The 233,084-nt window shown below is 50.1% G+C and overlaps 1 protein-coding gene across 4 annotated transcripts; it reads right to left on the bottom strand.

The window, feature by feature from the left end:
• Positions 1–97,415: 97,415 nt before the first annotated feature.
• LOC140387887 (peroxisomal succinyl-coenzyme A thioesterase-like) lies at positions 97,416–216,175 on the bottom strand. Of its 4 annotated transcripts, XM_072471176.1 has the most exons (12): positions 215,967–216,129; positions 194,975–195,060; positions 156,620–156,853; positions 155,255–155,354; positions 134,872–135,062; positions 125,701–125,876; positions 121,430–121,549; positions 119,753–119,832; positions 110,490–110,583; positions 102,753–102,833; positions 102,286–102,427; positions 97,416–98,073 (listed from the first exon to the last, which is right to left on the bottom strand). In XM_072471176.1, the coding sequence occupies exons 2-12, from the start codon at positions 195,006–195,008 to the stop codon at positions 97,940–97,942; spliced, it is 1,386 nt and encodes a 461-aa protein (XP_072327277.1). In that variant the 5' UTR covers positions 195,009–195,060; positions 215,967–216,129; the 3' UTR covers positions 97,416–97,939. The 4 variants fall into 4 exon arrangements, with proteins under 4 accessions (XP_072327277.1, XP_072327275.1, XP_072327278.1 ...); XM_072471174.1 differs by lacking the exon at positions 194,975–195,060 and having other exon boundaries at positions 216,072–216,175; XM_072471177.1 differs by lacking the exon at positions 194,975–195,060 and having other exon boundaries at positions 215,967–216,138.
• Positions 216,176–233,084: the final 16,909 nt, after the last annotated feature.

Genomic DNA, 233,084 nt, shown 5'->3' with positions numbered 1-233,084 from the left:
GTGACGAGTGGGGTCCACGGGGCTCAGTGCTGGAGCCGGAATTAATGTACGTCAATGACTTTGATGAGGCGCACAAAGGCATGATAGCTAAATTTACAGACATTACAAAGAGAGGTCAGAAATTATGTTGTGAAGAAGACATAAAGGAGTTAACAGGCCGATATGGAAAGATTGAGTGAGTGCGAACAAAATGTGGCAAATGGTATATAATGTGGGAAAATGTGAGGTTGTTCACTTTGGCAAGAAGAATTAAAAAAGCAGAATAATAACTGAAGGGGAAATAGAGAACAAAAATAAGAGAATAACATCACCCTGTCTGCTCAAACGCAGTGGTTTGAAGTGTATTTGTTTCAACGTCATAAGTGTAGCAGGTAACGCAGATGAACTTAGAACACCTATTTGTACTTGGAACAATGATGTTGTGGCTATCACAGAAATGATGTTAAAGGAAGAGCAGGATTGGCAGCTGAACATTGGAGGATATGGATGCTTCAGGAGAGATTGAGGGGGATGTAAAAGGAGTTGGGGAGTAGCATTACTGGTTAAGGAGAATATTATAGCCGTATTGGGGGAGCACACCTCGGAAGGCTCAAACAATGAGGCAATGTGCGTAGAGCTCACAAACAGGAAGGGGGCAATCACAATTCGGGGTTTATTACAAGTCCCCCAACTGCCAGAGAGAGATAGAGGAGCAGATAGGCAGAGAGATTTTCGATAGGTGCAAACGTAATAGGGACCCTGGCACTGTGAAGCCATAGTGCTAACCACTGCTGGCGTTTCCACAGTCTAGAAGGGTGGGGACAGTCAAAACCCTTAAGGAGTATAAAGAAAGTAGGAAAGTACTAAAGCAGGAAATTAGGAGGGCTAGGAAGTGTGATGAAAAGTCTTGGCAAGTAGGATTAAGGTGAATCCCAAAGCCTTTTATTCAGATGTAAAAAGCAAAAGGATGGCCAGGGAAAGGATTGGACCACTTAAGGGGGAATGTTTGTGTTGAGCCAGAGGAAATGGGCGAGTTACTAAATGAGTACTTTGCATCAGTGTTCACCAAAGAAAAGGACTTTGTGGAAGATGATTCTTGGGTCAGGTGTGTGGTAGTCTGGGTCATGTTGACATCAAAAAGGAGAAGTTATTGGGTGTTTTAAAAGATATTAAGGTAGATAACTCTCTTGGGCCGGGATTTACCCCAGAATACTGAGGGAAGCAAGGGAGGAAATTGCTGGGGCTTTGACTAACATCTTTGTATCATCATTGGCTACAGGTGAGATCCCAGAGGACTGGAGAATAGCTAATGTGGTACCGCTGTTTATAAAAGGTAGCAGGGATAATCCAGGAAACCATAAGCCAGTGAGCCTCACGTCAGTAGTAAATTATTGGAGAGAATTCTCAGGGACAGGATTTATACCTATTTGGAAACAAATGGACTCATTAGCGATAGACAGCATGGTTTTATGAAGGGGAGGTCGTGCCTCACTAACTTGATCAAGTTTCTTGAGGAGGTGACAAAGATGATTGATATGGGGAGGGCGGTCGATGTTCTTTACATGGACTTCAGTAAAGCCTTTTGAGGAGGGGACCAGAGGTGAGAACTCGTAAAACTGAATAGCTAGGATGCCACTAGAGTAGTTTTACATAAGTTAGTTTATTAAGGATTGAGATTAATCATAGAAAGTTTGCCCAATAATCATTATTAACCATTAAACATGTATTTTTAGGACATAGCAGTAATAAGTAAACAAACTTTAGCTACAAGCAGTGGCCACAATGCATGATGGGATTTAGGCCAGCTAACTTGCCCATGTTTTTGAATCACACGAGATGTGTGATCAGCAAACTACACAGTAAGCAAGTTTTTATCATTGGCCTGCGATATCCTCTGGATGCGGAAAGAAAGTCACTTCTGATATCCTGTTATTCTGAAACAAACCATGGAGTAAAGAGGCTGCCACTTCTGCCACCCTGTCCCTCATGAACAATGAGTGCACAGGATGTTAAGGTGGGGGAAAAAACTCAGGATTATTAGGATTGACGTCAAGCCTTTTGTAAGCACAGCTAACAGGATGAAGCTCAATCATGGATTGATCGCAATTTTATTGGATATAGTTTAAACATAACAGCTTCAGGGATTGGATTGAGTCCAACTGGGGTGGGCTATTGATTTTTGGAAATTGTATAATTAATGTGTTTTTATCAGTGTTTGGTAGATAGATCTTGGCAAGCATCCAGGTCTTGGGCGGGATTCTCCGATCCCCCGCCCGAGAATCGCCGGGGGGCGGCGTGAGTCCCACCCCCGCCAGCTGCCAAATTCTCCGGCACCAGAGATTCGGCGGGGCGCAGGGCCCCCCCCGGCGATTCTCCGGCCCGCAATGGGCCGAAGTCCCGCTGCTGTAATGCCTGTCCCGCCGGCGTGAATCAAAACACCTCCCTTACCGGCGGGACCAGGTGGCGCGAGCGGGCTGCAGGGTCCTGGGGGGGGGGGCGCGGGGCGATCTGGGCCCATCGATCCGCGGGCGGGCCTGTGCCGTGGGGGCACTCTTTTTCCTACACGTCGGCCATCGTGGAGGTGACCCCCCCCCTGCGCATGCACGGGGATGACGTCAGCAGCCGCTGACCCTCCCGCGCATTCGCGGACTTCCGCTGGCCGGCGGACTCCCTTCGGCCCCGGCTGGCGTGGCGCCAAAGGTCTTCCACTCCAGCCAGCAGGACGGCAACCACTCCAGCGCGGGCCTAGCCCCTAAACGTGAGGGCTTGGCCCTGCAAGGTGCGGAGAAATCCGCAGCTTTGGGGCGGCCCGATGCCAGAGTGGTTCACGCCACTCCATCCCGCCGAGACCCCCCGTCCCGCCGGGTAGGGGAGAATCCTGCCCCTTATCTCTCGTGCACACAAATTCAAGCTTTGGAAAATAACACCGTCTTATCCAGATTGTTGATGTGTCTATTGTTCTGTGTACTGAGTTGAGCCACCGGAAAGGACTGACTTAATGCACAGGTCTTGAAACCGCTCCTACACCTTTGACAAGGTGCCTCATGGCAGACTGGTACAAAAAGTAAAGTCACACGGGATCAGAGGTGAGGTGGCAAGATGGATACAGAATTGGCTCGGTCACAGAAGGCAAAGGGAAGCTGTAGAAAGGTGTTTTTCTGAATGGAAGGTTGTGACTAGTGGTGTTCCACAAGGGTCTATGCTTGGGCCTCTGTTATTTGTAGTATACATAAACGATTTGGAGGAAAATGCAGCTGATCTGGGGCGAAATTCTCCGTTATCGGCGGAAACTCCGCCGATCGGCGCAAAAAACGGCGCAAATCCCACTTGCGTCACGTCATAAAAATGGGCCGATAGTCTGCGGCCCGAAATGGGCTAGCAGCGACGTAACGGGATCCGCGCTTGCGCAGTGGTTCACGCCGTGCAGCGTCATACACGCTGCACGGCGTGACGGCTCATAAGGCCGCGCAGCTCCCCCCCACCCGACCGGAACAGCCGACCGCAACACCCGACTTGATGGCTGGCCGTCGCTCAGCCCCGAGGTTCGAGTCACGCGATGTGGAGGCGCTCCTGGATGCGGTGGAGCAGAGGAGGGACGCCCTGTATCCCGGGCACGGCCGCAGAGTTGCCCCACGCCACAGCCGGCGTCTGTGGAGGGAGGTGGCAGAGGCCGTCACCGCTGTGGCCCTAACACCACGGACAGGCACCCAGTGCCACAAGAAGGTGAACGACCTCGTCAGAGCAGGCAGGGTGAGCGTCCCCCATATCCCCCATATCCCCTCTCCCCCAAATCCCCCCCTCCCCCATATCCCCCCCTCCCCCATATCCCCCATATCCCCCATATCCCCCCTCCCCCATATTCCCCCCTCCCCCATATCCCCCCTCCCCCATATCCCCCCTCCCCCATATCCCCCATATCCCCCCTCCCCCATATCCCCCCCTCCCCCATATCCCCCATATCCCCCATATCCCCCCTCCCCCATATCCCCCATATTCCCCCCTCCCCCATATCCCCCCTCCCCCATATCCCCCATATCCCCCCTCCCCCATATCCCCCCCTCCCCCATATCCCCCCTCCCCCATATCCCCCATATTCCCCCCTCCCCATATCCCCCCTCCCCCATATCCCCCATATCCCCCCTCCCCCATATCCCCCCTCCCCCATATCCCCCCTCCCCCATATCCCCCATATTCCCCCCTCCCCCATATCCCCCCTCCCCCATATCCCCCCTCCCCCATATCCCCCATATTCCCCCCTCCCCCATATTCCCCATATCCCCCCTCCCCATATCCCCCCTCCCACATATCCCCCCTCCCCCATATCCCCCATATCCCCCCTCCCCCATATCCCCCCTCCCCCATATCCCCCATATCCCCCCTCCCCCATATCCCCCATATCCCCCCTCCACCATATCCCCCATATTCCCCCCTCCCCCATATCCCCCATATCCCCCCTCCCCCATATCCCCCATATCCCCCCTCCCCCATATCCCCCCCTCCCCCATATCCCCCATATCCCCAAGTGAATCCAGCCCTAACCTTAACCTCTGCAATGCACGCGCAACCGATGGCGTGCATTCATATACCTGCCTAACACTGTTGCCTTTTACCCCTGCCACCACCCCCCCCCCCCCCCAAGGAGAAGCACGCACACAACAATAGGGAGCATGTGAGGACTGGAGGAGGGCCCGCTGATGAGAGGCCACTGACCGTACACGAGGAAAGGGCCCTGGAACTGGCTGGCGGACCTGAGGACCGGGAGGTTGCTGATGCAGAGGTCGGGGCCCCACGAGCAAGTGAGCCACCAACAGCCCGTCCCCATATCCCCCCTCCCCTATATCCCCCTCTCCCGTATCACCTGATCACTGCCTGATGTCTAACCATGCATGCTTCATTGTGTATCGCAGGACCAAACGTCCAGGCACCCATCCCCGCAGATGCAGACCGCCCGCAGGATGCCCCTCGGAGACCACGGGAGACGGAGAGACCCGCACCCTCCAGCATGCGACGCCCGCAGGATGCCCCTCGGAGACCACGGGAGACAGAGAGACCCGAACCCTCCAGCATGCGACGCCCGCAGGATGCCCCTCGGAGACCACGGGAGACGGAGAGACCCGAACCCTCCAGCATGCGACGCCCGCAGGATGCCCCTCGGAGACCACGGGAGACGGAGAGACCTGGAGCAACAGGGAGACGACACCCCCGTCACGTGCGGGAGCGACCACCCAGCGATGAGGGGGGCAGCCACAGGCCCCCGTCACATCCGAGCCAGGACACCACTACCCAGGACACCACTATCCAGGACACCCCTACCCGGGACACCACTACCCGGGACACCCCTACCCGGGACACCACTACCCAGGACACCCCTACCCGGGACACCACTACCCGGGACAGCACTACCCGGGACAGCACTACCCGGGACAGCACTACCCAGGACACCCCTACCCGGGAAGACGAAATACCGGACAGTGACTCAGAGTGGATGGGTGGAGACGAACCCCCACCCCAAAGTGCCATGGACTCAGAGTGGGACGAAGTGCACGACACAACGCCACTGCTGTCACCAACACCCTCCACCATCGCAGAAACACTCACCACGGTTGGGCACTTTAGTGATGAGGCGTCTGGTACATTCACTGGTGCGCACAACACAGCCGTCCCGGTACAGCAGGTGGAGGTAGGAGCAGCAGAGGGACCGGGCGGTCGGAGGGCAGCCCAGGCCAAGCGAACATCTGCCGCCCAGATGGATCCCGGGTTCCTGCAGTTACCACACCCACACATAGATCCGATGCAACCACCGACACGGAGACGAGCGAATAGGGTGACGGGTGGCTTGCGGCGGCTGCGGTCGCAGGTGGAGGAGTCCACCCGCGTCCAGGAGCTGGGAGTGGTCCCGGTCATGCGTGCCACCCAGGCTGACACCGCACGGGTGGCGTCCGCGGTGGAGGCAATGGGTGCGACGGTGTCAGACATGGGGAACGGTTTGCGAGGCCTGGGGCCTTCCGTGCAGGCGGCATCTGTGGCCCAGGAAATGGCTGCCCTCTCACAGGAGGCCATGAGCCAGTGCCAGCGCCAGATGGCAGAGGCGCTCAACGCCATAGCCCAGTCTCAGCAGGCCATGGCCCAGTCTCAGCAGGCCATAGCCCAGTCTCTGCAGGCCATGGCCCAGTCTCTGCAGGCCATGGCCCAGTCTCAGCAGGCCATCGCTGAGGGCATCGGCGCCAGTGGCCATGTGCGAGCTGGCGTCGCACTGTCGCAGACAGGGTTCGACAACCCCCTGGGCTCCATGGCTGCAAACCTGCAGACCCCTGTCGATACCAGCACGGGCCTCCAGGACTGGCAGCGCCAGATGTCGGGGGCGCGTCGGATGGCCAGTCCGTTCGCATCCCCCACCCATGTAGAGGCCTGGGGGCCATCGGGCACCCCGAGGGAGGAGGAGGTGGTGTGGTCCGTCCCCTCTCCCTCTGTAGGGGAGGTCCCGGTACACCGCGACACCTCGGACTCCCCCCCTTCCGTCCCAGGTGCATCGGGTGGGCAACGGGCAGGACAGGCTGGCAGCTCGCCATCCCAGTCGCCCGGGCCGCAGCCTGGCCCATCTAGGCCAGGACGCCCCAGGAAACGGCCGCCAAAGGGATCCAGTGTCAGAGGGCAGGAATCACAGGAGTCCACCTCCAGTTCTGCTGTACCGTCTGGGGAACCACGTAGACGTAGTCAAAGGGCCCGTAAGGCCAAACAATTAGACACTGAGTAAGTTGGCACGGGTGCAGGGCACAGATGAGTTTTAGGCGCTAGGGCACGTGCATGAACTCCTTTGGTTATTAAAGTCAATGTTACACCTACCGAAGCTGCCTTTGTGCTCTGTCCAAAGTGTGCGGGGGTGTCATGTACGTTGAGCGCAAGTGTGTGTGTGAGGGGTGGTCTTACCTCAGCCCCAGGTGAGTCTGCCCCCTTCCCCCTGGGCCGCCATCAACATCCCCCGGGCAGAGGACGGGACCGTGCGCTGCAGTGTCACAGCCGCATGCAGGGATGGTCCGGGTGGATGGTGGTACTGTGGCCATGGGTCAGACATAGTCCAACGATGTAGAGCCAGGAGCTCATCGGAGGCGGGTTGTCATCATTCTCCATGGCCTGCGATAGACACGCGTCCACCCGCAACTGGGTGAGCCCGGCCCGTTGTGCCGCCGGTGGATCGGCAATTGGGAGTGGGGGGGTGGTGTGCATGCGGGTGGGGTGTGTGGGGTTGGGGAGGGGGGTGAGGGTGCTGGGTGGGTGGATGGGTGGGGGGTGTGGGTGGTCGGCTGTTGTCATGGTGTGCGGTCTGTGGCCATACTACCCGATTCCCACGCCCATCTAGTCAGTGAAGCGGGCGTCTATCAGTCTGTCCCGTGCCCGCTGGGCCAGCCGGTAACGGTGGACAGCCACCCGTCTGTGTCTACCCCGTCTGCCCTGACCATTGCCCCCATCCCCCTCATCTGGGGAGGACTGGGCCTCTTCCTGCTGCTCCTCCACTCCGCCCTCCTCTGCCTGCGGCACATCGCCCCTCTGCTGGGCTATGTTGTGCAGGACGCAGCACACCACAATGGTGCGGCCGACCCTATCTGACCGATACTGGAGGGCGCCCCCAGAGAGGTCCAGGCACCTGAAACGCATCTTCAGCACGCCAAAGCACCTCTCGATCACTCCCCTTGTCGCTACATGGGCATCATTGTAGCGGTTCTCCGCCTCATTGCGTGGCCTCCGTATAGGCGTCATCAGCCACGATCGCAATGGGTAGCCCCTGTCGCCCAGCAACCAGCCCCTCAGCCGGGGATGGCGTCCCTCGTACATGCCGGGGATGGATGACCGCGACAACACGAATGAGTCGTGTACACTGCCTGGGTGACGGGCGCAGACGTGCAGGATCATCATGCGGTGGTCGGTCCCCTTCCTATTAGTGAACACGGCCCTGTTATCTGCAGGTGGCCGCACGGCGACGTGCATCCCATCGATCGCGCCCTGGACCATGGGGAACTCGGCAATGGGAGAGAAGCCCACGGCCCGGGCATCTTGGCTGGCCCGGTCCACGGGGAAGCGGATGTAGCGGTGCGCCATGGCATAAAGGGCATCTGTCACTGCCCGGATGCACCGATGCACCGATGTCTGCGATATGCCGGACAGGTCCCCACTCGGTGCCTGGAATGACCCCGTTGCATAAAAGTTCAGGGCCACCGTAACCTTGACGGACACGGGGAGAGGGTGTCCCCCGCCAGTGCCACGCGGTGACAGGTGTGCCAGCAGGTGGCAGATGTGTGCCACGGTTTCCCGGCTCATCCGGAGTCTCCTCCTGCATTCCCGGTCCGTGAGGTCCTGGTATGACTGCCGGGGCCGGTACACACGGGGCGCCCTCGGGTGCCTCCGTTGCCGTGGGGCCGCGACGTCCTCCTCCCCCTCCTCGTCCTGTCGGTCAGGTGTCCCTCCAGCCTGGGCGGCTGCCGCCTGCCCCTCTGCGGCAGCCTGCGCCGCCTCTCTGGCACGCTCCTCCTCCTCCTCCTCCTCCTCCTCCTCATCCAGGGCAACATAGACATGAGCGGCTGCCACCACGGCGGCCAACATCGCTGGATGGTCTGAAAACATGACGGCCTGGTGGGGGGGAGGGGAACGACGACATGTCATCATTGCCCATATCCGCTCCTCCCCCCAGCCAGGTGGCATGGACCGCATGGGTCCAACTGTTGGAGGCTGGCACCTGGCCAGGTGGGACCAACTCATTTGCCCTCCCATCACCCACCCCGGCACGGACCCCCCCCCCCCCCCCCCAACCTCCACCCCGGCACGACCCCCCCCAACCTCAACCCGGACCCCCCCACCCCAACCTCCACCCCGGCACGGACCCCTCCCCACCCCAACCTCCACCCCAGCACGGACCCCCCCCAACCTCCACCCGGCACGGACCCCGTCCCCAACCTCCACCCCGCACGGACCCCCTCCCCAACCCCAACCTCCACCCCAGCACGGACCCCCCCCCAACCTCCACCCCGGCACGGACCCCCTCCCCAACCTCCACCCGGCACGGACCCCCTCCCCAACCTCCACCCCGGCACGGACCCCCTCCCCAACCTCCACCCCGGCACGGACACCCTCCCCAACCTCCACCCCGGCACGGACCCCCTCCCCAACCCCAACCTCCACCCCAGCACAGACCCCCCCAACCTCCACCCCGGCACGGACCCCCTCCCCAACCCCCAACCTCCACCCCAGCACGGACCCCCCCAACCTCCACCCCGGCACGGACCCCCTCCCCAACCCCCAACCTCCACCCCAGCACGGACCCCCCCCCAACTTCCACCCCGGCACGGACCCCCTCCCCAACCCCCAACCTCCACCCCGGCACGGACCCCCTCCCCAACCTCCACCCCGGCACGGACCCCCTCCCCAACCCCCAACCCTCCACCCCAGCACGGACCCCCCCCAACCTCCACCCCGGCACGGACCCCCTCCAACCTCCACCCCGGCACGGACCCCCTCCCCAACCTCCACCCCGGCACGGACCCCCTCCCCCCCCCCCCAACCTCCACCCGGCACGGACCCCCTCCCAACCCTCCACCCGGCAAAGACCCCTCCCCAACCTCCACCCCGGCACGGACCCCCTCCCCAACCCCCAACCTCCACCCCAGCACGGACCCCCCCCAACCTCCACCCCGGCACGGACCCCCTCCCCAACCTCCACCCCGGCACGGACCCCCTCCCCAACCTCCACCCCGGCACGGACCCCCTCCCCAACCCCCAACCTCCACCCCAGCACGGACCCCCCCCCAACCTCCACCCGGCACGGACCCCCTCCCCCAACCTCCACCCCGGCACGGACCCCCTCCCCAACCTCCACCCCGGCACGGACCCCCTCCCCAACCTCCACCCCGGCACGGAACACCTCCCAACCTCACCCCGGCACGGACCCCCTCCCCAACCCCCAACCTCCACCCAGCACGGACCCCCCCCCAACCTCCACCCCGGCACGCACCCCCTCCCCAACCCCCAACCTCCACCCCAGCACGGACCCCCCCCCCCCAACCTCCTCCACCCCGGCACGGACCCCCTCCCAACCTCCACCCCAGCACGGACCCCCTCCCCAACCTCCACCCCGGCACGGACCCCCTCCCCCCCCCCCAACCTCCACCCCGGGCACGGACCCCCTCCCCAACCTCCACCCCGGCACGGACCCCTCCCCAACCTCCACCCGGCACGGACCCCCTCCCCAACACCCAACCTCCACCCCAGCACGGACCCCCCCCCCAACCTCCACCCCGGCACGGACCCCCTCCCCAACCTCCACCCCAGCACGGACCCCCTCCCCAACCTCCACCCCGGCACGGACCCCCTCCCCAACCCCCAACCTCCACCCCAGCACGGACCCCCCCCCAACCTCCACCCGGCACGGACCCCCTCCCCAACCTCCACCCCGGCACGGACCCCCTCCCCAACCTCCACCCCGGCACGGACCCCCTCCCCAACCTCCACCCCGGCACGGACCCCCTCCCCAACCTCCACCCCGGCACGGACCCCCTCCCCAACCCCCAACCTCCACCCCAGCACGGACCCCCCCCCAACCTCCACCCCGGCACGGACCCCCTCCCCAACCCCCAACCTCCACCCCAGCACGGACCCCCCCCCAACCTCCACCCCGGCACGGACCCCCTCCCCAACCTCCACCCCGGCACGGACCCCCTCCCCAACCTCCACCCCGGCACGAACCCCCTCCCCAACCCCCAACCTCCACCCCAGCACGACCCCCCCCCAACCTCCACCCCGGCACGGACCCCCTCCCCAACCCCCAACCTCCACCCCGGCACGGACCCCCTCCCCAACCTCCACCCCGGCACGGACCCCCTCCCCAACCCCCCAACCTCCACCCCAGCACGGACCCCCCCCAACCTCCACCCCGGCACGGACCCCCTCCCAACCTCCACCCCGGCACGGACCCCCTCCCCAACCTCCACCCCGGCACGGACCCCCTCCCCCAACCTCCACCCCGGCACGGACCCCCTCCCCAACCTCCACCCCGGCACGGACCCCCCTCCCCAACCCCCAACCTCCACCCCAGCACGGACCCCCCCCCCAACCTCCACCCCGGCACGGACTCCCCTCCCCAACCTCCACCCCGGCACGGACCCCCTCCCCAACCTCCACCCCGGCACGGACCCCCTCCCCAACCCCCAACCTCCACCCCAGCACGGACCCCCCCCCCAACCTCCACCCCGGCACGGACCACCTCCCCAACCTCCACCCCGGCACGGACCCCCTCCCCAACCTCCACCCCGGCACGGACCCCCCTCCCCAACCTCCACCCCGGCACGGACCCCCCTCCCCAACCCCCAACCTCCACCCCAGCACGGACCCCCCCCCCCAACCTCCACCCCGGCACGGACCCCCTCCACAACCCCCAACCTCCACCCCGGCCACGGACCCCCTCCCGGCACTCCCCCGGAGCCCAGCCTACTCTAACCACCCCCCCCCCCCCCCCCCCCCCCCCGCCGCACACACACACAAGCCGAGACACACCTCTCCTCAGGCAATCAATCTGCGGCCACGCCATTTCCTGCCCAGAGCCAACCCCCCAGGCCGTCACTCACCTCCTCGCTGGTCGGCGTGAGCCTGGAGCACCGGGTCACGCTGATGAAAAGGAGGTTTGATTGACGTCGACGTGAACGGTCATCACGTCGACGGGACTTCGGCCCATCCGGAAGGGAGAATATCGGCAGGCCGAAAATCGGCTGCCTTGCGCAGACCCGTGACATTCTCCGCGGCAGCGGCGCCATTAACGCCCCGCCGACTTTTCTCCCTTCGGAGACTTCGGCGGGGGCGGGGGCGGGATTCACGGCGGCCAACGGCCATTCTCCGACCCGGCGGGGGGTCGTAGAATGACGCCCCTGATTAGTAAGTTCGCGGATGACACCAAGGTTGGTGGAGTGGCAGATAGTGTTGAGGATTGTCAGAGGATACAGCGGGGCATAGATAGGTTGGAGACTTGGGCAGAGAAATGGCAAATAGAGTTTATCCGGAAAAATGTGAGATAATGCATTTTGGTAGTCTAACATAGAGGGGAAATATACCATAAATGGCAAAGCTCTTAGGAATATAGAAAGTCAGAGAGATCTGGCGTGCAGGTCCAGATCTTTGAGAGTGGCAACACAAGTGGACAACGTAGGCAAGAAAGTACATGGAATTCTTGCCTTTATTGGACGGGGCATTGAGTATAAAAATTTGCAAGTCATGCTACAGTTACTTTGAACCTTGGTAAGGCCGCACTTGGAATATTGCGCACAATTCTGGTCGTCACACTACCAGAAGGATGTGGTGGCTTTGGAGAGGGTGTAGAGGAGGTTTACCAGGATGTTGCCTGGTCTGCAGTGTGTTAGCTATGCGGGAGGCTGAATAGATTTGGACTCTTTTCATTAGAACAACGGAGGTTGAGGGGTGACCTGATCGAGGTCTCCAAGATTATGTGGGGCACGGATAGAGTGGATGGGCAGGCACACTTTCCCAGGGTGGAGGGGTCAGTCACCAGGGGGAATAGGTTTAAGATCCATGGGGCAAAGTTTAGAGGAGATGTGCGAGGCAGGTTTTTTACACAGAGGGTGGTGAGCCCCTGGAACGCGTGCCAGGGAGGTTGTGGAAGCAGATACATTAATGACGTTCAAAAGGCATCTTGAGAAACACATGGATAGGATGGGTATAGAGGGATATGGCACGAGGAAGTGCTGAGGATTTTGGCCAAGGGCAGTATCAAGACCGGTACAGGCTTGGAGGGCCAAAGGGCCTATTCCTGTGCTGTATTGTTATGTTCTATTACTTCAACTAGGAATGGCTGCTGAATTCTGACGTACAGAGGGATCTGGGGCGGCACAGTAGCCCACTGGTTAGCACTGTTGCTTCACAGCGCCAGCGTCCCAGTTTCAATTCCCGGCTTGTGTCACTGTCTATGAGGAGTCTGCATGTTCTCCCCGTGTCTGCGTGGGCTTCCTCCGGGTGCTCCAGTTTCCTCCCACAGTCCAAAGATGTGCAGGTTAGGTGAATTGGCCATGACAAATTGCCCTTAGTGTCCAAAAGGTTAGGTAGGGTTGCTGGGTTACGGGATAGGGTGAAGGTGTGGGCTTGAGTTGGGTGCTCTTTCCAAGGGCTGGCGCAGACTCGATGGGCTGAATTGCCTCCTTCTGCACTGTAAATTCTATGATTTTATGATCTGGGTGTTCTTGTGTTATCAGAGACAAAGGTCATTGTGCAGCTAATCAAGTAGGCGAATGGAATGTTATCCTTTATTACAGAGGAATTGAACATAAATGTAGGGATGTTATGCCTCAGTTATAAAGGGCATTAGTGAGACTGTATCTCGAATACTGTGCGCAGTTTTGTCTCCTTATTTAATGAAGGATGTAAATGTGTTTGAGGTGGTTCAGAGGAGGTTCATTAGATTGAAACCTGGAATGAAGTGGTTGTCTTGTAAGGATTCGTTGGCCGGCTGTTCTTGTTTCCATTGGAGTTTGGAAGAGTGAGGGGTGACTTGATTGAAGTGTATCAGATCCTGAACGGTGTTGACAAGGTGGACGTGGAAAGGATTCCGGAATTCTCTGGCCCTTGCGATTCACTTTTCCCACCGGCAGTATATCTCCACCAGTGGTTTCCCGGCAGCATAGCGTGGTTTCAATGGGAAATCCATTGATATTGGGACCCTGGAGCTGTGAAGCAACTGTGCTAACCATTGTGTTGCCTTGCCACCTGAATTGTGGCCCACACAACAGATCGACCATCGTCCTATTGAATCACATAGCAGGGTCGAGGAGTCGAATGGCCTCCTTCTGCGCCGGTTTCATTTACTTGTCTGTGACAGGAATGGGAAGGGACTCTCAGACTTTGGAGTGTTTGAGCCCTATGTAAAGTATTATTTAAGATAAGAGATTCTCCACCTTAGTGCCCATTGCCGCCCTTGTTAAAGGGCTTCGAGTCTGCACATGGACAAGGACACATCCTGGTGATAAGTACCTATGTCCCACCAACTTCCACAGCTGACAAATCAGAGCTTTTCCATGTTGAACATGACTTAGTCGGAGGCACTGGGGGTATCAAGGGGACAGAATATACTCTGGGTGGAGGAATCTCCATCTTCATCATCAAGAGTAGCTCAGTAATACCACTACTGACTGAGTCCTGAAGGACATATCTGCCAGACTCTGCCTGTATCAGGTGGTCACAGAACCAACATGAGAGAGAAACCATTTTGACCCGGTCCCCACCAACCTCCATGTCGTAGATTCATTGTCCACTACGGTATTGGTTGGAGTGACCATTTCTTGTGGTAATGAAATGCTGTCTTCACACTGAGAGTACCGCTGTGTTGTGTGGCACCATCATTATGCTCAATGGGAAAGATTCAGACCAGATTCAGCAGCTCAATACTGGACATCCATTGGACACGAGGGACCATCAGCTGGAGCAGAATTATATTCAACTACAATCTGTAACCTCATGGCCCAGCACATCCCTCGCTCCACCATTATCAGCGAGTCAGGGGGCTGGACGACCCTGATTTAATGAGGATTGCAGGAGAACACGCCAGAAGCAGCACCAGCCGTACCTAAAAAGGAGCTGCCCACCTGGTGAAACTGCGGCACTGACCCAAATACAAGTGAATCAGAAAAACCTCCAACTGATCAGATCAAAGTTTTGATCCATCTCGGCCTTCTGCTGAGGTCACAGGAAGATAGGAACAGGAGTAGGCCATTCGGCCCCTCGAGACCATTCCACCATTCAATAAGACCATGACTGATATGATTGTGACCTCAATGCCACTTTCCTGTCTGTGCCACATAACCTGTGGCTCCCTTGTCGATCAACAATCTGTCTAACGCAGTCTTGAACTTCCACTGCTCTCCGAGAAGAGAATCCCACAGACTAACGATCCTCTGAGAGGAAACCAATTCTTCTCATCTCCATCTTCAATGGGAGATCCTGGGGAGATTCTCCGTCGGTGTGAGGGCAGCACAGTGGTTAGCATTGCTGCCTCGTGGTGCCGAGGTCCCAGGTTCGATCCCGGCTCTGGATCACTGTCCGTGTGGAGTTTGCACGTTCTTCCTGTGTTTGCATGGGTTTCACCCCCACAACCCAAAGATGTGCATGGTAGGTGGAATGGCCACGCTCAATTTCCCCTTAATGGAAAAAATGAATTGGGTAACCAAAGTTTTCCTGTACTGCGCTGTATTGTTCTATGTTCTATAGTGTAGGTTAGATGGCTTTGTTTCGGTGCAACATCGTGGGCCGAAGGGACTGTACTGCGCTGTATTGTTCTATGTTCTATGTCCTGGCAGCCGGCCAATGGGGTTTTCTATTATGGGCACCCCCACGCCATCGGAAATCCGCGGGCATGAGTCCGCTGCTGGGGAAACTGAGGATCCTGCCGACGGAGAATCCAGCCCCCTTTATTTTTAAACTGTTCCCCTATTTCTGGTCTTATTTATTATATTATAGTAATTAAATATTATAATTGACCTCATTGGGGTCCAAATGCTGGAAAATTACATATTTAATTTCTTTCAACTTAATTCTATCACAAAAGGGAAATGTGTGAAAGGAATATGATTCCATATAATCACCTGTTTACGAATGACTGCATCAAACAGAGAAAACTGATTTTTAAAGGGTCCCCAGCATCAGTGAAGCCGGTCCTCAGCTCATTCCATTCACAGCCCCTGATATGAAGAACTAGCTGAAGACGCTGGATACAGGAAAGGCTCTGGACCCGGACAACATCCCAGCTTTAACACTGAAGAGTTCTGTTCCAGAATTAACTTCACCCCCAGCCAAGCTGTTTGAGCCCAGCTACAACACTGACATCTACGTGACAAAGTGGATAAATAGGCTTGAATGTCCATTCCTCTAAAACCAGGACAAATCCATTCTGGCCAATTTCCACCCCAACTGTCCACTCAACAGCCAAGTGATGGAAGGTATCACCAACAGAGCTATCAAGTGGCACCTAGTCACGTATAACCTGCTCACCCAGTCTTAGTGTCGGATCTGCCAGGTCCACTCAGCTCGAGATCTCATTCCAGTCTTGGTTGAACACAGACAACAGAGCTGAATTCCAGAGATGAAAGGAGGTGAGAGTGACTGTCCTTCACATCAAGGCAGCATTTTCCTGTGGAAGTCAATGGGAATCGGGGGGGGGGGGGTTCCCAATGGTTGGAATCGTACCCAGCACAAAGGTAGGTGGTCTGAATGCACCGTGGCAGCAGAGAGAACCATCTACAAGATGGCTGCAGCAACTCTCCAAGGCTTCTTGTCAGCACCTTCTTAACCCACAACCTCTACAAACAGAAGGTTAAAGGCAGCAGTTGCTGAGGATCACAACACAACACATAAGGCAATGCCCAGCACACACGGTCTACAGAGCAGGAAACTGCTCTTCCACTCAATGCTGCAGATAGCAAGGGCGGAATTCTCCGTAGCCAGGCGCCAAAATTGGGATCGCAAGGAGAATGGCTTCCGACGCCAGATTCGGGGCAGGTGTCGGTCTGATGCCAATTCGCAATGCTCTGCCCCCTCCAAATCGGCGTCATCGGGCCGTGCGCCGTGCGCAGTCGCGACGCCACTGGCGTGTCATCAGCCAGCCTACCTGCCATGCTCTGCCCCTGATGGGCTGAGTTCCCAACGACAAGGGCCACGTGTGCTCCCAGCGGTCAGTAACCTGACGTGCCGGTTGCGGACAGTGTTCAGCGCTGCCACACTCGGCCGGGCCCTTGCCTTCTCACTGAGTTCTCCCAGTGAGCCAGAGAAGACAGAGCCAGGAGTGAGACACAGCTAAGAGTGAGTTTGGGAATTTGAATCTAGGTGGGAGTTGAATCAAATCAGTAAGGCAGCTCCTTTTAAATTTCAGGAGTTTAAATTAATTAAATTAAGCTAGAATTGTGCAGTGTAGGTTAACAAGGGCTGCCCCACCCACTCACATAACTGGTTGGCAGTTAAGTGTCAGTCACTTAAATCTACCTTGATCTAAAAGCAGGTGGGGGAGGGGAGTCAATTCAGGACAGTTTAAAAAGAGCAACTTGTAAACTCACTCACAGTGAGTTCTCCCGGTGAGCCAGAGAAGACAGAGCCAGAGTGAGACACAGCTAAGAGTGAGTTTGGGAATTTGAATCTAGGTGGGAATTCGAAGCTGGGTGGGAGGAAGTGCTTTTTATCCCTGGTAAGTGACTGGTAAATAGTGTTTCTGTTTTTCTGTATCTTTTCATTGGTATATTTATTTATTTTTCTTTGTTGTTTTTTTTGTTGAAATTGTAGTTGTTGAAGTTAACCGAAGGTTTAAGACATGGCCGGAGATCTCAGACCCGTGTCATGCTCCTCGTGTGCGATGTGGAGCTCAGGGACGTCCACTGTCCCTGGCTCCTTCACGTGCAAGAAGTGTGTCCAGTTGCAGCTCCTGTTAGACCGCTTGACGGCTCTGGAGCTGCGGATGGACTCACTTTGGAGTATCCGCGATGCTGAGGACGTCGTGGATAGCACGTTTAGCGAGTTGGTCACACCGCAGGTGAAAGGTACTGAGGGAGATAGAAAATGGGTGACCAAAAGACAGAGCAAGAGTAGGAAGGCAATGCAGGTGTCCTCTGCGGTCATCTCCCTGCAAAACAGATGTACTGCTTTGGACACTATTGAGGGAGATGGCTCACCAGGGGAAGGCAGCAGCAGCCAGGTTCATGGCACCGTGGCTGGCTCTGCTGCGCAGCTGGGCAGGAAGAAGAATGGCAGGGCTATACTGATAGGGGACTCAATTGTAAGGGGAATAGACAGGCGGTTCTGCGGACGTAATCGAGACTCCAGGATGGTATGTTGCCTCCCTGGTGCAAGGGTCAAGGATGTCTCGGAGCGGCTGAAGGACATTCTGGGGGGGGGGGGGGTGAACAGCCAGCTGTTGTGGTGCACATAGGCACCAACGATGTAGGTAAAAAATGGGACGAGGTCCTACAAGCTGAATTTAGGGAGCTAGGAGTTAAACTAAAAAGTAGGACCTCAAAGGTAGTAATCTCAGGATTGCTACCAGTGCCACGAGCTAGTCAGAGTAGGAATGTCAGGATAGAGAGGATGAATGCGTGGCTCGAGAGATGGTGCAAGAGGGAGGGATTCAAATTCCTGGGACATTGGAACCGGTCTGGGGGAGGTGGGACCAGTACAAACATGACTGTCTGCACCTAGGCAGGACTGGAACCGATGTCCTGGGGGCGGGGGGGGGGGGGGGGGGGGTTTGCTAGAGCTGTTGGGGAGAGTTAAACTAATGTGGCAGGGGGATGGGAACCGATGCAGGAAGTTGGAAGGTAGTAAAACAAGGACAGAAATAAAAGGCAGTAAGGGGGGAAGTGCAAGGCAGAGAAGCCATAGTCAAAAATCAAAAAGGGCGACAGTACAAGGTACAGTGACTGAGGGGAGCTCAGTGAATAGGACCAGGAATACTAAAAGAAATAAAAAGTGAAGTGAAAACATTAATGGCAAGCGACGTGGCAGGTTGTTACATGAAGATATGGTTCAACGACAAGGAGAATTAGGAGAAAGGTTAAGAGGAAATATAACTTAGGAGAGGTTACTGATCGAGGTGTTAAGATTCAGAACAGAGGTAAGAAAGCCAACATAAGTGTACTTTACCTGAATGCTCGTAGTATTCGGAATAAGGTAAATGAGTTGATGGCGCAAATCATCGTGAATGACTATGATTTAGTGGCCATTACTGAAACATGGTTAAAAGATGTGGCTCTGGACTGGGAGTTAAATATCTGAGGGTATCAAACTTTTCGGAAGGACAGAGAGGATGGTAAGGGAGGTGGTGTAGCTCTGTTATTTAAGGATGACATCCGGGCAACAGTAAGGGATGACATCAGTGCTATGGAGGATAAGGTTGAATCCATTTGGGTGGAAATCAGGAATAGTAAGGCGAAAAAGTCACTGATAGGAGTAATCTATAGGCCACCAAATAGTAACATTATGGTGGGGCAGGCAATAAACAAAGACTGTAACTGTAAATAAACACTGAATGTAACATCTTCCACGATTGTAAATATTCTCTACAACCTGGAAGGAGGTACCACGGTACCTCATATCTGATCATACCATGTTAAATGCAATTGTAACCACTGGCCACCACCCCCGCCGGACTCTTTTTTTAACAGGGGGTGAATGTGGTATTATCAGGTATTGCAGTACCCGAGAGGCTGAAGACCATTGGTTAAACCTAGGAGTTTACCATTGGCTGTTTTGTATGTAGCTCCGCCCGGACAGGAGGGGTATAAGAACCGGTGCCGTCTCAGCAGCCCTCATTTCTGTACCAAAGCTGCTGGGGAACTGTTCTAGTCTATTAAAGCCTTCAGTTATGTTACTACCTCGTTTTAATAGTAATTGATCGTGCATCACGGGGTATGTTTTTCACGCAGAGAGTGGTAGGTGCCCGGAACGCGCTGCCAGAGGATGTGGTGGAAACAGGCACTTTAGCAACATTGAAGAGGCATCTGAATGGGTGCATGAATAGGGAGAAAATAGAGGGAAACAGACCGAGTAAGGGCAGAAGGTTTTTGTTCAATTAGGGCATCATGATCGGCACAGGCGTGGAGTGCTGAAGGGCCAGTTCCTGTGCTGTACTTTTCTTTGTTCTTTGAAAGCACGTTAGGAGGGGCAAACTGACTCCTCTCTTTAACCCACTCCTGCACTGGTTATAATGTAATAAGTTTGAATGTAAAAAGAAGATAATTTTGCCTATTCAATATATATACTTAACTGTATGTAGCTCGGTGTAAGAAATAAGCCAGCCAGGTTCCTTAAATTAAGAAGTAAAGAGTTTTATTGCTGCAACACACTCAGGTAATGATGCAAAAGTTGTGAACAAAAGGTTTAAATGTACAAATATGTCTAACTTCCACTAATGTAAAGGACCCGGAGACAATCACCAACACCCTCGAGTGTGCAAAAAATAAATCAAGTCTCAGATCTTAAGACTTGGCCAAGTGAAAAGTGAGGTCAGATGAAAGTATTGATGGATTGTCCAGACTTGTTTCTAGCTGAAGAGTCACTTTCCACAGGAGATTTTGGTTGACATTTGGGAGGCTGACAAGCTGCAGCCGCATTTACACATTAAATTCCCCACACACACTCACCTGTGGCACTGGTTGAGCTGGAGCAAGCCCAGACAGCTGATGGGGTGGCTGGGGCCAGAGGGCACCTAAGGGAGTGCCCGGGGGGGGGGGGGGGGGGGGGGGGGACACCTACACGACCCATGGCCCTAATTTCAGTGGGCTGTCAGCAGCGTGTGCAGCTGAATGGCTGCTTTGCAGGCCATGGCAATGATATTCCGTGCCCGTCCACCCCGACAGCACAGCCCACCTCCTGGCCAACCCCCCCCCCCCGTTACTCCCCTCGCTCCGACAGAAGCCCCCCCGGCCAGCGGCATGACTGTCAGCAAACTATAACGATGTTGACCACTTTCCCTATCCCCTCTCTCTCCCTCAGCAGCCACGGCGCTGGTTTCATAATTTTTAAAAGCACAAGTTAGCCGCTCCGTCGGGAATTCGACCCATCGGAAGCAGAGCATCGCGGAGGCTCCAGGGAATACCGCTAGGTCAGGCCGCTAATGACAGGCAAACGGTGTTTTCTGTATGTGCGTTCCGGCCCAAATTGACGCTGCTGTCGAAGTGACAGAGAATTGCGATTTGGCGTCAAATTGGCGCCGTCAAGAGTTTGGCTTCGGAACTTATTCTCCGCACAATTGCGTTCCCGATTGATGCACGATCAATTGCACAAAGACTTGAGTTGGGTACAACTGAGGCTTTATTGCTCTAAGATGTGTGGCCTCCCACAGCAGCCGGTGAAATGGCTTCAGCATGGAGGACACACATTTTTATACTCCCCCTACTGGGCGGAGCCAGCATGGAAGGGACTACCAACATACCTGTAGTACAGGTCCTACCATGCACCACCTAATAGAGCTGCAACAGTGGTTTACTACACCGATTTCACCGTCAACCAACGGAGAATCGCGTCCATGACCGTTTCAGTAACTTTTTGGGAGTACGATTCAGGCCTCAAAGATCGGGTAGGTAAGTCTCTCCCCCATTTAAAGAGGCCTTGCAACTGTTGGCATTCAGTTCGAACACCATGGAAGGTGCGTAGTTCCTGGATAGACGTCTTGATGACACTGCTGAGGCCAAGTGTTCCTGTAACTGAACACCGTCACCTGTAGGCCTCTGGTGATTATGCAGGTGCACTGAATTAGACTCATTGAGGTTTGAAGCAATGAACCAGACCCACCATTGAGCTACTATTGGGAAAATTGCAAACTGCTTTCACGCGGGTGGGGATCTGGGGCGAGATACTTCGTCGGCCATCGCCGGAATCACGAATCGCGACTGGGCGGAGAATTGGTTTTGATGGCAAAATTGTGGCGTCACGCCAAATCGCAATTCTCCGGTGCTTGGACAGCAACATTAATGCGTTCCATTCCGCACGTACAGTAAACGCCGTTGGTATATCATTAGCGGGCCTGATCCGGTATTCACCGGAGACTCTGCGATCCTTCTCCTTCACTGGGGGCAATAACCGGCGGCGAGGTTCATTTGTGCTTTTAAAAATCGAAAAGCAGGTGTGTGGGTGATGAGGGAGAGAGAGGAGGTAGGACACGGAGAGGTGTGACCGTGGGCTGTCGGTCCTGCCATTGGCCGAGCTGGCTGGGGTGAGGGGTGCCTGCAAGGGCCCGGTGGGCAGGTGGGGTGGTGACGGGGGACGCATTGTGGGGCTGGGGTGACACCCCACAGAACTGGGCCAGAATCCAGGGATGGACCACCATTGCCGTGGCATGCAAGGCAGCCATCTTGCTGCGCACCCCACTGACCACCCAACTTGGCCCCTCGTTCTGCAGAATGACACCGGCCGTTTGGTTCCCCACCCCACCCAACCATTTGCCATACCACCAACCCCAATCGGTTTATACCCGCCATTGGGGCATTACGCGGCCCGCACAAGGGCAAAGAGTACCGCTGGAATGGGCAGCGCCAGACGATGATACCCTTGGGAGCAAGGATGAGCGGCAGGACCAGAGGCCTCCATGGTGCCGGGCACCAATGGGGTCAGGGTTGCGGAGAAGGGGTTGGGGGGGGGGGGTAGGGAACATGCGTGGACAGAGTCTGCAGGGCCAACCGTGGCCACCTTGTAGCCCGTTGGACCTGGTTGGTCACGGGGGTACGCACCGTGCTAACATGTCATCATTTCACCCCCTGTAGACAATGGATATTTGAATTCAACCAACAATGGTGGCGTTCCTACTCGTTGCCGCAGTCCTGGGGATGCCCTGTGACTGTAAGCGCTGGAGCTGCTCGAGGAGGAGGAAGCTGCAGCAGTGGAACGTGCCTCAGAGGAACAGGAGGCAGCCACCCAGGATGGAGGGCCGGCTGCCAAACCGGCCGAGGAGGAGGAGGAAGTGCCAAGGAGACGCCTTTTGAGGCCTCGTGTGTAGCGGCAGTGCCTGTCATTCGGGAACCTGCTGGACCGGGCATGCCGTTGCAGACTCCGGCTGTGTAGTGAGACAGTGCGACATATCTGCCAGCTGGAAAGCGGGAGAATGGGGGGGTACATCTGCTCCCGGTCACTGTCAAGTGGACGGTCATCCTGAACGTTTACGCCAATGTTCTGTTCCAGGTGGCGAGTGGGGACCTGTCTGGAATCTCAGAGTTCGGTGCACAGCTGCATCCGTGCTGACACGGAGGCCCTGTATGCCCAGTCGGCACGATACATCTATTTCAATGTGGACTGAGCCCACCAGGATGCCCGAGCAGCGGGGTTCACCATCATCACCAAGGCAACCCGGGTCCAGGGGGTGATCGACAGGATGCACCTGCAGATTACAGAAAGCTCTTCACAAAGGGGTTCCACTCAACGAACGTGCAGCTGGTATGTGACCATCAGATGCGCATCATGCACATCTGCGCCCGATACCCGTGCAGTGTGCACAACACTTTTATCCTGGCCTGTTTGAGGCGCACCCCTGGTTCCATGGTGACAGGGGTTATCCACTGCGGTCGTGGCTGAAGACGCCTTTCCAGAGGCCACAGACTGAAGCGGACACCCGCTACAATGACGCCCATGCCGCGAGCAGGGATGCGATCGAGCGGTGCTTCAGCATCCTGAAGATGCAGTTCAGGTGCCTTGACCGCTCTGGACGGGGCCCTCCAGTATCGTGTGTTAAGGAATGGGTTCAGAGACATGCTAATTAGATGTCACATTGATGTTAAGTATCCAATAATTGACACTGATATGTAAAGAGGTTACAGGTTGGCACTTGTTTGGTGTGGTGTGATGATCGAGTTTTGTACAGAGTGTGTTCAAGGAAAATAAAGGGGCCTTGAGTCAGGAGTAAAGCTCTTGATTCTTTACTGAACAGCAGCCAGAAGCTAACATAGCGCTGGGATCGTCGCCGCATTGTGGCGGCCTGCTGCATCCTGCACAACATCATGCAGCAGAGGGGCAATGCGGTGGCGGAGAAGGATGAATAGCAGACCTCGTCTGGTGAGGTGGATGTGGGAGAGGGGGAGGAAAGGCAGCACTGGGGCCCAGGCAGGCACAGGATGCTGCACAACATGTGCTCCAGGGCCAACGCGCATCGGACGCTCTGATTGCCTCCAGGTTCACCGACTAGTGAGGCGGAGGGGGGGGGGATGGCAGGGGACATGGACACCGATCCCACTCCCCACCCGCCTGAAACTCCCTCCGTGATACATACCATCCGCACTAGTGTGCGGGCCCTGGGTTTGCAGTAACAGCAGGTACGGTCCATGGGATGGAGGATGATGATAACCTGCTCTGCGATGAGCTCTGGAGTTTGACAATGTCTGACACCTTCCCAAAGTAGCACTTTCCACCGTCCAGCTGGGTTATCCCTGCATGCGAGCTGCCCATTCTATCACACGATACTGTCGAATCTCTGAGGTGGGGACGGGGGGGACGGAGGTGCGGAAGAGGTGGGTGTAGGGGGGGGTTGCGATGGGACACTGGAGAAGTGAGAGCTGGCTGAACTGCGGTCCCTGGTCTAAGCCCACCCCCAACATCCGCCTGTTCCCACCCCCTCTGCTGCCAGACCAGACCAGCCCTCTCCTCACACCCTGCTGGCAGAGCACTGAGGCAGGTTGTGACATTGTGTACAGGTGTTCAATGTGAAAACATATTGACAAGCTTGTGCCCTAGCCCCTAATGCTAAATTGTGCCCTGCACCCATGCCAACTTATCTGGTGTCGGATTTTATGGCCTTACAGGCCCGAATGTTACGTCTAGTGGATCAACATGGTAGCACAGTGGGTAGCATTGTTGCTTCTCAGCTCCAGGGTCCCAGATTCGATTCCCGGCTTGGGTCACTGTCTGTGCGGAGTCTGCATGGTCTCCCCATGTCTGCATGGGTTTCCTCTGGGTGCTCCGGTTTCTCCCACAAGTCCCAAAAGACATGTTGTTTGGTGAATTGGACATTCTGAATTCTCCCTCTGTGTATCCAAACAGGTGTCGGAATGTGGCGACTAGGGGATTTTCACAGTAACTTCATTGCAGTGTTAATGTAAGCCTACTTGTGACAATAAAGATTATTATTATTCACATTCGCACGGGGTACATCAGGAGTGGAGGCGGCCTGCTGTGATTCCTGCCCTATGCCCTGGGTCCCTGGTGGTGGGCGTCTTCTGGGGCGACCGGGCCTGGATGGACCCGGCTGCCAATCGGGTGTCCCAGGTGGCATGGTGCCGCCCTGTTCTGCCCACTGCCCATGTGATGCGCCAGGGACAGGAGGGTGGGGGCGAGTCAGAGGTGCTTTGGTGTTCCCGCACCTCCCCTGCAGGAGTCACCGGCATCGTAATCAGTGATCGGGCGGAGAGTCGATTCCGACGCCCAAATCGGGACCGGTGCCGGTTTGACGCCAGTCACACATGCTCCGCCCCCTTGGAAATGTTGTAATCTCGTAGCGCCCTGCACGCGGTTGAAATGGTGTTGGCATGTCATCGGCAGGTCAGGGGCTGTTTAGCACAGGGCTAAATCGCTGGCTTTGAAAGCAAACCAAGGCAGGCCAGCAGCACGGTTCAATTCTCGTACCAGCCTCCCCGAACAGGCGCCGGAATGTGGGGACTAGGGTCTTTTCACAGTAACTTTATTTGAAGCCTACTTGTGACAATAAGCGATTTTCATTTCATTTTCATGAAGCCAACGGAGGCAGGATGGGAAAATTCCGGCCCCTGTTTCCCATCTATCTCTAGTCTGTAACACTGCGATGTAGAAATCCACTTTTGAGTGTATTGCATGTGTTGTGTATTCAACAATGCATTCCTACTGGTGGAACGGAACATAGTCTGGAGTGATGTCAGCAGAGAGTTTGCATAGGATTTCCGTTCTCCGTATTAGATCGTATAAGCGACATATCCTAATAAACCTCACATCTTGTTTCTGAGAAATCCAGATGTGTGGCACCTCCACACCTTCTCTCTGCGGAACGTTGAGAAAAATAACAAAAGAGAAAACTGCCGATGAGGATTGAGGGAAGAAGAATTTGCTGAAGCATTGAGGAGATGTTGGGTGCTGGGCCAAGGTGAGAAATCATGGTCCCCAGTGCTTCCCCTTTACTGGGTTCCTTATTCATACCACCCCCCCCCCCCCCCCTCATTTTAACCCTACTCACCGACCACTAACTCATACATCATTTTACCCTTTCAAGATTCAACAATCAATTCACCCAAAAATCATCGAAAAGTCGGGAGTAAAATGATGACATCAATTGCGAGCTCTAAATTACCTCTGCCTCGGAGAACTCCTCCCTCTGGGGTGAATCCCCACTCTGAGCCCCGATTGGTCCCCCAGGCCAGGTGACCTTTACAATGTTTTGTTCGTTTAAAGGGACAATCACAACACACATAAAATTGAGCCTGTCGGAAAGTTGCCCTTGGGTGAGCCACGTAATGCCCTGCCGATGGGTGGTGGCAGTTGGGGGGTTGGTATGGCGGGGGGTGGGGTGCAGGGGTGGGGGCTGGGTGCAGGTGTGGTGGCACCCATACAGTCGGTGTCACTCTGAAGAACCAGGGGCCAAGGTGGGTGGTCAGTGGGATGCGCAGCAATATGGCGGCCTTGCAGACTGCGGCAATGGTGGTCTGTGCCTGGACTCCGCACCAGTCCCATGGGGTGCCACCCCACCGCACCATGGCACCTGTTTCCCGATCTTTAACTGAGCAAGTGAACCCCACAGTCGGGAATGCCCCACAGTGGAGGCAGAGAATACAGTGCCAGTCGCACCAATGGTATGCCAATGTCGTTTACGGTGTGCGGAGTGGAACGCATTGTCGCCACTGTCGAGGCACCGGAGAATTGCGATTTGATGTAAACCCGTCCCCTCCACGAGTTTGGCGATAAACCGATTCTCCGCCGAATCGCCTTTCCCGATTTTGCCGTCGGCCGAAGGAGAATCCCACCCCTGAAGTGAGTAGATGCCACATGAAACTGAATTCCTCCAAGCTAGCCCCCGCCCCCAGAGAGGAATCCAAAAAGCACTCGCTCTCAAATTCAATTTGTATCCCGATAAAGCCCCAAATCACTTAAGCAGCCCCCTTATATACCCCCAACTTGGAAACTGGGTCAGAAATAAATAAAAGGTCGTCAGCATCCAGGGAGACCTTATACACCCCCACTATCCCCCTCCACTTACCGGAAACCTCAGTGCAATGGCCAAGGGCTCTGTAGGCGGCACGGTAGCACAGCGGTTGGCACTGTTGCTTCACAGCGCCAGGGACCCAGATTCGGCTTGGGTCACTGTCTGTGCGGAGTCTGCATGTTCTCCCTGCGTTTACATGGGTTTCCTCCGGGTGCTCCTGTTTCCTCCCATAAGTCCTGAAAGACGCGCTTGTTAGGTGAATTGGACAGTCTGAATTCTCCCTCCGTGTACCCAAACAGGGCGCATGAATGAGGCGACTGGGGGGCTTTCACAGTAACGTCATTGCAGTGTTTCTTTTTCTTTCCTTTTTTCTCCCTTTTCTATTTTTCTTTTTTTTTGGTCCGATGATAATTATCGATGGGAGGGTCCAGGGTTAATTATTGATGGTATGGTCCGGGGGTAATCACGAATGGTATGGTCCAGGGGTAATTACCGATGGTATGGTCCGGGGTTAATTTTGGATGGTATGGTCCGGGGTTAATTTTCGATGGTATGGTCCTGGGAGCAATTATCATTGGGGGGGGGGTCCAGGGGTAATTATCACTGAGTGGATCCGGGGGCAACTAGGGATGGGAGGGACCGGGGGTAATTAGGGATGAGAGGGACCAGAGGTAATTAGGGATGGGAGGGACCAGGGGTAATTAGGGATGGGAGGGACCGGGGGTAATTAGGGATGGGAGGGACCGGAGGTAATTAGGGATGGGGGGACCAGGGGTAATTAGGGATGGGAGGGACCGGAGGTAATTAGGGATGGGGGGACCAGGGGCAATTAGGGATGGGAGGGACCAGGGGTAATTAGGGATGGGAGGGACCGGGGGTAAGTAGGGATGGGAGGGTCCAGCTCCCTCTTGAATATATCCAACAAACTGGCCCCAACAGCTTTCCGTGGTAGAAAATTCCACAACTTCACAACTCTCTGAGAGTTCTTCCTCATCTCAGTCCTGAATGGCTCACCCCTTATTCTTAGGCTGTGACTCCGAGTTCTGGATGTCCCCAACATCAGGAACATTCTTCCCGCATCTAGCCTGTCCCGTCCCATCAGGATTTTATATGTTTCTATGAGATCCCCTCTCATTCTTCTAAACTCCAGTGAGTACAAGCCCAATCGATCCAATCTTTCTTCATATGTCAGTCCTGCCATCCTGGGAATTAGTCTGGAGAATCTTCACTGAACACCCTCAATAGCAAGAATGTCCTTCCTCAAACTAGGAGACCAAAAGTGCACACAATGCTCAAGTTGTGGCCTCACCAAGGCCCCATATAACTGCAGCAAGACATCTCTACTCCTATACTCAAATCCTCTCACTCTGAAGGCCAGCATGCCATTAGCTTTCCTCCCTGCCTGCTGTACCTGCATGCCAACCTTCAGCGACTGTTCCACCAGCACACCCAGGTCTCGTTGCACTTCCCCTTTTCCTCAACTGCCACCATTCAAATAATAATCTGCCTTCTTGTTTTTGCCACCTAAGTGGATAACCTCACATTTACCCACATTATATTGCATTTGCCAAGTATTTGCCCACTCAGCCAGCCTGTCCAAGTCACCCTGTAGCCTCCCAGAGCACACTGCCACCCAGCTTAGTGTCGTCTGCAAATTTGGAGATTTTACATGCAATTCCTTCGTCCAAATCATTCATGTATATTGTGAACAGCTGGGGGCCCAGTACGGAAGCCTGCGGTACCCCACCTGTCACTTTGAAAAGGGTAGCACAATAGCTTCAGAGCGTCAGGGTGCCATTTACGATTCCCGGCTTGGGTCACTGTCTGTGCGGAGTCTGCACGTTCGCCCCGTGTGTGCGTGGGGTTCCTCTGAGTGCTCTGGTTTCCTCCCACAATCCAAAGATGTGTAGGTTAGGTGGATTGGCCATGATAAATTGCCCGTAGTGTCCAAAAAGGTTAGGTGGGGTTACGGGGATAGGGTGGAGGCGTGGGCTTAAGTGGGGTGCTCTTTCTAAGGGCCGGTGCAGACTTGATGGGCCAAATGGCCTCCTTCCGCTCTGTAAATTCTATGATTTTCTGACCTATTTATTCCCACTCTGTTTCCTGTCTGCCAACCAGTTCTCTATCCACATCAATACATTACCCCTAATACCATAAGCTTTAATTTTGCCCACTAGTCTCTTGTGTGGGACTTTGGCAAAAGCCTTCTGAAAGTCCAGATACACAACATCCACTGGTTCACCCTTGTCCACTCTACTCGTCACATCCATAAATAGTCCAGATAATTTGTCAAGCAGGGTACAGCAGGGATGGGAGGGACCGGGATAATTATTGATGGGAGGGTCCGGGGTACTTTGGGACGGGAGGGTCTGGGGGTAATTGGGGACAGGAGTGTCCAGGGTAATTAGGGACAGGACAGTCCCGGGGTAATTAGGGACAGGACGGTCCTGGGTAATTAGGGACAGGACAGTTCGGGGTAATTATCAATACGAGTGTCTGGAGATAATTAGGGATGGGAGGGGCCAGGAGTAACTATTGATATGAGGGTCCGGGGTAATTAGGGACAGGAGGGTCCCGGGTAATTAGAGACGGGAGGGTCCATGGATAATTATCGATAAGACGATCCAGGGTAATTATGGACAGGAAGGTCTGGGGTAATTATGGACAGGAAGGTCTGGGGTAATTATGGACAGGAGGATACGGGGTAATTATGGACAGGAGGGTCGGGGTAATTATGGACAGGAAGGTCTGGGGTAATTATGGACAGGAGGGTCTGGGGTAATTATGGACAGGAGGGTCAGGGGTAATTATGGACAGGAGGGTCTGGGATAATTAAGGGCAGGAACGTCTGGGTTAATTATGGACAGGAGGGTACGGGGTAATTATGGACAGGAGGGTCTGGGGTAATTATGGACAGGAAGGTCTGGGGTAATTATGGACAGGAGGGTCTGGGGTAATTATGGACAGGAGGGTCAGGGGTAATTATGGACAGGAGGGTCTGGGGTAATTATGGACAGGAAGGTCTGGGATAATTATGGACAGGAGGGTCTGTGGTAATTATGGACAGGAGGGTCTGGGGTAATTATGGACAGGAGGGTACGGGGTAATTATGGACAGGAGGGTCTGGGTTAATTATGGACAGGAGGGTACGGGGTAATTATGGACAGGAAAGTCCGGGATAATTATGGACAGGAAGGTCCGGGGTAATTATGGACAGGAAGGTCTGGGGTAATTATGGACAGGAGGGTCCGGGGTAATTATGGACAGGAAGGTCTGGGGTAATTAAGGACAGGAGGGTCTGGGGTAATTATGGACAGGAGGGTCTGGGGTAATTAAGGACAGGAGGGTCAGGGGTAATTAAGGACAGGAGGGTCTGTGGTAATTATGGACAGGAGGGTCCGGGGTAATTATGGACAGGAAGGTCTGGGGTAATTAAGGACAGGAGGGTCTGGGGTAATTATGGACAGGAAGGTCCGGAGTAATTATGGACAGGAGGGTCCGGGGTAATTATGGACAGGAAGGTCTGGGGTAATTAAGGACAGGAGGGTCCGGGGTAATTAAGGACAGGAGGGTCTGTGGTAATTATGGACAGGAGGGTCCGGGGTAATTATAGACAGGAGGGTCAGGGGTAATTAAGGACAGGAGGGTCCGGGGTAATTAAGGACAGGAGGGTCTGGGGTAATTAAGGACAGGAGGGTCTGGGGTAATTAAGGACAGGAGGGTCTGGGGTAATTATGGACAGGAGGGTCAGGGGTAATTAAGGTCAGGAGGGTCTGGGGTAATTATGGACAGGAGGGTCTGTGGTAATTATGGACAGGAGGGTCTGGGGTAATTATGGACAGGAGGGTCAGGGGTAATTAAGGTCAGGAGGGTCTGGGGTAATTATGGACAGGAAGGTCCGGGGTAATTATGGAAAGGAGGGTCTGGGGTAATTAAGGACAGGAAGGTCTGGGGTAATTATGGACAGGAGGGTCAGGGGTAATTAAGGTCAGGAGGGTCTGGGGTAATTAAGGACAGGAGGGTCTGTGATAATTATGGACAGGAAGGTCTGGGGTAATTAAGGACAGGAGGGTCTGTGATAATTATGGACAGGAAGGTCTGGGGTAATTATGGACAGGAGGGTCAGGGGTAATTATGGACAGGAAGGTCTGGGGTAATTATGGACAGGAAGGTCTGGGGTAATTATGGACAGGAGGGTCTGGGGTAATTAAGGACAGGAGGGTCTGGGGTAATTATGGAAAGGAGAGTCTGGGGTAGAGCAGCGCCACCTGTTACGCGGAGAGCGAATTACAGCCCGCAGGAAACGGCAAGCGGCGCCACCTGCCACCCGGAGAGCGAATTACAGCCCGCAGGAAACGGCAAGAGGCGCCACCTGCCACCCGGAGAGAGAATTACAGCCCGCAGGAAACGGCAACCGGCGCCACCTGCCACCCGGAGGCCGAATTACAGCCTACAAGAAACGGCGACCGGCGCCACCTGCCACCCGGAGAGCGAATTACCCGCCCGCAGGAAACGGCGAGTAGCGCCACCTGCCACCCGGAAAGCGAATTACAGCCCGCAGGAAACGGCGATCACCGCCATCTGCCACCCGGAGAGCGAATTACAGTCCGCAGGAAACGCCGTGTAGCGCCGCCTGCCATCCGGAAACCGAATTACAGCCCGCAGGAAACGGCGAGCGGCGCCACCTGCCACCCGGAGGGCGAATAACAGAAACGGCGAGCACCGCCATCTGCAACCCGGAGAGCGAATTACAACCCGCAGAAAACGGCGAGTAGCGCCACCTGCCACCCGGAAAGCGAATTACAGCCCGCAGGAACGGCGATCACCGCCATCTGCCACCCGGAGAGCGAATTACAGTCCGCAGGAAACAGTGAGCAGCGCCACCTGCTACCCGGAGAGAGAATTACAGCCCGCACGAAACCGCGAGTGGCGCCACCTGCCACCCGGAGGGCGAATTACAACCCGCAGGAAACGGCGAGCACCGCCACCTGCCACCCGGAGGCCGAATTACAACCCGCAGCAAACGGCAAGCAGCGCCACCTGCCACCCGGAGAGCGAATTACAGCCCGCGGGAAACGACGAGCACCGCCACCTGCTATCCGGAGAGCGAATTACAGCCCGCAGGAAACACGAGTGGCGCCACCAGCTACCCGGAGAGCAAATTACAGCCTGCAGGAAACGGCGAGCGGCGCCACCTGCCACCCGGAGAGGGAATTACAGTCCGCAGGAAACGGCGAGCAGCGCCCCCTGCCACCCGGAGAGGGAATTACAGACCGCAGCAAACGGCGAGCAGCGCCACCTGTCACCTGGAGAGGGAATTACAGCCCGCAGGAAACGGCGAGCAGCGCCACCTGCCACCGGGAGGAGCAAAAATACCTTCATTGCAGTGTTAATTTAACACAAACAAGAGGGGGGACATGGGACACCGCTGCCTTCTTCCCCTACCCAACTGAGAAATCCCAGGTTCACCATATTTGTACACTCGCCTTTGCTTCCTTATATAACAACTTGACCCACGCCACAAACTTCGGCCCAATCCCAAACCGCTCCAACACAGCAAACAAATAACTCCACTCTGCTCAATCAAACGCCTTCTCTGCATCCAGCGCCACCACCATCTCCCCCCCCCCTTCTGATGGGGAGGGCACCACATTTAACAAGTGCCACGCATTTGAGGACAGCTGCTTACCCGACCATCTTTCACCCCCTTCAGTCATGACCACAGTCCCCACCCTGGTACATGAGTGGGATCAGGTCCTACCCCTTGTCACCATCAGCCAGCTACCCCTCCCCCCTTTCCTAAAAACCCACCAACCACTTCCTCTCGAAAGGGCTTCTCTCTCCCGAACCCCCCTCCATCACAACTTAAATTTGATAATAAAAGTATAATAATCGCTTATTGTCACAAGTAGGCTTCAATGAAGTTACCGTGAAAAGCCCCTAGTCGCCACATTCCGGCACTTGTTCGGGGAGGCTGGTACGGGAATTGCACCTGTGCTGCTAGCCTTTTTCTGCATTACAAGCCAGCTGTTCAGCCCACTGTGCTAAACCAGCCCCTATAGCGAGGTGGTCCCCGCCAGACCCCCCCCCACCCACACATACCCAGTACAAAACCCAACAGAACCCCTCCAGCCACACCCAGCCCTTCTAAACAACCAAACATAATAAACCCCAAACAAAGGGGAAAAAGCCCCAAAACATGATTTTTTTTAATGTATTTATTCAAGATTTTTCAAAAACTTTACAAAACACTCCAAAAAGGAAAATAATACAAAGAAAGCAGGGCAAAATGCCAACAAAAACAAAACAATTTAATCCTTTAAACGATAAACAGTTTAACAAATTAACACCCAATTCAAAACCAAATGGGGCATGCGCCCCTTACAAGAAGGAAAATAAATCAGCCCCCCCCCGCACCGGAACATATGGGCATGGTTTGCTGGGCTCCCCGAACACCTCACACACCTGTCCTCCACCCCAAAAAACTTACTCATCCTCACCCCTGTCATATGTGCCCTGTGTACCACTTTAAACTGGATCAGGCTGAGCCTGGCGCAAGATGAGGAGGAATTGACCCTGCCCAGGGCGTCAGCCCACAGGCCCTCATGGGGCTGGTTTAGCTCACTGAGCTAAATCTCTGGCTTTTAAAGCAGACCAAGGCAGGCCAGCAGCACGGTTCAATTCCCGTACCAGCCTCCCCGAACAGGCGCCAGAATGTGGCGACTAGGGGCTTTTCACAGTAACTTCATTGAAGCCTACTCGTGACAATAAACGATTTTCATTTTCATCCAGCTCCTCACCCAGCTCCTCCTCCCACATGCCCTTCAGCTCCTCCATCGAGGCTTCCTCCGCCTCCTGCAGCTCCTGGTATATCTCCGAGACCTTACCCTCTCCGCCCCACACGCCCAAAATCACCCTGTCCTGTATCCTCCGGGCAGGCAGCAGTGGGAATTCCCCTACCTGCCTCCTCACGAACGCCCAAACCTGCATATACCTGAAGGCATTTCCCGGGGGTAACCCAAATTTCTCCTCCAGCGCCCTCAGACTGGCAAAAGACCCATCGTTATTAAGTCCCCCATCCTTCTAATTCCCGCCCGGTGCCAGCTTAGGAACCCACCATCTATCCTGCCCGGAGCAAACCTATGGTTGTTCCGTATTGGGGACCAGACTGAGGCCCCCACCTCCCCACTGTGCCGTCTCCACTGCCCCAAAATCCTCAGTGTTGCTGCCACCACCGGGCTCGTGATATACTGCGTCGGCGGAAGCGGCAACGGTGCCTTCACCAGTGCCCCCAGGCTGGTACCATCACAGGACGCCGCCTCTAGTCTTTTCCACGCTGCCCCCTCTCCCTCCATTACCCATTTCCGAATCATCGACACGTTTGCTGCCCAGTAGTAGCTGCACAGATTCAGCAGCGCCAACCCAGCCCCTCCCTGACTGCGCGCCAAAAACAGTCTCTTAACCCACGAGGTCTTATTTGCCCACACAAATCCCATAATACTCTTACACACCCGCTTGAAAAAGGCCTTAAGGATGAGAATAGGCAGGCACTGAAACACAAACAAGAACCTAGGGAGGACCGTCATCTTAACAGACTGCACCCTGCCCGCCAGGAAGAGTGGCAGCATGTCCCACCTCCTGAAGTCCTCCTCCATCTAGTCCACCAACCGCGCCAAATTGAGCTTATGCAGGACCCCCCAGCTTTTGGCCACCTGGATACCCAAATACCGAAAACTCTCTCCACCATCTTGAGCGGCAGCTCCTCCAATCTCTTTTCCTGACCCCTCGAAAGCACCACAAACAGCTCGCTCTTCCCAACGTTGAGCTTGTATCCCGAGAAGTCCCCAAACGCCCTAAGGGTCTGCACGACCTCCCCCATCCCCTTGGAACCGCAATATACAGGAACAGGTCATCCGCGTATAGAGAGACACGGTGCTCCTTCCCGCCGGACCAAACCGCTCCAGTTTCTGGACTCCCTCAGCGCCATGGCCAGCGGCTCAATCGCCAGGGCAAACAGCAGGGGGGACAGGGGGCACCCCCTCCAAACCGGCGCCATTGTGACACACGCCGCGCACAGTCGCAATGCCGCTGGTGCCCCATCGGTCGGCCCACCCGTGATGCCCTGCTCCCGATGGGCCAAATTCATGACAGCGCGGGTCATGTGTGGTCTGAGCCGGCGTGCCAACTGTGGACTGTGTCCAGCGGCGCCACACACGGCTGGGATCCATGGCACGGGCTGGGGGGGGGGGTGGCCATCAATCAGGGCTGGGGGGACTGGTGGGGGTGGCCAGGGTGTGCGCTGTGTAGTCACAGTCAGTGCGTAGGTTTAGCGCACGGCCGGCACCATGTTGTACGACGCGACCGGTGCAGGTTGTCAGCTGTGTACATGCGCGGCCCGGGACCTGGCCATTCACGGGCCGTTTTTGGTGCAGGTGCAGGTGCCAGCCTGTCACCGGTACCGGAATCAGTGAGTGGTCGCCGCCGAATTTCCTGTTCTGAAAGTTGACACATTCTACACTGGCGTCAGCACTCAGTCTCCAGAGCGGAGAATCCAACCCAAAGTGTTATCGCCGGGGCAAGATTCATGAACGTCCACAACAGCAAAGCTGGCGCCGCACCGGGACCGATTCAGCGACCGTTGAGGGGCGTGCACCAGCGCCACGTGGAACACACTTAATTCCAATGAGAAACCGTGCGGGATTCGCCGGGCCCATTATTGACACTCGGGAGGCTGACGAGCTGCAGCCGCAAATACATACTTTACTCCCCACGCACACTTATCCCAGCCAACAAGATGGCACTGGTTGCACTGGAGCGCACTCACCCGGCTGATGGGTCGGCTGTGGCCAGGGACCTAGGGGAGTGCCCTGTGGGGACACCTATACGACCTGTGGCCCTAAGTTCAGAGTGGGCAGTCAGCTGCATACGCAGCTGCATGGCTGCCTTGCCGGCTGCGGCAATGGTGTTCTGTGCCCGTCCACCCCGACCACACAGCCCACCTCCTGGCCACCCCCCACGACACCCCTCCCCCGGCCCTGGCAGAATCCCCTGGCCAGCGACACAACTGTCAGCAAACTATGGCGATGTTGGACACTTTCTGTACCCCCTCTCCCTCCCTCAGCAGCCACGGCACTTGTTTCACGATATTTAAAAGCACAAGTGAACCTTGCCATCAGGAATTCGCCCCAGTGGAGGTGGAGAAGTGCGGAGGCTCCGGAGAATACTGGGTCAGGCCTGCTAATGATATGCCGATGGTGTTTACTGTATGTGCGGAGTGGAATGCATTGACGCCGCTGTTGAGGCACCGGAAAATTGCGATTTGGTGTGAAACCGGCACCCACCACGATTTCGGAATCAAAACCGATTCTCCGCTCAATCGTGCTTCCCAATTCTGGCGTCGGCTGACGGAGAATCCCACTCGCAGGTGTTTGTAAAGTTTTCCAAAGCTCTCTCGATTGAGAAATTATTGTCACGGGATTAGTTGGCAAAGTGACCTGGATTCATTCTCGAGAAGCCTTTCCCAGCTACAAGGGAGCAATGTTAAACAGATCAAGCAAAATAATTGACGAGGAAGCCGTCACATAGATTATCATAGAATTTACAGTGCAGAAGGAGGCCATTCGGCCCATCGAGACTGCACCGGTTCTTGGAAAGAGCACCCTACCCAAGGTCAACACCTCCACCTGATCCCCATAACCCAGTAACCCCACCCAACACTAAGGGCAATTTTGGACACTAAGGGCAATTTATCATGGCCAATCCACCTAACCTGCACATCTTTGGACTGTGGGAGGAAACCGGAGCACCCGGAGGAAACCCATGCACACACGGGGAGGATGTGCAGACTCCGCACAGACAGTGACCCAAGCCGGAATCGAACCTGGGACCCTGGAGCTGTGAAGCAATTGTGCTATCCACAATGCTACCGTGCTGCTCATGTTTATATTAAGCAGAAAGTGGACAACATTCCCAATGGCCAGCTCGAACTCAAGAGCAACCCGGCCAGCTCAGATGGTGGAGCATGGGACTCTGAATCCCAGGATTGTGGGTTTGAGCCCCACGTTAGGAGTTTCTTTAATCTGAGAATATTGAGCTGTTTATGGGCAGCATGGTAGCATAGTGGTTAGCACTGTTGCTTCACAGTGCCTGGGACTCGGGTTCGATTTGTGGCTTGGGTCACTGTCTGTGCGGAGTCTGCATGTTCTCCCCGTGTCTGGGTGGGTTTCCTCCGGGTGCTCCGGTTTCCTCCCACAAGTCTCGAAAGACGTGCTGTTAGGTGAATTGGACATTCTGAATTCTCGCTCTGTGTACCTGAACAGGCGCCGGAATGTGGTGACTAGGGGCTTTTCACAGTAACTTCATTGCAGCGTTAATGTAAGCCTACTTGTGACACTAATGAACATTATTATTATTATTTCATAAAGATTGCCAGATTTTGGTAACACATTGGATACCATTCTGTTAATGCTGGCTGCTTATTTATTCCAACAAAACGAGCTACAGAGAAATATTTAATGAACCTGAGCTGTTATTTGTACAATGAAGAAAGATCATTAAGGATTTTAACTCTGAGTGTTGTTCCTCTCTCTTTTAAATCTGCATCACTACTCCCTCCTCAAAAACCTCCCATTGCCCCATCATCCTTGCAATCTTCCACCCAATCTACAAGCTCCCTCTCCTCTCAGAATCATCCAACAGGTTGGATGGGCTGAACAGGGAAATGGACAGGACAATGAGACCATGGACCATAAGATCTGCTGGATTCAGAATGGGCCGTATGATCGAGTTTGCTGCTGTGAATGTCGATGATTCTAATTCAGTGAACTTGCAGTACCGCATGAGGCCTGCAGATGATGGTGTTGAGCTATAGGAACACTTGGCCTCAGCAGTGCCATCAGGTGGTCTACAGTGCAAGTACAGCACCTTCACTTATAGCATTGGAAAATTCGTAACTTTGTAAAATTGCTCAAAGTGAGTGGCCTCGCAACATAACAGCCACTTGCTTTTATATAACACCTTTAACCAAACAAAAACATTCCAAGCTGCCTGACTGGAGCGTTGTTATTCTGAAGATCTTGGCTGGATTCTCTGATTCTGGGCCTATGTCCTCCCGCTGGCGTGGGAACGGTGGCATTTTACACGAGACAAACTGGCGCAAAATGGCCATTGATTTTCCCGTTTTGCTGGGGGTTAGCAGGACGGCAGCATAGAGCACCCGGCTCGAGCTGCCGATATGGCCCGGAGAATTGCCAGGTCCTTGGCTGCACATGCGCCGGCAGCGGCTGTGCCGTGCGTCATGACGTTGGCCGCTCATGGACCTGGCCCGCAAAATAGTGCCCCCCCCCCCCTTTGGCCGGTTCGCGCGCCCCAGCGCACTGCCCACAATGCCTCAGCCCCGAATAATGTCTCCCCCTGCCCGCGGATCGGCCCTCCCCTGGCTGTGGCGGCGCTGGACTGAGTACGCAGCCGCATCACTGAGTTCCCGATGGGTGAGGCCACACACGACTGTCGCCATCCGGAACTTGGCCGGTCGAGTGCAGAGTATCAGGCAGCGGGCCTCAGGCAATGTCCTGAGGCCGTCGATACGTGGCGCGCCGTACTCCGTCACCTTTACTGCCTGCACCCTCCCCGCCAGTGACAATGGGAGCATACCCCAGCTTCTAAAGTCCTCCTTCATCTGCTCCACTAACTGAGCCAACTTCAGCTTGTGTAGCTGCTCCCACTACCGCAGCACCTGGAATCCCAAATACCGAAAACTCCCACCACCTTGAACGGCATCCCCCCCCCCCCCCCCCCCCCCCCCCAATCTCCTCTCCTGCCCCCTTGCCTGAATCGCAATGACCTCGCTTTTGCCCAAATTCAGTTTATACCCCGAGAACCGCCGGAATTCCCCGAGGATCCCCATAATCTCTCTCCCCCCCCCCCCCAAGCGGGTCAGAAATATACAAAAGTAGGTTGTCTGCATATCAGAAGACTCTGTGCTGCACCCCCTGCCTCCCCACCGCAGTATCCCCTGCCAGTCCTTTGACGCTCTCAGCGCCATCGCCAATGGCTCTATAGCCAAGGCAAACAAAAGTGGGGAGAGTTCCCCGTGCAGCCTAAAATAGTCCGAGCTCACTCGGTTGTCCACACATTCGCCACTGGTGCCTGGTACAGCAGCTGGACCCAGTCCACAAAACCCTGCCCAAACACAAACCGCCCCAGGACCTCCTACAGATACTCCCACTGCACCCGATCAAAGACCTGGGGCGGGAATCTCTGCTACCCGGCGGGGCGGGGGGTCCCCGAGTGCCGAGGAGTGGCATGAACCACTCAGGTGTCGGGACGCCCAAAGGTGCGCCGGTGCCGGAGTGGTTTGAGCTGCGCTGGCCAGCAGGGTAGGGGCTTGGTGCCACGCCAACCGGCGCCGAAGGGCATCCGCCTGCCGCCGCGAGTTGGCGCATGCGCGAGAGCGCCAGCGTGTGCTGGCGTCATCCCAGCATATGCGCAGGGGGGTTCGTCTCCGCACCGGCAATGGCGGACCAGCACAGCCGCCGGTGCGGAAGAATAGAGTGCCCCACGGCACATGCCCGCCCACAGATCGGTGGGTCCCGATCGCAGGCCAGGCCACCGTGGGTGCACCTCCTGGGGCCAGATCCCCCCGCGTTCCCCCCCGAGGACCCCGGAGGCCGCCCGCGCAGCCAGGTCCCGCCAGCAAATACCTGGTGTAATATACGCCGGCAGGAGTGGCTGCAAACGGGCGGCCACTCGGCCCATCGCAGGCAAGACAATCGCCGGGGGGGGGGACTGCTGCCAACGGCCGCTGACCGGCGCGGCGTGATTCCCGCCCCCGCCAAATCCCCGGCGCCGGAGAATTTGGCAGCCGGCGGGGGCGGGATTCACGCCGCCCCCGGTGACTCTCCGACCCGGCAGGGGGTCAGAGACTCGTGCCCCTTCTCTGCATCCACGGCGACCTTCACCTCCATTCCCTCGGAGGGCATCATAATCATGTTTAGCAGCCTTCTGATGTTGGCCGTTAGCTGTCCCCCTTTCACAAACCCCGTCTGGTCCTCCCCTAACACCTCGCCATACAATCCGCTATCCTCAAGTCTAAGATCTTGGCCAGCAATTTGCCGTCTACATTTAGAAGCGAGGTTGGACTGTATGACCCACATTGTTCCGGGTCCTTATCCCATTTCAGGATAAGAGAGATCGAGGCCTGTGACATCATTGGGTGGCGTTTCCTTCGCTCCCTAGCCTCATTAAACGCCCTTAGCAGCAAGGGCTCCAGCACTCCTGAAAGCTTTTTATATAACCCCACCGGGTACTTGTCCGGCCCTGGGACCTTGCCCGACTGCATAGCCTCCAGTCCCTCCACCACTTCAAACAGCCCAATCTGGGCCCATAGGCCTCCATCAGCTCTTCCTCCACCCTTGGAAACTCCAGTCCCTCCAAAAACCTCCTCATCACCTCCACCCCGGCTGGGGCTTCCGACTCGTACAGCCTGCTATAAAGTTCCTGAACACTCTGTTCATCCCCACCCTGTCCAAGATCTTGTTATCCCCTCTATCTTTCACTTTCCGTATGTCCCATTTCCTTAGCTGGTGTGCTAGCATCCTGCTGGCCATCTCCCCATATTCATACACCGCCCCTCTCGCCTTTCTCAACTGCCCCACCGCCTTCCCTGTAGATAACAACCCAACTGCAGCTTCGGCTCCTTCAACAATTCCGCCTTCGGGGCCTCCGAGTACCTCCTGCCTACCTGGAGAATCTCCTTAACTAGTCTGTCCATCTCTGCCCACTCCACCTTCTCCCTGTGTGCCCGTATCGAGATAAACTCACACCACTGCCTTCAACGCCTCCCATACCGTGGCAGCTGAAACCTCTCCCGTATTGTTTATCTCCACATATCTCCAAATGGCCTCACTCACCCACACACACACCTCCTCCTCCGCAAATAGTCCTACATCTAATCTCCAGCTGGCCCCCTCCTTGCTCACCAGTAAATCCACCCAGTGCGGGGCATGATCCATCACTACTATCGCCAAGTACTCAACATCAGCTACCCCTGCCAGCAACGTCCTATCCATGATGAAATAATCAATCTGGGAAAAAAAAGAAAACTCCTTTGTTCTCGGCTGTCCAAACCTCCACAGATCCACCTGTCCCATCTGCTCCATCAACCCCTTTAGTTCCTTCGCAACCACTGACACCCTCGAGTTTTCAAACTCGACCGATCCAGCCTTGGATTTATAACCGTATCAAAGTCCCCACCCATAATCAGGTGTAGCGAGTCCAGATCAGGGATCTTCCCCAATACCCGCCTCATAAACTCTCCATCGACCCTGTTCGGTGCATAAATATTCAACAGTACCACCGGTATCTCCTCCAACTTCACGCTCACCATAACGTATCTGCCCCCAGAGTCTGCCACTATACTTCCCACTTCAAACGCCACCCGCTTATTAATCAGAATCTCCACTCCCCTTGTTTTAGAATCTAGCTCCGAGTGGAATACCTGCCCTACCCACCCCTTCCTCAGCCTAGTCTGATCCACCACCCTCAGGTGTGTCTCCTGTATCATTGCCACGTCCGCCTTTAAGGTTTTCAGATGCGCAAACACACGGACCCTCTTGACTGGCCCATTCAACCCTCTCACATTCCATGTGATCAGCCTGGTCACGGAGACCCCCCCCCCCCTCCCGGACCCCCTGTCGGTCAACGATAGCCCTTCATAGGCCAGTCCCAAGCCCGCGCGCACCACGTACGCCTTTTCGAGTCGGTATCGTTCCAAAAAAGGGGTGTCCCCGAAGCAAAGAATCCAGCCTCTATCGGCATACAGCATCGACCCGGACGATGAGTGGTGTGCCACCCTTACGGTCAACCGGTCCCAAATACAATTCCGCCTGGACACTGGTGCCTCCGCCAATCTCATTGGAGCGGTCTGACCTCCAAAGCCTTCGGGTCAAACCAGCCATCCTGCCATCAGCCTGCCAGTATTAGATTACAATGGCAATGCCATTGCTGCCAGCGGCTCATGCCAACTTGAAGTGACACACAGGTCACGCAAAGTCATCCTTCCCATTGAAAGCCTCCTTGCTTGGCGCGCAGGCATGCAAGCTGTTGAACCTAGTTCAGAGAGTTCACTCTCTCTCTCCTGCTGACGCGTCTGCCTTTCAGGACACTGGCTTCAGGGTGCAGCTCGGTGCCATTATCAAGCAGTACCAAGACGTATTCGAGGGCATTGACACGCTCCCGTACACCTACAAGATTTTATTAAAACCGAATGCCACGCCTGTGGTGCACGCACCTCGCAGGGTGCCAGCACCCCTTAAGGACCGCCTCAAGCAGCAGCTGCAGGACCTCCAGAACCAAGGAGTGATTTCCAAAGTCACGGAATCGACCGACTGGGTCAGTTCCATGGTATGTGTAAAAAAGCCTTCCGGCGAATTGAGAATTTGCATTGATCCCAAGGATCTAAATCGCAATATCATAAGGGAGCATTATCCAATTCCCAAGCGCGAAGAGCTCACATGTGAGATGGCTCATGGCAAGCTCTTTACCAAACTCGACGCCTTAAAAGGATTCTGGCAAATCCAGCTCGACAAATCCAGCAGGTAACTCTGCACATTTAACACCCCCTTTTGAAGATATTGTTACAACAGGATGCCGTTTGGGATCATCTCTGCATCAGAAGTGTTCCATAGGATTATGGAACAAATGATGGAAGGTATTGAAGGTGTTCGCGTCTATGTCGATGACATAATAATTTGGTCCACCACCCCGCAGGAGCATGTTAGTCGCCTCCAGCGTGTATTCAGACGTATACATGAGCATGGTCTCCGCCTCAACAGGGCCAAATGCTCTTTTGGTCAGACAGAACTTAAGTTCCTCGGGGACCACATCTCCCAATTGGGTGTGCAGCCGGATGCGGACAAGGTAGCTGCCATCACAGCTATGAAAACGCCAGAGGACAAGAAGGCAGTCCTCCAATTTCTGGGCATGGTTAATTTTTTAGGGAAATTCATCCCTAACCTTGCCTCTCATACCACGGCTCTCAGGAACCTGGTCAGGAAGATGACAGACTTCCAATGGCTCCCTGCCCACGAGCGCGAATGGAGAGAACTCAAGGCAAAACTGACCACGGCCCCGGTCTTAGCTTTCTTTGATCCAGCAAAGGAGACCAAAATTTCGACCGATGCCAGTCAATCCGGCATTGGGGCAGTGCTCCTTCAACGCGATGAGGCCTCATCATGGGCCCCCGTTGCAATGCGTCACGTGCGATGACCCCCACGGAGCAGACAGAAAAGGAGTGCCTGGGCCTTCTGGCCGGTGTGGTTAAGTTTCACGATTATGTCTACGGACTTCCTCAATTCACCGTCGAGGCCGACCATCGCCCGCTGGTCAATATAATATAGAAAGACTTGAATGACACGATGCCTCGCCTCCAGCGTATTCTTCTCAAACTCCGGCGATATGACTTCCAGCTGGTATACACTCCAGGCAAGGACCTCATCATTGCTGACGCTCTCTCCAGGGCAGTTAACACTCCATGTGACCCAGCGGGATTTGTCTGCCAGGTTGACGCCCATGTGGCATTCGCGGCCTCCAATCTACCTGCCTCGGATGAACGCCTCGTCCAAATTCACCGCGAGACGGCGGCTGACCCCTTGCTACAGTGTGTCATGCGCCACCTAATGGACGGGTGGCTCAAGGGCCAATGCCCTCAATTCTATAATGCCAGAGATGATCTGGCGGTAGTAGACGGGGTTCTTCTAAAGCTGGACCACATTGTCATCCCGCATAGCATGCGCCAGCTTGTCCTGGAACAACTACACGAGGGCCACCTTGGCGTAGAAAAGTGCCGCCGACGGGCCCGCGAGGCAGTGTATTGGCCCGGCATTAATGAGGACATAGCCAACACAGTGCTCAACTGCCCCACTTGTCAGCGTTTCCAGCCGGCCCAACCACATGAGACCCTGCAGCCCCATGAGTTGGTCATGTCACCATGGACCAAGGTGGGCATCGACCTGTTCCACGCACTGGGTAGAGACTATGTCCTGATCGTGGACTACTTTTTGAATTACCCGGAGGTGATACGGTTGCACAGCCTCACCTCGTCTGCAGTCATTCGTGCATGTCAAGAAACCTTTGCTCGACACGGCATCCCGCTCACGGTTATGTCAGACAATGGCCCCTGCTTCGCCAGCCAAGAATGGTCCAACTTTGCCAGGCGGTACAATTTTGCCCATGTGACATCCAGTTCCCTGTACCCCCAATCCAACGGCAAAGCAGAGAAGGGAGTACATATCGTCACACGGCTCCTATGCAAGGCTGCCGATGCTGGGTCTGATTTCTACCTTGCCTTGCTGGCCTATCGCTCCGCCCCACTGTCCACTGGCCTGTCACCAGCCCAGTTACTCATGAGTCGCACCCTGAGGACGACGGTGCCGTCCATCCATGTCCCAGACCTCGACCACGTTCCGGTCCTTCGCCGGATGCAGCTGTCTCATGCACAGCACAAGTCGGCTCATGACTCCCGTGCAGCTGATCTCCCTGCTCTGGCTCCAGATGACAACGTCCGCGTCCATCTTCCGGATGGTGGCTGGTCTGCAACCGCTGTGGTCCTTCGGCAGGTGGCCCCCCGCTCGCTCCTGGTTCGTCTACCGGATTGCTCAATTCTGCGCCGCAATCAACGCGCCCTTCCTCTCGTTCCACGCTCGCCACGTGATCCTCCAGTGTCACCTTGCTCTCCTGCTAACCCTGCCACAGACTATGCAGAGCTCCCTGTCACTCTGCCTCCCCCTGACTTTGACGCAGTCCAGCCCACTCCTGAACCGGCGGCTCTCGACCACCCTTGAGGCGGTCAACCAGAATTCGTCGCCCACCTCAGAGACTTAATTTATGAACTATTCAAATTTATGGACTCTCTGAATTGTTTTGTTGCTTTGTTTGATCGTTTCCCTGGTTTGTATATAGTGTTGATCTCGTTACTCTTGTTGTATACTGCTTCTCTGCACCAGGCACCTTCCCATGTAAATAGCTTAGTTCTCATGTACGTAGTCCTGTAAATATGTCTTCGCATCCCACACGTAGTTAGGAACATTCTCACCACACATTATTTATTGCCACACACATACATTTTTTTATAAAAGGGGGATGTCATAATATACACCAGTATATCATGGTGCAGACACACACACTGATGGACCCGCAGCAAGACCAATCAACACACACAACACCGCAGCCAATCACCAGTTAGAGCACACTCACTATATAGACAGGGGGCATCAGAGTTCCCGCTCATTCGGGATGCAGCCTCTCAGAAGGACAGAGCTTACAGCGCACAGCACAGTTCTTCACCATGTGCTGAGTGCATAGACTGGTTCGGACAGGCATAGGTCTTTAATTTAATCTAACATTGTGTTAACCCACAGCGAAAGTATGTTCAACAGTTTCTAACTTAATAAAATAGTGTTGTACTAATATGTTGTCGCGATTCCTGTTTATTTTTCAATGCCTACCGATTTTCCTGCCAAAGTCTTTTTTCAGGGAGATTGAGGGAAGGATTACCTCATTCATATGGGGAGGGAAGGTGGCCAGAGTGAGAAAGGTGCTGCTACAGAGGGGAAGGCAGGCAGGGGGTTTGGGTCTCCCGAACTTGTTGTACTGCTACTGGGCGGCGAATGTGGAGGAAGTGCGGAGCTGGGTCAGAGGGGTGGATTCTCAGTGGGTCAGAATGGAGGAGAGTTTGTGCAGGGGGTCGGGGCTGAAGGCACTTGCAACAGCGCCGCTCCCGATAGCTCCGGGGAAATATTCAGGGAGTCCGGTAATAATAGCTTCATTGAAAATCTGGAGGCAGTTTCGCCAACACTTCGGGTTGGGTTTAGGGTCAAGGGAAATGCCGATTCGGGGGAACCACAGATTTGAGCCAGGGAGGTTGGATGGAAGTTTTCGGAAATGGGAAGTGAAGGGGGTTAAGACGCTAAAAGATTTGTTTCTTCGGGGTCGGTTTGCAGGATTGAGGGAGCTGGAAGCGAAGTATGGGCTAGAGCAGGGAGAAGTGTTTAGGTACATGCAGGTTCGGGATTTTGCCAGGAAGGAGATACAGAGCTTCCCAGAGGAACCGGCCTCCACATTGCTGGAGGAGGTGTTGACAACAAGGGGACTGGAGAAGGGGGCAGTGTCAGCGGTGTACGGAGCTATTCTGGAAGAGGATAAGGCACCACTGGAAGGGATCAAAGCAAAGTGGGAGGAAGAGCTGGGAGAGGTTATAGAGGAGGGGGTCTGGTGTGAGGTGCTCCGGAGAGTGAATGCCTCCACCTCATGTGCGAGGTTGGGGCTGATACAGCTGAAGGTGGGAAATAGAGCGCACCTCACGAGGGCGGAGTAGAGGATGTGTGTGAGCGTGGCGGGGGGGGCGCAAATCACGTTCATATGTTTTGGTCCTGTCCAAAGCTAGGGGAGTACTGGAAGGAGGTGTTTTGGGTAATTTCCAAGGTGGTGCGTGTGAAACTGGACCCGGGTTCCTGGGAGGCCATATTCGGGGTGTCGGACCAGCCAGGGTTGGAAACAGGTGCGGAGGCAGATATCATAGCCTTCGCCTCGTTGATCGCCCGAAGGCGGATCGTGCTGGGATGGAGAGCAGCCTCTCCACCCAGTGCCCTGGCGTGGCGGGGGGACCTGTTGGAATACTTGACCCTTGAGAAGGTTAAGTTCGAACTAAGGGGAAGCTCGGAGGGGTTCTACAAGTCATGGGCACTATTTATTATGCACTTTCAAGAACTGGATAACATCGAACATTAGTTGGGGGGGTGGGTGGGGGGGAGGGGGGCTGTGTAGATTAAGGGTAACTACGGGTAATCGCTGATTCCTTTTTGTCATTTGTTTATGTAAACATGTGGGCTGAGGTTTGGGGGTTGGTGGGCGGATGGGATCGTTGTTATGGGGATTGACATATCTTGCTGATTATTGTTTATTGTTGATGGGTGTAAATGTGGGAGAAAATGTGAAAAAGTAGGAGAATTATTTTTTCAATTTTAAAAATTAAAAAATAGTGTTGCACTATTTTAAGTGTTGGTGGCCTGTATGTGTTCCACAGATCCAGAGCACCCAACACATCAAGAGCAACGACCCCAAACATGGTGCAAAAGTGGTTCATACAATCGAGGAAAAAAACAAAATAGAAAATATAAACACTCCCTCCAGAGTTCAATGTCCTCATTCTCCTGCCAGTCCATTGTCTCGAATAAATTCCATCGCCTCCACTGGCGATCCAAAATAGAGTTCTTGGACTTCGTACGTTACCCACAGACACAGCATGCCGAACTTCACCCCCGTCTTAAAGAGGGCTGACTTCACCTTGTTGAAGCTCGCCCTCCATTTGGCCAGCTCCGCACCAAGGTCCTGGTAGATACACAGCTCGCTGCCTTCCCAAGTACAGAAAGAAATTAAATATGTAATTTTCAAGCATTTGGACCCCAATGAGACAAATTATAATATTTAATTACAATGAAATAATAAATAAGACCAGAATTAGGGGAACAGTTTAAAGATTAAGGGCGGGGTTCTCCATTCCCCGATGCTGATTTCGTAATCAGTGATCGGGATGAGAATCTGATTTTATGGTGGAATCGGGGGCGGTGCCTGTTTTCCGATGCTCCGCCCCCTCCAAAACGGCATAATTGAGGAGCGTGGCGCACGCCGTTAGGACGGCCTCAGGACGTCACCTGAAGCTCTTCCCCGATACTCCGCCCTCGATGGGCCGAGTTCCCAACCACGCAGCGAACGTGTGGGCTCAACGGTCGGGACCCCGGCGTGGTGGCTACGGACTGTGTCCAGCGCCGCCACAGTCGGGCAGGAGCCGTGCTGCTGGCCAGGGGGGGCTTTGGCAAGGGCCAAGGGGACTGGTGGGGGGTAGCCAGAGGGTGGCGAGGGATATCCGGGGGGGGGGGGGGGGGGTGTCCAGGGAGGCACTATCTGGCAGGTCGGGTCTGTGCCATGTCGTATGGTGCGACCGCTGCATGTCGTTGCCGTGCACGGCCATGGATCGGCAATTCACCGGCTGTTTTTGTCATGGAGGCCGGGAGTTTTACTCCTTGCTCCTCACCGGTCGGAGGATGGGTGTTGGGGCGCCGCCGATTGTTTTGATGTAAAACGCCACGGATTCTCCGGACATAGACTGGAAATCAAAGAATCCAGCCCTTAGTCTCAGAAAGGGAGAATCCTGCCCAGGATCTGCCATTGAAGATGGAGATGAGGAGAATTGGTTTCCTCTCAGAGGATGGTTAGTCTGTGGGATTCTCTTCTCGGAGAGCAGTGGAAGTTCAAGACTGCGTTAGGCAGATTGTTGATCGACAAGGGAGCCACGGGTTATGTGGCACAGACAGGAAAGTGGCGTTGAGGCCACAATCATATCAGTCATGGTCTTATTGAATGGTGGAATGGTCTCGAGGGGCCGAATGGCCTACTCCTGTTCCTATCTTCCTGTGACCTCAGCAGAAGGCCGAGATGGATCAAAACTTTGATCTGATCAGTTGGAGGTTTTTCAGATTCACTTGTATTTGGGTCAGTGCCGCAGTTTCACCAGGTGGGCAGCTCCTTTTTAGGTATGTCTGGTGCTGCTTCTGGCGTGTTCTCCTGCAATCCTCATTAAATCAGGGTCGTCCAGCCCCCTGACTCTCTGATAATGGTGGAGTGAGGGATGTGCTGGGCCATGAGGTTACAGATTGTAGTTGAATATAATTCTGCTCCAGCTGATGGTCCCTCGTGTCCAATGGATGTCCAGTATTGAGCTGCTGGATCTGGTCTGAATCTTTCCCATTGAGCATAATGATGGTGCCACACAACACAGCGGTACTCTCAGTGTGAAGACAGCACTTCATTACCACAGGGAATGGTCACTCCAACCAATACCATAGTGGACAATGAATCTACGACATGGAGGTTGGTGGGGACCGGGTCAAAATGGTTTCTCTCTCATGTTGGTTCTGTGACCACCTGATACAGGCAGAGTCTGGCAGATATGTCCTTCAGGACTCAGTCAGTAGTGGTATTACTTAGCTACTCTTGATGATGAAGATGGAGATTCCTCCACCCAGAGTATATTCTGTCCCCTTGATACCCCCAGTGCCTCCGACTAAGTCATGTTCAACATGGAAAAGCTCTGATTTGTCAGCTGTGGAAGGGGGTGGGACATAGGTACTTATCACCAGGATGTGTCCTTGTCCATGTGCAGACTCGAAGCCCTTTAACAAGGGCGGCAATGGGCACTAAGGTGGAGAATCTCTTTTCCTAAATAATACTTTACAAAGGGCTCAAACACTCCAAAGGCTGAGAGTCTCTTCCCATTCCTGTCACAAACAAATAGATGAAACCGGAGAAGATGGAGGCCATTCGGCCCCTCGAGCCTGCTATGTCATTCAATAGCACCATGGCCGATCTGTTTGTGTTTCGAGTTCCACATTCCCATCTGCCCCAATGACCTTTGACTCTCTTCCCTCAGAACAATCTATTTACCTCGGTCTTAAAAATATTCAGTGACTCCTCTTCCACTGCAGTCTGAGGCTGTTCCAACGTCGCACAACCCTCCGAGAGATAAAAAACCTCCTCATCTCTGCCCCGTAAGTGCGATCCCTAATTTAAAGACAGTGAGTCCTAGTTCTGAGAACGTTGGGCTGGATTCTCCGGTCCCCCAGCTGCGTGTTTCCCGGTGACGCACCGTCAGCTGGCGGAGAGATTCTATCCTGCAGCTGCTTGTCAATGGGATTTCCCATTGGAGCCACTGGTGGGGATGCACTGCCGGTGGGAAAAGTGAATCGCAAGGGCCGGAGAATTCCGGACATCCTTTCCACGTCCACCTTGTCAACACCGTTCAGGATCTGGGGCGAAATTCTCCGGAAACGGCGCACTGTCCGCCAACTGGCGCCCAAAACGGCGCCAATCAGACGGGCATCACGCCGCCCCAAAGGTGCGGAATGCTCCGCATCTTTGGGGGCCGAGCCCCAACATTCAGGGGCTAGGCCGACGCCGGAGGAATTTCCGCCCCGCCAGCTGGCGGAAACGGCCTTTGTTGCCCCGCCAGCTGGCGCGGAAATGACATCTCCGGGCGGCGCATGCGCGGGAGCGTCAGCGGCCGCTGACAGTTTCCCACGCATGCGCAGTGGAGGGAGTCTCTTCCACCTCCGCCATGGTGGAGACCGTGGCGGAGACGGAAGGGAAAGCGTGCCCCCACGGCACAGGCCCGCCCGCGGATCGGTGGGCCCCGATCGCGGGCCAGGCCACCGTGGGGGCACCCCCCGGGGTCAGATCGCCCGCACACCCCCCCAGGACCCCGGAGCCCGCCCACGCCGCCTTGTCCCGCCGGTAAGGCAGGTGATTTAATTTACGCCGGCGGGACAGGCAATTTATCTGCGGGACTTCGGCCCATCCGGGCCGGAGAATCGAGCGGGGGGGCCCGTCAACCGGCGCGGCGCGATTCCCGCCCCCGCCGAATATCCAGTGCCGGAGACTTCGGCAACCGGCGGGGGCGGGATTCACGCCAGCCCCCGGCGATTCTCCGACCCAGCGGGGGGGTCGGAGAATGTCGCCCCTGATATCCTACAGTCAAGTCACCCCTCACTCTTCCAAACTCCAATGGAAACAAGAACAGCCCGGCCAACGAATCCTCACAAGACAACCGCTTCATTCCAGGTTTCAATCTAATGAACCTCCTCTGAACCACCTCAAATACATTTACATCCTTCCTTAAATAAGGAGACAAAACTGCGCACAGTATTCGAGATACAGTCTCACTAATGCCCTTTATAACTGAGGCATAACATCGCTACATTTATGTTCAATTCCTCTGTAATAAAGGATAACATTCCATTCGCCTTCTTGATTAGCTGCACAATGACCTTTTGTCTCTGATACACGAGAACACCTAGCTCCCTCTGCACCTCAGAATTCTGCAGTCATTCTCAGTTTAAGTAATCCTCTGATTTTTTTATTCTTCTTGCCAAAGTGAACAGCCTCACAATTTTCCACATTATATTCCATTTGCCACATTTTTTTCCCACTCACTCAATCTATCCATATCGGCCTGTTAACTCCTTTATGCCTTCTTCACAACAGTTTCCGAGTTCTCTTTGTAAGGGCTGTAAATTTAGCTACCATGCCTTTGTGCCCCTCAAAGTCATTGATGTACAGTAATTGAGGTTCCAGCACTGAGCCCCGTGGACCCCACTTGTAACATCCTGCGATCAGACAAAGGCCCATTTATACATACTCTCTGTTTTTGAAGAACCAGCCAGTCTTCAATCCAGGGTAATATGCTGAACCCCAAACCATGAGCTGTCAATTCCTGCAATAACCTTGGACGTGGCAACTCACCAAATGCCTCGGGAATTGTCAGTGGGAGCCCAGTTTTGGTGGTAGGAGCAGCAGGTAGTGACAGAGGGACAAGAGTCGGGAGTCATGGTGGACATGTTGGTGTCAGGGTGTCCAGGTTGCCGTCAAGGTCAGAGGTTGCAGCAGGCAGGGCCTGAACTTTAAAGATCCAGTGAGTTTGGGACTGTACTGAAATTAATAAACTCACTGTATTGAACCCTTAAAATCAAATTGATAATCTGTGAATTGATATTTTTTGTAACTCTACCTCCTGACGGCAATAGCACCAAACCTCACTTTAGTCTCGGTCCAAACACGGATAAAAAAGGAGCTGAATCCAGAGATGAGGTGAGGGTCACTGCCCTTCACATCGAGGCTTTGGGACCAAAGGACGCGAGTAAAATTGGAATCAGTGGGAATAATCCCCACAGATTGGAGTCATACCTGAGGAAGATTGGACCAATCATATAACTACAGGTGAGAGGTTGGGAATTGCCTCCTCATCTCCTGACTCCCCAAATCCTGTCCACATCTACAAGGCATAAATCAGGAATATGGTGGAATAATCTCCACTTGCCTGGATGAGTGCAGCTCCAACCAAACTCAACAAGACCCAACACCTTCCAGGACAAAGCAACCTGCTTGTTTGACACCTCCTCTAACAGCAGGGCAGGATGGCAGCAATGCGCATCATCTATAAGATGCAGTGCAGTAACCATCATGGTATCTTTGACAGCACCTTTCAAACCTGTGACCTTCACTGCCCAGAAAAACAAGGGCAACAAGTGAACCACCTGCAATTCCCCCTCCACATCACACACCACCCTGACTTGGACCTATATTGTTGTTCCTTCACTGTCACTGAATCACAATCCGAGAACTCACACCCTATCGCCAGGTGGACTGAAACAGTTCAAGAAGACGGCTCACAACCACCCTCTCAAAGAGGGATCCATATGGAGCTTGTCAGCAAAGTTCCCATCACATGCATAAGTTAAAAAGTCATCCAAGTCTGTGCTGTCTGCTTCCCCATGCAGTATTGAGTGGAGAGGTGGTTAGGAAGCGACAGTGGGACAGGAAGGCTGCTATAAACTAGACTCACACAACACCATGATGCAATTCTATTTATTATTGATTCAGATACTAAGTACAATCACAGAGGCAGTGATTGTGTCTACAAACAAATCAAAACATTGAATCCACTTACGGACAGGATCACGGAACATCTGCAGATCCTTCTAGTATTGGAGCAGCTTGTGGGAGCAAATGAAAGGATATTTCGTATTGCAAGATTTAGCATTCCAAGTTTTCTGATAATACGCCGGAGAAAGAAAGATTGAATTCCAGTGAAGTGAGCAGCTATTGTTCTAATTAGTTCATTCTTTCTGTTTTGAGAGTGTCAATGATCTTTTCATTTTAAGCATCTCTTCGTCCATGAGTAACTTTGTAAATAACCGGAGATATTTCCTGTTGTGACCCCGTTTTCAGTCAGTGTGTGAGTCAGTGAAATCTGAAACCTGGCGATATTCAGTGTGTGTTTGGGCAGTTCCTGAGTGAAGATGCGGAGTTTACCCTGGGTGAGATTCTCCTGTGTGGGTGGACAGCACGGCCTCACCACCAGGGGTTAAACTGTCTCCTTCCCCATTGCACAAACTTCACACAATTGGAACATTCCCAGTTGGGATTCAGCTTTCGAATAATTATTTTTAAAAATTATCTTTATTATTGTCACAAGTAGGCTTACATTAACACTGCAATGAAGTTACTGTGAAAATCCCCGAGTCGGCACACTGCAGTGCCTGTTCGGCTACACTGAGGGAGAATTCAGAATGTGCAATTAACCTAACAAGCTCACCTTTCGGGACTTGTGGGAGGAAACCGGAGCAAACCCACGCAGACACAGGGAGAATGTGCAGACTCCGCACAGACAGTGACCCAAGCTGGGAATCAAACCTGGGACCCTGGCGCTGTGAAGCAACAGTGCTAACCACTGTGCTACTGTGCTGCCATCTGTGTGGATTACATTTTCTTAAATCTGGGGGTTGAATCCTGTGGAAAGGGGGACGTGTGTTTGATGCATTAGTAAAGTGAGAGCCCACTTCCGGTGGCGGCTATGGAGGAGTAGGTCGCACATTTGATAGCTCCAGCCTGTGACAAACTTTTGGACCTTTTTCCTCCGTTTTCTCCCGGATTTTATGGGCTAAATTGGTGAAGAGTGAGACAGTGAGGAGAAATTCCCCTCCGGTGTATGGAGAATTGGACCAGAAGTGGCCGTGTGAGAAGACAAAGTCCTACAAGGAAGATGCGAACAGAGCTGGCAACGCGGGAAAGCATGGCGGAGAGCAAGGGCCGTGGGGAGACGGCAGTGATCGACGGGGCAGCTGATGACGTTTTTTGAAGATTGCTTCGCCAAGCTTAAGAAGGACATGCTGGACCCGATCAAGGCTTCGATTGATCAGGTGGTGCAGAATCAGGAGACCCATGGACGAGCGATCCAGGAGGCGGAGAAAAAGGTGTCCGAGCACAAGGGGTACATAACCGTGCTGGAGACCAAGGTGGAGTTGATGAATGACCGCCAGAAAAGAATGCAGGGGAAGCTGGAGAATAGGTCCAGGAGGCAGAATCTGAGAATCGCCGGCCTCCCTGAAGGCAGTGAGGGATCGGATGCGAGGGCCTATGTGACGAATATGCTGGAGAAGTTGATGGGGGCTGAGGCGTTCCCTCAGCAAAGAAGCCCCGAGCGAACGAGCCGTCGAGGGCGATGGTGTTACGTTTACCCCGATTCCTGGACAAGGAACATGTTCTGCGGTGGGCCAAGAAAGAACGGAGCAGCAAGTGGGAAAATTGTGAGCTGCGCATTTATCAGGACCTGGTCTTGGATTTGGCCAAGAGGCGAGCTGGGTTTAATCGGGCAAAAATGGCCCTCTTTAAGAAGGGGGAGAGGTTTGGGATGTTGTACCCAGCCCGTCTGTGGTCACACATGAGGAACGGGACTTCTACTTTGAAACACCGGACGATGTATGGACTTTTATCAAAGAAAAAAGACAGGAGGTGAACTAAAAGACACTGAAGCCTTGGAGAGTATTGTAGTGGCGATTTGTTGTGCTGGGTTGTACAAGTAGTGTTATGTGCATTAAGGGCTGTTTTGATGGCTAAAGTTAACTTTGCCTTACAGGGAGCTGGTTAGAGGGGGGGGGGGGGGGGGGGGAGTTCTGGGGCTGTTTTTTCTTCTTCTTCTGTGGTTGTTTTTGCACTTTTTTTTCTGATGAATGAAAATGGAAATGAAAATCGCTTAATGTCACAAGTAGGCTTCAAATGAAGTTACTGTGAAAAGCCCCTAGTCGCCACATTCTGGCACCTGTTTGGGGAGGCTGGTACGGGAATTGAACCGTGCTGCTGGCCTGTCTTGGTCTGCTTTCAAAGCCAGCGATTTAGCCCTGTGCTAAACAGCCCCTGATGTTTGTTTACTGGGAAATGTGATCCTTTGAAAATGTTCGTGTAAGTGGTGGGAGAGGGGCGAGAACAATGGTGAGACAGACTGCTTGGTGCCACGGGCGGGCGCTATCCAGTCAGCTTGGGTCAGTTGACTCACGAAAGCACAGTGGGGGGCAAGCAGGTGTTAAGTTGGAGCTTGATATGGGGGGGGTTGGGTTTCTAGTACTGTTGCTAGGGGGGAGGGAGAGGGGGGGAAGCTGCTCTGCTGACAGGGGAGGAACTGTTACTCGGGGACAAAGGGGAGGTCGGGGACGGCGAATGCCTGAGGGGGGGCTTGAGGAGGCCGGGGGCGCGAGCTGGAGGCTGGCCTAAAAAGGATGATGGCTAGTCGGCGGGAGGGGGGTGGGAAGCCACCCAACCAGGCTGATTACATGGAACGTCAGAGGGTTGAATGGGCCGGTCAAGGGGGCTCGCCTGTTTTGCACATTTGAGGGGGCTGAAGGTGGACGGGGCAATGTTACAAGAGACACACCTAAAGGTTATAGACCAGACTAGATTGAGAAAGGGGCGGGTTGGCCAAATATTCCACTTAGGGCTGGACTCAAAGACCAGGGAGGCAGCGATCTTGATCAATAAACGAGTGGCATTCGAGGCAGGGAGAATCGTGTCAGACAGGGGGGGTAGGTACATAATGGTGAGTGGGAAGCTGGAGGCGCTGCGGGTGGTACTCGTGAACATATATGTTACAAATTGGGACGATGTGGAATTTATGAGGCGGGTGCTAGGTAAGATCCCAGACTTAGCGTCACATAGCTTGATTATTGGAGGAGAGTTTAACATAGTCATTGATCCGGAATTGGAGTGGTCAAAATCCAGGACAGGGAGGGTGCCAGCCGCAGCAAAGGAATTGAAGGAGTTTATGGAACAGATGGAGGAGTAGACCCATGGAGGTTTGCACGGGCAAGGGCGAAGGAGTTTTCTTTTTTCTCCCATGTCCACAAGGTATACTCTTGCATTGACTTTTTTGTTCTGAGCAGGGCGCTAATACCGGAGGTGGTGGATAATGAGTACTCGGCAATCGCAGTGTTGGATCATGCCCCACATTGGGTGGATCTACGGGTTAGCGTGGAGAGAGGACAACTCCTGCTGTGCAGACTGGATGTGGGGTTGTTAGCGGACAAAGCGATCTGTGGGCAGGTGAACAAATCCATCCAGAACTACCTGGAAACAAATGATACGGAGGAGATCTCTGCAGCGATGTTTTGGGAAGCTTTGAAGGCAGTGGTCAGAGGGGAATTAATCTCGATACGGGCCCACAGAGAAAAGGCGGAATGGGCTGAGAGGGATAGGTTAGTTGAGGAGATACTCCAGGTGGACAAGAGATACTTGGAGGCCCCGGACGCGGGGCTACTGAGGGAGCTGCGGAGGTTACAGGCGGAGTTTGGGCTGTTGACTACAGGGAAAGTGGTGGAACAGTTGAGGAAGGCAAGGGGGAGTACGGGGAAAAGGCAAGCAGAATGTTAGCGCACCAGCTCAGAAAAAGGGAGGCGGCCAGGGAGATCAGGAGAGTAAAGAGTAGAGGTGGGAATACTGTCCTGGACCCAGTGGGGGTGAATGAGGTGTTTAAGGACTTTTACAGTAAATTATATGAGTCGTAACCCCCGGTGGGGGTGGAAGGGATGAGGCAGTTTTTGGATCAGTTGAGGTTCCCGAGGGTTGATGAGGATCTAGTGGAAGGGCTGGGAGCCCCAAATGAGATTGAGGAAATAATCGAGGGGCTGGAGGGCATGCAGTCGGGCAAGGCCCTGGGGCCGGATGGCTACACGGTGGAATTCTATAAGAAGCTTTCAGAGATATTGAGCCCACTGCTGCTGAGGACATTTAATGAAGCAAGAGAGAAGGGAGTCCTCCCCCCAACAATGTCGCAGGCCTTGGTTTTATTGATCCTGAAACGGGAGAAGGATCCGGAGCAATGCTGGTCATACAAGCCAATTTCTCTGCTGAATGTGGGACGCCAAACTGCTGGCTAAGGTACTGGCCACAAGGATATAGGATTGTGTCCCGGGGGTGATAGGGGAAGACCAGATGGGATTTGTAAAGGGCAGGCAACTCAAGGGCAATGTTCGAAGGCTTTTAAATGTTATTAAATGTTTAAATTAAATATTTAAATGTTATGCCCTCGGAAGGAAGGGAGGTGGAGGTGGTGGTAGCGATGGATGCGGAGAAGGCTTTTGATCGGATGGAGTGGGATTACCTGTGGGAGGTGCTGGGAAGGTTTGGGTTTGGTGAGGGCTTTATTGACTGGGTGCGGTTGCTCTATCGGGCACCAGTAGCGAGTGTGCGTGAGAACCGGCTGAGGTCGGAGTATTTTAAACTATACCGAGGGACGAGGCAAGGGTGCCCCCCTCTCCGTGCTACTGTTTGCTCTGGCCATGGAGCCATTGGCCATGGTGTTAAGAGCCTCTAGGAACTGGAAAGGGCTGGTTCGGGGGGGGGGGGGGGGGGTGGAGCACCGGGTCTCGCTTTACGCAGGTGACCTGCTCTTGTATATTTCAGACCCGTCAGAGGGGATGGGGGAAGTTATGTGGATCCTGGGGGGAATTTGGTAATTTTTCAGGGTATAAATTGAACATGGGGAAAAACAAGATGTTTGCGATCCAGGCATGAGGGCAGGAGAGACTGGGAGAGCTGCCGCTTAGAATGGTAGGAAGGAGCTTTCGATATCTGGGAATCCAGGTGGCCCGGGAGTGGGAGGCACTGCACAAGTTAAACCTATACCGGTTTGTAGAACAAATGAAAGGGGACTTTAAGAGATGGGACATGCTCTCACTATCACTGGCGTGGAGGGTACAGACCGTGAAAATGTCGGTCCTCCCCAGATTTCTGTTTGTCTTTCAGTGCCTCCTCATCTTCATCCCCAAGGCCTTTTTCAAGCAGGTGAATAAGGTTATTTTGAGCTTTGTGTGGGTGGGTAAAACCCTGCGAGTGAAGAAAGTGTTGTTGGAGCGCAGTCGGGGAGAGGGTGGGCTGGCACTGCCGAACTTCTGCAACTACTACTGGCGGCTAATATAGCCAAGATTAGGAAGTGTGTAGTGGGGGATGGGTCGGTGTGGGAGCGGATGGAGGCGGCAGCATGTAAAGACACAAGTTTGGGAGCACTGATAACGGCACCTCTGCCGTTCTCGCCGGCCCGATACTCCACAAGTCCAGTCGTGGTGGCGGCTCTGAGAATCTGGGGCAGTGGAAGAGATATAAGAGAGTGGAGGGAGCATCGGTTTGGGCCCAGAGTTATAATAATAATTGGTTTGTACCGGGTAGGCTGGATGGTGGGTTCCGGAGATGGCAAAGGGCAGGAATTAGAAGGATGGGGGATCTATTTATAGACGGGAGCTTCCCCCACTTGAAAGCCTTGGAGGATAAATTTGAATTGCCAGCAGGGAATGGATTTAGGTATCTGCAGGTGCGAGACTTCTTGAGAAAGCAGGTTCCGGGTTTTCCGTTGCTGCCGCCACGGGGGATACAGGACAGAGTAGTCTCCAGTACCTGGGTGGGAGAGGGGAAGGTATCAGATATTTACCAGGAACTTTTGGAATCGGAGGAAACTCTGGTGGAGGAGCTTAAGGGCAAGTGGGAGGACGAGCTAGGAGGAGAGATAGAGGCGGGTCTGTGGGCGGATACCCTAAGCAGGGTTAATACATCCTCATCATGTGCCAGGCTTAAGGTAGTCCACCGAGCACACATGACAGTGACTCGGATGAGCAGGTTTTTCAGGGTAGAGGATAGGTGTGCAAGGTGCGCGGGAAGCCCAGCCCATGTCCACATGCTTTGGAAGCTTAGAGGGTTTTGCTAAGGCAATGTCCACGGTATTGAAAACACGGGTGGTGCCAAGTCCGAAGGTGGCGATCTTTGGAGTGTTGAAAGAGCCGGGAGTACAGGGGGCGAAAGAGGCCGACGTCTTGGCCTTTGCCTCCCTGGTAGTCCAGAGACGGATCTTATTAATGTGGAGGAACTTGAAGCCCCCGAGTGCAGAGACCTGGATTAGTGACTTGTGACTTGGCTGGGTTTCTCAGTCTCGAGAAAATAAAGTTCGCCTAAAGAGGGTCAATGGTAGGTAGGGTCCACCCGGCGGTGGCAGCCGTTCATCAACTTTCTCGGGGAGAATTAAAATGTCAGCAGATGCAGTATTCCAAGATGGCCGGATTGTTGTTTTATGGTTGGGGTATGTGAAGATTGGGATGGGGGTGCAAAAGTTTATTATACCATGTTTATGCCATTGTTATTATTATAAAAACTTTCAAACACCTCAATAAAAATATTTTTTTAAAAAGTAAAGTGAGGGCTGGATACAGGAAGGTTGAATCTTTTGCGTCGGAATGTTGTGTAAACACAGAGTGGAGTCCTGCTCACCGGGAGCACGGCTGCATCCTGGGACATGTCAGGATCAGCTCAGTAAATGTGCAGTTACGAAGCTGCTCTTGGTCTAACCTCATCACTGCAGAGCCCACAGAGACGCACAATTGAGCAGAAGGAGAAACTTTAGTGTCACTCCCAGTGAATGTTCCTTTCTCCACAGCATGTGACCCATGTACTTTCCCCCAGGAAACAGTTTTACCTGGAAGGTGACTGTCAGAGGGGCAGGAAGTAGAGATCTGTCAAAGTCTAAAACTCAACCACATGGAGTCCACTCAGAATCTCATCCACTGATCTATTTGCCTGGAATTACTTTCCCCTAGGACACAGTCACAATTCACAACATCAACTTACCATTCCCAAAATGCGCACAGTCTTCATTTCCTAAATTATTATTGGGTTCACCCTGACTCCATTTAGTAAAATCTATTGAAGATCCATCAGTCCAAAGGAAAGTCCCCTCCTGTGGAAATGTAAAATTAAATTACATTTAAAAATGTAGAATTTGTTTACCATAAATAATAAGATGAATCACCTCAAGAAACGTTACCTTGAAGAAGTCATGTATACCAATCCAAGTTGGGACAACACTTCTTTGGGCTTCAGTCACCATCTTTCCAATGAAGGAATTCTGAGTCTCGAAGTGTATGGAGGCAAGATGGCTGCCTGGGCCCAGAGTTTGACAATGCAGCTTTAAATAGAAACAGACCAATTGTACCTTGTTATCTTTTTACATTGAACATATTCAATTGTTTTGCGAAATATGTTTAAGGTTGAAACTATTCTTTTACAGAATGTGAACAACAAAACTACAAACTCCTGCTAAGTGCATGATCTCCTGATAGGGACTGATCCCAAACACCAGTGACTGGGACACTCACACTGATTACATGGAACCAATCGTATTGTGGCTTCAAATTACAATACCAGCAGCTTTTGTGTATCAGCTGATATTGAGCTGGGTTTGTGCTCGAACAAACGCTCTCTGGATTATTTGGTGTTTCTCCTGTTCTCGCCAATATTTATCCATACAACAGCTGTCAGCACAGACATTGACAGTCACTGCAGCCCATGGCATTGCAAAGTGACCACATTCACACTAACAGATTTATCATACTGACAGACCACTGCTCAGAGGTGTCTGTGGAGTTTCATTTAATTTAAATTACAATTCTATCTGGAGATCACGAGGCTCAATGGCAGCAACACAGGAATTTAACAAGTTGATGCTGAGGGAGGTGAAAGTTACACACTCAACGGCTTTGGTTCGAGCGCAAATGTGTAAATTGTGAGAGATTTAGGAATCCAAACTCAGAAATCACCGAAAGGCTTTGGACAGGCACAAGCAGCACGGTAGCATAGTGGTTAGCACTGTGGTTTCAGAGCGCCAGGGAATTGTGAATCCAAAAGTAGAGAGATTTAGGAATCAAAATTCAGAAATCACCGATTTCAGCTGCCTTGGCCACAATCCCTTCAAGAACCGGGAGATTTTAACGGTCTCGTCGCGTCACCGAGTTGGGCGCGGCGAGGCCGTTAAACAACAAATGGTGGGAAAGTCCTTTAACTATATTATAATTTCATTGCATGTGATTCCCGACCTTTGAACCTCGTTATGTGACCAGTGGGGGGCAGGGAGACTTGGAAAACGAGATGTTGTCTGCGGGTTTCTGGATTTCTGACTCTCGCGATATTTTGCGTCAAGTTGCCGTTTGCCCTCGTGGTGAACACGGGGACAACATCGCAGCATCTGTTTCCCTCTGCTTCAAAACATTCTTCAAAATGACAATTTCTGATCAAGCTTTTGCTGCGCTGTAGGGTGTAACTGGGTGAAGCCTGTAAGATGCAAACTCCACTGATTTGTATCTGAATTTGAATCAAAATCCAACAATGTGGACGAAAACCAAACCCTGATTTGCATATTGGAGTAAACATTGTCTGGTTTGAAGTGTGGGTGTGGAGTGAATAATGCTGATCTTTCAATGGACCTTGTTTCCTCTGATCTGAAGATCAGGATCCCAATCCTGTCCCCACTAACCTTCCACACCTTGCATTTTACAGCAAGTTGCACTGGATGGTGATCAGGATCAGGGAGCTGTGCTGATTGGATTTTTTTCTAATGCAGAGACACTCAGACCAGTTCTAACACTCTCATCACTGTCCATGGATGAACCAATGAGCTTCATTGTCTGCACTGTTCAATGTCACAGATCATTACCCTCAGTGTTAATGGAGAATCCAATGTAGATCATATTACCCAGGTGATGGAACACTGAGTCAATCCCAACTGTCCAGATATAAACAAGAAGATTCTCTCCTCCTGTGTTTGGTCAGGTTTAGAAACATTGAGGAGCAAATACTTGAAAAACTTACAAAGACTTCAGGGTCTTACCTCAGCCTCTGCCCAAGTCTTTTGATCAGAAACAAATTTGTAGCAATGGCCAAAATAAGGCACGCCATCCCCACAAAGTCCTTTCCCCGAGAGACCAGGGGGCGGGATTCTCCACTCCCGCGCCAAAGTGGCCGCGCCGTCGTGAACGCCGTCGAGATTAACGACGGCGCGGAACGGCCCCGGTCCCGACCGATTCAGGCCCTGACAATGGGCCAGTATCGGGGCCGCGCCATCTACCCGTGCCAGGCCTTGTCGCCCGCGTAAAAGCGCCGCCGCATAGATGACGTGGCCGGCGCCGCATAACGGACGTCATCCGCGCATGCGTGGTTGCCGTCCTCTCTAAGTCCGCCCCGCAAGAAGATGGGGGATGGATCTTGCGGGGCCGCGGAAGGAAGGAGGTCCTCCTTCAGAGAGGACAGCCCGACGATCGGTGGGCACCGATCGCGGGCCACCCCACATTCCAGGTGAAGCCTGGTGCAGGATCCCCCCTCGCCCCCACACAGGCCGCCCCCCCAGCGTTCACGCACCGCCCACGACTGCAGCGACCAGGTGTGGACGGCGCCAGGGGGAACCCGCCGTTTTGGCCTGGCCGCTCGGCCCATCCGGGCCTCAGAATAGCGGGGGTGCCGGAGAATCGCCATTTTTGGTGTCTCCGGCGATTCTCCGGCCTGTGGCCCGCGAAACTCGACCGGGCCGTTCCCGCCGCTTGGGAGAATTGCGGGAGGGGCGTCGGACCGGCATCCCCGAAAATTTTGGTGGCCCAGGCGATTCTCCCAACCGGTGTGGGAGTGGAGAATCGCGGCCCACGTTTCCCAAGGTCCTGCTCCACCTCTGCCTGTTTCTCCAATTCAATCTCCGGAGGAGGTTTAGCTGCAAATTAAAACAAAACTGTAATAATCACAACATTCACAATTCATTTCTCATTCTTGGGACTAGAAATTGAGCACATGGTAGACGAGACCTGACGAGCAATTGGGATTTTGCACCTTACTGCATTAACCCTTTATTCACACACCATGTTTACATGAAAACATCGAGAAGTTACAGAACAGGAAGAGGATGTTTGCTCCAATTGGCCAATGCCTGTGTTTCTGTCCCTCAGGAGTCTCCTCCCACTCTGTTTACTTCCTCTCACCCGACCACCACATCACTTCATTCCCATCTTCCCCATGTGTTTATCTAGTTTCCCCTTAAGTGAATCCAGCAGCCTTTATCCTTATCCTCACAGCAGCAAGAATGAGAATCAGTCTCCATGGGGCCTCCTTCTCTCCCTCCTCTTGCCTCCTGACAGACAGACACACAGTCCTCTTCCTACAATGTGCTTCACTATGAGGTGACTGTGATCTGGAGAGAGCCGTGTGGGTATTTCCCCTCCTCCCTTGTGTTGGAGGCTCTCAAACTCACACTTCAGCTCAATGACTCTGAGCTGCTGTGTCTCAGGCAAGAGACACTTCCTACAGGTGTAGTCATCTGGGAGAGTCTGATTGTTCCCAAATTCCCATGTCCTATTAACGGATACACCCCCTGTGCTGCCAATTTAATCTTTATTTTTGTTAGCAGTCATTGATTTCTCGAGCTAATAGAATCAGTTTACCTGCATGTCTCCAGCAGCTCCAACTCACCCTATTCCAAACGCTGGTCTTGTCCCCATTTCCTTCTCATGCTTTGTCTCATCTGATGTCTTAAGAAACTAGTTCTCTATCTTTCATGTTTTAACGACGCCATACTCCAACAACTGTACCGGATCAATTCCCACCTGGGTCCATCCAGCTCTTCCCTTCTCTCTAATCACATCCCTTCTTCGAATGCCAGCTCTGACGTGTATTCACTGTGCACTCTGACCTTCTCTCTGACGCTGAATGTTTTGTGCTCAGCAAAGGACTCAGTTTTATCACTTCTGTCAGAGTGCGGCAAGGGCTGGGGCTAGAAGAAATGGGGTACGAGGGATTGGGACTGGTGGAGGGCCATTTAGCTTTGACAAAGGGTCATCTGGACTCGAAACATTATCTCTTTTCTCTCCCGACAGATGCTGTCAGATCTGCTGAGATTGCCCAGCATTTTCTCTTCCGTTTTATCACTTTCTGTCCTCACCTCAATGAATTTCGGGGTTTGACACAAAGCTGAACTCTTCTACCATCATCTTCCCCCTTGATCATTGGATCCTTTCACCCTTCTCCACCACTCTCCCGCTACCTGGGCCCCTTCTTCTGGCCTTGATCTTTTCATTGAGAACTGTTGCCATGACATCAGCCATCTTAATTAGTCTGCTATTCTAACCCACTCCAACCCCTCTGAACTTGCTGCACTCCGTTCTCAAGCCTAACCCTGACTTTGTCGTCAAATCTGCTGACAAAATGAGTGGTATAGCAAAAAGTGCAGAGGATACAGGAAGTCTGCAGAGGGATTTGGATATTTTAAGTGAATGGGCTAGAGTCTGGCAGATGGATTACAATGTTGGCAAATGTGAGGTTATCCATTTTGGTAGGAATAACAGCATTATTATTTAAATGATAAAATATCAAAACATGTTGCTGTGCAGAGGGACATGGGTTTCCTAGTGCATGAGTCACAAAAAGGTGGTTTACAGGTGCAACAGCTGATTAAGAAGGCGAACGGATTTTTGTCCTTCATTGCTAGAGGGATGGAGTTTAAAGACGAGTGAAGTTATGCTGCAATTGTATAAGGTGTTAGTGAGGCCACACCTGGAGTATTGTGTTCAGTTTTGGTCTCCTTACCTGAGAAAGGATGTACTGGCGCTGGAGGGTGTGCAGAGGAGATTCACTAGGTTAATCCCAGAGCTGAAGGGGTTGGATTACAAGGAGAGGTTGAGTAGACTGGGACTGTACTCGTTGCAATTTAGAAGGATGCGGGGGGGAGCTTATAGAAACATATAAAATTCTGAAGGGACTAGATAGGATAGATGCGGGGAGGTTGTTTCCACTGGTAGGTGAAAGCAGTACTAGGGGGCATAGCCTCAAAATAAGGGGAAGTAGATTTAGGACTGAGTTTAGGAGGAACCTCCTCACCCAAAGGGTTGTGAATCTATGGAACTCCCTATCCAGTGAAGCAGTTGAGGCTCCTTCATTAAATGGTTTCAAGATAAAGATAGATAGTTTTTTGAAGAATAAAGGAATAAAGCGTTATGGTGTTCGAGCGGGAAAGTGGAGCTGAGTCCATAAAAGATCAGCCATGATCTTATTGGCCTACTCCTTCTCCTGGTTCTTATGTTCTTATTTCCTCTTATCTCGATTCCATCCTCTCGCTCCTTCTCCAGTCTCTTCCCATCTACATTTACTATTCCTCTGATCCTCAACCTCATGTTTATAATTTCCAATTTCTTTACCCTAACCGCCTTCATGCCACCATGGTCGTCCGTTCCCTCTGCACTGCCACCCCCCACCAGGAGGTTTTGAGGGCTCTCCATTTCTTTCTGGATCGGAGGCCTGTCCAATCCACGTACCTCCACCTGACTGAACTTGTTCTCTCATTGAATAATTTCCCCTTAAACTTGTCTCATTTCCTTCAAATAAAAAGTGTTGCTATGGGTAGCTGCATGAGCCCCAGTTATGCCTTTCCCTTTGCGGACTGTGTTCCAGACCTACTCTGGCTCCTCCCAAAGATCTCATTCTGTTACAAAGGTGACTGTATCAGTGTTGCCTTAGACTCTCATCTGGACTTATCAATTTTGCTTAAAATTTCCACCCCTCTCTCACCTTCACATGATCTATCTCCCTTCATGGACACTTCCCTTCCCTCTCTTGACTTCTGTGTCTCCATTTCTGGTGATAAGTGTCTACTAATAACCATTCCAAGCCAACCAACTCCCACAGTTACCTCGACTACACTTCCTCACACCCTCACTCCATAAGGACTCCATCTGATTTTCCAAGTTTCCCTGCCTCCATTACAACTGTTCCAGTAATTCTACCTTTCAAAATGGTGCTTTTTCCTGAGCCAGCCGAGGTTTCCCATGATTGTCAGGGCCCTCAACTGTGTCCGACCATGTACCACACTTCTTCCCTCATCATTTCTTCTCCCTCCCATAACCATGATATATCCATGTTCTCACTTTTCACCCCAGCAGCCTCCGCGTTGAAAGGATCATCCTCCGCCATTTCTATCAACTCCTGCACAGTGCCACCACCAAACACAATTTCCCCCTCATCTCTCCTGTCAGCATTCCACAGGGACCATCCACTTCGGGACACCCTCTTCCGCTCCTCTTTCAATCCAACACCTCATCCCTTCCCACATTACCTTGCTATGCAATTGCAGGGTGTGAACCACCTGCCACTTTACCTGCTCCCACCTCTCTAACCAAGGCCACAGACGCCGCTTCCAGGTGAAGTCACAATTCACTTGCATCTGCCTCAAGTTAGTCGACTGCATTCACTGCTCACAATGTGGTCTCTCTACTTTGGGGAGACTAAACACAGACTGGGTGATCCTTGCGGATCACCGTTGCTCAATTCAGAAACATGACCCTGACCATTTTCACTCACAATTTTGGTCTCTGGCTCACATTTCTGTCCTCGACCTGCTGTAATGTTCCAGTGAAGCCCGACACAAACTGGAGGAACAGCACCTCATTTCCGATTGGGCACTTCTGGATTTAACATTGAGTTCACCAACTTCAAACCATGATCTCTCTTCGCTATTTTGAAATATTTATTTTCCTTCCATTTTGTTCAGCATTTTCTGGTTTTAATTCAGTTTACCTGCTACTTCACTGGTGAATAATGCAGCCAACAGCAAAACCCCAAACAGCATCATGTTTGTTGTGAAGTTCCTTTCCTCAAACCTGAAATACAAAACATATTCAACATTAACATCAAAGATTTCCAATTAATGGTGGGAATTTTCAGCTCCCATTCCTACCTCACTCTTTCCCAGTTGTCTGATGTGATGAGGTTTCAATTGCAACTGTGAATATAATGGCCGTGCCTCGGGGGTCTTCCTAGGTTGTAAAGGGGATTGTGCCTGGACCCTGGTCGGGCACCCTGACATAGGTCTAGTGGCCATTATGTCCGTCATCGAAGTGGGCAAGGTGGTAGTTTGCTTCATTCCCTTGTGTCTGGACCATGTTGGAAACCAGGCCCGTCACTAAGAGGAACACATCAGGGATCCATGTGGTTCCAAGCATGTAGACTGAGTCGCCCAGCTCGAACGTGCGTAGTGGCGAGCGCCGGTGTGAGTCCACCTTGGAGCGATCTTGCCATTGGTGGATCCATACCCAACGTCAGGGAATATGAGGCTGAGGTGAGTTCTGAGCTGCCGTCCCATGAGTAATTCCGCCAGTACAACCCCAATGGTGGCATTTGATGTCGTACGTAGCTGAGGAGAATGCAAGCCAGCCGTGTCGCCCAAGGTCCTGCGGTCATCTTCTTCATGGCCCACTTAAAGGTCTGGACTGCCCACTCAGCCAATCCATTTGAGGCTGGGTGATACAGGACAGTCCTCACTTGCTGGATTCCAATCGCGACCATGAATGATGCAAAGTCTTGGCTGGTGAATACTGTCCAATACAGGGGCTGGTTTAGCACACTGGGCTAAAGAGCTGGCTTTAAAAGCAGACCAAGGCAGGCCAGCAGCACAGTTCAATTCCCGTACCAGCCTCCCCGAACAGGCGCCGGAATGTGGCGACTAGGGGCTTTTCACAGTAACTTAATTTGAAGCCGACTTGTGACAATAAGCGATTTTCATTTCATTTCATTTCATTATCATTCACCAGGCCTTTGGGTAGCCCGTGTGTGCTAAAAATGTGCCGTAGCTATCTACAGTCACCCTTGTAGTCGTGGTTTGTACCCAGTGGACCTCGAGCCTTTTGGAAATGGCATCTACCAAGGTAAGGGACATGGCACTGTGAAACGGGCTGTGGATTCCCCAGCCATTCACATGGATGTCTTGTGGGCCGCCGGTGGGGCCTTCTCGTGGTCCTGGCAAGAGCTGCATTGTTCAGCCACTCTCTCAATCTCTGAGTCAATCCTGGGCTACCAAACGCAGCTGCGAGCCAGCATTTTCATTTTGGCCACCCCTGGGTGCCCATTCTGGAGGCCCTTCAACAAGGTTGTGCGACCCTGCTCAGGGCCAACCACTCACGTCCCCCATATCAGTACGCCGTCTTCTATGCTCAGCTCCAAAGCGAGCACTGGCGGTTTCATGGAAATGGGCAGGCAGCTCAATGTGTAAGCATGTGGTATTTTTGAGCCCGGAGAGTGCTCCAGGGTATATTTGTAGACAGCTAGCAGCAAAGCCCATCGTTGAATTTGAGCGATGCGATCGGTGGGATCACCCTGTCCTCTTTAAATAATCCCAGCAGGGGCTTGTGGTTTGTAAAAATCATGAAGGCACTCCCATAAGCGCACTGATGGAACTTCCGTACCTCAAATACGACGACCAAACCTTCCGTCACAACCTAAGCAAAATTTCACTTGGCATCAGTGAGCGTGCGAAGCGAAGGCTAATGGCCGTTCTGAGCCATCGAGCATCTAGTGAGCCAGGACTGCTCCGATGCCGTAAGGTGCAACGTCGCATGTGAGGAGCACAGGCTTCGGCGGGTCGAAGTGTGCCAGCAGTTCGTTTGACGGTAGGCGCCGCTTGACTTCCTGGAAGGCCTTCTGGTGCGAGGGGCTCCGGTCCCAACGCTACCCTTTCTTTAAGAGCTGGTGGAGCGGGTTGAGCAACGTGGCCATTCTGGGTATACATTTTCCATAGAAGTTGAGCAATCCGAGAAAGGAGCAGAATTCTGTCGGGTCACAAGGGATGGAGGCCTGTCGGATGGCCTGCACCTTGTCCTCCACCAGGTGGAGGCCCCGGCTGTCCACCCGATAACCCAAGTAAGTGACCTCAGGGGCATGAAAAATGCATTTCTCCTTTGAGGCGGATGCTGGCCTGTTCAAGCCTCTCGAGGACTTCAGCGAGATTCTCCATATGTTCCTTTTCTGAGGTGCCTGTAATTAGGGCGTCCTCAAGGTATACGGTCATCCTTGGCAAACCCCGTGAGATGTTTCCATGACCCACTGGAAAATCGCGCAGGATGAGGAAACCCCGAACGGCAACCAGATATTTTCGCAGAGCCCCCTATGGGAGTTAATCATTATGAATTTTTGGGACCCTGGATCCAACATCCGCTGAGGGTATGTGTGGTTCATATCAAGCTTTGTGAATGTCTTGCCCCCGCCAACCTGGTGCTCGGTGGTGTGAGGCAGCAGTGCTAACCCCTGCGCCACCATGCCGCATGGCTCACAGTAACAGCTCAATTTTAAATTAAATCCTGGTCTTCAAATCCTTCCACGGCCTTACCACACCCTATTTCTACTCTCCTCTTATTCTGAACTCTTGAACATCGCACCTTTAATTGTTCCACAATTGGTGGTCGTGTCTTTGGGGTTACCTTCTAAAACCTCTCTGACCCCCTACCTCTCTATCCTTCTTTAAGCTACTTCTCTTTCCCAATGTTTTCATCATCTGTACAAACATCTCGTTATGAGATTCTGTGAAATTCTGCTTTATAACGCTCCTTGGGATGTTTTATTATATTAATGTGCTGTATAAATACAAGTACTAACAGTACTACCACTATTATTTCTCAGCGGGCAATATACGGTGGTTTTGGAGTTTATTGTTAAATCACACCTGTTTAAACATGTATGACAGAATGTATGATGTAGATTTTCATCAATAAGAGACTTGGTCTCCTTATGATAAATGTCAGACTGTAAACGCAGGAAAGATGATGGTGGTTTTTTGGAAGAGCAACAGTAAATCACAATTCGTATTAAAGCTATTTTTTAAATACAGCATGATAATTGTATAAATTATAGCTGGAGGACATTCATTGGAGGAAACTTTGTGTACATATAAAGGGACATTTGTTGACATTAGTGGTGGGTTGTAGAGTTAGAAGCTGTACAATTGTAATGGCTCATTTTGTCTGAATGTCTTCAATTGGGTAAAGATTGATTTCTGGTCACTTCCTTCACCAACTGGTTGTTAGGAATTTAACAAAGTGAAGTGCCTCTCCACAGCTTCTTATGTGTTTGGGTTGCTTGATTTAACGTATAAATTGTCTATCAGTATAAAAATTAAATTTAAGTTAGGAACAGAACATAAGTTTTCACTTTAGGCTCCAATTTGGTTATAATAACTGAAGAAAGTTTCAACTGAATGTTGTCTGTTGAAACTTCACATTTTAATGGCATTTGTTGTACAAGCTCATGTTCCCATTTCAGCAGTTTGTTTAGCACAATGTGCACGTGTCTCCTTATCCAGTACTGCCTTGCTTCCCACTTGGATGCCCAGGTTAGGGGGGGCCAAAGAGATATGCCCTTCCAAGGCCAAAGGCCTGACCCTTCAATGCACTTGGATGTCAGCCACACACCTGTGTTTGAGCTTGTGGACATTCTGTGGCACTTCTTTAAAATCTTGGTGCTTTCCAAAGATATTCCAGACCTCTACAAAGACCTTCTGCTGGCTTTACAATCTTTGTACAAAGTTATAAATCGCACCAGTCAGTAAATGTCATTGGCCTCTAACTGCAGTCAGCTGCACATTTAATTCTGTGGTCCGTTCCGTGAAACACACGTGTGAATACATCCTGTTCCCATTCATTATCCAGCCCCTCGGCAAAATGGAAGCTAAAGTAAGATGGACAGTCTCACGTGGGCTTTAACAGTGAATTTTAAACAAAAACACAATATATTATTGCTTATTATGATCTAAGGTTTTCAATGATAGATGAATGAGGCCTTGTTAATATCACATTTTGTCCAGCATTCAAAGTAAAAGAAACACAGGGTGTTGTTAAGGTAACTTTGTTTCAGGAGCAATGGAAATATCAAGAAGGAGAGAGTTGCAGTCAACAAGGAACTGGACTCTTTGAAGCGATTGAAGACCACGCTCAGTGGAGCAGTGAAGAGAATTGGTGAGATGAATTAATGAATTGATACCCCAGATGCAGAATCAAGAGCAGACTGTCTCACATCAACCTGCTGAACCAATCCCACAGTCAGGAGGAAGATACACAAGCACAGCTCGGTCAGGCAGTAAGGCTAATGGAGGGTGAAAGGGACAGTGAGGATGAGGCAGAGGGAGGGCTGCACAGCTCCCAAATTCAACCCCCTTCCTGTCCAATTAGCAAACCATGAAAGAGATCAGACACTGTGCTCTCTTATTTAAACACAGAAATATTATTGCCCTACAATTATATAATTTACTTTAAGAAAAGGAAATGAAGTCTGTGCCAATATTTCATGCACATCAGCACCATCTGTAAATATTAGAATTAGAATGTTTTTAGAAGAAACCTCTTTATCAAGAATTTCTATCAGTTGTTCGACTAGCTCAAGATAAAAATAGTTTGGGTTCCTTGGAACAAGGAACTTATGAAATGAGCTGTAACTGGTGACAGATCCAAAACTGTTTTCGTTAGAGAGAAGAAGGTTAAGAGGTGACTCAATTGAGGCATACAAGACGATCAGAGGATTGGATAGGGTGGACAGTGAGAGCCTTTTTCTACGGATGGTGATGTCTAGCACGAGGGGACATACCTTTAAATTGAGGGGAGATAGATATAAGACAGATGTCAGAGGTAGGTTCTTTACTCAGAGAGTAGTAAGGGCGTCGAATGCCCTGCCTGCAACAGTAGTGGACTCGCCAACACTAAGGACATTCAAATGGTCATTGGATAGACATATGGACAATAAGGGAATAGTGTAGATGGGCTTTAGAGTGGTTTCACAGGTTGGCGCAACATCGAGGGCCGAAGGGCCTGTACTGCGCTGTAATGTTCTATGTTCTATGTTCTAAAACAAACAACAACTCAGCAATCACACAACAAGGAAGCTCAGCAGAGAAAACACTGGGGGTTGAGGCAGTCGGGATCTAGATTGACTGAATCTACAAATCTCCTGTGGCAGGCTGGAAGAGGCTGGAGGGAAAGAGGTTTATGGTCAATGTGACCTTGACTGTAAATGACAATGCAGAGCTGACTGTGGCTGCTGGCTGTACAACCTGGAACCATCAAATTTAACAGCAACACAAGAGGCCATTCAGCCCATCTGCCTGGGTCGGCTCTTTGTAAAGACGCTGTAAAAACTGTTCTCTTTCAACTTCTCCATTACAATCCCACATATTAGTCATTGTCAAGGACAACAGCAAGAGGAGGGGCTGGAGGAGAGAATGGGGTCCAGGAAAAGGACCAGAGGCTTCCATGTAGATGGTCTACCAACTGGAGGAACACTCACCACCATCTAATTTTCAAACACCTGTTCCAATCTCTGCGGCACAGCTGCACCGATTTTTCTTCCATGAATTTGGATCCATCAGGCAGTTTATGAACTGCACTCAATACTTTAGCCCTTTCCCCATGAGGATCATCATGAAGATGGCCACTATTCCACCATTACACAAATAACATCTTCACTCTTTATATAGAACAAAGACAATGGAAACATAACCCACTTCACAGCATTTACAACTATTAAGTTATTCACCGATAATTTAAGCTTAGAGGCTATTATACAAGGACTCTTTGGTAAACTGGTGCTTCTACAAATTGTAATCTCAGTGACATCAGCGGGTAAGGTGAACAATTACTGAGAATCTGAAGAACGCAGTTCAAATGCCCTCCTGCAGGTCCCTCGAGAGGTTGCAGACTATGGTAGCCGTGTCTCAGGTTGATATCTCAGCATGGGCATCAGCATTCTGTGCCACCCAGCTGGCAGGGCAATCGTGCAGTGGCAGGTGAGGGAGCAGCAATGCTGGCTTCTGGACAGAGGCCGGTGTGTTTCTGCTCAATTATTTCTTCTGAGTCTCTGTTCAACTCAGCGAGGGATTTGTCTGAGGACAGATCTCTGGCCTTCAGAGACGCTCTGTAAGCCTCTTTCATCTGAGGAACAATGTGTTTCTAATTTGTGTGTAGGTACCCACTGGTGCCAGATGTGTCCCACTGTGTGGGCCCCACGAGCCTCTATGCATAATGTCAGATACTGAACCAATACCCTACTGTTCGGTTAGCTAACACTGAACTATTAATGAGATTAAACATTGTGCTCTCTTATATAAAACCAGGATGTGGAGATGCCGGCGTTGGACTGGGGTGAGCACAGTACGAAGTCTTACAACACCAGGTTAAAGTCCAACAGGTTTGTTTTGATGTCACTAGCTTTCGGAGCGCTGCTCCTTCCTCAGGTGAATGAAGAGGTCTGTTCCAGAAACACATATATAGACAAATTCAAAGATGCCAAACAATGATAGGAATGCGAGCATTAGCAGGTGATTAAATCTTTACAGATCCAGAGATGGGGTAACCCCAGGTTAAAGAGGTGTGAATTGTACCAAGCCAGGACAGTTGGTAGGATTTTGCAGGCCAGATGGTGGGGGATGAATGTAATGCGACATGAATCCCAGGTCCCGGTTGATCTCTGGATCTGTAAAGATTTAATCACCTGCTAATGCTCGCATTCCTAGCATTGTTTGGCATCTTTGAATTTGTCTATATATGTGTTTCTGGAACAGACCTCTTCATTCACCTGAGGAAGGAGCAGCGCTCCGAAAGCTAGTGACATCGAAACAAACCTGTTGGACTTTAACCTGGTGTTGTAAGACTTCGTAATATAAAACCAGAACAGAGATGAGAACTGACAGGGCTGCTGACAGGGTTGTTCACAGTGTTGAAAGGAGCATTTGGGGACATACTTGGGTGCACGACCCTTACCATACACGGCACAGATGTAGGCCTGGTCTCTCCCATAACAAAGCATTCTTATCACACATGTGCTGAGAAACTTGCCCAGGTGAAAGCAGTTTCCAGTTGGAAAACAATCTGACTAAACTTAATCCAAAGAGCTGGAGTTCACCAGTCATGCTCGCGTCCAAGCCCGATCACTGAGCCAAGCTCCACATTGATTGTGGAAATGTTAATGCAGTGACAAGGACAAACTCCTCCCCAATTCCTCAACAGAAAGAGGTGTTTACTCAAGTAAAGACAAAACTGATTTCACCCGGCCTGCTGACGTACTACGATCCTGCCAAACCACAGGTCATCACGTGTGATGCCTTGCCGTACATGTTGTCACACCGCATGGACGATGGTAGAGAGCGGCCAATTTCATTTGCCTCCAGAACACTGGCAGTGGCAAAGAGGAACTGCGCACAGATTGAGAAAGAAGGATTGGCCGTAGTTTCTGCAGTCAAAAAGCTCCATCAACATATGTATGGGCTTCATTTTACAATACTAATGGACCACAAACCCCGGCTGGGACTCTTCAAGGAGGACAAGGCTATCCCGCCCCCATCACGTCTGCTCGTATCCAGAGATGGGTCTTCTTGTTGGCAGCGTAGCAATACACGTTCCAGCACAGACCGGGCATACACACATGTACTGTGTAGACGTCCACTGCTAACATGACCCCCAACTCCCCACCGAGCCGAAGAAGTGGTAGCCACTTTGAACTTCTTGGATACGTTGCCAGTCACAGCGGCCGAAATACTTGAGTGGGCACAAATAGATCCTTTATTTTCCAAGGTCCACCATATCGTGCTATATGGTGGTCCGCGGAAAATGCCCAACAAGTTAAAGGTTTTTCCAACTAAAGTATTAAAGTTCAGCGTTGAAGATGGCATCCTTTTATGCGGCACTCGTGTCGTGGTACCACACAAGGGTCAGGACTTTATACTGTGAGATATACATAACGGACACCCAGGCGTATCAAGAATGAAAACGTTTGCCCGGAGCTAAACCTGGTGGCCAGGCCTGGATTCTTTTTTTTTTGCATTCTTTTATTCTTGTTTGTGTTGATTATTATGTAAAAACTCTAATAAAGATATGTTTTTTAATGCCAGAAATTTTGAGAATATTTGCCTCCTGGTAAAAAATATAATTCTCGACTGGCATGCGTTTAATTCACCAAACCAAAGAGCAGATGAATCAATACAATCTTATACAATAACCATGAAAATCTTAGCACAGAAATATGCATTTGATACCCTTACTGATGAGCTAGTTAGAGATCGAATAGGCTGCGGGGTCCACAATGATCATGTCTGTAAGAAACTGCTCCGGCACGGTAGCACAGTGGTTAGCACTGTTGCTTCACTGCACCAGGGACCTGAGTTTGATTCCCGGCGTGGGTCACTGTCTGTGCGGAGTCTGCATGTTCTCCCTGTGTCGGCGTGGGTTTCCTCCAGGTGCTGCGGTTTCCTCCCACAGTCCAAAGATGTGCGGGTTAGGTGGATTGGCCACGCTAAATTACTCCGTAATGTCCAAAGGTTAGATGGGGTTATTTGGTTGCGAGGACAGGGTGGAGGTGTGGGCTTAGGTAGTGTACTCTTTCAAGGTCCGGTGTGGACTCGATGGGCCATATGGCTTCTTTCTGCATTGTAAGTTCTATGATTCTATGAGAGAAAGATTTAACATTACAAACAGCCATTAGCATCTGCATGTTAAACGCACAGTCAGAAAAAAGAGCAGAGATTTTAGGCAGGAAACAGGTTTTTGCACTTTAGACTGTATCCTGCTCCTAAAAGCTTTCTGGTCTTGCAAAACAAGATTATTTTAAAAACAAGACTACTGCAGTCAAACAAACTCTAACCCAGACTTTTAGCTCTTAAATTGCCACATGTTTAGAATCCAATATATCTAAAATCCTGCATTCATTACACATGAATTTCATCTTCATTGTTAAGGCAGTGCAGCAGTTAGAGTTCGGCTTCAGGTCTTCCTTCAACATTTCATGAAGGCATCCCATTTCTTCCTCTCCTGACATACATTTCCTCTACCATCATTTCTTGATATTCTTTGCCTGTACACTCTCAGTGGTGGGTAATTGACTTGCATCTGCCTGACTGTTCTCTCTTCGCAGCCTCAAAGGAACTTCAGTGAATTTAAGAAGCCAAGCTAAAAGTGTGATGTACCAGCAGTGGTGGAACATGACTCTAAATGAAAGATTCAATCTGCAAAAGCTGTCAAGAAAGATAGTTCACATCAGTTTATAGGCGGTGTGCATATGCCAACTGAGGCATTAAACTTTGCAAAAACATTTGAAGCAGCCAAGCTGCATATTTCTCACAATAATGTATCAGAATTAAGAGGCTTGTAAGGTTCAATATTACATCAGGGCGACTCTTAAACAATACTGCTTAAAATACATAGCAAAATCTATCTTAAATTAAGCTTGCTACATACACATCAAACCCACTTTGTACAATAACAATCCCTGACCAGTCCCCAACATTTGCTAGGATACCGGACAGGAACCCCAATACTTTTCTTTAATTTGTAAAACTGTGAGGAAAGAATACTTCGCTCCAGAAGTGATTCCACACAGGGATTATGGTATATTGAAACAATAATAACGCATAAGGAAGCTGTCTTAAAGACGGTAAATTTATTTACATAAATACAACTTATACTCTACATAGTATCTCATTCCCAGTGCAGACCCTACTGGGAGGATAGACCTGATCAGTCTCTAAGTTGGGCCTGCTTTTATCCCCTGCCTTAATGAGCCCAAACTGGTTTACCTCCGCCCCATACCCAAGGAGAATGTATTCTATGAGTCTCACAGGGAGTTCAATTATTGTTGCCCCATGATCCTCATGGGGGGGTTATTACAAAAACTAACTTTATTGTTAACACAGTATTAAACTACCTTAACTTCACAGAAATGTAGCTTGCAACAACCAGTTAAACAATGTTCAACAATAAAAAGAAACACTTCAACATCTAACTGTTACCTCCTTTATCTCCAATCAAGCAAAACACATTACAGGTCAAAAAATACTTTTAAGTAGAGTTTGCAAACACGGAATTACTTGTCAATCTTTAGTTAGAAACATGTTTTAAGAAACTGCTTGAAGCGAGAGATTGTGTCAGGTTAATGCTGAATCTCTGACAGCTCACTGCCAAAACTAAATTCAAAACTGACTGTCTGCGACAGCCCTGGCTCCTCCCATTAATGACATCATCCCCATTCCACTCAAATCCCAATGCCATCTTGCTTAAGTTGAAACACATTGGCCGGGTTTCTCCGCTGGCATGATTCGCCATTATGCCGGCGCCTGGGGGTTTCCTGACGGCGTGGGGCTGCCCCACAATGGGAAACCCTATTGACTGGCTGGCGTAACGGAGACTGCCACCTGCCGGTTGGGACAGAAATGTGGCGGGGCGGAGAATCCTGCCCAATGTCTCTAATTGTCTACTCCCCAGAAATCATAACCAAAACCCATTACACCTCTCCTGTAAACATAAGCATGGCTTGAACGGATGATCTCACATTTACAACACCTTAATTGCACATTCTGCAGCCACAGTGTCTGCCTGTCTTTTAAACCAGAATCTTTTAAAATGTTACGGCAGCAGATATATACACACCATAACCCAGACTTTTAAAACCATTGCTGCACCAGGTGCATATAACACAATATATATTGGGATGGCAGGTTGATGCAGTGGTTAGCACTGCTGCCTCATGGTGCCGAGGACCCGGGTTCGATCCCAGCCCCAGGTCACTGTCCATGTGGAGTTTTCACATTCTCCCAGTGTCTGCGTGGGTCTCACCCTACAACTCAAAGGTGTGCAGGGTAGGTGGATTGGCCTTGCTAAATTGCCCCTTATTTGGAAAAAAAATAATTGGATACTCTAAATTTATTTTTAAAAACACTATATATATACATATATATATATAAATCGCTTATTGTCACAAGTAGTCAAATTGTCGAATGAAGTTAATCTGAAAAGCACCTTGTCAATTATCACAATATTGAGGGGCTGTTCAGCACAGGGCTAAATCGCTGGCTTTGAAAGCCAACCAAGGCAGGCCAGCAGTTCAATTCCCGTACCAGCCTCGCCGAACAGGCGCCGGAATGTGGTGACGAGGTGCTTTTCAGATTAACTTCATTCGACAATTTGACTACTTGTGACAATAAGCGATTTTCATTTCATATAAAAGTACTTTTTAATGGAATTAACAGCCTCATGACAAACCAAAGTTTAAAAATATATATCTTTCTTTAACTTTCTGGGAATTTAAATCTTTTAAGCACACTTTAAAAAGGTTAGACCACCTAAAAAATCTCCCCAAATTTTGATGTGTTCTGCCTCTGCTTGCTGCAGTTGGAGCAAAGAAAACTATAAATAAGCAGATGTACATACTTACCTAACATCGGGTCAAGCAGGCAAAGTTAGCGCTGTCCGATTCATTTTCATTCAGCTTGTTCAACACTGCGTTTCCATATGGACACTTGTAAAAAGGAGTCAGGAGTTTAAACATGGCGCGTATGACCATGCGTCGGGACTTCCTTGTCCGAATGCACATGTGCGGCATATAATCTCTGCACACTTGAAGATTCAATGTAAGTTATGGGGCAGGAAAAGGAGTAGATCATACAGCCCAGAAAGCCTGCTCCACCCTGTAATATGATCATGGTTGATCTTTAGCTTCAACTCCACTGTCCCGCCCATTCTCCATATCCCTTGAATCACATAGAGACCAAAAATCCATCTATACCAGCCTTAAATGTATATAATGATGGAGCATCCACAACCCTCTGGGAAAGGGAATTCCAGAGATTCTCAAGACTTTGAGTGAAGTAATCACCATTTTTAACAGTGTAAGATTGATTTTGTAATCCAAAGTGTCAATTTGGCTCAGGTGTTGCAGTCTTGCCTCTGAGCAATTGATTCAAATCCCATGTCTGGATTTGAGAGCACAATTCTTTAGTATAGTTCCTATAAAATGCTGAAGTTTAATTTACCAGAGCATGTGGATATGAAAGATCACTTAACATTAACATTATTTAGCCATGGCCCGACCAACCTTATGAACATAATCTTCACCGATCTAACGCCGCAACAAGTAGTATAACTAGTCATTCAATCATTTCATTGCTGTGCATAAAATGCTTGATACAGAAACTGCAACACTGAGTGGATGTGACTCTTGTGCAATTCTGAGAGCTCTTTCTGTCAATGTCTGGCGAGTCAGAGGGACTTTCTGCAATGGAATCCACTCTGAAATGGATTCATTAAGAGTAAATTGGGTGTATGTTCTCTGGAGATTAGAAGAATGATAGATGATCTAATTGAAATAGATTGGCACGACCTTCATTCTTTCCAGCCAGCAAAGATAATCAGCACTGGTCTGGAAAACGAGTCTCAGAGTTTGAAGGATAGTGGCACAAATTTTATCTTTCAATATTCATGTAAATGAGAAGCAGGAGATGCACAATGAGTGGGTAGATGGATATCACCCATTTTGCAAGAGTGAGGCCATCATCTCCCTTTGATGCCTGCCAAGGTGCTTGGAAAACAGCCAGTCAAACCCCTATCTTAACTTCGGCCAGCTTATCCACTGTTATGGGCACCATCCGATTTTTCCTCCCATTGAACTCCCCACGAAGCTCACCAGATGACTATCGATCACACCATTTTGTCACGGATTCTTTTTCTGGGATTTCGACATCCTTCGGTTGCTGCATCTTTTCCAACATTCAATCAAATAAAATTCTCCCCAAAATCTGGGCGAAAAGGGCCAAAAAATGAAAGCTCTGACAGGAGCCACCTAACACGCGATCTCCATCTACATGTTATCACCGGATGTTCTGCCACCACATACCTGACTATAACCCCAACCCAACCAGACCACCACCAAATAACTGACTATAACCCCAATCCAACTTGACAAGCACCACATACCTGACAAGAACCCCAACCCGACCTGACCCCCACCTCATACCTGACTATAACCCCAACCCGACCTGACCACCATCACATACCTGACTGTAACCCCAACCCAACCTGACCACCACCACATACCTGAATATAACCCCAACCCGACCTGACACCACCACATACCTGACTATAAACCCAACCCGACCTGACCACCACCACATACCTGAATATAACCCCAACCCGACCTGACAACCACCACATACCTGAAGAGAACCCCAACCCGACCTGACACCACCACATACCTGACTATAACCCCAACCCGACCTGACACCATCACATACCTGACTATAACCCCAACCCGACCTGACCACCACCACATACCTGAATATAACCCCAACCCGACCTAACCCCCACCTCATACCTGACTATAACCCCAACCCGACCTGACCACCATCACATACCTGACTGTAACCCCAACCCGACCTGACTGCACCACATACCTGACTATAACCCCAACCCGACCTGACACCACCACATACCTGACTATAACCCCAACCCAACCTGACCACCACCACATACCTGAATATAACCCCAACCCGACCTGTCCCCCACCTCATACCTGACTATAACCCCAACCCGACCTGACCACCATCACATACCTGACTGTAACGCAAACCAGACCTGACCACCACCACATACCTGAATATAACCCCTTCAACCCGACCTGACCACCACCTCATACCTGACTATAACACCAACCCGACCTGACTGCACCACATGCCTGACTGTAACCCCAACCCGACCTGACTGCACCACATGCCTGACTGTAACCCCAACCCGACCTGACTGCACCACATGCCTGACTGTAACCCCAACCCGACCTGACTGCACCACATACCTGACTATAACCCCAACCCGACCTGACTGCACCACATGCCTGACTGTAACCCCAACCCCACCTGACTGCACCACATACCTGACTATAACCCCAACCCGACCTGACTGCACCACATGCCTGACTGTAACCCCAACCCGACCTGACTGCACCACATACCTGACTGTAACCCCAATGCGACCTGACTCCACCACATGCCCGACTGTAACCCCAACCCGACCGGACTGCACCACATACCTGACTGTAACCCCAACCCGACCTGACTGCACCACATACCTGACTGTAACCCCATCCCGACCTGACTGCACCACATACCTGACTGTAACCCCATCCCGACCTGACTGCACCACATACCTGACTGTAACCCCAACCCGACCTGACTGCACCATATACCTGACTGTGACCCCAACCCGACCTGACCACCACCACATACCTGACAGTAACCCCAACCCGACCTGACTGCACCACATACCTGACTGTAACCCCAACCCGACCTGACCACCACATACCTGACTGTAACCCCATCCCGACCTGACTGCACCACATGCCTGACTGTAACCCCAACCCGACCTGACTGCACCACATGCCTGACTGTAACCCCAACCCGACCTGACTGCACCACATACCTGACTATAACCCCAACCCGACCTGACTGCACCACATGCCTGACTGTAACCCCAACCCCACCTGACTGCACCACATACCTGACTATAACCCCAACCCGACCTGACTGCACCACATGCCTGACTGTAACCCCAACCCGACCTGACTGCACCACATACCTGACTGTAACCCCAATGCGACCTGACTCCACCACATGCCCGACTGTAACCCCAACCCGACCGGACTGCACCACATACCTGACTGTAACCCCAACCCGACCTGACTGCACCACATACCTGACTGTAACCCCATCCCGACCTGACTGCGCCACATACCTGACTGTAACCCCATCCCGACCTGACTGCACCACATACCTGACTGTAACCCCAACCCGACCTGACTGCACCATATACCTGACTGTGACCCCAACCCGACCTGACCACCACCACATACCTGACAGTAACCCCAACCCGACCTGACTGCACCACATACCTGACTGTAACCCCAACCCGACCTGACCACCACATACCTGACTGTAACCCCATCCCGACCTGACTGCACCACATACCTGACTGTAACCCCAACCCAACCTGACACCACATACCTGACTATAACCCCAACCCGACCTGACAGCACCACATACCTGACTGTAACCCCAACCCGACCTGACAGCACCACATACCTGACTGTAACCCCAACCCGACCTGACTGCACCACATACCTGACTGTAACCCCATCCCGACCTGACTGCAACACATACCTGACTGTAACCCCAACCCAACCTGACACCACATACCTGACTATAACCCCAACCCGACCTGACAGCACCACATACCTGACTGTAACCCCAACCCAACCTGACACCACATACCTGACTATAACCCCAACCCGACCTGACAGCACCACATACCTGACTGTAACCCCAACCCGACCTGACTGCACCACATACCTGACTATAACCCCAACCCGACCTGACACCACATACCTGACTATAACCCCAACCCGACCTGACTGCACCACATACCTGACTGTAACTCCAACCCCACCTGACTGCACCACATACCTGATTGTAACCCCAACCCAACCTGACACCACATACCTGACTGTACCCCCAACCCAACCTGACACCACATACCTGACTGTAACCCCAACCCGACCTGACTGCACCACATGCCTGACTGTAACTCCAACCCGACCTGACTGCACCACATACCTGATTGTAACCTCAACCCGACTTGACACCACATACCTGACTATAACCCCAACCTGACCTGACTGCACCACATACCTGACTGTAACCACAACCCGACCTGACACCACATACCTGACTGTAACCCCAACCCGACCTGACTGCACCACATACCTGACTGTAACCCCAACCCGACCTGATACCACATACCTGACTGTAACCCCAACCCGACCGGACTGCACCACATGCCTGACTGTAACCCCAACCCGGCCTGACTGCACCACATACCTGACTGTAACCCCAACCCGACCTGACTGCACCACATACCTGACTGTAACCACAACCCGACCTGACACCACATACCTGACTATAACCCCAACCCGACCTGACTGCACCACATACCTGACTGTAACCCCAACCCAACCTGACACCACATACCTGACTATAACCCCAACCCGACCTGACTGCACCACATACCTGACTGTAACCCCAACCCAACCTGACACCACATACCTGACTGTAACCCCAACCCGACCTGACTGCACCACATACCTGACTGTAACCCCAACCCAACCTGACACCACATACCTGACTGTAACCCCAACCCGACCTGACTGCACCACATACCTGACTGTAACCCCAACCCAACCTGACACCACATACCTGACTGTAACCCCATCCCGACCTGACTGCACCACATACCTGACTATAACCCCAACCCGACCTGACTGCACCACATGCCTGACTATAACCCCAACCCAACCTGACACCACATACCTGACTGTAACCCCATCCCGACCTGACTGCACCACATACCTGACTGTAACCCCAACCGACCTGACCACCACATACCTGACTATAACCCCAACCCGACCTGACTGCACCACATACCTGACTGTAACCCCAACCCAACCTGACACCACATACCTGACTATAACCCCAACCCGACCTGACTGCACCACATACCTGACTGTAACCCCAACCGACGTGACCACCACATACCTGACTGTAACCACAACCCGACCTGACTGCACCACATGCCTGACTATAACCCCAACCCGACCTGACTGCACCACATACCTGACTGTAACCCCAACCCAACCTGACACCACATACCTGACTATAACCCCAACCCGACCTGACTGCACCACATGCCTGACTGTAACCCCATCCCGACCTGACTGCACCACATGCCTGACTGTAACTCCAACCCGATCTGACTGCACCACATGCCTGACTGTAACTCCAACCCGATCTGACTGCACCACATACCTGACTGTAACCCCAACCTGACCTGACTGCACCACATACCTGACTATAACCCCAACCCAACCTGACACCACATACCTGACTGTAACCCCATCCCGACCTGACTGCACCACATACCTGACTGTAACCCCAACCCGACCTGACTGCACCACATACCTGACTATAACCCCAACCCGACCTGACACCACATACCTGACTATAACCCCAACCCGAACTGACTGCACCACATACCTGACAGTAACCCCTAGCCGACCGGACTGCACCACCTGCCTGACTATAACCACAACCTGACCTGACTGCACCACATACCTGACTATAACCGTAACCCGACCTGACACCACATACCTGACTGTAACCACAACCCGACCTGACCACCACCACATACCTGACTATAACCCCAACCCGACCTGACTGCACCACATGCCTGACTATAACCACAACCCGGCCTGACTGCACCATATACCTGACTGTAACCTCATCCCGACCTGACTGCACCACATACCTGACTGTAACCCCAACCCGACCTGACTGCACCACATACCTGACTGTAACCCCAACCCAACCTGACACCACATACCTGACTATAACTCCAACCCGACCTGACAGCACCACATACCTGACTGTAACCCCAACCCGACCTGACCACCACCACATACTTGACTGTAACCACAGCCCGACCTGACACCACATACCTGACTGTAACCCCAACCCCACCTGACACCACATACCTGACTATAACCCCAACCCGACCTGACTACCACCACATACCTGACTGTAACCCCAACCCCAACCCGACCTGACACCACATACCTGACTGTAACCCCAACCCGACCTGACTGCACCACATACCTGACTGTAACCCCAACCCCACCTGACTGCACCACATACCTGATTGTAACCCCAACCCAACCTGACACCACATACCTGACTGTAACCCCAACCCAACCTGACACCACATACCTGACTGTAACCCCAACCCGACCTGACTGCACCACATACCTGACTGTAACCACAACCCGACCTGACACCACATGCCTGACTGTAACCCCAACCCAACCTGACACCACATACCTGACTATAACCCCAACCCGACTTGACTGCACCACATGCCTGACTGTAACCCCAACCCGACCTGACTGCACCATATACCTGACGATAACCCCAACCTGACCTGACTGCATCACATACCTGACTGTAACCCCAACCCAACCTGACACCACATGCCTGACATGTAACCCCAACCCGTCCTGACTGCACCACATACCTGACTGTAACCCCAACCCGACCTGACTGCACCACATACCTGACTGTAACCCCAACCCGACCTGACTGCACCACATGCCTGACTGTAACCCCAACCCGACCTGACTGCACCACATACCTGACTGTAACCACAACCCGACCTGACACCACATACCTGACTGTAACCCCAACCCGACCTGACTGCACCACATACCTGACTGTAACCCCGATCCGACCTGACTGCACCACATACCTGACTGTAACCCCAACCCGACCTGACTGCACCACATACCTGACTGTAACCCCAACCCGACCTGACTGCACCACATACCTGACTGTAACCCCGATCCGACCTGACTGCACCACATACCTGACTGTAACCCCAACCCGACCTGACTGCACTACATACCTGACTGTAACCCCAACCCGGCCTGACTGCACCATATACCTGACTATAACCCCAACCCGACCTGACTGCGCCATATACCTGACTTTAACCCCAACCCGACCTGACACCATATACCTGACTATAACCCCAACCCGACCTGACTGCGCCATATACATGACTGTAACCACAACCCGACCTGACACCACATACCTGACTATAACCCAACCCGACCTGACTGCGCCATATACCTGACTTTAACCCCAACCCGACCTGACACCACATACCTGACTATAACCCCAACCTAACCTGACTGCACCACATACCTGACTATAACCCCAACCTAACCTGACCGCACCACATACCTGACTATAATCCCAACCCAACCTAACCATCACCACATACAGAGATACATATAAACATAGAAGATAGGAGCAGGAGGAGGCCTTTTGGCCCTTCGAGCCTGCTCCGCCATTCATCGCGATCATGGCTGATCATCCAATTCAATAGCATAATCATGCTTTCTCCCCATAGCCTTTGATCCCATTCTCCCCAAGTGCTATATCCAGCCGCCTCTTGAATATGTTCAAAGTTTTAGCATCAACTACTTCCTGTGGTAATGAATTCCACAGGCTCACCACTCTTTGTGTGAAGAAATGTCTCCTTATCTCTGTCCGAAATGTTTTACCCTAAATCCTCAGACTGTGGCCCCTGGTTCTGGAAACACCCACAATCGGGAACATCTTCCCTGCATCTACCCTGTCTAGTCCTGTTAGAATTTTATAAGTCTCTGTGAGATCCTCCATCATTCTTCTGAACTCCAGCGAGAGCAATCCCAACCTAGTCAATCTCTCCTGATACGACAATCCCGCCATCCTTGGAATCAGTCTGGTAAACATTCGCTGCACTCCCTCGAGAGCAAGAACATCCTTCCTCAGAGGAGATTAAAACTGCACACAATACTCTAGGTGTGGCCGAACCAAGGCCCTGTACAATTGTAGCAACATATCCCTGCTTCTATACTCGAAACCTCTCGCAATGAAGGCCTACATACCATTCGCCTTCTTTACCGCCTGCTGCACCTGCATGCTTACCTTCAGTAAATGGTGCACAAGGACACCCAGGTCCCGCTGCACACTCCCCTCTCCCAATTTACAACCTTTCAGGTAGTAATCTGCCTTCCTGTTTCTGCTTACAAAGTAAATAACTTCGCACTTCTCCAAATTATACTGCATCTGCCATTGATTTGCCCACTCACCCAACCTGTCCAGATCATGCTGTAGGATCCCTGTATCCTCGTCACAATTCACCCTCCCACCTAACTTGGTAACATCTGTAAACTTTGAGATGTTACATTTTGTTCCCTCATCCAAATCATTAATATATATTGTGAATAGCTGGGGTCCCAGCATCGATCCCTGTGGCACACCGATAGTTACTGCGTGCCAATTTGAAAAGGACCCATTAATCCCTCCTCTTTGTTTCCTCTCTGCCAACCAGTTTTCTATCCACCTCAATGCATTTCCCCCAATCCCATGCGCTTTAATTTTGCACAATAATCTCTTATGCAGGACTTTGTCAAACGCCTTCTTAAAGTCCAAATATACCACATCGACTGGCTCTCCCTCAACTGTACTGATTACATCTTCAAAGAATTCCAACAGATTTGTCAAGCATGATTTTCCCTTCATAAATCCATGCTGACTCTGACTGCTCCTGCCACTGCTTTCTAAATGTACCGCTATAAAGTCCTTGATAATGGATTCAAGCATTTTCCCCACTACCGACGGTAGGCTTACTGATCTATAATTCCCTGCTTTCTCTCTACCTCCCTTTTTGAATATCGGAGTGATGTAAGCTACCCTCCAATCTGCAGGGACAGTTCCAGAGTCTATAGAATCCCGGAAGGTGACCACCAATGCATCCACTATTTTCAGAGCCATCTCCTTAAGCACTCTGGGATGCAGATTCTCAGGCCCTGGGGATTTATCTGCCTTCAATCTCATCAATTTTCCCAGCACCATTTCTCTACTAATGTCTATCTCCCTCAGTTCTTCCCTCTCACTAAGCCTTTCATAGAATTTACAGTGCAGAAGGAGGCCATTCGGCCCATCGAGTCTGCACCGGCTCTTGGAAAGAGCACCCTACCCAAGATCAACACCTACACCCTATCCCCATAACCCAGTAACCCCACCCAACACTAAGGGCAATTTTGGACACTAAGGGCAATTTATCATGGCAATCCACCTAACCTGCACATCTTTGGACTATGGGAGGAAACCGGAGCACCCGGAGGAAACCCACGCACACACGGGGAGGATGTGCAGACTCCGCACAGACAGTGACCCAAGCCAGAATCGAACCTAGGACCCTGGAGCTGTGAAGCAATTGTGCTAACCACAATGCTGCCGTGCTGCCTTTCATTCTCCAACATTTCTGGTATCTAATTTGTGTCCTCTTTTGTGAAGACAGAACCAAAGTATGTATTCAATTGCTCAGCCATGTCTTTGTCCCTTATTATGCATTTCCGTTTCTGTCTGAAGGTGGCCTACATTTCTCTTTACCAATCTTTTCTCTTCACACATCTATAGAAACTCTTAGTGTCAGTCTTCATGTTTCCAGCAAGCTTCCTTTCGTACTGTACTTTCCCCTTCTTAATCAATCCCTTCGTCTTGGTGGGATCTTTAGTGTTGTGGGGGTGAGACCCATGCAGTCACGGGGAGAATGTGCAAACTCCACAACGACAGTGACCTGGGGCCGGGATCGAACCCGGGTCCTTGGCGCTGTGAAGCAGCAGTGCTAAACATTGAGACACCGTGCTGCCACAATTCCGAACACTAATAACCATCCAAAAACAAATTCCTCCTTGTCTCTCTGTTAAATAAGAGACCCCTATTTTTAAACTGTACAAGCTAGCTCGAGGTTCCTCCAGGATGGGAAATGTCCCGAGCATCAACCCTGTCAAGCCTCCTCAGAATCGTATTCAATAAGATCACCTCTCATTCTTCTAATCTCCAATGAGCACAGTCTAAATCTGCTCAACCTTTCCTTATTGAACAAAGCCTTTATCCCAGGAATCAGCTTAGTGAATCTTCTCTGAACTGCCTCTAATACAAGTATGTCTCTCCTTAAGAAAGGAGACCAAAAACTGTACCAAAAGGTGGATCTTAAAATGTTCAAGACACCTGCAGCAAGACTTCCCTAATTTTATGCTCCACCCCTCTTCAAATAAAGGCCTGCATAACCCTTCTAGTTGTTTGCTATAACTGCATGCTAACCTTTTTGTGACGGACAACTTGCTTTCCAACCTATCTTTGTAACAATGAAAATCTGGCTGTAGTACACTCAGTCCCTTCATTCAAGGGGTGGAGTACAGGTATTGTCACTGGACTAGTAAACCAGAAACCCAAGGTAATGCTCTTGGGACCTGGGTTCGAATCCTGCCACTGCAGATGGTGAAATTTGAATTCAAGAAACATCTGGAATTAAAAAGTCTAATATTGAGCGTGAAACCAGTCTAAAAACCCATCTGGTTCATTAATGTCCCTCTAGAGAAGGAAATCAGCCGTCCTTACCTGGTCTGGTCAACATGTGACTCCAGACCCATAGCAATGTGATTGACTCTTAACTGCCCCCCTCAAGGGCAATTAAGGATTGGGAAGAAATACTGGCCCAGCCAGTGATGCCCATGTGCCATGAATGAATAAAAAACATACAGATCATAAAAGGTTCAGCACCTTTTCCACAGAAAAAGGGACAGCTGCTTTTTGGACACAGAGACATAGAGAGAGAAACTCAAGCAGCTACTGCTATGAAAAACAGAAAAATAATGTTTTATGTATTAGCAACCAAGGCATGATGCTGGTATGAGCTGGTTCTTCGTTCAAAGCGAACAGAAAAGACGGGGATTTCGGGGATTTAAGGGGCACGGAGTCACCAAGCTGGGCCTTTCTGGTTAAAGGCCAGTCAGGAATACTCAGACAGAATGGAAAGAATTTCGAAGGACATCGGACGATTCATCCAGATGTGGCAGGCAGAAGGGAAATTGCTGGAAGCTGGGAGTGTCTTGAAACTTAATCATCCATTGCTATCCTGCAATGAACAACAAAAGGAGTTGAACGAGGAAGTTCCATTTAGTCAATTAGTTACTGTGGAAGTAATGTTTCTTTAGTTTGGTATATTGGTAGCGTTTTAAGCAGTGTTTTGATCTATGTTGATTTTAGTTTGTTTATTGCAGTAAGACTTAAAATATGAAATCTTGTTCTGCAATTGGGGTAGCACAGTGGTTAGCACAGTTGCTTTACAGCTCCAGGGTCCCAGGTTCGATTGCCGGCTTGGGTCACTGTCTGTGAGGAGTCTGCACATTCTCCCCGTGCCTGCGTGGGTTTCTTCCGGGTGTTCCGGTTTCCTCCCACAGTCCTAAGATGTGCTGGTTAGGTGGATTGGCCATGCTAAATTGCCCTTAGTGTCCAAAAAAAAGGTTAGGTGGGGTTACTGGGTTATGGGGATAACGTGGAAGTGTGGGCTTAAATGGGGTGCTCTTTTCAAGGGCCACTGCGGACTCGATGAGCCAAATAGCCTCCTTCTGATAATTATTTCCATCGGTCACTGGGAATTTCTAAAAATAAGTCTCCAGAGGGATCATAACATTAGTCTACCGAACAACTTTAAGATGTTTCCCCGACGTTGCCTGTGAACAATGGGGGCAATTCTCCGATATGGAGGCCAAGTGTTCGCGCCGTCGTGAACGCCGTCGCGTTTCACGACGGTGCGAACAGGGCCCGGGCACAACCTATTCTGGCCCCCACAGGGGGCCAGAACGGCGCTGGAGTGGTTCACGCAGGTGGCTGTGCCATCCTGCGCATGCGCAGGGAATGTCTTACGCACGGCAGCCCCTCACCAACATGGAGGCGGTGTTCTGGGGCCATGCGCGGAAGGAGGTCGGACCGGGGAGGGGAGAGAGAGAGAGGCCGGCCGCCGATCGGGGGCCCCGATCGCGGGCCAGACCCCATCGGAGGCCACCCTGGTGAAGATGCCCCAACAGCGTTCCCGCCGGCAGCGACCAGGGCTGGACGGCGCCATCGGCAACCTGTTGTGTCGTAGCAGCCGCTCGGCCCATCCAGGCCGGAGAATCGGCGCTTGCCGGTTCTCCGAGCGGCCCGGTGCGAATCGCGCGGCGCCCCGGCGATTCTCCCACCAGGCATGGGAGGGAGAATAGCGCCCAACGTGTTTGAATATGAGAGTCGATATTTTACTCTTGGGAGTGATTAATTCAATTTTAAATAATCCTGAAGCAAAGCCGTTTCTTACTAAAAGGAAGAGGTAAGTTTATTTCATACTTGTGCTCTGGAAGTTACTTAAGAAAAGATAAGAATTACTAACAAATACACACAAAGATTAGTTACATATGAAAATGAAATGATACATATAAACGCGAATCATATTCGGTTTGTATCGTTTGATGCAGGCCTGATATTTCGAAGTCGAGATGTTGTGTTATCGGAAGTGAAAGATTTTTAAAAAAAATTTAGAGTACCCAATTCATTTTTTCCAATTAAGGGGCAATTTAGCATGGCCAATCCACCCAGTCTGCACATCTTTTGGGTTGTTGCGGTGAAACCCACGCAAACACGGGGAGAATGTGCAAACTCCACACGGACAGTGACCCAGAGCCAGGATCGACCCTGGGACCTCGGCGCCATGAGGCAACAGTGCTAACCCACTGCGCCACCGTGCTGCCCCTGAAGTGAAAGATTTGAAGTTGTAGCGTTGCCTCCACAGCTGGCTCCATTAGTCAATCTGCATGTTCTTTCTCTCAGGTAAGCTTGAAGATGGAACATATAAGATGAGAGGAGTTTCTTCTGGTCTCTTTCAAGGAATTGCAGTCTGACCATTTTTGTTGGCCTGGTTGGTTACAGCAACTCAATGGCTGTGGTTGTTAGTCCCCTCTCGCTGTGTGACGAAGTTCTGTCCCTCTCTCTCTCTCAAAGTTGTTAGAATCTTTTCTGTTATATATTTAGCAGAGAACCACTGCACCATGTGATCTGGACAAAATGCCAATCTTCCAAATAAGGCATCAATACATCAAACAGCCTTTCTCTCAGCTGTGGTTCTTAATTTTGGTTCTGACCAAGGCAAAATTTATATTCTTCTAATAAAGCTTTGAAAAACTTCATTATCTCCTGGACGAGACCAGAGTGAGCAATCAGTAAATTAAAGATGGATTTTTGTGCTCTTGAACGGTAAACACGGTTTGACCGACATTTGGCTAGTATGGGTCAAATCCACAAGAGAAGTCATCCAATCTTGAAAGTATTTCTTGAAATGTCTTTAAACTCAGTCCATTCTTAAAGAAAAGTAAATCTTTAGAAGGTTCTCCAAAAGTCGCTAATACTACAACTGTACACTGTTTTTATATTTATTGCGAGTGATACGGATGATAAAGTCTTCGAAGAAAAGCATACTGATGTAAACTTGGAGGATGAGCCTGGGGAATTAATAAAAGGTAGAGGCTTTGGGCGGAATTTTATAATTTTGCACCAAGTGCTAGCTCGGATGAGAAAACCATCCGGAATTCTCTGGTCGCTGCAATTCACTTTCCCCCACTCATTAGATAATCCAGAACTTGATGCAAAACTAAATGGAAGGATGGCTCACATCGTCACACTGGTGGCTGGGGTCGGGAATCCCGAGATCGGGTTTCTGAGAACACAGAATCCCCCCCAACATGGGCGACTCCCCCACCCACCTCTATCCCCGACAATGGGAATCACTTTCACTTCGTGGAGGGGGCCACGCAACCCCCCCTTCCAACTGCATTGCCAATTGCCAGGGGGCAGCACCCAGACATGTCCCTCTCCCCTATCTGTATGCCTCCGGCATGTTCCCTTCACCCGTTTCCCGTTTTTAAAAAACAGGTGTTAACCTCACTAATGTGATGTGACATCGGTGAGGTGGGGTTTCCTAATGTGGGGGGATGATATGGCAGAGAAGCCCGCTAATGCATGTTAATTTATTGAAATGAGGATCCTGACCTTCTTGGGCAGGATCCTCTCCATATCATTGGCGGTGGGGAATCAGAGGATCTGGCTGGTGAGATTCTCATTTTTCAGTTCTCGCCAGACATGGTACCCACGTCACCATTTGCGCTCGTATCGAATGTGGGTGCTGAATCCCTACCTTTGATTTTGTATTTTGTATCTGCTTTCACGTAAGAAGACACAAAAATGATCCCAACACTAGTAGACAATCAAGAGACAAAAAGGGAGGCACAATTAATAATTGATGCACGATCAATTACTATTAAAGACGAGGTAGTAACATAACTGAAGGTTTTAATAGACTAGAACCGTTCCCCTGCAGCTTCGGTACAGAATGAGGGCTGCTGGGACGGCACCGGTTCTTATACCCCGCCTATCAGGGCGGAGCTACATACCAAACAGCCAATGGTAAACTCCTAGGTTTAACCAATGGTCTACAGCCTCTCGGGTACTGCAATACCTGATACCACATTCACCCCCTGTTAAAAAAAAAAGTCCGGCGGGGGTGGTGGCCAGTGGTTACAATTGCATTTAACATGGTATGATCAGATATGGAGGTACCGTGCTACCTCCTTACAGGGCTGTTGAGAATATTTACAAGCGTGGAAGATATATACATTGTGTTCATTTACAGTTACAGTGAAGCAATCAGTCGATCGGGTGGCCTGGTCGTCCTCCTGGATCGTCTGAGCTTCGGTGGTGATTCTGGTGGGGGTCCAGGCGTCTGCGGCTCCGGGAGCGTGGCTTCGGCCTCCATGGCAGCTTCGTCACCCCTAGACGGCGCTGGTGGGGCAAACGGTTAACACGAGAAGGGGGCGCCTGTAGGGGGCATTGGTGGGTGGGAGGGCCTAGGCAGGAGCGGCGGGAGGACTGACCCTCTTGCGAGGTGCTGTGGAGGGGGGGTGGGGGGGGGGTAATGGTTCGGGTGCGCGTGGGGTTCTGGCGTGACCCAGGTCCCGAAGGGAGACTGTATCTTGCCGGCCGTCAGGGAACGCCACGTAGGCGTACTGGGGGTTAGCGTGCAGCACATGGACCCTCCCGATCAACGGGTCCGACTTGTGCGCCCGCACGTGTTTCCGGAGCAGGATAGGTCCGGGTGTTGCTAGCCAGGTTGGGAGCGAGGTCCCAGAGGAGGACTTCCTGGGGAAGACAAGGAGACGTTCATGAGATGTCTGGTTGCTAGTTGTACAGAGCAGTGGCCGGGTGGCGTGAAGGGCCTCTGAGAGGACTTATTGCCAGCAGGAGACTGGGAGATTCCTGGATTGTAGGGCCAGTAGAACGGTCTTCCAGTTCTCCCTCTCTACCTGCCCATTTCCCCGGGGGTTGTAACTGGTCGTCCTACTTGAGGCAATGCCCCTGTTGAAGGTTGTGGACTGGATTAGGGGTTTGGCTTTGTCTGCGTAGTTAGGGACCCACTGGGCGTAATAACTGAAAAACCTGAGGCAGCGCTTCAGGGCCTTGGGGCAGTGAGGGAGGGGGAACTCCATAAGGGGGTGCATGCATTCAGGGTCAGGGCCTATAACTCCATTTCGCACTACGTAGCCTAGAATGGCTAGACGGTTGGTGCTAAATACGCATTTATCCTTATTATACGTTAAGTTAAGGATTTTCGCGGTCTGGAGAAATTTTCGGAGGTTGGTGTCGTGTTCCTGCTGGTCATGGCCGCAGATGGTGACGTTATCAAGATACGGGAACATTGCGCATAAGCCTTACCGGTCAACCATTCGGTCCATCTCGCGTTGGAAGACTGACTCCGTTAGTGACACCAAAGGGAACCCTTAAAAAATGATAGAGCCGCCCATCTGCTTTGAAGGCAGTGTATTTGCGGTCACTAGTACGGAGGGGTAGCTGATGGTAGGCGGACTTTAGATCCACCGTGGAGAAGACCTTATATTGCACGATCCTGTTTACCAGGTCGGATATGCGGGGGAGAGGGTACGCATCCAGCTGCGTAAACCTGTTGATGGTCTGACTGTAGTCAATGACCATCCTATGTTTCTCCTCGGTCTTTACCACCACTACTTGAGCTCTCCAGGGACTGTTGCTAGCTTCAATGACCCCTTCCCTCAGAAGCCTTTGGACCTCTGACCTGATAAAGGTCCGGTCCTGGGCACTGTGCCGTCTGCTCCTGGTGGTGACGAGTTTGCAATCCGGGGTGAGGTTCGTAAACAGGGAAGGTGGGTCGACCTTAAGGGTCACGAGGCCGCAGACAGTAAGGGGGGTATAGGGCCGTCGAATTTGAAGGCTTTGCAAGATAGCCGCGCCCGTGGCCCTAGGATAGGGGGTGGCGGTGAGTGCTGGCCGCCTGGGGCCCGAAGAGAAGGTTGCCGCGGCGGTCCGGAGTCGCTGGAGACCGCGGCCACGGATCGTGCCTGGCAGACCCCCACAAAATGGCCCTTCTTGCCGCACCCTTTGCAGGTGGAGGTGCGGGCCGGGCAGCGCTGGCTGGGGTGCTTCGCCTGCCCGCAGAAGAAACAGCAAGGCCCGACGGAGTTAGCGGGCCGTCTTACAGCGCAGGCCTGCGGGGAAGGTCTGTGGGGCTGCCGCTGCGGGATGCCACGCAGCCCAGGGGGCCGCCGCGCGGTCAGGCGCATAGGATTGCGCGTTTCTGGAGGCAATGTCCATGGACCCTGCCAGGGCCCGTGCCTCTCTAAGTCCCAGGGTATCTTTTTCTAAGAGTCTTTGGCGGATCTCTGAGGAGCTCATACCTGCTACGAAGGCATCCAGGATTAGGAGTTCCGTGTGCTCGCTCCCCGAAACATGCGGGCAGCCACAGTTTCTGCCCAGCACCAGTAGCGCACGGTAGAACTCCTCCAACGATTCCCCGGGGCTTTGCCGTCTAGTTGCAAGCAGGTGACGTGCGTAGACCTGATTTACAGGGCGGATATAATGTCCTTTTAACAGATCGATCGCAGCATCAAAGTCCTCCGCCTCCTCGATGAGGGTGTAGATCCCAGGGCTTACCCTTGAATGCAGGAGAAACTGTTTCTGTTCTCATGAGGGTGTGCCTCCGGCCGTCACAAGGTAGCCTTTAAAGTACGCCAGCCAGTTCTTAAAGATCGCCGCCGAGTTCTCCGCGTGGGGGCCGAGTTGTCGACACGCCGGCTTGATTCGGAGATCCATCCTTTCAGCTTGTGTAGTCTATTAAATTGATGCACGATCAATTACTATTAAAGACGAGGTAGTAACATAACTGAAGGCTTTAATAGACTAGAACTGTTCCCCAGCAGCTTCGGTACAGAATGAGGGCTGCTGGGACAGCACCGGTTCTTATACCCCGCCTGTCAGGGCGGAGCTACATACCAAACAGCCAATGGTAAACTCCTAGGTTTAACCAATGGTCTACAGCCTCTCGGGTACTGCAATAGCTGATAATACCACAATAATCTACACCTCAAGTAATCATCTTTTTGCTGCTTTGTGTCTGTTTTCAGTTTCTTCTTCACGGGTTGTTCACCAGAGGCCCTGGGGTTCACACCAGCACTGCTGGCAGCTGCAAAATGGAGAAATCTCTCTCGTGCCCAGAACACATGACGTCAGCACGACATGCTCTCTGCCACCTCTCCAGGCAGGATGACTCCAGTGATTTTAAAACAATCTGCTCCTGGGTCAGCACGCTGACATCAGGAGGCGTTCTGCCCTGCTGGGCTCCGGGCCTGAGCACTGCTGGGCTCCGGGCCTGCGCACCGCTGAGGAGGCACGGAGTGGAACAGCCAGCCTTCTGAAAGCCGGCCACGGCTGGCATTTTCAAAAGCATTGGGTACTACTTCCCGCGATCTGGAATGCCGCAACGCATGGCCGTGATAGAGAACGCCACGACGCATGGCCCTGCGACCTTCACGACAGCCGCCCATTACCCACCTGCAGGTCATGACCCTGGGTTTGAAAATGACTGACTTAGGCAGCACCTTCCAACCTCACGACCACTAGAAAGACAAAAGCAGCAGATACCTGGGAGCACCATCACCTGGAAGTTCCCCTACAAGCCACTCACCATCCTGACTTGGAAATATATTGCTGTTCCTTCATTGTCGCTGGGTAAAAATCCTGGAACACCCTTCCTAACAGTAGGGTGGATGTACCCACGCCTCAAGGACTGCAAGGAGTGGGTCAAGAAGGTAGCTCACTACCACCTTCTGAAGGGAAACTAGGGATGGACAATAAATGCTTGTTTGCCAACAAAACCCACATCCCGTAAATTAATTTTTAAAAGTCGAATACAGCCTGCTCCCTGGTTGGTTCCAGAATGTGTTGTTCTAAGAAACTATCCTAAATACATTATATGAACTCATTCTCAAGGCTAATTTTGTCAATTTGATTTATTCAATCTATGTGAAGATTAAAAACACCCACAATTATTCAATACCGTTATCAGTCCCCTTTATTTCTTAGTTTATATTCTGTTCTACAGTATAGCTATTATTAAAGGGTATTAAACTATTCTCACTGGTGACTTACTTCCCTTGTTATTTCACACTTGGAGCTACTTGTTCTCAAACTCTTAATGTTTTTGTGTTGTCCCTTCCAATTATATTCTGGTTACCATGCCCCAGATTACTACCTTGCACTGTTACATTGTCCTTTCCCATAACTTTCTAAATCTACTCTCACGTGAACACCAAACCCCATCACCTGCCCAGTCCCAGCACGGTTCAAGCTGTCCCAATGGTACAGCTCTTTCTTTTCTCAGTATGATGTGGAGATGCCGGCGTTGGACTGGGGTGAGCACAGTAAGAAGTTTTACAACACCAGGTTAAAGTCCAACAGGTTTGTTTCGATGTCACTAGCTTTCGGAGCGCTGCTCCTTCCTCAGGTGAATGAAGAGGTATGTCCCAGAAACATATATATAGACAGATTCAAAGATGCCAGACAATGCTTGGAATGCGAGCATTAGCAGGTGATTAAATCTTTACAGATCCAGAGATGGGGTAACCCCAGTGGGTTTGTGATCTGTAGCCCTTTCGGGATCTTGTCTGCTTTCTTGCATCTTTGTAGAAACTTGATGTCAGTGTCTATATGCGCGATGTTCCTGGAGATCCTCTCCACTTTGAGCCGGCAGTTTGCGGTGTCGATGGTAGCCATGATGTGGAGATGCCGGCGTTGGACTGGGGTGAGCACAGTAAGAAGTTTTACAACACCAGGTTAAAGTCCAACAGGTTTTCTCAGTATGGTGCTGGTGTCCCATGAAACAAATTCCATCTTCTCCCACACCAATCTTTCAACCACACATTCAACACTCTGTTGTTTGCATGTGACTCAGGTAGTAATCCAGAGATTATTATCCTTTTGGATCTGCTTCTACCTATTACTTTAAATCTGCGCCCCTGGTTATTAACCTCTCTACTAACGTGAACAAGTGAACCTCAGTGCTTTGTTTGCATTATTTATGACCTGGTGAACATTCATTGTTCCTTTTAATGATATGCTATAACTTCCGAGCTCCAGGACAGCATAACTTTGGGGGGGGGGGGGGGGGGGGGAGTTGTCTCAAATAGAGCTGAGGAACCCCACATTCCCAAATAAGGTTTGCACAATAATTCCTCAACACCAAACAAAAGCACAGATTGTTTTGTACAATATATTTGTCCCCATGTTGTATTAATTCTTTTATTGCACTGTTAGATCCAAAATTTCAATTAGATGACAATGTTAACACTCATGATTAACACCTTCCTTACAAGTTATAATTAAAATAGAGCACAGAGTCTCTTTCTGGATTTCAGTATTGCATAATTCAGTGCAACATACCCTTCCCTGTAGAAACACATTACATTCAAAATAACTGATTACTTAACACAGAACAAATTTCTAAAATGAAAAATATCTTTCGGAGGAAACTGCATTAGTCATCGAATATTTGGCAGTTACTTTGAAAAATATTCAAAACCACAATTGCAACAGCACAGCTTTATTGAAGCAATTTGAGAACCATTAACTGACTACTGTCAAAATATTGTTAAATCCTTCGGGATACAATTTCAATGCGCAATTTATTCAGTAATTCTCCAAGAAGTAAGAGTTCAACAACTGAACCAGATGGTGGCCCTCATAGGTTCAAAAATGTACATTAGTGCAAAATATTATCTGGCAAGGGAGAATCTGCAGGGCTTTGTGGAGAAGGCAGGAGGGTGGCACCAAGTAAATTGCTCCTTGGAGAGCCGTCACAAATACGATGGGCCGAATGGCCTTCTGTGCTGTAATAACTCTGTAGTGCATCAATCGATAATTCTAATCCAAAGCTGCAAAACAAGATTTTTGTTGATCATTCACAAGTGTCAAAGTTTGGGGGGTGGGGGGTTTAGAGCAAAGACATCCTACAGTCAGAAAGTAACAGGATTGTTTCTTTTGATCAGAACAAGGCAAAATTTCTCTCAGTATTGAAGCAGTTGTGAAACAGAAACAGGACATTGCCACTCTCACAGTTTAGCCTGGACAATAGTAGCTGAGTGTTGAGGCACAAGGTGCTTTCCAAGAAATGCTAGAACCCTTTTCCAGGAGTCCTCCTGAGCATCTGCATGAGGTTTGGTCTCTCCGCCCCACAACACATTCACTGCCGAAAGAAAGTGTAAAATAAGGAATCATTAATTAGTAGGTTGAAATTTGAAGTTAACATAATGGTCAAATCTGTAATATTGCTGGGAGTTCAGTAACTGAACATATTCTCACAGTCACAACTTAAGTGATTTCTTTTGCAAAATAGATCTCAGTGGAGGAAGAACTGAAATTTGGATTGTTGAAGCCAACACTTGTGAAACTCTCATCTTCACAAGATAGAAACCAAAGATTTTGAGAAATTTTGCAGTCACGCATCACAAAGAACTGCACTATTTTGAAAAATATTCAAAACCACAATTGCAACAGCACAGCTTTATTGAAGCAATTTGAGATCCATTAACTGACTACTGTCAAAATATTGTTAAATCCTGTTTTTGAAAATATTGTTAAATCTGTTTTTGAGGCATTGATTAGCAATTAATGATTCTTAGAATAACTGGAGGTAGACCCAAATGGATCCTTCCCCCTTCCCCTCGTAACCACCCCCCCTCCCTCAGCCTTCAGTGATTTAAGCCAACAGTCCACATTTCTAAAATTTCCAATTTGCTTTTGAAGCAAGTGAGGGCGGCCTATCTGATTGTAAAATGATATGGGGAGGGGAAGAGAAATATATTTTCAAAGCAACCAAATTCAGAGGAAGAGACAGAATTCTGAATTCAAGCGTCTGAACATAATGTGGAGGCCTGAAGTAAACTGCTTTATATTCCCTGTAAAACCCCTCAATTGGGAGTGCCCACAAAGATCCACTCCCAGTCTATGAAAATAGTTGTTTGTAAGCCTGATGAGCAATCAGACACGAGCCAAACACAGACACAGCTCCCATTTTACCTAAAATAAGCAAAAGCTGCAGATGCTGGGACCTAACACAAGAATAGAGAGTGCTGGAAAAACCAGCAGGTCTGGCAGCATCTGTAGAGAGGGAAAACAGAATCAGTTTGGACTCTTTCCTTCACTTTAGTTCTGAGGAATTATGTTGGATAATAAATTGTAGCTGGGAGAGATTTCAATAAGATGCAGAACAAGTTTAACATCCAACACATTTTCCTTCTTGTTAGTTCTGATGAATAGACAAATGGACTCAAAACATTAACTCCGTACAGATGCAGCTAGACTTGCTTTTTCCAGAATTCTCTGTTCCTGTCTTAACTCCCTCTCTCATCTCCCCTCAGCAACTTCTCACAAAGGTTATACAAATTTTTCGGAACATAGCAGTAGGATACTGTATTCATGAGCGCCCATTAATGCTGACAGGGAGAGGTTGGGTGCAAAAGTTAAAATTCAATAAAATTTTATGTTTAAAAAAAGTACTAATACATTTTATAGGTAAAATGTAATGGAATATGTCTGCATAAGAAGGCCCATCAATCTCTCGGGGTAGCAACTTCCAATGGCGGCCATGGAGTGAGTAGTCACACACCGGGCGGATCCAGCTCAACGGCTTTGGTTTGAGCTCTTTTTACCCGAAAGAGGGTTAATTTCGACAGGAAAGTGTGGCTGAAGGTGTGGAGGAGGTGTGGAGGAGAAGTTTCCTCCGTCTATCGGTTACCAGACCCGGCAGAAAAAGGTTAAAGACCTGGCCGAGGAACTGGAGGAGACCTGTGGTGCAGTGCAATTGGGAAGATGGCGGAGGAGGAAGGGTTGTCACAAGTTGGAAAACCCCAGATGGAGCAGTTGATGCTGTTTATGAGAGAAGGACCGATGAAGAGAGTTGAGAAGTGGCACAGGTGTCGTATGTCCGGGAAATGGAAAAGGTGATGTCCGATCACAGTGATCGGGTGGTGGCGTTGGAGGCGGACATGGGGTTTCTGGGGGACCTTTGCAAGTTGTTATGGGCAAAGGTAGAGCAGCAGGAGAGCCAAATGGCTTCCTTCTGCGCTGTAGGATTCTATGAAATTACTAACAGAAGCTATTCTAGATCTTAGTTCCCACTTTCTTGAAAATGGGAATGCCAGGGAAAATGCATCATGCCGCATGAGTCAAGAAAAACAGAAATAATTTCTGTGAGAACAAGAAAACAGAATGAAATGAAATGAAAATTGCTTATTGTCACAAGTAGGCTTCAATGAAGTTACTGTGAAAAGCCCCTAGTTGCCATATTCCGGCACCTGTTCGGGAAGGCTGGTACGGGAATGAAAGCCCAAATAACAATCACTTGAGTTAGTCAAAATAACATGATGAGAAGTTTCACATAATCAATTGCTCATTTATATATGCCCTCTATCATAAGAACATAAGAACTAGGAGCAGGAGTAGGCCATCTGGCCCCTCGAGCCTGCTCCACCATTCAATGAGATCATGGCTGATCTTTTGTGGACTCAGCTCCACTTTCCAGCCCGAACACCATAACCCTTAATCCCTTTATTCTTCAAAAAACTATCTATCTTTATCTTAAAAACATTTAATGAAGGAGCCTCTACTGCTTCACTGGGCAAGGAATTCCATAGATTCACAACCCTTTGGGTGAAGAAGTTCCTCCTAAACTCAGTCCTAAATCTACTTCCCCTAATTTTGAGGCTATGCCCCCTAGTTCTGCTTTCACCCGCCAGTGGAAACAACCTGCCCACATCTATTCCCTTCATAATCTTATATGTTTCTATAAGATCCCCCCTCATCCTTCTAAATTCCAACGAGTACAGTCCCAGTCTACTCAACGTCTCCTCATAATCCAACCCCTTCAGCTCTGGGATTTACCTAGTGAATCTCCTCTGCACACCCTCCAGTGCCAGTACGTCCTTTCTCAAGTAAGGAGACCAAAACTGAACACAATACTCCAGGTGTGGCCTCACTTACACCTTATTCAATTGCAGCATAACCTCCCTAGTCTTAAACTCCATCCATCTAGCAATGAAGGACAAAATTCCATTTGCCTTCTTAATCACCTGTTGCACCTGAAAACCAACTTTCTGCGACTCATGCACTAGCACACCCAGGTCTCTCTGCACAGCAGCATGTTTTAATATTTTATCATTTAAATAATAATCCCTTTTGCTGTTATTCCTACCAAAATGGATAACCTCACATTTGTCAACATTGTATTCCATCTGCCAGACCCTAGCCCATTCACTTAGCCTATCCAAATCCCTCTGCAGACTTCCAGTAACCTCTGCACTTTTTGCTTATCTTAGTGTCGTCTGCAAACTTGGACACATTGCCCTTGGTCCCCAACTCCAAATCATCTATGTAAATTGTGAACAGTTGTGGGCCCAACACTGATCCCTGAGGGACACCACTAGCTACTGATTGCCAACCAGAGAAACACCCATTAATCCCCACTCTTTGCTTTCTATTAATTAACCAATCCTCTATCCATGCTACTACTTTCCCCTTAATGCCATGCATCTTTATCTTATGCAACAACCTCTTGTGTGGCACCTTGTCAAAGGCTTTCTGGAAATCCAGATATACCACATCCATTGGCTCCCCGTTATCTACCGCACTGTTAATGTCCTCAAAAAATTCCACTAAATTAGTTAGGCATGACCTGCCCTTTATGAACCCATGCTGCGTCTGTCCAATGGGACAATTTCCATCCAGATGCCTCGCTATTTCTTCCTTGATGATAGATTCAAACAGATATCAAACAGAATCTAGAACATTTGTGGTAGAACATTGTGTATTTTTCCTAATTGGTTTTTGCATAATGTCTAACCATGTCAATCTGAAGGTAAAAAAAATCATTATGAAATAAATTGGTAAGTATGCAAAACTGGATTTCAGAACTAATTTCAGAAGAGAAAACTCAATGGGCTGGATTCTGCGTGGTCGGGATTCTCCGTTGCGCCGGCAGCCCGGGGATTTCCCGACGGCGTGGGGCTGCCCACAATGGGAAACCCCATTGGCCGGCTGGCAAGGCGGAGAATCCCGGGGGAGCGCCGGACCAGATGCGGGACAAAGAATCCCACCCACTGTTTCTTTCAAAAGGAAATTACATGGACTCTTGGGGGAAATAAAGTTGCATGATTATAGGGGTAGAGCGGGAAACAAGTCTGACTGGACTGCTCTATTCAGAACTCGCATGGACCAGAGGGCCAAATGGCCTCATGCTTCATAATCATACTATTATGTTACCATTTTTAATGTGCCAAACAACATCTTTGGATCAAAGTAGTGAGGACAAGACTACCTAAAAATGTTTGAATTCCAAGTAAGAATATAAAATAGTTAATCATGACTCAGAAGGTTCATTCTATTTTTGGTACAAGTTTACCTGTTTTGTTTACTGAATGCACCTTAAAGTTGGATTCCCTGACATGTGGGCTATATGGAGGCTCAATCAGATGTCCCGTTTGAGGGTATGAGAGTGATGTAAGCAAGTGTCCCTTTCCTGCAGCTTTCATTATCTTCTGGATCTGAAAAAGAAAAGTAAGCAAATATACATGTTTAAATATTTCTACTCTGCTTGGGCAGCATGGTGGTGCAGTGGTTAGCACTGCTGCCTCACAGCACCGAGGATCCAGGTTTGATCCAGGCCCTGGGTCACTGTCTATGTGGATTTTGCACATTCTCCTCCTGCCTGCATGGGTCTCACCCCCACAAACCCAAAGATGTGCAGGGTAGGTGGATTGGCCACATTAAATTGCCCTTAATTGAAAAAGAAAATAAATATTTCTGCTCAATCCCTCAATCACAGTCACAAATTGATCGATCTTGAAATTAAACATAGTAAGCAAGTACCTCAATGGCTGATTCAGGTGCAGGCCAATTCTGATCATCCTGCCCAGAGATAAGCATCATGGGACATTGAACTTTATCAACCTGCCAAATAAACATATTAGTTTATGAAAAGGGGAACTAACAACAGGAGTCATTTTTTATGGAGCATGAATTTTTAATCACAAGTTTGTGCAACAAATGTGTAGTTTCAACAGAAAAACATTAATATTCGAAGAAATAAAATGCCATATGCAATTGGGAGCCATAAGTGAAAATTGTGCTCTGTTCCCATCTTTAGATTTCAGGTTTTTATAGACTGGTAGCTGATTTACAGGTTTAAAACCAATCAGGCAATTCAGATGTGGGGTCTTGAAGAGAAACATTCTTTGTTAAACTCCTGGCAACCAGCTGGTGAATGAAGTGACCAGAAAACAATCTTTACTCAAGTTTTAGATACAGTCACAAAATGAGTCATTATAAATGTATAACTCCGAACTCTACAAACTACCCACGGCCAATTTGTCTCTTTATTTGTGTACAAGTAATTGTCTAATAATGAATGTGCAATTATACAATTAACATGCTGTATTTTAAAAATAGCTTTAATACGAATCGTGTGCAACAGTTGCATTTCCACAAACCACAAGCAGTTTTCCTATCTTTCCATCCTGACATTTTCCATAAGCAGACCAAGGGTGCGCTATAACGGCCTTGTCGTGCCCGACTTGGTGTCAGGACGAGGCCGTTGAATCTCACGAGAGGATTTACGACGCTCAAAATAACTTGCCAGATTTAACGGAGGCTAGTGCGACGTCGCGATCTGGGTTTTGCCCTCACTGGGGGTGATCCAGATCAGCATATTTAAAGTGAGCCATTCGACTCATTTAAATATGTGTTTGCGGGATTCTCCCAGCATCCGGGACATAACGGCCGTGCCTGGGAGACCTCGCCAGGGCGCCGTTTAGTACTGGTTTCCACAAACGTAGACCAGTCGCAAAAGCACCTGAGGGGGGGTCACCCAGGCCATTAGAGCCCCTCAGGTGGTCCGGGAAAGGGCAGGGTGGCACACTGGCACTCCCTCCAGCACTCGGACCCCCTGGCAGTGCCAACCTGGCGCTGCCAGGGTAGCACCGTCAGGCTGGCAGGGGCACTGCCAGTTTGGCTGTGCCAGGGATCAGGACTGGGGGGCTTTACTAGCTGACGGAGGGCGAGGGTGTTCCCGGGGGCCTACCCCGAGGTTGTGGGAGAGGAGGGGGCTCGAAAATGAAGGGGTAGGGGGAGATCGTGGCAGCCAGACTAAAACTAACAGAAAATGACTCTAAGTGCGGCCTCGACAGAGAGAAACTCCTCGAGGACAAAACAAACCCAGCAAAGTGCTGTTAAATAGCAAGCTGTTTCTTAGCACTACAGCCACAGAGAAACACCCCGCTAAACGCGCCCAAAACTGGAAATAGACTTTTTCTAGTTAAATTGCACCCCATGTCTCATATTGATGAAAATCTACACCATACATTCTGTCATACATGTTCAAACAAGCGTGATTTAACAATAAACTCCAAAACCACCGTATATTGCCTGCAGAGAAATCATAGATCATAGAATTTACAGTGCAGAAGGAGGCCATTGGGGCCATCGAGTCTGCATCAGCCCTTGGAAAGAGCACTCTACCTAAGCCAAACATCTACCCTATCCCCATAACCCAGTAACCCCTACCTAACCTTTTTTTTTTTGACACTAAAGGCAATTTAGCATGGTCAATCCAACTAACCTGCACATCTTTGGACTGTGGGAGGAAACCGGAGCACCCGGAGGAAATCCACGCAGACACAGGGAGAAAGTGCAAACTCCGCACAGGCAGTGACCCAAGCCGGGAATCGAACCTGGGACCCTGGAGCTGTGAAGCAACTGTGCTAACCACTGTGCTACTGTGCCCCATATAGTGAAAATACTGCTACTACTTGCATTTATACAGCACATTAACATAATAAAAAATCCCAAGGAGTGTTATAAAGCAGAATTTCACAAGAGTCACATCAGGAGATAGTACAGAACACAGACAAAGAAAATCTTGATCAAAGAAAGGATGTTAAATAAGGATGGAAATGTAGATGGTTAAAGAGATTTAAGGAGAGAATTCCAAACTTAGGGCCCAGGAAGCTGAAGACATAGCCATCAATTGTGGAGTAATTAAAGTTGGGAAGAGTTCAGACTTAGCGATGTGGGCAGGAGGAAATTAAAAATAGGGAGTGGCAAGGCCTTGGAATTTTAAAACCAGGATGGCAAGAATTTTAAAACCAGGATGAGAATTTAAAAGTTAAATTCAAAACTAAACCGGAAGCCATTGTAGATGGCGCAAACAGGACATTGCGTGAATTAGGATAGGAGCAGAGTTTTGGACGACCTCCAGTTAACACAGGATGGAAGATGGGAGGCCAGACAGGAGTACAATGGAATAGTCAAATAATAATAATAATCGCTTATTGTCACAAGTAGGCTTCAATGAAGTTACTGTGAAAAGCCCCTCGTCGCCACATTCCGGCGCCTATTCGGGGAGGCCGCGCTGCTGGCCTTGTTCTGCTTTACAAGCCAATTGTTTAGCCCATTATGCTAAACCAGCCCCTGTCCTAGAGGTAATAAGGCACGGATGAAGATTTCACCAGCAGATAAGCTGAGACAGAATGGAGTCAACACTGTAATTTTATTTCAGAGTCAAATATGGTTTTGGATAGAAACAGTTCATCAGTTTGAACTTCTAGCCTCTGACCCCAAACATCAACATCTTAGAAATCACTACTGACCAGTGATTTTACTAGGTCAGGCATATTAATATTGTGGCTACAAGAGGTCAGGGGTTGGAAAATCCCTCCCAATTTCTCTCCTCTATTACTGGCACAAAAGTGTGTACCATATTGGGAGATGGTGCTATAATGTTACTGGACTAGCAATCCAGAGGCCCAGGCTAACGCTCTGGGGTCACAGCTTCAAATCCCAACATGTCAGCTGATGGAATTTGAATTTAATTAACCAATATGAAATATAAAGCTAGTCTCAGTAATGGTGACCATAGAACCATCATCGATTGTAGTAAAAAGCCATCTGTTTCATTATGTCCTTTCTGAAGGAAATCTGCCATCCTTATTCCGTTTGGCTACATGTGACTCCAGAAACACAGCAATGTGCTTGACTCTTAACTGTCCTCCGGAATTTCGTAGCAAGCCACTCAGTTTAAAGGCAATTAGGGATTGGCAACAAATGTTGGCTTTGCCAACAATGCCCACATCCATGAAAAAATACATACAAGATGTACTGCAGTAACTTGCTCCTTCCTTCACAGATGTAAAATAATCAAAAGGACCAGAGAGAAGATGAGAATTTATTTTACGTAGTGAAGTTACTGTGGTATTCACTGTCTGAAGGGCGGCACGTTAGCACAGTTGCTTCACAGCTCCAGGGTCTCAAGTTCAATTCCCGGCCTGGGTCACTGTCTGCACGTTCTCCTCATGTCTGCGTGGGTTTCCTCCGGGTGCTCCAGTTTCCTCCCACAGTCCAAATATGTGCAGGTTAGGTGGATTGGCCATGTTAAATTGCCCTTAGTGTCCAAAAAGGTTAGGTGGGGTTACTGGGTCACAGGGTTAGGGTGGAGGGGTGGGCTTAGGTAGGCTCTTTCCAAGGACCAGTGCAGACTCGATGGGCCGAATGGCCTCCTTCTGCACTGTAAATTCTATGATTCTACACCTTCTAAATCCTCTACCACCTAGATGAACAAGGGCAGCAGGTGTATGGGAACACTACAACCTGCAGGTTTCCCTTGGAACTTTTATTGCCATTCCTTCACAGGTCAAAATCCTAGAACTCCCTAACAGCATTACAGGTGTACGTCCACCACATGAACCGCAGAGGTTAAAATGTAATTAGGGATGAGCAATAAATGCTGGCCTTGCTAACAACATTCACATCCAAACCTCAATTACAACAAAATGTACTTCCAGTACTTTATCTTTTCATGACATTACTAACGAGCTATATTAATTGTTTAAAATAAAGGAACCCCATAATTCTTGTAACTCCTCACAGCAAGTTTCTGGAAACAATCGATTCAAACAACTGAGTAGTGAGAAGGTAAGTGGCTGACCTGAAATTATTTTTAAAATTTGTGCTTATTTGAAGGTCCAGGGTATGACATAGTCAGTATTCCATGAACCACTTGCTGCCTTGATTTTTTTTAATTAAAAAAAAAAATGTTTATTCAAATTTTTGCAACAAATTTTTTTAACAAACCCTACAAAACAAAAAGAAGAACACAAACACCACAATCAAAAATAATAAACTACTTATACATTGGGTTTCTCCCGCATAAATTAACCCCCCCATATGACATTCAAAAGTACCCTTGGGGAACCCCCCCCCCCACCCGCCCAAATACCCCCCCGAAAGAGACACCCCCCCACGCCCCCCCTTGGTTGCTGCTGCTGCTGACCTCCTCCTAGTGCTCTGCGAGATAGTCTAGGAACGGTTGCCACCGCCTGAAGAACCCCTGCACAGACCCTCTCAAGGCAAACTTTATCCTCTCCAGCTTAATGAACCCTGCCATGTCATTTATCCAGGCTTCCACACTGGGGGGCTTCGCGTCTTTCCATAATAGCAAGATCCTCCGCTGGGCTACCAGGGACACAAAGGCCAGAATACCGGCCTCTTTCGCCTCCTGCACTCCCGGCTCGTCCGCCACCCCAAATAATGCCAACCCCCAACTCGGCTTGACCTGGACTTTCACCCCTTGGACATAGTCCTCGTGAAACCCCTCCAGAACCCATCCAGTGCCGGGCACGACCAGAACATGTGGACATGATTCACCGGGCTTCCCGACCACCTCCCACACCTGTCCTCCATCCCAAAGAACCTACTCAACCTCGCCCCCGTCATATGCGCTCTGTGAGTAACCTTAAATTGTATTAGGCTGAGTCTGGCGCAAGAGGAAGAGGAGTTAACCCTACTCAGGGCATCAGCCCACAGACCCTCATCAATCTCCTCCCCAAGCACCTCCTCCCACTTGCCCTTTAGCTCCTCTACCGAAACCTCCTCCTCTTCTTTCATCTCTTGATAGATCGCCGAAACCTTGCCTTCTCCGACCCATACACCCAAAATCACCCTGTCCTGAATCCTCTGTGCCGGGAGCAACGGGAATTCCCTCACCTGCCGCCTCACAAAGGCCCTCACTTGCATATACCTGAACGCATTTCCCGGGGGTAACCCAAACTTCTCCTCCAGCGCCCCTAGGCTCGCAAACGTCCCATCTATAAACAGGTCCCCCATTCTTCTGATCCCTGCCCGATGCCAGCTCCGAAACCACCCATCCATCCTTCCTGGGACGAACCGATGGTTCTCCCGAATCGGCGACCAAACCGAGGCTCCCATCTCGCCCCTATGCCGTCTCCACTGCCCCCAGATCTTCAACGTTGCCGCCACCACCGGACTCGTGGTGTACCTTGTCGGCGAGAGCGGCAGCGGTGCCGTCACCAGCGCCCTCAGGCTCGTGCCCCTGCAGGACGCCATCTCCAACCTCTTCCACGCCGCCCCCTCTCCCTCTATTACCCACTTACGGATCATCGCCACGTTGGCTGCCCAATAGTAGCCGCACAAATTCGGCAGCGCCAGCCCTCTTGTCCCTGCTACGCTCCAGAAACACCCTCCTTACTCTCGGGGTCTTATTTGCCCACACAAAACCCATGATGCTCCTACCTACCCGTTTAAAAAAGGCCTTGGTAATCACAATGGGAAGGCACTGGAACACAAAGAGAAACCTCGGGAGGACCATCATTTTAACCGACTGTATCCGGCCCGCGAGCGAGAGTGGCAACACATCCCACCTTTTGAAATCCTCCTCCATCGGCTGCACCAACCGCGTCAAATTGAGCTTGTGCAGGGCCCCCCAGCTCCCAGCCACCTGGATCCCCAAGTACCCAAAGTTCCTTTCCGCCCTCTTCGATGGTAGGTCGTCTATCCCCCTTCCCTGGTCCCTTGGATGCACCACAAAGAGCTCACTTTTCCCTACGTTGAGCTTATAGCCCGAGAAGTCCCCAAACTCCCTTAGGATCCGCATGACCTCCACCATCCCCTCCACTGGATCTGCCACATACAGCAATAGGTTGTCCGCATCAAGCGACACCCGATGTTCCTCTCCCCCTCGGACCAACCCCCTCCATTTCCTGGACTCCCTTACTGCCATGGCCAAGGGCTCAATTGCCAATGCAAACAACAAGGGGGACAGGGGGCACCCCTGCCTCGTCCCTCGGTACAGCCGAAAGTGCTCCGACCTCCGCCGATTCGTAGCCACACTCGCCACCGGGGCTCTATATAGGAGCCTGACCCAACTGATAAACCCCTCCCCGAACCCAAACCTCCGCAACACTTCCCAAAGATACTCCCACTCCACCCGTTCGAAGGCTTTCTCCGCGTCCATAGCTGCCACTATCTCCGCCTCTCCCTCCACCGATGGCATCATAATCACGTTCAGGACCCTCCGCACATTAGTGTTTAGCTGCCTGCCCTTTACAAATCCCGTCTGGTCCTCATGAATCACCCCAGGCACACAGTCCTCAATTCTCGTAGCCAGCACTTTTGCCGGCAACTTAGCATCCACATTGAGGAGCGAGATTGGTCTATATGACCCACATTGCAGTGGGTCCTTCTCCCGCTTCAGAATCAGCGAGATCAGCGCCCCGGACATTGTCGGGGGCAGGGTCCCCCTCTCCCTTGCCTCATTGAAAGTCCTCACTAACAACGGGCCTAGCAGGTCCACATATTTCCTATAAAACTCGACCGGGAACCCATCTGGCCACGGGGCCTTCCCCTCCTGCATGTTCCCCAATCCTTTAACCAGCTCCTCCAACCCAATTGGCACCCCTAAACCAGCCACCTCCTGCTCCTCCACCCTTGGGAACCTCAGTTGATCCAAAAATCGTTGCATCCCCTCTTCCCCCGCTGGGGGCTCAGATCTGTACAGCTCCTCATAGAAGTCCTTAAATACCTCATTTACTCTCACCGCATTCCGCACCGTATTCCCCCTGCTATCCTTAACTCCACCTATCTCCCTCGCTGCCACCCTCTTACGGAGCTGGTGTGCCAGCATCCGGCTCGCCTTCTCCCCATACTCGTGCGTCGCCCCCTGTGCTTTCCTCCACTGTGCCTCTGCTTTCCCTGTGGTCAACAGGTCAAACTCCGTCTGGAGGCTTCGCCGCTCCCTAAGTAGTCCCTCCGCGGGGGCCTCTGCATATCTCCAAATCCACTGCTATGCGGTTGACTCTGAAATGCTTTCAGAGATGGGCAGTAAATGCTGGCCCAGTCACATCCCATGAATGAATTTTTAAAAAGCTCTAAAAACCAATTAGCTTGGTTCTAACAGTTTCAACTATCCAGAATATTAATTCACAAAACGAATGATGCCATAAATAGATAAGAGCCTATATTTTGAACAAACATATAGACTGAAACAATGACAATGCATTGAAGATAGTTCACATTTGATACAGTAATAAGCATAACTGCAGTGCAGTCACATGAATTAGTCATTGAAAACTAACTTTGCCACACAACAAACACTTACATAGAATAGACAATCCAGAGTACAGTCATTTTTAATATTTAAAAAAATTTATGTCATACAAATTATAGAGAGAGTAATATTTTTTACTGCAGTCTACTCTGCAATTTCTGATGAATTCGATGTCTTTAATTATTCCTACATGGAGCAGAATCTTTTACCTGAACCATAAACTTTTGATCATCTGGGAATGGGAAGATAATATTTCTCCATATCATAGCACCATCTTCCGTCATTATAATTTTGTCTGAATGTCTAGTTGGAGAAGCAAAAAAAGAAAAATCAATGAATAAGTAACAGTTTTTGGTTAAATCCAATCCTTTTATTTAAGTGTATTGGAAATTTGCAGAGCCTATCAATCTCACTAGAGTGGAGGGCACATTTACAGAGGTTTTTTTATCAAAACCATTAAATTCTTATGCAGATGTCAAAACCACTCACTTTTGTGAACATACGCAATAGGGGGAAAAGTAGGCTATTCGGCCCCACAAGCCTGCGCCACCATTCGATAAGATCTTGGTTAAACTGTTCATGTTTCAAGTTCTACATTCTCATCTACCCCCAATAACCTTTACATTCCCTTGCCTAACATGAATCTATCTACCTCAGCCTTAAAAATATTCAATGTTCTGTCACCAAGACCTTCTTAAGCAGAGTTGCAAAGTCGCACAACCCTCAGAACAAATGTCTCCTAATCTCAGTCCTAAAAGGGTGAACGGGCCCATTAGTTCTGGACTTACCCACAAGAGAAAACAACCTTTCTACATCCACCTTGCCAAGAGCATGATGTACCACATGCAGTGGTACATCATGAAGTAGCTGCCATCCAGACAGATCTAGTGTTTCTGTTTGGAAAGGGTGGTTCCTATAAATTTTGGAGATGCAGACGCAGAGTTGGGGACTACATGTGGGCGTATCAGAAACTATCCATGTCGAGTGTGCGGTGGCCCTGGCACACACACAGCCTCCTGTGCCTGACTGGGCTCTATGTCCTGTCCACCCTGGCCTTCCTCAGCATCCTCCTCGTCAGATGAGGCCTGCAGTTCCTCCTTCTCCTCCAGCATGTCACCCTCCTGCTGCGCAATTCTGATGAGTACGCAGCAGGCCACCACGATGTTGGAGACCCTCCTGGGGCTATACTGGAGGATCCCACCGCATCTTGAGGGCGCCGATGCATCACTCAATGAAGCTCCTGGTCACTGCCAAGGCGTCGTTATAGCGGTTCTCAGCGTCAGTCTGGGGCCTCCGGACAGGTGTCATCAGCTAAGACTGCTGCGGGAGCCCCCGTCACCCTAGAGCCAATGCCTCACCCGAATGTGCACTTTGAAGGTGCGCCAGGATGAAAGCGCCGTGCACACTGCCTGGATACCGGGCGCAGATGCGCACAATGTGCAGCTGGTGGTCACACACAAACCTGCACATTGAGTGAGTGGAAGTTCTTTCTGTTGCTGAAGGACACCCCCTCATGCGCCGGTACTCATAGGAGAATGTGTGTCCCATCTAAGACCCCCCCCCCCCGGACCTGGACATGCCTGTGATGGCTGCGAATCCCGCTATCCAGGCAACCTGATGTGCTTGGTCCACATTGAAGTTGATGTATTCTGCCGCCCGGACATACAGGACATCAGTGACGGCGTGGATGCACCTGTGAACGGACGCCTGCGATATCCCACACAGGTCCCCACTCAATGCCTGGAAGGACCCCATGGCAAAAATGTTCAGGGTGACTGTAACCTTGATGGCCACAGGGAGCGGGTGACCTCCCCCATACCGCCGCGGTGACAGGTGCGCCACCATATGCATAGATGGTGCACGGTCTCCCTGCTCTGCCTTAACCATCGGCGACGCACTCAGTCCAAAAGGTCCGCATGTGAAAGCAGAACTAGGGGACATAGTCCTAAATCTACTTCCCCTTATTTTGAGGCTGAGTTTAGGAGGAACTTCTTCACCCAAAGGATTGTGAATCTATGGAATTCCTTGCCCAGTGAAGCAGTAGAGGCTCCTTCATTAAATGTTTTTAAGATAAAGATAGATAGTTTTTTGAAGAATAAAGGGATTAAGGGTTATGGTGTTTGGGCCGGAAAGTGGAGCTGAGTCTACAAAAAATCAGCCATGATCTCATTGAATGGTGGAGCAGGCTCGAGGGGCCAGATGGCCTACTCCTGCTCCTAGTTCTTATGACAGGCGCTGCCAATATACATGGGGCCAGATGCGTCACTTCCTTCCCACCTCCTCCTCGGTCTGTTGGGCGGCCGCTCTCCAGCCTAACAGCTGGCCTCTGGTCCCTTTCTACAAGGTCCTCCCCGAGCAGCTCTTACTCGTGCAGCCTCAATGTATCCGCAACAGCTACCGTGACCAGGCAAATACCACCCCTTCCTGGATGTACTCCGAGCAGACATGTTAGCATGGTGTGTACTCCCATGCCCATACAGGTCCAACGGGCTACACGGTGGCACTGAAGCCCCTACCCCTTCATGTCTCCACCTTGCACCCTCCCAATTCCATCCCCAACCGTTCCCCCGACACTCTGCCTTCCGCACCGTTTGCCTGGCCCCGTCAGTGTCTGGCACCGGAGAACCTCTAAACCTGCCATCTGCCCCTGTGGCGGAGTATCGGTGGCTGGCACTACCCAGAGCGATATACTTTGCGCTATCTGTCCTGTGCACTCCAGTGCGGCCTTCTGAGAGCGTCCTCCACTGCCAGCAGGGTGGCACCTGTTTGTGCGGTGGGGAGGATGGGCGGACTGAGGAATGTCAGCAGCTGGTGGGCCACTGGCTGTGCTGGGCTAGGCCCAACTCGTTGATGGGTCAGCTAGGGGTGGCCGGGAGGGGCCGGACCCATAAGGTCAGTGGCACTAAGCACATTTACAGGTCACAATTGCAGTCGGCAGAGTGTGCAGCCAAATGGCTGTCTTTCAGGCTGCAGCACTGGCGGTCTGTGTCTGGACACCCCAGGCCCTTGATTCATCTCCTGGTCAACCCCGCTACTCCCCCCGTCCCCTCAGGCAATGACACAACCGTCAGCCCACCATTGAACCTTTGAAAACATGCCTTACCTCCTCTCTCATCCTCAGCAGCCATGGCACCCTATCCCCGTTTTCAAATATGACAAATGAACCGTGACGGTGTCACTTCTGCCTGCCGGAGACAGAGCCTCGCGGAGGATGGGGACTACCGGACTGAGCCCATTAATGATATGTTAATGAGTGCTACCGTACAGTTTGCATGCCCACGCCGGGTGGGGCGTGGAACGCATCCATGCTGCCATCAAGGCACCAGAGCATGGCGCTCCATTGGGCACCGGGCGCTGACTTCGACTCGGCTGACGCCCGATTCTCCAGCCAATCACAATCCGGGTGTCGCTGGCCGGAGAATCGACCCCCATTGCTCATCACCGAGAACATAATAAACACACACACACACACATACAGAGGTGTAAAAGCTTGTTACAGGAGGAGGACAAGCTGCATTACGAGCATTGCACTGACTCACACAAACAAAACGGTCAAGACAGCCCGAATGAGAACACCTGTCATCTGAATCCCAGCTGTTTCTGATATTACTCATGTCAACAAGAGCGGTGTGAAAAAGGAATGGCAACTGCCACTTCACATAAACAACTCAAACTTTCACTGCCTGTAACATGGAAAAACATTTTGCAGGCATTCAGTTTGTTTTTTAAAAAGTCGTATCTGTTTGATAAAGCAGATCTCAAATCAATTCCAATTTGTCATAGAACCAATGTCCGATTCGGTCGTCTCCACGTTTTTTCTTGTTCTAATCTAGTTTGATGACATTTAGAAGTTTTGTTTCTACATTTATCTCTAAATTCTTCAGGTGTGTTTCAAGTGATTGTAACGTTTGTCCAAGTTGATTTAATGTGTCTGCTTGAGCTAGTGTTATGGGCCAGGGTTTAGAGAACTCCAAAGTGTATCATGGAGCTCACCTGACCCACAACTTTTAATAGATTGTGGTATGGGGAGCACACGGCCCACTCTACAGGTGTGGTACAGCAGAAATGGAAAAGTACTTTTTAAAGCAAAACAATGTTTATTCTATGAACTCAAGTTAATGTTTTTTAAAACATGCAGTGAACAGCTTAGCAACCATTAATTCAAATACAACCCCCAAAGACTACAACACTAAGTAATCCTTTAAGCTTTCCTTTTAACAGCCATAAGATTCAAATAAAACTGTTAAACAGAAGCACATCAGGTTAAAGTCACTACTGAGAGCAGTTATTAGTTTTAAATCACCAAAGGGTCGATTTACAGTTTTTAGATTACAGAGAGAGAGAGAGACTAATACCCCTTCTGGCTGTGATTGCAGCTATCTCAGCTCCACCCACTCTCTGACATCACTACAGTAATAAACACCAATTTCTTAAAGGTACTCTCACTTTCGATATCTATATACTCACCCATTTGTAAACACCCATTTCTTAAAGGTACTCTCACATGACACCTCCCCCCAAGAAAAAAAAACCCATCAACTTCAAGATGGTTTCATTTTTCATCTTTTTACTATCCTTTAAGAAATGCACACAGTAAATATACTTTTTGTTTACAAAAAAACAACACACGCAGAAGGAGGACAAGCTGCATTACGAGCATTGCACTGACCCGCACTAATAAAACTGTTATAATAATATAGTCCATTTTTTTCCCCCCTCCAACTGGAATCCTTCTCGATTGACAGTCTCTTTGAACAAGAAAGTCCTTGCACGATCCGTCCATTTCTCTGTGCCTCGGCATTTCTCGTTAAAGTCAGATACTTTAGTTCAATCTGATCACAGAGTCCCTTGTAATTCTCCAACACATGAACATTGGTTATCACAGCTTTCAGGCAGTCAAATGCCTTTTGAAAGTCCGCTGTCCACTGACATTTTTGACGTTTCTTCAGCAAGTCCATCAGTGGAGCAACCACGCTACAAACATTTTTCACAAATGTTCGATCAAATCCATTCATGCCAAGAAATCGCATTATTTCCCTTCGTCTTGAGGATATATCAAACTCCGCAATAACTGTTGGTTTCACATCCTGTGTGACCATTCGGCCCTGTCCGATTGTCTGGTCAAAGAAAGTGACTTGGGCTTTTCCAAATTCACTTTTGGCGAGGTTTATCACCAAATCTGCCTCCTGAAGTCGATCGAATAACTCCATCAGATGTTTTAAATGTTCTTTCCAAGTCTGGCTGAAAATTACCAGATCGTCGATGTATACCGCACAATTGGGTAATCCAGAAACAACTTTGTTAGTTAACTGTTGAAATGAGGCTGGGGCGTTTTTCATGCCAAATGGCATAACTTTGAATTGGTATATTCCATCTGGAGTCACAAAAGCTGAAATCTCCTTCGCCCTTTCGGATAAAGGAACTGCCAGTAACCTTTAAATAAATCCAGTTTGGAAATAAAAGCTGATTGTCCCACTTTCTCAATGCAATCCTCCAAACATGGGATAGGATAAGAGTCCGTTCTTGTAACTGCATTAACCTTTCTGTAGTCCACACACAACCATTGGGTACCGTCTGGTTTAGGTACCATCACAATGGGTGATCTCCATTGGCTGCAACTCACTTCAATTATGCCATTTCTAAGCATACTCTCAATCTCTTTGTTAACCTGTGCCAATTTTAAAGGGTTATGTCTATATGGATGTTGTTTGATTGGGACAGCATTTCCCACATCTACATCATGTATAGCCATTTTAGTACTTCCCAATTTATCTCCACAAACTTGCCCATGGATATCAATAACTCTTTCAGGTCAGTCCGTTTTTCCTCTGGAAGGTAACTCAACAATTTATCCCAATTTTTAAGAACATCCCCTTTTTCCAATTTAATTTGAGGTATGTCAAATTCACAGTCATCTGGATTTGGTTCATCACTGAGTTAGAATCATTAAAACCTCCTTTTTCTCACCTTCTCTTTCAAAGTACCTTTTAAGCATATTCACATGACACACTCAGTGAGTCTTCCTTCTATCTGGTGTTTTTACCACATAATTCACCTCACTTAATTTCCTTTCAATCTGATACGGTCCACAAAACCTAGCTTTTAAAGGTTCACCTACCACTGGTAACAACACTAAAACTTTATCTCAACTGCAAAACTACGAACTTTGGATGTCTTGTCCGCGACCCATTTCATCACATTTTGTGCAACTTTTAAATGCTGTCTAGCCTATTCACCTGCTCTATTTAATCGTTCCCTAAAATTTGACACGTAATCCAATAATGTAAGTTCCGATTTCTCACTCACCAATTTTTACTTAATCAATTTAAGTGGTCCTCTTACCCCATGACCAAAAATTTCAAAAGGACTGAATTTGGTTGACTCATTAGGTGCATCCCTAATTGCAAACAGTACGAATGGAATTCCTTTATCCCAATCCTCTGGATAGTCCTGACAATAAGCCCTCAACATTGTCTTTAATGTCTGATGCCACCTTTCTAACGCTCCCTGCGATTCCGGATGGTACGCAGTTGATTTAAATTGTTTTATTCCTAAGATATCCATTACTTCTTTGAATAACCTCGAGGTAAAATTTGATCCTTGATCCGATTGTATTTTTGTGGGTAGTCCATATCGAGTAAAGAATTTAAGTAACTCCTCCACAATCTTTTCAGCTTTAATATTACGTCCTAGAATGGCCTCAGGAAACCTAGTAGACACACCCATTATCGTCAAAAGATATTGATTCCCACTTTTTGTTTCAGGAAGCGGTCCTACGCAATCAATTCGGACCCTTGTAAAAGGTTCCTCAAATGCTGGAATGGGTATTAAGGGCGCTGGTTTTATCACTGCTTGAGGTTTCCCTATCACTTGACATGTGTGACATGATTGACAAAATTTAACTACATCTTTATGTAGTCCAGGCCAATAAAAATGTTTTTGTATTTTAGCTTGAGTTTTCCTTATTCCCAAATGACCTCTCACTGGTACCTCATGTGCAACTCGCAACACAACCTTTCTATACCCTACCGGCAATACTACTTGATGAACTTCTGCCCACTTTTCATCGGCCTGCATATGTAAAGGTCTCCATTTTCTCATCAAGACATTACTTTTATGGTAATAACACTCTGGTATATACTCAGATTCCTCTTCCATGTATGCTTTCTGATATATCCATTTTATTTCTACATCTTTCTGTTGTAACTCCGCCAATTTTCCTGAACTAAAAATATCCGCCTCAACCTCCACCTGTTCTTGTTCTTTTTCAACCATCTGATCAAAAATCGTTTCTGATAATTGCACTTCAACTTCATCTTCACTCTTTGATTTCTCCTCTTGTCTTAAACTCTGACTTTGCGACCTTGTTACCACACAATCCGGAAAAATCCCAGGATATTCGTCCTTCAACCCTTCAGTTGTCTGATTTTCCACTGTGACTGCAGCTATCCAGCTCTGAAAACGAAACTAAAACACACCCTGCAGCAAACAGCATAAAACGAAAGTAAAAAGCAGACAGACAGCCCAGCTTCCACTCTCTGACATCACTGCAGTAATAAACACCCATTTCTTAAAGGTACTCTCACTACAGATATTTATATACACACCCATTTCTTAAAGGTACTCTCACATGACACTAGAGAGAGATCTCCCAGAGTATTCCTACTGCACCCTGACTGTTTTCTATGAAAACCCTGCCCGGGTTTGTGCTCCCTCACCGACGGCTCTGACTCTCCCATTTACTGAGCTTGGCGGTCATGATCTCCTTCTCTGATGGTCTCCTTCTGACTCATGATGGTCTCTTTCTGCTGGTCTCCCAGAGTTGGAGGATAGTCCCCTTGATATCGTCCACTGGGCCACTGTTCTGCATCGGGGCAGAACACATGGGGTCCATGTCCAGGGGATGAAAGTACAGATGAACTGCTTCTGGGAAAACTCTTTGGTTGCAGCTTTGGCCAGGATGAAGGCGAGGGCAAGGAATCCACAGGACATGATTTTCGAAACAGAGCTTTCACCGGGAAGATTGGGGGGGGGGGGGGGGGGGGGGGGGGGGGAAGAGAACCTCTCTTCTTCTGATACCCTTTCTGTCAGATAATAATTTGTATCATTCTCTCCCACTTCTTTCATCAAGTAATTGTTTTCTCTAGAAAACTGAATTGACATTTTAGGCAGGATTTTCCCTGCAGGCGTCTGAATTCTGCCGTTGGAAAACTGCATAAGCAGTTGATGGGCACAGTGAGAATCTTTTGGGAACATGGTGACCCTTAGCACTGCGACCCTTCTGACACCAGTCTGCGACCCACCCGCAGGTCGCAACCCACACATTGAAAATATATAGGAGTTGCATGAGGTTCAGAGGGAATTTGAGGAACCTTTAACAAGTACGTGGTTGAGCATTTGAAATGTCATAACATTCAAGGTTTTGGGCCAAGTGCTGGAAAGTGGGATTAGCATAGATTTAGTGTTGTTTTCTTGGTGCAGACTTGATGGGCCGAAGGGCCTCTTCTGTACAGTATGACTCTAATATACAGTTCTCTCTGCACCATTCTCTGATTTTTTCTTCTTCCTGCCTAACTGAACAACTTCACGTTTTCCCATATTTTTCCCAATCACTCAACCTATTATATCTGTCTGCAAGCTCCTTATGCCCTCTTCACAACATATTTTCCTATCTATCTTTGTGCCGTCTGCACATTTAGCTACCATGCCGTCACTCCCCTCTTCCAAGTCATTGATATAAATTGTAAAACGTGGAGCCCCAGTGTAGACCCTTGCAGGACCCCACTCATCACATCCTGCCATGCAGTAAAAAAGACCCATTTATGCATACTCTTTTGCGCTAGTCAACCTTCTATCAATGCTAATATGTTATCCCCTACACCATGATTGCGGGGATAGGGTGAAGATGTGAGCTTGAGTAGGATGCTCTTTCCAAGGACCGGTGCAGACTTGATGGGCAGAATGGCCTCCTTCTGCACTGTAGATTCTATGATTTGATTTGATTTGATTTATTGTCACATGTATTAGTATACAGTGAAAAGTATTTTTTCTCGCATGCTGTACAAACAATGCATACCGTACATAGGGAAGGAAGGAGAGACTGCAGAATATAATGTTACAGTTATAGCAGTTCTATGATTCTATGAACTTTACCTTTCCACAATAATCTTTGATGTAGCTCCTTATCAAATGCCTTCTGGAAATCCATGTTTACAAGATCCTTTATCCACAGCACATGTTATTTCTTCAAAGAACTCTAATAAATTGGTTAAACATGACATCCCTTTCACAAAACCATGCTGATTCTTCCCGATTACCGAGTTTCTCCAAGTAAACATCTCTAACCTCCCTAACAATCGATTCTAACACTTCACTAATCTTCAATAGTATTAGCCTTACATTAAAGGAATTGCAACCCATGGGAAGGGGAGCAAACTTACATAACAAGCAATAGGAAAATAGATTAACTTACAACTGAAAGTCAGGAAGATCTGTTTTCCCTTGACCCAGGAGGTGATAATGACTTCCACTGATACAAACTAAGCACTTGGGCTAAGGGAAAAAGCAGAACATTCTGAATTGAATGGAACAACTGCAGCAGATACATAAAACATATTTGTGTTCATACTAAAAATGAATCTATGGGAAAGAAATTGGTTACAAATAATATGATCAATCTTCAGCAAATAAATCCATTACAAAGGCCAAAGTATTAATCATATATCACAGAAATGAACTAGTCTGTTGGGAAAGGAATTTAATGCGGTCCTATCAGAAGTTTGTTTTCTTCTGCATGGGGCAAGGCTTATTGAATAAATCCCTACTGCAAAATCAGATAGTATTTCATGGGTTCTCATACTAGTTGGAAATCTATAAGTAAAGAAGTACTCAATGGAAATTAAAAAAAAAAAAATTTTTAAATATATTTTATTCAAGATTTTTGGCCAAACATAACAGTACGTAGTGTTTCTTTTACACAACAATAAAGCAATATAAATAACAGTGGCCAGTTTTAAACAAGTAAATAAATAATATATAAACAAAACCAAACAAAACTGAATGGCAACTGCCTTGTCCAAAATAAATACTCTCCAAAAATACTATCCAACAATCCAATATACAATTACCTATAACAACTACCTATACATATTATACATATACAATAACATCGCTGAGAGTCCGTTCGATTCCTCCCCCCCCCCCCTCCCCCCTCCCCCCTGGGTTGCTGCTGTTGTCTACTTCTTTTCCATTCCCTCTATCTTTCTGTGAGGTAATCGACGAACGGTTGCCACCGCCTGGTGAACCCCTGAGCCGAACCCCTTAACACGAACTTAATCCGTTCTAACTTTATAAACCCTGCCATGTCATTTATCCAGGTCTCCACCCCCGGGGGCTTGGCTTCCTTCCACATCAGCAGTATCCTGCGCCGGGCTACTAGGGACGCAAAGGACAAAACATCAGCCTCTCTCGCCTCCTGCACTCCCGGCTCTTCTGCAACCCCAAATATAGCCAACCCCCAGCTTGGTTCGACCCAGACCCCCACAACCTTCGAAAGCACCTTTGCCAACCCTACCCAGAACCCCTGTAGTGCCGGGCATGACCAGAACATGTGGGTGTGATTCGCTGGGCCTCTCGAGCATCTCGCACACCTATCCTCTACCCCCCAAAATTTACTAAGCCGTGCTCCAGTCATATGCGCCCTGTGAACCACCTTAAATTGTATCAGGCTTAGCCTGGCACACGAGGACGATGAGTTTACCCTACGTAGGGCATCAGCCCACAGCCCCTCCTCAATCTCCTCCCCCAGTTCTTCTTCCCATTTCCCTTTCAGCTCATCTACCATGAACTCCCCCTCATCCCTCATTTCCCTGTATATGTCCGACACCTTACCATCCCCCACCCATGTCTCTGAGATCACTCTATCCTGCACCCCCTGCGTAGGGAGCTGCGGGAATTCCCTCACCTGTTGCCTCGCAAAAACCCTCAAACAATGGAAAATTTATAACTAATATATTACACACAAAAATAGTAAAGATCTCAAAGTCGTGAAGATAACGGAATCTGACAAATTGCAGACTTCCATCAAGCTTCTATTATCTGAGGGATGTAATATTCTTGTCCAAGTATATTTCATGGCTGGTCAACTTACATGAATATTTGGAAGCTCTACTGCCATCATGAGTGCAAGTGTGAATCCAAGTGAGAGTCCCAAAATGGCAATATTGTCGTTTGAAACCTTTGGATGGTTATTCAGGGTGTTGAAGGCCTCCTATGAATCATTAAATACAATGTTTAATGCTCTTTGTGATTTAACAGCAACATCTCTTATGAATTGAACAATAAAAAACACCAAACTTTGTTGCAATGACACTGGATCTTCAGCAGAGCGTACAAACACAGAAATTAGGAGTAGGCCATTCGGCCCTTTCAAGTCTGCTCCACCATTTAATTAAGATCATGGTTGATCTGATTGTGGCCTCAAATCCATACATCTGCCAATCCCAAATCCCAACTCCCTTTTAGTCATAAATTCATCAACGTATGGCTTTAAAATTTTCAATGACCCTGCCCCCACAATTTCCCGGGGAAGAGTTCCAAAGCCTCAAAATCATTTGAAATAAAATATTTTGCATCATTCCCGTGTTAAATGGGAAATCCCTTATTTTTAAACTGTGTCCTCAAGTTGACGTGTCTTCCACAAGGGGAAACAGCCTCACCCTGCCATGTCCCCTCAGGGTTTTATATGTTTCAATAAGATCACCTTTCATTCTTCTAAATTCTAAAGGTTACAGTTCTAGGCTGTCCAACCTATCTTCATAAGATAGTCCGCAGCGAACTTCCTCTGAACTACCTGTAATGCATTTATACCAGGAGCCAACCCCAGGTAGGGGGTGCCCCTCGGTGATGTCAGGAATCACCAAGTGTGTCGGGATGAAGGAGTCATGCACGCTGCCCGGGTATTGGGTGCAGAGCTGCACGATGCGCAGTTGATGGTCACAGACCAGCTGTACATTCAGCTACCGCCTTTGGTTTGTGTAGAGCGGCCTATTATCCGCAGGTGCCCGTAGGACGACATGCATCCTGTCTACTGCCCATGGACCCGGGGCATCCTGGCGATGGCAGCAAACCCCGCTGCTCGGGCATCCCTGTGGGCTCGGTCCACATGGAAATAGATGTAATGATCCGCCTGGGCATACAGGGCCTCCATCACGGCGCAGATGCACCTGTGCGCCGAGGTCTGTGAGATCCCGGACAGGTCCCCACTCGGTGACTGGAAGGATCCCGTTGCGTAGAAATTCAGTGTGACCATCACCTTGACGGTCACCAGGAGCGGGTGTCCTGCCCTATACCCCCACGGTACCAGGTGTGCCATTATCTGGCAGATATGTTGCACTGTCTCTCTGCTCAGCCGGATATACCGACGGCATGCCCGGTCCCACAGGCCCTCGAATGACAGGCGGTGCAGGTACACACGGGTCCTCATGCAGCGCCTCCTTGGCACCTCCTCCTCCTCGGCCTGTTAGACGGACAGCCCTCCAGCCTGTGTGGCCGCCACCTGCCCTTCTGCAGCCCGGTCCTCTGCAGCCGGCCCGGTCCCCTGCAGCCGGCCCGGTCCCCTGCAGCCGGCCCGGTCCCCTGCAGCCGGCCCGGTCCCCTGCAGCCGGCCCGGTCCCCTGCAGCCAGTCCGGTCCCCTGCAGCCTGGTCCTCTGCAGCCCGCCCGGTCCCCTGCAGCCGGCCCGGTCCCCTGCAGCCGGCCCGGTCTCCTGCAGCCGGCCAGGTCCCCTGCAGCCGGCCCGGTCCCCTACAGCCCGGTCCTTTGCTGCAGCAACCCCTTCTCTCCGAGCGGCCCCCCCTTCACGCGGCAACAGGGCATCTCGCAGAGCTGTGGCCATCACCACGGCGGCCAGCATTGCTGGTTGAACTCCAAACACCTTTGTCTGCAGGTGTTGGAAGGCCAACATGTTAGCATGGTGCATACTCCCATGCGCAGCAAAGTTCCATGGACTACACGGTGGCCCCTTTGGCACAGCAGGCCGCGCCCATGCATATCCCTCACCTACCACCGCACCCCTGCCCCGTCAGTGTCTGGCACCATTGGCGCCCCCGTCCTGGCCATGGGTACCGTTGGCTGACTCGGCCCTCACAGGGGGCTGCCTTAGATGTGGCCCTGGGTCGTCCCCCGGTGATGGCGTCTGGTTGGGCAGGGTGTTCGGGGGCGGTGGGGGGGCGCGCTGTGGGGTGCAGGGTTGGGCACACCCATACAGCCTGTGTCACTGTGTAGAACCAGGGGCCGAGGTAGGTGGACAGTGGGTGCTCAGCAAGATGGCGGCCATACTGGCGGTTGGTGCCTGGGCACCGCCCCAATCCTGTGGGGGGGGAACCCCGGCTGCTCGGCCCATTTCCCACCCCCACCCCCAGCCCTGGCAGGAGGTTCCCCACCACAGCCAACAGGCCGGTGTCTGGGCCAGCAGCCCGCAGTCACTCCATGCCATTTCCTACCTCCTTTCTCGCTCAGCAGCCATGACGGCAGGTTCACGATTTATGAGACCACAAGTGAACCACGCCGTCGGGAGCCCGGCCCATTGGAGGCGGTGAATGTCGGAGGCCCTGGAGAATAGGGTGTCAGGCCCGCTAACAATGTGCCTACTGTACTTTAGCCCCGGGCGGTGAGCGACGCATTTACGTCGTTTTTGGGGTGCCAGAGCATCCCATTTTGGGGTCAAACCGGCGTCTGCCCCAATTTTGCCGTCGGAGACTATTCTCCGCCCAATCCGTTTCGTGATTTCCGCATCAGCAAGCAGAGATTCCCGCCCTAAGTGTAGATGGCAAGGCAGAATCGGTGGACTTCTACGACAGCATAATTGGCGCCACTCCCAGAGCAATTCATCAACTGTTAATGGGCTAGCAGTGGCACCACATGAAATACGATCAACTCCGGGCAGCACGGTAGCATTGTGGATAGCACAATTGCTTCACAGCTCCAGGATCCCAGGTTCGATTCCGGCTTGGGTCACTGTCTGTGTGGAGTCTGCCCATCCTCCCAGTGTGTGCGTGGGTTTCCTCCGGGTGCTCCGGTTTCCTCCCACAATCGTGTCCAAAAGTGCCCTTAGTGTTGGGTGGGGTTACTGGGTTATGGGGATAGGGTGGAGGTGTTGACCTTGGGTAGGGTGCTCTTTCCAAGAGCCGGTGCAGACTCGATGGGCGAAATGGCCTCCTTCTGCACTGAAAATTCTATGATAATCTATGAAACTCCAATGAAAAATAGTTTCAGATTCACCAGGGTCAGGATTGGTGCTCGAGAGGCTGAGAATCTGTAGCCGCATATAAGCACTCCACTCCCAACACAAACCAGCTGTCTAGCTCACTGAGCTAAACCAGCCCCTGCCATTCTCTATGACACACCATGTAGCCCCATCTCACTCATCCCTATCCCCACTCCTACAAAGAGCTATTAGACCCTGCCCTACAAATACAACAAAATTCCAGTATCCTAGACTTTGGAATCTCCTCTGAAACATTTTGGGGGACCATCCCATTACTGACAGACACCAAGATTCCCCCCAATCTTGATTCTTTCAAACTGAGAGAGCCACCATGGGAAATTTGACAACAAATACATTCAAAATACAGTAGGAAGAAAATGGGATCCATAAAAAATAACAGAGTTAAAGTATAAATTCAATGATATAGTGGCACAGTGGTTAGCACTGCTGCCTCTTGGCGCCAAGGACCAGGGTTCGATCCTGGCTCACTGTCAGTGTGGTGTTTGCACATTTCTCCTCTTTTCTGCATGAGTCTCACCTCCACAGCCCAAAGCAGGCTAGGTGGATTGGCCACACTAAACTGCCCCTTTAAAAAAAAATTCAATGATATAAAGATTTATCACAGCTAAAATTTAAGTTATGTTTTTGGACTGAAATTCCTCTTAATTATTGAACAAATAATCAGCAGAATTATGCATGTGATAGTTAACCCAAATTTTTACAATTTTTTGGCATATGGGCAGCACGGTAGCACTGTTGCTTCACAGCACCAGGGTCCCAGGTTCGATTCCCGGCTTGGGTCAGTGTCTGTGCGGTGTCTTCACATTCTCCCAGTGTCTGTGTGGGTTTTCTCCGGGTGCTTTGGTTTCTTCCCACAAGTCCCGAAAGACGTGCTTGTTAGGTGAATTGGACATTCTGAATTCTCCCTCTGTGTACCCGAATAGGCGTCGGAATGTGGCGACTAGGGGCTTTTCACAGTAACTTCATTGCAGTGTTAATGTAAGCCTACTTGTCACAATAATAAAGATTATAATTGTGTTTTGGGAATTGATGGTTCCCTAATAAGTGTACGGCCGTGAATATCTGCCAAATAATTCATTATCACTTTTGTAGATCCATAGTTGAAACAGTGCAAACCATTAAATGATTCTTTACCTCAAAGTAAGAGAGTTTTGGGTCAAAGCTTTGCAGTGATGGTGGAACTTCCTTATGTCCCAAGTAAGCTAAAGCTAAGGTTGCAAATCCTCGCGATGCAAGAAGAGCTGCACGATATTCAACAAGACCTCCTCCACCACCCCACATATCCAAAACTGCAGGAAATGGTCCAGGACCTAATAAAGACAATAGTAAGTATATTTCTAAAATGCAGCTTACAGGACATTGCACTTAAGTAAGACATTGTGCACTATATCTGAATGATGATTACTACATATTGAAAGTAAATTTTGCAGTACTTGTATGTGTATAGCATGTTTAGATGCTTCACAAATAGAAAGAATAAACATCTTACTTTACACATCGCAGGGTGACCCAAAACAATTCATTTGTGTAATCACTTACAATGTATGAAACATGGCAGCCAATTTTCTCACAGCAAGAGCCTATGAACAGAAATGGGTCGTGGCCATAAAATATGTGCTATTGGTTGCGGGACTAATACCAGCCAGGATCACAGAATTATAGAATCCCTACAGTTCAAAAGGAGGCCATTTGGCCCATCGAGTCTACACTGACCCTCTGAAAGAACACCTCACCCAGGCCCACTCCCCCCTCCCATCCCTGTAACCCCACCTAGCCATTGAACATTACAGGCAATTTATCATGCCCAATCTACCCAACCTGCACATCTTTGGACTGAGAGAGGAATCCGGAGCACCTGGAAGAAACCCAGGCAGACACGGGGAGAACCTACAAACTCCACACAGACAGTTACCTGAGGCAGGAATTGAACCCGGGTCCCTGGCGCTGTGATGCAGCAGTACTAACCACTGTGATACTGGGGAGAATTCACCTGCTTTTCAACTAGTGCCGTAGGATTGTTAAAATGTCACCTGACAAGACCGACAGTAATTTGATTTAACATCTCATCCAAAAGATAGCACGTTTGACATTGCAGCATTCCCTCAGAACTGCATTGCAGTGTCAACCTAGATTGTGCCAAAGCCTCAGGAATGGAGCTTAAATTTACAAACTTCTGACACAGGTAACAGTGCTATTACTGAACCGCAGCCAACTTAACTACAGAATAAATCCATCATAACATAAGGGATGGAGTTCAAGGCTAGTGAGGTTATGCTGCAATTGTATAGGGTGTTGGTGAGGCCGCATCTGGAGTATTGTGTTCAGTTTTGGTCTCCTTACCTGAGAAAGGACATATTGGCACTGGAGGGAGTGCAGAGGAGATTCACTAGGTTGATCCCAGAGTTGAGGGGATTAGATTATGATGAGGGGTTGAGTAGACTGGGACTGTACTCATTGGAGTTTAGAAGGATGCGGGGGGATCTTATTGAGACATATAGAATTATGAAGGGAATAGATAGGATAGATGCGGGTAGGTTGTTTCCACTGGTCGGGGAAAGCAGAACTAGGGGGCATAGCCTCAAAATAAGGGGAGGTAGATTTAGGACGGAGTGTAGGAGGAACTTCTTCACCCAAAGGGTTGTGAATCTCTGGAATTCCTTGCCCAGTGAAGCAGTTGAGGCTCCTTCTTTAAACGTTTTTAAGAAAAAGAATAAAGGGATTCGGGGATATGGTGTACGGGCCGGAGAGTGGAGCTGAGTCCACAAAGATCAGCCATGATCTCATTAAATGGCGGAGCAGGCTTGAGGGGCCAGATGGCCTACTCCTGTTCCTAGTTCTTATGTTCTAACTCCTCCATATATCAAAAATTCTATATATAGGTGTGGTAGTATGTATTAGGGGTCATGTGGGACTGGAAGCCCTAATGTCATTGGCTGACAGATCCCGGGTCCTGGTTGGCCGTTGACCTCTAGCTCCGCCCTGAAGGCGGAGTCCTCCCCCACAGGCCATTCTACTATCGAGCTGCGGGGGAACAGACACGCTTAATAAAGCCTCATCGACTTCACTCTATTCGTCTCACGGAGTCTTTGTGCGCTACAATTTATTAAGCGTGCCTAAAAAGGACTATGGAGCTCAGGATCATTCCGGAATGCCTGAGGATCAGCCCCCACGCAGTGAACGCGGCAGCAGCCTTCAAGCACTGGCAGACTTGTTTCGAGGCCTACCTCAGAACGGCCACCGGCCGGGTCACAGAAGACCAAAAACTACAGGTCCTGCACTCGAGGGTAAGCACGGAGATCTTCTCCCTCATCGAAGACTCGGAGGATTTCCAGACGGCGTTCACAGCACTGAAAAGTCTCTATGTCCGCCCAGTTAACCAAATCTACGCTTGCTACCAGCTCGCGACGAGACGGCAAGGTCCCGGAGAATCGATGGACGAATTCGACGCCGCGCTGCTGATTTTGGGACGAGCCTGCAGCTGCCCTTCGGTGAACGCAAATGAACACACGGACATGTTAATGCGTGATGCTTTTGTGGCAGGTATGAATTCCTCCCAAATCCGCCAAAGACTTCTAGAAAGAGAGTCGCTAGGACTCTCAGAGGCCCGGGCCCTAGCAGCCTCCCTAGACGTGGCCGCGCGTAATACCCGCGCCTACAGCCCCGACCGCGCGGCAGCCCATTGGGCTCCGTACGTACCCGTCGCGACAAACCCACCCCCCCCGGACACCCCACAGGCTTGCGCGGTCCAAACGCCAAGTCGCACCAGGGCGCCCGCTGCTATTTCTGCGGCCAGGCGAAACACCCCCGGCAGCGCTGCCCGGCCCGCGCTGCGATCTGCAAGAGCTGCGGAAAAAAGGGCCATTTCGCGGTTGTGTGCCGGTCCCGCGAGGTCGCCGCTGTCCCGGGAGAACAGGGAGCCCTGCAAGCCGTTTACGCTCCCCAACCCCCCCAGCGTATCATGTACGACCCGCAGGCGCAGCCGCTCTGGGTCCCGACCACCGCGGTCCCGGGAGAACTGGGAGCCCTGCACGCCGCTTACGCCCCCCAACCCCCCCCCATGTATGACCCGCCGGCGCTACCACTTTGGGTCCCGACCACCACTCCCCACAGAGAAGAGGGAGTTCTGGGCGTCTCTAACGCCCCCCTAACCCCCCCCCCCCACGTCTGACCCGCCGGCGCTACCAACTTGGGTCCCGACCACCGCTGTCCCCGGAGATGAGGGAGCCCCGCGCGGTCCTAACGCTCCCCAACCCCCCCAGCGCCCCATGTGCGACCTGCAGACGCCGCCATTTTGGGTCCCGGCCACCACGAGGGGAGGAAGGGCGCCGCCATCTTGTGACCCCCCAGCCATGTGCGATGTATGGGGGCGGCCATTTTGTTCATCCCTGACGCCATCTTGGACGGCAACAACGGACCCCACTCCGCTACTACAACCACGTCGCGCTTCAATTACGCTCGATCAAGCTCGGCCCCGGATACTCCAGACGACGACGACAACGGTGCTAATAAACGGCCACGAGACACCATGCCTAGTCGACTCCGGGAGCACGGAGAGCTTTATCCACCCCGACACGGTAAGACGCTGTTCCTTGACCACCTATCCCAGCACACAAAAGATTTCCCTAGCTGCAGGATCCCACTCCGTACAGATCCAAGGATTCTGCATAGTTACCCTAACGGTGCAGGGGAGGGAGTTCAAAAACTACAAACTAAACGTCCTTCCCCAACTCTGCGCCCCCACCTTACTGGGGTAGATTTCCAATGCAATCTACAGAGCCTTGCGTTCAAATTCGGCGGCCCAATACCCCCACTCACTATCTGCGGCCTCGCAACCCTCAAGGTGCAACCCCCGTCCTTGTTTGCGAACCTCACCCCGGATTGCAAACCCGTCGCCACTAGGAGCAGACGGTACAGCGCCCAGGACCGGACCTTCATTCGGTCCGAAGTCCAGCGGCTACTAAAGGAAGGCATAATCCAGGCCAGCAACAGTCCCTGGAGAGCGCAGGTGGTAGTAGTGAAGACAGGGGAGAAACAAAGGATGGTCATAGACTATAGCCAGACCATCAACAGGTACACACAACTTGACGCGTACCCTCTCCCCCGCATATCCGACATGGTCAATCGGATTGCCCAATATAAAGTCTTCTCCACCGTGGACCTCAAGTCCGCCTACCATCAGCTCCCCATCCGCCCAAGTGACCGCAAGTACACAGCCTTCGAGGCAGACGGGCGATTATACCATTTCCTAAGGGTCCCATTTGGCGTCACAAACGGGGTCTCGGTCTTCCAACGGGAGATGGACCGAATGGTTGATCAACATGGGTTGCGGGCCACGTTCCCGTATCTCGACAATGTAACCATCTGCGGCCACGACCAGCAGGACCACGACGCCAACCTACAAAAATTCCTCCAGACCGCCAAAGCCTTGAACCTCACGTACAACGAGGACAAGTGCGTTTTTAGCACCAATCGGCTAGCCATTCTGGGCTACGTAGTGCGCAATGGGATAATAGGCCCCGACCCCGAACGTATGCGCGCCCTCATGGAAGTTCCCCTCCCGCACTGCTCCAAAGCCCTGAAACGCTGCCTGGGGTTTTTTTCATACTACGCCCAGTGGGTCCCCCAGTACGCAGACAAGGCCCGCCCCCTAATACAGACCACGACCTTCCCTCTGTCGACAGAGGCGTGCCAGGCCTTCAGCCGCATCAAAGCGGATATCGCAAAGGCCACGATGCGCGCCATCGACGAGTCCCTCCCCTTCCAGGTCGAGAGCGACGCCTCCGACGTAGCTCTAGCGGCCACCCTTAACCAAGCGGGCAGACCCGTGGCCTTTTTCTCCCGGACCCTCCACGCCTCAGAAATCCCCCACTCCTCAGTGGAAAAGGAAGCCCAAGCCATAGTGGAAGCTGTGCGACATTGGAGGCATTACCTGGCCGGCAGGAGATTCACTCTCCTCACTGACCAACGGTCGGTAGCCTTCATGTTCGATAATGCACTGCGGGGCAAAATCAAAAACGACAAGATCTTAAGGTGGAGGATCGAGCTCTCCACCTTCAACTACGAGATTTTGTATCGTCCTGGAAAGCTGAACGAGCCGTCCGATGCCCTATCCCGCGGCACATGTGCCAACGCACAAATTAACCGCCACCAAACCCTCCACGAGGACCTCTGCCACCCGGGGGTCACTCGGTTTTTCCACTTTATCAAGTCCCGCAACCTCCCATACTCTTTAGAGGAGGTCCGTACAGTCACAAGGGACTGCCACATCTGCGCGGAATGCAAACCGCATTTTTTCAGGCCGGATGGTGCGCACCTGATTAAGGCTACCCGCCCCTTTGATCGCCTTAGTCTCGATTTCAAAGGGCCCCTCCCCTCCACCGACCGCAACACATACTTTCTTAATGTGGTGGACGAGTACTCCCGTTTCCCCTTCGCCATTCCCTGCTCTGACATGACCGCGGCCACAGTCATTAAAGCCCTGAACACCATCTTCACACTGTTCGGTTGCCCCGCATACGTCCACAGCGACAGGGGGTCCTCTTTCATGAGTGACGAGCTGCGCCAGTTCCTGCTCAGCAAGGGCATAGCCTCGAGCAGGACGACCAGCTACAACCCCCGGGGGAACGGGCAAGTAGAGAGGGAGAACGGCACGGTCTGGAAGACCGTCCTACTGGCCCTACGGTCCAGGGACCTCCCAGTTTCACGGTGGCAGGAGGTCCTCCCGGACGCTCTCCACTCCATCCGGTCGCTATTATGTACAAGCACTAATCAAACGCCTCATGAGCGTCTCCTTGTCTTCCCTAGGAGGTCCTCCTCTGGAACGTCGCTGCCGACCTGGCTGGCGGCCCCAGGACCCAACTTGCTCCGAAAGCATGTGCGGGCACATAAGGCGGACCCGTTGGTCGAAAGGGTTCACCTCCTCCACGCGAACCTGCAGTACGCTTACGTGGAGTACCCCGACGGCCGACAGGACACGGTCTCCCTGCGGGATCTGGCGCCCGCCGGCAACACACACACACCCCCGACACCATTCACCCAACCCCCCCCCTTCCTGCCACCGCCGCACCCCGCGACCGCCCCCTTCCCAGGAGGATCGGTTCCCCTCCCCTCAGGCCCGACCAAGAATAAAGCCCAAGGGGAAACCGTAAGGCTCCCGGAGACGACAACACCGGTACAAGCACCACCACCACCACCACCGGGGCCGAGGCGATCGACACGGACGACCAGACCGCCCGACCGACTCGTGGCGTCGATCTAAATCAATATATGGACTTTTCACAAGAACATTTTGCTTTTCTCCCAATACCTTCTGTAAATAGTTGAAACAGGACAAAATTGTACAATACTGTATTGCCATGTGAATGTTTTTTCCTCCCAGGACCACCCCTTACCACCATACGAAGCATCACCCCGCCGGGTTCATTTTTGACTAGGGGTGAATGTGGTATGTATTAGGGGTCATGTGGGACTGGAAGCCCTAATGTCATTGGCTGACAGATCCCGGGTCCTGGTTGGCCTTTGACCTCTAGCTCCGCCTTAGACCGGAGTCCTCCCCCGCAGGCCATTCTACTATCGAGCTGCGGGGGAACAGACACGCTTAATAAAGCCTCATCGACTTCACTCTATTCGTCTCACGGAGACTTTGTGCGCTACAATAGGTGAGAGCATTTGTGATAAAATAGCCAGAATTTTGTACAGAATCCAGGCAAGTGAAAAGACTACAAATCCCGGAGTTGAAGCTACAGTAATCTCACAGAGAGCCTAAGCTCCATCTGGTGGTAGAAGAGCAGACTTGCACTTATCTGAACATCCTCTCTACAGCACCATCTGGTGGCTGGTAATTGTAATTGGATTGACCTGAAAATCCCTGTACCTTGCGCCATCCGGTGGCGGAAAGGCGGAACTGCGCCGACCTGAATTCCTTGAGTAAATCTGTTCCCAGAGGCCGCAACCACAGCAGTGAAGCCTCACTCAAACTTTTCCCTTTAATCTCTGGGGTTTTTTCTGATCCTCTCCAATCCTTACCTTCTGTCGGTCTTGTGTGTGTCTGGGTGAAGGGTGGGACGGGGTCTTGGGATAAGGAAGACTGGTAGACTATTGTCCTGTTATTACTTTATATACATATTTTCCTCTTATTATTAATAAACAGTTTGTAAATGTTTGACTTATAAATCTGGTAACTCATTGGAGCAGTCGGGGGTTAAAGATCTCAGAAAAACAGAAATTATTGGTTAATTCACTTATTTATTATTTTATTATTTTATTTTTATGATGGGGCATCGGGGTGTGTGGGGCTGGAACTGACGGCGCACGCGCCCAGGATTTCATGACATTATGCCAAATTTCAGTTTTGTTTTCTGAAGTCAATATTTACCTGTAATTAAAATAACCAGTGAGGCCTTACTGCCAGTCTCGCCAGATTTTCACACTCCTATTCAAGAAAGGAGAGGAACAGAAAGCAGGAAACTATAGCCCAGTGTGCCCAACGCCTGGCACTGGGAACATACTGGAATACATGATTAAAAAGCTAGTTGCAGGCAGTCAAAAAATCATAATACAATCAAGCAGTGTCAATTTGGTTTTATGAAAGCAAAATCCTGTGTGATCAATTTATTAAAACATCTGAGGACATAATGATCAGAGTGGATAAAGGGGAATCAGTGGACACAATGCATGAGGATTTCCAAAAGGCATTAAATAAGATGCTATATAAAAGGTTACTACACAAGGTAATAAGTCATGGTGCTAGGAGTGATATGTTAGCATGAATAGAGGTTTTGTTAACTAACAGAAAAGATAGTCTGGAACAATGAATCACTTTCAGGTTGTCAAACTGTAATCAGTGAGGGATGCCCAAAGGGATCAGTGCTGGGACTTCAGAGAGATGCGGACAAAACAGTCAGCAATGGGGTAGAGATAAAGTGAGTGGGCATAAATTTGGCAGATGGGAACATAATATGGGAAAATGCGAAGTTATCCATTTTCATCGGAAGGATAGAAAACCAAAATAGTATTTAAATTGCGACTCTGGAACAGGCATTGTCAAACTCGGGGGCGCGACCCCGGAGCCGTCCATCGCGGCGCTCCCGATCGCGCAAATCTGCGCGCAACAGCCGCAGCAACCGGCTGTTAATAACGCCGGCTGCAAGCAGCCTTCAAAAAGGCCGTGAACATGTTAAAAAAATGCAGCCGCATTGCGCATGCATGCCAGATCATCGGCGCACATGCGCAAAACTATGCACATGTGCAGTGCAGCCGCTTTTTTTTTTTAAAAAGGTCGCAACTTTTTGTTTTACAAGTTCGGGGGGTTTATTCATTTAGTTTATTCATTTAATTTTTATTTTTTCATTTATTTCATTTTTTTTTACAAGTTCGGGGGGGTTTTATTTGATACAATTTTACAGGAAAAAAATGCAGAATTTTGGACAGATGGAGACTCCATACTTTCCGACACCGGAAGGCTTCACCTTCATCCAGCAGGTTCCATTGGAGGAGCATGTACGAGGGCCAAAGGGACCAAAACCATTTCCTCCATTTTTATCAGCAGCAAACAAGGTAAGAGAAAATGGTGGGTCACTCAGGTCGGCCGGCGTGGGTCGCGCAGGTCGGCCGGCGTGGGTCATGAAGGTCGGCTGGGTTGGGTCCCGAAGGTTGGCCGATTGGTAAAAATGGGTCCCCGGAAAAAAAAGTTTGAAGAACATTGCTCTATGATACTGTCGTACAGAGGGATCTTGGTGCCTTGTACACAAAATGTCAGTATGCAAGTGCAGTAAGTAATTAGAAAACACTACTTATGTTCATGGAGGGAAGCCAGGCAGAGAGATGTAGTGAGGGAATTCCAGAGCTTGAGGCCGAGGCAACTGAAGGCGTGGCAGCCAATTGTGGTGTGATTAGAATCGAGGATTTTCAAGAGGCCAGAATTAGAGGAATTAGAGGAATAATCTGGTGCAACAGTATTCTAGATCAGTGTTCTTCAAACTTTTTTTTCCTGGGACCCATTAGTTCATCTGACCTAATATCTCCTTCTGTGGCTTGGTGTCATACTTTGTTTTATGTTCCTGTGTAACACCTGAGGACACATTAATCATGTTAAAGGCATTAAATAAATATAAGTTGTTGTGGTTAGTAAGGAATCAGGGAAGGAAAAGGACAGAAAGTTATATCCATTAACAACCAGATATGCAAAGTCACTGGGTCAGGATTGAGAAAAAGTCATCACTGCAGCATGGCCCATGGCATGTTGGATACAAAAGAAGCAAAGATAAATAATGAAACGTTGTCATTTTGCAACACAGCTTACATTACCTGGTGGAAAGAACATTGTTCCAATGGTACGGCCCTCTTGGAGCTCTAACCTGGTAGTGCCTGGTGCCATGTAAAAACGTTCTAATACAACTGATGCCAGGGCTGCTCGTTTGTCAAATGTATTAGAAATCCATCCATCATAAACAGAAACAATGACCAAATATGGAATTGTCACATCTTTCTTCCTCAGCCTAAAAGGTAAATTGGCATATTCAGTGATTAGAACTTGCAGCTAAAAGTCAAAATGGAATTTTTAAGACGTGATGGCATATTTTTTCCTGTTGAGAACAATAAGATATTTTGCCCATCTCCAGGAGATTTTAGGACCCTGGGCTCATTGGTCTCAGCCACATGCCATGAAGTTAGAGATTGGCTGCGGTAGACCTCAGAACACAGAAGTCAGTGTGATGCCAGCATAAAACTGTAAAATAATTTGTATTTTCAGATTAACTCTGAAGTTTATGTGATCTATTGCTCAGTGTTGTACAGGATAATGTTTATATGAACCATTACACTGTTAAATTTCAAAGCAGATGATTTTGTACAAGGCAGTTATGGTTAGATTCACTTAGTTCAATTAATACATTTCTTCATGTAATAATACAAAACTAACACTCCAAGGGAGATGTTGGCACAGTGATATTGTCACAGGACTAGTAACCCAAAGACCCAGTGTAATGCTCTGGGGACCTGGGTTTGAATCCCACCATGGCAGATGAATTCAATAGAAGTCCAATAGTGAACATCAAAACATTGTCATTTGTTGTCTGGTTCACTAATGCCCTTTAGGGAAGGAAATCTGGCTTCACTAGAGGTGACTTGAGACTCACAGCAATTCAGTCTGAAATGACCTAGCAAGTCACTCAGTACAGGGATGGGCAATAAATGCTGGGATCACTTTTTGGCAAATCTGCATATTAAAGCGAGACAGTTAGTCTCACTTTAATGTGCAGATTCCCGAAGTACCCGAGGTGTTGGGATCTATCCCCTTCATCTCGGAGACCTCAGGCAAGCATTGTTTACTGGTCTCCACAAACAGGAACCAGATGGAACAGTACTTGGGGGCTTTGGAGGCCCCAGGCTGCATGTCCTTTGGGCAGGGTGGTGACATGGCACTGCTAGTGCCACCTAGGCAACCTGGCAGTGCCAGCCTGGCACTCTGGCAGTGCCAAGGTGGTGCCACCAGCTGGCAGGGACACTACCAGAGTGCTATGCTCCATGCTCGCATTGTTTGCGGCGATCTGGCAGGGTTTGTCCTACATGGGTGTTGAGGGGTGTCGTGGAGGGGAGGGACCCTCCCATAGTGCATTCGAACCGCTATTCAAAAATGGTGTCCCGATCTCTCACTACACTGGCGAGTTCTGCCGAGCAGAGCTCCTCTTATACAATGAGAGTCGCCGGGAAACACGTGGCTAAATATGCCCACTTTGGGACGTTGTTCCCAATTAGCTGAATCGCGCCCGCTAATGCTATACTGCCTGACCTCCTGCAGAATTTGCAAGGACATCTGTCTTTATGGAGGGAGGGGAAAGTGCCCTAGAACATACGTGATGCAAATATTATGACCTTGTGCAAGAACGAGGGTATCTGCAGTGATTACAACATCTATTGAGGCATCTCCCTACTGAGCATTGTAGCATAAATGTGAAAAGCGAGCTGTAATTTAGAAAATTACTTTTGAAAAATTGTGATGTAATCTAAGATAAAGAATAAGCAATTAATACCTGTTAATGCCTGGAATCAAATAGAAATGTTTGATTGCTGTTTTTCAAAATAAATTTAAGAGTACCCAATTTTTTTTTTTCCCCAATTAAGGGGCAAATTAGCGTGGCCAATCCACCTACCCTGGGTTGTGGGGGTGAAACCTACGCAGACACGGGGAGAATGTGCAAACTCCAAAAGGATAGTGACCCAGGGCCGGAATTCGAGCCTGGGTCCTCAGCGCTGTGGTCTCAGTGCTAACCACTGCGCCACATGCCGTCCATTGATTGCTTTTTAAAAGATATGAGAATATTTTATTGGACTGCAAAATTTCTCCATGGCTCGTGATTGGGGTAGGGTAATAACAAACAGGATGCTTCAATCTGGATAGAAGATAAAGACAGGAAATTAAAACAGCCAAATGGGAATTGGGATATTGCGCGCAATTCAATGGAATATTTTAATCTGGAATTGCTGTATAATCTAGTGAAGGGAAAGTATAGGTGAGGTTAGTAAATTGATAGATTTCTCTTGATGATATTTGTGTCCTCGTCTATGTTTATTTTAAGAGAACCGGCTTTGATACTCTGGCCACCACCCGAGGCATCGGATCATTCGTGCAGAGAGGTAAGCAATAACATTGTGATATTTTAATAAGATCACAAGGAATTCAAGAATGTGTGGCATGACACTTGGGCACTGCATAAATGTCCAGATGAGTTACATGTGAAGTAACAAATATGCAGGAAACCAGTATTAAACAGGCAGGTTTGGAAATACTTGAAATACTGCTCTGAAAAGCAGGTCCCAGGCACGCACACTTCTTGAGAAACAACATGGTGTGAAACCTTTAAAGGGGCCACTGAAGTGAACAATTCCCATTGAATGATCAAGGCACTGACACATACTCCAGAGACACTGGCATCAAAACAACTGGAACAGAAGTAAACACACTGATACCTGTCTAAGTAAGCAAAATTAAAGTGAACGGGCAAATAATTTGCATAGGAACAATTAAAGGCCTGGGAGTAATTAAACCTAGTAAGGAGAATCCACAAGATACTTTAAGACAGAGATAGATAGGTTCTTGATTAATATGGGGATAAGAAGTCATCGGAAGAAGGCAGGAGAATGTACATGAGAAACATATCAGTCATGATCGAATGGGGAGCAGGTTCAATGGGCTGAATGGCCTAATTCTGCTCCTGTACTTTATGGTTTTACGGATACAGATGAATGGAGAGCTGGAGAATATTTAAAGTCTATGCATGATGTTATTTTGAATGATATTGAGTGAGGTCATCTGCAGGTGGGGAGTATCAGGCAAAAATGAGCATCAATCTAAATTGACATTTTTCAGAGATCACCTTCAAGTTACAATGGATTATGGAAGATGATGGAATTTAACAGATTATGTATAGGAAGAGGAAACTGATATCTAAAAAAGGTTGTTTTCTTTTTTGTGCAGGTCACCCTACTAAGAGCTAGAGAAAATAAAGAACATAATCGATAATAATGAGACAAGGGGCGAAGGAGGAAGATCTCGCTCTATGAAAACTGGAACCTGTTTTATACATGACTCACAAATTGAAATGCCATTTAATCCACATAGGAATCAACAAATGAAATCAATAACATAGCAAATGGTCAAATTTTATCCTTTACAAATGATAACAGGATTAGTAAATGGGGGTTTGTGAGTTACAATACTGGTGAAGCCAGAAAACATGGGCTGCCATCCTTAATGAAGTGTGGTCAAATACACGGGAGTCTAGTACATACACCTACAGGAGAAAACAGTAGGCAAGATATTTGACACACAGCAGTAGAGTTATTATGTGGAGCATTAATGCCCAGGCAATCTGACTCAAGATAGGGCAATTGATATTAAAGTATTAATTTCTGTTTAGTTATACACAGTCTACTCAAAATTGACAAGGGAGAAAGAATATATTGCCTGAAGACAGTGATACGAGATGTCAAATTTGAGCAATTACTGGTACAAACCATCCAGCTCCCTTGCAACTAAAATGATCAGTTGTTTTCTAAATTCAATGTATTTTGTGCTAAGAAAAAATTGCCCTTAGTGTTGGGTGGGGTTACTGGGTTATGGGGATAGGGTGAAGGTGTGGACCTTGGGTAGGGTGCTCTTTCCAAGAGCCGGTGCAGACTCGATGGGCCAAATGGCCTCCTTCTGCACTGTAAATTCTATGATTCTATGAAAAGCAAGTAACTCATTCCAAGTAAGCAGAGAGGACTAATCACAACCTTCAAATAACCTGTCCAAAACAAAGTCATTGAAAGGTGTCTGATTATATACCAATGAAATGAGATATTGAGGTGATGATGGTTTAAAGATACCAATCATAAGAGTATGACAGCCTATTTCCCCCATCCTGAACAAACAGACAAGGGAGATACTTTGGGGCAGCACGATAGCACAAGTGATTAGCACAGTGGTTTCACAGCGCCAGGGTCCCAGGTTCGATTCCCCGCTGGGTCACTGTCTGTGCGGGGTCTGCATGTTCTCCCCGTTGTCGTGTTGGGTGTTGCGATACACAAATGATCCAACACAGTTGTAGATGGTACAACTCTGTTTTATTGTCTTAAACAATAACAACTAATAACTGGTGGCTGAGGTTCGTGCTTCACCAGCTTACCTGTGGACCCAGCCCTTTTACTATCTTGGTGAGGCATTCAGCACATGGTGTATGTCTGAGTGGCACGCTGTGAGCTCTGTGCTCTGAGCTATCTCCTGGTAGAATGAGCGGGAACTGTGGTGTTCCCTGTTTTATAGTGCGTGTGCTCTCACTGGTGATTGGCTGCGATGTTGTGTGTGTGTTGGTTGATCCAACTACCTGTCCATCAGTGTGTGTGATTGCACCATGATATGCTAATGTGGATATCATGACATCCCCCCTGTTCACAAGGATATGTGCCTACATGCTAATAAATATAAGTGTGTATCTGAGTATGTGTGTGTAATATTTACATGTACATAAGGCTAAACTATATACAGAGGAAGGTGTCGGGTGCAACAGAGCAACGAGGTTGTACCAATAACAAAACAAGTGCCATCAGCAAACGACGAAAGAGAACTTCTGGAATGACAAGAAAGAAACACGTTAACAGTACTGTAAAACAATTCAGTGAGTCCAAAGTGCTAACAGGCTCATTAGTCAAGTCTATCAGGTGGGCGATGAATTCGGGTTGACCGCCTCAAGGGTGGGTCAAGATCCACCGGCTGAGGAATGGGCCTGGCCACGGGTGAGAGTGGAATAGGCAGAGTGGCAGGAAGCTCAATGAAGTCGACATCAGGGACAACAGGAGGGCGCGGCACCGGCGCATGATCTCGTAGCGAGCGCGGAACCAGACGAAGGGCCCGCCGATTGCGTAAGCGAATGGAGCCATCAGGCATGCGAACCAGGAACAAGCGGGGAGCCACGCGGCGGAGAACCTCAGCGGTTGCCGACCAGCCACCCTCCGGTAGATGTATGCGGACGTTGTCTCCAGGAGCCAGGGCAGGAAGATCAGTTGCCCGAGCGTCATGTGCCACCTTCTGCTGAGCACGCTGTTGTTGCATCCTTCGCAGTACTGGAGCATGGTCGGGTCCAGGAACATGAATGGACGGCACAGTGGTTCTGAGGGTGCGACCCATCAACAGCTGGGCTGGCGAGAGGCCCGTGGACAGTGGGGCCGAGCGATAGGCCAGCAGGGCTAAACAGAAGTCAGATCCGGCATCAGCAGCCTTGCAGAGGAGCCGCTTCACGATGTGGATGCCCTGTTCCGCCTTGCCATTCAACTGGGGATGCAAGGGACTGGACGTCACATGCGTGAAGTTGTATGAAGTGGCAAAGGAAGACCATTCTCGGCTCGCAAAGCAAGGCCCGTTGTCAGACATGATGGTGAGCAGAATTCCATGGCGAGCGAAGGTTTCTTTGCACGCCCGGATGACAGCTGATGATGTCATGTCGTGCAGGCGTATGACCTCCGGATAATTTGAAAAATAGTCAATCAGAATGATGTAGTCCCTGCCGAGCGCATGAAAGAGGTCAACGCCCACCTTCGCCCAGGGGGACATTACCAACTCATGGGGCTGAAGTGTCATAGGGGGTTGCGCCGGCTGAAACCTTTGGCAGGTGGGGCAGTTGAGCACCATGTTGGTGATGTCGCCGCTGATGCCCAGCCAGTACACCGCTTCTCGGGCCCTCCGCCTGCACTTTTCAACTCCAAGATGGCCTTCGTGCAGTTGTTCGAGGACAAGCGGTGCATGCTGTGTGTGATCACAATCCGGTCCAACTTCAAGAGGACACCATCAATGACGGCCAAGTCGTCCCGGACATTGTAGAATTGTGGGCACTGCCCCTTGAGCCACCCTTCCGTCATGTGGCGCATTACACGCTGTCGAAGGGGGTCAGCCGCAGTCTCACGGCGAATGTGGGCCAGGCGTGCGTCAGTGGCCGGCAGATTGGCCGATGTGAAGGCTACTTGTGCGTCGACCTGACAAACAACCCCCTCCATTTCGGGCGGTGTGTTCACCGCCCTAGACAGAGCATCCGCGATGATGAGGTCCTTCCCCGGGGTGTAGACCAGTTGGAAGTCGTACCTCCGGAGCTTGAGCAGAATGCGCTGGAGGCGAGGGGTCATATCGTTGAGGTCCTTCTGAATGATGCCGACCAGAGGGCGATGGTCGGTCTCCACAGTGAACTGCGGAAGATCATACATATAATCGTGGAATTTGTCGATGCCGGTCAACAAGCCTAGGCACTCCTTTTCAATCTGCGCATAGCGCTGTTCTGTGGGGGTCATGGCCCACGAGGCATAGGCGACCGGGGTCCATGATGCGGTGTCGTCCCGTTGCAGGAGTACCACCCCAATGCCAGACTGGCTGGCGTCAGTTGAGATCTTTGTATCCCGAGTGGTATCGAAAAACGCCAGCACCGGGGCGGCGGTGAGCTTGACCTTGAGGTCCTCCCATACACTCTGGTGTGCGGGCAGCCACTGGAATTCTGTTGTCTTTTTGACCAGGTGGCGGAGAGCCGTTGTGTGCGAGGCAAGGTTAGGAATAAACTTCCCCAGGAAGCTGACCAACCCGAGAAAGCTCAGCACTGCCTTCTTGTCTGCCGGCTGCTGCATGGCTGCGATGGCTGCCACTTTGTCGGCATCCGGCCGCACCCCTGACCGGGAGATGTGGTCCCCCAAAAACTTTAGCTCAGTCTGGCCAAAAGAGCACTTGGCTCGGTTGAGGCGCAGGCCCTGATCTCGTATCCGTGCAAAGACACGCTGGAGACGACTGATGTGCTCCTGTGGTGTCGATCGACTGGACCCGCTCTGCCTCGTAGGACCCCTGCCGTGCCGATTCGGCCGCCTGGATTTGGGAGTACCGGCTGGTCGCGTTCTCGTGGAGGACGCAGGTCTCGATGGCAGTCGCTAGGGTGAGGAGCTTTATTTTGAGGAGCTGCTGGCGTAGGGTGTCCGAGGTGACCCCCAAAACTATCTGATCCTGAATCATGGAGTCGGAGGTGGCCTCATAGCCGCAGGACTGCGCGAGGATATGGAGGTGTGTCAAATAAGATTGAAAAGGCTCATCCTTACTCTGCAGGCGCTGCTGGAAGAGGTACCTCTCGAAGCTCTCATTAACTTCTACGCTGAAGGACTTCCGGTTGCGGCGATGACCAGCTAAGCCGCACGTTTCGGCGGCTCCAGCTCCAACGGACCTTCGGGCTCTTTTAAGAGACCCAACGGGAAATTTTCGCGCGACGAAACCCGGTGTGGGGTGAGTTAATAGGGAGTCCCCCCCAACGAAAGAGGAAAATATCGGCGGTGGCGGCTGCAGCGCAAGGAATCCTCGAAGATAGGGACAGAAAGGAAAAAGAAACAAGATGGCGGCGGAGAAAGCCCAGGCGACATGGGGGCCAGATCAAGATGAATTTTTAAGACGGTGTGTGGAGCTACTAAAGGAGGTGCTGACCCCGATGCTACAGGCAATTGAGGGGCTTAAGGAAGCACAAAGGACCCAGGAGACTGAGCTCCGCGTGGTGGAGCAGAAGGTGACGGATAACGAGGACGAGATCCTGGGCCTGGCGGTCAAAACACAGACGCACGAGGTGCTCCACAAAAAGCGCATTGAAAGGATTGAGGCCCTAGAAAACAGAGCACGAAGGAAGAATCTTCGGATTCTGGGTCTCCCTGAGGGAGTGGAAGGAGCGGACTGCGGGGCTTACGTGAGCACGATGCTAAGCTCGCTGATGGGAGCTGAGGCCCCTTCGGGCCCCTTAGAAGTGGAGGGGGCTCATCGGGTCCCGGCGAGGAGACCAAAAGCGGGAGAACCACCTAGGGTGACAATCGTGCGATTTCACCGCTTTAATGACAGAGAAGTGGTTCTGAGATGGGCCAAAAAGGTACGGAGTAGTAGATGGGAGAATGCGGTGGTACGGGTGTACCAGGATTGGAGTGCGGAGGTGGCGAGAAGGAGGGCGAGTTTTAATCGAGCCAAGGAGGTGTTACACAAGGTGAAGTTCGGGATGCTGCAGCCAGCACGACTATGGGTCATGTACCAGGAGAGACATCACTACTTCGAAACGGCGGAAGAAGCATGGACCTTTATTAAAGAGGAGAAATTGGATCGGAACTGAGGGACTGATATTACAGGGAAATGTTACTGTCGATGTATATAGAGAAGAAAATTGGGACGGGGGGGGACACTAAGAAATGTGGGCGCCGGTGGGGGGGGAAAGAAGGGACATAGGCGGATGATGAGGAATGGGAGTGGGGTGGGAAAGGGAGCTGCGCCACAAGGGGCGGGTCAGCTACAGAGATGTTCCCGCGCCAGAAAGATAATGGCGGGAAGATAGGTGCAAGGTAGATGAGAGTTTCCCACACGGGGGGGGTCAAGGAGTGAGCAGGAGAAGCCGGGGTCAGTTGAAGTCAGCTGACTTGCGGAAGTAACATGGGGGGAGCAATCACGCTAGAGGGGGATCTAGCGGGGGGGGATAACTGGGTTGCTGCTGCAGAAATCAAAGAGGAACTGGTTAAAGAAAGGGTGGTCGGGGCTGGAATGCGACACCTGGGGAACGAGTGGGAATTGGGACGTGGGACTGGCCTAGAGAAGATGATGGCTATTCGACACGGGATGGGGGCAGGTAGCCCCCTAGTGAGGCTGATCACGTGGAACGTGAGAGGCCTAAATGGACCGATTAAAAGGGCCCGAGTGCTCGCGCACTTGAAAGGACTGAGGGCAGACGTGGCTATGCTCCAGGAGACGCACCTGAAGGTGGCGGACCAAGTTAGGTGAAGGAAAGGATGGGTGGGACAGGTGTTCCATTCAGGGCTAGATGCAAAGAATAGAGGGGTGGCCATACTGGTGGGGAAACGGGTAGCATTCGAAGCAAGGAGCACTGTAGCAGATAGTGGAGGCAGATATGTAATGGTGAGTGGCAGGCTGGAGGGAATGGAGGTTGTGTTGGTTAACGTATATGCCCCAAATTGGGACGATGCGGGATTTATGAGGCGGATGCTGGGACGTATACCGGACCTGGAGGTAGGAAACTTGATATTGGGAGGAGACTTCAACACCGTGCTGGACCCAGTGTTAGATAGATCCAGATCTAAGACCGGAAGAAGGCCGGCAGCAGCCAAGGTGCTTAAGGGGTTTATAGACCAAATGGGGGGAGTGGATCCATGGCGATTTCTTAGACCGAGGGCCAGGGAGTTCTCCTTCTTCTCCCATGTTCATAAAGTGTACTCCCGGATAGATTTTTTTGTTTTGGGAAGCTCGTTGATCTCGAGGGTGGAAGAAGCTGAGTATTCAGCCATAGCTATTTCGGATCATGCCCCACATTGGGTGGACCTGGAACTAGGAGAGGAGAGGGAGCAGCGAGCACTCTGGCGATTAGATGTGGGATTGTTGGCGGATGAGGGAGTCTGTGGAAGAGTGCGGGGATGTATCGAGAGGTACCTGGAGGCCAATGACGACGGGGAGGTCCGAGTGGGAGTGGTATGGGAAGCACTAAAAGCGGTGGTCAGAGGAGAGCTGATCTCCATCAGGGCCCACAAAGGGAAAACAGAGGCCAAGGAAAGGGAAAGACTACTGGGGGAGATTTTAAGGGTGGACAGGGAATTTGCGGAGATCCCGGAGGAGGGACTGTACAGGGAGAGACGACGACTCCAGACGGAGTTCGACCTTCTGACCACCAGGAGGGCGGAGGTGCTGTGGAGGAAGGCACAGGGGGTGAGGTATGAGTATGGGGAAAAGGCTAGTCGCCTGTTGGCCCATCAGCTGCGAAAGAGGACAGCGGCGAGGGAGATAGGGGGAATTAAAGACGAAAAGGGAACTACGGTGCGGAGAGCAGGGAAGATAAACGGGGTGTTTAAGACCTTTTACGAAAGACTTTATAGGTTCCAACCCCCGGAGGGAAAAGAGGAGATGCGGCAGTTCCTGGACCAATTAAGGTTCCCGAGGGTGGAGGAGCAGGAGGCGGAAGGCCTGGGGGCACCAATTGGGGTGGACGAGGTTATCAAGGGGCTGGGGAATATGCAGGCAGGGAAGGCTCCGGGACCAGATGGGTTCCCGGTGGAATTTTACAGAAAATATGTGGACCTGCTGGCCCCGCTGTTGGTGAGGACCTTTAATGAGGCCAGGGAAGGAGGGACTCTACCCCCGACAATGTCGGAGGCGACGATATCGCTAATCTTGAAGCGGGATAAAGATCCGCTGCAGTGCGGGTCCTATAGGCCTATTTCACTATTAAATGTGGACGCCAAATTGCTAGCAAAGGTGCTGGCATCGAGGATAGAGGACTGTGTCCCGGGGGTGGTGCACGAAGACCAGACAGGGTTCGTAAAGGGGAGACAACTAAATGTCAATGTGCGACGGCTATTAGGGGTGATAATGATGTCCCCAGTAGAGGGGGAGGCAGAGATAGTGGCGGCAATGGATGCAGAGAAGGCATTTGACAGGGTGGAGTGGGAGTACCTATGGGAGGTGCTAAGGAGGTTCGGGTTCGGGAACGGGTTTATTAGCTGGGTCAAACTCCTTTATGGGGCCCCAACGGCAAGTGTGGTCACGGGTCGGCAAAGATCGGAGTATTTCCGACTATACAGGGGAACAAGACAGGGATGCCCGCTATCTCCATTGCTGTTCGCGTTGGCAATTGAACCACTGGCCATGGCGCTGAGAGACTCCAGGAAATGGAGAGGGGTGATTAGAGGGGAAGAAGAACACCGAGTGTCGCTCTACGCGGATGACCTACTGTTGTATGTGGCGGACCCAGTGGGGGGGATGACAGAGGTCATGCAGATATTGAGGGAGTTCGGAGATTTCTCGGGATATAGGCTTAACATGGGGAAGAGTGAACTCTTTGTGATACACCCTGGGGACCAGAGTAGAGGGATAGAAGGCCTGCCTCTAAGGAAAGTGGAAAGAAACTTCCGATACATGGGGATTCAGATCGGCAGGAGCTGGGGAACCTTGCACAGACTTAATCTGACACGATTGGTAGAACAAATGGAAGAGGACTTCAAGAGGTGGGACATGCAGCCACTGTCATTGGCGGGCAGAGTGCAGGCAATTAAGATGATGGTCCTCCCGAGGTTCCTATTTGTATTCCAATGTCTCCCTATACTGATCACTAAGGCCTTCTTTAAAAAAATAGACAGGAGCATCACGAGCTTCGTGTGGGCAGGGAAAGTCCCGAGGGTAAGGAGGGGGTTCTTACAAAGTAGCAGAGACAGAGGAGGACTGGCGCTGCCGAATTTGGGCGACTACTATTGGGCCGCCAATGTGGCGATGATCCGTAGATGGATGATGGAGGGAGAGGGAGCGGCGTGGAAAAGATTGGAGAGAAAGTCCTGTAAAGGGACGAGTCTAGAGGCGCTGGTGACGGCGCAGCTACCTCTCTCACCAAAAAAGTTTACCACGAACCCAGTGGTGGCGGCAACATTAAATATCTGGGGACAATGGAGGCGACAGAGAGATGTGCTGGGAGCCCTGGTGGGGTCCCCATTCAGGAACAACCATAGGTTTGCCCCAGGGAGGATGGATGGAGGATTCCAGAGCTGGCACCAGTTAGGAATTAGGAGGGTGGGAGATTTATTTATAGATGGGACGTTTGCGAGCTTGGGAGCGTTGGAGGAAAAGTATAAGCTGCCCCGGGGAAACTTTTTTAGGTATATGCAGGTGAGGGCGTTCACAAGACAACAGGTGAGGGAATTTCCATTGCTCCCGACACAGGGGATCCAGGATAGAGTGCTTTCGGGGGTGTGGGTCGGGGAGGGCAAGGTGTCAGAGATATACCGTGAGATGAGAGAAGAGGGGGAGGAGCTGGTGGGCGAACTAAAAGGAAAGTGGGAGGAAGAGCTCGGGGAGGGGATAGAGGAGGGTATGTGGGCTGATGCCCTAAGCAGGGTAAATTCCTCTTCCTCGTGTGCCAGGCTTAGCCTGATCCAATTTAAGGTGCTGCATAGAGCACACATAACGGGAGCAAGGTTGAGCAGGTTCTTCGGAGTGGAGGACAAGTGCGGGAGGTGCGGGGGAAGCCCGGCGAACCACACACATATGTTTTGGTTGTGTCCGGCACTGGAGGGGTATTGGAGGGGAGTGACGGGAGTGATCTCGAAGGTGGTGAAGGTCCGGGTCAAGCCAGGCTGGGGGGTAGCTATATTTGGAGTAGCGGATGAGCCGGGAGTGCAGGAGGCAAAAGAGGCCGATGTCGTGGCCTTTGCGTCCCTAGTAGCCCGGCGTAGGATTTTACTCATGTGGAAGGAAGCGAAACCCCCCGGACTGGAGGCCTGGATAAACGATATGGCGGGGTTCATAAAACTGGAGCAGATGAAGTTTGCGCTGAGAGGATCGGCTCAAGGGTTCACCAGGCGGTGGCAGCCATTCCTCGACTACCTAGGGGAACGTTAGAGGGAAGATAGATGACCAGCAGCAGCTACCCAGGGGGGAGGAAGTTTTATTTTATGTTAATTGATTAGTTTACCATGTTGGTTAGTTACTTGTTATTAGGCTGTGGCTATTATGTTACATGTACTGTTAAATTTTTTTTCTTCTTATGTTTAATGTGTAAGGAGAAAAAATTGTGATCGAAAAATTTTCAATAAAATATATATTTTTAAAAAAACTTCTACGCTGAAGTGTTCCTTGAACCTTAGAAGCACCGTCTTGTATTTTGTCTTGTCCTCGCCTTCCGCAAATGCCAGGGAGTTGCAGATGTGGATGGCGTGTTGCCCTGCCGTGGAGAGGAGGGCGATCTTCCTGGTGTCCGATGCATCCTCCCTGTCTGTGGCTTCTAGGAAGAGCTGGAAGCGCTGTTTAAACAGCTTCCAGTTGACGCCAAGATTTCCAGCGATTCGGAGCGGCTGCGGCGGGCTGGTTCTCCATGGAGCAGGATGGCGGATGTCTGAAAGGGTGCAGGTAGGTTTCACAGTCGCTGGCTAGCGTCCACTACTGGTATCATGTCGTGTTGGGTGTTCCGATTCACAAATGATCCAACACGGTTGTAGATGGTACAACTCTGTTTTATTGTCTTAAACAATAACAACTAATAACTCGTGGCTGAGGTTCGTGCCTCACCGGCTAACCTGTGGACCCAGCCCTTTCACTATCTTAGTGAGGCACTCAGCACACGGTGCATGTCTGAGTGGCACGCTGTGAGCTCTGAGCTATCTCCTGGTAGAATGAGCGGGAACTGTGGTGTTCCGTTTTATAGTGCGTGTGCTCTCACTGGTGATTGGCTGTGATGTTGTGTGTGTGTTGGTTGGTCTAACTACCTGTCCATCAGTGTGTGTGTGATTGCACCATGATATGCTAATGTGGATATCATGACACCCGTGTCTGCGGGGGTTTCCTCCGGGTGCTCCGGTTTCCTCCCACAGTCCAAAGATGTGCAGGTTAGGTGGATTGGCCATTCTAAATTGCTCTTAGTGACCAAAAAATGTTAGGAGGGGTTATTGGGTTAGGGGGATGGGGTGGAAGTGAGGGCTTAAGTGGGTCGGTGCAGACACGAGGGCCGAATGGCCTCCTTCTGCACTGTATGTTCTATGTCTATGTCTATACCAAAACATTCTTATCGCTTAGCAAGAAGTAACAGAAACAAATATTAATGAGAGGGATGGTCCCACAAGTAATTCACATCTTAGAAGGTTAGTCAAGGGACTATGGGATCCCTAAATTTATTGAATTAAAATTACTTGGTTTTGCACAAAATAGGGACTATGAGAAATTACATCAGTAGATGACCATCACCCTCAAGAAACCAATTAGAAACTGATCATGCCCACCTAGACCAATCACAGACTGATCACACACCGCTTAAGCCAATTAATAATTAGTCCCACCTCATTTAGGCCAATCAGAATGCAATATCATTGATCACACCATAGGTTGTAGTTAACCAAGTTGCACATTGAGTATAGAACTGAAGTCCATTTGTAGTGCCTGCTGTTCAGAGAGAAGAAGTGGTTAGGGAAAAAAACGTTCAACTGCTAAATTAGCCCGTTTGGGTAAAATCAAGGGTCAAAAGGGGGGACTGAAGGGATTAAAATCATCGAGTGTAGCAGGATTCCTGGGAAACTGCTAAGACTGCAAGTTACAAACTGCAAAAACAAGGACAATTGATAGAGGAACTTTGATAGAAGCCATATGTTACTGCTCTCCAGATAATGGTCAAGGACCAGGTATATGTGTGTTAGCTACAGGGTGAATAGTATAATTATGTAGACATCACTCGTTAGTGAGTGGCTATTGCAATTAGGCAAATATACTGATGTTGTAATTGGTTAACTGAAATTATGAATGTCGAGTGTCATAAATTAGTAAATTTAAATGGATACTTTCAGTTGATACATGTAAATCACTTAGATGATTACATCGAGTTTTATACATCCAAGTTATGTACTATTTGGGGAGTCCGTACGCCATCTTGTGGATATGGCTCCCCGGCATGCTTGAATAATTCTGTAAAAAAGGAATCCTGCCTGTGTCTCGGGATAGGAAACAGAAGCTGATGTGGCTGGATAGCTGGATATTTTCCCTAACACCTTGGCTACAGATCTTGACCTGTTGGACATCAAAGCCTCTGCTACAAGGATACCTGCGAGTGAGATAAAGATGGCAGATATTGACACTGACAACCTGGATTTATTTTTGTTATGCTCATATGGAAATTACCAGTGGAAATGAAAATGAAATGGGGGCAAAGAGGAGCAAGCAGGAACATAACATATTTTCTTCCAATTTTCTAATCACTGAAATGATAACAAGTTTATTTGCTTCCCAAAGGTTTAAAAAACACAAACGTGGGGACTTCCGGTTGCTAAGCTGCACGTTTCGGCACCTCCCGTTTCAACGGACTTTTGGGCTCTTATCGGGAGCCCCAACGGAAATTTTTTGCGGCCAAACCCAGTGTGAGGTGACAAAGGAAGGAGTCCCCCCGGGTGTGGATGGAAAGGAGCGACAGTAGTGGCCAGATTGCGGAGGGTCCTTTGGAGCAGCGGCAGAGAAGAGAAGGGAGAAGCAAGATGGTGGCCGAGGGAGCCCAGATAGTATGGGGCCCGGAACAGCAGGAGTTCCTCCGACGATGTGTGGAGGAGCTCAAGAAAGAGGTGCTGGCGCCGATATTACTGGCAATCGACGGACTAAAGGAAACACAAAAGGTCCAGGCGATGGAGCTCTGTGGAGTGAAAGCAAAGGCAGCTGAGAACGAAGACGAGATACAGGGCCTGGTGGTAAAAGCGGAGACGCACGAGGCACTACACAAGAGGTGCATAGAAAGGCTGGAAGCCCTGGAGGACAGCTCGAGGAGGAAGAACCTACGGATTTTAGGTCTCCCCGAAGGAACAGAGGGAGCTGATGCTGGGGCGTATGTGAGCACGATGCTCCATACTCTAATGGGAGCTGAGGCCCCAACGGGCCGCATGGAAGTGGAGGGAGCGTACCGGGTCCTCGTGAGAAGACCAAAGGCAGGGGAAACACCAAGAGCAATAGTGGTGAAGTTCCATCGCTACAGGGACAGGGAGACGGTTCTGAGCTGGGCTAAGAAGACACGGAGTAGCAAGTGGGAGAACGCGGTGATACGCGTGTATCAAGACTGGAGTGCGGAGGTGGCGAGAAGGAGGGCGAGTTTCAACCGTGCCAAGGCGGTGCTCCATAGGAAGAAGGTCAAATTCAGGATGCTGCAGCCGGCGAGATTGTGGGTCACACATCAGGGCAAACACCACTACTTCGAGACGGCAGAGGAGGCATGGACATTCATTCAGGAAGAGAAATTGGACTAGACTTGAGAAAGTGATGCCCGGAGAGGGGTAGCGAGGTGGTGGCACAGAAATGTAAAGTGGGGAGAGGGGAGGGCTAATGTGTAATAATGTTGGACGGGGAATTTTTCTCCCCCCGATGTGGGGGACATGAAGAAATGTGGGCGCCGGTGGAAAAGGGGACAGGGAAGGGGAATGAGGGAACTGCGCCATTAGGGACGGGGCCGAGAGGAAGGCGCGGGTATTCTCTGGGGGACAGACGGGTGCGTGAGACCTGGGTGAGGAGATGGTTTAAAAAAGGGGATGGCTAGTCGACGGGGGGGGGTAAATGGCCCCCAAACCCGGTTGATCACATGGAATGTGAGAGGTTTAAATGGGCCGATTAAGAGGGCAAGGGTGTTTGCACACTTAAAGAGACTGAAGGCGGACGTAGTTATGCTCCAGGAGACGCACCTGAAGTTGGCGGGTCAGGTTAGACTAAGGAAAGGATGGGTGGGACAGGTATTCCACTCAGTGTTGGATGCGAAAAACAGAGGGGTGGCAATACTGGTGGGGAAACGTGTATCGTTCGAGGCTAAAACCATAGTGGTGGACAGTGGGGGCAGGTATGTGATGGTGAGTGGCAGATTGCAGGGTGAGGCGGTTGTATTGGTGAACGTATATGCCCCGAACTGGGATGACGCGGGATTCATGAAGCGAATGCTGGGACGTATCCCGGACCTGGAGGTGGGACACTTGTTAATGCCCGGGGGGGGGACTTTAACACCGTGCTTGACCCAGGGCTGGACCGGACCAGATCCAGGACCGGGAGAAGGCCGGCAGCGGCCAAGGTACTTAAGGGATTCATGGAGCAAATGGGGGGAGTAGATCCGTGGAGATTCGCCAGACCGATGGGTAAAGAGTTTTCCTTTTTCTCGCACGTCCACGAGGTATATTCCCGGATAGACTTTTTTGTTTTGGGAAGGGCACTGATCCCGAAAGTGGCAAGAACGGAGTACTCGGCCATAGCCGTTTCAGATCACGCCCCGCATTGGGTGAAGCTGGAACTAGGAGAGGAAAGGGACCAGCGCCCACTCTGGCGATTAGACATGGGACTACTGGCGGACGAGGGGGTATGCGGAAGGGTGAGGGGATGTATCGAAAGATACCTGGAGGTCAATGACGATGGGGAGGTCCAGGTGGGAGTAGTATGGGAAGCGCTGAAGGCGGTCGTTAGAGGAGAGCTGATTTCCATCAGAGCCCACAATGGGAAACAAGAGGGTAAAGAAAGAGAGAGATTAGTGGGGGAAATTTTGAGGGTGGATAGGAAGTATGCGGAGGCCCCAGACGAAGGGCTATACAGGGAAAGACGAAGATTACAGACGGAGTTTGACCTGCTGACCACGGGAAAGGCAGAGACACAGTGGAGGAAGGCACAGGGGATACAATATGAATATGGGGAAAAGGCGAGCCGGCTGCTGGCCCAACAACTTCGGAAGAGGGGGTCGGTGAGAGAGATTGGAGGAGTTAGGGACAAAACGGGAAAGATGGAGCAGAGAGCAGGGAAAGTGAACGAGGTGTTCAAGACATTCTATGAGAGGCTGTACAAGTCCCAACCACCTGAAGGGGAAAGAGGGAATGATACACTTTTTGGACCAGCTAGAGTTCCCGAAAGTGGAGGGGCAGGAGGTGGCAGGTCTGGGGGCACAGATTGAGGTGGATGAGGTGATCAAAGGAATTGGGAACATGCAAGCAGGGAAGGCCCCGGGACCAGATGGGTTCCCGATGGAATTTTATAGGAAGTATATAGACCTGTTGGCCCCGCTTTTGGCGAGAACCTTTAATGAGGCTAAGGAAAGGGGGACATTACCCCCGACAATGTCGGAGGCGACGATATCGCTAATTCTGAAACGAGACAAAGACCCGCTGCAGTGCGGGTCATACAGGCCCATCTCCCTCCTAAACGTAGACGCCAAACTGCTGGCCAAAGTGATGGCGACAAGGATAGAGGATTGTGTCCCAGGGGTGGTACATGACGACCAGACAGGGTTTGTTAAGGGGAGACAATTGAATGCCAATGTACGAAGGTTGCTGGGGGTGATGATGATGCCCCCACCGGAGGGGGAGGCAGAGATAGTGGTGGCGATGGATGCAGAGAAGGCATTCGATAAGGTGGAGTGGGACTATTTGTGGGAGGTGCTGAAGAGATTTGGGTTCGGGGAGGAGTTCATTAGATGGGCTAGACTCTTGTACGCGGCCCCGGTGGCAAGCGTTGTTACAAACAGGCAAAGATCGGGATACTTTCGATTACATAGGGGTACAAGACAAGGGTGGCCCCTGTCCCCATTACTGTTTGCGTTGGCAATTGAACCATTGGCCATAGCGCTGAGGGACTCTAAGAAGTGGAGGGGGGTGCTTAGAGGGGGAGATGAACATCGAGTGTCACTATATGCAGACGATTTGCTGCTATATGTGGCGGACCCGGTAGAGGGGATGCCAGAGGTGATGCAGATACTCAGGGAGTTTGGAGAGTTCTCGGGATACAAATTAAATATGGGAAAGAGCAAACATTTTGTGATGCACCCCGGGGAACAGGGCAGGGGGATAGATGCTCTGCCGCTGAGGAGAGTAGCAAGGAATTTTCGATACCTGGGGATTCAGGTGGCCAGGAACTGGGGAACCCTACATAAACTTAACCTGACGCGATTGGTAGAGCAGATGGAGGAGGACTTTAAGAGGTGGGATATGGTGCCCCTGTCATTGGCGGGCAGAGTACAGGCAGTTAAAATGGTGGTCCTCCCGAGGTTCCTTTTCGTGTTTCAGTGCCTCCCCATCCTGATTACAAAGGCCTTCTTCAAAAAAATGGACAGGAGCATTCTGAGCTTCGTGTGGGCGGGAAAGACCCCGAGGGTAAAGAGGGGGTTCCTGCAGCGCAGTAGGGACAGAGGGGGATTGGCACTGCCGAGTCTGAGTGACTACTATTGGGCCGCCAATGTGTCAATGGTCTGTAAGTGGATGAGGGAAGAAGAAGGTGCGGCGTGGAAAAGGTTGGAGATGGCGTCCTGTAAGGGAACGAGCCTAAAAGCGCTGGCGACGGCGCCGCTACCGTTCTCCCCGAAAAGGTACACCACAAACCCAGTGGTGGTGGCGACCTTGAAGATCTGGGGGCAGTGGAGACGACATAGGGGAGTGACGAGTGCCTCGGTGTGGTCCCCGGTAAGGAATAACCACAGGTTCGTCCCAGGGAGGATAGATGGGGGATTTCAATGTTGGCAGCGAGCAGGAATTAGGAAGCTGAAGGACCTGTTTGTGGACGGGACGTTTGCGAGTTTGGGAGCATTGGAAGAAAAATATAAGTTGCCACCAGGGAATGCTTTCCGATACATGCAAGTGAGGGCATTTACGAGGCAACAGGTGAGGGAATTTCCGCGGCTCCCGACGCAAGGGGTCCAGGATAGAGTGATTTCGGGGGCATGGGTTGGAGAAGGTAAAGTGTCCGAAATATACAGGAAGATGAGAGACGAGGGGGAGGCGATGGTAGAGGAGCTGAAGGGAAAATGGGAAGAGGAGCTGGGGGAAGAGATTTGAGGAGGGGCTGTGGGCAGATGTCCTAAGTAGAGTAAATTCCTCGTCCTCGTGTGCCAGGCTTAGCCTGATTCAATTTAAGGTTCTACACAGAGCGCATATGACGGGAGCAAGACTGAGCAGGTTTTTTGGGGTGGAAGACAGGCGTGGGAGGTGCTCGGGAAGCTCGGCGAACCACACTCACATGCTCTGGTCGTGTCCTGCACTGCATGAGTTCTGGGAAGGTGTGGCAAGAGTGATCTCAAAGGTGGTGGGGGTCCGGGTCAAACCAAGCTGGGGGTTGGCTATATTTGGGGTTGCAGAAGAACCGGGAGTGCAGGAGGCGAAAGAGGCCGACGTTCTGGCCTTTGCGTCCCTCGTAGCCTGGCGAAGGATTCTACTTATGTGGAAAGAAGCGAAGCCCCCGGGCGTGGAGGCCTGGATAAACGACATGGCAGGGTTCATAAGACTGGAACAAATAAAATATGCGTTAAGAGGATTGGCTCAGGGGTTCACCAGGCGGTGGCAACCGTTCCTTGACTATTGCGCGGAACGATAATGGAAAAACAGAAAAGACAGCAGCAGCAACCCAGGGGGGAGGGGAGGATTATTCCGTGTTCTTGTTTTTTCTTAGTTAGTTGTTGATATTGGCCTTTTGTTTGTTTCTTTTTCCATCTGTTGTTAGTTTAATATATTATTTAAATAACGTTTAATGTATATTCCTTTATTAAGTTGTAAAAACGGAAAATCTTTGTTTGAAAAACTTCAATAAAATATATTTTTTTAAGAAAACACAAATGTAGAAAAAAATATATATAAGCAGCCACTAGTTTTTAAACAGATGCATATTGTCTACTGTCCATAGCATTTTTTTAAAAAATTGTACCGTTTTCCAGGGCGACTACCAGGTGCAAGCTTCATGCTCCATATTAAACCCATCGGCTCCTGGCCCATATAAGTACCTCCATGGGACTGGTCTCTGGTGACTGAACAATACAATTAAGTAACATTTACAATAAGAAACATTTCTAACTAGATTAAAAGCTAGATACTGAATACCGTTAATATGAAAGATAGAGCTTCCTCATAGTGCTGGATTACCAGGACAAGCTAAGCCACACTCCTTTTTAATGGCACTCGCTACTATATTCTGGTAAGTGTTCACTAACATACTGAAAAGCTATGACTATCTGAATGAATGGCGAGTGAATGTATAGGTGGGTATAGGATGGGTGGGGTAAGTAGGTGCGGCAGCAAATGGGTACGGCAATAGGTGGCTAGGGTGGTGAGGTTGGATTGGGTCAGGTGAAGTAGGACTGTCAGCAGAGATGGGCGGTAGGGTGATTAGGGGAGGAGGGAGTCAGGTTGTGCGGTTAGATCGGGTTGGGGGCGGAGTTTGGGCGGGCGGTCGAATGGTACAGTTGCATCAAGTGGGATGGGGGAAGGAATCGGGTGACCAGGAGGTGCCAGTGTGGGCGATTTTGGATGCCAGTTGTGTAGTTACGCAGGAGGTAGTCTAGGATTTTTCTGTCTAACATTTCCTGGCTAACTATTCAGGTAAGTAATTGAGAACTATCCAAAGTCTCCGACTCTAAATCAGAGTTGAAGATTTTTTCAGAGGGTCCCAGGGAGCAGGGGAAGTGTCCATCAGATGTTCAAACTTCTGGGCAATTCCTATGGAGTCAGTGCGTTGGGACCTCCAAGGGGTCACGTAGCCCATCTTGCAGGGTAGGCCCAGACTCCAAGGATCTGTAGTCCGGATGATCTGGACCATTATGCAGAAAAAGCCTGCCAGCAAGAATTAACTAACAGAACGACAGACAAATGGTTTGTACTTTTCGAAAACTTTTTCTTTTTGTTTAAAATTCCCAATTCATTTTTTTTCCAATTAAGAGGCAATTTAGTGTGGCCATTCCACCTGCCCTGCACATCTTTGGGTTATGGGGGTGAGACCCACGCAGACACGGGGAAAATGTGCAAACTCCACACGGACATTGATCCGGGACCGAATCAGAGTCCACGGCGTCATGAGGCAGCAGTGCTAACCACTGCGCCACCCCTGTACTTTTCTAAAACATAGGGCATACATCAAATATTTAAAAAATATAACACTGAGATGGCCGGTGTCGGGAGGAGCGGTGTCATAGATGGCACCAACCCACCTGTCCTTGAGGATTAAAGCTCTCCCCAGTATTTCAATAGCATGGAATTACTTTGTAAAAGTAGCACAGTGTAACTTGATTGTACAAACCTCGAACAATCCCTTCTGAATCACTGGCATAGTGGCCGTATGCCTCCCACCAATCAGCATCCTCAGACAGCAGCTTTGATTGCAATGTCACACGTTGGCTGGGCACTAAATGTACAACTTCAAGCTGGACTTGCTCATCGATAAGGCCTCTTGTTGGCTCTGCTCTGATTATGGGTGCCACACTGTGATTGTATCTTTTCATAGCACCTAGATTTTTTTTAAAGTGTCCACAACCTAGTGTGGAATGGAAACAAATTTAAGTTACACATCTCCTGATGTACAAGATGGGTTCAGCTAAATAAAATGAATCAGAACAATTCAACTCTCACAAACAGAACTCAATCTTGTGGAATGATAATATGCTGGTTTTGCAATGGAGCAATCAGCCACAACAATTTAGATTTATATAACACACATGTAATTAAAACATCCCAATGTGCCTTGGATGAGCTTTATGAAACAAAACTTGACACCAAGCCACATAAGGAGATATTAGTTCAGGTGACCAAAAATGTGATGAAAGATGTAGGTTTTAAAGAGTGTTTTAAAGAACATGAGAGATAAAGAGAAACAGAGCAGTTTAGGGAGGGACTTCCAGAGCTCAGACCCAGACAGGTAAAGGCATGATCACCAAAGTGGAGCAATTAAAAAAATGGATGCAGAAAATTAGAGGGGTGCAGAGAGTCGTAGGAGAAATGGAGAGGGATAAGCTACAAATGGATTTGGAAGCAAGGATAAGTGTCTAATGGAACTATCTCCTGGAGGTACCGTTTGGGTTTGGACCAGGATTCACCTCATGAGTGGAACCGCTGTATTGCGCTCCCAAGGCGAGCTTACGGACAAACGCCACCAGCTATGGATATTTCCAGCTGCACTGAAGCACAAGGCAGTGTTGCCCCTTATCCCCGCTGCTATTTGCCCTGGCACTCGAGCCATGGTCATCGCCCTCAGGTCGGCAAAGGGGTGGAGAGGCATCCAGACGAGATACAGAGAGTCCAGAGGATTACTTTATGCAGATAACCTGCTCCTCTACATCTCAAAATCCCTAGCCAGCATGGGAGGAATAGCAGACCTCCTGGGGAGTTTGGAACCTTTTCAGGCTCCAAACTTAGAATGAACAAGAGCAAAATGTTTCCCGTACACCAGCCGGGAGAAACATGGGGGCTAGCCCTCCCAAACTTCCAGTCTACCACTGGGAAGCCACCGCAGAGAGTGTACGAGGCTGGGTCAAAGACCCGGGAGAAAATTGACAAATGGTACATCGACAAACAGTGATGGCTTACAGTGCGGAACAAGGGGCCAAACAAAGCAAATACATGGGCCGGGATTCTCTGATCCCACGCCGGGTCGGAGAATCGCCGGGGGCGCGCATGAATCCTGCCACGCTGACGCCGGGCCAAAAGCGTCTCCCCCCCTTGGCGATTCTCCGCGCTCGACGGGCCGAGCGCCTGCCGAGTTCCGCCGGCGTCGTTTGCGTATGGTCCTACCCGGCGGGGTCTGGCTGCAGGGGCCGTCCTGGTTGGGGGGGGGGGAAAGAGAGAGAGAGAGGTGGGAGCTGATTCCGGGGAGGTCTCCATGATGGCCAGGCCCGCGATCGGCAACCGATCGGCAGGCAGACGGGCTAATTCCGGGGGCGCCTATGTTTCTCCGCGCTGGGCCCCTGTAGGGCTCTGCCATATTGCCCGGGGGCCAGCGCGGAGACAGCCGTGGCGCGCATGCGTGGATCCTCGCCGGCCGAGGTGGACCGGCTTTCGGCGGCGGTGCAGCGCACAGCACTCCGCGCCGTTCTAGCCCCCTAGGAAGAAGTGAATGCCTGGGCCTGGAGGCCCGTTGACGCTGGCGTCGCTCGTGCCAGTTTTGACGCCGGCGTCAACAGTTGGCCAGGATTTCGGAGAATGCCGGCCATGAATGTGTCCGTCCGTCCCCTGACGACCAGGCTACTCCCTGCTGGACAGACTTTTGACTGCAGCTGAACTCGGGGACGGTAACTGTACTGACATGTGTGGACAAGTATTTAAGGAAACAACGTTACCACTGGATGAGACAAGGGAAAAATGTGGGAAAGGACTCGACTTGGAATTTGGGGGGGGGGTGGGGGGAGAAAGAGAGAGAAGAGACTCTGGATGGAGGCACTGCACAGGACAACCTTTACCTGCTCATGTGCAGAGATGAGAAGTTGGTGCACAGGGCGCACTTGACCAGAAAACCTATGAGCAGGTTCTTTCTGGAGGTGAAGGACAAATGCAAACGGTGCCAGGGAGGCCTGGCCAACGATGCCTACATGTTCTGCTCATGTCCCAAACTTGTCGGGTACTGGACCACCTTTTTCTAGGCCATGTCCGAGGTTGTGGGGGTGAGGGTGGAGCAGTTTTCGGGTTATCAGAACAGCCAGAACTCCCAGTCAGAATGCGGAGAAGGGCTGACGCCCTAGCCTTTGCCGCTCTGATCACCCGCAGGAGAATCCTGCTCGGCTAGAGATCAGCATTGCCGCCTGAGCATGCAGACTGGCTGTCCAATCTAACCAAACTCCTCAAATTGGAAAAACTAATTCACCATCAGAGGATCGGAAGAGGGCTTCCAGAACACCTGGAAGCAATTTCCCAAACTGTTCGAGGACCTGTTCGTAGCCAGCAACCAATGAGGGAAGGTGGGTGGAGCGGAGAGGACTGAAACAGACAAAGAATGAAAAACAGAGAAACAGAGAGGGGGACAGGAACATGGGGGAGGAGAATGAATCAGAGAAGCACAAGGGGAGGAAACAACCCAGCACACAGGGGAAACGGGGCTGGAGGCCCAAAAGGGCATCGTAGAGAGGAGAAAAACCCAGGAAGGATGTCCAAAACAACAGCTAGGAGGGCACATCTGGGTGAACGCAAACAAGCCTCTGCTAAGTTTTCACACCAGGGAGCCACACATAATAGCTGAACGGGGCGACCGACCACCGGGGGCCTAAAGCAAACAGGACCCCTCCCCAAACCTGTACATATGTTCTCAAGTTATATATAACAAAGTATGTTAATTCCCAATTCACATTTTAATAATAATCTTTAGTGTCACAATTAGGCTTATATTAATGATGTAATGAAGTTACTGTGGAAATCCCCTAGACACCACACTCCGGCGCCTGTTTGGGTATCCCAAGGGAGAATTCAGAATATCCAAATCACCGAACAGCACGTTTTTCGGGACTTTGTGGGAGGAAACCGGAGCTCCCACAGGAAACCCACATAGACACTGGGAGGACGTGCAGACTCGGCACAGACAGCGACCCAAACCAGGAATCGAACCTGGGACCCTGCCGCTGCGAAGCAACAGTGCTAACCACTGTATAGGGGCTGTTTAGCACAGGGCTAAATCGCTGGCTTTGAAAGCAGACCAAGGCAGGCCAGCAGCACGGTTCGATTCCCGTAACAGCCTCCCCGAACACGCGCCGGAATTTGGCGACTAGGGGCTTTTCACAGTAACTTCATTTGAAGCCTACTTGTGACAATAAGTGATTTTCATTTCATTCATTTCATTTCATTTCATACTGTGTATGGTACATTCTCAATGGATCCCTTTTATTTTTTATTTCTTGTTCTTTCCTTATGTGTGGTAAATGCTGGTGTACCAATGTTGTTACCAGCCAAATGTAAATAACCATTAAAAACACTCATTAAAAAATATATATAATCTAGTACAGAACCAGATTCTGAAAACTCCAAGGTTGAAGGTGATCCTAAGAAAGTGGAGTCCGAATCTAATAGTAATAACAGTGATGAAGATTCACACGAGAGTTCTATATCCTGTTTTTGTTCAGAATATGAAAATATTATAAACAACTTCAACCAAATAGACTCGTCACTAACTGATCTCGCACAGATGGCAAAGATAGCAAGTAATTTGTCCAAAGCTAGGAAAGAGAGCAACTCGGAAGAAGGAAGAGAATCTAACTTTTCTAAAAGTAATTTGTTACAGTCCCTTGCAGTAAACCCATTGCTATCCATGTGCAAATATTTCCCAGAGCATGCCTGTTTGAAGGAATAATAATGTCACATCAGCTTTTTAGGACAGCAATGACGGTAAAGTGACACCAAGCAAACGGCAGATTAACCCATATCCTTTTAAAGGCCCATAGTTTCTCTCCAAGGTAAAGGAAGCAAAATAGCAAAGGAGATTAAATAATTAGTGATCAATTCCTTTTGGAATTCTTTTGTTAACATCCATTAACAAAAGACAGAAAGTTCGTAGAACCAACAGAAAGTTCATGGAACCAACAGAAAGTTCATGGAACCAGCGATGTGTTAATCTCGGATTCGGAAAGTAAAGAAGAAAAGTTGGAACCTAGAAAGCACAAATTGTATAAGGTTGTATTACTAAATGGAGATAAAAGCTGTGATTACAAAGATTCCGATGAAGGTAAAAGCTGTAAAATAAAGAATGGTACCTATAAAACCATCCAACTCTGCGAAGAGCGTACCCTCAGATTTACTTGTCCCTGAAGGTAACCATGTTTTTCTGTATTCGTTCATGGGATGTGGACGTCGCTGGCTGAGCTAGCATTTGTTGCCCATCCCTGAGGGCATTTAACCACATTGCTGTGGGTCTGGAGTCACATGTAGGCCAGACCAGGTAAGGATGGCAGATTTCTTTCTCTAAACGACATCAATAAACCAGATGGGTTTTTACGACAATCGACAATGGTTTCATGGTCACCTGAAGACTTCTAATTCCAGATTTTCTAAATGGAATTCAAATCCCACTATCTGTCCGTGGGATTCGAGCCCAGGTCCCAGAGCATTACCCTGGATCTCTGGATTACTAGAACAGTGACAATACCACTGCGCCACTGCCTCCCCCACTGTGAAGGAAAAGAGAGAATGTAAAGCTGGAGGGGTTGAAGAATGTTTATTGATTAAAAACAAACCAAATAATTCCCTCAGTATTGACAATACAGCTTGTAGTTTGGCTGCAGAAGATCCTTAAAATTTGAATAAACATTCAAAGACTGGCTTCATTACCGAGAGATAGAAAGGCAGAAGAAACGTAGTCAGGGGGTTCTCTCTAATTTGAACCGTCAGAAACCGGAAATACATTGCTTTTGACTTTGAAGAAGAGAATAAAAACAAGGCAATGTTTGAAGATATCAGAGGGGGTTCCAAAACCAAAGATGCAAACCTATCTTAAGAAGAACAAAGGAGATATCTCATATTGAAAGAATATAGACAGTTGGAAACACCAGGGTGTACTCAGTTAACTAATCATGATGTAGACATAAGAAACTCTGAACCAATAAAGCCACATCTGTCAGGACTGAAACCATGGAGACTGGGTCAGTTAGAGAATGAAATACAATGCATGTTATGTGCAAAAACAAGTGAAAACGCTCTGGCCCACAGAACACCAAGTAGAATTTGGGAGATTGAAGACCATGTTAGTGGGCGAACCAGTGCTGGCAGACTTTACAGACCATTTAAAGTGGCCACAGATGCCAGTGACCTGGGGGTAGAGACAGTGCTACTAATTTTTCAGCACTTTGAAGTATATGTCCAACATAACAATAAACAAAGCTTAGTTTATACAAACCATAATCCTCTTGCACTTATAGAGAGGTTTAAAACCAGGACTGCAAGATTATTCCATTTGAGTTTATTATTACAACAGATCGATGTGAAAATTGTACATATTCCCGGAAAGAATAATATGATTGCAGAAGCTTTGTCACGAGTTTATGGGCTGACCAGTTACCAATGTAGAGACTGGGAAGGGAACTTGTATAATGGGAATGGAAGGATGGATATGCGTTTGTGATTTGTGTCTTGCATACCTCTTAATGAAATGTCCATGCCCTGACGTTTCATTCCTTTTAGGGAGGGAGGTATGTAAGGGCCTTTCCAGATAATTCCCCTATTTCCCTTTTCTCTATTTTTTGCTGTTATCATTTTCATCCATGCATGCTTAAGTGGCATGTATCTTTAAGTCAAGCAGCAGAGAGACTGAGGAATTCAAAAAGTGGCAACATAGTACACTCTGCGAGCTTGCACTTGCATACCACCTCCAACAGGATACTCCTGCTCACCAAATGCCCGGAACACCAGCTTGTCATCATCAACACACTGTTGCATCAAAAAGACAAGTTCAAGACTTCCTGGAGTCATTCGCGATCAAAGAACTGGCACATGATCAACTTTGGCTTCGTCCGATCTCAAGACCAAAAGGATGCCCTCATCACTACTGCGATGACCAGTGCAAATTACTGCTGGACAGACCACTGGCTTATCCGCTCCTCTATGTGCATCAAATTCTATCCGAAGAAACAGATGATGAAGAAAAAGCTCAGAAAACAGATCAGTGTTGAGCGGCTTCAAGAGCCAAAGACTCTACTGAATTTCAAACAATGTCATCTTCAAAATCTCCCAAGTGTCCATTCTAATCGAGGTGAGAAAAACTAGAACGAGCTGAAGACAACCATCACCTCAAGCGGAGAAGAAACCATTGCTACAAGACAAGGAAAAACCAAGACTGGTGCCGAGAATAACCACACCATCCAAAACCTCACCAACAAGAGGAGGAAAACTCTCCATGACATAACCAGCCAGGCAAAGAAAAGAGCTCAATCTGCCATGCAGTACTTGGGGTGCCGCTCAAGCAGGTGCTTTAACCTGGTTGGTATAGAGTGCTGTTGGAGCGGCACTCATTCAGGCGAGTGGAGAGTATTCCATCACTCTCCTGACTTGTGCTTTGTAGATGGTGCACAGGCTTCAGAGAGTGAAAAGAAAAATTACTCACCACAGAATTTCCAGCCTCTTGACCTGCTCTTGTAGCCAGTGTTTATACGGTTGGTCCAGTTAAGTTTCTGGTGAATGGTACTTCCCAGGATGTTGATGGTGGGAGATTTAGTGATGGTGATGCATTGAATGTCAAGGAGAGGTGGTTGCATTCTCTCTTGTTGAAGATAGTCATTACCCATGACCAGGCACGGTTGTTGCTTGCCGCTTAACAGTTTAAATCGGAATGGTGTCCAGCCCTTACTGCATGCAGAAATGGACTGTTCCATATTTGAGAAGTTGTGAATGGTACTGAATACTGTGCAATCATCAGGAAACATCCCCACTTCTGAACTAGTGTTGGAGGGAATCTCTGAAGATAGTTGTGCCAAGGGGAACTCCTGCAGCAAATGCTGATGCTGAGTTGATGAGCTTTAAACAACCACAACCATCTTTTTTCTTGCTAAATATGATTCCAACCATTGGAGAGTTTTCCTCCAATTCCCATTGACTTCAATTTTGCTTGCACTCCTTAATGCCAAAAACAGTCACTCTCAACTCACATCTCAAATTCAGCTCTTTCCTCCATGTTTGGACCAAGGCTATTGGGGTGCTTTTCCTGTTGTGCAGTTGTGCCAGAAAGGAATACATAACTGTTGCAATGCATACATTTGTTCCTTAAATATTAGCCACTGCCTATTCACTGTAATTTCTTTCAATGAAGTTCCCAATTTTCGTAGCGAACTCACACCTCATACCTTTGTAGTTTCCTGTGTTTAGATTTAAGACCCTAGTTTCAGATCGGACTTCTTCATTTTCCAAACTAATTAAGAATTCTATCATGTTACAGTCACTGTTCCCTGAAGGACCCCGCAAAACAAGAGTTTTAAGTAACCCTTTCAATTTGCACAATACCAAATTTAGAATAGCATATTCCCCAGTTGCTTCCTCAACATATTGGTCTAAAAAATCTTTCACATGCTCAGGAATTCATTCAACCACAGTATTATTGATAATCTGGTTTGCCCGATCTCGATATAGATTAAAGTCACCCATGATTACTGTAGAAACCTTGTTACATGCATCTCGAGTTTTCTGTTTAATGCCTGTCCCTTCTTTACCACTACTGTCTGGAGGCCTATAGACAACTCCCACTAATGTTTTCTGTCCCTTGTTGCTTCTTCGCTCCACCCAGACTGAGCCAATATCCTCTCACTATTGTAATGATGTCATGGTTGCGTTGTGATTCACCGACTGACCACTAGGAGTCTCATGAGTATACAAGTTAATGTTAGAGTCAGGTGACCCCTCAGCTGGAGGAAGCTGAAGAGCGAGGTTGCTTGTGCTTGACATTACTTTTTTTTATTTTTAAAATTTTTTTTTTTTATATTTTATTGAAAATTTTTGGCCAACCATCACAGTACATTGTGTATCCTTTACACAGTAATATAACAATATAAATAACAATGGCCAGTTTTATAAACAAGAAATAAATAATATATAAACAAAAACAAAACTAAATGGCAACTGCCTTGTCCCAGATACATATTCTCCAAAAATATGTTTTAACAGTCCAATATACAATTATCTATAACAACAACCTATACATATTATACTTATATATTAACATCCCTGAGAATCCCTCTGGTTCCTCCCCGCCCCCCCCCCCCCCGGGCTGCTGCTGCTGTCTTCTTCTTTTCCATTCCCTCTATCTTTCTGTGAGGTATTCGACGAACGGTTGCCACCGCCTGGTGAACCCTTGAGCCGATCCCCTTAGGACGAACTTAATCCGTTCCAGCTTTATAAACCCTGCCATGTCATTTATCCAGGTCTCCACACCCGGGGGCTTGGCTTCCTTCCACATCAACAGTATCCTGCGCCGGGCTACTAGGGACGCAAAGGCCAAAACATCAGCCTCTTTCGCCTCCTGCACTCCCGGCTCTTCTGCAACCCCAAATATAGCCAACCCCCAGCTTGGTTCGACCTGGACCCCCACTACCTTCGAAAGCACCTTTGTCACCCCCACCCAAAACCCCTGTAGTGCCGGACATGACCAGAACATGTGGGTATGATTCGCTGGGCTTTTCGAGCATCTCGCACACCTATCCTCTACTCCAAAAAATTTGCTAAGCCGTGTTCCAGTCATATGCACCCTGTGTAACACCTTAAATTGTATCAGGCTTAGCCTGGCACACGAGGACGATGAGTTTACCCTACTTAAGGCATCAGCCCACAGCCCCTCCTCAATCTCCTCCCCCAGCTCTTCTTCCCATTTCCCTTTCAGCTCGTCTACCATAATCTCCCCATATATGTCTAACACCTTACCGTCCCCCACCCATGTCTTTGAGATCACTCTGTCCTGCACCTCCTGCGTCGGGAGCTGCGGGAATTCCCTCACCTGTTGCCTCGTAAAAGCCCTCAGTTGCATATACCGGAATGCATTCCCTTGGGGCAACCCATATTTTTCGGTCAGCGCTCCCAGACTTGCAAACGTCCCATCTACAAACAGATCTCTCAATTGTGTTACTCCTGCTCTTTGCCATGTTCCAAATCCCCCATCCATTCTCCCCGGAGCAAACCTATGATTATTTCTTATCGGGGACCACACCGAGCCTCCCGTCTTTCCCCTATGCCGTCTCCATTGCCCCCAAATTTTCAGAGTAGCCACCACCACCGGGCTTGTGGTGTGTTTCTTCGGTGAGAACGGCAACGGCGCTGTCACCATGGCTTGTAGGCAAGTCCCCCTACAGGACGCCTTCTCCAATCTCTTCCATGCTGCTCCCTCCTCTTCTCCCATCCACTTACATACCATTGAGATGTTGGCGGCCCAGTAGTACTCACTCAGGCTCGGTAGCGCCAGCCCCCCACTATCCCTACTACGCTGCAAAAATCCCTTCCTCACTCTCGGGGTCTTCCCGGCCCACACAAAACTCATGATACTCTTCTCAATCCTTTTGAAAAAAGCCTTCGTGATCACCACCGGGAGGCACTGAAACACAAAGAGGAATCTCGGGAGGATCACCATTTTAACCGCTTGTACCCTCCCTGCCAGTGACAGGGATACCATGTCCCATCTCTTGAAGTCCTCCTCCATCTGTTCCACCAACCACGTTAAGTTTAACCTATGCAATGTACCCCAATTCTTGGCTATCTGGATCCCCAAGTAGCGAAAGTCCCTTGTTACCTTCCTCAGCGGTAAGTCCTCTATTTCTCTGCTCTGCTCCCCTGGATGCACCACAAACAGCTCACTTTTCCCCATGTTCAGCTTATATCCTGAAAATTCTCCAAACTCCCCAAGTATCCGCATTATCTCTGGCATCCCCTCCGCCGGGTCCGCCACATACACCAATAAATCGTCCGCTAAAGAGATACCCGGTGTTCCTCTCCTCCCCTGAGTACTCCCCTCCACTTCCTGGAACCCCTCAATGCTATTGCCAGGGGCTCAATCGCCAGTGCAAACAATAATGGGGACAGAGGACATCCCTGCCTCGTCCCTCTATGGAGTCGAAAATACGCAGACCCCCGTCCATTCGTGACCACGCTCGCCATCGGGGCCCTATACAGCAGCTGTACCCATCTAATATACTCATCTCCAAAGCCAAATCTCCTCAACACCTCCCACAAATAATCCCACTCCACTCTATCAAATGCTTTCTCGGCATCCATCGCCACCACTATCTCCGCTTCCCCCTCTGGCGGGGGCATCATCATTACCCCTAGCAGCCTCCGTATATTCATATTCAGCTGTCTCCCCTTCACAAACCCAGTTTGGTCCTCATGGACTACCCCCGGGACACAATCCTCTACCCTCATTGCCATTACCTTGGCCAGAATCTTAGCGTCTACATTTAGGGGGGAAATAGGTCTATAGGACCCGCATTGCAGCGGGTCTTTTTCCTTCTTTAGGAGAAGCGATATCGTTGCCTCCGACATAGTCGGGGGCAGCTGTCCCCTTTCCTTCGCCTCATTAAAGGTTCTCATCAGTATCGGGGCAAGCAAGTCCACATATTTCCGGTAAAATTCGACTGGAAATCCATCCGGTCCCGGAGCCTTCCCCGCCTGCATACTCCTAATTCCTTTCACTGCTTCCTCTATCTCGATCTGTGCTCCCAGTTCCACCCTCTCCTGCTCCTCCACCTTAGGAAATTCCAGCCGGTCCAGGAAGCACATCATTCTCTCCTTCCCATCCGGGGGCCGAGCTTCGTATAATCTTTTATAGAATGCCTTGAACACTCCATTCACTCTCTCCGCTCCCCGCTCTATCTCTCCTTCCTCATCCCTCACTCCCCCTATTTCCCTCGCTGCTCCCCTTTTCCTCAATTGATGGGCCAGCAACCTGCTCGCCTTCTCCCCATACTCATACTGTACACCCTGTGCCTTCCTCCACTGTGCTTCTGCAGTACCCGTTGTCAGCAAGTCAAATTCTACGTGTAACCTTTGCCTTTCCCTATACAGTCCCTCCTCCGGTGCCTCCGCATATTGCCTGTCCACCCTCAGAAGTTCTTGCAGCAATCGCTCCCGTTCCCTACTCTCCTGCTTTCCTTTATGTGCCCTTATTGATATCAGCTCCCCTCTAACCACTGCCTTCAGCGCCTCCCAGACCACTCCCACCTGGACCTCCCCGTTATCATTGAGTTCCAAGTATTTTTCAATGCACCCCCTCACCCTTAGACACACCCCTTCATCTGCCATTAGTCCCATGTCCATTCTCCAGGGTGGACGCCCTTCTGTTTCCTCCCCTATCTCCAAGTCTACCCAATGTGGAGCGTGATCCGAAATGGCTATAGCCGTATACTCCGTCCCCCTCACCTTCGGGATCAACGCCCTTCCCAAAACAAAAAAGTCTATTCGCGAATAAACTTTGTGGACATAGGAGAAAAACGAAAACTCCTTACTCCTAGGTCTGCTAAATCTCCACGGGTCTACTCCTCCCATCTGCTCCATAAAATCTTTAAGCACCTTGGCTGCAGCCGGCCTCCTTCCAGTCCTGGATCTCGACCTGTCCAGCCCTGGCTCCAGCACCGTATTAAAATCTCCCCCCATTACCAACTTTCCCACCTCTAGGTCCGGGATGCGTCCTAGCATGCGCCTCATAAAATTGGCATCATCCCAGTTCGGGGCATATACGTTTACCAAGACCACCGCCTCCCCCTGTAATTTGCCACTGACCATCACGTATCTGCCCCCGCTATCCGCCACTATGGTCTTTGCCTCAAACATAACCCGCTTCCCCACTAGTATAGCCACCCCCCTGTTTTTCGCATCTAGCCCCGAATGAAACACCTGCCCCACCCATCCTATGCGTAGTCTAACCTGGTCTATAAGTTTCAAGTGCGTCTCTTGTAACATAACCACGTCTGCCTTAAGTTTCTTAAGGTGTGCGAGTACTCATGCCCTCTTTATCGGCCCATTCAGCCCTCTCACATTCCACGTGATCAACCGGGTTGGGGGGCTTTTTACCCCCCCCCCCCTTGTCGATTAGCCATCCCCTTTTCCAGCTCCTCACCCGGTTCCCACGCAGCTGTGTCCCCCCCCAGGCGGTGCCCCCCCGCCCACCCCACCCCATTCCGGCTCCCCCCTCTCCCCAGCAGCAGCAACCCAGTAACGCCCCCCTCCCACCCCCCCCGCTAGATCCCCCACTAGCGTAGTTACACCCCCCATGTTGCTCCCAGAAGTCAGCAAACTCTGGCCGACCTCGGCTCCCCCCCGTGACCTCGGCTCGCACCGTGCGACGCCCCCTCCTTCCTGCTTCCCTATTCCCGCCATGATTATCATAGCGCGGGAACAAATCCCACGCTTCCCTTTTGGCCCCGCCCCCCCATGGCCAACGCCCCATCTCCTCCACCTCCCTTCCTCCCTCCACCACCACCTGTGGAAGAGAGAAAAGTTACCGCATCGCAGGATTAATAACATAAAACTCATCTTTCCCCCCCTTTTTCCCCCCTCTTCGCCCCCCATACTCGCCCCACCACTTTGTTTCAAACGTTCTTTTTTAATAACCCGCTTATTCCAGTTTTTCTTCCACAATATAACTCCATGCCTCATCCGCCGTCTCAAAGTAGTGGTGCCTCCCTTGATATATGACCCACAGTCTTGCCGGTTGCAGCATTCCAAATTTTATCTTCTTTTTGTGAAGCACCGCCTTGGCCCGATTAAAGCTCGCCCTCCTTCTCGCCACCTCCGCACTCCAGTCTTGATATACGCGGATCACCGCGTTCTCCCACCTACTGCTCCGAGTTTTCTTTGCCCATCTAAGGACCATCTCTTTGTCCTTAAAACGGAGGAATCTCACCACTATGGCTCTAGGAATTTCTCCTGCTCTCGGTCCTCGCGCCATTACTCGGTATGCTCCCTCCACCTCTAGCGGACCCGCCGGGGCCTCCGCTCCCATTAACGAGTGCAGCATCGTGCTCACATATGCCCCGACGTCTGCTCCTTCTGCACCTTCAGGAAGACCAAGAATCCTTAAATTATTCCTCCTCGCGTTATTCTCCAGCACCTCCAGTCTTTCCACACATCGTTTATGGTGTGCCTCGTGCATCTCCGTCTTCACCACCAGGCCCTGTATATCGTCCTCGTTCTCGGCAGCCTTTGCCTTCACGACCCGAAGCTCCCGCTCCTGGGTCTTTTGCTCATCCTTTAGCCCTTCGATCGCCTGTAATATCGGGGCCAACAGCTCCTTCTTCATTTCCTTTTTAAGTTCTTCCACGCAACATTTCAAAAACTCTTGTTGTTCAGGGCCCCATGTTAAACTGCCACCTTCCGTCGCCATCTTGGTTCTTGCTTGCCTTCCTTGCCGCTGCTCCAAAGGATCCACTGCAATCTGGCCACTTCCCTCTCCTTTTTCCATCCGTTTCCAGGGGGGATTCCCTTCTGGTTTACCGCACAGTGCTTCTAGCCGTTAAAATTGCCGTTGGGGCTCTTATTAAGAGCCCAAAAGTCCGTTCCACCGGGAGCTGCCGAAACGTGCGACTTAGCTGGTCATCGCCGCACCCGGAAGTTCGTGCTTGACATTACTGTTATTCATCTATTGTTTTGTATATAGTTTACCCACAGTTAATGTTAATAAATCGTTTATAGCTCTAGCGACAAGTGTTCTTGTAATATAAATCAAGCCATCCGACAAGAACATCACAATTATTGCACTGATTTTATCTTTTTAAATGTTTTTATTAAGGCATTTATATACACACATCAAACACAACCAAAAAGAGAACAAACAGAAATTCCTTATAACAAATAAATAACCAACACCCCCGCCCCCCACCCTCCCTGCTGTTACCCTTCACCAACTCGGCCTCCTTTTTAAAAAAACCCAACCACTCCCCCTCCCCCTGCTGACTTAACTATCCTGCAAGAAATCCATAAACGGTTTCCATCTCCGGGCAAACCCCGCCACAGACCCTCTCATGGCGAACTTAATTTTTTCCAACCTGAGGAACTCTGCGAGATCGCTCACCTACACCCCCAGGTTCGGCGGCCCCAGGTCCCTCCATCCCAACAAGATCCGTCTCTGGACTACCAAAGAGTCAACGACTAAAGTGTCGGCCTCTCTCACCCGGGTGTTCCGACACTCTCAAAAATTGCCACTTCTGAACTCGGGACCACCTTCACCCTCAGCACCTCAGACAGCGAACCTCTGCCAGAATTCCTCCAGTTTTGGACAGGCCCAAAGCATGTGGGCATGGTTCGCAGGCCCCCCTGCACACTGCCCAAACCCATCCTCCACCCCCTCATAAAATATGCTCATTCTGGCCACTGTCATATGCACCCTGTGAACGCCTTTAAATTGGATGAGGCTAAGTCTAGCTCACAAAGAGGATGCATTCACCCTTCTCAGAGCCTCTTCCTCCCATAGCCCAGCCTCCATCACCCTCCCAGATCTTCCTCCCACTTAACTTCTCCTAACGGGGCGCCCTCCTAGTCCATTAACTCTTTATAAATCCCCGACACTCTGCCCTCACCATCCCCTGGTTTCAACACCACTTTGTCCTGCAACCTCGGGGGCAGCAGGTCTGGAACGGACGGCATCTGTTTCCACACATAGTCTCAAACCTCTAAGTACCGGAACCCATTCCTGCTGGCCAGCTCATGTTCCTCTACCAACCCCTCCAAGCTCGAGAAGCTGCCCCCACAAACATGTCCCCAAACTTCTGAATCCCCGCCCGCCGCCTTCCCCGTAACCACGGATCTAGCCCCCTGGAACAAACCTGTGGTTCCCATTAATCGCAGCACAAACGGATCACCCTTCTAGCCTAATGTGCTGCCGCCACTGTCCCCACACCATCAGGGCTGACACCACTATCAGACTTGTGGAGTACCTGGCCGGCGAGAACGGCAGAGGCGCCGTCAACAGTGCTAAGCTAGTGCCCATCTGCATATAGCGAGACCCCCCCCCCCCACACTATCCCCTGCCAACCCTTTGACGCTCTAAGCGCCATTGCCAGTGGCTCTATCGCGGAGTTCATGGGCCAGCATCCTTACTAGCCTTCTCTCCGTAATCATACACCGCCCCTCTGGCCCTCCGCAACTGCCCTACTGCCTTCCCGTGGACACCAGCCTGAACTCCATCCGGAGCTTCTGCCTCTGTTTCAACAATCCTGCCTCTGGGTCACCGAATACGTCCTTTGCACCCACAGAATTTCATCTACTAGCCTTGCCAAGTCTGCTCATTCTTCCTTCTCCCGATGCACCCGGATCGATAAGAACTACCCCCTAACCACTGCCTTGAGCGTCTCCCATTGCGTGGCGGCCGAAACCTACCCTGTGTCATTGAGTTCCACCTACCCCCGAATGGCAGCCCTTACCGGCTCACATACCTCCAGCAACCCAACTTCTAGCCTCCTGGGTCCGGGTCCGGGTCCACCCCCCACTCCGCTCCATGAATCCCTTCAACTCCCTCGCCTCCGCCAGCACCCTCCCCGACCTCGGGGTTGCCCAGTCCAACCTTGGATCAATGACCAGTGTTAAAGTCCCCCCCGCCACAATCAGTCGGTGCGAGTCCAGGTCCGGAATCGTCCCTAACACTCGCCTCATAAACTCCACATAATCCCAATTTGGGGCATAGACATTTACCAGGACCACAGGCATTCCCTCTAGCTTCCCGGTCACCATCAGTAGCCTCCCCCTCCCGAATCAGCTACAATATTCCCCACCACTAACCCCACACGTTTATTTACCAGCACCGCCACCCTCCACGTCTTCATGTTTAATCCCGAATGGAAGACTTTCCCTACCCACCCTTTCCTTAATCATGTCTGACCCCCGATCTTCAAATGTGTTTCTTGTAAAAAGGCCACATTCACCTTTAAGCTCCTCAGGTGTGCAAAAACACGGGACCGTTTAACCGGCCCATTCAGCCCCCTCGCGTTCCATGTGACCAGCTTGGTCAGAAGGCATCCCGCCCCCTCCCCTGTCGATCAATCATACCCCTTCATAGGGCAGCCCCAATCCCGCACCCTTCCAGGCCCACCCTCAAGATGTCCACCGTCACCACTCCTTTCCATGCTACACCCCAGCAACAGCACGTTTGTCTGCAACGCCTCCTTCCCTTAAACAAAACTACCCCATCCCCCTCAGCTACACTAACCACCTGCTTACCCCCTCCTCTCTCCCTCCCCTCCGCTGGTGCCATAACTACATTCAGTACCCTCCTAATGTTCAAAAAGAGCTGCCTCCCTTTCACAAACCCCACCTGATCCGGTTAACGAGTTGTGGCCAATGCCCTCAACCCTGACCCCCTGCACAGACTCTTCTCCATTCTAATCCACTGGGCCCCCTTCCCACTCCCTGAATCCCATGCCACCTGCACCCCCCTGTATCTAAAGTGGGTCGCCGCCGTACGGAATGGCAGCCCCTCCCCACACCCGGTCAGGACACCACAAAATATTTGCTTTTGTCCAAATTTAGCTTATACCCTGAAAAAGACCGACACTCCAAGCAGCTCCAGTATACCACCCGTTGACGCACTCAGTTCCGACACATACAATAACAAATCATCTGCCTGCAAAGATACCCTATGCTACACCTCCCACCACCATCCCCCCTCCCCACCCCACCCCCGCATTATCACTTTCTATACCCCCAAACTCCTCGCACTATCCCCTTCCATACCCCTGAACTCCTCAACGCGATGGCTAAAGGCTCAACCACAAGCGCAAACAACAGGGGCACATAGGGCATCCCTGCCTGGTCCCTCGGTGCAGAGCAAAATACCCCAAATGCAAACTATTCATGCGGACACTTGCCCTCGGCTCCCTGTATAATAATCTTACTCACTCCACAAATCGCAGCTCAATCCCAAACCGCTCCAAATCTGCCATCAAATTCCCCCACTCTACCAGGTCAAACACCTTCTCGGCGTCCAATTCCACCATCACCTCGGTCATCCTCCCCTCCGCTGGTGCCGTAACTACATTCAATACCCTCCTAATGTTCAAAAAGAGCTGCCTCCCTTTCACAAATCCCGTCTGATCTTCCTCTATCTCCTTTGGTACGCACTCAAGATGGCGCCGGAGCGAGGGGACTCTCTGCGAGCTCTCCCAAACAGAACCACTTTTTACTTAACTTATACTCGTTCTAATCTTTTAAAAATTAATTCCAAAACTAACATTATTACCAGCCTCTCTCTTTTATCTTCTCTTGCAGGCTTGAACATCCTCCGAGGCCCTTGGGGACCTCCGCGACCTGGAAGAAGATCGGGCCCAAACCGGAAGTGAAGCCCCGACCTCGATTTGGAGCCGACATGGACCTCGGAGCTCCAAACCCGGCCTAACGACCAACGCCAGCACCCGGATCGCCTTGCCCAGTTCCCGGAGCTCCCGACCCGACCCCTGACGGCAAGACCCGGCCCAACGCGACCCCGAGAGACCTGCCCAGCGACCCGACCCGGAGAGGCCCGCCCAACAACCCAACCTACCTGGTGATGGAAGAAAGAAATATCCACGTGGAGGCCCGACTGGGCCTACTTCAAGATCCGACCCCAGGAGCGCCCAGGGAGGGAACAGACCACGGGACCCAGCCCAACCTGCTCAGGAAGCCCCTGCCCACGACCCAAGACCCCCAAAACGGCAGAGACCCCGCGCGAGGACCCGAACGCGCTGCAAGGTATTCCCGCGCCCGCAGAACGCCGGGACTGATCCGGATTGCAAACATGCCCCCCTAGCAATCCCTCTACCTCAACCAGTGCCCGGCACCCTGCCAGACACGACCCCAGAAACGTAAACAGCGCCCTGGTCCCCGCCAGCGCCCCAGAACCCGCCAGCGCCCTGGACCCCGGCAGACGCGACCACCTACCTTCCACAAGAGCCGACATCTGCCATCGGATCCCAGGATCATCCAGCTGCAGCCACCGACCAAGGAAGCGAGGGAAACACGGCGGTCTGCAGGTTAGACTGAAGCAACGCGGTTTCAAGACCCCTCTCCCCAGCATACTCCAGGCAAACGTCCAAGCGATCGAAAACAAGCTGGATGAATTTAACGCCAGACTTACCTCTCAGAGGGAACTAAGAGACTGCTGTGTGCTCTGTTCCACAGAGACATGGCTCACCCCCGCCTCACCGGACTGTGCCATTAAACCTGAAGGCTTCTCAATTCACCGGGCGGACCACTCGGCATCATCAGGCAAAGCGAAGGGTGGAGGGGTGTGCCTCCTCATCAACTCCTCCTGGTGCTTGGATGTGGCGACCCTAGCGACCTATTGCTCCCCAGACCTGGAATACCTGACCGTGAAGTGCCGCCCATATTATCTTCCACGTGAGTTCGCTTCAGCCATTATCACAGCGGTCTACATCCCACCCCAGGCAGAAGTGAGGAAGGCGCTGGACGAACTATACACAGTTATAAACAACTACGAAACAGACTACCCGGAGGCCTTGTTCAACATGGCCGGAGACTTCAACAGGGCCAACCTCAAGAGTGTACTGCCAAAATTCCACCAGCACATCTCCTGTCCCACCAGCACTCTTGACCACTGCTACTCAAAAATCAAGAGCGCCTACCGTTCCATCACCTGACCGCACTTTGGGAAATCATGACCATAAGACGGTGCTCCTTCTCCCGGCATACAAGCAGAAACTCAAGCGGGAGAATCCAGCTAAGAAAGTTGTGCAGTGCTGGTCCGAGGAGAGAGAAGAGCTCTTACGTGACTGCTTAGAGACTGTGGACTGGTCCATATTTAAGAACTCAGCGACCAATTTAAATGAGTATGCCACCACCGTCACAGATTTCATCAGCAAATGTGTGGACGACTGCGTGCCAAAGAAAGCAATATGTGCGTTCTCCAACCGGAAACCATGGCTCAATCGTGAGATTGACTCCCTACTGAAGGACAGATCTGAGGCATTCAAGACAGACGATCCTGACCTATACAAGAAATCCAGGTACGACCTCCGCAAAGCCATCCGAAATGCCAAGAGAGAATATCAAACCAAGCTAGAGTCACAGACAGACTCTCGGCGGTTGTGGCAAGGACTAAACAACATAACGGGCTACAAAGCGAAGCCGAACAGTATCTCTGGCAGCAGCGCACCCCTCCCCAATGAACTCAATGCATTCTATGCTCGGTTCGAGCAGGTAACCAACAATCCGCCGTCGAGTGCCCCAGCAGCCCATAATTCACCCAAACCCACCATCACAGCTTCCAAAGTCAGATTGGCCTTCCTGAAAGTGAACCCTCGGAAGGCGACAGGCCCGGACGGGATCCCTGGTCGTGCACTCAGAGCCTGCGCGGGCCAGCTGGCAGAGGTATTCGTAGACATCTTTAACCTGTCCCTACTCCACTCCGAGGTCCCCACCTGCTTCAAGAAGACCACCATCATACCGGTACCAAAGAAGAACCAAGCAACGTGCCTCAATGACTACCGTCCAGTGGCCCTGACTTCAGTCGTAATGAAGTGCTTCGAGAGGTTGATCATGCAGCGCATCACCTCCATACTCCCAGAACGCCTTGATCCACTGCAATTCGCATACCGCTGGAACCGGTCCACATCAGACGCCATTTTCCTGGCCCTACACTCATCCCTAGAGCATCTTGAAAACAAGGACTCCTACATCAGACTCCTATTTATTGACTACAGCTCCGCCTTCAACACCATAATCCCAGCCAAGCTCCTATCAAAGCTCTAAAACTTAGGACTTGGCTCCCCACTCTGCAACTGGATCCTCGATTTTCTGACCAACAGACCACAATCAATAAGAATGAACAACAACACCTCCTCCACAATAGTCTTCAACACCGGGGCCCCGCAAGGCTGCATACTTAGCCCCCTACTCTACCCCCTGTACACACACGACTGCGTGGCAAAACTTGGTTCCAACTCCATCTCCAAGTTTGCTGACGATACGACCATAGTGGGCCGGATCTCGAATAACGATGAGTCCGAATACAGGTGGGAGATAGAGAACCTAGTGGAGTGGTGTAGTGATAACAATCTCTCCCTCAATGCCAGCAAAACTAAAGAGCTGGTCATTGACTTCAGGAAGCAAAGTACTGACACACCCCTGTCAGCATCAAGGGGGCCGAGGTGGAGATGGTTAGCAGTTTCAAATTCCTAGGGGTGCACATCTCCAAAAATCTGTCCTGGTCCACCCACGTCGACGCTACCACCAAGAAAGCACAACAGCGCCTATACTTCCTCAGGAAACTAAGGAAATTTGGCATGTCCACATTAACCCTTACCAACTTTTACAGATGCACCACAGAAAGCATCCTATCGGGCTGCATCACAGCCTGGTATGGCAACTGCTCGGCCAAGGACCACAAGAAACTTCAGAGAGTCGTGAACACCGCCCAGTCCATCACACAAACCTGCCTCCCATCCATTGACTCCATCTACACCTCCCGCTGCCTGGGGAAAGCGAGCAGCATAATCAATGATCCCTCCCACCCGGCTTACTCACTCTTCCAACTTCTTCCATCGGGCAGGAGATACAGAAGTCTGAGAACACGCACGAACAGACTCAAAAACAGCTTCTTCCCCACTGTCACCAAATGACCCTCTATGGACTGACCTCATTAACACTACACCCTGTATGCTTCATCCGATGCCAGTGCTTATGTAGTTACATTGTATATGTTGTGTTGCCCTATTATGTATTTTCTTTTATTCCCTGTTCTTCCCATGTACTTAATGATCTGTTGAGCTGCTCGCAGAAAAATACTTTTCACTGTACCTCGGTACACGTGACAATAAACAAATCCAATCCAATCTTCCAAGCGACCGGCCAACACCTACGCCAACACCTTTGCATCCATATGCAAGAATGATATGGGCCTATACAACCCACAGTTTGTCAGATCTTTATCCTTCTTGAGCAACAAGGAGATCGTGCCTGCCCCAAAGTCTGTGGCAACACCCCCTTCCCTATTGCCTCCTCAAACATCCCCACCATCAGCGGAGCCAACGTATCCCTAAATTTCTTATAGTACTCCAGCGGAAACCCATCCGGCCCTGTTACCTTCCCCGACTGCAACCTCCCAATCGCGTCCATTATCTCCTGCTCCCCTATCACCCCCTGCAACATGGCACTATCCTCCTCCCCAACCTCGGGTATTCCAAACCATCCAGGAATTCCTGCATCCCCCAATCCTTCCCCGGTAGTTCCGATCTATCCAACCTGTCATAAAACTCCTGAAACACCCTATTAATCTAGTCCGGGGCCACCAACAACTTCCCTGCCCTATCCCACACGTGAACAATATCCCTCGCCGCCACCTCCCTCTGAGGTTGGCCTGCGAACATGCCTCCCCATACTCGTAGACTGCTCTCCTCGCCCGCCTCAATTAACACATCGCCTTCCTTGTAGAAGCCGATCAAAACTCGCCTGCAACTCCTTCCTCTTTTCCAAAAGTGCGAGATCCACATCCTCTGCATACCTCCTGTCTACCTCCAACATTTTGTCTATTAACCTTTGTCGCTCCACCTTTGCCTTAAATGGTGTCACCCCCGCCCCCCCTCACCACCGCCTACAAAGTTTCCCATACCATCGCCTGCGAAAACTCCCCCGTACAATTAAACCCCACGTATTCCTCAATTACTTTCCCAATCTTATTACAAAACCCTTGGTCCCCCAACAACCCCACATCTAATCTCCAGCCCCACCTCTGCACTGCTCCCTTCTCCAACCATATCCACCCAATGCGTTGCATCATCTGATATCGCAATTGCCAAATATTCCGCCCCATTGAGTCCGGCCAACAGCGCCTTCCTGTTGTGCATTTCCTCTACTACTAGGTCTTTCCTGTGGCTCTGTTCCAATTAGGGTAATCAGTGAATTTGCCTTCTTTCTATATTGTCTTTTACCGAATGCTTAGAGTCGCCAGGTATCGAATGATACCACCACAAGTTTCAACCGGCTATCGATCAAAGAGCCAAACACCAGTTAGTTAGTACAAGGTCAAGGGTACTTTATTTGCATACAATCAGTCATGCAACATAAACACTACTAGTCAACTACAGCTATTACTAAGACAACCTGTACTTAACTTCGGGCACCCGGCTTAGGTCAGGAAACAATCGCCGCTGTTCAATTCTGGATCTCTTGGGTTCGAAGGGGTAACTGCTGCTCAGTTGGGCTCATCCATCTGGTAGTGGACGTTGAACTCGAACTTGCTTCTGGTGTTGCTGCAGTTGGCAATGGCCGTGACCGGGGTACCAAGGCCAAAAGAGAGCGAACATATGGCAAACTCTTCCTTTATAATCGGGGGGTTTCGCGCTCTTTTGGACGGTCCTTCGATTTGGGCCTTACTAATTGGGTGATCCCTGATCACTGTCATTTTCCTTAGCCAATAAGTGGGCGGGGATCTGGATGGCTGGCATGTCCCAAGCGGTCATTGATCCCGTTGTCCCGTTGTTTGCGTTTCCCTTGGACAGGGAGTGGTGCCGAAATGTCTGGGACTGTCCCGGTTGCTGGAGTACCAGTCCTTTGTTTTGGGGGAGATGGGCCATCACCTGCTAATCGGCCTGATTAACATGCTGACAAATATGCATTTCAGTCTCTGAGCCTGCCTGTTCTGGGCGTGTCCATTTTACCCGTCAGTCTTTGCAAGTTGCTCTGTACCTAGTTGGAAGTGGCCATCCCAGATGGCTACATACCCCACCACACAAAAATCTATCTGTGAATAGACATTATGAACTAAAGAGAAAAAACAATACCCCTGCTCCCCTGGGTGCAAGAACATCCAAGGGTCCACCCCCGCCCATTTCCACCATCCGTCCAGCCAACGCAAGCGGCCACAGCTGTGACCTGTCCAATCATGGCTCCTGCACCAAGTTCCAGTCCCCACCCACTATCAATTCATGTGAATCCAAGTCGGGGATGGCCCCACACACCTTCTTTACAAACCCGACATCATCCCAGTTGGGACCACACATGCTTATCAACGCCACCAACCTCCTTTCCAATGCCCCTGTCACTATCACATACCTACCTCTCTGATCTGCCACCACTTTCCCATTTGAAACCGCACTCTTTTTATCAATATAAATTGAAAGTACCCAATTATATATTTTTTCCAATTAAGAGGCAATTTAGGATGACTATTCCACCCAACCTGCACATCTTTGGGTTGTGGCGGTGAAACCCACGCAGACAAGGGGAGAATGTGCAAATTCCATATGGACAGTGAACCAGGGCCGGGATTCGAACCTGGGTCCTCAGTGCCCTAGACCCAGTGCTAACCACTGCACCACATGTCGCCCTGGAACTGCACTCTTTTACTAACCAAGACCACAACACCCTGTGCCCTGCCATCAAAACCCGAGTAAAACACCTGACTAGCCCACCCCTTCCTAAGCCTCCCCTGATCTTTCAACCTCAAGTGGGTCTCCTACAGCATCGGCACATCAGCCTTCAAACATTTCAGGTGCGCAAACACCCTCGACCTCTTCACTGGGCCTCCCATCCCCCTCATGTTCCACATAATTAACCTAACGGGGGTCTCCCCACCTCCCCTCCCTTCCTATTCACCATCATCATAACTCCGGGCCCTGCCCACTGGGCCTCACCCGCCCCTATTGTTATGGGCCAGGGTTGAGAGAACCACAAAGTGTATCATGGAGTTCGCCTGACCCACAACATTTAATAGATTGTGGCATGGGGAGCACACAGCCCACTCTACAGGTGTGGTACAGTAGAAATTGAGAAGTATTTATAAAGCAAAACAATGTTTATTCTATGAACTCAAGTTAACCTTTTTAAAAACATAGTGAACACCTTAGCAACCATTAATTCAAATACAACCCCCAAAGACTACAACACTAAGTAATCCTTAATAACTTCCCAAACAACATCCAGAAGACAGAAGAAACACCTTTTTACAGAAGCACATCAGGTTTACATTCACTACTGAAAACATTTATAATTCCGAATTCACCAAATGATCAAGAGATAGTCTTTTCATGGCAGCGAGATCAACAGTACACCTGCTCTGTCTGGCTTCAGCTCCAACACTGAAAAGAAAACTAAAACATACCCTGCAGCAAACAGCCTAAAACGAAAGTAAAAAGCTGAGACAGCCCAGCTCCACCCACACTCTGACATCACTGATAAACACCCTAAAGGTACATTTCTCATGACACCTCCCCCAAGAAAAAAAAACCCATCAACTTCAAGATGGTTTCATTTTTCACCTTTTCACTATCCTTTAAGAAATGCACACAGTGAACATACTTTTGTGTTTCAAAAAACACACGCAAACAGGTATAATAATATAGTCCTTTTTTTTTCTTCCTCCAACTGAAACCCTTCCTGATTGACAGTCTCTTTGAACCAGAAGGGCTCTGCACGATCCGTCCATTTCTCTACACCTCGGCATTTCTCCTTAAAGTCAGATACTTTAGTTCAATCTGATCGCAAAGTCCCTTGTAATTCTCCAACACAGGAGCATTGGTTATCACAGCTTTTAAGCCGTCAAATGCCTGTTGAAAGTCCGCTGTCCACTGAAATGTTCAACGTTTCTTCAGCAAGTCCATCAGTCGAGCAATCACGCGACAAAACCTTTGCACAAATGTTCGATCAAATCAAAATCACATTATTTCCCGTTGTCTTGAGGGTATCGGAAATCCCTCAAGAAAGTGACTTGGGCTTTTCCAAATTCACTTTTGGCTAGGTTTATCACCAAACCAGCCTCCTGAAATCGATCGAATAACGCCGTCAGATGTTTCAAATGTTCTGTCCATGTCTGGCTGTAAATTACCAGATCGTCGATGTATACCGCACAATTGGGTGATCCTGAAACGACTTTGTTAGTTAACCGTTGAAATGTGGCTGGAGCGTTTTTCATGCCAAATGGCATAACTTTGAATTGGTATATACCATCTGGAGTCACAAAAGCTGAAATCTCCTTCACCCTTTCAGATAAAGGTACCTGCCAGTAACCTTTAAGTAAACCCAGTTTGGAAATAAAAGCTGATTGTCCCACTTTCTCAATGCAATCCTCCAAACATTGGATTGGATAATAGTCCGTTCTTGTAACTGCATTCACAGAATTTACAGTGCAGAAGGAGGCCATTTGGCCCATCGAGTCCGGCTCTTGGAAAGAGCAACCTACCCAAGCCCACACCACCCTATCCCCATAACCCAATAACCCCATTCAACCAACACTAAGGGCAATTTTGGCCATTAAGGGCAATTTAGCATGGCCAATCCACCTAACCTGCACATCCTTGTACTGTGGGAGGAAACTGGTGCACCCTGAGGAAACCCACGCACACACGGGGAGAACAAAACCTTTCTATAGTCCACACACAACGCTGGGTACCATCTGGTTTTGGTACCATCACTATGGGTGAGCTCCATTGGCTGCAACCCATTTCAATTATGCCATTTTTAAGCATACTCTCAATCTCTTTGTGAACCTGTGCCAATTTTAAAGTGTTAAGTCTATATGGATGTTGTTTGATTGTCACAGCATTTCCCACATCGACATCATGTATAGCCATTTTAGTACTTCACAATTTATCTCCACAAACTTGTCCATGTGATATCAATAACTCTTTCAGGTCAGTCCATTTTTCTTCTGGAAGGTAACTCAACAATTGATCCCAATTTTTAAGAATATCCTCGTTTTCCAATTTAATTTGAGGTATGTCAAATTCACAATCATCTGGAGTTGGTTTTGTCACTTTGAGTTAGAATCATTAAAACCTCCTTTTTCTCTCCTTCCCTTTCAAAGTACCTTTTAAGCATATTTACATGACACACTCGGTGAGGCTTCCTTCTCTCTGCTGTTTTTGCCACATGATTCACCTCACTTAATTTCCTTTCAATCTCATAAAGGCCACCAAACCTTGTTTTTAAAGGTCACCTAACCGCTGGTAACAACACTAAAACTTTATCTCCACAGGCAAAACTACAAACTTTGGGTTTCTTGTCAGCTTACCCGTTTCATCACATTTTACGCAACTTGTAAATGTTATCTCACAAATTCACCTGCTCTATTTAATCATTCCCTAAAATTTGACACGTAATCCAATAATGTAATTTCTGATTTCTCACTCGCCAATTTTTCCTTAATCAATTTAAGTGGTCCTCTTACCACATGACCAAAAATTAGTTCAAAAGGACTAAATTTGGTTGACTCATTCGGTGCATCACTAATTGCAAACAGTACGAATGGAATTCCTTTATCCCAATCCTCTGGATAATTGTGACAATAAGCCCTCAACATTGTCTTTAATCTCTGATGCCACCTTTCTAACGCTCCCTGCTATTCTGGATGGTATGCAGTTGATTTAAATTGTTTTATTCCTAAGCTACCCATAACTTCTTTGAATAGCCTTGAGGTAAAATTTGATCCTTGATCCGATTGTATTTCTGTGGGTAGTCCATATTGAGTAAAGAATTTAAGTAACTCCTCCACAATCTTTTTAGCTGTAATATCATGTACTGGAATAGCCTCTGGAAACATAGTGGACATATCCATTATAGTCAAAAGATATTGATTCCCACTTTTCATTTTAGGAAGCGGTCCTACGCAATCAATTAGGACCTTTGTAAAAGGTTCCTCAAATGTTGGAATGGGTATTAAGGGCGCTGGTTTTATCACTGCTTGAAGTTTCCCTTATTCCCAAATGACCTCCCATTGGTGCCTTATGTGCAACTCGCAACACCTCCTTTCTGTACCCTACTGGCAATACTGCTTGATGAACTTCTGCCCACGTTTCATCGGCCTGCATATGTAGAGTTTTCCATTTTCTCATCAAGACATCACTTTTACGGTAATAACATTCTGGTGTACACTCAGATTCCTCTTCCGTGTATGCTTTCGGATACATCTGGTTTATTTCAACATCTTTCTGTTGAAACTCCGCCAATTTTCCTGAACTAAAAATATCCGCCTCATCCTCCACCTGTTCTTGTTCTTTTTCAACCATCTGATCAAAAATAGTTTCTGATAATTGCACTTCAACTTCATCTTCACTCTTTAATTTCTCCTTGTCGTAACCTGTGACTTTGCAACCTTGTTACGACACAATCTGGAAAAATCCCAGGATATTCATCCTTCAACATTTCCGTTGTCTTGATTTTCCACTGGCTTATCAACCACAGTAGGCATCACTCCCACCTGCGACCCAGCTATAGCATTACCCAAGATACACTGTATTCCTGGACAAGATAGTTTCTCTGTTACGCCTACCACATCACCACTCTTCACTGGAACTTTCAACCTTACCTTATGTAATTGAACACGACTCCTCTCACCCTGAATTCCACATATTACCACCTTTTCTGGCAACATTTTTCCCAAACTACATAATCTCTTACCATTAAAGATTGACTAGCACCGGTATATCTTAAAATTGTGACTTCTTTACCTGCTCCTCCTGATACACATGAGTAAACTTTACCCACACAAGTAAATTCTTTAGAGAGATCTGGCACCTTCTTATCAAACACCTCTTGATTAGGCTGTACAATCTTTTGCACTTCCTTCGCTTCACTATGGCTTTCCTTTACCACTTTAAAAAACCCAGTGTCTTATCCAGTTTTATCACATCAGCCTTCCCAGTGCTTTTCTTCAACCACCAACACTGTGACTTTCTAGTTTATTACAGTGAAAACATTTGAAACTTTTCATTTCTTTTCCACTCTCCTGGATTTCTTTTTTAATCTGAGGTACACTCTCCTTATTATCTCCCATCAGATCACCTTTACTTTTACCACTTGAGTATTTCTCATGTCCCCAGTTTCTATCCCTCACAGGCTGAAACTGATGTCGGGAACGAAGCTTAGATTTATGAACTAATTCATAATCATCTGCCATTTCTGCTGCTAATCTTGCAGTTTTAACCCTCTGTTCTTCCACACAAGTTCTCACTACATCAGGAATTGAATTTTTAAACTCCTCCAAAAGCATAATTTCTCTGAGAGCTTCATATGTTCGGTCTATTTTCATAGCCCTGATCCACCTATCAAAATTACTCTGTTGGAGCCTTTCAAACTCCATGTATGTTTGACCAAATTCTTTCCTTAAATTTCTAAACCTTTGTCTGTAGGCTTTAGGCACTAGTTCATATGCACCTAAGATGGATTTTTTTCACCTCCTCATATGTCCCAGATATCTCCTCCGGTAGTGATGCAAACACTTCACTAGCTCTACCTACCAGCTTTCTTTGAATCAGTAATACCCACATGTCTTGTAGCCATTTCATTTGTTTAGCCATCTTCTCAAATGAAATGAAAAAGGCTTCTACCTCCTTCTCGTCAAACCTTGGCAATGTTTGGACATATTTAAATAGATTCCCACCAAGCCTTCGACTTTGATGCTCTTTCTCTCTATCCTCATCACTATCATCCAAATGTACGTTTCCCTTTACATCTGCCAATTTTAACTGACTGTCATGTTTCATGGCCATTTTCTGAAGTTCAAACTCTCTCTCTGTATCTTTTTCCCTGATCTGTATCTCGCTTTCTCTTTCTTTTTGTTCTGCTAGGGCGATTCTTTCTTTTCTCCTTTCTTCTCTCGCCTTTTCTTTTTCCTCTCTCTCTCTCTCTTTCCTCTCTATCTCTTTCTCTTTCTTTTTCCGCGCGCTCTCCTTCTTTTTCCTCTCTTTTGTATTCAAGCTGCTTTAATTCTTTCTCATGTTCCATTTGTTTAATTTGTAACTGAATTTTTGCCATTTCCAATGAGTCAAACTGTATCTCAGGCAACTTACAATGCTTAGCCACCACCATAATTATCTAATCTTTTTGCATTTTGTCAGGTAATGTTAATTGCAATGTTTTTGCCAAATCTAACAGTCTGCTTTTAGTCTCTGTCCGTAAGGTACTGCGTGTGACCGTATCCACCCCCAAAAACTTCAGAGCCTCTGAAAGAGCCATTGTCCACAACACACTCCCCACTTAAACCACACCTGAAAGGCAACCACTATGCTCACCCCTCACTGTCTTTAAGTTCACTAAGCCAATCCAATAAATAGACATTTATCCCCCTCGAGACCCCAATTTGTCATGGGCCAGGGTTTAGAGAACCCCAAAGTGTATCATGGAGTTCGACTGACCCACAACATTTAATAGATTGTGGTATGGGGAGCACATGGCCCACTCTCCAGGTGTGGTTCGGCAGAAATGGAAAAGTATTTTTTAAAGCAAAACAATGTTTATTCTATGAACTCAAGTTAACCTTTTCAAAATATACAGTGAGCATCTTAGCAACCATCAATTCAAATACAACCCCCAAAGGCTAAAACACGAAGTAATCCTTAATAACTTCCCAAACAACATCCAGAATACAGAAGAAACACCTTTTAACAGAAGCACATCAGGTTTACATTCACTACTGAAAACATTTATAATTCCGAATTCACCAAATGATCAAGAGATAGTCTTTTCATGGCAGAGAGATCAACAGTACACCTGCTCTGTCTGGCTTTAGCTCCAACACTGAAAACAAAACTAAAACACACCCTGCAGCAAACAGCTAAAACAAAAGTAAAAAGCTGACAGACAGCCCACTCTCTGACATCACTGATAAACACCCATTTCTTAAAGGTACATTTCTCATGACACATCCATTGTTAACATCGAACCCCATCTACACTTCCTCTCGAAAAGGCCTCACCCAGTATCGATCCCCTCCCCCCCCCCCTTTTTACACCTCCTAAGCGAATTTAAACCTGCTCGCCAGGCTCCAATGATTGCAGCCCCTCCCCCCTCCGTTCACTAGCCAACTTATGTTTGCTAAAATGGGGGCCCCTGCCCAGTCCTTCCCTTCTGCTCACCTCCCGCCCTGTCCCAGGAAAACAATCAAACATACACATCCCAGAAAAAAACGTTGTTACAAAGAACAATAAAAAAACGCGATAACAGCATGAAGTAAAAACATTAGTCAAAAATACATATATACACACTCTCCCAACTCCCCTTCCATAGTCCACAACACCTCTTCAGTCCCATTCTTAATTCCTGCCACAAGCCTTCTGCCTTCACAAACGCCTCCGCCGCCGCCACCATCTCAAAATAGAAGTTTCTGGAGTTGTAGATCACCCTCAGCTTTGCTGGATACACCACTCTAAACCGCACCCCACTGTTATACAATGCCGTCTTCACTCGGCCGAAAGCCGATCACCTCCTTGCCAGTTCTGTCGTCAAGTGACTGAACAGGTAGACGAGGGTAGAGCAGTTGATGTGGTGTATATGGATTCCAGTAAAGCGTTTGATAAGGTTCCCCACGGTAGGCTATTGCAGAAAATACGGAGGCTGGGGATTGAGGGTGATTTAGAGATGTGGATCAGAAATTGGCTAGCTGAAAGAAGACAGAGGGTGGTGGTTGATGGAAAATGTTCAGAATGGAGTTCAGTTACAAGTGGCGTACCACAAGGATCTGTTCTGGGGCCGTTGCTGTTTGTCATTTTTATCAATGACCTAGAGAAGGCGCAGAAGGGTGGGTGAGTAAATTTGCAGACGACACTAAAGTCGGTGGTGTTGTCGACAGTGTGGAAGGATGTAGCAGGTTACAGAGGGACATAGATAAGCTGCAGAGCTGGGCTGAGAGGTGGCAAATGGAGTTTAATGTAGAGAAGTGTGAGGTGATTCACTTTGGAAGGAATAACAGGAATGCGGAATATTTGGCTAATGGTAAAGTTCTTGGAAGTGTGGATGAGCAGAAGGATCTAGGTGTCCATGTACATAGATCCCTGAAAGTTGCCACCCAGGTTGATAGGGTTGTGAAGAAGGCCTATGGAGTGTTGGCCTTTATTGGTAGAGGGATTGAGTTCCGGAGTCAGGAGGTCATGTTGCAGCTGTACAAAACTCTGGTACGGCCGCATTTGGAGTATTGCGTACAGTTCTGGTCACCGCATTATAGGAAGGGCGTGGAGGCTTTGGAGCGGGTGCAGAGGAGATTTACCAGGATGTTGCCTGGTATGGAGGGAAAATCTTATGAGGAAAGGCTGATGGACTTGAGGTTGTTTTCGTTGGAGAGAAGAAGGTTAAGAGGAGACTTAATAGAGGCATACAAAATGATCAGGGGGTTAGATAGGGTGGACAGTGAGAGCCTTCTCCCGCGGATGGAAGTGACTGGCACGAGGGGACATAGCTTTAGACTGAGGGGTAATAGATATAGGACAGAGGTCAGAGGTAGGTTCTTGTTTTTTTTATAAATATTTTATTGAAAATTTTTGGTCAACCAACACAGTACATTGTGCATCCTTTACACAATATTATAACAACACAAATAACAATGACCTATTTTATAAACAAAAAATGGATAAATAATAAATAACAAAAATGAAAACTAACCCTAATTGGCAACTGCCTTATCACAAGTAACACTCTCCAAAAATATAATTTAACAGTCCAATATATAATTATCTGTCGCAACGACCTATACATATTATACAGTATATATTAACAACCCTGAGAGTCCTTCTGGTTCCTCCTCTCCCCCCCCCCCCCCCGATCCTGGGCTGCTGCTGCTGCCTTCTTTTTTTCCATTCCATCTATCTTTCTGCGAGGTATTCGACGAACGGTTGCCACCGCCTGGTGAACCCTTGAGCCGACCCCCTTAGAACGAACTTAATCCGCTCTAGCTTTATAAACCCTGCCATGTCATTTATCCAGGTCTCCACCCCCGGGGGCTTGGCTTCTTTCCACATTAACAATATCCTGCGCCGGGCTACTAGGGACGGAAAGGCCAAAACATCGGCCTCTCTCGCCTCCTGCACTCCCGGCTCTTGTGCAACCCCAAATATAGCCAACCCCCAGCTTGGTTCGACCCGGACCCCCACTACTTTTGAAAGCACCTTTGTCACCCCCATCCAAAACCCCTGTAGTGCCGGGCATGACCAAAACATATGGGTATGATTCGCTGGGCTTCTCGAGCACCTCGCACACCTATCCTCCACCCCAAAAAATTTACTGAGCCGTGCTCCAGTCATATGCGCCCTGTGTAATACCTTAAACTGAATCAGGCTTAGCCTGGCACACGAGGACGACGAGTTTACCCTGCTTAGGGCATCTGCCCACAGCCCCTCCTCGATCTCCTCCCCCAGCTCTTCTTCCCATTTCCCTTTTAGTTCATCTACCATAGTCTCCCCTTCGTCCCTCATTTCCCTATATATATATCTGACACCTTACCATCCCCCACCCATGTCTTTGAGATCACTCTGTCCTGCACCTCTTGTGTCGGGAGCTGCGGGAATTCCCTCACCTGTTGCCTCGCAAAAGCCCTCAGTTGCATATACCTGAATGCATTCCCTTGGGGCAACCCATATTTCTCGGTCAGCGCTCCCAGACTCGCGAACTTCCCATCCACAAACAGATCTTTCAGTTGCGTTATTCCTACTCTTTGCCACATTCCATATCCCCCATCCATTCCCCCCGGGGCAAACCTATGGTTGTTTCTTATCGGGGACCCCCCCCCCAAGGCTCCAGTCTTTCCCCTATGCCGTCTCCACTGTCCCCAAATCTTCAGTGTAGCCACCACCACCGGGCTTGTGCTGTAGTTCCTCGGTGAGAACGGCAATGGGGCTGTCACCATAGCCTGTAGGCTAGTCCCCCTACAGGACGCCCTCTCTAATCTCTTCCACGCCGCTCCCTCCTCCTCTCCCATCCACTTACTCACCATTGAAATATTAGCAGCCCAATAATACTCACTTAGGCTCGGTAGTGCCAGCCCCCCCTATCCCTGCTACGCTGTAAGAATCCCTTCCTCACTCTCGGGGTCTTCCCGGCCCACACAAAACCCATGATGCTCTTTTCAATCCTTTTTAAAAAAGCCTTCGTGATCACCACCGGGAGGCACTGAAACACAAAGAGGAATCTCGGGAGGACCACCATCTTAACCGCCTGCACCCTCCCTGCCAGTGACAGGGATACCATATCCCATCTCTTGAAATCCTCCTCCATTTGTTCCACCAACCGCGTTAAATTTAACCTATGCAATGTGCCCCAATTCTTGGCTATCTGGATCCCCAGGTAACGAAAGTCCCTTGTTACCTTCCTCAACGGTAGGTCCTCTATTTCTCTACTCTGCTCCCCTGGATGCACCACAAACAACTCACTTTTCCCCATGTTCAATTTATACCCTGAAAAATCCCCAAACTCCCCAAGTATCCGCATTATTTCTGGCATCCCCTCCGCCGGGTCTGCCACGTATAGTAGCAAATCGTCCGCATACAAAGATACCCGGTGTTCTTCTCCTCCTCTAAGTACTCCTCTCCACTACTTGGAACCCCTCAACGCTATCGCCAGGGGCTCAATCGCCAGTGCAAACAATAATGGGGACAGAGGGCATCCCTGCCTTGTCCCTCTATGGAGCCGAAAATATGCAGATCCCCGTCCATTCGTGACCACGCTCGCCATCGGGGCCCTATACAACAGCTGCACCCATCTAACATACCCCTCTCCAAAACCAAATCTCCTCAACACCTCCCACAAATAATCCCACTCCACTCTATCAAATGCTTTCTCGACATCCATCGCCACTACTATCTCCGTTTCCCCCTCTGGTGGGGCCATCATCATTACCCCTAATAGCCTCCGTATATTCGTGTTCAGCTGTCTCCCCTTCACAAACCCAGTTTGGTCCTCGTGGACCACCCCCGGGACACATTCCTCTATTCTCATTGCCATTACCTTGGCCAGGATCTTGGCACCTACATTTAGGAGGGAAATAGGTCGATAGGACCCGCATTGTAGCGGGTCCTTTTCCTTCTTTAAGAGAAGCGATATCGTTGCTTCAGACATAGTCGGGGGCAGTTGTCCCCTTTCCTTTGCCTCATTAAAGGTCCTCGTCAATACCGGGGCGAGCAAGTCCACATATTTTCTATAGAATTCGACTGGGAATCCATCCGGTCCCGGGGCCTTTCCCGCCTGCATGCTCCTAATTCCTTTCACCACTTCTTCTACCTCGATCGGTGCTCCCAGTCCCACCCTTTCCTGCTCTTCCACCTTGGGATTATCCAGCCGATCCAAGAAGCCCATCATTCTCTTCCCTCCCATCCGGGGGTTGAGCTTCATATAATTTTTTATAAAATGTCTTGAACACTCCATTCACTCTCTCCGCTCCCCGCTCCATCTCTCCTTCCTCGTCCCTCACTCCCCCTATTTCCCTCGCTGCTCCCCTTTTCCTCCATTGGTGTGCCAGCAACCTGCTCGCCTTCTCCCCATATTCGTACTGTACACCCTGTGCCTTCCTCCATTGTGCCTCTGCAGTGCCCGTAGTCAGCAAGTCAAATTCTACATGTAGCCTTTGCCTTTCCCTGTACAGTCCCTCCTCCGGTGCTTCCGCATATTGTCTGTCCACCCTCAAAAGTTCTTGCAGCAACCGCTCCCGTTCCTTACTCTCCTGCTTCCCTTTATGTGCCCTTATTGATATCAGCTCCCCTCTAACCACCGCCTTCAGCGCCTCCCAGACCACTCCCACCTGGACCTCCCCATTATCATTGAGTTCCAAGTACTTTTCAATGCACCCCCTCACCCTTAGACACACCCCCTCATCTGCCATTAGTCCCATGTCCATTCTCCAGGGTGGGCGCCCTCCTGTTTCCTCCCCTATCTCCAAGTCTACCCAGTGTGGAGCGTGATCCGAAATGGCTATAGCCGTATACTCCGTTCCCCTCACCTTCGGGATCAACGCCCTTCCCAGCACAAAAAAGTCTATTCGCGAGTAGACTTTATGGTCATAGGAGAAAAACAAGAACTCCTTACTCCTAGGTCTGCTAAATCTCCACGGGTCTACACCTCCCATCTGCTCCATAAAATCTTTAAGTACCTTGGCTGCAGCCGGCCTCCTTCCAGTCCTGGACTTCGACCTATCCAGCCCTGGTTCCAACACCATATTAAAATCTCCCCCCATTATCAGCTTTCCAATCTCTAGGTCCGGAATGCGTCCTAGCATCCGCCTCATAAAATTGGCATCATCCCAGTTCGGGGCATATACGTTTACCAAAACCACCGTCTCCCCCTGTAGTTTGCCACTCACCATCACGTATCTGCCCCCGTTATCCGCCACTATAGTCTTTGCCTCGAACATTACCCGCTTCCCCACTAATATAGCCACCCCCCTGTTTTTCGCATCTAGCCCCGAATGGAACACCTGCCCCACCCATCCTTTGCGTAGCCTAACCTGGTCTATCAGTTTCAGGTGCGTTTCCTGTAACATAACCACATCTGCCTTAAGTTTCTTAAGGTGTGCGAGTACCCGTGCCCTCTTTATCGGCCCGTTCAGCCTTCTCACGTTCCACGTGATCAGCCGGGTTGGGGGGGCTTCCTACCCCCCCCTTGTCGATTAGCCATCCCCTTTTTCCAGCTCCTCACCCAGTTTCCACGCAGCTGTATCTCCCCCAGGCGGTGCCCCCCCGCCCATCCCCTCCCATACCAGCTCCCCCCTCTCCCCAGCAGCAGCAACCCAGTAATTCCCCCCTCCCACCACCCCCCCCCCCCCCGCTAGATCCCCCGCTAGCGTAATTACTCCCCCATGTTGCTCCCAGAAGTCAGCAAACTCTGGCCGACCTCGGCTTCCCCCCGTGACCTCGGCTCGCACCGTGCGACGCCCCCTCCTTCCTGCTTCTCTATTCCCGCCATGATTATCATAGCGCGGGAACCAAGCCCGCGCTTCTCCCTTGGCCCCGCCCCCAATGGCCAACGCCCCATCTCCTCCACCTCCCCATCTCCCCCCATCACCACCTGTGGAAGAGAGAAAAGTTACCACATCGCAGGATTAGTAGATAAAACTCCTCTTTCCCCCCTTTTTAACCCCCCTCTTCGCCCCCCACATTCGCCCCACCACTTTGTTCAAACGTTCTTTTTAATAACCCGCTCATTCCAGTTTTTCTTCCACAATAAAAGTCCACGATTCATCCGCCGTCTCAAAGTAGTGGTGCCTCCCTCGATATGTGACCCACAGTCTTGCCGGTTGCAGCATTCCAAATTTTATCTTCTTTTTATGAAGCACCGCCTTGGCCCGATTAAAGCTCGCCCTCCTTCTCGCCACCTCCGCACTCCAGTCTTGATAAACGCGGATCACCGCGTTCTCCCATTTACTGCTCCGAGTTTTCTTTGCCCATCTAAGGACCATTTCTCTATCCTTAAAACGGAGGAATCTCACCACTATGGCTCTGGGAATTTCTCCTGCTCTCGGTCCTCGCGCCATCACTCGGTATGCTCCCTCCACCTCCAACGGACCCGCCGGGGCCTCCGCTCCCATTAACGAGTGCAGCATCGTGCTCACATATGCCCCGACGTCCGCTCCCTCCGCACCTTCAGGAAGACCAAGAATCCTCAGGTTGTTCCTCCTTGTGTTGTTCTCCAGTGCCTCCAACCTTTCCACACATCGTTTCTGATGTGCCTCATGCGTCTCCGTCTTCACCACCAGGCCCTGTATGTCGTCCTCATTCTCGGCTGCCTTTGCCTTCACGACCCGAAGCTCCCGCTCCTGGGTCTTTTGTTCCTCCTTTAGCCCTTCGATTGCCTGTAGTATCGGGGCCAACAGCTCTTTCTTCATTTCCTTTTTGAGCTCTTCCACACAGCATTTCAAGAACTCTTGTTGTTCAGGGCCCCATGTTAAACTGCCACCTTCCGACGCCATCTTGGTTTTTGCTTGCCTTCCTTGCCACTGTTCTAAAGGATCCACTGCAATCCGGCCACTTTCTCCTCCTTTTTTCATCCGTATCCAGGGGGGATTCCCTTCTGGTTTACCGCACAGTGTTTTTAGCCGTCAAAATTGCCGTTGGGGCTCCTATCAAGAGCCCAAAAGTCCGTTTCACCGGGAGCTGCCGAAACGTGCGACTCAGCTGGTCATCGCCGCACCCGGAAGTCCAGAGGTAGGTTCTTTACGCAAAGAGTGGTGAGGCCGTGGAATGCCCTACCTGCAACAGTAGTGAACTCGCCAACATTGAGGGCATTTAAAAGTTTATTGGATAAGCATATGGATGATAAGGGCATAGTGTAGGTTAGATGGCTTTTGTTTCGGTGCAACATCGTGGGCCGAAGGGCCTGTACTGCGCTGTATCGTTCTATGTTCTATATATTCTGAAAAGCTAACTAATTTAATCTCAAATCATGGATTCGAAGACATGCTAGCCCCTTTGGATTGAACGATTGTGGTCAGAATCTCTGCGATCTCAATTAGATTTTCCAACAGCCTCAGGTTCATGCCATCTGAATCCAATATTTATCCGCTCGAGTTACTTTAACACTTTCAGAAATAAATCATTTTCTAGCTATCTTTAACACTGTTTGCTCATGCTTTTCTGCATAAGATTTCAATGGAAAACAGGCTGCAGATTCATTGTGTTCATATTCAGGGCTGCCAAAAAGTTAAATTTTACTCCCATTGTCTCCTAAAAAATATATAAGGATGGAGGGAATATTTTTTGAGAAAGGCATGAATGGAAATGTGGATTGAATTAACGTCCTGAAGTTTTGATACTCGACCTTTGGGTACCACTGCGTACCTATCGAAAACTTACAAGAGAGTTTGGTAAACAACAGAGCAACTATACATGGTCTGTGAAAAACACCTTTTTCTCCTTTGCCTTTTGAATATAGTAACCGCAATACCTTAGATCACAGTTTTCATTAATTTTACCTATTTCTGTTGAGTGAAGGCTTTTAAACAGGTGTTCTTTAACTGTAAATAGTAGTGATAGAACCTCAACATTACAATTCCAGGAAATTGGGATCTTAAAAAGTTTTGTTAGGCAAAATAGTATTCCATTGGTGTTCAATTTTTCCTGTAGTATACAGAATAATTCATGAGTAAAGTACATACTCAAAAAACAATTTAAGTGTATAATTAAGGCAGCACGGTACCACAAGTGGATAGCACTGTGGTTTCAAAGCGCCAGGGTCCCAGGTTCGATTCCCCACTGGGTCACTGTCTGTGCGGACTCTGCACGTTCTCCCCGTGTCTGCGTAGGTTTCCTCCGGGTGCTCCGGTTTCCTCCCACAGTCTAAAGACCTGCAGGTTAGGTGGATTGGACATGATAAATTGCCCTGAGCGACAAAAAGGGTTAGGAGGGGTTATTGGGTTACGGGGACAGGATGGAAGTGAGGGCTTAAGTGCAGACTCGATGGGCCGAATGGCCTACTTCTTCACTGTATGTTCTGTTTACACTTAATCCAAAAGGTTATCATAATAAAACCATAGAACATAATACAGTACCTGAAGAGAGCAGTCTTCCAATGAAGCACATCATATTGTGGTTACTATTGGAACAGTTGCCTCTAAAGAAGCTTAGTATCCAAAACCTATTGAAGTAACGAGTGAAGCCAAGAATAATATAACTCTGAAAATATCCCAAATGGGAGCAAAGGTTCTATCAATAACGATTAGATTTACAAATGCTCTAGCTCTACATCAACTAGTTACAAGGATCGCTTGCCCTTGGCAGATCTACACAATATTACACAATCAAATTCATAAATGAATAACTTTAAAATGAGTAAACTATGTAAAAGCTTCTTGGTCACATTTTTAACAGAACTGCCAAAGCAGAAAAATACAATAAAAGCAAACGGACATGCTCCAGAATACTGATGCAAAGACATTCTATATTGTGTCTGCTGCTGCTCCTGGTACCTCCTTACATTCGCTATATTGATCTAAGATTGATCTCTGGCTTAATGTCCACGTCAAGTATTCACCATTTTTCACCTCCTCCCTAAACTTTCTATTTGTGTAATGAACATTTCAACAGTACCAGAGATTTTACCAGCATTACTACACACACAAATTAGTCATGAAAGTGGGTGACAATAACATTCTCTGGGTATTATGCATGCTGAAAGTTGGCGCTGTGATTGACATGTTATAGGGCCCACTGAGTATCGTGAGGTTTAACTAATCTCATGCAGTTCAAAGATTAGTGAACTATATATCTCAATTTTCATGTTGCTCCAAATCAGGCCCAGGAGTTAGCATAATGCCTATGCTTAAAGTGCTCAACCACGGATTCCCAGTGGCAGCATGTAGGTGGAGTTTGCAAGTTAGGTAGCTCCTGCTAGAGTCTCTGGCATTTGGACTTTTATGCCCAGTGTCACGGGTAGTTTGTGAATGAGTTTGTGTGGGAAGTCATAAGGAAGACGAGGAAGATTGAAGCCCCAGAGGAAGGATGCTGAAAAGAAGAGGGCGAGCGAAGGTCCACCATTGAGAGAGGCGAAGTCCTGCAGGAAGAAAGATGGCAGGGACTGGGCCAACGGGTGGGGCCGCTCCTCACACGGTGGAAACTCTGACCGAGGTGATGTCGATGGAGTTTGACAGGCTGTTTGCCAAGCATATGGAGGTGCTTCGGAGGGAGATGATGGCTGCGATGAAAAAATGGACGGAGGAGACAATTGCCCCGGTAAAGGCGTCAGTGATGAAAATGTCGGTGGAGTTGCGAGAGCAGGTAGAGAGTGGAGTGGAGGAGGCACAGCGACTAGTTCACCTCTATTGGTGAGGAGCTGCGGAGGGTGGCGGAGATCGACAAAGGGTTCAGAGCCAAAGTGGAGGACCTGGAGAACAGTTCGAAGAAGCCAGAGTACTTTGCAAAGTTTTCACATTCTCCCCGTGTCTGCATGGGTCTCACCCTAACAACCCAAAGATGTGTGGGGTAGGTGGATTGGCCGCACTAAAATTGCCCCTTAATAGAAAAAAATACATAATTTTTTAAATCATACTCGTTAGCAAGCAATCTCCAAAGAAGATGATGAAATCCTTAAAACCACCGTTGTTGCCCTAACATTTTGTACTGTAAGTATCTCATCTTGCTCCTAGGCAGCCTTTTAACGCACGAGTATTGACTTTGCTAACATTAGTCTTTAACCATTCCCACTTTCAAACTTGTGTTAATTAGAAATAGGAGCAAGAGGTTTAAGCTAGCACAGGACAGGGTCCATGTCAGTTCTTTGTTAGAGCGATTCAATTAATCGTAAACCCCACGATTTCAAGTGACCTGCAAATTTTCACTTCAAGTATTTATCCAATTTCCTTTTGAAAGTTATGACTGATTCTACTTCCACTATCCTTCTGGCAGTGGGATCCAGATCATAACCTACTGCCACCACCGGTTCTTGTGCCAATCATCTTAAATTTGTACCCTCTGGTTACAGACATTTCTGCCACTGAAAACAGTTTATCCTTATTTATATATCAAAACCATTCGTGATTTTGAACACCTCTATCAAATCTCCTGTTAACCTTCTTTGTTTTAAGAACACAGTTTCTTTAGTCTCTTCACATAACTTCAGTCCGTCATGCACAGTATCATTCTATCAAATCTCTTCTGCACCCTAAGGTATTGACATCCTAAAGCATGGGGCCCAGAACTGAACAAAATACTCCCAACTTTAAGAGTTAATTTCTATCTGAAGTCTAGTCTTTCTTTAAGTTAGCAATTAACTAAAAGTTACTCTTTGGGTTGGAAGACCTTGGGCGGGATTGTCCGACCCCCCGCCAGGTCGGAGAATCGCCGGGGGGGGGGGGCGGCGTGAATCCCACACCGCCGCTCCAACGGCGGCTGTTGAATTCTCCGGTGCCGGTTTTCGGGCAGAGGATCGTACCGCGCCGGTTGGGGGCCGTTGGCAGCGGCCCCCCGGCAATTCTCTGGGCCCCGATGGGCCGAGCGGCCGCCCGTTTTCGGCCAGTCCCGCCGGCGTGAAATGAACATGGTCCATCCCGGCGGGAACTGGCTTGGAGGGTGGTTAGCGGAGTCCTCAGGGGGGGGGGGGGGGAGATCCGGCTCGGGGGGGGGGGGGGCCACGGTGGCCTGGCCCGCGATCGGGGCACACCGATCTGTGGGCGGGCCTGTGCCGTGGGGGCACTCTTTCCCTCTGCGCCAGCCTCTGTAAGGCTCCGGCATGGCCAGCGCGGAGAAGAAACCCCATGCGCATGCGCAGGAAACACAATGGCGGTTTTGCACATGAGCCAGAACACGATGGCAGTCCTGCGCATGCGCCAACTCGCGGCGGTTGGCACAGCACCAATCCCTCCAGCGCCGGCCTAGCCCCCGGAAGTGCGGAGGATTCTGCAACTTTGTTCTCGGGGGTGTGTTTGCTAGTGCAGTTGGGGAGGGTTTAAACTAACGTGCCAGGGGGATGGGAACCGATGTAGGAAGTCAGTGGGGACAGAAACAAAAGGCAGGAAGGGAGAGTGTGTAAAGCATGACCAGAGAAAGCAGGGCAGAGAGCAAGGAAGGTCTACATTAAACTGCATTTATTTCAATGCAAGGGGCCTGACGGGCAAAGCGGATGAACTCAGGGCATGGACGGGCACATGGGACTGGGATATTATAGCTATGACTGAAACATGGCTAAGGAAGGGGCAGGACTGGCAGCTCAATGTTCCGGGGTACAGATGCTAGAGAAAGGATAGAACAGGAGGTAAGAGAGGAGGGGGAGTGGCGTTTTTGATTAGGGAGAACATCACGGCAGTACTTAGAGGGAATATATCCGAGGGTTCGCCCACTGAGTCTATATGGGTGGAACTGAAAAATAAGAAGGGAGAGATCACCTTGGTAGGACTGTACTACAGGCCCCCAAATAGTCAGCGGGAAATTGAGGAGCAAATATGTAAGGAGATTACAGATAGCTGCAAGAATAATAGGGTGGTAGTAGTAGGGGACTTTAACTTTCCCAACATTGACTGGGACAGCCATAGCATTCGGGGCTTGGATGGAGGGAAATTTGTTGAGTGTATTCAGGAGGAATTTCTCATTCAGTATGTGGATGGACCAACTAGAGAGGGGGCAAAACTTGACCTCGTCTTGGGAAATAAGGAATGGCAAGTGACAGAAGTGCTAGTGAGGGATCACTTTGGGACAAGTGACCATAACTCCATTAGTTTTAAGATAGCTATGGAGAATGATAGGTCTGGCCCAAGAGTTAAAATTCTTAATTGGGGCAAGGCCAATTTTGATGGTATTAGACAGGAACTTGCAGAGGTAGATTGGGGAAGATTGTTGGCAGGCAAAGGGACAGCTGGTAAATGGGAGGCTTTTAAAAATGTGTTAACCAGGGTGCAGGGTAAGCACATTCCCTTTAGAGTGAAGGGCAAGGCTGGTAGAAGTAGGGAACCCTGGATGATTCGAGATATTGAGACTCTGGTCAAAAAGAAGGAGGCATATGACGTACATAAGCAACTGGGATCAAGTGGATCCCTTGAAGAGTATAGAGATTGTCGAAATAGAGTTAAGACGGAAATCAGAAGGGCAAAAAGGGGACATGAAATTGCTTTGGCAAATAATGCAAGGGAGAATCCAAAGAGATTCTACAGATACATAAAGGGGAAAAGAGTAACTAGGGACAGAGTAGGGCCTCTTAAGGATCAACAAGGACATCTATGTGCAGAGCCACAAGAGTTGGGTGAGATCCTGAATGAATATTTCTCATCGGTATTCACGGTGGAGAAAGGCATGGATGTTAGGAAACTAAGGGAAATAAATAGTGATGTCTTGAGAAGTGTGCATATTACAGAGGAGGAGGTGCTGGAAGTCTTAAAGCGCATCAAGGTAGATAAATCCCCGGAACCTGATGAAATGTATCCCAGGATGTTGTGGGAGGCTAGGGAGGAAATTGCGGGTCCCCTAACAGAGATATTTGAATCATCGGCAGCCACAGGTGAGGTGCCTGAAGATTGGAGAGTGGCGAATGTTGTGCCCTTGTTTAAGAAGGGCAGCAGGGAAAAGCCTGGGAACTACAGACCGGTGAGCCTAACGTCTGTAGTAGGTAAGTTGCTAGAAGGTATTCTGAGAGACAGGATCTACAAGCATTTAGAGAGGCAAGGACTGATTCGGGGCAGTCAGCATGGCTTTGTGCGTGGAAAATCATGTCTCACAAATCTGATTGAGTTTTTTGAGGGGGTGACCAAGAAGGTAGATGAGGGCAGTGCAGTAGACGTTGTCTACATGGACTTTAGCAAAGCCTTTGACAAGGTACCGCATGGTAGGTTGTTGCAGAAGGTTAAAGCTCACGGGATCCAGGGTGAGGTTGCCAATTGGATTCAAAATTGGCTGGACGACAGAAGGCAGAGGGTGGTTGTAGAGGGTTGTTTTTCAAACTGGAGGCCTGTGACCAGTGGTGTGCCTCAGGGATCGGTGCTGGGTCCACTGTTATTTGTGATTTATATTAATGATTTGGATGAGAATTTAGGAGGCATGGTTAGTAAGTTTGCAGATGATACCAAGATTGGTGGCACAGTGGATAGTGAAGAAGGTTATCTAGGATTGCAACGGGATCTTGATCAATTAGGCCAGTGGGCCGACGAATGGCAGATGGAGTTTAATTTAGATAAATGTGAGGTGATGCATTTTGGCAGATCGAATCAGGCCAGGACCTACTCAGTTAATGGTATGGCATTGGGGAGAGTTATAGAACAAAGAGATCTAGGAGCACAGGTTCATAGCTCCTTGAAGGTGGAGTCGCAGGTGGACAGGGTGGTGAAGAAGGCATTCGGCATGCTTGGTTTCATTGGTCAGAACATTGAATACAGGAGTTGGGACGTCTTGTTGAAGTTGTACAAGACATTGGTACGGCCACACTTGGAATACTGTGTGCAGTTCTGGTCACCCTATTATAGAAAGGATATTATTAAACTGGAAAGAGTGCAGAAAAGATTTACTAGGATGTTGCCAGGACTTGATGGTTTGAGTTATAAGGAGAGGCTGGATAGACTGGGACTTTTTTCCTTGGAGCGTAGGAGGCTTAGGGGTGATCTTATAGAGGTCTATAAAATAATGAGGGGCATAGATAAGGTAGATAGTCAACATCTTTTCCCAAAGGTAGGGGAGTCTAAAACTAGAGGGCATAGGTTTAAGGTGAGAGGGGAGAGATTCAGAAGGGCCCAGTGGGGCAATTTCTTCACTCAGAGGGTAGTGAGTGTCTGGAATGGACTGCCAGAGGTAGTAGTAGAGGCGGGTACAATTGTGTCTTTTAAAAAGCATTTAGATAGTTACATGGGTAAGATGGGTATAGAGGGTTATGGGCCAAGTGCGGGCAACTGGGACTAGCTTAATGGTAAAAACTGGGCGGCATGGACTGGTTGGGCCGAAGGGCCTGTTTCCATGCTGTAAACTTCTATGATTCTATGAACTTCCGAGCGGCCTGACGCCGGAGTGGTTCGCGCTACTCTTGGTGCAGGTATGGGCCACCCCACCCCTTGAGTTTTACTTTTAGCTTTAAAACACTGCTGATGGAGTCTCTGTTTACAGCTGCAACTAATTATCATAGATTATCATAGAATTTACAGTGCAGAAGGAGGCCATTCGGCCCATCGAGTCTGCACCGGCTCTTGGAAAGAGCACCCTACCCAAGGTCAACACCGCCACCCTATCCCCATAACCCAGTAACCCCACCCAACACTAAGGGCAATTTTGGACACTAAGGGCAATTTATCATGACCAATCCACCTAACCTGCACATCTTTGGACTGTGGGAGGAAACCGGAGCACCCGGAGGAAACCCACACACACACGGGGAGGATGTGCAGACTCCGCACAGACAGTGACCCAAGCCGGAATCGAACCTGGGACCCTGGAGCTGTGAAGCAATTGTGCTATCCACAAGGCTACCGTGCTGCCCTCTTAGATTAGTTAATTAGATAACTGGCTGAGACAGGTTTCCAGAGGCCAGAGCTAAGATGAGCGTGAGGTCAGGTGTAATCCCTGGATCTGGTATATCTCTCTTATGGGAACCATTAATTGGATTCAATTTGAATTGGTTTTTGGAGCAGGCAAGGAGCTGGATTAGGGTTTGCCCCTGTCCACACTCTGAGCTCTGGCTTTGTAACTCTGATAAAGTAAATAAATAAATGCAGGCATTCTTAAAGTGCAGCTTGGTCTGCAGTAAGACAGAGGTTGTGGTCCATATTGGTTCCAAAGATGCAGTTAAGAAGAGGGATGAGGTCCTAAAAGCTGAATATAGGGGACCAGGAAATAAATTAAAAAGCAGGACCTCAAAAGTAGTAATCTTAGAATTACTCCCAGTGCCACATTCTTGCAAGTGCAAGAATAGATTAGACAAGAATAGGGACACAGGGTGCAGGAGAGAGGGACTTGGATGCCTGAGGCATTGGGACCGATTCTGGGGAAGATCGAAGCTGTACAAGCTAGGCTGGTTGTACCCCAGCAGGACCTCGATCAGTATCAGGTTTTTGCTAGTGCTATTGGAAACGGTTTATACTAGAGTGGCAGAAGAATGGGAGCCCGAGCAGGAAGACATAAGACAAGGAAACAAACAAAGAAATGTTTTAAAAGTAGAAAGCAAAAGTGCAAGGTAGAGGAAATAAAGGCTATGAGCATATAGGACCATAGTACAAAATGCCATATGTAAATATGTTAAAAAGTCTAAATGCACTGTATCTGAACGTACGCAGCATTCAGAAGAAGGTAGATGAATTAACAGCGCAAATTGGTATACATGGGTATGATATGATTGTGATTACGAAGACATGGCTGCACAGTGACCAAGGCTGGGAACTGAATATCTGAGGATACTCGATACAACAAGGGAAGACAGAAAGGGAAAAAAGGTGGCTTGGTGTGTTAGCTAACAATTAAATCAGTGCAATATTAAGAGAGCATATTGGTTCAGAAAATCTAGGTGTAGAATCAGGTCTGGGTGAAGCCGAGAAGCAACAAGCGACATAAAACATTAGCAGGAGCTGTGTATAGGCCTCCAAACAGTAATGGTAAGGTAGGGAGTGGCATTAAACAGGAAATTTGGGATGCATGTAACAAATATGCTATAATAATCATGAGGGACTTTAATCTATATAGATTGGGCAAATCAAATTAGCAACAATACTGTGCCAGATGAATTCCTGGAGTATGAAGAAGACATTTTTTGACCAGTATGTTGAGGAACAAACTAAGGAATATGCTAACCCAGATTTGGTATTATGCAATGAGAAGGGGTTAATCAATAATCTTGTGCAGGGTTCTTAAAGGAATAGTGACCATAACATTAGAATTCTTTATTAGGTTGGAAAGGTACATCCAACCCAAAACCATAATCCTAAATCTAAACAAAGGAAACCTCCAAAGTATGAGGTGTGAATTGGCTAAGATAGATTGAGAAACTTCATTAAAAGGCATGGCGGCAGTGGCTATTATTTAAGGAATGAATGTATGCATTGCAACAGTTATATATTCTTTTCTGGCACAAAAATACAACAAGAAAAGCGGCTCAACCATGGCATACAAAAGAAATTAAGGAGAGTGTTAGATCTAAAGAGGAGTTATAAAAAGTTACTTCTCCAGCTTCCACCCTAAACACATTAAAGAAGCCATCCCCTATGGACAAGCGCTCCGTATACACAGGATCTGCTCAGACGAGGAGGAGCGTAACAGACATCTACAGACGTTGAAAGATGCCCTCGTACGAACGGGATATGGCACTCGACTCATCGATCGACAGTTCCAACGTGCCACAGCGAAAAACCGGACCAACCTCCTCAGAAGGCAAACATGGGACACAACCGACAGAATACCCTTCGTCGTCCAGTACTTCCCCGGAGCGGAGAATCTACGTCATCTTCTTCACAGCCTTCAACACGTCATTGATGACGATGAACATCTTGCCAAGGTCATCCCACAACCCCACTACTTGCCTTCAAACAACCGCGCAACCTCAAACGAACCATTGTTTGCAGCAAACTACCCAGTCTTCAGAACAGTGACCACGACACCACACAACCCTGTCATGGTAATCTCTGCAAGACGTGCCAGATCATCGACATGGATACCACTATTACACGTGAGAACACCACCCACCAGGTACGTGGTACATACTCGTGCGACTCGGCCAACGTTGTCTACCTCATACGCTGCAGGAAAGGATGTCCCGAAGCGTGGTACATTGGCGAGACCATGCAGACGCTGCGACAACGAATGAACGGACATCGCGCAACAATCACCAGGCAGGAATGTTCCCTTCCAGTCGGGGAACACTTCAGCAGTCAAGGGCATTCAGCCTCTGATCTCCGGGTAAGCGTTCTCCAAGGCGGCCTCCAGGACCCGCGACAACGCAGAATCGCCGAGCAGAAACTTATAGCCAAGTTCCGCACACATGAGTGCGGCCTCAACCGGGACCTGGGATTCATGTCACATTACATTCATCCCCCACCATCTGGCCTGCGAAATCCTACCAACTGTCCTGGCTTGAGACAATTCACACCTCTTTAACCTGGGGTTACCCCATCTCTGGATCTGTAAAGATTTAATCAGCTGCTAATGCTCGCATTCCTAGCATTGTTTGGCATCTTTGAATTTGTCTATTTATGTGTTTCTGGAACAGACCTCTTCATTCACCTGAGGAAGGAGCAGCGCTCCGAAAGCTAGTGACATCGAAACAAACCTGTTGGACTTTAACCTGGTGTTGTAAGACTTCGTACTTATAAAAAGTTGCAAGCCAACAAAGGAGGTTGATTAAGAGGGGAAAATATATTACGAGAGTAAACTTGCAGGTAACGTAAAAGCGGACTTTAAAAGCTCCTAGTAAGTATTTTAAAAGATTAATGAAAACAAATGTCCCTCAGTCTGAAGCAGGAGAATTTATAATACAGAACAAGGAAATGACAGAGCAATTAAACAACTACTTTAGTTCTGTTTTTATGGAGGAAGACACAAATAACTTCCCAGAAATGCTAAGGAATGAAGATTCCAGTGAGAAGGAGGAATTGAAGGAAATTAGTATTACTAAAAAAAATAGTGCTGGAGAAATTAATGGGATTGAAAGCTGTTAAATATCCCGAACCTGATGATCTACATCCAGGATGCTAAAGGTGGCCACAGAAATAGTGCATCTTCCAAAATTCTGTAGATTTTGGAACAGTCTTGGCAGATTGGAGGGTGGCAAATGTAACCCGACTATTTAAAAAAGGGAAAGGGTTAAACAGACTAGTTAGCCTAGCATCAGCAGTAGGGAAAATGTTAGAGTCTATTATAAAGGATGCAATACCAGGATACTTGGATTGGATTTATTTATTGTCACGTGTATCGAGGTACAATGAAAAGTATTTTTCTGCGAGAAGCTCAACAGATCATTAAGTGCATGGGAAGAAAAGGGAATGAAAGAAAATACATAATAGGGCAACACAAGGTATACAATGTAACTACACAAGTACCGGCATCGGATGAAGCATACAGGGTGTAGTTGTTAATGAGGTCAGTCCATAAGAGGGTCATTTAGGAGTCTGGTAACAGCAGGGAAGAAGCTGTTTTTGAGTTTCTTTGTGCGTGTTCTCAGACTTCTGTATCTCCAGAGAACACGCACGAACAGACTCAAAAACAGCTTCTTCCCCGCTGTTACTCGGATACTTAGAAAATATCAGATTAGACAAAGTCAACATGGAATTACGAAAGGGAAATAATGTTTGACAAATCACTGGAGTGTTTAACTAATAAAATAGAGAAAAGTGAACCAGTGGATATGGTGGGCTGGTTTCTCCTCGGTCGGGATTCTCCATTATGCTGGCAGCACACCCACGCCCAGGGATTTTCCGACGGCGTGGGGCTGCCCACAATGGGAAACTCCATTGACCAGCTGGCACAACGGAGAAACCCGCCCCGTGAATTTCAATTTTCAGAAAGTTTTTGACTGAGTCCCACTTAGGAGCTTAGTGTGCATGGATTGAGAACTGGTTAGCAGACAGGAAACAAGAGAAGGAATAAATGGGTCCTTTTGAAGTAGCAGGCAGTGACTAGTGGGGTCTAGCATATAATCAATGCTTGGGGCCCCAGCTATCCACAATATACATTTGGATGAGGGAACCAAAAGTAATATTTCCAAGTTTGCTGATGACACGAAACTTGGTGGGAACGTGAGTGTTAAGGAGGATGTTAAGAGGCTTCAAGTTGAGTGAATGGGCAAATAAATGGCCGATGCAGTACAATGTGAATAAATGCAAAGTTATCCACTTCAGACGGAGAAACACAATGGCAAATAAGAAATGTTAATTTACAAAGGGACTTTTTTTTATATTCGTTCATGGGATGTGGGTGTTGATGGCTAGGCTAGCAATTATTGCCCAATTATTCCTTAATTGCCCTTGTTCAGGTGGCATTTAAGAGTCAACCACATTGCTGTGGGTCTGAAGACACGTGTAGGCCAGACCAGGTAAGGACAGCAGGTTTCCTTCCCTAAAAGACATTAGTGAACCAGGTGGGTTTACAACTATCGGCGATGGTTTCATGGTTATCATGAGACTTTTAATTCCAGATTTTTACTCACTTCAAATCTCACCATCTGCCAAGGTAGGACTCAAACCCGAGTCCCCAGTGCATTACCCTGGGTCTCTGGATTACTAATCCAGTGACAATACTACTGCACCACAGTCTTCTCATCTGGGTGTCCACGTACACCAGTCACTGAAAGCCAACATGCAGTTAGGACGGTAAATGGTATGCTGACATTCATTGGAAAGGAATGTGTGATCAGAAGCAAGGATGTCCTGGCACAGCTGTATAGGGTCTTGGTGAGACTACACCTGGAGTACTGTGTGCAGTTTTGGTCTCATTACCTAAAAAAGGATAGATTTGCCAAAGAGAGGGTAAAGCTAAAGTTCAGCGCACTGATTCCTGGGATAGCAGGATTGTCGGAAAAGGATAGATTTGGTCAACTGGGCCTGTATATACTGGAATTTAGAAGAATGAGAGGGGATCAAATTGAAATGCATACAATTCTGACTGGCTGGATTCAGCGATGTTGTTTCCTCTGGCTGGGGTGGTCTAGAACAAGAGGTCACAGTTTCAAGATACAGCGTAGGCCATTTAGGACCGAGCTGAAAATAAACTTCTTCACTCTGAGGGTGATGAACCTGTCGAATTCTTTACCACAGAAGGCCATGGAGGCCAAGTTACTGAATATATTTAAGCAGGAAGTAGATTTCTAGACTCTAAAGTTCTCAAGGGGTAAAGGGAGAGCACTGGGGAATGGTGTTGAGATACAGGTTCAGCCAAGATCATACTGAATGGCAGAGCACGCTCAAAGGGTTAAATGGTCTACTCCCAGCTCCTATTTTCTATGTTTAGAACTGAGGTCTGACCAATTTTATAAAGGTGTAACTTCCTTACACTTGTATTCTATTCTTCTATAAAGCAAAAGATCCCTTATGTATTTTTAAAAATAACCTTCAAATTTGATTTGTGTACATATGTTCCCAGGTCTTTCTGCACCACCTTTAAAACTGTACCATAGTTTTTATTGCTTTGCCTCCTTTATCCTATCAAAATATGTCACTTCATAGTTCTCTATGCTAATTTGTTCTACCATGGATCTGTCCATTTTGTCTGTCTCTGTCCTCCTGAAGTCTAGCTTCCTATTATTAAACCTCCCCAGCTAGGTTGGTAAACAACCATGTCGTTTCTTGGAGGGAGGCCACATGGATGCTCCAATTATCCTGGGATGGTTTCCACATCTTTTGTTTCTCTTTCTCTCTTTACCCCTCTCTCTTAGACCCATCAGTTTTATTGAGGTGTTAGCATTCCCCGCTAAGGTAGAGCATTGTGTGTTCAAGTCACATTTCTAGAATTACACCATATGGTGGTACTGAAGGACTCTTGCATTGTCGGAGGTCTTTGGGTGAGGTTTTAAACTGAGGCCTTGTCTGCCTATCCTAGTAGTTGAGGTGGATTCAATGCCATTATGTTAGGAAGAACAGTGAGTATTCCCTGAACTTTGACCAACATTCCTCCTTTAGACAATACCACGAAAAACAGATTAACATGTTATTTACCTTATTGTTATTTGTGAGCCTGATCGAGTTCTTTGATTTGAGTTGATTGAAATGGACAATATTATGTAGAACATACAAATTTTAGAAGGATATTTTTGACAAACTGCAACTCAAGAGACTGTTTCTGGAAGAGTCAGGGTAGAAATTTAAAGAACTTGTTGGAAGGGAGGGAACAGATTCGGAGTTATGAGCAGTTTTGAAATGGGGTGCAATAAACCTGGGGTTCTGTTTTGAGCCTTCTTCAGTTCAGTGTATATTTTGGATTTTGATTTAACTGGAGTTGCCATAAATGGACAGAAATATGCAAAGAATTGGCAGGAGTAACCCATAGAATTAGTCTCTGAAAATACACTATTCATTTACTTCACCATCAAAAGAGCGAAAACTGAAGCAAGGGAAAGGAAATGGCGAGCTCCGAACCCGTTGTTTTGCTGAGGGAAGTTAGGAATGTTAGTGCTGCCCTGGAGCTGTGAGATTGTTTGAATATAGTACTACTGTAAGCAAATGTATAGAAATCTGCAGCTTGATGGGCTACAGCTGTATAGGCCCTGATAAGCAGTGAAAACAGATTTAATCGTAATTTTCTAAATGGAATTGGATAATACTTGGGAGGTAAAAATTAGAAGGATGTGTTAAAAGAGCTGGGGATGGAACTAATTGAATTGTTCTTCAAAAGATCTGAAGATTAACTAAATGGCCCCTTTATGTATCATGGTATTCTACAGTTCTCTTCCAGTGGAGACCGAGGGAGCTCCTGGTGTGAATTCTCCACTGCTTCTTCTGCAGCACTCAAAAGGTATTTCTGAAGAATTTTCAGAAATGGCAGTAATGAAAACAAAGTACAAATCCATTGACCACAACATAAGCGTGTGCTAGTTAAAACAACCCCCACATCTTGATAGGATTGTTCCTCAGCACCAGCAACAAGAAAAAAATAATAACAAATGTACCCAACTGCATAGTATCGAGGATCCCAACATTTAGAACAGAGTTTCTCAAAGTGTGAGTCACGGCTCGTGGATAGATTGGCCGCAGTGGTCCTGATTGTGGGAGAAGCGCCCAATGGTCACTACCAAAATTTTTATTGAGAATGGCGGCTGCTGCCACCTTTTAAATGAGGCTGTGTATTATCTTCCAGCCAGAAGCACAGGTGTGAAAAGGTCACACGCACTGTACGTAGACTTGTTGTCAAGCGCCCTCTATACATGCTTTAGGCGTTAAATCACAGGGGAGAGTTTTTTCCATTTTCTAGTTGCTAGTAAGCAAGGCAAAAGGGCTGTGAAGATTAATTGTTTTCTTCCCAAGTTAGAGACGGGCAGAGACACAAATAGGCAGTGTACCTGCTGGACAGGATCTCACAACAGAATATGCTGCAGAGAGCTGCCCAGGAGAGTCAAAGGCAGGACAGAGTAGTGCTAGTGTTAGCTCGGGAGAGGGCTCCAAGGCCACTGGTTAACAGCCAAGAAAGAAGAAACATAACTTGGGAACAAAGCCAATGATGATGATGGTTTTGTCAATTGTGCCAATGCAAATAAGGATGCAAAGCCTGTGTTATAAATAGGGAAGTGCTGGCAAATGAGAGAATTTTCAGGTTAGAAGTGGAGGGTGAAAAATTCCTTTTGAGGTTGAGACCCCAGAGACAGTTATTAACTTACAGCCGACTTCAAGTAAAATGATTATGCTGCTGTTCTGTGATACAACATTAAAAACGTGCCAAAAGCCCATGAGGCTGTCAGTATTCTGAAGTAGCATCTCCCAAGCGTATCCAATGCTGAGTAAAACAAGCATTTTGTTGCTATTGCCCCTCACGACGACCTACATGTGAGAGGTTAGATTTTCCATCCTCTTTTTTTTTTTATTAAAAAATAATTTTTATTAAGGTTTTCATAAAATATCAATAACAAAATGAAAAAGGAACCCAACAGGGTTAAGTACAAAACACAGTCTAGAAAAGCAACCCTCCATACCCTCCTCCCCTCTGTACATAAATAATAAATTAACATTAACACCCCGACTTAACACAACAGGTATATACACCCCCTCAGACCCTCCAGTGTAAGTAACAAAACAGGATTAAAGTAACCCCCCCCCCCGACCCGAGTTGCTGCTGCCATTGACCAATGTCTACCGTTCTGCCAGGAAGTCTAAGAACGGTTGCCACCGCCTAAAGAACCCTTGTACCGATCCTCTCAAGGCGAATTTCACCCTCTCCAACTTAGTAAACCCCGCCATATCGTTGATCCAGGATTCCACGCTTGGGGACCTCGCATCCTTCCATTGAAGAAGATTCCTTCGCCGGGCTACCAGGGACGCAAAGGCCAGAATACCGGCCTCTTTCGCCTCCTGCACTCCCGGTTCCTCTGCCACCCCAAATTTTGCGAGCCCCCAGCCCGGTTTGACGCTGGATCCTACCACCCTCGACACCGTCCTCGCTACGCCCTTCTAAAATTCCTCCAGCATTGGGCATGCCCAGAACATATAGGTGTGGTTTGCTGGGCTCCCTGAGCACCTAACACACCTGTCCTCACCCCCCAAAAAACCGGCTCATCCGTGTCCCGGTCATGTGTGCCCTGTGCAGCACCTTAAAACAGTATGAGGCTGAGCCTCGCGCACAAAGATGAAGAGTTCATCCTCCCTAGGGCATCTGCCCACGTCCCTTCCTCGATCTCCTCTCCCAACTCCTCCTCCCACATACCTTTCACCTCCACCACCGAGGCCACCTCCTCCTCCTGCATCACCTTGATAAGTTTCCGAGATCTCCCCGCCCCCCGCCCCCCCCCCCCGAGAGCACCCTGTCCTGTACTGTGTGTGGCAGTAGCCACGGGAATTCCACCACCTGTCGCCTGGCAAACGCCCTTACCTGTAAGTACCTGAAGGTGTTCCCCGGGGGGAGCCCGTACTTCTCCTCCAGCTCACCCAGGCTCGCGAACTTCCCGTCCACAAACAGGTCCCCCAACTTTCGTATCCCTGCCCTGTACCACCCCGAAAACCCTCCACCTGTTCTTCCTGGGGCGAACCGGTGGTTCCCCCGTAATGGGGTCCACGCCGAGGCCCCAACTTCCCCCCTGTGCCGCCTCCACTGCCCCCAGATTTTGAGGGCAGCCGCCACCACCGGGCTCATGGTATACCTCCTTGGAGGGAGCGGCAGCGGCGCCGTTGCCAGTGCCCCGAGACTCGTACCCACACAAGACGCCGTCTCCAGCCTCTTCCATGCAGCCCCCTCCCCCTCCATCACCCACTTGCGCACCATCGTCGCATTGCCGGCCCAGTAGTACCCACAGAGGTTGGGCAGCGCCAAACCCCCCTACCTCTACTCCGCTCCAGGAACACCCTTCTCACCTTCGGAGTCCCTCGTACCCACACAATCCCCATTATACTCCTGTTAACCCGCCTAAAAAAGGCCTTCGGGATAAACACGGGGAGGCACTGGAACAGGAACAAAAACCTTGGGAGCACCGTCATTTTGACTGACTGCACCCTACCCGCCAAGGACAGCGGCAACGCGTCCCACCTCTTGAACTCCTCCTCCATTTGCTCCACCAGCCTTGTGAAATTAAGCCTATGCAGGGCCCCCCAGCTCCTGGCCACCTGGACCCCCAAATACCTGAAGCTCCTCTCCGCCCTTTTTAGTGGGAGCTCGCCAATCCCCCTCTCCTGGTCTACTGGGTGAACCACGAATAGCTCGCTCTTCCCCATGTTGAGCTTGTACCCCGAAAAATCCCCGAATTCCCTAAGGATCCACATTAACTCCGGCATTCCCCCCACTGGGTCCGCCACATATAACAGCAAGTCGTCCGCATAAAGCGACATCCTATGCTCCTCCCCACCCCGCACCAACCCCTCGACTCCCTCAGTGCCATAGCCAGGGGTTCAATCGCCAGTGCGAAGAGCAGAGGGGACAGGGGACACCCCTGCCTCGTCCCTCGGTGCAACCAAAAGTACTCGGACCTCCTCCTGTTCATGGCCACACTTGCCATCGGGACCTCGTACAACAGCCTAACCCACCTGACAAACCCCTCCCCAAACCCAAACCTCTTCAGCACCTCCCACAGGTACCCCCACTCTACCCTATCGAAGGCTTTCTCAGCGTCCATCGCCACCACTATCCCCGCCTCCCCCTCCCTCGCCGGCATCATGATAATGTTCAAAAGCTTCCGCACATTCACGTTGAACTGCCTCCCTTTCACGAACCCCGTCTGGTCTTTGTGGATGATCTGCGGCACACAATCCTCAAGGCTAAGACCTTCGCCAGCACCTTGGCATCTATATTTAGCTACAAAATCGGTCTGTAAGACCCACACTGCAGGGGATCCTTGTCCCGCTTCAGGATCAAGGAGATCAGTGCCCAGGACATCGTCGGGGGCAAAGCCCCCCCCCCCTCCCTTGCCTCACTGAAGATCCTAACTAGCAATGGGCCCAGCAGGTCCATATATTTTTTATAGAATTCGACCGGGAAAGCGTCCGGCCCCGGTGTGTTCCCCGCCTGCATGCTTCCTATCCCTTTGGTCAGCTCCTCCAGTCCAATCGGGGCCCCCAATCCCGCTACCAGTCCCTCGTCCACCTTCGGGAACAATTGGTCCAGGAAGCGGCCCATCCCTCCCTCCTCCCGTGGGGGCTCGGATCGGTACAATTCCTCATAAAAGTCCCTGAAGACCCCATTGATGCCAACCCCACTCCGCACCACACTCCCTGCCCTCCCCCGATCTCCCTAACTGCGTCCCGCATCCGAAGCTGATGCGCCAGCATCCGGCTTGGCTTTTCCCCTTCGCCCACTGGGCCTTCCTCCACTGCACCTCCGCTTTCCTGGTGGTCACCAGGTCGAATTTGGCCTGGAGGCTGCGCCTCTTCCTCAACAATCCTTCCTCGGGCACCTCCGCATATCTCCTGTCTACCCTCACCATCTCCCCCACCAGCCTCTCCCTCTCTCCCCGCTCCCTCCTCTCCTTGTGGGCCCTAATGGAGATCAGCTCTCCCCTAACCACCGCCTTCAGCGCCTCCCATACCATCCCCACTCGGACCTCTCCGTTATCGTTGGCCTCCAGATACCTCTCTATACTTCCTCGGACCCGCTCGCTCACCTCCTCGTCCGCCAACAGCCCCACCTCCAAGCGCCACAACGGGCGCTGGTCCCTATCCTCCCCCAGCTCTAAATCCACCCAATGCGGGTTGTGGTCCGAAATGGCTATCGCCGAATACTCTACTCTCGCTATCAGCGTCCTGCTCAAAATAAAAAAAGTTGATTCGGGAATAAGCCTTATGGACATGTGAGAAGAATGAAAATTCCCTAGCCCCCGGCCTTGCAAATCTCCAAGGGTCCACCGCTCCCATCTGGTCCATAAACCCCTCAGCACTCTAGCCGCCGCCGGCTTCCTACCCGTCCTAGACCTGGAGCGATCCAGTGCCGGATCCAGCACCGTGTTAAAGTCCCCCCCCATTATCAGGCCCCCACTTCCAAGTCTGGGATCCGACCCAACATACGCCGCATAAAACCCGCATCGTCCCAATTCGGGGCATACACATTGACCAGTACCACCCTCTCTCCCTGCAACTTACCACTTACCATTACATACCTACCGTCGTTGTCTGCCACAATGCTCAACGCCTCGAATGACACCTTCTTTCGCACCAAGATCGCCACCCCTCGATTTTTGGCATCCAGGCCCGAATGAAACACCTGACCTACCCACCCTTTCCTCAATCTTACCTGTTCTGCCACCTTCAGGTGTCTCTCCTGGAGCATAACCACATCCACCTTCAGCCCCTTCAGGTGCGCAAACATGCGGGCCCACTTGACCGGCCCATTCAGTCCCCTTACATTCCAGGTTATCAGCCGGATCAGGGGGCTATCAGCCAGATCAGGGGGCTATCAGCCGGATCAGGGGGCTATCAGCCAGATCAGGGGGCTATCAGCCGGATCAGGGGTCTACCAGCCGGATCATGGGGGCTACCAGCCGGATCATGGGGGCTACCAGCCGGATCATGGGGGCTACCAGCCGGATCATGGGGGCTACCAGCCGGATCATGGGGGCTACCAGCCGGATCATGGGGGCTACCAGCCGGATCATGGGGGCTACCAGCCGGATCATGGGGGCTACCAGCCGGATCATGGGGGTTACCAGCCGGATCAGGGGGCTTCCAGCCGGATCAGGGGGCTATCAGCCGGATCAGGGGGCTATCAGCCGGATCAGGGGGCTACCCGCCCCCCTCCCCCGCCGACTAGCCATAACCCCTCCTCGGCCAGCCACGCACCCGCACCCCACACCCGGCCCGTTCCCCACGGCAGCAGACACCCGTCTCGACCCCCCCCCCAACTCGCTCCAGCTCCCCCTTGATCATAGCAGCAGCAACTCGATCCCCCCCCCCAAAACCGGCTAGGACCCATCCTAGCTGATTCACTCCCCCCATTGCACTTCCGCAAGTCAGCTGACTCCTGCTGACCCCGGCCACTCCCGCCTCTCCCTTGACTCCTCCCATTGTGTGCCACACCCTTCCGTTCCCGATCCACAGGCTCTCCCCCTCCCCTTCCATCCTAAGCGCGGGAAACAACCATCGCTTCCGCGCCCCGGCCCCACCCCCTCCAGTCTTCAGCGTGGGAAAAAGCCCGCGCTTTCCACCTACCCGGCCCCGCCACCTCTGACGCAGCTCCTTTTACAGGCCCAAGCTCCTCACCCCCAACTCGGGCCTCCCCCTTCCCCGCGGGGCCCCATCTCACCGCCGGCCATCCACCCCTGTTCCATTTGCTTACCCCCCTCCAAGAGCCCCACGACCAACCCAACAAGAACAGTGCCCAACCCGCCCTAACCACCCTCACCGACCAGAAAGAGAAAAACACAAAGAAAAAGAAACCAAGAGCAAAGGCCCCCCTCCAAAAAAATTACATATCAGCCGCAGTCCCCAAACGCCCATCTCGACCCTCAATCTGTGTCCAACGTCTCGGCCTGAACAAAGGCCCACACCTCCTCCGGAGACTCAAAATAATGGTGCCGGTCCTTGTAGGTGACCCACAGTCGCGCCGGCTGCAACATGCCAAACTTCACCCCCTTCCTGTGCAGCACCGCCTTCGCTCGATTGTATCCGGCCCTCCTCTTCGCCACCTCCGCACTCCAGTCCTGGTAAATTCGAACCTCCACGTTCTCCCACCTGCTGCTCCTCTCCTTCTTGGCCCAACTGAGCACACTCCCGATCAGCGAACCGATGAAACCGCAGCAGCACCATCCGCGGAGGCTCGTTAGCCTTGGGCCTCCTCGCCAGCACTCTATGGGCCCCTCCAGCTCCAAGGGCCCCTGGAAGGACCCCGTTCCCATCAGCGAGTTCAACATGGTAACCACATAGGCCCCCACGTCCGGCTCCTCCAGCCCCTCCGGGAGGCGCAGAATCCACAGATTCTTCCGCCTCGACCGATTCTCCATCTCCTCGAACCACTCCTGCCATTTATTGTGGAGCGCCTCGTGCGCCTCCACCTTTACTGCCAGGCCTAAGATCTCATCCTCGTTGTCGGTGATCTTTTGTCGGGCCTCGCGGATCGCCAACCCCTGGGCCGTCTGTGTCTCCAGCAGCTTATCAATAGAAGCCTTCATCGGCTCTAGCAGGTTCGCTTTAATCTCTCTGAAGCAGCACTAGATACCCTCCTGCTGCTCCTGCGCCCACCGCATCCACGCTGCCTGGTCTCCGCCCGCCGCCATTTTATTCTTCTTCCCTCGCACCTTCTTCGGGTCCGCCACCACCTTTTTAGTCGCCCCGCTCCAAGTAGAAGCCATATACTATCGGGGGAATTGTTATAATCTCTTTCCCACACCGGGAAACGTCGAAAAAGTGCCATTGGGGGCCCTGAAAACAGCCCAAAAGTCCATATTTGCGGGAGCCGCCGAATGTGCGACTTAGCTCCGCATAGGCGCAACTGGAAGTCTCAGATTTTCCATTCTCAAAGATGAAGACGGCACAAAGGTACTGTCTGAAGTCTGCACCTGATATGCGCATAGCCCTCTCCTCCTGTGAACCTGATCGGAGTGAGATCGTGAGGACCCAGCAGGCTCCCCTTCCGCAATAAAGGTAAGCGAATGTGGCAGAGGTCACGAAGGCCGGCCGGCGTGGGTCCCAAACATCAGCAGGTCTGGAGGAACTGTAAATGGCCAGACAGCTGTGCAAAAGGGAATAAAAACTGATCGGAAATTGATGAACACATCAAAAAAGTAACTGCTGTTCGAGGTCCTACAAACTGTTAACTGCTTAATAAAAGCAGTGATTACACTTCAAAAATAACGGCTTTGGCTGTAACTTTGGGGCTCTTTAGATTGATCTCGATGCAAGTTATGTATTTCTGGTATCTGGGGTGTTTTGATTCACTGCCTAATCAGACTGCGAACTAATCAATTCCATGCTGCACTCCAGGAAATGGAAAGCTGCTGACTGCGGTTGGGGGGGGGGGGGGGGAGGTGGAATTCCTTACCTGTTAATGGACGGGTAACACCAGGAAATGGACGGTTAACTTACTTAACAACAGGCTGGCGAAATTTACAACAACAAAAAAATGAAAAGTGAGAAGAAAACTAACTAAAAATATGTAAATCCCGGCCTTGTTTCAAATGTTGCTCGGTCAGACTGGCACAAAATTCCTGGACAGACAGTCCACTGCCACGGCGCTCGCGCATGCGCCGTGCGCGGTCGCTGGCTGGCGGTTTGAACCGAGGCCGCGTGCGCGGTCGCTGGCTGGCGGGAGGTTTAAACCGAGGTTAAACGGGCAATCGATCCCCAGCTGCCGCGCACAAATCGGCCCAACTGCTCTCCATGTCCGTGTTTGTGCCCCACAGGAACTTCCTTCTTCGTCTAATTCTGATCCACTCAGCCTCCGATTCATTTCTCACCGGTGCACTTATTCATCAAATGTGTCGGTGCTGCCTCATAACATTTGCAGGGCAGAAGGAGGCCATTCGGCCCATCAAGTGTGCAGCGGCCCTCACAAAGAGCACCCTACTGAAGCCCAGGTATCGACCCTATCCCCGTAACTCAGTAACCCCCACTTAACATTTTTTGGACACTAAGGGCAATTTAGCGTGGCCAATCCACCTAACCTGCCCATCTTTGGACAGGGAGGAAATCGAAGCACCCGGAGGAAACCCACAGACACACAGGGAGAACGTGCAGACTCTGCACAGACAGTGACCCAGCGGGGAATCGACCCTGGAGCTGTGAAGCAATTGTGCTAACCACTATGCTACCATGTTGCAGGCCTCCCGGTGGTTGCCAGCTCCACCTACTCGCCATTCGGAACCAAGATGTTTCCCCTGAATTTCCTTTTGGATTGATGATGTTTAAATAACATTCGCTCTCCGGCACAGTGGCACTATCTACAAGATGCACAACGGCGGTGACTCACCCAACGCTGGCTCTTTTGACACCACCTTCCAAACCCGGGACTTACCACGCCCCAAGGGACGAGGGCAGCAGATGCAAGTTCCTCTCCAAGCCACATACCATCTGGACTTGGAACATCACTGTCTCTGGGTCAAAATCCTGGAAATCCCAAACAGCATTGTTGGTGTACCTACGCTACAGTCAGTGCAGTAGTTCAGGAAAAAAAATGCCCTCTGGTTCTGGATTTACCAGTAAGTAGGAAACATCTATTCTACATCTATACTGTACCAAATGTTTCTGTAAAAGTAAAGACCACCTATCGGGCCGCTTCTCAGTGATTTCTAGGGGGGGGGGGGGGGGCGGGGGGGAAACAAAGTGTAATGATACACTTTTGCAGACTTTGTTTGAACAGGAGCTGCACATCGTAATGCAGGCCATACACCGAAAGGAAAAATGCGTCACCAGGTCACACCATCGTGGAGGGGGCTCAAAGTAAAGGTATCACTGCAAGGTCTGAAGGTGGAATGTCACTATCTGGGTATAAAGGCACACCATGGCCTGGCCGCCCTCCCTAAGCAGGAGACTTAACCTCAGCAGTGACCCAGTGCAGTCTCTTGTCCCTGAAGAAGTCCACAAACATTCTCTGGAGCTATGTGACAAAGTCAAGGGCAGGGGTCAATGTAACCCGTCGGTACCACATCATAGAAGCTATCAGCTGGTTTATGACGAGAACATTACTCCAGTAAGACAACAGTTGGAGCAGTCCTGTCCAGCGTCTGAAGCGAGTGGTGACCTTGGCCTCCAGCTCCTGCTCGTTAGCCGGCCAGGATTCCTCAGCCGGGCAAACATAGACTCCCAAGTAGGGGACGCTGGACCTGCTCCAGGTGAAAGGTCGGAGCTCCTCGAGAAGGAGTCCAGAATACCTGGCAGTTGATCCTGGCAGCGGCCACGGCGGAACACAGCCTGGCACTCTTGTATCCTCCGCAGGTCAACAGGGTCGGAGAACATGAGAAGGAGTCATCAGCGTAAGCCCAGACACCACTCCAATGCCTGCCCGCGCAGAACCAGTCCCATCAACATACTCCGCCGGAGGCGCAGGAAAGGCTCCACGCAAATGGAATAGTGTTGGCCAGACAAGGGGCAGCCCTGTCGCACTACTCTCCCAAAGCGAAGGGGTGCGGTCAGGGACCCGGTAACCTTAACGAGGCACTCTGAGGCAGTGTACAGAAGTTGAATCAGGGCGATGAAATGCATCCCGAACCCAATGCTTGCAGAGTCCCAAATAATTATTTGTGATCCACTCTGTCGAACGCTGCCTCTTGATCAAGGGACAGGAAGGCGCTCGGCAGACCAACCCTCTAGGAATGATGGGCCAGGGCCCGGACCAGATTGATGTTGTCATAGATTGTGTTGCCCGGGACTGTGTAGGACTGGTCAGGGCGGATCATGTAGTCCAGCATGGTGCCAAGGTGCAAACACATCATCTTGGCACAGATCTTGTAGTCCATGGTGAGGAGGGTGACCGGTCACCAGTTTTTAAGGTGGTAGAGATCCCCCTCCCCCCTCTTTTGCAGCAGGGTAAAGGTGGCCTTGCACCACAAGAGGGGTATCTCCCCCACGTAGTCGCTCCACAGGATATCCCTGAACGTCCTGAAGAACACCACGGTCAGCCCATCTAGCCCTGGAGTTTTGCCCCAGGGAAAGGCTGTGAGGGCACTGGTCAGCTCCTCCAGGCTAACAGGGGCATCAAGCCTCCAGTTGCCCTCCAGGCCGACCTATAGTAGGTCTCCCACAAAACTCTGCAATCGTCCTCGCTGAACGGATCCGGGTAGAAGAAAGCCCTGTAGTAGCTTCGGGTTTGGGCCCTGACGTCCCCCGGATCCGAGACAAGGGACCCGTCATCAGCCAGCAGCATAAGGAACTGCTGACGGATCCTGCCCCTTTTTTCCAGCAAGTAGAAGAAGAGGGAGCCGCAGTTCATGTCCATGATGATCTGGATCCGCGGCCTCACTTACGCGCTGCAGGACCCGAAAAGTTGCAGCTCCCGCAATGCACCCTTTTCTGTACATCAGCTGCAGGGCTGGGTCCTCATTGGCTTGACTGAGACTTGACTCCAGGTTGAGCATGCCCTTCTCCAACTCCTCGACCCTGGATTTTTGCCTCTTTGACGACCCCCTCGCATACTCTTGACAGAAGGCAAGGACGTTAGTCTTGCCCACGTCCCACCATAGCCTGAAGGAGGGGAAGTCTCCCCGCTTCCTTCTCCAGCCGGCCCAGAATGATGAAACAAGCCCAGAAACCGCTCGTTCTCCAGCAGCTGGTTGTTAAAGTGCCAGTACTGCAACTGAGCATGAGAAAGGGTGAGCCCCGATCTCACCAGACAGTGGTCCGAGGATGGCACCTCTGCACAGAGGCTGTCGGGATGCAGGGCAGGTATGCCCTTCAATCGTAAAGGCGGTCAATTCTACAGTGGCGATGAGGATTCGGTGGAGCTTACGTCGAGACTGGTACTACACGCCCAGCCTGCCTTGTCTAGGCTTTGGCAGGTCCCCCTGCTAACCACCGAAATGCCACTCATAGGAATGCTGGAACGTTTTACTGCAGGTACAGACAATTGGGGGCAATACGCAACCACTTACCTTCCACAAAGGTAGACTTCTCCCATCGGATCCCGGGACCATCCAGAACCAGCCGCCAAACGAGGAAGCGAGGGAAACACGACAGTCTGCAGTGACACTAAAATAACGCAATTTCAAGTCTCCTCTCCCCAGCAGACTCCTGGCAAACGTCCAAGTGATCGAAAATAAGCTGGACGAGCTTAATGCTAGACTTACCTCTCAGAGGGAATTAAGAGACTGCTGTGTGCTCTGTTTCCCAGAGACATGGCTCACCCCTGCCTCATCGGACTGTGTCATACAACCTGACAGCTTCTCAGTACACCGGACGGACCGCACGGCGTCATCAGGCAAAGTGAAGGGTGGAGGGGTTTGCCTCCTCATGAACGTGGCGACCATGGCGAACTACTGCTCCCCGGACCTGGAATATCTGACTGTGAAGTGCCGCACATACTAATTTCCACAGGAGTTCACTTCTGCCATCATCACGGCAGTCTCCATCCCACCCCAGGCGGAAGTGAAGAAGGCACTTGATGAACTGTATACCGCTATAAATAACAGTGCAACAGAATACCTGGAGGCCTTGTGCGTCATGGCTGGGGTCTCCAACCAGGCCAACCTCGAGAATGTACTGCCAAAATTCTACGAATACATCTGCCCCAACAAGAGCGCCAACATTCTTGACCACTGCTATACAAACGTCAAAGATGCCGATTTATCCCCCAACCGCAGTTCGGAAAATCAAAGCGTAAGTCGGTGCTCCTTCTCCCGGCATACAAGCAGAAACCTAAGCAGGAGAATCCGGTTAAGAAGTTCATGCAATGCTAGTCCAAGGCAACAGAAGAGCTCCTAAGTGATTGCTTGGAGTCAGTGGACTGGTCCACATTCAAGAACTCAGCAGCCAACCTAAACGAGTATGCCACCACAATCACAGACTTTATCAGCAAGTGTGTAAAAGATTGTGTGCCAAAGAAGGTAGTATGCAGGTTCCCCAACCAGAAACTATGGTTTAATCGAGCGATTCACTCTCTACTGAAGGCCAGGTCTGAGGCATTCAAGAAAAGCAACACTGACCTATACAAGAAATCCAGGTACGACCTCCGCAAAGCCATTAGGAATGCCAAGAGACAATACCAGACTAAGCTAGAGTCACAAATGAACTACATAGACTTTTGTTGGTTGTGGCGAGGCTTAAACGACATAATGGGCTACAAAGCAAAGCCAAGTAGAATCTCCGGCAGCAGCGCACCCTCCCTGATGAACTCAAATGCATTCTGTGCTCGTTTCAAGCAGGAAGCCATCAAACCGTTGTCAACTGCCTCAGCAACCTCAGACACACACATACCTACCGTCACAGCTTCCAAAATCAGATCGGCCATTTTGAAAGTGTGGTAGTATGCATTAGGGGTCATGTGGGACTGTGAAGCCGTGATGTCATTGGCTGACAGATCCCGGGTCCTGGTTGGCTGTTGACCTCTAGCTCCGCCCTGAAGGCGGAGTATAAGAACCTGGAGTTCTCCCCCGCAGGCCAGTCAGCTACTGAACTGTGGGGAACAAGTCACGCTTAATAAAGCCTCATCGACTTCATCTCTATTCGTCTCTCGTGAGTCTTTGTGCGCTACAATTTATTGAGCGTGCTTAAAAGAACTATGGAGCTCAGGATCATCCCGGAATGCCTGAGGATCAGCCCCAACGCAGTGAACTCAGCAGCAGTTTTCAAACACTGGCAGACTTGTTTTGAGGCCTACCTCAGAACGGCCCCCGGCCGGGTCACAGAAGACCAGAAACTACAGGTCCTGCACTCGAGGGTAAGCCCGGAAATTTTCCCTCTCATCGAAGACGCAGAGGATTACCAGACGGCGTTCGCAGCACTAAAAAGCATCTATGTTCGCCCAGTGAACCAGATCTACGCACGCTACCAACTCGCAACGAGACGGCAAAGTCCCGGAGAATCGATAGATGATTTCTACGCCGCGCTACTAATTTTGGGACGGGCCTGCAGCTGCCCGCCGGTAAACGCGATGGAACACACGGACATGTTGATGCGTGATGCTTTTGTGGCTGGTACGAACTCTTCCCAAATCCGCCAAAGACTTTTAGAAAAAGAGTCGCTAGGACTCTCAGAGGCACGGGCCCTTGCAGCCTCACTAGATGTGGCCGCGCGAAACGCCCGTGCCTACGGCCCCGACCGCGCGGCAGCCCCTTGGGCTCCGTGGACCCCCGTCGCGACAAACCCCCCCCCCCTCCCCCCCCCACCCCACAGGCTTGCGCGGTTCAGACGCCAAGTCGTCCCGGGGGAGCCCGCTGCTATTTCTGCGGCCAGGCGAAACACCCCCGGCAGCGCTGCCCGGCCCGCGCAGCGACTTGTAAGAGCTGCGGGAAAAAGGGCCATTTCGCGGCTGTGTGCCGGTCCCGGGAGGTCGCCGCGGTCCCCGGCGAACAAGGATTCCTGCGCGCTTCTAACGCTCCCCAACCCCCCCAGCGCCCCATGTACGACCCGCAGGCGCAACCAGTTTGGGTCCCGGCCACCGCTGTCCAGCGCCCCATGTACGACCCGCAGGCGCAACCAGTTTGGGTCCCGACTACCGCTGTCCCCTGAGAACAAGGCGATCTGCGCATTTCTGACGCTCCCCAACCCCCCCCCAGCGCCCCATGTGCGACCCGCAGGCGCCGCCATTTTGGGTCCCGGCCACCACGAGGGGAGGAGGGGCGCCGCCATCTTGGGATCCCCCAGACCTGTGCGACGCATGGGGACGGCCATTTTGTCCACCCCCGCCGCCATCTTGTGACCCCCCAGCCATGTGCGATGCATGGGGGCGGCCATTTTGTTCACCCCCGCCGCCATCTTGGACGGCAACAACGGACCCCAGTGTCGACGGCTCCACGGGGTTCGAGGAAGACGCTCAAACACTACGATCACGTCTGGCCTCAATGACGCTGGACCAAGCACGGCCCCGGACGCTCCAGACGACGACGACAATGGTGCTGATAAACGGGCACAAGACACCATGCCTGGTCGACTCCGGGAGCACGGAAAGCTTCATCCACCCCGACACGGTAAGACGCTGTTTTTTGACCATCCGTCCCAGTGCGCAAAAGATTTCCCTAGCTGCAGGATCCCACTCCGTACAGATTAAAGGCTTCTGCATAGTGACCCTAACGGTGCAAGGGAGGGAGTTTAAAAACTACAGGCTCTACGTCCTTCCCCAACTCTGCGCGCCCACATTACTGGGATTAGATTTCCAGTGCAACCTGCAGAGCCTAACGTTTCAATTCGGCGGCCCAATACCCCCACTCACTATCTGCAGCCTCGCAACCCTCAAGGTTGAGCCCCCATCCTTGTTTGCAAACCTCACCCCGGATTGCAAACCCGTCGCCACTAGGAGCAGACGGTACAGCGCCCAGGACCGGACATTCATTCGGTCCGAAGTCCAGCGGCTACTAAAGGAAGGCATAATCCAGGCCAGCAACAGTCCCTGGAGAGCACAAGTGGTAGTAGTAAAGACAGGGGAGAAGCAAAGGATGGTCATAGACTATAGCCAGACCATCAACAGGTACACACAACTAGATGCGTACCCTCTCCCCCGCATATCCGACATGGTCAATCGGATTGCCCAATATAAGGTCTTCTCCACCGTGGACCTCAAGTCCGCCTACCATCAGCTCCCCATCCGCCCAAGTGACCGCAAGTACACAGCCTTCGAGGCAGACGGGCGATTATACCATTTCCTAAGGGTCCCATTTGGCGTCACAAACGGGGTCTCGGTCTTCCAACGAGAGATGGACCGAATGGTTGATCAACACGGGTTGCAGGCCACGTTCCCGTACCTCGACAACGTGACCATCTGCGGCCACGATCAGCAGGACCACGACGCCAACCTCCAAAAATTCCTCCAGACCGCTAAAGCCTTCAACCTCACATACAACGAGGACAAGTGCGTGTTTAGCACAAACCGGCTAGCCATCTTGGGATATGTAGTGCGCAATGGGATAATAGGCCCCGACCCCGAACGCATGCGCCCCCTCATGGAATTTCCCCTCCCGCACTGCTCAAAAGCCCTAAAACGCTGCCTGGGTTTTTTTTCATATTACGCCCAGTGGGTCCCCCAGTACGCAGACAAGGCCCGCCCCCTAATACAGACCACGACCTTCCCTCTGTCGACAGAGGCTTGCCAGGCCTTCGGCCGCTTCAAAGCGGATATCGCAAAGGCCACGATGCGCGCCATCGACGAGTCCCTCCCCTTCCAGGTCGAGAGCGACGCCTCCGATGTAGCTCTAGCGGCCACCCTTAACCAAGCGGGCAGGCCCGTGGCCTTTTTCTCCCGAACCCTCCACGCTTCAGAAATCCGCCACTCCTCAGTGGAAAAGGAAGCCCAAGCCATAGTGGAAGCTGTGCGACATTGGAGGCATTACCTGGCCGGCAGGAGATTCACTCTCCTCACGGACCAACGGTCGGTAGCCTTCATGTTCGATAATGCACAGTGGGGCAAAATTAAGAACGACAAGATCTTAAGGTGGAGGATCGAGCTCTCCGCCTTCAACTATGAGATCATGTACCGTCCCGGAAAGCTGAACGAGCCGTCCGACGCCCTATCCCGCGGCACATGTGCCAACGCACAAATTAACCGCCTCCAAACCCTCCACGAGGACCTCTGCCACCCGGGGGTCACTCGGTTCTACCACTTTATAAAGTCCCGCAACCTCCCCTACTCTGTGGAGGAGGTCCGTACAGTCACAAAGAACTGCCACATCTGCGCAGAGTGCAAACCGCACTTTTTCAGGCCGGATGGTGCGCACCTGATCAAGGCCTCCCGTCCCTTTGAACGCCTTGGTCTGGATTTCAAAGGGCCCCTCCCCTCCACCGACCGCAACATATACTTCCTGAACGTGGTGGACGAGTACTCCCGTTTCCCCTTCGCCATCCCCTGCCCTGACATGACAGCGGCCACAGTCATTAAAGCCCTTAACACCATATTCACACTGTTCGGTTGCCCCGCATACGTCCACAGCGACAGGGGGTCCTCCTTTATGAGTGACGAGCTGCGCCAGTTCCTACTCAGCAACGGTATAGCCTCGAGCAGGACGACCAGCTACAACCCCCGGGGGAACGGGCAAGTAGAGAAAGAGAACGGCACGGTCTGGAAGAGCGTCCTACTGGCCCTACGGTCCAGGGACCTCCTAGTTTCACGGTGGCAGGAGGTCCTCCCGGACGCTCTCCACTCCATCCGGTCGCTACTGTGTACTAGCACTAACCAAATGCCTCATGTGCGCCTCCTTGTCTTCCCAAGGAAGTCCTCCTCTGGAACATCGCTGCCGACCTGGCTGGCGGTCCCAGGACCCATCCTGCTCCGAAAACATGTGCGGGCGCACAAGTCGGACCCGTTGGTCGAGAGGGTTCGCCTCCTCCACGCGAACCCGCAGTACGCTTACATGGAGTACCCCGACGGCCGACAGGACACGGTCTCCCTGCGAGATCTGGCGCCCGCCGGCAACACGCACACTCCCCCGACACCAATCACCCCCTCCCTGCCACCGGCGCATCCCGCGAGCGCCCCCTTCCTGGGGGGATCGGTCCTCCTCCCAGGTCCGACCAGAAGTGAAGCGGAAGCAGAAACCGTAAGGCTCCCGGAGACGACATCACGGGAACAAGCACCACCACCGGGGCCGAGGCGGTCGACGAGGACGACCAGACCGCCCGACCGACTTGTGGCATCAATGTAACACTACTATATTGTGGACTGTAACGAGAACGTTTTCCTTTTCCCCCTTTTACTGTAAATAGTTCAAAACAAAAAAAAAAAACCTCTGTACATGCTGTGATGACATGCAAAAGTTTTCCTCCCAGGACCAGCCTTGTAAACCCTTACCACCATACGAAGCACCACCCCGCCGGGTTCATTTTTAACAAGGGGTGAATGTGGTAGTATGCATTAGGGGTCATGTGGGACTGTGAAGCCGTGATGTCATTGGCTGACAGATCCCGGGTCCTGTTTGGCTGTTGACCTCTAGCTCCGCCCTGAAGGCGGAGTATAAGAACCTGGAGTTCTCCCCCGCAGGCCAGTCAGCTACTGAACTGTGGGGAGCAAGTCACGCTTAATAAAGCCTCATCGATTTCATCTCTATTCGTCTCTCGTGAGTCTTTGTGCGCTACAGAAAGTGAACCCTCTGAAAGCAACGGGACCTGACAGAGTCCCTGTTCATGCACTCAGATCCTGCACGGACTAACTGGCGGGTGTGTTCGCGGACATCTTCAACCTCTCCCTACTCCATTCCGAGGTTCCCACCTGCTTCAAAAAGACTACCATCATACAGGTGCCAATGAAGAACCAGGCAACGTGCCTCAATGACTGCCATTCGGTGGCTTTGACATCTATCATGAAGCGCTTTAAGAGTTTGGTCATGAGACACATCAACTCCATAACTCCCAAAATGCCTTGATCCACTGCAATTCCCATAACGCCACAACAGATGCCATCTCCCTGGCCCTACACTCATCCCTGGAGCATCTCGACAACAAGGACTCCTATGTCAGACTCCTATTCATTGACTACAGCTCCACCTTCAACACCCTAATCTCAGCCAAGCTCATATCAAAGCTCCAAAACCTAGGACTTGGTTCCTCCCTCTGCAACTGGATCCTTGACTTCCTGACCCGAAGACCACAATCAGTAAGGATAAACAATAACACCTCCTCTACGATAGTTCTTAATATGGGACCCCGCAAGGCTGCCTACTTAGCCCCCTACTATATTCCCTAAACAAACACACGACTGTGTGGAAAAATTTGGCTCCAACTCCATCTACAAGTTTGCTGATTACATGACCATAGTGGGTCCGATCTCCAACAACAATGAGTCAGAGTATAGGAGGCTGAAAGAGAACCTAGTGGCAAGGTGCAAAGACAACAATCTCTCCCTCAACATCCACAAAACTAAAAAGCTGGTCATTGACTTCAGGAAGCGAAGTACCAATGGTGCCGAGGTTGGGATGGTTGACAACTTCAAATTCCTAGGTGTGCACATCACCAATGATCTGTCCTGGTCCACCCACGTAGATGCTATGACCAAGAAAGCACAACAGTGCTTATTCTTCCACAAGAAACTAAGGTAATTCGGCACGTCCACATTGACTCTTACTAATTTTTACAAATGCACCATAGAAAACATCCTAACTGGCTGCATCACAGTCTGGTATGGCAACTGCTCGGCCCAAGACTGTAAGAAATTACAGAGTCGTGAACACAGCCCAGTCCATCACGTGAAACTGCCTCCCATCCATTGACTGCCTACACCTCCCGCTGACTTGGAAAAGCAGGCAGCATAATCAAAGACCCCTTCCACCCAGATTATTCTCTCTTTGAACCTCTTCCATCAGGCAAGAGATACCAAAGTCTGAGAACACGCATGAACAGGTTCAAAAACAGCTTCTTCCCCGCTGTTGCCAGACTCCTGAATGACCCTCTTATGGACTGAACTGATCTCTTCACACATCTTTCGACTGAATAGTACTACACTCCGTATGGTTCACCGATGTCTGTGTCTATGTATTTACATTGTATATCTATGTATGTCCTATGTTTGTTCATGTATGGAACAATTTGTCTGGACTGTATGCAGATTCAAAAACAGCTTCTTCCCCGCTGTTCCTAGATTCCTAAACAACCCTCTTAGAGACTGACCTGATTAATACTACACTCCTGTATGCTTCGCCCGATGCCGGTGTCCGTGTACTTTGTGTTGCCCTATTATATATTTTCTTTTTCTTTTCTTTTATTTTCATGTACTAAATGATCTGTTTGAGCTGCTTGCAGAAAAATACTTTTCATTGTACCTCTGTACTGGTGACAATAAACAAATCTATCCACAATACTTTTCATTGTACCTTGGTACACGTGACAGTAAATCAAATCAAATATGTGGAACGCACGGACTATTTTTTTCGCACAAATGCGATTACCAGCGAAGCAAGAAAAACTGTTATATTACTGACGGCCCATCTTCAGTGTGATAAAGAGACTGACTCACCCGGACGCCCAGGATTCCCGGCCATTCTCCTGCCCTGGTGGGAGGGCATTTCGACCCAAAACCAAAGCTCATCGTACGCCATTTCCGATTTCACGCGGCTGCTCTGTCCCAAGCCGAGTCAGTGAATGACATCCTGCCCACATCCGAAAGCTGGCAGAGACTTGTGAATTTGGAGTGACACTGAATGAGACACTCCGGGATTGTTTGTTGTGTGCATGCCACGATGCGGCCACGCAATGGAAATGACTAGCTGAAGCCCACCTGGAACTGCAACGAGCAGTGGGGATAGCTATCTCCAGAGAAACTGCCAGATAAGGGGTCCAGGAATGCTAGGGACTGACAGTGCTCAGTCTGGAACAAACATCATAACAAGCTTCAATCGCACTCAGCTAGACCTGAGGAGGCTGGCCCCTGACATCGGGACACCTACCGGAGGAACAGGGAGTGCTGTAATAGCTGTAATGTTCTCCCCCAAACAGGAGGAACAGGAATATGACCACCAGCCAATGGGGGCCACAACAGGCCGCAGGAACCAGAGAGACAGGAGGCCCTGTGAGGATCTACCTGCCCACCGAATCGCTAGGCACGACCACCCTCCATGTGATAGATCTTAATACGTGGAAGATGATGACAACACCTACCAGCAGTTACACTGTGTGGCTGCACCAAGTGTAGTGCCCATCTGGATCTCCCTGCAAGTTAATGGACACCCAATCTGCATGGAGCTTGACATTGGGCAGCAGTGTCGGTAGTCAGTCGGCATACATTCAACCACATTCGGTCTGGCCTTTTATCGCTGATCCTGTCGGATACCAACGTGAGACTGGCCACTTATATGAGGGAACCACTGGCAATAGCAGGCACTTCCGCAGTTCCGGTCGAGTATGGTCAACAGTCTGAAAACGATCAACAGGTGGGGTCCACAGGAACGATCCGAGCTTGTTGGGGCATGACTGGTTACATTAGATTGGTAGTGGGTATGCCACATGTACCTCAAGGGGTTCTGTCCAGGTTTCCATCGGTATTCCAGGATGGCAAGGCACCAGTAAAGGAGCCGTGGCCTGAATAAACATGGACCAAATGTCCCTATCTGCTTCAAGAAGATGACCATCATCCCGGTACCAAAGAAAAGCCAAGCAGCTTGCCGTAATGATTATCATCCAGTGGCACTGACATCCATCATTATGAAGTGCTTCGAATGGTTAGTCATGGCATGAATCAACTCCAGCCTCCCAGATTGCCTTGATCCACTACAGTTAGCCTACCGCTGCAACAGGTCCACAGCAGATGCCATCTCCCTGGCCCTGAAATCAACCCTGGAACACCTAGATAACAAAGACATCTATGTCAGACTCCTATTTATTGACTACAGCTCAGCCTTCAACACCATTATTCCTACAAAACTCATCTCCAAACTCCGTGACCTGGACCTCGGCTCCTCCCTCTGCGACTGGATCCTGAACTTCCTAACCTACAGGCCACAATCAGTAAGGATAGGCAACAACCCCTCCTCCACGATCATCCTCAACACCGGTGACCCACAAGGCTGTGTCCTCAGCCCCCTACTATACTCCTTATACACCTATGACTGTGTGGCCAAATTTCCCTCCAACGTGATTTTCAAATTTGCTGATGACACCACCGTGGTGGGTCGGATCTCAAACAATGACGAGACAGAGTACAGGAATGAGATGGAGAATCTGGTGGACTGGTGCGACGACGATAATCTCGCCCTCAATGTCAACAAAACGAAGGACATCGTCATCGACTTCATGAAGCGTAGTGGAGAACATGCCCCTGTCTACGTCAAAGGGAACGAAGTAGAAAGGCTCGAGAGCTTCAAGTTTTTAGGTGTCCAGATCACCAGCAACCTGTCCTGGTCCCCCGATGCCGACACTATAGTTAAAAAAGCCCACCAACGACTCTACTTTCTCAGAAGACTAAGGAAATTTGGCATGTCAGCTACAACTCTCACCAACTTTTACAGATGCACCATAGAAAGCATTCTTTCTGGTTGTATTATAGTTTGGCGTGGATCCTGCTCTGCTCAAGACCTCAGGAAACTACAAAAGGTTGTGATGTAGCCCTATCCATCATGCAAACCAGCCTTCTATCTATTGACTCTGTCTACAATTCCCGCTGCCTCAGAAAGACAGCAAGCATAATTAAGGATCCCACGCACCCTGGACATACTCTCTTCCACCTTCTTCCGTCGGGAAAAGATACAAAAGTTTGAGGTCACGTACCAACCGACTCAAGAACAGCTCCTTCCCTGCTGCCATCAGACTTTTGAACGGACGTACCTCGTGTTAAGTTAATTTTTTCTCTACATCCTGACTATGACTGTAACATTACATTCTGCAGTCTCTTCTTCCTTCCTATGTACGATGTGTGTTGTCTGAATAGCATGCAAGAAACAATACTTTTCACTGTATACTAATACACATGACAATAATCAATCAAATCAAATCAACTACACTACTTGCGTCCCTGACCTCCCCCGTATATATTATGACTCCAAATGGATGCTGAGTTGAACCAGATGGAGAATTTGGGCAAAATGCCCAGTGCAGTTCTCTCACTGGGCGGCGCCAGTCGGCACGGTCATGAAATCAGATGGAACAGTACGCTTGTGTGGCGACTATAAATGTTATGTGTCTCGACCGGATCATGACCCGGTTTCTTGGATTGAGGACCTTTACGCAACATAGAAGAGAAAATCGAGACCTCAAGAGCAGCAAAGGTAAATTCGACAGAGCAGATTAAAGACCTAACACAGTGGTCTCCCACCATTTTCAATCATAAGATCACTTTTAGAATCTAAATGCAGCTCAAGATCTACTCCTTCAAGATTTGACTTTACTAAATCCCACAAAAATGTACACTTTGCGTAGCACTCTCCTATTCTTAGTATGACATGCACACAATGTTGTGAAGTTTGGGTCGTAGTTTGAGATGGCCCTGTCCCATACAGTCCATCATATGGGCACCTGTGAGATGAGTGCAATATTTGGACTTGATGATTTTTGTCGGGGGAAAAGCAACCTTGGAGGTATGTGGAATCAAAGTAGTCCTTCACCTTGAGTGCACAGGATGTCAGAAGAGGGTACTTCGCTCTGTCTACAAGTCCCAAAAAGTCATTGACCCTTGACCTTGATGAAATTGAGTTCTTTCTGTCCAGTCTGGTCTCAATCAAAAGGCTGAGTCCGGATTTGTGGATATTGTTTTATTTTATTTCAAATAGCTTGCAAGCCAGACTCGCTCTGATAACAGCAGGAACAACACGGTTCCTGAGATCCCCAGAGCAAGTGAACAAAGGAAGCACAGCATCTGGTTTCATACATATGGATTCAGCCTCAAATTTCACATACCCACGACCAAATAAGGTAACGGTGACAAATACAAGATTCTTACAGGCCCTTTTCCCACATTCCTTGCCTTGGGCCTCTTTCTCCCAGCATCCTTTGCAGTATCCTTTGTGCAAAGAACTGGTCCTAATAGCTACCCATCCCCCTCTCGCCATACTTTGTCCAATCTCTTTGTTCACTCCCTGCAACCCGAATTAATGCCCATAATGCACTATTCTAACTGGTCATCCCAGTCCAATGCTCTTTTCTTTAGTTCAATTCCTCAACCTAGCTTTCAGCTCTGTCATTTTGCATGGTGATGGTTTCCATGTCGGGTTGACCGTTTTGTTCAAACAGCTGCTGATATGTTGCTGTCAGTTCTCCAATGTCCACTTGAAGAAAAGGATTTGAGACAAACAGTGATTTGTTTCATCTTGTCTCATTCTTGAAATCATCTGTTGAATTCCTTTTTCAATTTGTTTGGATGTAACACTTTCTGTTTGATCTGTTGTTAGATTTTCTCCAGATTTGGTCAGTGCTTAGTAGTTTTCATCTTTAACTGAGAGGACCACAAGGCCAGATTCAACTTGGAACACATTCACCCCACTGATCATTTGAGGAAAGTCTCTGTCCCTGCTCTGCAGTTCACAATTCAGCTCATTCAATTTTGCACTTATGTCCGTCAGAAACAACCACGCATTATCTGATGGCTTGCAGTACATCATTTCTTTTTTTTAAATATATTTTATTCAAATTTTTTCGGTCAAACAAGAACAGTACAGGATTTTCCCCTTTTTACAACTTTAAAACAATATAAATAATAATGACCGTTTTTTAACAAATAAATAATATATTAACTAAACGGCAACTGTCAACAACAAAATAATAACTCTCCAAAACAATGGAGTCCCACACGCCAGTATAAATAGCTAATATACAAACAACTATAGGAAACCCCTGAGGGCCCGCGTGGGCCCTCTCTTCCCCCCCCCCCCCTGGGTTGCTGCTGCTACCTTCCCCATTTCCCTTATCGTTCTGCGAGGTAGTCAAGGAACGGTTGCCACCGCCTGGTGAACCCTTGAGCCGAACCTCTTAGTCCGTACTTTATCTGCTCCAATTTTATAAACCCTGCCATGTCGTTTATTCAGGCCTCCACGCCCGGGGGCTTAGCTTCCTTCCACATAAGCAATATCCTTCGCCGGGCTACTAGGGACGCAAAGGCCAAAACATCAGCCTCTCTCGCCTCCTGCACTCCCGGCTCTTCTGCAACCCCGAATATAGCCAACCCCCAGCCTGGCTCAACCCGGACCCCCACCACCTTTGAAAACACATTTGCCACACCCACCCAGAACCCCTGCAGTGCCGGGCATGACCAAAACATGTGGGTGTGGTTCGCTGGGCTTCCCGCACCTGTCCTCCACTCCAAAAAATCGACTTAACCTTTCTCCAGTCATATGCGCCCTATGTAGAACCTTGAATTGTATCAGGCTGAGCCTGGCGCATGAGGATGAAGAGTTTACCCTACTTAGGACATCTGCCCACAGCCCCTCCTCGATCTCTTCCCCCAGCTCCTCTTCCCATTTTCCCTTCAGCTCATCCACCATGATCTCCCCCTCGTCTCTCATTTCCCTGTATACATTGACACCCTACCATCCCCCACCCATGCCCCCGAAATCACCCTGTCCTGAATCTCTTGCGACGGGAGCTGCAGAAATTCCCTCAGCTGTTGCCTCGCAAAAGCCCTCAGTTGCATATACCGAAATGCATTCCCCAGTGGCAACCCATATTTTTCCGTCAGTGCTCCCAGACTAGCAAACGTCCCGTCTAGGAACAAATCCCTCAATTGCACAATCCCTGCTCTCTGCCAGACTTTAAATCCCCCATCTATCTTCCCCGCGACAAACCTATGGTTGTTCCTTATCGGGGACCTCCCCGAGGCACCCGTCACTCCCTTATGCCGTCTCCACTGCCCCCAAATTTTCAGTGTTGCCACCACCACTGGACTTGTGGTGTACTTTTTCGGGGAGAACGGCAAAGGCGCCGTCGCTAATGCTTGCAGGCAGGTTCCCCTACAGGACGCCATCTCTAGTCTTTTCCACGCCGCTCCCTCCCCTTCCCCCATCCACTTGCATACCATTGATATATTGGCGGCCCAATAATAGTCACTTAAGCTCGGCAGTGCCAGTCCCCCCCTATCCCTGCTATGCTGCAGAAACCCCCTCTTCAC

Source organism: Scyliorhinus torazame, chromosome 13 (genome assembly GCF_047496885.1).
Source record: "Scyliorhinus torazame isolate Kashiwa2021f chromosome 13, sScyTor2.1, whole genome shotgun sequence".
Lineage (NCBI taxonomy): Eukaryota > Metazoa > Chordata > Chondrichthyes > Carcharhiniformes > Scyliorhinidae > Scyliorhinus > Scyliorhinus torazame.
This window is presented reverse-complemented; position numbering and strand designations above follow the sequence as displayed.

Excerpts from the sequence above, each read along its gene's own strand:
- LOC140387887 (XM_072471174.1), bottom strand. The coding sequence starts at position 216,168 with ATGCGCGAGCGCCGTGGCAGTGGACTGTCTGTCCAGGAATTTTGTGCC. Across the intron at positions 119,833-121,429 it reads TAGAGCTTCCAAATATTCAT|CCCAAGTGCTTAGTTTGTAT; the intron begins GTAAGTTGACCA and ends TTTTTCCCTTAG. Across the intron at positions 98,074-102,285 it reads GCATTCAGTAAACAAAACAG|TGAATGTGTTGTGGGGCGGA; the intron begins GTAAACTTGTAC and ends TTCTTTCGGCAG.